General features: G+C 45.1%; 9 protein-coding genes and 1 pseudogene across 17 annotated transcripts; 5 read left to right on the top strand and 5 right to left on the bottom strand.

Annotated features, from left to right (window-relative positions):
• Positions 1-9,655: 9,655 nt before the first annotated feature.
• Positions 9,656-54,527, top strand: Neurl4 (neuralized E3 ubiquitin protein ligase 4). Of its 4 annotated transcripts, none has more exons than XM_075685137.1 (26): positions 9,656-9,853; positions 11,731-12,079; positions 12,689-12,912; positions 14,644-14,755; positions 15,912-16,000; positions 16,647-16,932; positions 18,154-18,253; positions 19,453-19,720; positions 21,073-21,235; positions 22,857-23,183; positions 24,778-24,856; positions 25,789-25,958; positions 29,004-29,150; positions 31,355-31,494; positions 33,107-33,310; positions 35,148-35,246; positions 43,868-43,981; positions 45,178-45,345; positions 46,286-46,444; positions 47,293-47,472; positions 48,389-48,464; positions 48,597-48,704; positions 49,163-49,301; positions 50,063-50,178; positions 51,237-51,366; positions 53,284-54,527. In XM_075685137.1, exons 1-26 carry the CDS (start codon positions 9,686-9,688, stop codon positions 53,525-53,527), a joined length of 4,359 nt encoding a protein of 1,452 aa, XP_075541252.1. In that variant the 5' UTR covers positions 9,656-9,685; the 3' UTR covers positions 53,528-54,527. The 4 variants fall into 4 exon arrangements, with proteins under 4 accessions (XP_075541252.1, XP_075541253.1, XP_075541254.1 ...); XM_075685138.1 differs by having other exon boundaries at positions 22,857-23,135; XM_075685139.1 differs by having other exon boundaries at positions 16,716-16,932.
• A 41,536-nt stretch (positions 54,528-96,063) lies between these two features.
• LOC142575627 (uncharacterized) lies at positions 96,064-116,808 on the bottom strand. The gene is made up of 6 exons (XM_075685141.1): positions 116,531-116,808; positions 115,677-115,943; positions 115,406-115,567; positions 105,117-105,220; positions 100,066-100,186; positions 96,064-96,271 (listed from the first exon to the last, which is right to left on the bottom strand). Exons 1-6 carry the CDS (start codon positions 116,760-116,762, stop codon positions 96,111-96,113), a joined length of 1,047 nt encoding a protein of 348 aa, XP_075541256.1. The 5' UTR covers positions 116,763-116,808; the 3' UTR covers positions 96,064-96,110.
• A 786-nt stretch (positions 116,809-117,594) lies between these two features.
• Positions 117,595-130,170, top strand: DMAP1 (DNA methyltransferase 1 associated protein 1). Its single transcript, XM_075685142.1, has 12 exons — positions 117,595-117,761; positions 118,640-118,737; positions 118,875-118,972; positions 119,593-119,713; positions 121,028-121,102; positions 121,272-121,481; positions 122,303-122,422; positions 123,319-123,510; positions 125,581-125,649; positions 126,134-126,206; positions 126,297-126,643; positions 129,997-130,170. The coding sequence occupies exons 2-12, from the start codon at positions 118,648-118,650 to the stop codon at positions 130,054-130,056; spliced, it is 1,455 nt and encodes a 484-aa protein (XP_075541257.1). The 5' UTR covers positions 117,595-117,761; positions 118,640-118,647; the 3' UTR covers positions 130,057-130,170.
• A 410-nt stretch (positions 130,171-130,580) lies between these two features.
• On the bottom strand, positions 130,581-146,616 carry LOC142575629 (solute carrier family 35 member E2A-like). Of its 3 annotated transcripts, XM_075685143.1 has the most exons (8): positions 146,366-146,615; positions 146,110-146,268; positions 144,208-144,531; positions 143,023-143,146; positions 139,737-139,985; positions 138,000-138,053; positions 136,573-136,776; positions 130,581-135,748 (listed from the first exon to the last, which is right to left on the bottom strand). In XM_075685143.1, exons 2-8 carry the CDS (start codon positions 146,135-146,137, stop codon positions 135,544-135,546), a joined length of 1,188 nt encoding a protein of 395 aa, XP_075541258.1. In that variant the 5' UTR covers positions 146,138-146,268; positions 146,366-146,615; the 3' UTR covers positions 130,581-135,543. The 3 variants fall into 3 exon arrangements, with proteins under 3 accessions (XP_075541258.1, XP_075541260.1, XP_075541259.1); XM_075685145.1 differs by lacking the exon at positions 146,110-146,268 and having other exon boundaries at positions 146,366-146,616; XM_075685144.1 differs by lacking the exon at positions 146,110-146,268 and having other exon boundaries at positions 146,435-146,615.
• Positions 146,617-146,824: 208 nt separating this feature from the next.
• LOC142575631 (aminopeptidase NAALADL1-like) lies at positions 146,825-186,120 on the top strand. 2 transcript variants are annotated; one of them, XM_075685146.1, is made up of 20 exons: positions 146,825-146,969; positions 148,290-148,448; positions 157,200-157,398; positions 158,179-158,369; positions 159,610-159,750; positions 161,114-161,240; positions 163,195-163,317; positions 163,465-163,642; positions 164,951-165,050; positions 165,141-165,233; positions 166,955-167,040; positions 168,159-168,278; positions 169,414-169,496; positions 169,599-169,662; positions 171,065-171,230; positions 172,481-172,574; positions 173,237-173,480; positions 174,133-174,214; positions 175,664-175,759; positions 177,934-186,120. In XM_075685146.1, the coding sequence occupies exons 2-20, from the start codon at positions 148,417-148,419 to the stop codon at positions 178,142-178,144; spliced, it is 2,430 nt and encodes an 809-aa protein (XP_075541261.1). In that variant the 5' UTR covers positions 146,825-146,969; positions 148,290-148,416; the 3' UTR covers positions 178,145-186,120. The 2 variants fall into 2 exon arrangements, with proteins under 2 accessions (XP_075541261.1, XP_075541262.1); XM_075685147.1 differs by lacking the exon at positions 148,290-148,448 and having other exon boundaries at positions 146,827-146,969.
• Positions 186,121-190,624: 4,504 nt separating this feature from the next.
• LOC142575636 (selenoprotein M-like) lies at positions 190,625-193,228 on the top strand (annotated as a pseudogene).
• Positions 193,229-194,070: 842 nt separating this feature from the next.
• Positions 194,071-209,443, bottom strand: LOC142575634 (E3 ubiquitin-protein ligase RNF185-like). Of its 3 annotated transcripts, none has more exons than XM_075685151.1 (6): positions 209,306-209,443; positions 203,144-203,305; positions 198,294-198,422; positions 197,517-197,574; positions 197,137-197,254; positions 194,071-195,415 (listed from the first exon to the last, which is right to left on the bottom strand). In XM_075685151.1, exons 1-6 carry the CDS (start codon positions 209,377-209,379, stop codon positions 195,321-195,323), a joined length of 636 nt encoding a protein of 211 aa, XP_075541266.1. In that variant the 5' UTR covers positions 209,380-209,443; the 3' UTR covers positions 194,071-195,320. The 3 variants fall into 3 exon arrangements, with proteins under 3 accessions (XP_075541266.1, XP_075541267.1, XP_075541268.1); XM_075685152.1 differs by lacking the exon at positions 209,306-209,443 and adding an exon at positions 208,941-209,142; XM_075685153.1 differs by lacking the exon at positions 209,306-209,443 and adding an exon at positions 208,809-209,132.
• Positions 209,444-213,466: 4,023 nt separating this feature from the next.
• Positions 213,467-220,762, bottom strand: LOC142575632 (glutathione S-transferase C-terminal domain-containing protein homolog). Its single transcript, XM_075685148.1, has one exon. It carries the CDS (start codon positions 220,565-220,567, stop codon positions 218,747-218,749), a length of 1,821 nt encoding a protein of 606 aa, XP_075541263.1. The 5' UTR covers positions 220,568-220,762; the 3' UTR covers positions 213,467-218,746.
• Positions 220,763-223,330: 2,568 nt separating this feature from the next.
• On the top strand, positions 223,331-228,837 carry LOC142575633 (tubulin alpha-1C chain). The gene is made up of 5 exons (XM_075685149.1): positions 223,331-223,439; positions 224,914-225,177; positions 226,607-226,883; positions 227,437-227,964; positions 228,472-228,837. The coding sequence occupies exons 2-5, from the start codon at positions 224,927-224,929 to the stop codon at positions 228,769-228,771; spliced, it is 1,356 nt and encodes a 451-aa protein (XP_075541264.1). The 5' UTR covers positions 223,331-223,439; positions 224,914-224,926; the 3' UTR covers positions 228,772-228,837.
• Positions 228,838-230,955: 2,118 nt separating this feature from the next.
• Positions 230,956-244,041, bottom strand: LOC142575635 (mitochondrial fission process protein 1). Its single transcript, XM_075685154.1, has 4 exons — positions 243,969-244,041; positions 243,644-243,839; positions 242,786-242,913; positions 230,956-234,155 (listed from the first exon to the last, which is right to left on the bottom strand). Exons 2-4 carry the CDS (start codon positions 243,753-243,755, stop codon positions 233,853-233,855), a joined length of 543 nt encoding a protein of 180 aa, XP_075541269.1. The 5' UTR covers positions 243,756-243,839; positions 243,969-244,041; the 3' UTR covers positions 230,956-233,852.
• Between the last annotated feature and the right edge of the window lie 11,550 nt (positions 244,042-255,591).

The following is a 255,591-nucleotide window of genomic DNA, read 5'->3' on the forward strand; positions in this document are numbered from 1 at the left end:
AACGCTTGTGCCGCAGAGTACAGGCAACTTGCTTCCGACGGCGCTGCGCGCTTGCAAAGCCAGCTTGTACAACTAAGAATTAAAAAGTGGCGTGCGACACCAGTTTCCAGGCTTTGTGAAATGTTGTGTGAGACAGCTGTACCTCCACGGACAGCTACTAGACAAACTTGGACAGCTGTGCTTTCACCTGATTTACCCTCTCAAGTGAAGGATTTTCATTGGCAATATCAGTGGGGCATTCTACCTACAAGAGACAGGCTTGAACGCTGGCATATGGTAGCGAATGATAAATGCATATATTGCGCACAAACATAGACCAACGCGCATGTAGTAAAGGACTGCGTTGTAGCACGCACCTTCTGGAAGCTAGTTGCAAGAATGTTCGAAATATCCATCGTGCGGCCACCGCAGCGCCGAGATCGGTTTGCGAGTCTCGTCTACTAGCGCTAGCTACATTTTGTGGTGCTTCCGTAACATCGCAGAACGATCTGGGCAGTCAAATAGAGCAATGTACCCCAGAATGCGGAAACTACGGGTGATAATATGGGGTCATCTTGAAGAACAGTTGTTCAAACTCGGTGAAGCCGAGTTTCTTCGCCGCTGGTCTACGCGGTACATAACCGTCTCCCGAGGCAAAGTCTTTCTACAGCCAGAATAATGCTCAATTCGGTTGCCTGAGTTCAGACTGTATCTGTATGTGCCCCGAGTACCTTTCATAAATTCGAGGCTGACAATAATGCTTTTTCGTGGATGCGGTAATGTGTTTTGTTGTTGTTGTTGTTGTGTGTGGCAAAGCCAGTGTCAAGTAGGCACCATTTATTATTTCATTTGTTAATCTGTTTTGTTTACATCAAGTATGATGTATTACATGTGATGTACTTTATATTGTACTTTTCGTTCATACCACAGTTGTAAGCGTGCCTACGGGTCAATAAATTTCCTTGTCAGCAGGGTCATTAACAGTGACCGCATTAGAGGGACCTGTAGCCTTTCCAACCGCATGCTCTCAGTTCTCCCCCGATCATGTTATGAGAATTGCACAACCTCCTCGGTTATCACGCGGTTACGGGCCATGCTTATTCCGCCTTTTTAGAAGCCTCTTCTCGTAGGCAACTACGGCAAGCACGGTTAGCACAGGCACATTGACAGCGGGCTCTGCCAACACGGCCTGGCAATCGGCGTGCGGCTGCCTATAAACGAATGGTAAATCACACGTACTACTTAGCTTACAACGTGCAAACACGGCGGTCATGAAGACGTCCCGATTACAGCGACCGCAGTCCTCGTCAGCTCCGTAAGACGAAGCGCACGCATTTTCCTTCTCAGCTGGCGGCCATCGCCCTTTCGCAAGCCTACCCTCCTCATGTAGGCGGTCGCCCTCTGCTGCAGGCAGCGCCCACGCGACCATCACACGGTCGTTCGTTGACTCGGCGCGTGTCCATGCCGTTTGCAGTGCGAGCGAGTATACGGCGCGCTGGGGTTTCGAAGACAAGCGTCGGTCGGCGTAGTGGCCCTTCCCGTGTGCAGCATACGCGGACACGCAGATAAGGCCCACCGCGGAAGAGCGCCTCCTGCAGGCCAGTCTCCGCTACGCGCATTCGAGTTCGGTCGTTGCCGCGTTGATGTCCCCGATAGTGCAGCGTGTCCCCGGGTCACCCTCAAAAGTACGGGGCGTATGTACATACTTGTACGCGATTGTGGGAAGATACGTATTAGGTTCTTGCGCACGTCTGTATCTCGTGTCTGCCGCAACGTCGTGACCAAGCGCGAATCCAGTCTCATTTTTTTTTTTTTTAATTCAAGGGGGAGGTCTGATTTTGAGATGGTGATTGACGGTGATGATGACTTTTTTTACGTGCTGGTAGGTTCTCTTCAATAATATTTGAACCTTTCTTGTCTCTCCAGAGCAAAATGGCAGTAACAGCCGAGAAGAAGTACTTCGCGAGTTTGCCACGTGCCTTACGCTGGCAGTGCGCGCACAATTCCTCTTTCTTTTTTTGGGGGGGGTCGGGGGTCAGTAGGTACATCTGGACATCCCCGCTGTATCCGTGCATGGTCATAACGTCTTAATGAGAGCAGGACGGAAAGGAATGTGCTTCGTGCTCGTACTCGGCTCGCTGCAATAAGCAGGAAGCGTACCCATTGTACTTCTCCTCCATCTCATATTCTTCCTGCACCTCGAGGTATAACGTTTGTAAACAGGGATGAAGTGCCTCAGAGAGGCTGGTCAACATTTCGATAGGAGGACCTATCTTCGTCAAAGGCGGCCTCGTCATCCTCGGCGTATTAGATTTAAAGTGTCAGTGCAGTAACGTCACGTGCCTTCGTCGTCGGTGGCGGCTGGTTATAAAGGGAGAGACTTCAGAGGTAATGAGAGAGAGAGAGAGATGAAAGCAGCGGAAAGCAAGCACGAGGGACAACGTCGTGTGCTTCGTTGAAAGCTCTGGCTCGAGGGACTCCTTAGAGCTGGCTTCCTGCTGCCCTGACCGGTTTCCGCTCTTCAAAATACGTGCTATCAGCATGAACTCGAGCGCTAACAATTCCGAAACTACCCTTTTGCTTTTACGCCGTTTTGGTGAACCTTGCCCCAATTCGTTTCCTTTTTCTTACGTTTTTTCTTGTAAAGCCTTCTTTGCCAACCTCTCTGTGCTTCTCTTGCTGACCGTGGCTGCTGCTTGCTGCTGTTGCTGCTCGTGCGTTCGCGGCGAATAGCTCACGCTTAGCTGAGCGACGGTGGCGCCATCTAGGAGCGATGGCTCACGCTACTTCGCCTGTAGCAGTGGAAAGTAGAGGGGCAAAGTCAACCTGCGCACGGGCGGGCCGCTGGTGGAGGGAGCGAGGGGGCCGCGACGTGACAGGAGAGATGGCACCGAAGGAGATGGCCTAATGTTGCCCATGCGTTGCTCCACCTGGCAACGGCGTGGGCTGAAAAACACTAATGCTTAATGGCTATAAAGACAGAAACCGTTTCTTCGGACGATTTGCAAACCGCTCTGCAACTTTCTAATTGGAATTTTTTTTCCTAGCTTCGTTGCTTCAGAAGTTGGCTAATTAATCTTGACTAATTATCTAATTAACAAAATACAGCACGGCACTCTACATACAAAAGTGAGCAACATGGTCGCGTCGCCTTAGAGTGCAGCGGCTGATTTTTAAACTCTGGCTAAAGTTAGCTGAAACACCCTATATATATATATATATATATATATATATATAGAGAGAGAGAGAGAGAGAGAGAGAGAGGGAGTGTTCCAACTGCCATGCACCAAGATTTAAACATATGCAAATGCGATGTAGCTAGACAGAACCAAGGTAATGTTGTTCGCCGTCGCTTGGAGACACTCACCTTATTTTTGCATTCCGCTTACTTACATATTTAGTCTTAATGAATTCATCTACTCCTCAGATGTTGTAATTAGATTAGAAGTGTCAATGATAAAATTGTAGAACAACGTGAAAAACTCTCAATGCAGATAGCGATAAACGGGATGGGAAAGGCAGACAGGTTAACCGAATAAGATTCTGGTTTGCTACCCTGCAGTGGGGGGAAGGGTAAGGGGAGATGAAAGACGTATAGAACAGCGGAGAGAAAAAGCAAACAAACAAAAGAAAGAAAGGGACGGTCGTGAACGTCTATCAGGATTACAGTCTCTCGAATAGGCCACTCGAACGTAAAAATTTCAAATGTGCCTTCACTGTCTTGTGGTGTGACGACTGTGTATGTCGGCGTTCCACGACCACGGTCTGCTCCAAAAGCGGCCGGTCGCCAAGACGCGCCAGCGCGGTCGCGAGTGACGGCCTGTGTGCGCTGTATCGGGGACAGTGACAAAGAATAACGTGTTCGATAGTTTCCTCCTCGCCGCAGTAGTCACACGCAGCACCATCCTCCCATCCGATGCGGAAAGCAAACGACTTCGCAAATACGACGCCAAGCCACAATCGGCAAAGTACCGTTGTCTCAGGTCGGAATAATCCAGGTGGAGGCTGAAGTTGCAGACAGGGATCCAGTCAAGGTAGACGTGTGTGCTGGAAGATAGGTGTGTTCCACAGCGATTGTAAGGCATCATGCAAGCACTCGAAGTTGCGCTGCTGCATCTGTTCTTGACAGCGGGATTGGTTCCTGCACGCCGCCTTCATGAACAGATCGAGCAGCTTCGTCGGTCTGCTCATTTCCCATTGTGCCACAGTGGCTAGGGAGCCACTGAAATGTGACGTCGTGTCCTTGCTCTACGAGGCAATGAAGGAGCTCTCGGATTTGCAGCACTAGTTGTTCGTGGGGCCCACGGCGTAAGGCGGGAAGCAAGGAATGTAGAGCTGCCTTTGAGTCGCTGAAAATGCTCCACTTTTAAGGTGGTTCCTGTCGAATTATGCGTAATGCGCTAGGAAGAGCAGCAAGTTCCGCGGCTATGGATGTAGTCTGATGCCATGTCTTGAACTTGAAGGTGGTGACTTTCGCAGGTACTGATCCTGCAGATCCGTCCACAGTGATTGAACCATCAGCGTCTATATGGGTACGATCGTTGTAATGTTCGTAGAGCAAGAGCAACGAAAGTTGTTTGAGAGGTAGTGATGAGAGTTCTGCCTTCGTTTGAATCCCGGGTACTGTCAGTCGAACTTGTGGCTGAGCCAAGCACCAAGGGGGAAGCAAAACTTTCGCTGCAGCTGTGTAATCTGATGGCAGGTATGCATGATAAGACAGTATCGTCTGACAAAAAGAGGCACGTGGGCGGTCTTCTGGCATTGAAGTGAGACAGTGGAGAGGGGCGCGAGCAAGGTCTGACGTGTGCTCTGAGCGCTACCATAACAATGTGTAACAATGTGACTGAATAGTCACGCGCAATTCCAATGGTTTCGGATGTTGACGTACATCGTGGAAGCCCTAGGCAAACCCTAAGCGCCTGTACCTGAGCATTTTCGAGATTATGGATTATAGTTCTCCAGGTATTGACCAGCACTGCCAAGCTGTGCCTCAGATACCTGAGAAGCAGCGTCCGGTACACTTGCATCATCGCGTGTACTGAAGTACCCCAGACTCTTCGTCCAAGAAACTTGAAGAGATAAGAGATGGCTGTCAGGCCCTTCTTTAGGTAGGTCACGTAGGGACTCAAACAGAGGTCACGGTCGATGACTACCCCTGGAAACCTGTGCCTCTTTACATAAGAGATAATTTGTCTATCGATTTCTGTGCTATGATTGCAGGCCACTCAACGGGCACGAGTTCCCTTACGTTTAACTACATACCAGGCACACGGGATTCAAACATGGAACTCCCGTTCACCACTCAAGAGCTCGACGCGGCACTTGGCTTATGTAATCAGTCGTCATCACCTGGCCCAGATGTTATATCTTACCGTATATTGTGCCACCTCGGTGAACAGGCGCGAAGGGCATTGCTGCACATCTTCAATGAATCCTGGCATAATTGAGGCGCTCCTCAAGAACGGAAGACCAGTCGCCTGGTACCGCCCCTCGAACCTGGCGAGTCTCCCCTATAGACGTTACTTCACACAGCCCAATCGCGCTGGCTAGTTGCATTGGGAAGGTGATGGAACGAATGATCCTCGCCAGACTTTAATGGCACCTTGAACGCTATGAACCCAGACGCCATGGCTGGCTTTCGACGTCAACGATGCTCCACTGACAGCGTTAAATTCTGAGGTTTTACGTGCCAAAACCACTTTCTGATTATGAGGCACGCCGTAGTGGAGGACTCTGGAAGGAAATTTCGACCACCTGGGTTTCTTTAACGTGCATATAAGTACACGGGTGTTTTCGCATTTCGCCCCCATCAAAATGCGGCCGCGGTGGCCGGGTTTCGATCCCGCGACCTCGTGCTCAGCAGCCTAACACCATAGCCACTGAGCAACCACGGTGGGTTCCACTGACACCGTCATCGATTTGGTTACGTACGTTCAACATCAAAAGGCGTGTAAGCGATTATCTGTCGCCATGTTCCTCGACATCAAAGAAGCATATTACAATGTTCTGCAGGAGGTTATATTAGGGGCTCTGGAAATGGTTGGCCTCGGCGGTCGACTCTATCTTTGGACAGGCAGATATTTATGTATGCGGTCTCTCTTTCTGAATACCAAAGACGGCCCAACTTCTCAACATTATACACACCATGGAGTACCGCAGGGTGGTGTGTTGAGCCCAACACTATTCAAACTTGTGCCCATTGGTCTCATAGAATCTCTACCAAATATGGTGAAGTTGCCAATCTATGCCGATGACATTTGCTGCTGGGCATCTGGTGTAACGCAAAAATCTGCGACGTTGATGTCGACGTACCTTAGGGAACAAAGCCTCGTGACTTCTCTAGAAAAACGTGCATTGGTGGCATTTAGCCGAAAGCCAATGACTCCCGATGCAGCTTTACGTTGCATCGATTGTGCAGGTGCTCGACTGTAGTCGGCGTCGGCATGAGAGAAGCATGGCTGCGGTTTGATTTGCGACGTCAGTGGTGCGATCCCACCACCTGCAATCCATTTTACACGTTCCTATTCTTATCGGAGCCGAGTAATACAGGCACAAGCGCATTCATGGCATCGCTCATGAACACCGCAGTGACTCTGGTGGCCTTTGAACACTTCTCACAAATATTTCATCATTGTCTTTTTAACGAGAAGATCAGAATAGTCTTGTTGAACCGCTTCGGTAGCAGCAAAAGCCTCTTAGCTCAACATCTCCGAAAACGCGATGTTGAAGCCATATTTGGCAAAAATGCTCTTTTTGAAAGCCTAAACACACACACACACACAACGTCGAGGCCGACCCTTATTTGCAAGGAAAAATCGCATTGCGTGAATGTCACCGTGTAGGTGCGAGGTTCTTGTGGTGATACCTGCGGTGCGCCAAATTGACGTCAAAGAGGTTCACTGAACAGCGGCTCATGGCCGCTGGCCCAATAAGGGACACACACCCATAGTGGCTCCATTAGCATATCCGCCCACATTTTTTTTACTGCATTATCTTCGGGATCAGCCAACGACAACGCGCGGATACGGCTACGTACCCGTTACGAAAAACGGGGTTGAACCCAATAAAAATGCTTCGCAGGAAATATTGTAAAATAAATAAATAAATAAATAAATAAATAAATAAATAAATAAATGCGAATAGAGTCACAGGCATGCGCGGCCGCAGCATAGTCGCAGCCTATAAGCTGGAGGAGAGGCTTCATAGGAGCTCCATTTTCGGCAGTCTCTTTGCGTCGTTTTCAGAATAACGATCTGAACGGTCCGCCCGGCGTCGACGGCGGCCTGAATGCTCTCTGCACAGCGGTCTGCTGATCCCGACGTTTCCTGGCTGCAGCAGCGCGCGTAGTTGGATGTGCACGGCTACTACCCGTAGGTCAAGCTGGTAAGGACAAAGCCAATCCGCACGTCATATAGCACGGTCAGACTGGAGCCCGCACCTAAGCGCAGTCGTGCGCAAAGCAAACGCTGTGGTTCGAGGCTATATAGTTGAGCGTTCAAAACTATAGTCGAAGATGGCGAGACGCGATGGCTACGACACCAATAAGCAGAGTAATTCCTACGCGGGCGGCCGCGTAAAAGCATGTGCCTGTGTGCGTGTCCGTGCGTGTGTGTTGTGTGTGTGTGTGTGTGTGTGTGCGTGTGTGTGCGTTTGTGTGTGTGTGTGTGTGAGAGAGAGAGAGAGAGAGAGAGAGAGAGAAAGGGAGGGAGGGAAGGAGCGAGGGAGGGAGGGAGGGAGGGAGGGAGGGAGCACTCGACGAGCCTACTCTTAAAGAGTTCACACTCTTTGGGGCTTATCCTGTCCCGCAACAACGTATACGTCATCTGCCTTGCCTGTGGTTCCTTTCTCGAAAACTCTGCGCTCGCTACTTTCCTGTCGAGAATGCTGTGTCACGCCGATCTCGCGCTCAAGTCGTTCGTGACTTGGAAGTACCGGGCTCACAGCATTAATGAAAGGAAACGCGGGCAAGACAGATTACGAATATCGTCGTGGGACGAGATACGACCCGAATGGTGTAAACTTTTTTTTAGAGTGCGCTCATCGCAGATCGCTTTCAAGATACGGCCAGCACGCGGCCATGCCACACGCAGCAACCGCCGGAGTAGAACCCCCCAAACCCTTCCCTCCGCGGTGCCTTGCGCGCGACGGAAGACGGCGCGCTTCCTCGCCGCTTTCCTCCCTTGTGCGCGCGAGATTGAGCCTCCATCGTCGGCTCACCCTCGCACATACAGCATACGGCGCGCGGCGACGTTATCGCCCTTGGACTTTATACGGAACATCACGGCAATGCCGACGGCGATGACAACGGCAGAAATGCGCCTGCAGCACCCATATGATTGCTATGACAAAAGAAACATTTTAAAGTTATATGTATACTGAAAGGCCAGTAGTTAATATAATCAATGTCACAAAATTTAGAACAAATAAAGCACGTGAGGTCCAACTTGCGGTGCACTTTCTCTTGACGCGGAAATACAACTCACTTGTGACATCAATATTAATAGAACCCTGCGTTAAGCCTGATAGCGATATCGAGCCTCCAAACATGTTTTCGGGTGCTAGTTTGCCTGGGACAAACACTGACACGCAGATAAACACGGCATTGATAACAGTGATAAAGGCATCGAGGGTCAACCAAAATGTCAAAAATACAAAATGCTGTATAATAAAACTAAAAAGGCAAAAATGCTATGCTGCGTCTTTTTTTCGTGTTCGAGTATACAGTAAGCATTAGTTGCTTTGACCGAGGGAGAAGCTTTGACCTCTGAAACATCTTGCGGCGATTTGTCTTGGCGAACATGCGTGCAACTACCTCCGCGTCGATGCCCATCGCTCGGTGTACACTCTAAAAAAAGTTTACACCATTTGGGGTGTATATTTGCCACACAACGATAATTGTCATCTGTCTTGCCCGCACTTCCTTTCTTGAAAACGCTGCGCTCGTTACGTTCCTGTCGAGAATGCTCTGTCATGTGATGACGCGCATGTAGTTCGTGTCTTTGAAGTACCGGGCTCACAGCGTTAAAGAAAGGAAATGCGGGCAAGACAGATGACGATTATTGTTGTGTGGCAAATATACACCCCAGATGGTGTAAACTTTTTTTAGAGTGTATGCTGATCAGGAGGAAAACCGCAGTGCTGCAGAGAAGCTTCGCTCGGCCCCGACGATTGTGCGCGGGATCCCTACAATGCGCACAGGAACCTTCACGTTGAGGAAGATATATTCGTCCGTTGTATTGATCAAGCTGCATATGTTCGATACCGTGAAGCTCTCCTCAGCCCAGCTCTTTCGCCACCTCTCTCTAAAGTGTTTTCTTTGTGCTGGCGGGTTCTCTTCAATAATTATTAAGCATTTCTTGTCTTTAAATTTCAAAGGTGTGTGTGTGTGTGGGGGGGGGGGGGGGGTGAAACTGGATCTGTGCGCATCGGTCTAGCCACCATATATACCCGAGGTCTGACTTAAGACGAAAATGCGGCTGCGTAGAACACGGGTATCGTTTCGGCAGTGCTGGCGGGCTCACTTAGGAAAATACAAATAAGCTATATCCATCACTTGTCTGATGAGCGACGTCGTGTACGGTTTGTCTTTGCCGCGCCTCTCGTTTAGTTGCAGCGTCCGTCGCCAATGTTGTGATGGCAGCACCGGCGTTACGGCAGGCGTGCGCCATCTTGGGAGGAAAAGAGGGACGCCGATGGCAGCTGCGCTATGGCTCCCAGTTCGTTTCACCAGAAAAAAGGCTCTTTAGTGGTGACCAGCAACGAAAATCGCACGGCGCAGCGGGTCCACCCACACCAAGAGTTCAACAATGGCATCGTTATGAGCGCTCAGCCTCTCCGGGATAATCAGCTGTTTGAAGTTAGGATCGACAAGAAGGCAAGCGCCTCCACCTCCCTCAAATAAGAGTTACTACACTGCACCTGATCAGTCTCCGGAGCTCAGCTTTCAGCTCAAGAAGCTTTCAGGCTGTTTGGGTGCCATTCGCAAAGCGCATACGCACGGCAGTTCCCGGTGAAAGTTTACTTCCGACGCGTCGCTTTGGAGGTGTTCGAGAAACCGGCTCTTGAAACGATGTTTTGCGGCGGCTCCCGACGGGGGGGGAAAAAAGTAAAAATAAATTTCGGGTCGATCGTTTCACACCTCCATCGTTCTGTAGTCACACTTGTAACTTGCTTTATTGCCCTAGTGTACGTTTATCCGACAGGTCTGAACGTTTGAATCCTGCGATGGGGATGCCACACTACGCGGCTTTTTCCGTTCTCCGAGCTAAGCTAAAGCGCTGATGACAGCGCGCCCCTAAAGGGAAAGAACGTGTTTTCGCGTGAAATGCACATCACCAGGGCTCAAATGGATCTTGTTGACGTACTACATCTAGCGGTGTGACAAAATGTACTGCATGTGGAGTGGTATGATATCGTTCGGATAGCTTGTTGTGGAGGTTTGCGAAAGTTGTGGCGGTTTGGGAAAGTTGTCGCGGCGAAAGAGCTGTCTTCCAGTACTCAGCTGCCGCAATATTTTCCTTGATCGTTTACTTTTTCTTTCTTATTTAATTACTTTTTGAATACGACTTAGGTTGCAGTTTCCGTCTAGCGATATGAAGTAGCTTCTCTACAAGAACATCCGCTAGCAGATTCTTTTTGAATTTCTGGCCTCTATGCGTGTACCAGTCACTTCAGTAACTGTATCCCTTCGTCCGGTATTGCTGCCTGAAATGCTGTTTTTTTTACCTCCCTAAGCGACTATTGCATGGTGTTTTAACATTGGTCATCTTCGGCATAGTTTTATATCCCATTCAGGTGCCAGTTAATTGTGTCCATTAAACATTTCTTTTTTACCACACTTCTTGCGTTTTCAGACTTACGAAGAGCGTGCTGCGGCAGAGCATATCAGGAATATTTAATTTTTGGGTGAGCTTTAGAAGATCACAATATGTGGACTCAATGCCCAAACTCACTGCAGGAACATTAGATGTGAGAGAGCGAACTGTTTTATTACTGGCAAACCTTGAAAGCGCTTATCCAGAGACTTTAAAAGTATGCTTGATATAAAACCTGTTACATGAAAGCATGCAGGCACCGAGAGAAGACACTTGGATGTCTGCCTTCGAAGCCTTTCAATAAAATACTTGGCAGATATCATTCATATTTGTGACAAGTGACCTATCAGAAATGGCTCAAGGTGTACATGATGTGTTTTAAACATTGCTATGTTCATAGGTGCTTTTGATGCACTATCTTGCTGCACACAATTGGACACGCAGTGGCTGAAGTATGATAGGATTTCCACGCAACTCGTTGCTCAGCTAATGCATCCTACTAGCATGCAGTTGCGAGTTATCGGAAGTGCATCTCCAAAAGTATGAAATGCTATGACGAGACTAAAACAAAGATGGCAGTGCATTCGTGAACTCACAGCTGATAAGTATTGCAGTAACAAACTTGCAGTTAATAAAAAGAATGTTACGGGGGAGCATATGGGAGGCGTCTCGTCTATGCTGCGGAGAGAGTAGGCATTCCTAGTTTGGCCTCTCTGCACACGCTTATGCCAGTTGCCACAGCCATGGTCCGATGCAGCCAATCTACAAAAATGCCTATGCACAAGCTTTGTGTGCACGTAAAAAAAATAAATAAAAATAAAACTGGGGTGGTAAAAAGTAATATGGAGACCTCGACCACAGCATCTTGTATGGGAACTGTGCTGCCTTTGGTTATATCAGTGACATCAATAATCAGCTGGTGAAACTCATGTTGCAGGTGTCAACATGGAGTGGCTCCATAGAGATTGGCGTGACAGCCCTGGACCCCGGCACTCTCGCCTTTCCATCGAGTGCCACCAACCTCCGCGAGGGCTCTTGGGTCATGTCCGGCACTGGCGTGCTGCAGGACGGAAAGACGCTGGTTGAGGAGTACGGCACAGACCTCGACCAGCTGGGCGAGGGCGACCGCGTTGGCGTCATGCGCACCTCAGGAGGCGAGCTGAAGTTCTTTGTCAATGGCCGGAGCCAGGGTGTGGCCGCGAGTCAAATTCCGCCGCAGGTGCATGCTGTGGTTGACCTGTATGGGAAGTGTGCCCAGATATCCATCGTGGAAGATGGGGATCCACGTGAGTTTTTATCCTTGGACATCCACATTTCTTCTTCTCTTTTATCATTCCTTTTTTTTAGCCCACAGCAATGTATTATGCCAGCACAGGTTGAAATGCGAAAAGTGTACAACCAAGTCTGATGCGTCACATACAGCGTGTCTCGACACATTGACGGTTGTCGAGAATGATGTGACCCGAACGATCACGACACACTGAAGAATTCTTGTGCATGCTGCTTTCCACTGGGCTGCTTGAAAAACGAACTCTCCGCAATTTACATTTGTCAAATGAAGCAGCACGTCTAGAGGCATGACCATCTTTTAGTTAAATTCTGTTAGGTTAGTTTGCATAGTGTTGCACCTGTGGACTTCTGTGCCCGAAAGCTTTGCATTGTGAGTACACAAGTTTGTCTTCCTTCCTGGAGCTTTCGAGGTGTACGGCTGGAAGAAAAGGCCCAGTAAATGTCGAGTCAGCTGTCATCACTCGCGAGATCCAGTGCACATGCTTGGAAGGTTCGTGGGCTCTCGTACAAGCCGTGCGAGTTGGCAGTGCTACATAATTGACAATAGTAAATAAATGAAGTAAACAATAGAGATATGTACGATTCATGTGTTTTGTTTATTGCAGCGCTGTCGGCAGGGGATAACATAAGCTGCGAGAATATTGTCACCTTGGGGGCAGCCGCCTGTGCACCTTCATCGGATGATCCCCTGCGATTTCACACCCGGTGCGGTTCATTGGTCCAGCTGTCCAATGACAACCGGACAGCAGAGAGGCGGCGGCCCTCAGACGAGTTCAACAATGGTGTCGTTATGACGCACAGGTCGCTGAGAGATGACGAGTGGTTTGAGGTGAGGCTTGTCAAGTTTATTTGTATTGGTGTCTAACATTTTTACTTCACTGCTTAATTCTGCATTCTGCAAATCGTTGCTTCTGGGATTGCTTTCCGAAGGAAAAGAAAAGTACAACCTGGCTAATGTTTCAACCTCAGATATGTCTTGGAGATGCGTTCTTGTTTGCACGAACCTCCTTGCTTTAATTGGGCCTTTTTTCTCTTAATGCAAATAATTGCAATGAGAAGCAGCTCTACTCCCATTTCGTGCTTAACAGGCAGCACTATGGCAGTTACACAGGTAGTGGGGCTACTGAAATGTATTGCTGCTTGCATTTCATATTGAACTAACTTGTGAGTTGCAATGCCTTCTGCTGAATAACTGCTTTACATTCTGTAGCTATAGCATATGTTGTTGCGGTAAATCATGTGTTGTTCGTGTACCTCTAGCTTATAGTATATATAATGCACTATATTTTGACAGTAGTGCAGGTAGTGCGTCATGGAAGCTGTTCGCAGTCGTGCAAGCATACAAACATGTCACTCTGCTCATGGCTCCCTGGGTAATATGTTCAAATGTGCTGTGTCTTCTATGTGTCAATTTTGTCATTGGTATTGCAACTGTAATGCATGAGGTCGACTTTGTGCCAAGTCACATAGTACATTCCAATTTCTTTCTATCACGTAGCACGCACAATTTTTTGGTCACAAATGCATATTGCGGGAGTAGTTACTCTAGTCCTAGCAGCATTACCTGCTATGTATGAAACTAAGTGTGCCGAGTTTGGCTCACTCTAGCTGTCACCTTGATGTTTGTTGCGGTTTGTAGATGAAACAGGTGCAGTATTTGTAAATAGAATGGAAGCCACTGGGTGTCACTTGTGTTGCCATGTCCTCGCCGTGTCATGCCGTGCTCCAAGACTTCGAATGCTAGAAAGCTCTGGAGGGTGTAGTGAGAGAGATTGTTCACGTCTGTAGAGCTTTTGAGCAGTGAAGACACAATAGGAGGCCAACTCGATCTACTGGAGTCGGGTGCTATCATGCGTGCAGTGTCTGTTTTTAACGTGATAGTGTTAAGGGCCTCATGTCGCAGAATATCCGGCGTAGGCGTCCTGCGTGCAGTGTCGGATGTTGCTTCGGCAAAAATAATATTGCACCGAATTCTGAACCTCACATACCCAACCACTCTTCTACTACCAAAGTTGCTCATACCTTGTTTTTCATTCTTTACAAAGTTATCCTTTGGAATTTTGAGAACGGCAACCCACAAATGAATGTAATAGAAAGAAAAAAAGCACTTACAGCACATATCTTTTATGTTAGCTCTTCTCAGACTGAAATGTTAAAAGTGGGAAACAATAACAGGAGGTCGACCCAGGCAAGAGGCCACGTTTCTGCCAGAAAGCTTGCCTTCTTGCGTAGCATTCGCCGCCAGCGTCTCTCGGTAAACGTTATGGTTACATAAGCTGCAGTAGCTGGGAAGCATGAAAAGCATTCGGGGGTCTTTGAATGCTATTGCATTCCACTCGTAAAAGGCGAAGCTTAAGCGTCATCCAAATTTAAAAAAAAAAGACTACACCAGTGTACATCAGGGTTGCCGCATCTCTTCTCACTAAATGCGTAATTTAACATGGGGTTTTTGTCACTGGCAGCAATTTTCTGTCCTCCATAATTTATGCTGCGAGACCTCCTCCTGCCTCCTCTTGTGTCAAAGCACTGTCTGTTCTTAGAACTTGCTTTTCGTACACAGCTCCGAATCGATGAACTGGTGAACAAATGGTCGGGCTCCATCGAGCTAGGCGTTACCACGCACAGTCCCGAGACTCTGGAGTTCCCGGCAACCATGACAAACATGCGCTCAGGTCAGTCTCGGCGGCAGTTGTGTGCATCTTAACCGAGTGAGAATTCAGCCATTCATGTTAAAAGTGAACGGAAAGAGCTAGCTAAACAGGATCCAACTAGCCAAATGCTTAGCCTAACTTGCTTCTATAAATGGAGTGCTGTGCCGAGCTTCGATAAATTCCTGCGAGGCTGCATGATATCTGTGCGATTCTGTTTAAGAGCATCGGCTCCAGTAAAGAAAAATGATGTGGCTCTTTTTATGGTATCTTATACATTAGACTTCCGTTAATGCGGCTCCGTATAATTCTATTTTTCAGTTATTTCAATCCCGACAGAAGGGCGCGGCCAGCACCCATGCCTTTCTATAGGCCCAAGATTTAGATATTTCGATCCCAAAATTGGTCTTCACCAAATAATTCAAACTTGACCAGTCATTGTGCAACTGTGTGATCTCCATGGCTGCTCCTATAGCAGCCCCATTAGTGGCAGCTTGCCTCAGTGGAGCTTATTAAGGGCAGTGAATGCATTGAACGCACATCATCTTCAGCCGAAAAACGCTTATTTTCAACCTGCCCTAAGAAGACTTTTCAAGCAATAACAGTCGTTCACGATGTCTGATTACAGTATTTACCTGATTCTAAAGCGCACTTTTTTTTTTACCTTGAAAATTTGGCCTGAAATTGCCTGCGCCGTGCAATCGGATACAAAACCAAAACCACATTTGCGACGTTTGTATGCTTTACCTCATGACACAACGAAACCGACTTAAAGAAAACTGTGCAGCGAAGCTGACCTTTAAAAAACTGTCCGCCATTGTGCGACACACATTAGACCCTTGTCCAGTTTTCTTGCTAAAACGTTGTGTGTGCTTTCGATTTTGACCTTGTTTAGGAGCTTTTTCGTTTCTACATTAGTTTTCTACTTCGGACACAAAGAAAGCGGCCGCGCATTTGATTCGGGGGTGCGTTAGAATTGGGCAAATAGTACTGCCATGTAAATCAGTGGTGCATTAAGGCATTTTTCTGCATTTTGTTTAATTCGACCCACCAGATAATTTGATCAGTTTGGTCAGTCCCATCAGGGTCAAATTAACAGAAGTCGACTGTACATGCTTCAAGTTAACATCAGCACGCAGGCTGGCGGTAACTGCACATTTCCTCTTGCTTCCTATGCCAGGTACCATAATGATGAGCGGCTCAGGGATTCTCACAAATGGCAAAGGCAGTAGGCGGGAATACGGAAACTACAACCTGGATGAACTTCATGTAAGTGGCCATGGAGGCAATCGCTTTGTCTAGTTCATTTGGTTGAATAGTTCTTCAAACTGCACTTCTTTGCTGTGATTTACTGTGATAGCACTACAAGCACGAAACTGGGAGACTGCAGATCACGCTGAAGATTGGACTCATGTAACAGCGTCAATGTGCAATTACGAGGCAGCCGACGCAGGGTTTGTTGGGCATGTTGGGTGCGTGATGCGTGATGCCCTTACTGTGCTTCAGAAGCAATGGCAGGCAACACACTTGCACAGCGTAATGCAGGACATGCAGGACATGTACAACATGGTTTTCGACGCAGGAAGCAATCACAGCATCCCTTCTTGAAGGACAACTGTTTACTCTTTTTTAGGTGTCGGTAAATGTAGTGTTGTCATGTTGCGGCATCATCATTGTCATCGTGCTACTGTTGTCACATTGTTGTTGCACACAGTTGGGGAAGTTTGCGCACGATTGCGGTAGCTTTGCGCAAGGTTGGTGGTGTTGAGGGGGAGTCGAAGGAGGAATTGCTGTCGCAGTAAAGGAGATCAGAGTTGGGAGAAATGGCTGAAGTCTGCTTTTCCTTTCCCATCTTAGCGTTACTTCTCACTAATATGTCTCACCTAAATCCTCTTCTTGCTCTTTACGTTTGTAGCACGCTTCTGTTGACCGCTCACGAGATTGCAGCGAGCTCTGTCAGAGTTCCCCTGATCACGTGATGCAGGAGGGCGACAGGATAGGGGTAGTGCGCAAGTCCAACGGCAACCTGCACTACTACATCAACGGCATGGATCAGGGTGTGGCCTCGGGGAATGTGCCCAAGGTGGTGTACGGAGTGGTGGACCTGTACGGCATGACCGTCAAGGTCACCCTGCTTGACCACAACGAGAGCTCTCACAGACACGTGGCATCTCCCAGCGATGAAAGCAAGGCCATCAAAGGTGTGTGAGCTCTTGTGCTAGCTTCGCGCCAGTGCTGCAAAGTTGCATGCATTCTGGCTTTACTGTGAACTTGTTTCAGCAACTGAAAATTATTATTACTTTTTTTTCTTTGGCTGCAGAGTCTGCTGGCTCACCTGTTTGTCTTGATATTCACTTTTGTAGTCTGTAGGTTAGAATCCAGAATATTAGAGCCATGACGTCATGTGACCTTTTGGTGCCTGCAGTATGACAAAAGCATGGGCTTCAACATCGCAATGCATCACGGTGTTGTGTCAGCCAAACGCGAGAATCTCGGAGGCCATGCAAAACTGGATGTACACTGTGAACTTTGTCTCAGTATCATGAAGTAGGGCTGTTCTTAATAAATTCATAAGGCTAGCTTATCACTTTCTGATCAATCTCGCTACCACTCGAAGGTCACGGAACGAACACACAGCTGTTCCTACATTGATTTTTATCTCCTTTTTATGCTTAATCCCATTGGCTTTTCACTACTCTTAGGGAGCTGTTGACAGTGGTGCAAAATGTCGGCACCACATATTCTGTATTTATGTAGTTAATAGCATGTTTAAAGTTCAGTACATGATTTATAGAGGAAAGACCCTATTATCTGCCAGGCACTGAAAAAGCTACCAAAGTAGACTGGCTTAGGCACTTCCTGGAAAGGCAAGGAAGCAAGTAGCGTAGAAAGCAATGGCCCTTTATGCAGGTGGTCAGCTTCTGTGTTGGTTGAGTTCACTGTCTTAAGTGATATACTTGAAGGCATCAGCAGTCATTTATCTCCACTAGATGAAACAGGCAAGCAATATTACTGGGCGGATTATTTTGAAAAGTGGATTGCATGTTGTTCTGTTCAAGTTTTAAGCACTGGACAAGCCAGCACTCAAGGACTTAATTATGATTTTTTTTAACTAGAGTGCATTGATAGGATTTAACTTGAAGAGGCCTTCATTGGACAGCAGACTTAAAAACCCGTGCATAGAAGAAAGAGCAGTTTTCCTTAAAATCTATCTGCTTATTCCGAAGAGCTTACTGTGTTAATGTACATATGAATACTTATACACAAGACATCCAGGAGAGACCTGGCCATTTTGAGTACCGTGTAACATTCTTTTTCAAGGTTCTTCAAGTTTTGAGATGAGTGTGTTTCACTAATTTCTCTGAAAGTGGACCCGCTGATGTTTTCGTCGCTTGCATTTGCGAACCATTTTCGTTTCGCAGATGACACAAATGACCGGGAGACTGAGAGGTTGCTGTTCCACCCACGCTGCGGCGGACGCGCTGTGGTTGTCAACGACGGCCGCACTGCGCGGAGACCCAGGTGAGCTTCTGTTTGCTTAAAGAAATCCCTGCCTTCAGAAAAAATTTGCACGTGAATTAATTTTCATTGGCCATTTTTCCTAAATAATGAAAGCTTATCTTGTAATGTCAAACTTTATTGTCGTAACTATTGATGCCACTGGTTCAGACGACGCAATATTTTCGAACTAATATGTGGCAATACCTTGTAGCTAATAAAGGAATAGTTTAAATGTCGCATGTGGAGAAGATGAATCTAGTCTTATAATTTGGCTATATCCTGATGAGCCTTCTGCATTCTTTACTAAGTGGGCCTTGCCTTTTCTCTCAAGGCCTATGTAGCAAAAGATTTGAACAAGAAGGACCATCAAATGAATGCATGCAACTCCATGTGATGCAGGCACTGCAGCAATGAGTTTGTGCATTTGTTGTACATTATGCAATGAGTACAGTCCTCAGGAACATTAGGCTTGAGTTTCGCCTCGTTGAGCATCTTATTCCTGATATCCTAGAGTACCAGGGCACAGCCACAGAAGGTGATGAGTATCCACCCTAGATGCAGGAGCAGGGCACTTAGTACGAATTCCAGGTTTGTTGGTTGTAGATCCCCGAACTTGTGTGAGGGCAGGTGTCAGGGCCACTTCAGCCTGAAGCCTCCAAAGACAAACTTCCTCTAATTGAGGATAGGTTGTGCACAGCAATCCACAAGGCAGTCGGAAACCAGCGAGGAGGTCAAAGGTGTTAAGATGCAGCGCAACACAGACAGGGATAAACAAAGACGCGGACCAGCACAAGTCCATGTCTGGTCCTTCGTTTGTCCTTGTCTATGTTGTCGTGTATCTTTCCCTCGGCATAATGAATGAAGCCCAGGAACAAGTTTTGTTAGGGTCAAAGAAGTTATGCAATACTGGCAGCTGTTTGCTCTATATTAAATGTAGGTGTTGGAGGTTGTGCATGTCTCCTAGAAGGCATTAAAATTTAAAGCCAATCGTGCTCCTGTAAACAACCCTGAGCAAGAATTAGAATTGTGAGTGGGCAAATTGGAGGCCATATTTTGGAGCGATGAATGGCATTTTTCGTTCTTTTTGCCACTCTCCAGCGGTTCGGACGTTGCTGAGTAACCGTTATCATCAGGATTAACCCCTCGGCAGGGTGGGGCATGGCCGTGTGATAAATTGCTGCTCTCACAGCTGTTGCGGGTGAACATTCTTGCCTGTTCAGTGCCCTGGATGGCTTCAACAACGCCGTCGTCCTTACGAACCGTGCGTTACGTCCGGACGAGCTGTTCGAGGTGGTCCTGGAGCAGCAGGTGTCCAAATGGACGGGCTCCATCGACATCGGGGTGACCATGTTCCCACCGCACCTGCTCGAGTTCCCCACTACCATGACTAATGTGCGGTCGGGCACCTGGGTCATGACTGGCTGTGGTGTCATGCACAACGGCACCGAGGTCATCAAGGACTATTGCCAGAACCTAGACACCTTGCAGGTATGATACTGACAACCAAATGTCCCGACAAAAAAATATTCTTCAATCTGACAACTGATAGCGAAACTGTATCGTGACACATTGTGAGCCGCAGCAGTCAGTGCTGCTACTATTTAGCACTGTGCTGCTAAATTGCATCTGCAATCCTGCTCACATGACTACCACGTTTCTGACCAACAATAAGGTGCGATTTTCACCTGCAGCAAAACCACTTCAACGGGGCACATTTCAGTCTAGTAAAAATTGCAGCTCCTTCAATACATTGGAGTGCCGTATTAGTGTCTAAAAGCTTCCAGCACTTTGAGTTGTCAATTGGTTTCAGCTTGCACTGCCATCCTGCCAATATCCTGGTTAGATCAGATGGTTGAATGACTGTCTTGGCAAGGCAGTAGTCCCTGGTTATATTCTCAGACAAGATTAATGTTTCCTTATTTGCAAAGCTTGCTTTCCAAGGACATCGAAATGAGTGTTTATTGGGATCTTGCTGTCGTAATATAGACTGCAATCTTTTTCTTCACATTATGTCTTTGTGACAGCCTGGTGATTGGGGGTGCACAAGACTTATTAGTCACCTCATGAGTGGTAGAGTTTCAGCTTTTTTTGTTAGCTGGAGAAGTTAAGTTGAGCCTAAAGAACACATAGTTCTGACAGTACAAAGTAACGCAGGGTTCTACAGTCAGAGCTTTGTCATCAGCCCATTTATGTGGGCTGCAGGACAAAGGCCTCTCTCACTTACCTCAAGTTACCCTTCTCTTGTGCTAGCTGACTCTAACTTATGTCTGCGAATTTCCTAATTTTGTCACGCGACCTAATTCTGTGCTGTCCTCCATTGCACTTCTCTTCCCTTGGCACTCGTTCTGTAAGTCGAACAGACCACCGGTTAGCCACTCTACGCATTGCATGCCCCGCCCAGCTTCAATTCTAGGGCATTGGCCAGTCCCCTTTGCATACTAATCCACACTGCTGTCTTCCTGTTTCTTAATGGTATGCCTATGATTTTTCATTCCGTCGCTCATTGTATAGGCTTAACTTCTCAAGCTTCTCTGTTAACCTCCCACTTTCTTCCCCATATGTTAGTACTGGTAGAATGCAACTATTGTATACATTTATTTTTAAGGTAAGCAGTAAGCTGCCGGTCATGACTTGGTAATGCCTGCCATATGCGCTCCAACCCACTTCTATTCTGTGAGTCGCTGTAAACAATGATATCACTAACCAGCAAATGGTGTGAGTGCCAGTGCATTCAAGTAGCGTGACTTCGTGTTTCACATCAATGTCTGTATCTGTTGGGGCAGTGAAGAAGGTAAAACATGATGTGCCAATGTTGCGCTTTGGATGACCCATGTACGCAGGTTGGGGACAAAGTTGGCGTGAAACGAACATCTGAGGGCAATCTGCATTTCTACATCAATGGAGTGGACCAAGGCGTAGCAGCTCACAACGTGCCTGCTCGGGTGTATGGTGTCATTGATCTTTATGGACAAGCTGCCCAGGCTTCTGTGGTGGACCACTCTGGTAAGCCAGCATATTGCATTCCTTTGTTATATTGCTGTACCTTAGGAGCATGCCATAGGTCAGGCTTGTTATCAGTGTCTGACCTGTATAACTCAGCTTTGCTCAAAACCCACCACTCTACTCTCCCCTCCCCCAATCACAGTTCTCATAAAAGAAAAAAGTTGGAAGACGATTCAACTTCTGGTTGAAGTCGATAAAAGACAATGCCTTCTTGAGTGAGTTAGGGGTAAGAATGGGGTGTGTGAGCCATATGATTTACTGTGAGAGCCACACTGGAGTGACGTTTGATCAACGTCAACTAAAGGTTCAATCGCATCTCACATTTTTTTTCGTCTGTAATAATTGGCATCATCATCATCAGTCATCATCAGCCAGTCATCACATAACCAGTGGCACTTATATTTAGATTGCACTGTCTTCGGGATCAGCCTGCATAGGAGGCTAGAAACAGCTTAGAAACAGACATACCCGATACAGCAAGGTAGTGGCAATTCGCCAAGGAAGGCATTGTCCTAAAAAAAAAATGATCGAAGTATTGGGCAGAAACTATCAGCGGGTGATTCTCAAAGTCAAGTGATAACTCCTTGGTAGACCTGTTGAAATTCGCTGCTGGGGACACTTATTAGTTAGCTCTATTGCCTAATGCTATGAGACATGTGGGCACACAGATGTTAAACTACCTCCTGGGTCAGCCCACATTACAAACCACAAAAAGAAAAACCTTTGCGAGGGCACACATTGCACACTGACGTCAGGATCGACCGACCAAGTCATCACCTTTGGCCGCACCGTCTCCGAGATCGGCCCACGCAAAGTGGGGTAAAAGACCAAAGGAAGCTCTGCTTTTAATGAAGAAATCTGTATTTAGTTTGTGCTGATAACTGCATGCAACAACCTTCAGGCCTTTGTGAAAGCAGCATGACATGGTTGTTGGCACAAACCAGAGCATCAGAAACAATTTCATTTGGTATGCTGGGTTATCTCCGCTTTTACTGCCACTCCGTGTTGAAGGGTTGCGGGGATTTAAGGTAACGTGGAACGTATATGTGCGTGAATGTCGTCGTTTGGCTGGCAGTTTCACACCAATGAGAACATAGTGTTCAGGTGCAGCTTCGTGGCAGTGCGCTCTGCCTTTTTTGTGACGCCACACTCGCGAGCCACACTTACGTATTAATTCCCACTCCTGCTTTGTACATGACTCTCTAATGCCCAAACATAGTTCCTCATCAAGGAAAATTAGAACAACTTGTTTGCCTTTATTTCTGACCACGAAGAGCACATTCATACAAAAACAGTCAGTGTAATTTAAATTTGAACAAAATTGGTTTAGTAATTAATATAATTAACAGTTGGTTTACTGAACTATCGCCAACCAGAAACTCACTCCAGTGTATCAAAAACGCTGCTATGGGCGGTGCAATAAGTTTCCTCTGCTTCCATCATAATGAGGTATCAAAGCAACCTATAATATATCCCTTCACCAACCTATCAGATAGGTTGGGCATCACAGGATTTTGTTCCTTAGAACCTTATTGTGAGTTATGCATGCAAAATTACAGTATACGAGCCACTGAGTCGCTTACCGTGAGCAATGGCTTGCATTTTACCCGTTTTCCCAAAGGCACTGAAACTGCACCCGTGCCGGAGCTCTTGTTGGCAGTGCCGTCGCCGTCTCTGGCCCTGACAGCGGGTGAGCCGCTGGTTGCCGAGCTGCGCTTCAGCAAGAGGCATGGTCGTAACGCACGGGTTCTCAACAACGGGCTGACGGCAGTGCGCCCGAACGCTCACGGCGAGTTCAACTTTGCCATCGTCATCAGCGACCGGCCTCTCACCGACAACCAGCTCTTCGAAGTGGTCATTGATCAGATGGTTGACCGGTGGTCGGGATCCATCGAGGCCGGTGAGTCTCCAGCACAGAGGCAAGAAAGAGAAAAGAAAGACCACGAGGGTGCGTCGCGTGATAATATTGAATCCTAGTCATGAAACAGTTATTCTGCAGATCCAGTGTCCATATTGAAATCTATCTGGAGCAGTTTAATTGAAGGCTGTACAATTGGTCATCTTCTGCACAGCATTTTGCGGCATAGCAACTGCACGCCTGCCAGGCGACATGGCGAGATGCGCATAGCCCCATCACGCTACCGCAGATTACCAGTCAATGGGATCAGACCACTTTGCTATGACACCCATCTGTGGGTCCACCTGCTGAATAAAAGTTGGCCAGTCCTGAAAATAGTGTGCTAGTTTGATTGCTCCATCTGTAGGATTGGCCCACTTTACTCGATGAGAAACCGACCGACAAGATGCACCAGTCTGAAAGAACTTCAATAAAGAAATTATACGCTTGAAGACGCACAGTTGATGTAGTGAGAATATTAGTTACCATTTCTTTTTCCTCTGTTTAATTGCGTAGAGGGCAGAGCCAGCAACTAGCATATCTGCCAGAGTAGTGCAGCTGATTCGTTACATGAGTGCTGTCCTATGTGTGAGCTATTCAGCGTGACGGCAGCAGCAGCCACGGTCATCAAAATCCTGGAGGGGTTTGTGGAGAAAACTTCATTTCAGTATAAAGGAAAGGCTCATGGGAAATAGGCCCTCACCAGGTGATAGGCACATGCTAATTTCTAGCCACTGTGCACGCAGAGAGTAAAGGGGAAAGTAGAGCTAAGGTTGGGAAAGATAACGGTGGTGATGATGTCACTAAGAGCTACCTCAAACTACACGATGCTTTGAAAGGTCAGGCAACCATGCACAACCTATTTCCCAAGAGTTCGATGTGCAGGTGGGCCTTGGAAGGAATGGAGGGGTCACGTCAAGAGAAGGTTGTTTTGCCGAGGATAGCTGCCCCGTCATCATGCTCCCTCCTAGTGTTTTTTATTTACCTTGTGTTGTTTATAAACCTTTTCCTTTATTATTAGATTTATAATGTTTATTGCGCATTCACTTGTACAGTCGCTGAATTCTGTGTCACTTGTATATGGCACTGGCAGCCATAGTTTGCAACTTAACACAAATATAAACACTTCAAACAACTTCTCTCTGTTAATCTACATTTTAGTTGACAATTGACACAACAGAACAGAGAACATAGTCAACAGCTTAAGACATTGCAGTCAGTTTGACACATTGTACTGCAACTGAAATTTCTTTATAACATGCCTCAACATTCCTTAAGGAAATTTTTTTAAGTGGACAAATGACTTATACACAAATCTTTATTGAACTTCCCCTTGCATTTGCACAAGGAACACCATATTATAACCTCTGTTGTAACCTCTGTTATAACCTCTGTGGTCACAGATTCAATAAATAAATAAATTAATTAATAAACGTAGGCAGTTACAATGAAACGCATGTGCAAGTTTCCACATCAGACACTTCCCACAAATTTTACAGTGAAGTTTCTTAGACATGGCTCAAAATATTGATCTTAACAGTTTTCGATGTTTATAGACATGTGATGCAACCTGCTAAAAGTGTTGGCCAACTGTTTGGGGTTGTGCACAAAAAATGTAAGTGTCCGAATTTCCTCAACATTGCAGGAGTCACGGCCATCAGGCCGGAAGATCTGGAGTTTCCCAGCACAATGACTGACATCACTCACGATACGTGGATGCTAAGGTAGGCGATCAGTGTTTCTCTTTCATTCGCAGTGCTTGACAATGAATCCGCACAAAATGATTTGGCATCTGGGCGCATGCCACGCTTTCGTGCAAGGGTAGAAACAGAAAGTGTTTTGCACTGCTAGATACCTTGGCCTGCAAGTCTTATGGATGGTCTTTGGTGTGGAAGGTAAATAGAATATCGGTATGCTGGCCAAAGAGGTGTTTACAGAGGCTAAAAACAATTCCGGCTTGTGTCGGAAGCCTTGCAATGGTACACTTTGGCTTGCTCCTGCAATTACAGTAGACTTTTATTCATTCGACTCCGGCTAATTATGACCCTAACGGCTGCACTGTCTGTCTTGGGGGCATTACTAGCAGGGAAGTGCTGATGAAAGCGTCTGTTTCTTGTAAAAACGGTACCTCACAACAAGTGGTTACAGTATTGACCGAACTTAAACCTTGTTTTTGATTATCGTGTTCACACCAATCATTTTACCATTCTTTATTTGCATCTCGGAACATCACAGAACTTATTCCAAAAGAATACAAATACAGTTGGCTGCCAAATATTGAGACTGATACTTCGGACCGACTCAATTATTCAGACCTACCAGCTGCAATGCCACCTTATAATAGGGCAAATGTATAACGGCAACCAAAATTTTGGCTAACATTACGCGCAAAAAAGCTAAATGAACATCTTCATTCTTCTGTACTGTGGATCATCCTTGCAGCGACTAGCAGAGTGCCTGTTTTACAGTGTCCCTAAGGAAGAATGCAAATTATTAAAAATGAACAGTCAGCAGCTTCAGTAATAAAACACGCTTTAGTGTTTTTTTACTTCAACTGGTACTATTCTCAACATCTTGAGATTGGCAGTCCTGCCCTGCCATTCTCGTTAAAGCCCCTAATTTGATGTGAATTTCTTCTTTCGTTTTTTTCTTACAGTGGTTCGACCATCATGCGAAATGGCAACACTGTGCGGAATGGCTACAAGTGCGACCTGGACCAGCTTGGCGTAGGAAGCCGCGTGGGAATGATGCGAGATTCCGACGGCTGCCTGCACTACTTTGTCAACGGAGAAGACCAGGGAGTCGCTTGCAGGAACATCCGGTCACGTAAGCTGCATTTTCAAGAACTTGTTTTACCTTGAGAGGTTGAATTCTAGGCCCCGGCAGGAGAAGGTCCCCACAAAAGGTGCCAGTAACTTTCACTTTCAGTGCACCCCAAGAGACCGACGTCACCACGTTAAAATTGCATGTGCGATCGCCCTTTCAGCACTGTGATGACTATGGTATTTGATTCTTTCCTGATGCACACCCATGAGCAAAAGATGCAGATCACAGGGCCACCGAAAAAACTGAGTTTCTTCGCCATTAACATGCGTAAACTGCAATTGATGAGTGTACTGAAAATTTCGCAATGCCAAGTTGAACGCTAGTCTTTAATTTAAGTTACATTCACAGGCAGAGGAGAAAATCAGCTTTATCACGCCATCCCTGGTTCATATACAGTTGGAACCCGCGATAACGAAATACCGCAACAACGAAATTCCCACGACAACGAAACATTTTCGTATCCCCGGCGAACGCCCATAGGATTCAATGCATTTCGTCCCTCTCGGCAACGAAATGTAGCTGTACTGCAATCCCGCATCAACGAAATTTGCCGGAACGTAACTCCGCATATTGCGTAAGGCTAGCAGGCTCCGAGATGTGCTCAAATGCGATTGTTATGCATTAAAATTGCGTAAAATACCACCACATTACACTTGCGTGAGCGCCGCCATTTTTGTTCACCAGAACAACCAAGCGCCGGAAGCGATCAGTGCGCTGGAAACACGTCATGGCCGCCATCTTGTTTGTTGATCGCCCGTTTGCAGCGGCACCATGAGCGGCACGCACGTTGCTACCGACATGTGATTACGGTGTTTGCGCGCCTACCAGGCGAGATCGTTGTTCGAAACGCGCGTTCATTTTGCGTTCCCCGCGGTTGACGACTCGGCGAGGCCTAGTCCAATCTCGTGAGGCGATACTTCACGCAAACTGGACGCGCGTTTCGAACAACAATCCCTGATCGCGGCAGTGCACTGCGTAATGTGCGCCTAGGTGGGAAAAATGCAGCAAAAACAAAGAAATCCACGTCCCACCTACGTGGAATTGTTTATGACGCTGGAGATGGCGGTCGCGGCATATGGAGTGTCACGCATGGGGCCATGATTGACCGATCGTCAGGGAATACGCATCCCTTGCTTCAAGAACGCTGGTTTTGGTGCCACCTGACAGGCATCGTGTGCGGATTCTACGCCGGATGTAGATTGGCGCGAAAGGGCCGTTATCTCAATCGTTTTCTTTCGCGTACACGAGATACGATCACTTTTGCGATCGGCACCAACCGCGTCGGCACCTACGGGCAACAGCGTGCGCTGGAGAAATGCTGCTGCATGCGCTGTTGCTTTGCGTCCGGTGCAAGTTACGCAAAATCTCGGCAAGTGATCGCACCTCCGAAAGCAGTTGACCGTAAATTCTGCGCTACGGCACTACTGCCACTGCTGGTCGACGCATGCACCACACTTTGTACTGTCAACAATGCGGTTCTATATCCTCGAGCAAAGCTTGCAAAGTAAGCTAACGGAATTTGGACAGTAAAGTTTTGTTCTGCGATGCATTACCTATCTGTGTTGTCTCTTTTCGCAACAACGAAATTCTCGCGACAGCGAATTTTTTCGCGTTTCCCGCCGATTTCGTTATTGCGAGGTTCAACTGTACTTTTGCTCACAGGTGTATTTCGATTCGTGGCAACATTGAGGAGAATGCCATTGTGGACTTTTCTTTCAGTGAGTTTGGTTGGGGCGGGATTGCATCTTCTCAACCACACTTCTATTGTGAGAACTTTTTACTGTCACCTCCACGCTTCTTAGTGTAGTCCGCCCTTGAGCCCAGTAAGGACTACTACTACTACTACTACTACTACTACTACTACTACTACTACTACTACTACTACTACTACTACTACTGCTGCTGCTGACATCCTTTCCTGCGGTGGTGACATCCTGAAATCAATCTATTGGCAAGACAGGCTGAAGTGGAGTCGTGAAATGAGCTCGTAAGCTTGCGTATTACCACGTGACTGTAGTGACCTTGCATGCAGTGAAAATTGGGATGTAGATTCTGTTTATAGTGTGACGTCACACAGATGACGGGTGGCACTGTAGTCACATTGACTGCTAGCAAAGAATTTTTTAGCTCCGGTTGTGTAAATTTTGTCTAAAAAGTAAGAATAGTACTTGTAGCCAAGCTTTCAAAAGTGATTCGGCAAAGGAGCTGTGAACTAGGTGCTTCAAATATGTTAAGAGAGCGTAAACTTTATTTTCAAATCAATAATAATAATATGTTGAAGTCTGCCCATTTTTTTTTTACACTTTCTAAAGGCCTAGACTGAAGATCTGCTCTAGCAGTCAGATTTTAGCTTTCTTTAAAGGCAATGATTTCCAGTAAAAATCTATTTAGCAGCCTGTTTAAAGAGTCATTCCTGTGTTTAACCTGTATTTCTGAGCAGGGAAGAGCCCTCGTCATTTTTAGTCAAAGCTTCCTCTTAAAGGGATGCTAAAGAGGAAAATTACTTGAACTGTGCTGGTAAATTACCTTTCCACAATACTAAAAATGGCACTCTTACTGTGAGAAAGTGCTTAGTGAGGCAGAAAAGATGCAAAAATGAGACAGATAGCAGTGGCACCTTGAAATTCCCATACCAGCTTTCCGTGTGATGTCACAAATTTTGATGCCATATGCTCGGGGCCTAGTTTAGCTTCTATGGGTGAAGCTGAACTATGTTGTATTCTTAAAGAGCCAGAGAAGGAGCATGAAATGTTTCAAGAACTTTTGCTGAACCACGTCCGAAATTGAAAAAAAATGCTTTGCAATTTGTGACATCACACTAACCTATTGGCCCTGGGGTTTCAAAATGAAATTCAATAATGATGCTTTGACCGTCGTTTTGAGCCCAATAATCAGCCCATTACTGTAAAATCAACGAGAGTGGAGTTCCTCAAGAATAATTCATCAATCTATTCAGACCCAGTGTTGCAGCTGCCAATGTGTGCTGGATGCATTTGGTTAATGTTTGCCCTTGCCTCCCCACCCCACCCCACCCTCCCATTTCAGCTGTCTGGGCTGTGATAGACCTCTACGGCCAGTGTGCACAGGTGTCCATCGTGCCGCAGCAGCGGATCTCTCCACCAGCAGCCCTGCCTGCCAAGGTGGCTAGTCCGGAGGTCACCAGGGCGAGCATCACGCCTGCACACAGCGTGTGTACGTACAAGGGCTCAAGCCTTTTACAACAAGCAGCAGTCATTGCCACACTGTATCTGCCACATGACTGATTGGCCATGGCATGCTATGCTGAGCACAAGGTTTCGGGTTGTGTTACTGAACTCTGAATGGCTAGATTTCACAGCAGAACACACTATCACAAAGGAGTACTGCTTGTCTCGTTTGTGTGTCTGTTCCTTTGTGGTCCTCTGTTTTGTGCTAAAATCTAGCAATTTGTAGCTAACGTTGTAAAGTCGTAGCCGTAACGTTTGTTTGCCGTCTGTGGTCCAACCAAGCCAAGCCGATGGCCAAGACATGGACACCACTGGCAGGCTTTGAACGCAGAGGGGACTGCAAATGGATCGGTGTGCTGCTACTACCACCGTCGACCTAGCCCGTGCGTCTTATCTCACGCTCAATCACTGATAAGGTAATATAAGTGTGAGCATGTTGGTGGAACCATGATGGCTTGTCACTGCCCGCCACACAGCTGAAGCCACTAAGCCTAACCAGCAGCACTTCATCAGGAGTTGTGCAACCAGCGTTTGCAGCTTCGTGCCAGTCAACATAGCAGGATATAACAGAACATAACATAGCAGAACATAACTACGTTCGTGGCCACCATGTTTGCAGCATCACATATTCAATTCCTACCCAAGTGTTATGTGGCATCCTAAATTTGGTTGTTACCATTATACATTGGTGCTAGGGGTAGGTGGTGATGCCACTGGAATCGTGTAGGTATGGAAAATCAAGTGTCTTAAAAATTGGCTGGCGACTGTACTTCATATTCTTGCTACCGGAATATATACAGTAGAACCTATTTGATATGATCCCGTTACGTATGATTTCCCGGCACCCACATTTCTAATCGAGAACATGAAAAATGACACAATACAGTTACGCTTTTTTTTACTAGTTTATAAGTTCCAGGAAAATGCAATCATTCAGCACCAACATTCAGTGCATCACCAAACTGCAATTGTATATAATTGTTTTCCCGCTGCTAGATGCCATGCAAACGAGAAATGACGCAACGCGCACGTGGTTGAGAACAGTAGCCGCCCGCCACAGCAGCTTTCCCGCGCAATACTCGCCCGCCCGTCTCATGTAAAAACACCGGCACGCGTTCTGTTTTTCATTTCACTACAAGCAAATCTTCTCCAGGGTCATCTCACCCCACATTCACAGCTATCGCCGCCAGCCCTATTGGGATAATCATCTTCACCTATCTATTCCACATCGTGTGGGGTGTAGTGCCATTGAAAGCATACTGCACGCTTTTGATAGGAGATAGCCCAAGCCCACCGCCGTTCCCTGCTGCAGCCAGCACAAATTGAGCGTCGTGTTTCGCTCTAGTGGCATCGTAGGCATCATATTTTGGACCACCAGCTTGATTTCATTTTGGTTTGGTGCCACCAGCTCGAAACACTATGCAATAGGAAAACAACAATGTGCGTCCCAGGTCACTCAAGCTCTCGCGTTGTCATCTTGCGCCGCAACGATTCGCACCGAGTAGGCATGTGAAAACTCTCTTTTAACAAAACTTGTTGCTGAGCTAGTTGGTTCATGACCGTACACATCGTTTGTGTCTCACTTAGTCCTCGTCTGCTTAGCGCAGTAACCTTTGTTTTTATGTCTTGAAAACTCCTTGTCTGCAAAAATGCTCTGCTCAAAGAAACCGCAGACTCAGGCCGAATTACAGGAGTACAACCGTAAGTTTTTCGGAAGCCGCAATAACAGGCAACGCATGTCTCGAGCCGCTCAAGCAGCATGAGCTTGGCATGCATCGTTGTCACATGCTGCAGTGATTCACGCAACGCTTCACCTTACATAGATGTCAACTACAGTTGAGTCTGTCAAATTTTTTAGTGACTTTGGATCGTACATTTTTCTGTTTAGTAAGTTTTTTTCTGGCATTTCTTTCCAAAACCTGTGAATGAGGTTCTACTGCGTATCTTAAGTTACATGCAAACAAAAATTTGCCTCAGTATAGCCAACATCATGTCAGATCCCGCATTTTCAGTTTCGTTATAGCAGGAGAATACTCCACTGAAATGAAGTGTCACCAACCAAATTTTATGTTTACTTTTTTATATGCATATTGGTTATGTTGAGGTTCAACTGTGTCAGCTAATGCTTGTTTTTTCTTGGGACCAGTTTTATTGAGCGCACTAGTGTTCGTGTTTCTTGTCTCGATGCAGCTGTAAATCACCAGTTCAACACCTGCTGCGGGAAGAATGTGGTCCTTAGGAATAACAACAAGGTGGCCTGCCGCTCCGCTGGCTTCAACAACGCTCTTGTGTTCAGTGCCGCACCATTGGAACTGGAGGAACTCTTCGAGGTGCGTGTAGTGTCACTGCAAAGGCAGGAACGTCGTGTCCTGGCTGACCCTGTCAGGGTCAGGATGGTTTGTACTGAAAGGCAGAAATGAAGTGGGTGTCCCCTTTTTCTTTTTTTTCTTTTTTACTGGCAACCAGGTAAAGAACACAGCACATTTGGGAACACGATTTTCAGGTGTAAATTGGTAATGCATATGCATTTGCTTGCCTGTTTGCTTGAACCAAGAGCTTTGCAAGCCTTTTGATTCGAGAGCAGCTAAAAGCTAGAAACTGGTTTTGCTGTGTCCATCCTTTCTGTTACGCTATAGTCATTGATTCGTTGGCTCAGCCCTCGCCACATGGCAAAGGAAAACGGAAGTTTGCCTACTGCTGCCACTTGGGAGCTGGGTGCACAAACCATTGTGTCATTTGCACTTGGCAATTTGTGTGGAGCATTGTAAGTTGCGCAAGGTTTGAGAATGGTGGTGTCCATATTTCAGAAGCCATAGTTGACAATACTGTAGCCAGTGGTATAGCCAGAAAATTTTTTCGAGGGAGCACATGCTTTATTGGGAATAGGGAGGGGGAGTGGGAGGGGGGTCATGTGCCCAGTGTGCTGCCCCCTGTTTACACCAATGACTGTAGCAGATGGAAATGAACTATTTGAAGTGCGGTGTCTCCTATGGGAGCCTGTTCCTGTCACAGTAGGGGCTCGTTCACACCGGTGACTCACAAAGGTTGTGCGACCAAGTTGGTTGCAAAGTGACCAGACACAAATAGCCGCAAATGGTCGCTTTGGTCAAAGAGTGACTGTTTTGGGCCAGTCACTTGCTGCTCAGTTTTTCAGTCGCCGGACCACAGTCACAAAGCTTTTGAACCGATCAAGTGTGCAGTAACAGGATGTCTGTGTACGCTGACACTTATTTTACGTGGCGATGGCATTGTGAACAGACGTGAATGTCATCAATCGTCAGACATTTTGGCGTGGCACCGGGGCCAGTCACACTTGCCGGTGTGAACATCGGTCACTTTGAGTCGCTTTTTGGTCGTCAGTTGCAATCAGTCGTGCAACCTCCTCAAGTCGCCAGTGTGAATGAGCCCTAAATATGTTGAAAGCTGGAGGAACCACTGAAGTCTGCTGAACTTTTTCTTTGCTCTCTTTCTTGTACTAGATTACTAGATAAACTTGAATGTGCAATTAGTACAAAAGCATGGTGAACAGTTCTTAGGGTTGCGGGTATTTTACTTGTTTAAGAATACAAGCTGATGCGTGGTGACAGGTTAGCTTTGCTGTGGTGTGGCCATCGTTTTCAGCTTGCATGTTTTTTCCTTCGGCCATTTGGCCACCTGTGAGCATGCCTGGTCAATCACTTTACCCATTTATTCTGTTGAAGAGCACACACTTATTGGTGTGTGTGAACCTGTACTGCAGCACTCTAAGCAACCCTGTTGTGTCATACTTGCAGTATGGGGTGCCTTGCCTGTCAAAGTTTTTGTTCTAGATTGTTTTTGTCTCTGCTCCTTTTTGCTAGTTTCGATAGATGAAGTTTAGGCCCTTTTTTGTGCGTGTTTGTGTTTAGGCTGTGTCAAAAAGTCTGTGTCGCACTTTTGTATTCTTTTTCTCAATGTCGCCAGGTGCAAGTGGAACAAGTGAGCTCCGTTTGGGCCGGGGCACTGGTGCTGGGCCTGACGACGTTTGCACCTGAACCAGGCGTCCCACTTCCCCCCACAGCCCTTCGTCTCCCAGGCCACCAGTCATGGCTCCTTGTTGGGTCACGTGTTTTCCACAATGGCACCCTCCTGAGGGACAACTACGGGCCGTCCCTACATCGGCTATCGGTGAGTTCTTGCCTTTCTTTTTTTTAAGGCAGTTGCATCTGCCAGTGTATGATGGCAGGTGTGTATTGGTGATGGTTCAATCCAAACAGCATGTTCAATTCTGTCACTATAAATCATGGTCTCTTCATTTCCACCAAGATTTCCTGACACATTCTGAGCAGTTGAAGCCTTGAAGACAAGCACAAGGGGGCTTTGAACAAGTGTGTTTGATCAGAAGCTTGTCTTAACCAAAGCTCACCAAATCAGCACGAGCTAAGTAAAGGTTCACAAACTGTCCAGCCTATAAGGGAACTTGTCTTGACAGAATTCACATTAAAGAGAGTCCACTGTAATGTGACATGACCAAATGGAGCAATGGGATGATGGGAAGAGATGAATGAAATTCTGACATTAGTAGTCCCGTCTTTCGCCAAAAACATGATTTCACAGCAGCGACTCCTATGCCTTGATTCTGAACATGTTGAGAGTCACATGCACCAATAAATATAATCCTTTTAATGTGGATACGTATATGCATAAGGTAGTTTTCATCAAACCACGCCCTTCATACAAGTCATTGCTAACTTGCCTCATTTCCTCAAATGCTTCACGTTTGAAGATGTCTATGTCAAGCAGAAGAAAAGGAAATTAGTGTCTTTTAACGCAAGCGAAAAATGAGCTTTAAGCTTCTTCACTTAACAAAAATATACATAAACAAGGAAATCAGTAACAGTCTTTAAAACTTTGTTTCACCCTATTTCAGGAGCTTGCAGAAAAAAAAAATGATGACATAAAAGGCATTTTGAAGCTGAAGCGCTGTGTCCATGAATGTGTTCACAAGTTGTGAAAACATCTCGTAAGCTGGTCGCAGAATTTTTTTCTTTTTTTAATGACCACCTCAGTCAATATATGGCACCTTTTTTTTGAAGCAGGGCAAAACATGGTGCAGGGTTACAAACTCGCATGATTTGCATGCCTTCGAAGTTTTTGCTGAGGCGTACTTTGGGCTTTAGAAAAAAATTCCCTAACATGGAGGCATACTGGTACGAACAGGAAGATTTGCAATAACGCTCACGGCCATCTTCATTGTTCTTAAGGGCTGCCTCAGCCAAGACATGGCTTCCTCCTTTGGAAGTGGAGCAAATCATGGTCCAGGATGAGATTGGCGCACAATTTTAGTGTCTCGCAACTTTTCGCTCATGAGCACTTATCTTTAGAAGAAGCGTAGCGAAGAGGTTAGGGCCAAACAGGACTAGTACCTGTGCAGCAAATCAAATTGCACAGGGCATCTGCACTGTCTTTCCCTACCCAGAAAGGGGAAACATCGTGCTGCTGCCACCCTTGCCCCACCACAAGGCAACGTAGATTGCAACGAACTACAGGCCTCTTTTTGCAGCTGGTACTGAGAGTGTTAGGCGTTCACAGAGCAGCTTATGCCAGCAGAGTTGCCACCTCTGAGCGTTCTCTCCCTTCTTATCTGTCATCTTTCCGTCTCTTCCTTCCCCACACTGCTGACCGATGTCCTGATGTCAGCCATGACTAGGCAGTCATGGCACAGTCAGCAGGCTTTCTTTTCTGTCAATCAATGACAAACTGTGACCAGCCAGTTTCTGCCTTCACGTGAACAGGCAGCATTGGAAAGAAAATGGGGAAAGCAGGTGCCTGATCTGATCCCAAGGTTTCCTTGGTTTTAAGGGGACATTGTCCTTTTTTGTCTCGCCACAGATTGTTGCACGTTGTCTCACTTTTTCGTGCATATTGGTGTTCAAAGATATCTTTGTGCTGTATGCTCTTACAAGAAATGCTGTGAAGGTAATGATTTAGAAGGCACAGCTAAAATATTTTACCTCTTGTCTAGGCTGGAGAGCGGATTGGCGTCCAGCACTGCTTTGACGGGACCCTCCGCGTACACCTCAACGGCGAGGATTTAGGGCCAGCAGCCTCCAACTTGCCAAAGGTCTGTTGAGTCAAATTGAATGTTTTATTTAGTTTTTTCGTTTGGTTGCTTTTTACTATTCTGACTGCTTCACATTTTGCTGTTCTTTTTATTTTATATTTGCATTATGTATGTGCCCCTTCAGCATCTCTGATGTATCGGTATGTCCCTGCGTCTCTGTCATGACACGTCATGTCCCTGGCCTGCCTGCACTTTCTCGTAGATCCGCGTGTGGAAGGCTCCGGAGCACACAGCGCATCATCATCTGAGCCAGATTCGCTGTTTGACGGTGGGAGAACTTGCTCAATCATTTCGTCATCATTAAGTTCAGCACACAATGAAACCACGCTGTCGACGCCTGCAAACTCTTCAAATCTAACGGCGGCAGGCATCCGCACACCGCAGCCCAGCAGGTCATCAATGATGCCCACATTTGAGCTCGTTATGGTATGCAGCAGTTCAGCCTCTTCAATTGCGGAGTCGGGCTCATTCAGACTGCAAGGGCACCATTGGTGCCATTTGATGCGGCCTATCTATAACTTCACGAGAAAGACTTGTTGGAGCCAGCAGAGCGCTGTCTGGGACACAAAATTAAACAAACAAGCATAGCATGGCAGAATGCCGTGTGCAAGGCAAACTCAACAGAATGGCGATAGTGGGCCATGCATGGGGGTGCCGGAAAACGATGTGATGATCATGATGTTGATGCAACCTCACAATTTAGGCAAAGCCTCCAAGATCGGCAGTTGCAGTTAAATATCAGAGGCGAAGAGCGGCGATCAAGGCAAGGCCTCAGAGATTACCATCTGGTATGTAATCTCTGAAGCCGTACTTGATGTCTCATTGAGGTTGCCAGAGGTGATAATGGCAGCAGAGTTGGCATATGCTACAGCTGCGGACAGAGTCCAGATAATCAAATGTAGAGCTGACAGCTGCCTGAGATATTGGTCGACTTTACACATTAAGTTCATGGGGCCATTGCAATGCAGCGAAGCTGTCTGAATTACTGAGCATGTCCGGATTATCCGATTGTCCCGGTCCAGGTGTCCGATTTACCGGTCGGTGACTGTAAATGTTAAAAAAAGACATAGACGAGAATTCCTGTGCCGCAAAGCGAGGCCAGGTAAACCAAGGGTTCATTTCATAGAGCTGACATCAGCATGACGAGAATAATTGGACGAAATGAAGCAGGTGACACGGTTCTGAATGGACTCAAGAATGTTCGTTCGAGAAGCTTACCAAGGATCCCATGTGGAGCATGCATACTTGAGCTTAGGTCGTATTAGCGCTTCCTATAAGGATAACTTTACTAGGACAGTGGTGTTGTGTCGGCAGCGGCAGGCAAGCGGGGGGCCCCGACCGGGCGAACGCGCGGCTAGCGCCGGTGCAGGAAGGAGACACGGAGCGAACTGCTCCCGATGAAAACCGGAACGAAGACTCGGCCAACCCACAGCCGTTTATTGCTAATAAAGGCTTCACACGCCAGATGACACCTCCAGGTTTGTCACATGACAGAAGGGGGGTGCGCCATCTAGCTAAACAACTACAAACATACATGTACGATGACACCGAGATCTGACGGGGGCGACACTACACTACATCATCCCCCCCTGGAAACAAAGTAAACATACAGTGAAACGCACACACAAGATGCGCACTTAAGTCCAAAGGCGATTTCAGTTCGTTCCCCCCCACGTTCACACATGCGCACCAGTCGCACACAAAGCACGCACTTAAGTCCACAACAAATTCAATCCGTCCCCGCCCAAGTTCACATACACGCGCACCAGTCTTGGGCACCAAAACACGGGCAGTCACTCAAACAAAGTCTGACAAGGAACACTGCACAAAACTCGCTGCACCGCAACAAGGAGCACTTTATACCTGTGTTATTGAAACATGTGGACTGTCTCCTAAATGTCACAGCGAGGCCCCTAGCCGTGGCATTTCGAAGACAGCAATACGCTCTACACTACAGAAACAAAATCATCGAGCCACGGAGGCTGTTTTCTGTCACGATGAGGACGCGTGCGTACCTCAGAAGAACTTTGGGGGTTGCGACGCGTATCGGTCGACTTTAAAGACCCAGTCGTCCCACTATTTCCCTCCCCCTGGTTGGACAATTGAATGTGGTTGTCGCTCAAAGCTGGAGAGGGTTGCCCAGGAAGCTCCTCTCGACGTCCCAACAAAGTCCTGGGAGGCTACCGATTCTCCTACGGAATCAGAGACGACTGCTGACTGTGTAAACTCGGAAGTGATACAGTCAGACGGAATACTCAACTGAAGCTGACGACTCTGAGAAGACTCTGTCGCTACAGACGAGTCATCGGAATGACTATCCAAGTTTGAATATGAGTACAAAAAATCTTTGTCACTTGTACACAATGTACTACCTGCTGAACCCTTTATCACTAGGGTTAACTTAGACACATGCCACATCTTCCCATCACTGAGTAAAAAAGTAGATGGTCCTATCTGGGCCTTGACATTACGAGGTTTACTGTACTTAAAAAATCCTTTCCTCTTAAATCTTATTCTGACGGTGTCTCCCACCTTGATACGAGTTGCCTGAGCACCTCTACGTTTGTCCACGTACTGTTTAGTCTGCCACTGTTTCTGCAAGACCCTTTCTTGAACGTGAGGCACAAGACTGTCCTGTTCCCGTAGATCTACACAGAGCTGCATGGTTCCATCCTTCTTGCGCACCACCACGAGTGGAGACACCCACTCAGAAGCCTCGACACGCTTGATGACGTCGCAGTCCTCGAGACGTCGCAATTCATTTGGGACCTGGTCACGGAGAGCCAGGGGTAGTCTGCGCAACTTTGAAGATACTGGTTTCGCATCTTGCTGCCGATGAATTCGGTGCACACAGTTGTTGACGAGACTCAACTCGTCACTGAAGAGGTGATCAAAACCCGGAGGCACACCTGTGGGGCTCTGTACTGAAGGAAGCGATGGTAGACGACATGTCAGCGACGTACCGTCGATCTGTATGCCCAAGCGTTGGATGGCGTCTAAACCCAGCAGTGATGTTCCTGTAGTCGTTACGTGGAACGTGACGGAGCATGACCTTTGGAAAAACTGGACAGTGGCTTGAAACAGGCCTTGAATGATGATGCGTTGCTTGGAGAAATTTCTCAAGTCCACTGTTGGTTGTGACAGCCTGTGCTGTCGACCAAAGTTATTTCTAAAATCTTCGGCCGTCATGCATGACACAGACGCTCCCGTATCCACCGGCAGTCGCATGGAGACGCCGTTCACTACGACCGGAACTTCCAAATCTTTTTTAGTTTCAAAAGCGCTTACCGTCAAGACAGACGCGGACGGCTGCCTTGCGGAAGTTGAAGACAGCGTCTCTGCGGAAGAGACGTGTTGAACAGTACGGGTTTTCCGGCATACTGATGCAAAATGGCCCAACGTGTGGCAGGCGTTGCACCGCCGGTTCCTTGCTGGACAATTCTTGTACGTTGCAATATGCTTCGTGCTGCCACACCGGTCGCATGCACCACGGTTCCCGGAGGAGCCATGTGCGAACTGTCGGCCCTCTTGGCGGCTTCTCAGAAGAAGTCGGCCATCTTGGCGGCTCCCCGGACTACGTCGGCCATCTTGGCGGCTCCCCGGAAGAAGTCGGCCATCTTGGCGGCTCCCCGGAAGAAGTCTGCCATCTTGGCCCGTCGACGGAACGCCAAGTTGAGATGCCTCGATTCTTCGTACATTTTCGGAGCCGAACGCGTGGTTCGCTCGATGCAAGGCTTCTAACGAGCGTCCAATTTCTTCGGCCTTGTCCAGGGACAGGGTTTCGCCATGAGCTAATAACTTTTCGCGAACGCTGGCGTTCGCTACCCCATGTATTATTTGGTCTCGGACGCGCTCGTCGTAGGTTGTGCCGAAGTTGCACTGTACCGCCTTCCCCTTCAATGCGGTCACGAATTCCAGGAATCCTTCTCCCTTGAACTGCTTTCGACTGGTGAATTCGTGCCTTTCCGCCAGGACATTTGTTGACGTGGCGTACAGCCGGTCAAGCCGCTGCACGAGTCTCGGGAACTCTGACGCTGGCGGGACCGCATCACTTGACGTTGACGCTGCGCCGGTCGACTGCCTTGCTGCTTCGCTTGAAGCTGACGCTGCGCTGGTTAACTGCCTTGCTGCTTCCTGCTCCTCGTCTGCAAAGTACTTCCGTTGTCCCTCACGCCCGAGAGCGCTGACGAGCGCGGACGCTCGTCGCGCGTCCGTCCAGTCGCCACCGCCGGCCGCTTCGAGGTGGGCCTGAAAACTTTTTTTCCAGCGATACCATGGAATTAACGGTGGGCCGGGCACTTCAAGAAAAACAGGAAGGTTCGCCGTAAAAGCCATGCCAGGTAGCGTGCAGGAGACCGTGCAGGAGGCAAGCTGGAGCTCGCCGCAGGAATGGGCAAGGAAGAACAAAGGGGGCGAGAAGGCCTAGGCTCGGAAGCCTCGCGACGCCAAGTGCGTCGGCGGCGTTTGCAGGCCGCGCCGACACGTAAAGGACGCTTCACTTACGAAGCTCGCTGGTTTTCCGGGGCTTCGGTCGGAACCGCTGCGGGAATCCCATCCTCGTCGCCAAAAGATGTTGTGTCGGCAGCGGCAGGCAAGCGGGGGGCCCCGACCGGGCGAACGCGCGGCTAGCGCCGGCGCAGGAAGGAGACACGGAGCGAACTGCTCCCGATGAAAACCGGAACGAAGACTCGGCCGACCCACGGCCGTTTATTGCTAATAAAGGCTTCACACGCCAGATGACACCTCCAAGTTTGTCACATGACAGAAGGGGGGTGCGCCATCTAGCTAAACAACTACAAAACATACATGTACGATGACACCGAGATCTGACAGGGGGCGACACTACACTACAAGTGGCAGATAAGAAATTGTGTTGTAAGAACCCCAGCATGCGATTAGCGTTTTAGATATGAACTCCACATGTAAATTCCATGAAAGGTTGTCTGTTATGTGGTTACCATGGTACTTATATGAAGTGACCCTTATTAGTGCGGTAGTATTGAGAACATATACTACTGGGTTAGGGTCATTTGAATGACATGAGATGCATATGCTTTTGCACTTGGTTACCTTGAGCTTCATTAGCCGGTCAGAGCACCAAGAAGAAATGTTATCCAGATCTTTTTGTAGTATTACATTCTCAGAAGAGTTAGCAATAGTTCCATAAACAACGCATTGATCAGGAGTTTGATATCAACACAGTTTGATAGTAGATTGAATTTTATTAGGGAGCTTGTTGGTGTGGTCCCAGACGGCTCTGCCGCCTGTCGCATTTCTTTCCTCTGTTGCACTCTTTGCTTTGTCTGGTGGAGTTCAAATAAACAAAAGTGCTCCTTTCTTGAACGTTGCCTCGTGATCGTTTTGAGATGGCTGCTCGTATAGAGCCTTCAAATGTTCATTGGAGCAGCAGCTCTTCTTACTCTGAATATGAGTCAACTTCGATCACGTTGGATTCTGACCCTGACAACATGAAAAAGTACTGAGAACAGTAATGTTTTCAGTCTGCGGCTCATTTTATTGTTTCTTTGCGATAGGAATGTGAGGACCATACCAAGAGTGCATTTGCCATTATCCGTGTAATTTTTTACCTTCAGCATAGCCAAAAGTGAACTGTTGTGTTAATTTTATAATATCCAAGGAAAATGACCCCATCATCTTCGAAAAACACCTGACACTGAAAGGGTTAATGAATAGCTGGATTTGACAGTAGAGAAAAGAAAAATACTCTATATGTGTTAATGAACGTTCATTGTATTTGCTCCGTTATTACACAATTGCTTCTACGTTATGTCATTTATGTATCTGTTACAAGAGATCCTATATCAGCCATGAGCTATGGGGCTCCTTTGTGTGTGCTTGCATGCAATGTACAGGCGCGGCCACTGCTACCGGCAACACAGGAGCCTATGGCATCACTACGCAGAGTGTCCCTCCAGCGGCACCTCATAAGTCTTGCGGTGCAGGCGCAATCGAAACAATTTGCCAAAAACCCGGCGAGTCATCTGCTATGATTAGTCATATGCCAAGACGTGCCACTGGTGTCATGTCATATACACCGATGGAAGCGACCCATGCAGTGCTGCCACGGGCTCTTGTGTTCCCGCTAGCAGTGGCCATTTCTGTACCTATTGCTTCATCGTTATCAATCAACTTCATTTTTGCATGTTGCCGTATTTGTTGATTTCCAAGTCAGATACTACTTTACAATACAGCTATCCCTCATTATGACGAAATCGCTTTACTTGAAATGTCGCTTTATTTGTAATTTCTTCCAGTCCCAATCCAAACGCACGCATTTTAAGCCGAGTGGAGGCATCATGCAGTGTCAGATTAATACCGCTGACGAATTATTCTCATTCAGGCAAAGAACAGGCCACAAAAGTACCAAAGCACGACCACAACCATGGCTGCCTAGTAACAGGTACCAAGCGAGTGCCGAATGCTCCCAGCTGTTTACTGTGAAGCGAATGGAAGCTGTCAAATTCCATGGTGCAGCGTGCCCGAACCATTAATCTCGATCGCAATCGCATCCACATGAAAATAATGTTTTCCGGACGCTTTGTGATGCCAGAAAGCCGCAGTCTCTTGGATGCCGAAAAGTGTCCAAAAGACCGCGGGCAGACTTGCCCCATAGTTTTCCCTGGGGTGCACTCGATGAGCAAAGTTTTACCGCTCTAAAAATCACTTCTGGCACTGAAATGTGCCGAAAAGCACAAGTTTCCCTCTGATTATAAGTGCCATGTTCGACTCAAGGAGCTGCGTTAACAAATCGGGCAGATGATTTTAGGGAAGCTGGTCTAGAAACTTGCTTGCCTCTCGCCATGATCGGCCTGCATCACAATAAAACACCGCCCCTAGCTTTGTTGCACTTCTGACGTGCAAATTGACCGATAACTTGCTGAAAACGCGAAAAATCCGAGCGTCGTCAGGCTGTCGGCATGGCGGGTCAACACGAGCTGGCATTTTCCCCTGCGATTCTCTCGAGCCGGTCATGCTTGATTTGCACCCTCCAACTTTAGACAAATGGGCTAAATGCGTGGTAGGGTCATTGAATTTTGTCACTAGACATTTGTCTATGGCGCAGATGCGGCGGTGCGCGAACACCGACGCTCAAACCGTAGCATTAGCACAGTGTCGTCTACAACGGTGCGCCGAAAAACTCGTTTTGCAAACTTCACGGCTACACACCTTGGGAAGAGGTTGCCCAGTGAGCATGCAAAGCCCCTACTGCAAAACTATTCAGTTTTCACAATCGCGCTTTGTACCCACAATGAGCGGCTAATTGTTTTTTGAGCACAACAAACACAACCTCAGACTCGAGCCATGGCATTTGCGGCGCTTTCCAGCAGGATACTTTCGTAGTCTGCCATGACCTCCGCATCCCCCCTATAAAAGCGGCCACTTCCTTCCCTCCTCATTTGCTCTCCAGTCTGCAAGCCATTTGGACGCCAGTCACTCCTCTCACTCGCCTTCATGTCAACTCCTCGCCTTCTCGCTGCCAGTTTCGACGTCGCTGCTCTTCCAAAGCTGTCCTCTTCCGGCCTGCCCTCCCAAGCACAATCTTCAACCAACGGGTGCCCTTCCGCAGTTCCTGCTTCTTGGTCTCCACAACTCCGATCGCCTTTCTTCCGTTACACGTGAAGCCGATACCAAGCCCCCCATTGCAACCGTCACCATCACCAGCGCGCACTGATGAGGAAAATGAGATGCCCTGATGACATTTTGAAGCCTCTGCCTTCTGCATCGCCCGGCGGATTCAGTCACTTTGGCACCGATGGCATGTGCATTTGGAACCGTGCTACAAGCCATGTGATTGCGTGTTATTCGGAGTGCTACGTTAGGTGTGCCTCGCGTGTGCTTTTGTGGTCTACAGTAATAAATGGCTCTGTCATTCTCCACGCAAAAGTGTGTGACTTTGGAGTAGAAAGTTCTACTGATAAAAGAAGTGGAAAAAGGCAGTGACGATGATCAGACTTGCAGCGATCTGTACGAGGCTATCATAAAATTGCTGGCCAAGAGGTAGAAGGCGACTTCAAGACATTCGCGTCAGCTGATGCTGCGGCTCCCGTGGTCGCCACAACAATGGATGCAGAGATACTAATTGGCACTGTTGGTGGCCCCGACAAGGACAAAGAGCCACGTGAAGTGTCAACTATAGTGCAAATGCGGGAGTACCTGCGCCTGCTGCGAGATAAGGTTGAATGCATGGGCGGCGACCATGGCCTTGTGCAGTGTTGGTCACATTAGAGCAGGAGTTGCTCGCACCCAGTATGAACTTGAAACAGCCAAAGCTCACTGCCTTTTTTGCACCTTAATAAAGTTTTGCTTCACTGAATACGTCATATTTTTACTTCCTCACAGTTGTGGCGCAATTAAGGCTAAGACTGCTTTAGCTTTTCTCGGTGGACGCTTATATCGAATTACTGCTTCTAACTAATTGTTTCGTCGTCCCGCTGACTTCATTATAATGAGGGATTACTGTATGTTGGACTTAAACACGGAGGTTGACTTAGATTAAGGATGCAGCTTGTCCACAGTGGTACATCTTGTGTAGTTGCCAGTGTTAGTCTCTTAGCCTGAGTATAGTCTTATTCAGTGCAATACTTCTTGTGTCTCTGCAGGTTCTGTATGCAGTGCTGGACTTGTACGGGATGCTCGAGTCGGTGTCCCTCTGCAGTAGCAGCATAGTCCCTGCCACGCACTCGGCGGCCACCAATTATTTCGACTGTGCCGAGGTAGCGTGGAAAATCTCCTTGAGAATGTGGCTGGAAATCACAAACTCTCTAGCTTTAACTTGGTGCACTTATTTACAATTATCATAGGCAGCACTTGTGGGTACGATTTTAAAACTTACATTTGTCCCTTTTAGCGTTTACTTATGTAGCTTTTATGTTTGATGCCCTCTTTTTTTTCATGCCTTGTTTCTCACTATAGTTGAAACCTAGCCCTTGTTGTTACTGGCCAAGAAATGCCAGTGCCTGCGGTGTGTATCTTCCAGAGAGATAGGTGCGTTGGTACGTCATCTTGTTTCTCACTTGTGAAGGGCTTTCGAAGAGACCAAACGCTGAAAGACAAGCACTCATTTGGGAGGCTGTCCAGGCTTGGACTGAAAAGCAGTGAATGTTTTTTCTCTAGAACACTAGAACATGCCCAGTTCAGCAGCAACAAAAATTAGAAATATTGGATAGAAGATTCTAGTATGGAACATCAGCGTTTACACGTTCAGTGTAACAGCCGCTGCACAGTAAGCAGTGTGAACAGGTTGCCGCAAGCTAGACATGTGGGATGCACACCCTGCCGAGATTTTCTTTAAAAATTTGCACTCTTGCATGAGAAAATACATTATGGTCACACACATTAGGCACACAGCAAAGAACACCATAAATAGTTTTTTTCTCTGTTATACAGCTTCGACCACATCACAAGTAAGCATTGTTACCAGGGTATGGTTTTATCTCGAATAAGTGCCCACTGAATCTCTGAAAATGATAGCTGTCACGTTAATTTGCAAATTATGGTCTTGATTGACAGCAACTATTAGCACAGTCGTTGGACGTAGATGCTGCAGCATCATTGCCTGCCTATCACTGTGTAGCTGCGTGACACAAATTATTGGCTTTTGTGACTGGTCACGTGACCGTACAGGCTGCGTAGGTCATTAACACGAATAAACAAATGCGCTTTTCTTTGCCACTATCACAGACTGGCTGCGATTTATCTGACGTAATAGACGTGACGACAAGGAGGCATTAGTTCAATGTAGGAGGATGTCAGTTCTGGGAATGTGGTCCGAATGTTGTCCAATGTTGCAGAAGGCAGAACTGGTTGGTCACATGCGTGTGACCAGAAATAAGTTTGTGTGAAAGGCCTAAACGATGTCCTCTTAGGATTGTGGCTTTGTCCTCAGCTGTGCCCGTTTGTGACGTTACAGCCAAGCCAAGGCACGCCAAGCAAGGAGAGGGTGGGCCAGGAGTTCCACGAGCAACATGGCCGTAATGTGCGGCTGCGCGCGGGCAGCCTGGGTGCGTGCCGCACGACCGGCTACGACCACGGCCTCCTCCTTTCCACCAAGCCTCTGCCTCGGTGCCAGCTTTTCCAGGTGGGGCTTTCTTACACGTAGACATTCCTTTTTTTTTTTTCAAGTTTGGTGCCCACACAGCACTGCTGTTTACCTTCTAGAATTGTTGTATGATGGCATATATAAGCGTGAAATGTGGGAAAGCGGCTGCTACTTTGAGCACTTGCGTGGCTTAGCATAAAGCCAACTACACCAACTACACTGCTCATCTTGAGATGTGGCCTGTCCCTCTTCCATGCACCAACTGCGGTACTCAAATGTAGATTTGAGTACTACAGTTGTACACTCGTGTACAGTGCCAGTGGAATGAAATGCTTCTAATTAGGGCTAACTAATGCACATAATTTCATTTCCACCGGCTGCAGTCCATGCCGCATGACGTAATTTTGGTGCGTACACCTAGACCGGAGTCCGCTTCACCTTTGGTGACCAGATTCCTAGCGACACGACATGGTGCTCTGAAGTACCTTGCACATATTCAAGGTTCTACTAAATGCCGCCTGTCGCATTTCATTCTGTGAGCACTGTACACTCATGTGTTGCAGTACACTCAAATGACAGTGTACATTTCGCCACTGCCACTAAATTTGTTGAATTCTTAAAATGTAAGCCTGATTTCTTTACATCGTACAGTCCAACCATGCATGTTTTTTTTTTTCGTTTTGTGAAGCGTGTAACTGTAACGTTCCACTGTTGTACCAGAGTTGCAGTTATGACGTGAAATTTTTTAAAGAAAAGGTGGCGGGAGAGCTCTCTGATTTCATTTTCTTCTCTTGTAACCAACCTATTCCCAGCAAATAAAAGCAGACAGAAGCTTTCAAGCAATTCAAAGAATGTTATTTGAAAGATTAAACTGCTGAAGGTTGTGCTCTTTAGTGTGAGTACCCTTAGTCAAACACTGGGTTGTCAACCACTGGGCTTACAAAAGCGACGATACCCTTCCTTCTGCACCTGTTCTCAGGTTCGAATCGATCGACTGAACAGCAAGTGGAGCTCCTCCCTGCAAGTGGGTGTCGTCGGAGAGAACCCCGAGAAACTTCACTTTCCTCTGAGTGCCCTTAATCTGCGAAAGCTCGCGTGGGTGATTTCCGGTGACTCCGTCTATCACAACGGAACCAAGGCAAGCACATTGAATGTTCTTTTTTTTTTATTGCAGCTTCTTACACCTTCAAGTGCTGTCATGTAGAAGTACTGTTCCCGATCCCCGACTGCTTGAATTCAAGCACTTTTCCTTTGGAGATTTCACGATGTTTGTTTTAAAAATTCCAGATTGTCTAACTGAGCATAGAACTTGCCATGTGCCTGACTCTCTGTGGTGTTTAATGAATGCTGTCGTCCTCTTCAGTAATTCACATTTGATACTTAAGTCACTTTATTTTATTTATTTTTTAAGCTAAGACAACATGACAAGGAGCCCATGATGCTTGCCTGTGTGGCTGCATCATTTGTATTTCTTTATTTTGATAGCTTGCTTTGCCCTAACTTTATTTCACAACATATAAGAAATGCAGTCATTGTATATACTGTACGATAGCAGCTCATCATTTACTGAAGTATATACATATATAACCTGCTGTATATACACATATGATCTGTTTGCTACTTACGCTCATATTATGATTTCACTATACCTGTATTGCTTGTGTATACTTTATCAACATATCTGTGTACCATATGTACGCACCCTTTGTGTAATGGCCCTTTTATTAGGGGTCTTTAAGGTAGTAAAATGAAATGAAACGATGTAGGGCACCAATCACAAGAGACAGGAGGCTGACGATGCCCTGTTGCAGTGTGTTCCTTCGGGCTCTTGCCATGCATGCACTGCTCAGTCAAAGACAAGTTCCGTAAATATCTTGCGAATGAGGTAAAACGCAGCATCCTCATTTCCAAATGCTTTCATGTTCTCCCCTCCACCCATCAATCTACACCCCATTTGACGTCTCTGCGATGCTGCTGTGTTTGCAGGTGAAGCTTGGCTATGGGCCCAACCTCGACCACCTACAGCAAGGCCACACGGTGGGCGTGCTGGTGGACCTGGAAGGCGGGCTGCACCTGTATGTCAACGGGATGGACCAAGGCGTGGCTGCCAGAGACCTGCCGCCTGTCTGTTACGCCCTGGTTGACTTGTATGGTCAGTGTGAGCAGGTGAGGACACCGCCTCCCCCTCAAATTGGACAGGGCTCTTGAACGACATGCTTGATCCAAGTTGGTGACTGTCATGCTGCATCCTCTGCGTGTTTTCATGGCGAGACACCACTAGGAATTCTGGAAGTGGGTTGGTTGGCGCATAATTAACCAAGAATAAACAGCGCAGAGGACTGTATGCACACATTAGGGAACAAATGACGCTCAATGTTTCTTGTCTCACCCTCCAAAAGTGGCATGAAAAAAATCTTTGGAGCCACCTTTAAAAATAAATTGGAGGTATGCAGAAATAGGGTGTAGCAAAACCGTGCCGCATATGTTGTAACTAACGTGAGCAGTCATAATATGGTTGATTCTCTTAGCAAGGCACCACCAAGCATTCTGATTGGGTACTTGGTGTACTGTGGTCAGTGCATACACATGCTGTCCTAGCCTTCACATTTCCAACAGGGCCAGAATAACGTAGTCCGTATCAGTTCTTTTACTTTTCGTGCTTCGTAAGTGGTGTTGAGCAGCAGCAAAACCCACTTGCACTGTCACCAGATCAGCAGGTCATGGGCAGTTGGCGATATAAAAAAGAAAGAATCGAGTGAAAGATATACTGGCCCTGATGTTATGCATTGTGCCTCTTTCACTTGAGAGCCTTTTTTTGTCAACTGACCCACTATTTGTGGTGTTCGAGAATTTGAAGTCAAGCAGGTTGGTTAGTCATACTGAGGAAAAGAAAACAGCATAGCAGGCAGGACACACATAATGAAAGCACTGCAAGAGATAGGAGAAATGACTTAACATAGAAAAACAGGGACTTCTTTTTGTTGCTTGTCCCCTCTTTTGTGGCCGCTTTGAGACACAGAGCTTGAGCTTTGTGATTATGACTGGTGCCACTTTTTTTTTTTTTTTTTTCGTTCCAACACAGGTGACTATTGTGGAGTCTCACGACCAGGACAGTGAACCCGAGGCCGATTCAAGAGAGAAAGCCGACATAGACAACGGTATGTGGTCATGGTTTTCATGGAAACTGCCTACTATGGGCTCTGTGTACATTTTCTTCACAAGTTTAGGTTTCCAAGCTCAGATTTTACCTACAGTTCATCCACTTACAATCACCTGCATCTCTGCTTTAGGAGTAAAAGAAAAAAGGGTGAAGAACCTCCACAATGACATCCATGCCATCAAGAATTGCGAGTACCAAAACCTGTGCCTGAGGTTCAAGGCCATGCTCGGGATTCCCGGTGAGTAATTTATGAGCATGCCTCACCACTCCCGTCTTGTGCCCTTTAGTGAAATGGCAAATGAAAGTGCACTAAGATTTTTTTTTTTTAGCCTGTTGGATGAGCAAGTAAATAGGAAAGTAAAAGCTTATCAACAATGGCTACTCTATTTTAGGCACACCTTAGTCCCCAGTCACCACAGAAAACATTCGTCTCACTTTTCATATTTACTTGCAAGCCTCTGGGCCTGTCAAAAAGATGTGTATCGACTTGGGTGAATCGGCACTTGTCTTCTGGCGCATCTCTATCTTTCATGCATCGTTCACAGAAGAGGCCACGAGTGCATTGCATGGGGAGGAATGTGAACGAACAACTATAATTGCTGTTTTGGTTGCTGCTGTCTTTTTTTTTCGTGGCAGTTTATATTGTTACCAGGGGCCATGTAAGTGTAGCATGTATACTTGTCTGTTTTGCCGCAGACAATTACTTTGTTCCTGACATGAACCTGTGCTACTGCGAGACCTGTCACAAGATCCGTGGCGATGAGCCCTACCTCAAAGTCGGCGAACCTCCTAGGGACTATGCAGTGCCCTTCGGCTGGTGCCGGTTCCCGCTCAGGTGAGCCGAATGGCCTAAGCTGCTTTGATGCAACCACACTTGCTTTGATGCAACACTCTTGCCGTATTCGATTTTGTCATAATCAGCATTGTTTTTCACTGTCTAGAAATGTAACCAACCTGAGGCAATAGCAGATAACCAAACACCTGCTGGACATACAGAGAAACTATGAAACATGATTGCATTAAAGTCATTTGAAGTATTGTTGAATCCTTTTGGTGGCTCTGTTATTATGAAAAGGACAGAAGGCATGAGCATGTTTGTTATTCATTGTTCAGCCTAAAACAAATTTATTCGCTTGCGTTTAGGTTGATAATAATAGAGGTTTATAGGATGCGCCACAAACTGGGCAAGGAAAGATCAATGGTGATTTCAGCTATTCAACAGTTGTAGTGCGCGCAAGGCTTTGCAAGAAGGAAGGAGGAAGCATGACATGCCATTGGGAAATTGAGCGGGGAAACAGGGAAACAGCTAGGATGGAAGGCGGTACTGCTCGCGAGGGATGGTAGCATTGGTAAATCGTTGATGCCACTGTGTGACGCAAGCACACCAGGTTGTCGTGGGAATGGCAGCGACAGTGTGTTGTAGGAACAGCTGTCTTTTCAGCCGCCGCTGTCTAACACCACCATGCGACAGGCTGTTAATGTACCTTGAAGTACTTGCGACACTGTTTGGCCATGCCACCTGATGCGACAAGACAACGAATGTCTCTTATGTCTCGTAATAATTCTTGTGTCGTACTCCATAATTGCAATCGACAGGTTGCCACCGAGGCCTGACCACAATTCGGTGCAGCAGAAGTGGCACGTGGCCTATCACGGAGTGCCGGTCGCTGCCGTGAGGAAGACCCTGGACCATGGGCAGCTGCTCTCGCCAGGCAAGAAATATCTCATCGTTATGCATTTTCTCTGTATCAAATAACGTTGCAAAACCTTTAAGAGGAAGGTTTAGCTGGGGCCCAACTCCGATGCAGCCTATTCATATACATGTAAAACGCAAAAACATTTTTCTGAAATAACCCCCTGGACCGATTTTACTGAAATTTGTTGCATTTGAGAGAGAAAGTTTTAAATTCTAGTGACTGTTGAAAGCGGAATTTCGATTTAGGGCTTGAATTTCCTTTAAAAAATTTTCAAATATTTGGCCGTTTGAAGAAAATAGAAGCACGAAGTTTACAAACTCATAGCTCTGCATAAATAACTGATATCGCGGTTCTGTAAACGGCATCCAGTAGATCATTCAAAGCGGACAAATTCGATATGTCATTTTACATCTTACGTGAATTTGTTACGTTGGTTACAAGGGTTCTGCAAAAGTTGTATTTCCCTATTGCTAAATTTTTTTATATTCATGTGTAACATATCAATTTTGTCCACTTTAGATGTACTATTAGATACAATTCACATAATTGTATTATCATTTTTCATTGTTGAGTTACAGAGTTGTGAACTTGGTAGTTTCGTTTTTTGAAAATTTTCGATTTCTGCCAATTTTTAATAAAAAATGTACGACCTAACTCGAAAATTCGAGACCAACAGTCACTAAATTTTAAGTTTTTCTTTTAAATGCAAAAAACCTCGTCAAATTTGGTGCAGTGGTTGCCGAAAAAAACGAATTCTCCTTTTACATGTATTTATATAGGAGCACCCGAGCTAAAGCTACCTCTTTATCAAAATCAGTAAACGAAGATAGATGTGTGTGCTAGAAGGAAAGACTGATAAGTAAGAAAGAACAAGAAAGATAAAGGAACGAAACAGCTTTGATTCCTTGGTTGTCACTGTGAATAAAAAAACCTGAAGTAGGCTACCATGGTATTCTTGTGAGCTTGGACACCTTTAGGCCTTCTGGTGGTTTAAGTGCATGCCTTGCAATAATGTAGGATTATCCTGACTGAAGGTTGATCATCGGCCTCCCGTCCTTTTTGTTCCTCCACAGATAAGGTGTCACTTTGTCAACCTCCCAAGACGGGGTCAAGGAGCAAGTCGGAGAACTGTGAAAGCCACTCCGTCTGCCTCTCCCCGACGTTGCGCTACGCTGGCTGCAGCGCATTATGTCCAAAGCACGAGTGTGTACTATACTTACTGTCAGCCTTCTCTAGTGGGTCATTACAAGTGTGAAAGTTTCGTACCTGGACCACTAGATAGGAGTAGGGCATTCTGCGTGCCCTTCGTGCCTCATCTGTGAGCACGTACAGTTAATACAATGGTGTTTTAAAACCTCGTCTCAAGTTCATTGGGCAAGTCAGACAAAGCTGAAGGAAAGAACACAGCACATTCTTAGTGGAAAACCATTTTAACCCTGTAATGCCCAAACACAGTTCGATTCCGTATCAAGGAAAATTAGAACAGTTAATCCACTTTTTTTTCTGGCCATAGAGAGTACATTTACATACAAAAAAAAAATTAAGTAGTGTTAGAGTAAAAACATAACTTGTAATTGGTTTGCTCAGCTATCCAGCTGAAAACTCATCACAGTGTATCAAGAACACTACTACAGTCAACATCTGTTTCGACCCTGACTGAACCAACGAAATTGATTGAATTATCCGGCAGGTTGAATTAAACAAGATGAAAAAAAAAAAAAAACACCTTGACACGCCACTGGTTCATTTGGCATTATTCGCCTGATTCTAACATGCCTCTAAATCAGACTTGTATGCGCTTTTTTCTCTCTGTCCAAAGTAGAAAACTAATATAGAAATTACATTAAAGCCCAAAACAAGGTATAAATGTAACGCACACCCAATTTCTTAATTCGAAAGATGGGCAAGGGTCTATACTTGCAGACAACTTTCTGTGGCTATGAAGGGAAAGCTACGGAGGCAAAGCACGCATAAGTGAGAGCACTTCTGAAAACAGTCTCTCGTTTCAACCCACGTTAGTTTAGGCTGGGGAAGACAAAACATAAACACCTTATTAGCAACAGTTAAATAAGACAGAGTACACCTCCGAGTGTAAAGGTTTATTTATTTTGCAGCTTTTCCCTTCCGCGTCCGAGGAAACTTGAAACTGTCACACGTGGAAGCTGCGTCGGTTCAGCGTCTGTTCCGAGCAGCCAACAGCACTGTCAAATGCTGCCAGACTACTTGGAGCGGTAACATGTGTTCAGCAGCCACGCACCCATAGCTTTTCCTTCATAGCCATAGAAAGTGGTCCACGAGCATAACGTGTTGCACAATAGTGACCTGTTTCCTGAAGTCGGCTTTGCAGCGATACAGCTGTGTTATGCGGCAAAACATGCCAATGCCACAAACGCGGTTGCATTTCTGTAACCGATTGCACCGCGCACACGGCAATTTTCATCCCAAATTTCTTGGCAAAAATGGGTGCATCATAAGGACATCGTAAAAATGTTGCACTGTAATCAGACATTGTAATCTACTGTGATGGCTTGAACCATTATTGCTTGAAAATCTTGCTAGGGCAGGACGAAAATAGGCATCAACAGGAGAGGACGTGTGTTCAAAGCATTCACTGCCCCTAATAAGCCCTGCTGAGACATGCTTCTACTAAAGGGGTTGCTATTGGGCTCACCATAGGAGTCGGGCAATATGCAGCACAGGCTGTTTTAAGGAGTTCTTAGGATGTGCCAAAAGTTTCAGTCCCTTAGGGGCAATATCCCTGGTGGTACCATCCAGAGAGCTGGAGTGTTCAGGAGTGCCACAAAAACTGCAGCACACAGCCAAACGACCCGAAGGGTGAAGGCACAGAGTAACCTGCGTACTTTTTGACAAAGGCTATAAATTGACCATGATGAAAGGTGGAAGACAAACACTGATCCTGAAAGGCTTACCAATGTTAATGTTCATTGTTGAGTCATTGTGAACAAGGCTCCCGTGTGGGGGCTGTAACGCTAATGTTACGAAACCTTTTGTGGTCGGTGCTTTTACCTTTCATCATGTTCCATCCCTACCTGACAGGATTCCCCCATATCCTCAATTTCACGAACATTGATGCAAGTTGATTCGTCGCTCTGTTGACAGATTCCTTGACCCGAAGACAAGCCGTCAGATGTGGGCAAGGACCGCGTTCCAGGTTTTAGTCCAGCCTGGCTCCTACACGACGCACCCAGCGCGTGTGGGCGCCACCAGCCCCACCAGCAGCGCCACGTCGAGGAATCCAACCGAGACGTTTCTGGGCGCCTCGGAACTGGAGTGGAGGACCAAAGAGAGAGGAGCCACCATTCTCCATGCGCTCCTTGTCCGCCTGGAGTTCCCGCCATCCTGATAGGCTTCGAACATAGGAACTCTTGCTTGTTCTCATTAGTTTTTATTTTATTTCTTTTTCCTGTTTACATGGCAACCTAAGCGTTGATTATGCCATCTCACATGCATTCATTCACACTGCTGATCATTTCGGGCTGTTGTGCAATTCTCGTTGACTCGTTCTTATCTCTGTGCTGCTGCCACAATTGTTGACATTGATTGCGTTCCAAGCTTCCGCCCTATATTGCAGTATGGGATTGCCGGCGTGTTGGCCTAGATGCCTTCAAACTTAACGCGAACGAGACACAAGCAGAGGCGTGAACATGATTGCACACAGTGTGTACGTACTTGTGTGTATCTGTGTGTGGTGTACATCCTATGACAGAAAATGTAAAAGCCAGCTGACAATGGTTGGCAAGGGCTGGCCATTGCCAGCCGTTGCCATCGCTGGCTATCGCTGTAGCGATGTGTATTAGATTGCGTTTACGTCCTCTTTCTCCGTTTGTCTCTCTTACGTGCTACACACAAAGGAGTTTCATGACAACAACACTGTGTGTTTTGCGGAATTACATGTATGTACATAAGCATGGAGCTGTGAGGCACGCTACAAATACAGCTCTCTTTTGCCGTTTCTGTAACGAATAGCTTATGTTGTTACAGGTCTCTTTTTAAAATCACGCCTTGCTTTTCATTGCCGTGCCACGCATGCATTGCACGTGGCACGAGATTCGGTCTGCTCTATGTGGTTGTCTCGTGTAATTTACTTTTCGCCATCGGGATAGATAACTTGTTCTTATGCTGCCATTGTTGCAATAGCATGACTGTTGCGCACGTTCTGAGCAGTGCACGACACCTCGTCCGAATGATTGGACCTTTCATCACATTCGTTATTGCCAAATGTGTTCTTTAAGCAGTCAGAAGCTCTGGCTGATACTCTGTTGCCCATGGGGCGAAAAAAAAGTAAATCATAGCCACACGTCAAAAACTGTTGCAATGTTGTCCGAAAAAAAAAATAAAGAAAACATTCATGGAGTGGACCCTTGTTGCAAAGGCTACCAACTGCAACAGAAAGCCTCTCCATTGGGCGGTTATGTGCATCAGCCATGTTTAGTATTGGAGAACACATTTCCATCAGTTCTGGTGATGTGCAGTTCATATTGTCATCACCCAAACATTATTTCATCATTGCGAGTTTGCTGTTAAAAGATCAATCTTATACGCTGATTCAATTGTCTGTTTACTTTAGCAAAACAATTTTTGCTGCCATGGTACCGTCCTCTCGTAGATATAATGTTGGTGCAAAGATTTTTGAAGACAGAGAAAAGAAGCCAGTGAAATCTTGGACTGTCTTTTGTCCTAGCGCATGCTACTTGTGTTTGAATCATGTTGGTAATACTAAAAGTAGAGCACCTTTTGAAAAACACATAGGAAGCTGATGACAAATTGTTCAAAAGATAAATTTGTAAGGTTTCTTTGAATTTACCATCTTTGGTATTCCTTCTTTGTTGTCAGCACCATATGTGCACCGCATTCTTTGTTGTTACCTTTGTGTTGTTTGTTTTTGGTAACAGTATGACTAGATGTTCAAGTCCTGTCACACCGTTGCAGGCACTTCTAATTTATTTGGATAAACACTCTACCAGCAGTAAGTGATCTGTTAATGCTTACTGTGCGCTTTGAAATACTGAGACGTATCGTATTCACTGTCAATGGGCATCTTGCACTGCGTGTTATGTCACCAACCGCATCCTAAGACGAAACAGTTGTGTTAATTCAGTCCACAAGAAGTATTGAGACACCATTTGTTGAAAATGGACATCCACTCTGAGCATCCAGTATAGGCCTAGAAATTTTTCGGTGCCATTTCGTTGAGGACTCTCCTGTCCCCTGTGGCTGCCAATGAACTTCGAGACTTTACGAGCCTGCCTGCTTCCGCCAGCCGCCCGGCGTGCCACATCTCCCTTAACCAAAGAAAGCTGTCCACAAATCTTTGGAGCGTTGTGTGCTTTTGATTGTCCAGCACGTCGACATTGCAAGATGGCTGCTTGCTCACGTTGTTCGTGGCAGAAGTTGTGATGTACTGTACAAAGCGCGTCACTATTAGTGAGATGTAGAAGGAATGGTTTTCTACAAATGTGATACATTGCTGCAGGCAATGCAGTTAACGAGCCGGCTTCATACAGCGGCGCATGCACACATGTTGTGCACGGCTTCGAGGCAGTTGAATGCGGTCGTCGGTCGTACACCCATACTGAATTACAGTTAATATGTGAAGGGCCTTTGTGGGGATGTTATCAAGTCTCGGCGTTGTGAGGTGTCGGCACCAAGTGCCCACATCTTATCGACGCTTCAGTTCTTGTCATGTACGCCATCCTCCATTGTCAAGAGTGATCTAACAAACCTGCGAACTGTTTTTGTTTCCTATTGAGCAACTGCACTTTCCTGTTCAGCTGTAAAAATGTGTTCCTCTCCTCGGCTGGAGATCTCTTGCTGTTCATTTAGCACTGCATGCAGCATACTGTCTAGAGAACCATCTTGACATTCATCATTAGACTTTCAGCAAGTGACTCCGTGGGGCATATTTCTGTCATTGATCTAGCTAGCGCATTTTTCTCTACGTGAGGGCCACACGCTGCTTACAGTTGAAGTATGTTTTGCGTGGTTACGACACAAATTGTTACAGCCAGTCGAAACAGCGTGGTTATGAACATCTATGAAATGGACGCACAGATGCTGTCCGATGTAGTGAAAGTACATGGGAAGCGTGTTCCATGCAATGGACACTTTGCTGCATTTGTCTCAGTGAAATGGCACACATAGAAAGTTTTCTGTCTGTTGCTTCTCGAGCAATTTGCCACAGAGCATGTGAATCGTCTGCTAAAAATTGCATGGTGGGTTTTACATTGGCAGTTCATTTAGGACTCTTGGGCATGTTTGATGCGCACATCAGAAGCATGCTTTTCATTGAGGCCTTACCAAAACAGACGGGTGCAAAGCATTAATCGGAAAGCCACCTCTGTCGTCGGCAGTTATTATTTGTCTGTTGAGTTCAAGCTTAAAAACTTAATATGCAACGGAGCTGCCTGTGCTTGCTACTACTTTGCATGTGAACAGTGAAATTGAAGGTTACACCAGTGCTAATTAGAAGGTCTCTCCCTAAATGTGAAAATATGACTTGCGCTAAGGCTATGTGTTCCAGAAGTTCTTTGGAATGTAATTCCCGCTTGATGAATGGGTTGTGTTGAAGCAACGTTTTGCCTCGCCTGTCCAAGTCAGCATTTCCTGACCAATTGAAGCAGTTTTCTATTTCATGCTGTGAGCCACTGTAGCCAAAATGATGAAGCTTTGGCTGGCAGTTATATTATTTGCTGAACTAACCACAGTGATGTAGCTCCCAGAGATGCTCGGCCTTTCCTATTTATTTTGAACAGTGATGAAGTAGAATTGACTGCAGTGCAGTTATTGTAATTCCTGTCTTAACGTCCAAGTGACTATTTTTATATGCATCCTACATCCATGGTCTCTAAAGGTTTAAAGTATCTCTATATACTTTTCCAAAGCTCCAGATTCATTTGTAGGGTGTGTCGCTACTATAGCGCATTTGCAGGTTGTGGACTCTTCTCGTGGAAGTTGTGTGTAGGACAGATTGTACTTACCGATACTATTGACAAGCCTAATTTACAGGTAAGCATAAAGCTTGTACGAAGTGTTGCATCAGTAACGAAGCCTGCTGTAAATGGTTGGTTGGTTCATCTACAGCGCTGGCTCGTTTGTGTTTACATTTCTCATGCAGGTGGCATTTCACAGTTGATTTTGTTTTTGTGCACAGTACTCCCTCTCCCACACGAGCTAAATGAAAAGCAAGCCGATCCTTGGCAATTTGCAAAGAAGAATGCCTGTTTTCTCAGTAGAAGGCAGGTGTTTCGTTCTCCTAGGGCAGATGGCATCACCCTTCCGTCAGCAAAAACATATTACACTTATTTCTGAAATCTTTCTGTTTTTGTCTGTCATTGCCCCAGACAACACATTACACCCTTCTGTTTTGTTTTGGATAAAACAGATTAGAACTGAATACAAGCATGTGCCAAACAAAAGCACACCATAAAATGCCACCTCAGTATCAGATTTAAATGCAAGCGAGACAGCAGTTTAGCTATGGGCGGTATTCTCGAGCAGTCACTTGCAGGGATACTGATTACTTTCACGAGATGTCGCACGACTTGGCACCGGACGCACCGAAGTATCCTAGCACTGTGCAAATATAGTAAGCTTGGCACATTGTCAGGACCATGAACTTCAGCGCATCCGGCGCCAAGTCACACGAGATCTCGCAAAAGGGATCAAGTCCTCAAAAGTGATTACCCGAGAATACTGACCCTGAAACGCTCATTCTGTTGGCTTCCTTATCAACGCAACATGCAATATGTTTGTCTGAACTCTCTGCATCTTAATATGACCGCAGAGCCAGACAAGTTAAACCAAATGCTAGGTTGATCTGTACCACTTTGATGTACTTGTGATGATGATGATGTATTTCACCCACAGCACAAGAAACGTTTTGGTATCTACACGTCGCCCATCAGTAGTATCATTGCTCACGCTTACACGTGTTCGCCGCGGCGTCGCCAGGAGAACCTGTCATTCTGGTTCCCACTATTTTTGTAAGATTTCTAGCTAATTGCTACTCTTTCTGTTATGTGCACAGTGTGGTATGTGCACATCAATGTGTACATGATATTGAAAGATGAGAGTTTGTCTTACATGGCAGAGCAGGATGTGTGAAATAGGCTTCACTCGTCCTGTCATGCATGAACTGCTGAGGGTCCTTTGCTTTATGTAAAATACTCTGTACATATGTGTATTTGAGAAAGAAAAACAAAAGCGATCTAATGTGTGTATAGCTGTCAGAATGTGTCGTGTTTATTCATTTTTTATTTTTCTTTGGTGTTTCACTCTGTACAGTGTACATTTAACTCCACTTTGGGAAGCTGATGTGAAACAAGAAATATTAAATCTGTCTGTGCAACTGTTAGATAACATTTTTTTTTTCTTTGTCTCGCAGCTCTTCTTGTAAAGATAGAAAAAGCTTGTTCAAAGCATATCACCATATGCAGAGCTCACTCGTAAATGACCCTTAGGTCTCAAAAGGTGAAGCGTCAATAGTGACGGCACACAAGAAGAAATACAGACAGGACAAGGCGCCGTATTTCTTCTTGTGTGCCGTCACTATTGGCGCTTCACCTTTTGAAAACTATGCACCAACTAGCCCTACAACATGTTTTACTGCAGTACCCTTAGGTATATAGTAAGCTGGATAGCTTTGTCTGGATTTCTGCTTGCATGTCTGCAAACAGAAATCAGTTCGATACTCTAGCATTGTGAGCAGCAAGTAAAATAAAACCAAAGCAGCATTGTGCAGAAAGTGGCTTAACAGCTGCACATTTGCCTTTAACAATAGAAGCATTGCCAAATGAAAAACGGAAAAGATCTGACTCTGTCTGCGATTTCTGCCTCTTGTATCTTTGTTGCCTGCACTCTCTGTGATGCTTGAGTGCTGTTGTCATAGGAATAGTCTAGGTTTATTTGGGCTGACGTAATGCTGCCACCAGGGCCAGTCGCCCGGCTTGGAGGCAAATGTCACAATTGCCCCACAGCCGGCAGTGGCCCTAACTTGATAAACCTTTGTAAATTCAGTCATTATAGCATCGAACAATAACTAAGAGTGTGTGCATGCAACTTTGGTACAAAATTGACGGCAGTCACATGCAGCACTGCCCAATCTATAAGGGCATCTTCAAATGGATTGCTGTCACGATGCAGAGATCTCGGTCAATTCACCACACTCTGGAATCACTGTGGTGCATGCTGCGAAGCTATCAGAGTCCCTCCCTCCCTTTCTTTTTTTTGTTATGATAGCTGTGTCTGTTGTAGTTGCAGCATTGCGAGTGCAGAGGTTGCTGGTATAAAAAGGAGCTCCCAATCGATATTTTAAAAGTGATAAGTGCACCAGTGCAAGTTATCACTCGCTGATACTTGCCGAGTACTAATCCTGAGATTATTGCAAAGGCAAGTACATCTAGCTGTCCGTATGGCTAATCAAACATGGCCACTTTCAGTGAATATTGGTATACAATGTACACAAACATAGAGCTGTGTGGGAATGAAAAAAATTTGGTGCTGTGCTTTTATGCCTCTGCCATTTGCTCAGCCCATGTGAATGCCACAACATTTTTTGGTGCTGTGTAATTGATCATCGTTTGTGCTAATCTAGTCTAAAGTTTGGCTTGTATGTGACACAAAATGGCGCAATGGATCCTGAAAGGGGTGGCCTTGAGTTCCATGACAGACAGAGATAACAGTTTGCTTGTTTTATTTTCCTTGTTAGTGTGGTCTCTGTGTTGAATGTGTCTAGCTTTTCTTGTACAGTGAACAGACAAAGGAAAGAAAGCTGAAGCACAGCTCTGCAGTTTCATTCATGTTTAAGATGGGCACTGAGGCCACATAAGCGTACGTGCTTCAACTGCTTGGGTGTGTACTTTACAGGAGGAAGTACGTATTTACGTGCTGGACTTTCCTGGCTCATTGCTTTCAGTGTCATTTTGGAGAGTCCAAATAAACTCTGCACTAAAGCAAAGTGATGCGTGTTTGTGCTTTTATGTAAGAATGAGAACGATGTAAAATCTGCATGCATGCAGATTTTCTCATATTTGTGATGGCTGTTGCACATTAAAAACCAGGGCACATTTTGCTGGGGGGGAGTCACAGATCGATAGAACCAGTAGATCTAGGAAGCGTACTAAGTCCTATGCCTTCTCAATCAAAGCAGCATCAAGCTTTCAGCCAAGACTTTGTCTTAAAGCTCTAGCCGAGGTATTTACTTCGTTCCATTTGTCTCAACTAGACATACAATAGTTTCCTTTCTTTTTTTCTTTTCTATTTCTTCCTCCCCCTACTTGGTTTCTGTCCCCGAACCTGTTCCCTGTGTAGAGTACCATGTAGGTAGCAGATTTCTGTGCATTTTACAAAAGACTGTTCTTTGCCTCCCTCTAGATAGCTGTGGAGACATTGTAGAAAGTATTTATACACATGTTGGTTACTTCGGACTTTCTGGCAAGGACGCATCAAACCGCTGCAAAACTTTCACTTTCTCAGAAAGACTGAAACCTCACAATACCTTCACTGCTAAGTCCAGAGAAACCCTATGGTTATTACCACTCTCGAATTTGCGATGGCTGGAGCGCTGTCTAGGAGACAACAGCGCTCTGTGTTTGAGTCGTTCAACATCTTTCTGATGTACAGCGAAAGTATCTTTTTCATCTGACCTATGTTTTGTTATTGTGATCCGTTGGCTTAGTTCACCAAAAATAGTTTCGCGGCGCTTGGTTGGCATTCGTGTAGACCTGAACATCGCCCCCGAGGGCTCTGCAGTTGCTACGATTGCGTGAGCTGAGAGAAGGTGAGAAAGGAGAACAACTCTTTCTTGCAGGATGTGACGTCACATTGTTGCTTGTTTTTACTTTTTTGAAAAAACTACTCTCAAACGTAGATTAGCCATATCCGTCGTGTCGGCTGCAAGACGTACTGCGCGCGCTTTTGTGCATGTCGAAAGCGTTTAACATGCGCGATATTCGTGCGAGCGCAGTTTGACTTGAGCAGTCGTGGGCTTGGACTCCGTGAGATTTGCTTTCGTCATATGCGAGGGTTGCCGACAGGTAAACCGCCGCTGTACTTAAGTGAATACCTTGTTTTTCGTGGTCCTGAAATAAATGGCCTGTCGCTGCGGTGGCGACTTCAATCGAGTGCAGTAATTGCTGCGCATTACGGGCGATTTAATTGCACAATACGTTCTGCATTATTGGTGTAGGTAGAGAAAACTTATCCTGTGAGCCTTGCTTCCGTCAGTCAGTCGGTTACATGTTTCACTCTTTTCCAGTGCACATTCCTTGATATCCACTAACGAGCTGCTTCAAATATCGAAGTGTCTATTCATCGTGCAGATTTTTTTTTTTTTCTTTATTAACACAACTGGCGACAAGCAGCAGACTTACGGCCGTGAGTTTTCCTTTCGAGCAAACCTTTTCAAATTGAAGTTGTCGCTCATGTTCGCAAGATAGCAAATTTAAATGTTACACTCGCCGCTGTATTTTTCGATTCCATGTGACCTAGATTTAAGCTGCCTCAGGTTGAGGTTGTATTAACACGCACAGAGGCTTTTAGAAAAATAGTTGTCACCTGAGAAATCAATGCAGTGTGCCAGTTCTTTTGGAAGGTGCTATTTGTGAGATTGATTATATTTCCCCTAGTCATGCTCAACTACTTACTGGTCAGATGCTTGAACTTCTCAAGAAGTATTTGCAAAGTTTCCCTTCCAACTCAGCATTGTAACCAACGCTTCTCGGAAGTATGAGTGTGGTATTTGCCCCTGCAGCACTGCCACGAGTTCAAATTCAAATTGTGCCCACTGACAGTCAATCCGTGTGCCACTAGAAAGTACAAAGAATTCATTTCTCAATTGTCGCAACATTTCTTTTTCATTCCATCTTCAAGGAATTTGTTTACTTCTTTTCCTGGTCATTGTGGACTTGCACACATTGAACACACAAATTGTGCACACATTGAAGTCTTGGATAGTTTGGCAAAAGCATTGCATAGTGGACCTGTAGGTTATTTTTTTGTGTATTTAGCGCATTGCCCTTCTGACTGGCCAAATTGTTTAGACACCAACAGTAACTGCATTAACTGCATTACAAATATTTCACTTCCTTAGAATGTCTGTTCCATGTGCCTCACAACAGTACACGGTTGAATTTGGCACATGCACCTTCATATGACCAAGTGTAGGTTTCTATTGCAATGGAAAGAAGAACATGAGTGCTTCTTCAATTGTGTTAATCACATGCTGGTGCCTTCTTCAATATGTGAAAATGGCTTGTAACAATATTGCTGTGTTTCATGTGAGGATATGGAATAGAATAACTTTCTTCTTTATGCTGAAGGTATTCAGCCGAAAAAAAATTTTGACAGCTACCCCTTCTACCTGTTGGGCTTTAAATCTTGTAGAAAATGGTGTGAGCAGCCTGGGGTGTTCCTGAAAAATAATGCTAGTTTGTGCATGATCATGTTGTTGCTGCTGGGAAGGTGACATCTTAGACACATATTTTTCATACTATTAACACAAATGTTTCCATCTTTCCCTTTGTGGTTCAATCGTAGTAGACCTGTTTGTTTTTCAGTTACTTTGTTGTTTATTTTTGTTACATATCAGTATTATGTACTATCAAGTTAGTGGGAATGTAAAGCTATTTGATGTTGCTACCGGGGCTTAGCGGAGAGACGAGAACTAGGAGTCGGATTCCTGATTAATAAGAATATAGCTGGTAACATACAGGAATTCTATAGCATTAACGAGAGGGTGGCAGGTCTTGCTGTGAAACTTAATGAGAGGTACAAGATGAAGGTTGTACAGGTGTACGCCCCTACGTCCAGTCATGATGATCAGGAAGTCGAAAGCTTCTATGAAGACGTGGAATCGGCGATGGTTAGAGTGAAAACAAAATACACTATACTAATGGGCGACTTTAATGCCAAGGTAGGCAAGAAGCAGGCTGGAGACAAGGCAGTGGGGGAATATGGCATGGGCAGTAGGAATAGCAGGGGAGAGTTATTAGTAGAGTTTGCGAAACAGAATAATACGTGGATAATGAATACCATCTTCCGCAAGCAGCATAGCCGAAAGTGGACGTGAAGGAGCCCGAACGGCGAGACTAGAAATGAAATAGACTTCATACTCTGCGCTAACCCTGGCGTCATACAAGATGTGGAAGTGCTCGGCAAGGTGCGCTGCGGTGACCACAGGATGGTAAGAACTCGAATTAGCCTAGACTTGAGGAGGGAACGGAAGTAACTGGTACATAAGAAACCGATCAATGAGTTAGCGGTAAGAGGGAAAATAGAGGAATTCCAGATCAAGCTACAGAACAGGTATTCGGCTTTAACTCAGGAAGAGGACCTTAGTGTTGAAGCAATGAACAACAATCTTGTGGGCATCATTAAGGAGTTTGCAATGGAAGTCGGTGGTAACTCCGTTAGGCAGGATACCAGTAAACTATCGCAGGAGACGAAAGATCTGATCAAGAAACGCCAACGTATGAAAGCCTCTAACCCTACAGCTAGAATAGAACTGGCAGAACTTTTGAAGTTAATCAATATGCGTAAGACAGCTGACATAAGGAAGTATAATATGGATAGAATTGAACATGCTCTCAGGAACGGAGGAAGCATAAAAGCAGTGAAGAAGAAACTAGGAATTGGCAAGAATCAGATGTATGCGTTAAGAGACAAAGCCGGCAATATCATTACTAATATGGATGAGATATTTCAAGTGGCTGAGGAGTTCTATAGAGATTTATACAGTACCAGTGGCACCCACGACGATAATGGAAGAGAAAATAGTCTAGAGGAATTCGAAACCCCACAGGTAACACCGGAAGAAGTAAAGAAAGCCTTGGGAGATATGCAAAGGGCGAAGGCAGCTGGGGAGGACGAGGTAACAGCAGATTTGTTGAAGGATGGTGGACAGATTGTTCTAGAGAAACTGGCCACCCTGTATATGCAATGCCTCATGACCTCGATCGTACCGGAATCTTGGAAGAACGCTAACATAATCCTAATCCATAAGAAAGCGGACGCCAAAGACTTGAAAAATTATAGACCGATCAGCTTACTGTCAGTTGCCCACAAACTATTTACTAAGGTAATCGCAAATAGAATCAGGAACACCTTAGACTTCTGTCAACCAAAGGACCAGGCAGGATTCCGTAAAGGCTACTCAACAATAGACCACATTCACACTATCAATCAGGTAATAGAAAAATGTGCGGAATATAACCAACCTTTATATATAGCTTTCGTTGATTACGAGAAAGCGTTTGATTCAGTCGAAACCTCAGCAGTCATGGAGGCATTGCGGAATCAGGGTGTAGACGAGCCGTATGTAAAAATACTGAAAGATATCTATAGCGGCTCCACAGCCACCGTAGTCCTCCATAAAGAAAGCAACAAAATCCCAATAAAGAAAGGCGTCAGGCAGGAAGATACGATCTCTCCAATGCTATTCACAGCGTGTTTACCCGAGGTATTCAGAGACCTGGATTGGGAAAAATTGGGGATGAAAGTTAATGGAGAATACCTTAGTAACTTGTGATTCGCTGATGATATTGCCTTGCTTAGTAATTCAGGGGACCAATTGCAATGCATGCTCACTGACCTGGAGAGGCAAAGCAGAAGAGTGGGGCTAAAAATTAATTTGCAGAAAACCAAAGTAATGTTTAACAGTCTCGGAAGAGAACAGCAATTTACAATAGGTAGCGAGGCACTGGAAGTGGTAAGGGAATACATCTACTTAGGGCAGGTAGTGACGGCGGATCCAGATCATGAGACGGAAGTAATCGGAAGGATAAGAATGGGCTGGGGTGCATTTGGCAGGCATTCTCAGATCATGAACAGCAGGTTGCCATTATCCCTCAAGAGAAAAGTGTATAATAGCTGTGTCTTACCAGTACTCACCTACGGGGCAGAAACCTGGAGGCTTACGAAAAGGGTTCTACTCAAATTGAGGACGACGCAATGGGCTATGGAAAGAAGAATGATAGGTGTAACGTTAAGGGATAAGAAAAGAGCAGATGGGGTGAGGGAACAAACGCGAGTTAATGATATCTTAGTTGAAATCAAGAAAAATAAATGGGCATGGGGGAGGACATGTAATGAGGAGGGAAGATAACCGATGGTCATTAAGGGTTACGGACTGGATTCCAAGGGAAGGGAAGTGTAGCAGGGGGGCGGCAGAAAGTTAGGTGGGCGGATGAGATTAAGAAGTTTGCAGGGACGACATGGCCACAATTAGTACATGACCGGGGTTGTTGGAGAAGTATGGGAGAGGCACGGAGGAAGGAAACTAAGGAGAGGCCCTGACGTCACTCTTTGTGAAGCACAAGTGAAGCCGGAATTTGGCGTTGCTCATGGCGATGCTCCGCCTTTTGGGCCACCCTCCTCTCTTGTTTACATCTTTCGGGAAACCACGCCGCGCTGCGCGTGGTGTCGCGTGCGGAGCGCGCGCGCTCGCGCAACATATGGCAGAGCACGGAGCAGGTAACACAGCGCAACAAGACACGGTGACTAATTGGCGCCTTTGCCACGGCCCGAAACCTACCAGAGCAACACGTGTGAGCGCTCAAAACCATAACAACGCCGCCATTGTGGCCCAAAAGGCGTGGCCATACAACAACAAAAAAATAAAAAAGCAGCAAAAAAAATGAGAACCGACTACGTCATTTCCGCCACACTTTTCTCCTAGCGCGGAGGGGGTAGGGCCTCTCCTTAGTTTCCTTCCTCCGTGGGGAGAGGCCTTTGCCCTGCAGTGGGCGTAACCAGGCTGATGATGATGATGATTCATGGGCAATCCTAGCTGATCCCTCGTCATGGGTATGTGCCATATGTCACAGGCAACAGTCATTCTAGTCTCTCTGCTTGTGGTAAAAGTATCCCAAAGCCTATTTTGCACGCTTGCAGATGAGTTGAGATTTAGACATCAATGCCAGCTCACAAAGCATCTTATACGGCAATCAGCCAGCCACCTCCGCAGATGGAGAATTCTGCATTTTCCAATCGTACTGTTTCTGTTGTCCTTGGCAGAGATGTTGATTGTACACAGAGGGAATATATTGTAGGACAATAAAAATAACTTGTGATGACAAGGGTCATATATGGTAGAAATTAGAGTAGACTATGACTAGCATCAGTGCAAGCCCTGCGGTATCTAAAAAATTAGTAATGTGCTGGTTTTCATATGCTATAGCTGCTATGTGCATTAAGCTCACAACTCCCTTCTTGGCAACATCACCCAGGAATGCCTACTCCAAACACTCTGTCACATACACTTTGACAGCATCTGCTTTGATCTACGTAATTGCATATCAGTAAAGATGGGTCTAGTTCACTAAAGACTGACAATGCTGCATTTGAATGGAACCAAACCGTTTTCAAAAAGTTCTTGAAACCAGCCAAGCAGGTTTTCGAGAACTTTTAATCTGGCAAAATGACAAAATGAAAGTTATTTGAAATAAGTGATGCAAGCTGATGAGGTTTGGGCAAGCATTTCAAGGTGATTGGCCTTCATTATCTCTAGTAATAGTGAACCTGCCAAATTGTCAAAGATCTTGAATCAATTCTTCACAAGGCCCAACTATTTTGTTGCTGCCCTATATTGTCTCTATAGGAAGAGTGCATACCAAAAATCTTGTGGCTTCCTGTTATAACACCCTATAACTTCCTTAGATGTAGGGCCATTTGATATTCACCAATACATACTTACACAGGATTTAGATGATGCCTTTAAAGATGTGTCCCTCATGCTTACATGTAAAGGAGCACTGACATTAAACTTTTGCACTCAATTTTTTTTATATTAATCTGGTTCCACATGGCAGCTTTTATGACCACATCATGCCACTGAAAGCTGAGTGTGCTTTCAATTCTTAATGTGTGCCAAGACTTGCTTCACTGAATAAATTTTCTTATGAATCTTCTCAAACATATAAATTAAAATTAATTTAATTCTAGTGTTCTATAAGTCACAGCCACGATACGATTACGAGGCATGCCATAGTTGCGGACTCCGGCTTAACTTTAGTCGCCTGAGGTTTTTAAGCATGCACCCACTCCACAGTGTGCACCAGGACAGAAAGGAAAGACCAATGTGTTGCATAGTGGTCCTAACATTCTCAGTTTTCAATGGCCTAATAATGGCATGGCTTACTCATGAACAACTGCAGCATGCATCATTTGTTTGTGACCTACCATGCAATGTTGTCACCAGATAATGGGGCCACACTGCCTTTGGCACATGTTTAAATGTTTGCGTTAAGGATATATTTGTTGCACATAGAAGGAATTTGAAGTTTCGTAGTGTAATTAACTGAATGACAGCTACACACGCATAAGAAAAAAAATTATGCCAGGACTACTTAAACTCTGCAGTGTTTGAGCTTGACCAATTCTTGCGATATTTTACATATTTTGGATGACTGCAAGTCATTCATTACAGTTATACCAGCTTTTGTACTTTTTAGGCATGCTTTTTGCCCCGGTTTTATACAGTGATCATAGGTAGCCACACCACACCATGTTGGTAGAATTCAAAATTTTAGTAAAATGGGGTTGCTCCATGTTGAGGTGCACCAGCATGTCATAGTAAATGGAAGCCAGAAGCAGCAGCATTTTAAGGTATTGTGCCGCACCATGTAAAGTCAGATTATTGTGCCCCACTCCACTCGCTGGCAAAACCTGCTGGTGAAGCATTGTGAGGAAGCTTTCGAGGTACGCTGCACTTTTTCCAAAACAGCATGCGAGGTGGCCATCTATTTTGCCTACAGGACGAAAAGTCCCTGGCCAGGAGTGCATCTAACATACGAAAATAGCTGTCAATTGCGCTGCTGAACTTCTAGATATTTATAGTCTTGCCCTCAGGTTGCAGAACACAGCAATGCTATAGCAAGCAGCGTGGCGAAAGCTGTTTCAGGGCTCAACCACGGCATAGCCAGCACTGCATGTGCATACTATACACAAACATGAGGTTTTAGCAGCAATACTTAAGAGGAAGCTTTAGCTCGGGTGCTCCTATCTAAATACATGTAAAAGGAGAATTGATTTTTCTCGGCAACCACTGCACCGAACTTGATGAGGTTTGTTGCATTTAAAAGAAAAGCTTAAAATCTAGTGACTGTTGGTTTCGAATTTTCGATTTCGGTCAATTTTTTATTAAATATTGGCAAAAATTGAAAATTTTCAAGAAACGAAGCTATCAAGTTTACAACTTTAACTAACAATGATGAAGGATAATACAATTCTGTGAATTGCATCTAATAGTACAAAATTGATGTACACATGAATATAAAAAATTTTAGTAATATGGAAATACAACTTTTGCAGAACCCTTGTAACCAACGTAACAAATTCACGTAAGATGTAAAATGACACATCGAATTTGTCCGCTTTGAATGATCTAATGTATGCCATTTACAGAACCGTGATGTCTGTTCTTGATGTAGACCTATGAATTTGTAAACTTCGTGCTTTCTTTTTTTCAAACGGTCGAATATTTGAAAATTTTTTAAACAAAATTCAGGCCCTAAACCGAAATTCCACTTCCAACAGTCACTAGATGTTAACTTTCTCTCTCAAATGCAACAAATTTCATTAAAATCAGTCCAGGGGTTGTCTCAGAAAAACGTTTTGCGTTTTACATGTATTTGAATAGGCCGCGTTGGAGTTGGGCCCAAGCTAAAGCTTCCTCTTAACAGCAAATGGTATTTGTACTTCACTCTGTCTAACATTGCCAGGCTTTAAAATACATGAGGTCACTCTCTTTCATTTGATGTGTTTATACAAAAAAGTGTGTATGCATGGGAGGTGTTAAGGCTCCTTTGTCAAGCCAAAAAATCCTTCCTGGCATGATAAAGTGAAGCTTTGTGCATTTCAGTCTGCAGTCGCTCACTGCACTTTCAAAAGCGCAATCAGCACAGAGAGCACAGGAAAACACACAAGCAATAGTTAAGCAATTTATTTGAAACAAATAAAACTTTCTTTTACAGAATGACCACATTCCAAAAAAGCAACCACATACTATGCATATAATACAGCCAACTTATGTTAATTGGACAGCTGTTAACGTGTCCCGCCTTTATATGTGCAAATGTTTCAAGTCTCAAAGTGTGCCCCTACTTTGCAACTTGTCCTTGGAACGATGGATGATTTCAAATGCTAAATTTAGCACCATTGCCACACTGATAGAAGAAAACTACATATTAAAATGACAAGTCCTTGTAGAACAGAAAAGGGTGTACAGTAAATTTCCAATAATCCGACTCTCGTTAATTTCATATTTCAGTTAATTTGATCCTGGCCGAAGGTCCTGGCCAGTGCCCATGCATTTCTATGGGCCTAAACATTCAGTATTTTGATCCTAAAACTGGCATTCGCCGTATAATGCGAACTTGACCAGACCCCAATAACGACCCCTTTTAGTGGCAACGTCTGCCTCAGCAGAGCTTAGGGGACAGTGAATGCGTTAAACAAACGCTATCTCCTGCCTGAAATGCTTATTTTTGACCCAGCTGAGAAAGATTTTTAAGCTGTAACGGTAGCTGACAATGTCTGATTGTAGTACGTATCTGATTCTAACGAACACTTTTTGTTTTCCAAGGACATTGAGCCGAAAATTGCCTAGCTGTGCAACCAATTGCGAAACTAAAACCATGTTTGTAGCATTCATATGCTTTAGCTTAGAAGAGTTAACTGCTGGGCTAGTTGGTGATCCTGCACACTGAAAAGATGTTGCGCCAAAAACAACACACACAAGAAAGACGACGATACCACGGGCGCCCGTGGTGTCGTCGTCTTTCTGGTGTGTGTTGTTTTTTGGCGCAAAATCTTTTCAGTATATGCTTTACCGCATATTATGGCTGTAATACAGCGAAGCTGACTTTAGAAAGTTGGCTGGCATACTAAAAAATCAGGTACGCGTAGGTTTCTATTTTGGTTTGGAGTTGCCATTTCTACTTTAGTTTTATACTTTGGACAAATAGAAAGTTGATGCATGTTCGTTTCAGAGGCAAATTACGCAAGCACATACTGCCAAATGAATCAACGGTGTTTCAGCAGGTTTTTGCATCTTAATTCGACCCGTCAGTCTCGTGAGGGCAGAATTAATGGAAGTTGACTGCAGAAATCGCGTGATGAAGCACAAAGAAAGTTACCTTGCTCAGGTAGTGAAAAAGCATGCAAAAAGTGCTTCACACAACATCCACCGATGTTCTGTTGCACATGCAAAAGCTGCCTCTCTTATCTGGAACAGAATAAATTCCTTTCGAAGACAAAATGAAAGAACAGAAAGAGAAGTCATCAAGGCATTCCACATCCATCTTATTCAGTCTTTACAGTGTTGCTACATCACTATTCGCTGAGCCTCCTACGCCAAAAAAGGTTGTTGTCAAAAAGAAAATGACATGATTCCCATGTTTTTCACCATCCAAGCAGTGTTTACTGTCAATTATTACTGCTTTCTGTCACCTCACCTGTAATTACTGTATGTTAACACTGAGCTATATGATAAGCTTAGTAAAAGTTTAAAAAGTATACTGGATGTTTATTTCTGTTTTTCTAGACATAAGAAGGGGTGCTCAAAAGCGAGCCGCATTTGCAAAATGCTTGCGTAAACAGCAACTACCCCAGTCATGACCTAATTGTGGCCATGTCCCTGCAAACTTATTAATCTCATCCGCCCACCTAACTTGCTGTCGCCCCCTGCTACTATTCCCCTCTCTTGGAATCCAGTCCATATAAACCTTAATGACCATCGGTTATCTTCCCTCCTCATTACACGCCCTGCCCATTTTTCTTGATTTCAACTAAGATATCATTAACTCGCGTTTGTTCCCTCACCCAATCTGCTCTCATCTTATCCCCTTAACGTTACACCCATCATTCTTCTTTCCATAGCTTGTTGCGCTGTCTTCAATTTAAGTAGAACCCGTTTCGTAAGCCTGCAGGTTTCTGCCCCGTACGTGAGTACTAGTAAGACACAGCTGTTACACACATTCCTATTAAGGGATAATGGCAACCTGCTGTTCATGATCTGAGAATGCCTGCCAAATGCATCCCAGCCCATTCTTATTCTTCAAATTATTTGAGTCTCATGATCCGGATCCGCGGTCACTACCTGCCCTAAGTAGATGTATTCGCGTTACCACTTCCAGTGCCTCGCTACCTATCGTAAACTGCTGTTCTCTTCCGAGACTGTTAAACATTATTTTAGTTTTCTGCAGACTAATTTTCAGACCCATCATTCTGCTTTGCCTCTCCAGGTCAGTGAGCATGCATTGCAATTGGTCCTCTGAGTTACTAAGCAAGGCAATATCAGCGAATCGCAAGTTACTAAGGTATTCTCCATTAACTCTTATCCCCAATTCTTCCCAATCCCGGTCTCTGAATACCTCCTGTAGACACGCTGTCAATAGCATAGGAGAGTTCGTATCTTCCTGCCTGACGCCTTTCTTTATTGGGATTTTGTTGCTTTCTTTATGGAGGACTACGGTGGCTGTGGAGCCGCTGTAGATATCTTGCAGTATTTTTACATATGGCTCGTCTACACCCCAATTCCATAATGACTGCTGAGGTTTTGACTCCATCAAACGCTTTCTCGTAATCAATGAAAGCTATGCATAAGGGTTGGTTTCTTAATTACGTCTTTCGTCTCCTGTGATAACTTACCGGTATCCTGTCTAACGAAGTTACAACCGAATTCTATTGCACACTCCTTAAAGATGCCCATAAGATTTTCGTTCACTGCTTTAACACTAAGGGTGTCTTCCTGAGTTAAAGCCGAATACCTCTTCTGTAGCCTGATCTGACATTCCTCTACTTTCCCTCTTACCGCTAACTCATTGATCGGGTTCTTATGTACCAGTGTTTTCCATTCCCTCCTGAAGTCTAGGCTAATTCGAGATCTTACCATCCTATGGTCACTGTAGCGCACCCTGCCCAGCACGTCCACATGTTGTATGATGCCAGGGATAGCGCAGGGTATGAGGTCTGTTTCATTTCTATTCTCGCCATTCGGGCTCCTCCGTGTCCACTTTCGGTTATCCCGCTTGCGGAAGAAGGTTTTCATTGTCCGCAAGTTATTCCGTTCTGCAAACTCTACTTATAACTCTCCCCTACTATTCCTAGAACCTATGCCATATTCCCCCACTGACTTTTCGCCAGCCTGCTTCTTGCCTACCCTGGCATTGAAGTCGCCCATCCGTATAGTGTATTTTGTTTTGACTTTACCCATCGCCGATTCCACGTCTTCATAGAAGCTTTCGACTTGCTGGTCACTGGATGTAGGCAGCTAGACCTGTACGGCCTTCAATTTGTACATCTTATTAAGTTTTACAACAAGACCTGCCACCCTCTCGTTAATGCTATACAATTCTTGTATGTTACCAGCTATATCCTTATTAATCAGGCATCCGACTCCTAGTTCTCGTCTCCGCCAAGCCCCGGTGGCACAGGATGTGCCTGCTTTTTAGCACTGTATATGCTTCATTTGTCCTCCCAACCTCACTGAGCTCTATTATATCCCATTTAATGCACGCTAATTCCTCCTATAGCACTGCTAGACTCGCCTCACTAGATAATGTTCTAGCGTTAAACGTTGCCAGGTTCAGATTCCAATGGTGGCCTGTCCGGATCCAGAGATTATTAGCACCCTCTGTGGCGTCACAGGTCTGACCGCCGCTGTGGTCAGTTGCTTCGCAGCTGCTGGGGACTGAGGGCCGGGGTTGGATTGGTCTATTCATATAGGAGGTTGTGGCCAATCCTGCTCTGGTAAGGGAGTGCATTACCAGTCCTGGTCACCGGGGTCAGGCCACCAGGCCTGTTTATACAAATGTATCAACATGTGCATTTTTTTTTTATCCGGTGGAAAATTGCGTGGCACCTGGATTTGAACCACAGTCCTTCTGCACGTGAGGCGGATGCTCTACCTCTATGCTATTGCTGCATCGGGGCGCAAGTAGTAAGTAATTATACAGGAAGCGTTTTATTTACTGTACATCTGTATTTACTGTACATTTCAGATCACTTCAGATCGTGCACAGCGCCGCTGTGACGGCGAAATGCCGTCTGGCACGACCTCATAGTCCAGTTCGCCAACACGTCGGATGATCTTGCAGGGTCCGAAATAACGTCGCAATAGTTTCTCACTGAGTCCTCGTCGACGTATTGGGGTCCAAACGCAAACACGGTCAGCGGGCTGGTAATCGACGAAGCGTCGTCGGAGGTTGTAGTGTCGGCAATCGGTACGCTGCTGGTTCTCGATCCGTAGGCGGGCAAGCTGTCGGGCTTCTTCGGCGCGCTGGAGATAGATAGCGACGTCAAGATTCTCCTTCTCGACGTGCGGCAGCATGGCGTCGAGCGTCGTCGTCGGGTTCCTGCCGTAAGCTTAAACGGCGTGACCTCTTTTGTTTCTTGCACCGCCGTGCTGTAAGCGAAGGTTACGTACGGCAGGGCGGCATCCCAGGTCTTGTGTTCAACGTCGACGTACATTGCTAGCATGTCGGCGAGGGTCTTATTCAGGAGCTCCGTAAGACCATTCGTCTGTGGTTGGTAGGCAGTTGTCCTCGTGTGCCTTGTCTGACTGTACTGTAGAATGGCTTGGGTGAGCTCCGCTGTAAAGGCCGTTCCTCTGTCGGTCATGAGCACTTCTGGGGCACCATGTCGCAGCAGAATGCTTTCGACGAAAAATTTTGCCACTTCGGCAGCGCTGCCTTTCGGCAGCGCTTTAGTTTCAGCGAAGCGGGTGACGTAGTCCGTCGCCACGATGATCGACTTATTTCCGGACGTTGACGTCCGAAATGGTCCCAATAAGTCCATCTCGATCTGCTGAAAAGGTCGGCAAGGAGGCTTGATCGGCTGTAGTAATCCGGCTGGCCTTTTGGGTGGTGTCTTGCATCGCTGACAGTCTCGGCATGTCTTGACGTAACGGGCAACATCGGCGGTTAGGCGCGGCCAGTAATACCTTTCTTGTATCCTCGATAGCGTCCGGGAGAAGCCGAGGTGCCCGGCGGTCGGATCGCCATGTAGGGCGCGCAGTACTTCTGGACGCAGCGCCGACGGAACAACAAAAAGGTAGTTGGCGCGGACAGGTGAGAAGTTCTTCTTCACGAGTAGATTGTTTTGAAGCTTGAAGGAAGATAATCCGCGCTTAAATACCCTGGGGACATCGTCGGTGTGCCATTTCAATGATTCGACGAGGCCTTTTAGCTCTGGGTCTGCCCGTTGCTGTTCAGCGAACTCTTCCGCGCTTATCATTCCAAGGAAGGCCTCGACATTCTCGTCAACTTGCGGCGGCGGGTCAATGGGGGTGCGTGATTGGCAATCGGTAACGGAGTATTTCCGTCCGGACTTGTAGGTTACAGTGATGTCGTATTCTTGTAGTCTGAGGCTCCACCGCGCCAGTCGTCCTGAAGGATCCTTTATATTCGCTTGCAAACACAACGCGTGATGGTGGCTGGCGACTTTGAATGGCCTGCCATAAAGATAAGGGCGAAATTTAGCTGTAGCCCAAACGATGGCGAGGCATTGCTTTTCGGTCGTAGAATAGTTGCCTGCCGCTTTTGACAGCGACCGGCTAGCGTAAGCTATAAACTGTTCGACTCCGTTTCTCCTCTGGACAAGAACGGCACCGAGGCCTAGGGTACTGGCGTCAGTATGGATTTCTGTATCGGCGTACTCGTCGAAGTGCGCAAGTACCGGCGGCGACTGCATGCGTCGTTTGAGTTCTTCAAATGCGTCGGCCTGCGGCGTTTCCCAATTGAACTCAACATCACATTTAGTTAGACGTGTCAACGGCTCAGCGATGCGTGAAATTAAGTCCTTGACAAACCGCCTGTAGTAGGCACACATTCCAAGGAATCTACGCCCTGCCTTCTTGACGATGGGTTGCGGGAACTGTGCGATGGTAGCTGTCTTTTGCGGGTGTGGACGGACACCAGATTTGCTGATTACGTGGCCTAGGAACAGAAGCTCATCGTAAGCGAAGCGGCATTTTTCCGGCTTCAGAGTAAGCCCTGATGACTTGATGATCTCTAGTACTGTCGCAAGCCGCCTGAAGTGATCGGCGCAATTTCCAGCGAAGACGACGACGTCATCCAAGTAAACGAGACATGTTTGCCACTTCAATCCTGCTAAAACCGTGTCCATCACGCGCTGGAACATTGCAGGCGCCGAGCACAGTCCGAATGGCATAACCTTGAACTCGTAGAGGCCGTCTGGGGTGTGAAGGCCGTCTTTTCGCGATCTCTTTCGTCGACTTCTATTTGCCAATAGCCAGACTTGAGGTCCATCGACGAGAAGTATTTAGCGTTGCACAGCCCATCCAATGCGTCGTCTATTCGTGGGAGGGGGTATACGTCCTTCTTCGTGATCTTGTTCAGACGACGATAATCGACGCAGAAACGTGGGGTTCCGTCCTTTTTCTTCACCAAGACTACAGGAGATGCCCACGGGCTTTTGGACGGCGGGGTGATGTCGTCGCGCAGCATTTCGTCGACTTGGTGCCCTATAGCCTCACGTTCTCGTGTAGAAACTCGTTAAGGGCTCTGGCGGAGTGGTCGAGCACACTCTTCGGTAATTATTATGCGATGCTTTGCGACTGGCGTTTGTCGAATCCTTGATGACGTCGAAAAGCACTCTTTGTATCGTCGAAGTAAGCTTCTCAGCTATTGTTGCTTAATTATGGGGTGACTTGGATTTACGTCGAAGTCTGGTTGGGGAACTAGCCAGCTGGTAAATTCCACCTCGTGGTTCTGAAACCAGACGCGTGTCGTGCCCGCGAGGTAAAATATCAAGTTAGCGAGCATGATGGTCTGGTCCCAGTGGTTGCTGGCGCTAATCCGCTCATATAGTTGAAGCCAGTCTTCAACATCAGTGTCATCGGGGCCAGAAAAGGTTCTTGAGTCGCGGGGTTGTGCTAGATTGACGGTGGGCATATGTGCCCACGGGCCCGAAGCATCCGCGCCTTGTCCAGAGCGCGCGAAGTCCAGAGCGTCGTCCAGAGCGCCGACCAATATCAAAACATCTTCGTCAGCGTGTCACAATATAGTTCTCTTTTCTTCGAAATTCTCATATCTCGAACGCCTTGGTGACTGCAGCTGGGACTGCTGTTCAATACACACACACACACACACACACACACACACACACACACACACACACACACACACACACACACACACACACGCACGCACACACACACACGCACGCACACACGCACGCGCACACACACACGCACACACACACGTATGCACGCACGCACGCACAATGCCACTTCGCGAGCAAGGCCATCAAAGTTCTAGGACAATTAGTAAAGAAGGGATTCGACTGGACCCTGAGAATATTGTCGCAGTTCTCAACTTTACCCTGCCAAAACGTCAAAAAGACATGCGCAATTTTCTCGGCCTCGTCTCTTACTTCCGCCGTCTTATACGCAACTTCGCAACGCTTACATCTACGCTTCACCACCTTCTTGGAGAGAGCCCTGCGAAGCAGCTTTTCAGGCTCTAAAGCCTCACGTCCGAGCCGGTATTATGCCATTTTGACACGGCTGCGCCTCCCATCGTCCACACCGACGCTAGCGGTCATGGCACAGGCGCTGTTTTATTGCAACGTGGCCATACCTCTCGTGAGCGAGTCATTACCTATGCCAGTCGTTGGCTCTCCATAACAGAGAAATATTACGCAATTACTGAAAAGGTATGCCTCGCCATTGTTTTGGCTGTGCGAAAATTCCACCTGTATATACACGGCCGCCGTTTCACGGTCGTTACAAACCATCACGCGTTGTGCTGGATCGATGTGCGAGAGAGGAGTGTTGTTGCCGTGTGGCGCGTTTCTCAGCGTTGACACGCATCGATGCGCCGTGCGTTTCGGCGGCCACGCGCAGGCTTCGGGGTGGCGTCGCCAGATGGCGCCAGGCATTCTTAGGGAAGCCTGAAAGTAATCCCGCTGCAGTACACGCTTCACAGATAACTCGTTTTGTCGGTGGCAAAACGTTGCGTCAGATTCATTATGGTCACATTTCACAGCCACTGTCAGATGGGCGCTACCCTTCTCTTTTTTTAAACTCAATCAAAGCTATTTAACTCGTGCAACCAAGTAATGTTTATGAGAATGTGTTGAGTTATCCGTCCACCTATCATGGCCGTCCGCACCAGTCTATAGGTTGTCGGCACATACAGATCTGAGCGACTCGCGCACTCTCCTGTCCTCGCTCCGCGACGTTCTAGCGGCGTTTAGTGCAGCATTCCCACCGGTGTAGATTTCACAGTAGCCGACCCAAATGCATGCATGTCAATGCACGACATCAATGACCTCGAAACACTGTCTGACCGAGTGGATCCTCATTCACACATGTGCAATGAAATCTGTGAAACCTACACCTCCCATCACTGAGCCGATATTTTTCATACTCTCGGTCACGGTTCTGGTGTAAGGCGTACCAATAAATGGAACATTCATATGACACGGGTTTCTTATATGTGTAGATATGAGGCAGCCTCCGGACGGCGTACCTTTAAGGGGGCATCCTTTTTGTAATCGTCTCTCACCTTCACGCTTTGACCTGCCGAACGGTATCACAAAGTCTTCGAGGGTGACAGGGGTGTACGTAGTTATTTGATGACCAGGGAGCCCGACATGGACCATGTGTTGCTCAGGGCCGAAAATCTCCGCGCGGAGATAGAACAGAAAAACATTGACTCGCCATCCCGGCCCTGCGATTGTGGATGCCCCGCGTTTGCGGTATACGCATGGGAAATGCGGTAGATGCGGTAGACCACGGTAGATGCATGGGAAATGCGGCACTAGTGATGGCGTAATGAGGTGCCAACACCTCATTAGCAACAAAATTAGCAACAGGGCGCCGCCCTGTTGCTACTGGTCAATGTGACCAGCGCAATTACTACTGAAAGAGCTGAAAACAAGTACAGGTCACCTTATGCTTTGTCATCTAAAAACGCATACCTGATGGCTTTATGAAGGGGGTGCGTTAATATTAAGTTTACAGAAAGCGATCGCTAAGCTCGTGACTTATGTAAATCACGATGTACGCATTCATGCAATAAAGGATGACGCGAATTTCGGTTTCGAATCTGTTTTTTGGATACGTAGTACTTTCGTACAGTTTAGGCTGGTTTAGGTTTGACATGCGATCGCGCGTCGACATCGGACGCTATGGCACACTCGTGCCTTATGTGCCACCGAAGCCCCGAAGTGATCTCGCATATACCTTCACATGTAAGTCAACGAATGTATCTCCTTGTTGAGAATATCACGCGAGTAGGTAGCTCTTGTGGTGCATCACAATCGTTTGAGAAGCGTCACAGTAGAGCATTTTTCTACATGCGGAGCGGTGTTTTTATTTACAGGTTTCCCTTCAGTAGGAAATTGCTGGACAGGCGGACCAGCGCACCGGAAATGTACTGGCGAAGGCACAAGCAACTCAAAGAATCTGTTTAATTGTCGCACTTTGAACAATCATGCTTCTACAAAGGCCACAGCAGAAAAACAGCCTGATGCCGAGTATTTCTGTCCCACGAAGTAATCAAGAGGCGAGTGCCTAATGCGGACGAAATCGAGTGCATCGAGACTTAGAACGACAGAAAGCTGAGCTAGTTGGTAAGGATTCATTATGCAAAACAGAGGTGAGGCGTGCAGACAGCTAGGGCACGAGTAGAGAAGTGGGCGGCGCTCGTTTTGTTTGCTTGTACATACTCTTGTGTCCTGTCTGCACGCCTCACCTCCGTTTTGCATAAAGAGTGCATCAACCCACATATTAATAGCGTAGGCGTTTTATTAACTGTGCAATATTTTCAACACTTCCTTGCATGCCATTTCATGTGGAATATCTTGTCTGGTCACAAATTTATGCAGCGAATCTATTTGCATGATCGACTCCGGGTCTGTGGGATGTTGTAATCGCACCGCTGGCGCGAGTTGTTGCACCTGGGTCGCAAGCCCCAAGGGTAGCGTTGGCCTGGCGGCCTGGGGTACAACTGGAAGCATCCGAAGGTCCCGGCAAAGCATGAGTCGACTGGTAACAACAAAACAACTTGTTTATTCTAACATCGCAAAGAGTTGGCGGTCAGGTTGACCGAAGTAGAGAGACGGGAGTGCACGTTACTCAACAGAAGAAATCGGAGCCCCCCTTTTGGCGTCCGGGGGCAGCTGCTTTTATACTCTCGCAGTTGAGGGCAAGAAGGAACCCCTCTATAGACGAGCACGTGACGGTGCCGCTCGGGAACAATGGGATAAGGTGGCGCAGCGTCGTGTCGGCGCCACTCGGACCCCCCTTGCTTCACAGTTGTTGGGAGCTCCTCTCCCCGGCTGCCGCGCTTCGACAAGCGTGGGCACAATGGGAAGAGAAGGAGGAGCAGCCGTCGTGTCGGCGCCGCTCGGACCCCCCTGCTTCACAGTTGTTGGGAGCTCCTCTCCCCGGCTGCCGCGCTTCGACAAGCGTGGGCACAATGGGAAGAGAAGGAGGAGCAGCCGTCGTGTCGGCGCCGCTCGGACCCCCTTGCTTCACAGTTGTTGGGAGCTCCTCTCTCCGGCTGCCGCGCTTCGACAAGCGTGGGCACCAATATGCACATACACTCACACACGCACATGAAGACACGTGGCATTGGAACATGCCTGGACGCGCTTGGCAGGGAGGCGTAGCGGCGGCGCCGAACGGGCCAAAATGTCTGCCGCTTTGAACGAAGCCCTGGCGTCTGTTGTATCCTCGCCGGCTTTACCGCGCGTCGTAGGCGAAACGTAACAGACCGCCCCGCCGGGGGAAGGAGATCCCGATGGACAGGGGACTGCATCCGCTGTCCGGAGGGATGTCGCTCGATGATGCTCATAACCGAAGTCGGGCGTCCCTCGACGTTTCTTGAGCGCAGCGCACAGAGAAGGCCTCGTTCTCTCGTTCAGGTTCGCACGGGACACTGCAAAGTGACTTCGGGAGAGTTCACATTTTTGTTCTCGTTCCCGGCAAGCGTTAGAACTACGCTGAAACTCAACTGCTCAGTCAGCAAGCACGGCACAACCCTCACTAAGCCCTGCCAGGCTCTTTCCCCTTTTATACCACTGCCTAGTTCCTTACAGTAGTCTAGTAGCACTCAGAACGCGTCCACAAATTGGAAAATTGCACTAGAAAGCATATATCATCACTTTGAAACACTAAACAAAAGCAATATGTTAAAAATCCTGCCTCAGGAAGAAAAACATCAGTAACAAACAATTTTGAGGCTGATTCCTACGTTAGGGGCTTCGACTTAAGCCATCGGCGTTACCGTTGAGACTCCCCTTTTTGTAACGCACCTCAAAGGAATATTGTTGCAAAGCGAGGCTCCAGCGCAGGAGGCGGCCATTTTTGGGAGAGATGGTCTGCAGCCATTGGAGAGGGCAGTGATCCGTCTCAATGATAAACCTCGAGCCGGCTAGATAGCATGACAATTTCTGAACGGCCCACACGAGACACGCACACTCTTTCTCGGTGGCGCTATACGCCTGCTCACGACTGGTCAGCTTACGACTAGCATACAGGACGGGGTGTTCTACTTCTCCATTTTCCCGTTGGCACAGTACAACGCCCATGCCTCGCTCACTAGCATCGCACTGAACAACGAACCCTTTTGTATAGTCTGGCGATCGTAGCACAGGCTGGCTTGTTAGGGCACTCTTTAGGGCGCTAAAAGCTCTTTCCTTTGTCTCGTCCCGGACGACTGTTTGGGGCTCTGTCTTTCTTAGAGCATCCGTCAGGGGAGCCGCGATATCAGAGTACCTGGGGATGTACCTCTGATAGTAGCCGGCGACACCTAAGAACGACCGAATATCGGTCTTCGTGCGTGGTTGCGGGAAGTCTCGCACAGCGGCCACCTTTATTTCAGAGGGGCGGCGACGACCCTGACCAATCACGTGGCCGAGGTAGACAACCTCGGCCTGTGCTAACTGGCACTTAGGAGCCTTGACTGTCAAGCCCGCTTCGCGCAGGCGGGTTAGCACTGCCCGCAAGTGTGCCATATGCTCAGACCAGGATGCGGAGAATATCGCTACGTCGTCTAGATACGGTAAAGCGAATTCTTGCTGTCCCCGCAACACTTTATCCATGAGGCTTGAAAAGCAGTATGGCGCGTTCTTCAAACCAAAACTCAACACTTTAGGACGGAATGTTCCCATTGGTGAAATGAACGCCGCATACCTACTAGCCTCTTCTGTAAGTGGAACCTGCCAATAACCCCTGACAAGATCTAGGGTGGAAATAAACTGAGCGCTACTAACTTTCTCAAGGCGCTCCTCGATGTTAGGGATCGGATAAATTTGATCCTTAGTGATGGAATTAAGCCTGCGGTAGTCGACGCAAGGACGAGGTTCCTTGCCCGGTACCTCAACTAAAATCAAAGGGGAGGTATAATCACTCTCACCTGCCTCAATAACACCGAGCTGTAGCATTTTCTTTACCTCAGCCTCCATAATATCGCTCTGGCGGGGTGACACCCGATACGCCTTGGATCGTACTGGCTCTGGGGAGGTAAGTTCTATATCATGAGTAAGGACAGAAGTCCTACCAGGCCTCTCAGAGAACAGACCTTGAAACTCTTGTAAGAGCTGGTGTAGTTCGGTTTTCTGCTCAGGCGACAGCGATGCTCCACTGACTAAGTCACTAATGACTTGACCGGTGTCTTCCCTGTTCGTCACTGAGGCTAGTCCCGGAAGCTCGACCGGAAGCTCTTCAGGAACGTTTACCATCATGCACACCACTGCTTCCCTTTGTCTATAAGGTTTGAGCAGATTACAGTGGTAAACTTGCTGTGCTTTCCGCTTTCCTGGCAGACTCACCACGTAGTTAACGTCCGACAGTTTCTGAACAATTCGTGCTGGGCCCTCCCACTGCACGTCTAGTTTGTTGTTTAGCGATGTGCGCAATATCATGACCTCATCGCCCACCTCAAAACGACGGGCCCTGGCTGTCCGATCATAATAAACCTTGGCCCTCTGCTGGGCCTTTGCCATTGCTTCACCTGACAACTCCTGTGCCCTTCTTAAGCGTTCGAGGAGCTTAAGCACGTACTCCACCACGACTGGGTCGTCGCCCCTGCCTTCCCACGATTCTCGAAGCATGTGAAGCGGAGATCGCAGCGAGCGACCGTACACCAGCTCAGCTGGCGAAAACCCCGTAGCCGCATGCGGCGCGGTCCTTAATGCAAACATCAGCCCAGGCAGACACAGCTCCCAGTCAGTTTGATGTTCAAAACACAATGCTCTCAACACGCGCTTCATGACGGAGTGGAGCTTCTCAACGGAATTCGACTGTGGGTGGTACACTGATCTGTGTAACAGCTTTACCCCACACCTTTCGAGAAAAGTTGTCGTCAAAGCGCTAGTAAACACTGTGCCCTGATCTGATTGGATTTCCGCAGGAAAACCAACTCGCGCAAATATGGACAGTAGTGCATTGACTATCTCAACTGAGCTAAGTTCTTTAAGCGGCACTGCTTCAGGGAACCTTGTCGCTGGGCAGATCACAGTCAAAATGTGTCTATACCCCGTGGCTGTTACCGGCAGAGGTCCCACTGTATCAATAACGAGCCGTCTAAAAGGCTCCGTAATGATAGGTACCAACTTCAACGGCGCCCTCGATTTGTCCCCTGGTTTGCCCACCCGCTGACAGGTGTCACATGTCCTCACGAAATGGTCTGCGTCCCGAAAACACCCTGGCCAATAGTACTCTTGCAAGAGACGGTCCTTAGTTTTCTTAACTCCTAGGTGTCCGGACCACGAACCCCCGTGCGACAAGCGCAACAGATCCTGACGATAGCATTGAGGCACGATCAGCTGATCGAACTCCACTCCTCTGCGGTCTAGATACTTCCGGTACAGGACTCCACCTCTTTCCACAAAGCGAGCATTTTTCTTGGCGATACCTTCCTTGACAATGCAGCGTACGTTTTCTAGGCTGCCATCCTTTTTTTGCTCGGCTATCAAAGCCGACCGGCTGACTTTTAGCAACCTATTAAGTCCGTCTGACGTAGGCGCGATGAGCAAATCTGCAGATAGCTCTTCTAACTTTCCCTTATCGGGCATTTCCTCTCCAGTATCTGGTGCCTTTAACGTTACAGACTCAATTTTATTCAGTTCAGGTGTGCCCTGAATATCAGCTTGCTGCGCCTCTGACCCTTTTTCATTGTTCGATAACGTCGGCCCCGCAACTACCGCCTTTGCAGCGAGCTCCCGAACCTTCGATCTGGTTAAGGCCTGAACACTAGCTTCACCAAACAAAAGCCCCTTCTCGCGCAGGAGGTGATCGGACCTGTTTGAAAATAGGTACGGGTACTGGGGTGGCAGCATAGAGGACACTGCCGCCTCCGTCTCAAGCGCTCCGAAAGGTCCTTCAATAAGCACCTTTGCTACTGGCAGACACACGCTATGAGCTTCCACGGCTTGCTTGATCCATGCGCACTCGCCCGTGAACATATGGGGTTCTACGTAAGACGGGTGAACTACATCCATTGTAGCTGCGGAATCGCGAAGCACTCGGCACTCTTTCCCGTTCACGAGGAGGTCTCGCATGTAAGGCTCGAGAAGCTTCATGTTCTCGTCAGTGCTGCATGTTGACAAAAACACAACTTTTGGTTTTGTTTCCGGACACTGCGCCGAAAAGTGACCCGGCTTCTGGCACGTATAACACACGCGCGCTTGCCTCATCTCGAACCGCTTTCTGTCCGGACACTGCGCCGAAAAGTGACCCGGCTTCTGGCACGTATAACACACGCGCGCTTGCCTCATCTCGAACCGCTTTCTGCGTTCGGCTTCGGCTGCCGCCGTCTCCTTACGTTCTGTCGCACTGCTTTCACTCGCATCCGCACTACGTGTGTTCCCCTTTGCTCTCATGGGTGTGAACTTCGGCCTCTCAAACTTCGAGCCAAATTCACCCTTTTGACCGTCCTTAGCTCCGCGAGCCCGACGCGTCACGAACTCCTCGGCTAGCTCAGCGGCTTTAGCCACCGTACCAACGTCTGGCCTATCCAAGACCCAGTACCGCACGTTCTCAGGTAACCGACTATAAAACTGTTCTAGCCCGAAACACTGCAGAACTTTATCGTGGTCACCAAACGCTTTCTCTTCTTTGAGCCACTCCTGCATGTTTGACATAAGCCTGTACGCAAACTCTGTATATGACTCACTTTTGCCTTTCTCATTTTCCCGAAACTTCCGACGGAACGCCTCCGCTGACAGCCTGTACTTTTTTAGCAGACTCGATTTCACTTTGTCGAAATCCTCTGCCTCCTCTCTATCCAAGCGAGCGACTACGTCGGCCGCCTCGCCGGGTAACAAAGTGAGCAAGCGCTGTGGCCACGTTTCCCGAGAGAACCCCTGCTTCTCGCACGTTCGCTCAAAGTTAACCAGGAACAAACCAATGTCCTCTCCAAGCTTAAACGGCCGCATCAGGTCAGTCATTTTGAACAATACGCGTTCTCCTGCACCGTGTGCCTGACTTCCATTACGAGCGCGTTCCATCTCTACCTCAAGACGCTTCATTTCCAAAGCGTGTTGACGGTCGCGCTCTTGTTGCTCTCGCTCTTTCTGTTCTTTACGTTCACGCTCTTCTTTTTCTTTCTGTTCTTTAAGTTCGCGCTCCTGTCTTTTTGCAGTCTCCCTCTCCTCAATGGTCTCAAGGCATTCCGACAGCTCGTCATCCTCAGCTTCTAACTCAAGAATAGCCTTTAGCAGTTCAGGTTTTCTGAGTTTGTCTGAGACATCCAGACCCAACTCTCTTGCAAGCTCCAGCAATTTCGGTTTGCGCAACGACTTCAAATCCATGGCTGCTCTGAATGCTGCTTTCTCTACTGCTTACTATTGTCTTGCCGCAAACTAACCCGGCAGCAACGACAACCACAATTACCAGCTCTGTTTCTGACACTAACAAAAGCCTGGCAAAGCTCAGAAGAAGAAAGTCCCGCACTCACCAAACCTCGCAGCCAAGAGTTCAGCGCAGTCGTTCCGCTGCTGGCAACCAGTCATCACACAGGGCTCGTTGCACTGCTCCCGGATCGTCGTTGAGCTGCTCAGCATACAGTCAACTGCATATCTTCGCTGCTGGCCTCCGTTGTCGCGATCCCACCGCTGGCAGACAGTTGTTGTGGTCGTACCGCTGGTACGAGTTGTTGGGAACTCGGCGCTGACGCCCGTTGTTGCACCTGGGTCGCAAGCCCCAAGGGTAGCGTTGGCCTGGCGGCCTGGGGTACAACTGGAAGCATCCGAAGGTCCCGGCAAAGCATGAGTCGACTGGTAACAACAAAACAACTTGTTTATTCTAACATCGCAAAGAGTTGGCGGTCAGGTTGAGAGACGGGAGTGCACTTTACTCAACAGAAGAAATCGGAGCCCTCCTTTGGCGTCCGGGGGCAGCTGCTTTTATACTCTCGCAGTTGAGGGCAAGAAGGAACCCCTCAATAGACGAGCACGTGACTGTGCCGCTCGGGAACAATGGGATAAGGTGACGCTTACTGTCGTGTCGCCGCCGGTCGGGCACAATGGGGAGGAGAAGGTGACGCATACTGTCGTGTCGCCGCCGGTCGGGCACAATGGGGAGGAGAAGGTGACGCATACTGTCGTGTCGCCGCCGGTCGGGCACAATGGGGAGGAGAAGGTGGCTCACACTGTCGTGTCGCCGCCGGTCGGGCACAATGGGGAGGAGAAGGTGGCTCACACTGTTGTGTCGCCGCCTGTCAGACCCCCTCGCTTCACAGTTGTTGGGAGCTCCTCTCCCCGGCTGCCGCGCTTCGACAAGCGTGGGCACCAATATGCACATACACTCACACACGCACATGAAGACACGTGGCATCGGAACATGCCTGGACGCGCTTGGCGGGGAGGCGTAGCGGCGACGCCGAATGGGCCAAAATGTCTGCCGCTTTGTTGCAGCCGCGCCGGCTAAACCGCGCGTCGTAGGCGAAACGTAACACTATGTAACCGCGTTTGTGTGGATGCGTAGACGTGTGCTTTTTGTTGTACTTGTAAAATGAAAATAAAATATTTTCAGGCTTACTCAATCTTTGGTGTCGTGTGCGTTTATTCCAGTCGAGGCCATCGTGCCACCTGGAAACCGCATTATGTCAGTAGCCCTACACGAAATGCAACAGCTGGAGCGCGGCGGCACAACTCGGGATAACGGCGGCGTAATAAACGAAAAACCGCTCAGGATGCCCTTAAAAGTCAGTTCAGAGTGTGCCTTAACTCGATATGACTCAGCGCTACATGTATTCTGCTGCGCCTCGATCGTGCTCCCGCCAGTTTGGTTGCTGTGTGGCAAACGTAGCGCCTACATATATATTTAGGCGCTAGGTTTGCCACATAGCAACTAAACTGGCGGGAGCACGATCGAGGCGCAGCAGCCAGAAACCCAGTAAAGCCATAGAACACCTAGAAAAGCGGCCATCCTGTGCAAAACGCCGTTTCCGATGTATGTATGGATGGATGATTGTGGCTCAACCCTTTGAATCGGGCGGCGGCGGCGCGCGCCACCTAGCCTTTAATGGTTCTATATGCATGCATACCTATGTATTTACTCCTTTACTTTTGCGTTGATATTGTCCACCAATCAGATAGCCTCCGTTTAGTTATTTCTACCTGTTCAAAGTCTATTCTACTTTCACTGTCTTTAAAACCCAAGGCTTTGGATAGTTGCCCGTTAGATTCAACTGCAGGGTGAAGTTGTTTACAAGCAAGTATCAGGTGTTCCGCCGTTTCCTCCTCCTCTCTACACGCCTCGCACACCAAATCTATCTCCTGGTATCTGGCTCGGTACGTTTTAGTCCTCAGTACACCTGTCCTGGCTTCGAACAACAATGAGCTTCCCTTAGAGTTATCGTAAATATTTTCTTTGGCTATTTCTTGCTTAAACGTCCTGTATGTCTCCAATGCCGATTTGGTTTGCATTTCTGTACTCCACATACCCCTCTCTGCCTCCTTAACCTTTTTCTTGACAGACGATTCCTTACTTGTTCCCCCGCTACTGCCCAAGTATTTGCTTGTCAATTTTCTAGTTCACTTCCTCCACCTCGTGTCAACATTCCTCGTGTATAAGTAACTGAAAACCTTCCTAGCCCACCGAATTTCCCCCATTTTTCTCAATTGCTCCTCAAATGCTGTCTTGCTACTAGCCTCTCTGCCCTCGAAAGAAGACCATCCCAGATCCCCCTGCACTCCAAGATTTGGTGTCTTGCCATGTGCTCCCAGAGCGAGCCTACCCACACCACGTTGCCTAATTTCCAACTGTTGCCGGGTCTCTGTTCTAATACATAGAACTGCATTGGCAAAAGTCAGGCCTGGTACCATTACCCCCTTCCATATCCCTCGTACTACCTCGTACCTATTGTAGTTCCACAGTGCCCTACTCTTCATAATCGCTGCACTTCTGTTACCTTTAGTCGTTAGATATTTTTCGTACTCTGTCAGATACTGAATGCCATTATTTATCCACACCCCAAGGTACTTGTATTTATCGACTATCTCCAGCGTGGCCTCCTGTATCTTATGCTCGCCGCAACTGTTATCATTAAAAATCATGACTGCTGATTTTTCTTTGCTAAACTTCAAGCCTAACCTGTCTCCTTCTGTACCACATATGTCCATTAATTCCTGCAGATCTTCTGCATTGTCAGCCGTTAATACAATATCATCCGCGTACATCAGTCCTGGTAATGACTGTTCAATCAATTTTCCTTGCTTGAGAAATGATAGGTTGAAGCCGAGTCCGCTTTGCTGTATTTTGGCCTCTAGACCTTGTAGGTACAGCATAAACATCAGAGGTGACAATGGGCACCCCTGCCTAAGCCCCCGCCGAATCATCACAGGCTCCGAAACCTGCTTTTCCCATTGTATAATCACCCGGTTACCTTTATAGATATCTTTTAAGAAATTGGTTACTCCATCTTGCACTCCTAAAGTTTCCAGAATGCCCCACAAGCCCTCTTGAAGTACACTGTCATAGGCTCCCTTGATGTCCAAAAAAGCCAGCCATAGGGGTCTGTGTTCCTTTTCAGCTATTTCAATGCACTTGGTTAGCGAGAACAGATTGTCTTCTAGTCTCCTATGCTTCCGGAACCCATTTTGTAGCTCTCCAAGTACTCCCTCGTTCTCTACCCATGTCTGCAGCCTGTCCTTTATAATCTGCATAACCACCCTGTAAACCACTGACGTCACTGTTATAGGCCGGTAGTTATTTATGTCAGCTTTGTCCCCCTTTCCCTTATATATCATTCTCATCCTACTTAGCCTCCATTCGTCAGGTACTTTACCATCCACTAGCATTTTGCTCACCACCTCCCTCAATGCTTTCTTAGATTTCGGGCCCAATTTCTTTATTAACATAATTGGAATACCATCGGGGCCTGCCGATGTGCTACTTGGTACCCTCTTCTCCGCGCTTTCCCACTCTTTTTGTCCAAGCGAAAGCAGTGGGTTGACCGGGCTATCCCTCTCCGACGTACTGCATGTACCATTTGTCTGTTTTGTAAATTTTTCCCTCATCATGGTTCCTATATGCTCCATTGCCGCCTCTCCTTCTAACCGAGTACCTTGAGCTGTTACTATATACCTCTGCTCTAGGCTTGTCCTATTACCCAAGGAGTTCAGATGTTGCCAGAATTTTCTAGCTGCCTGTTTATCTTTTTTATTGCTTATTTTTGACAGCCATTGGGACCCTTTTGTCTTGATTTTCTCGTTGATAAAATAAGATGCTTCCCTTTTGCATTTTATGCAGTTTACCCATTTCCTCTCTACTTCTGCTTCAGGTTCTCCCTTACTTTTGGAATACCTGTGTTCCCTGGAGGCTTCCTGACATTTCTTTATGGCCTTCTTAACCTCTTCATCCCACCAGCTCTCGAGTTTTCGTATCCCTTGCCTTGTTTTCCTGACTCGCGCCTTACCTAGCTCACGCTCAAATAGTCTCATTAACTTTGGGTAAGTCCAATCAGTTTCAGTACCCTCTGGTATTTCCTCTTCAATTTGTTCAGCCGCTATTTCCAATTCGTCTTCTGAGTAAAAAATCACATCTGGCGTTTCCTCGCGCGTCGTTCGTGCTTTAGTTTCCCTCTTAAAACTCAACTTGATACGTTTGTGGTCGCTACCTATACTTCTGGAGCCCTGTTCATTTATAATCATGGCTCCTAATCTATCGTACATCCTATGTGACATCAACGCATAATCTATTGTCGAGTGTCGACCCCCTACCTCCCATGTTATGATCCCGTCACACTTTTCAGTAGAGTTACAGACAACTAAGTTAAGCCTCTCACACATATCCAGCAGCATGTTACCTGTGGAGTCTGTGTACCCATCCATATCTTCAACATGCGCATTCATGTCTCCTAATACAATTACTTCACATCCTTTTCCTAGCTCATTGATGTCCGCTGCTATACAGTCCAACATTTTTTGTTTTCCTCTTTAGCATTTGATCCTGTCCAAAGGTATACAAAGCCCAGAAGTGTTTTCGCCCCTGCTACTTTTCCTTCTAGCCATAAGTGTTCCTTGCATTCCTGTTTGACCCTTTGCCAATTTGTATTTTTATGAATGAATGCTCCAATTCCCCCACCCTTTCTGCTACCCTGCACTCTGTTGCAGTATTCCCATGCATAATCAGGGTTACAGGGCGGTTGTTCCTTGTCCCTAAGATGTGTCTCTACAAACCCATAAACCATTAAGTTCTCCTGCCTTAGTTGTTCTTCGATTTCCTCCCATTTTAGCCTATTTCTGCCACCTTGCATGTTAATGAACCCTATGTCTGACTTAATTTGGCTCTTGCGCTTATTCCTGTCACCTCTCCTACAGTACCGATGTTCGCGTGTTTGTGGCTCCTGCCTCGAATCGTCCACGCCTACACTGCTTCTTTCAGGGCTCTGGGTCCCCCTAAAAAAGCTGTTGCCTGGCGACCCATCCTGCCCCCGGATGGCTGGATGGATGGATGTTATGAGCGTCCCCTTTGGAACGGGGCGGTGGCTTGCGCCACAAAGCTCTTGCTACTATGCTGCCTAATATCCTACCTAGATTAACCAATGAAAAAAAAACCACTATGAACTACCACGTCCAAATTTTCTGATACCCTATTGCGAACTGTGCTTTTGTCGTTTCCCTACTTTTCTTCCACCAATCCTCCAATCGCCTCTTGCTGATGTCTATTGCGGACCTGTTCGCTTTACCAGTGCTCCCGCTGAACCCAAGGGCTTCAAGGAGGCCAGTGGTGCCTAAATCGACCGCTGGATAGACGTCTTCACATTCTAATAAAATATGCTCCGCCGTTTCCCTAGCTTTACCGCAGCAAGCACATGCTTCTTCTTCCTTCTTATATCTCGCTTTATAGGTGCGTGTTCTAAGGCATCCCGATCTCGCTTCGAAAAGTAATGAGAAGCTTCCCTTTGAGTTATCATAAATGGTTTCTTTCCTAATTTCGTTTTTTCCCCTTAAGTAGTTACTCATGGCAGGTTTCTTTTCCATTGCCGCCACCCATGAGATTAATTCAGCCTCTCTGACTTTCCGCTTGACCTTCTTTGTTGCTGTGTTGCCCACCCAACAGGCCGCATACTTGTTGGTAAGCTTCCTAGTTCTTTTCCTCAACTCTGAATCAATGTTTTGCCTGTACAGATACCTGAACACTCTCCCAGCCCATTTACTTTCTTCCATATTCCTCAGTCGTTCTTCATACTCAATTTTACTGCGAGCTTCCCTCACTTCAAAACTAGTCCAGCCCATATCCCCTTGCACAGCTTCATTTGTAGTCTTCCCGTGAGCGCCCAATGCGAGGCGACCCACTGACCTTTGGTTCCCGTCGAGTCCTGATTGTACCCCTGATTTAAAGCAAACAACCGCATTTCCAAAAGTAAGTCCTGGAACCACATACCTCGGAGGACCTCGTACCTATTGTATCCCCATAGCGCTCTGTGCTTCATTATGGCTGCATTTCTCTTCCCCTTGACTGTTATGGTTTTTTCCTGTGTTTCCATATATCCGTCGCCTTCGTTTATCCATATACCAAGGTATTTATATTCTGTTACCCGAGGTATTTCTTGGCCCTGTATCTCCACTATCTGTTCACTGTTTTCATTGAACACAATAACACCTGATTTTCTAATACTAAATTTCAAACCTAAATTGTTGCATTCCTGTCCACAGATATTAGCCAGACGTTGCAAATCACTTTGCTTGTTTGCGAGCAACACAATGTCGTCCGCATAAAATAAACCTGGGAGTTGCTGCTCTATTACTGTACCTGCCTGTTTGTATGAGAGATTAAACCCGATATTACTTCTTTCTAGCGCCCTCTCCATCCTCACCATGTACATCATAAACAGCAGCGGGGATAAAGGGCACCCCTGCCTCAGTCCCTTGTTATGAACTTTCTCCGCGCTCCTCATCCCTTCCCATTCAACGCAAACAGTATTTTCTAGGTAAATCTCTCTCAAAAGCTGTATACAATCGTTACCTAAGCCTTCCCCTTCCAGAATATCCCACAAAATGCTGCGGTCTACGTTGTCGTATGCTCCTGTAATGTCCAAAAAGGCCACATACAACGGCCTGCTTTCTGCTTTTGATATTTCAATACACTGTGTAAGAACAAACAAGTTATCATCCAAACGCCTACCTATTCTAAAGCCATTCTGAAGCTCTCCCAAAATGCCATTATTTTCTGCCCATGCTTGAAGCTTTAATTTGATTGCCTGCATTGCTAGCCTGTATATTACCGATGTAATGGTCAACGGTCTATACGAGTGAATTCTGTCTTTCTGGCGGTGGCGCGTAGATGCAGGGGCTTTACCCATGATGTTTCCCAACCCGGATGGGTGGATGGATGATTGTGGCTCAACCCTTTGAATCGGGCGGCGGCGGCGCGCGCCACCTAGCCTTTAATGGTTCTATATGCATGCATACCTATGTATTTACTCCTTTACTTTTGCGTTGATATTGTCCACCAATCAGATAGCCTCCGTTTAGTTATTTCTACCTGTTCAAAGTCTATTCTACTTTCACTGTCTTTAAAACCCAAGGCTTTGAATAGTTCCCCGTTAGATTCAACTGCAGGGTGAAGTTGTTTACAAGCAAGTATCACGTGTTCCGCCGTTTCCTCCTCCTCTCTACACGCCTCGCACACCAAATCTATCTTCTGGTATCTGGCTCGTTTCCGGTTGTACAGCGCCACCTGTGGTTGCATACTTTAGTTCACGACGCCACCGCTACGCTTATTTCCGTAGCACTGTGGAAGGTACAGAGGCCCCGCACACTCTCAAGTTCAACAAATGGCCACAGAGGGCGAAAAATCAATCGAGGCGCGTTTCAGCGTAAGCGCGCAAGTGGAGCTACTGTAATTTGGTCGAATACTTTAATTGGTGCTTTCTCTGCTAGGGGCGCTGAACATGCTGATTTCTTTAATTTACACAAACCATTGACATGAACAATCGAAGTGTCTAAGGATGTTTTTTTACCTCAGGCAAATAGGCAGTTGTTTTTTTTTAAATTTGATTGTTGAAGCTGCTTTTTAGTCATAGCGTCAAGGTTTTTGTACTTGATTAGCCACCGACAGCCGACAGCCTATTGGTATCGATGTGTTTCCTGGCCGTTGGCGTTCGAATACTACGGCGGTAAAACATTTTCGAAAGCATGCTGGTTTCGTCTGCGAGTCATTACACAGACTTGCTGTAAAGAGGTCTACTCTTGGCAAAAAATAGTGCCTCATTTTGTTTAGGCGTTGATTATCATAATGAATGCGGCGGAGGTTGACGGAATACGCTTGAAGGTACGTTTTTATGCCGTTGATCTCCATAACACCGTAAGTACGCAAACCGATATGTCACAGAACACCCGATGCATCATTGTGTGTTCTCCGTCATCGCTTGTTTGCTGTACGCCTACTAATTCTTCACTTCTTCAAGTGTTACATCCTCCTTTTGTCCTTGTTCTCTTGTGCTTCACTTACAGTATGTCGTTCCGTCAGCTGTAATGCGCATTTGCAAAACCAATACGTTTGATAAGACGCAGTGGTTATCACAATTTCACTACACATGTATTAAGCTGGCACATGTGGTTCAGATACAGATACCTGTATGCGGACTTGCACGACGTTGATGCGGAGATTAGGATAATTATGACACCCGTAAGGAAGAGGCAGCTGACGGCCGTAAGCTGTTGCGTTCTTTTCGCCAAATTACCCGGCCTGGTAGTGCTCTAAAGATGCTGTATAAAAGTGACACGCGGTGACAGGGAAGTTATGTTTAGCAGCCGACTGTACGTTTTGTAGCTTAGGTCTTCTTTCTTGTGCGTCTGTGCTACCCTTACTAATGAGCCATTTCTTGACTATGTTCTTGACTATGTAACCGCGTTTGTGTGGATCCGTAGACGTGTGCTTTTTGTTGTACTTGAATGCAAATAAAATATTTTCAAGCTTACTCAATCTTTGGTGTGTGCGTTTATTCCAGTCGAGGCCATCGTGCCACCTGGAAACCGCACTCTGTCAGTAGCCCTACACGAAATGCAACAGCTGAAGCTCGGCGGCACAACTCGGGGTAACGGCGGCGTAATAAACGAAAAACCGCTCGGGATGCCCTTAAAAGTCAGTTCAGAGTGTGCCTTAACTCGATATGACTCAGCGCTACATATATTCTGCTGCGCCTTGATCGTGCTCCCGCCAGTTTGGTTGCTGTGTGGCAAACGTAGCGCCTACATACATATGTAGGCGCTACATTTGCCACACAGCAACCTAACTGGCGGGAGCACGATCGATGCGCATCAGCCAGTACCCAGTAGGTACAGCGACCATACTGTGCAAAACCCCGTTTCCGTTTCCTGTTGTACAGCGCCACCCGTGGTCACATACTTTAGTTCACGACGCCACCGCTACGCTTATTTCCGTAGCACTGTGGAAGGTACAGTTTCCCTTCTCTAAGTTTGTATAGGTGTTCTGTGGGTACAGTTTCCCTTCTCTAAGTTTGTATAGATGTTCTGTGACCGCAGTTGTGCGCTTTGAAAACCACGCCGGCGTGTTTCTTCGTTTGACACTCGCAGAATTCGGATTTATGAACGCTCCCAGGTCAGTGATGGATCGTCGCTCGTTCGAAAAGAACTTTTAAATGAAGCATGCCTTCGGAAAACGGAAGCGCAAGCCTCCTACGGCGAGAAAAAGACGGCGGCCAGCGGGAGAAGCGGAGAACCCGACTGAACACGCGGATAACGTGCCGCGTTATCTTGCACCGTGCGATTCCAGCAGCGAAGCCGACAATCGCCCTGTGACATCGACACTGATAACCAAGACACCGGAAGACATGCCAACGGAGGCTCTCGCACCTGTGCGTACGGCCGCGCGAGTCGGCAACCGAGATCGCGTTGTTGGAGGCGACGCGGGTCGAAGGTCTCCATCGCCGGCAGAGACGGTGTGCGTTTCCGATGCATCGTGCGACAGGGACACGCAGCCTGCGAGTGAGCCCCAACCGTCGACGAGCTACATACTGTATGGTGACTCAAGGCTCACCAGACGAATCGTCGCACGATTCAGACGCGCCTCGAGCCGCGTTTTGTGTCGGCGGTGACTGTAGAAGCGCAGGCATGCAGCGTCCGCGACTGAGCGGAAGCAGCAATGCCAAGAACAAATTTCGGCCCCTTGTGACTGTGAGTTCATTATTATGCCTGTTTCCGCGATGAACTCTTTGATCGCTAAAACTCTGTGCCCAAGATGCCAACAGCGTTCTGTGGGTGTACACTGCGATACCAGGCTCGGTCTAGCAGTGAAAATGGTGGTCATGCACTACTCCAGACGGCGCAAGAAAAGGATAAAGAACGCCTGAAGAAGGCATCCAAAGCCTACCAAACAATGAGGCAAAGGTGTAAGAAGATGCCTGACAGCAATGATTCAAAATATTACAGCCCTGGTGCTTTTTAATAAATTTGCAGTGCTTTTAAAACTTTGCAGCCAGTTTTCTCAATTGCATGTTTTTTGTCAATCACCTCGCTCGTGGAAAGCGTAGCACAACAATGGCTGGACCGATTTGGCCCAGTTTGTTTTGCTGTGATCCACAAGCTGTGCTGTACGTAAAGACAGTCTTGAAATGTTTCTTTATCTTTCCATTATTTAATTATTTCACAATTACTACATGGCTCCATGCAGTGAAGCACAGTCATGTGCATGTTATGTGAGCAAAAAATTATTAGCGCACTAAAAAAAAAAAATCGAACACTGTCTTGACGTAGATTAGACATCTGGGCAAACATGCAAAGTATTCCCAGCTCCCTATCGCGTTTCGTTACTGTGCCAGGCTTTCCACAAGCAAGGAACTTATAAATTCTTATAAAACAAAAACTAATTAAGATATCCTAATGAAATTTTAGATTCGTCTTTTTATTGCAATGTGCACTGTGTGCCCAATTTCAGCCCTTTCTGTCAAGAAACAAAAAAGTTAATTCTGATCCCCTCCTCCCCCCTTAAAAATGACAGTAAAACGAATCCTCAGCAAAGAAGAATTGGCAGAACGAGGTAGTAAACGTGCCAAAAGCGTTCAAAAATGTTACACTGGCACGCAAAAAGTTTTATTACATGGAAATAAACCCATGCTCTCCGGCAGGTGCGAGTAGCCAGAGCCAAAGCGATCGGCGGCAGCCATCTTTTATTTCTTTCGGAATGGGGCAGCCTGCGGCTATTCAGAAGAAAATTCAGTTTTGTTTGGCATATTAATGCATCTTTAACATGTACACGTGACTTTGATGCAGTGAGTTTTTGCGGTTTTGTGACGTCGCGTGACAGGCAGGTGAAGTAGTTGCAGGCCAAAAACTTTTGACCAATAGCCGAGGGCTAATGGCGAATAGGCAGTCGAATCAGAAATAACTATTTTTGTTTTGTTCAGTCAAATCATGGATAATCAGTGTGTACACGTCATATCAGATGGGGGTGAAGAAGAAACATGAAATTTTATTCATGATGAAATTTACTTCAGGATGTTGATGAATGCGTGCACAACTTTCCGGGCCAGGGTCCCATCTACAGCTACTCGAGTGCACCTGACTGTGGTATGGTGAGTCTCGACACCATCCTTCAGAACTGGAGGCTTTGGTTCCAACTGTACCTTCACTTTGTTGGCTGCAAGATCTGGAAAAACAATTTTTTGTTTATTTGAGTGTTTATTCTAGGGTGGTTGCTTGGGGTAGTAGGTAATTCACAATAAAAAACGACGTACAGCCCGAAAGACGAGGACTGCAGGAGACGACACACACACAGCGCAGTGTATGTAGTCTTGCAGTCCTTGTCCTCCACGCTGTACATAGCTTTTTATCATGTTTTTATCATCAGGGTTGCCAACAACTTATCCTAGAAGGAAATGGATCAACAGTAACGACATTCATTTTCGGTGTAAAGAGGCTCGGTTAAAGGGTCCATGAACCACCTCTTGGGCTTGCTGAGAAAACGCAGACCCAATAGCTGACATCAATCATGAAGGGTGTTTTGCGTGTCTTCCTACTGTTACTGCATGAAGTAAATTAAAATCTGCTTGCGACATTATAATAATTATGTACAATAATAATTACAGCCCGTGCTCGGCCTCAAGGGTGAATGAGCAAGCAGCACAGCCTTAAATTATGGTAAAATGATCCTTTGTACAAGTCTAAAAAATTGCAGTTACAGCGTGCAATCACGACTAAGAATAAAAAAAAAAGAGCAAGTCTTCAAAAGTGTCGCACGGCCGTCATAAGCTTAGTTCCTAATGTCGCTAGCGAGTTCTATAGCAATGAAAATGCAATGAATATTAAGTGCAAGCCGTGGCACAGTTAACATTCATGGGGTAATTAGGAGCGTTGCCAATAATTGTTGGGTCCTGATTTGTTTGGATGTTAAGAAGTTTTGTAGAATGTTTCCCCTGTAGCTTCAGTGGACTAAACATGAAGCCTTGCATACAGTTGATTAAAATTAGGGGCAAGCTATGGACCAGGTATAGACGGAAGGAAGTTTCAAGCATGTGAAATAATTAGAGCCTCAGCAGTAGCGCCCAAGACCATGCAGGCACTGGATTACCCACATTATGAGCTCTGCTCACTTCTATGTAGGCGCAGTTGATCACGCGTGTCTGTTGGCGCAGAATGTCAAACTCTTCTATGGAATCGTACCACATACAGTCAACGACCGATTTTTCGGACCCTCTAGGGAACGTAAAACGTCCGAAAATTCAGGCAGTCCGAAAAAATGAATGCATGCAAAAAACCGCACCTTTTTTCTCGGATCTAGAGGTAAAGGGCGAAGTACCAATCTTCCGAAACCCTGCCAAAGCATCAATGAAGGTGCTATAAAAAGAGGCGTTCAAAAACTCTGTATGCAGCCAGTGTTATTGCTGCAGTGGCTTGAAGAACTTCTTGATTGTTGTTTGGACGGTGTTGCGGCTGCATGCGATCAGATTCACCTCGATCTGAGCAAGGGTCATGTCAGCACTGTACACCGATGAAAAAGTCAACAGTGCTCACGTCAACTCAGCGCTTGATGGCGGCGCAGGCATTGGCTCCTCATTTTCAACATCGCAGTCTTCAGAATCCCCCACAACCTGAGGGACTATTCCCTCGTCAGCGTCAACAAACTGTTCAAAAGTTATTTCTGTGGGTACAATACTGCTTTCCGCGCTTCGATGCCATCGGCGAGGACGACGAAGACGGAGTGGGGGCCATCGAAGGCAAGTGAAATCCTCAAGTTGCGAACAGTGGAGGGTAACACTGAACTTAGTGTCACACATTACTTGCCCCCTCTCCTTTGGTTCTGGATTGGATTGGCGCGGCTCGCTACGTGCTTGCGCGCGCTTTTCCGAGCGCAGATTGATGCACGCCTGGTTTCTGCACTAGGTATTTACACCATCACTTTTCCGAGCGCAGATTGGTGTGCGTCTGGTTATTGCACTAGGCTTCTATACGATCGCTTGTCGCTGCTTTCCTTTTCTCTGGCTTGATTCGGTGCGGCTAGGTGCAGGCGCGCATATTTGGTGTGCGCCTGCTTTCTTGCGCTGGTCTTTGAACACATCGCTCGCTGCTCGCGCTTATATATAAGAAAACGCTGCGCCGCTGGCGTACCGTGTACGTAAGCGCGCAGCAATGCCGGGAAACATTCATACAAAAGCAAAGGGTCAGAACACTGCGCTTTGTTTTTCATTACTTTCTCATGTACCTTCACACTGGGTAGCGCCGAGCGATCGCTTCTAACAAACGCAGAAATGAGTCTTTGCAGCGCGTGTGGCCATTAATTGACTACCCAACACAGCCATGTGAGGTGCGACTCCAGGCGGAGAGGAGGTGGCGCTTCACTTTCTGCATGCCAATAATTTTCCATTTTTTGCGTGTGAACGCCCGTGATCGGGTCCACTTCATGCCCAATTTCATGCTGTCTGGTTTAGTTTCCCATTGCAGATTGAGGCTCACTCCGTTAGCATCCGCTAAGTTCGGGATGCCGTTGTATGCGGCCCATTCATCACTGTGGATGGTGGCCCCCGGTTCAACGTTGGCTGCAATAATGGGGCCTAGCGTCGCCGCGTCTCGTCTGTCGACCTTGAATAGTCGGAACTGCCCGGTGGTCACGCAGGTCATGCCGAATACCCATGGTCCAAGGTCTGCAATGCCGCCGTGATTCTGCCGGCTCGGCGGAACCTTGTCGCCCTTCATCAGGCGGCCTCGATTGTGTTTTCGCTTGCCGCGAAGGAGGCACATCAATTTGCACAATCCTTCGGGGCCACCGAGTGGGTGTCACGCCAGCAGCTCGTCCCGCACGACCTCAAGAGCTATCACGGGCGTTCACACGCAAAAACTAGCAAGTTAATAAACTGAAGCGCCACCTCCTCTCCGCCGGCTGCAGGGTAACGGCACCGCTGCTGGAGTCGCACCTCACATGGCTGTGGTGGGAGTCAATTAATGGCCACACGCGCTGCAAAGACTCATTTCTGCGTTTGTTAGAAGCGACCGCTCGGTGCTACCCAGTGGTAAGGTACATGACAAAGTAATTGAAAACAAGGCGCAGTTTTCTGGCGCGCTTACATACACGGTACGCCCGCGGCGCAGCACTTCCTCATATATAAGCGTTAGCAGCGAGCGATGTGTTCGAAGACCAGCGCAAAAAAAAAAGCAGGCGCACACCAAGTATGCGCGCCTGCACCAAGCCGCACCGAATCAAGCCAGAGAAAAGGAAAACAGCGACAAGCGATCGTATAAAAGCGCAGTGCACAAACCAGACGCACACCAATCTGCGCTCGAAAAAGCGACTGTATAAAAGCCTAGTGTAAAAATCAGGCGCACATCAATCTGCGCTCAGAAAAGCGCGCGTAAGCACGTAGTGAGCCGCGCCAATCCAATCCAGAAGCCAAAGGAGAGGGGGGAAGTAATGTGTGACACTAAGTTCAGTGTTACCCAGTGGAGTTCGCTGACGAGCGTCGAAGCACCTAGGCCTAGCGTCGCAGAGCACACTTGACACAACAGCACAACCACACATCACGCTAGCCAAAACGTGGCCTGCGCAAACAAACGAAATAGCGCCGCTCAGGAAACTCCGCCGGAAGCGGAAGTGCGGCCATTTGCGGCGATGAACATAGCCAGCGTGGCCAGAACAAATCGGTGTGTGATGGCTAGATTCGGCTAGTTGTGGTTCAAAGCGGTGATATGCTTCGGCTGCAAGTCGATTTCCTTCGCAAGGGCGCTGTGCGAGGAGCTAAAGGACCTTCCGTCGCGTCAAAAAGTCAGGAAAATTGGACGGCGGGGGGTTCGAGCGTCCGAAACATCAGATGTCCTTGTACGTTGATTCTATGGGGCTCGTGGCGGTGCCGCGAAGACGTCCGAAATATCAGGCATGTCCGAAAATTCAGTCGTTAACTGTACAGGGAATTCTACGGAATCATAGATATTTAGATACGGGAAATATCTTACTTGTCAAGATTGATTGATCATCATGGCCAATGGTTTCCATGTCGGCGAACGCTGTAGTGGCTGTCGCTTCATTGTCGATGTTCAATGTAACTAGGGCATTGTTATGCCTAGTTACGCTAACCTGCAGAAGGAATATTTCTTTCAGTCTTTCAGCTCTCTTACAACAAGGTACCATGAGTAAATGCACACCTTAGCAAGATCTAACATACGTGAGCATATTAAAGAATATAATGAAATAACGAGAGTTATGGCTATTAAATTTCTGAACTAAATTTGGCGGTCGCGGGAGCTGACGCTTTTCATTGCACGACCAATGAAAAGAACCACGAAGAGGTGTAGAGTAGTGTGTGTCTGTCAATACTCCCAGGGCACCTACATCCCGGTGGCGTTCTTAAGCCGACACTCGTGCTACGAGGCCATAAAAAATCAGGTCTATAGATACCGGGCTAATTGTGGAAGCAGCATTTATTGAACGAACTACAGCATTTGGTACTCTGAACCATTCTATTCTTTTGTATAAACTACAGTCACCTACGGCATCACTGGTCCTTCATGGCTAGCTAACTAATCGGTCTCAAGTTCTACATGGCAACGGTCAGCTTTCATCAGCCAACTTTGGTGTTCCTCAAGGTTGTATTATGAGGTCCCTTACACTTCCTGTTGTTCATAAACAAGCTACCCGATGTGCTTACCAGTTACAAGTTCCTCTTGTATGCCGATGACACTACCATTTATCCATCTCACTAGTGATTGACAGTAATGCAAGATCAGCTGAACGCTGAACTTGGCAATATCGACAGGTGGTGCTCACTAAAGCACCAAATTATCTTTGAATCAGTCCATCAAAAACACGTTTTGTTTCATAACCTTCAAACAACAATTCCACCTACTACAGGTGTATCATTAAGAAATCACATCCAACCAATATCTGACAGCGTTACAATTTTGGGTGTCATTTTAGACAAGCTATTAAATGCGCATGGTTTACTCGCTTCTAAAATAAATTTCATTTTGTATTCACTTTATCATCAAAACATGCAGGTATGTTCAGCCTCGTATTCTTCGCTCATTATTTTTACATACATTGCCATTTATCATACTGTAAGCTGACGCTGCGCAGACGAGGTGGCGCGAATGAGCACATCTCGATGGGCACTCGGCGTTCCTATCAACTAAGAATTTGTGCAGCTTCCCCAGTGCTGCAAGAAGCCAGCTATATTACTTCTGAGCGCCAGCGTTACATCCATTGTTTATTTATTTATTTACACAATACTGCAGGCAGCAATGCTGCCCAAGCAGGAGAGGGATTACAAAAGATGCTTTTTCAATATATTTTCATATGAAACATGAGATATGCATTCAACAATACATTCTGGTAAATGATTCCATTCTTCGCTCGTAAATGAAAAAAATTTATTTCTGAAAGATTTTAGTGCTTGCAAAGTATGACTGGGCTACTTTAGAATGAAAAATATGCGACGACCTTTGTAGAGCATGGGTAATATATGTGGCATCCGTTACAGGAAGTACCCCGGCATAAAACACTTTCGTGTTACAATGCATTTGTATGTGGCTACTATTCGCCAGTCGTGCAGGCTGAGGACAAAGCTGGTCCGCACCACGCAACATGGTCAGACTGGATCGTATGAGCGTGAGGACGCACACGGGCCCTGTCGGGCACAAAGCAAACGCTGCGCCATATGCACTACATCTGCGTGTAGCTGCGGTCTGCTACGTAGCGCAGATTTGGCAGGGTACTCCAACGAGTCCACTGGCTCAGCGCTGTGCTGCTCGCTCATGACAACCGTGTTCGGCTTACGTTTGGCACGTCGCAGGTGCTAAAATCGGGGGCAGTGGTGTCTACATTAACATACAAAATCAGATGTGAACTGCGCGCCACGGTGACATATAGACGGTTGTGCCTTGTGAGCACGCCTTGCTCTGTCGTAACCTTGGCAGTGAAAGGCATTGAAGGAGGAGCGCAATCACCACGAACGCCGCATTTGATTGCCAATAAATCCACTTCTGGTGAAACACATCGAAGTACTTTTCGTGACAAAGTGTTTATTAAATAGCCTATTTTAACTTCAAATGCTTTTCTCCACTTCGATAAACATGTAAGTGGGTCAGGGCCCGCTTCATCATCATCATCAGCCTGGTTACACCCACTGCAGGGCAAAGGCCTCTCCCTTACTTCTCCAACCCCGGTCATGTATTAATTGTGGCCATGTTGTCCCTGCAAACTTCTTAATGTCATCCACCAATCTAACTTTCTGCCGCCCCCTGCTACGCTTCCCTTCCCTTAGAATCCAGTCCGTAACCCTTAATGACCATCGGTTATCTTCCCTCCTCATTACATGTCCTGCCCATGCCCATTTCTTTTTCTTGATTTCAACTAAGATGTCATTTACCCGCGTTTGTTCCCTCAACCAATTTGCTCTTTTCTTATTCCTTAACGTTACTCCCATCATTCTTCTTTCCATAGCTCGTTGCGTCGTCCTCAATTTAAGCAGAACCCTTTTCGTAAGCCTCCAGGTTTCTGCTTTTCTCTTGAGGGATAGTGGCAACCTGCTGTTCATGATTTGAGAATGCCTGCCGAATGCACGCCAGCCCATTCTTATTCTTCTGGTTATTTCAGTCTCATGATCCGGATCCAAGGTAACTACCTGCCCTAAGTAGATGTATTCCCTTACCACTTCCAGTGCCTCACTATCTATCGTAAACTGCTGTTCTCTTCCGAGACTGTTAAACATTACTTTAGTTTTCTGCAGATTAATTTTCAGACCCACCCTTCTGCTTTGCCTCTCCAGGTCAGTGAGCATGCATTGCAATTGGTCTCCTGAGTTACTAAGCAAGGCAATATCATCAGCAAATCACAAGTTGCTAAGGTATTCTCCATCAACTTTTATCCCCAATTCTTCCCACTCCAGGTCTCTGAATACCTCCTGTAAACACGCTGTGAATAGCATTGGAGAGATCGTAGCTCCCTGTCTGATGCCTTTCTTTATTGGGATTTTGTTGCTTTCCTTATGGAGGACTACGGTGGCTGTGGAGCCGCTATATATATCTTTCAGTATTTTTACATATGGCTCATCTACACCCTGATTCTGTAATGCCTCCATGACTGCTGAGGTTTCGACTGAAACGCTTTTTTGTAATCAATGAAAGCTATATATAAGGGTTGGTTATATTCCGCACATTTATCACCTGATTGATAGTGTGAATATGGTCTATTGTTGAGTAGCCTTTACGGAATCCTGCCTGGCACTTTGGTTGACAGAAGTCTGGGGTATTCCTGATTCTATTTGCGATTACCTTAGTAAATAGTTTGTAGGCAACTCACAATAAGCTGATCGGTCTATAATTTTTCAAGTCGTTGGCGCGCCCTTTCTTATGGATTAGGATTATGTTAGCGTTCTTCCAAGATTCCGGTACGCTCGAGGTCCTGAGGCATTGTGTATATAGGGTGGCCAGTCTTTCTAGAACAATGTTCCCACCATCCTTCAACAAATCTGCTGTTACCTGATCCTCCCCAGCTGCCTTCCCCCTTTGCATAGCTCCCAAGGCGTTCTTTACTTCTTCCGGCATTACTTGTGGGATTTCAAATTCCTCTAGACTATTCTCTCTCTCATTATCGTTGTGGGTGCTACTGGTACTGTATAAATCTCTATAGAAATCCTCAGCCACTTGAACTATCTAATCCATATTAGTAACGACATTGCCGGCTTTGTCTCTTAACGCATACATCTGATTTTTGCCTATTCCTAGTTTCTTCTTCACTGCTTTTAGGCTTCCTCCGTTCTTGAGAGCATGTTCAATTCTATCCATATTATAGTTCCTTATGTCAGCTGTCTTACGCTTGTTGATTAACTTAGAAACTTCTGCCAGTTCTATTCTAGCTGTAGGGTTAGAGGCTTTCATACATTGACGTTTCTTGGTCAGATCTTTCGTCTCCTGCGATAGCTTACTGGTATCCTGTCTAACGGATTTACCACAGACTTCTATTGCAGATTCCTTAATGATGCCCATAAGACTGTCGTTCATTGCTTCAACACTAAGGTCATCTTCCTGAGTTAAAGCCGAATACCTGTTCTGTATCTTGATCCGGAATTCCTCTAGTTTCCCTCTTACCGCTAACTCATTGATTGGCTACTTATGTACCAGTTTCTTCCGTTCCCTCCTCAAGTCTAGGCTAATTCGAGTTCTTACTGTCCTATGGTGACTGCAGCGCACGCACCTTGCCGATCACGTCCACATCTTGTATGATGCCAGGGCTAGCGCAGAGTATGAAGTCTATTTCATTTCTAGTCTCGCCATTTGGGCTCCTCCACGTCCACTTTCGGCTAACCCGCTTGCGGAAGAAGGTATTCATTATCCGCATATCATTTTGTTCTGCAAATTCAACTAATAACTCGGCTCTATTCCTAGAGCCTATGCCATATTCCCCCACTGACTTGTCTCCAGCCTGCTTCTTGCCTACCTTGGCATTGAAGTCGCCCATCAGTATAGTGTATTTTGTTTTGAATTTACCCATCGCCGATTCCACGCCTTCATAAAAGCTTTCGACTTCCTGGTCATCAAGGCTGGATGTAGGGGCATAGACCTGTACTACCTTCAATTTGTACCTCTTATTAAGTTTCACAAGGCCTGCCACCCTCTCGTTAATGCTATAGTATTCCTGTATGTTACCTACTATATCCTTATTAATCAGGAATCCGACTCCTAGTTCTCGTCTCTCCGCTAAGCCCCGGTAGCACAGTACGTGCCCGCTTTTTAGCACTGTATATGCTTCTTTTGTCCTCCTAACCTCATTGAGCCCTATTATATCCCATTTACTACCCTCTAATTCCTCCAATAACACTGCTAGACTCGGCTCACTAGATAACGTTCTTAACGTTAAACGTTGCCAGGTTCAGATTCCAATGGCGGCCTGTCCGGATGCCTCCAAATTCGTAAACGTTACGTAAAATTGGTAGAGTTGACATATACACGAACAGCTTGTGACAAAAACCAAGGAAGTGTATTTGAAATAACAGAAGGCAATCACTTACACCCTTGTTCTGAAACTCTTCGTTTGCAGTATCCACTTTGGCAGTCGTTGCAACCAGGTTTGCCTCTACTGAACAGGGAAATATGGATCCAGGTGCCATCACCACTGAAAAACATGGTGAGACATATTCAAGCCGGGACATACCTATATAGCAATGAAGTATGCCTGATCTTAATGAAATGGGCAAGACGAGACGCTGTATAAGCAATATTCACAATCTGGGCATAAGCGCAACAGTGGCATATAACACCTATGGCATGAAAGTCGTACCAGTGAGTAAGGATAACTGCTCTCAATATACTGCTAGAACAAAAAGCTTTCTTGTAGAACACGTAAGTCACGCAGGAAGTGCAAGCAGAAAAAGGAACATGCGCAGTGAGCACAATTTGCGGGAACCACCACGATAACCACCCAGACGAGAATGGGAGGTCTTTGTTCGTTTTTCCTACGTGTTTTGTTTATTGAGCGACACTGGCTATCGGCAAATTACTCGAGACAGGTGAAAAGCTTTGAAGACCTTACAGCTCCACAATGCCATCCCTCGGTGACAAAGAACGATCGGCGATCCACAAGCACAGTGTATGGGGTCACTGTGGGTCACTGTAGGTGGGTCAGTATGGGGTCACTGTAGCGTTTTCGAACGTTTGAACCACGACCGGCTTGAACAAATAAGCGTAGCGGTGGCGTCGTGAACTAAAGTATGCGACCACAGGTGGCGCTGTACAACAGGAAACAGTAGAGTTACTGTATACATGGGTTGCACGTGACGTCAGTTCCGGCTTGCAAATCGCGCGTGCGCCATCTTAGAGAACGACCGCGTCTGGACGCACGCTTATACCGCCTACCGCCGCACCTGAGCTTGATGTCGTTCGGTTTATCTTTGCGACATGACGAAAGAAAATTTGCACGCGCTTTGTCCATCATACTCTGAAGAGCTCGTAGGACCGACTCGGGCACGTTAGAGAGCGAAGATCGAAATGTGTGACGGCATCGACCCTTATGAACTGTGCATCGGCAAGGACGCTACGCCGAACGTCGACTTGCTGCCCACCGTGACGCACGCCGACATCGTCAATTACTTGGTGCTTTCAACAAGTCACGTTACTTTGCAACAGATGAAGGCGTACAAATCCTTAGAAGGCCATAATTATTTTACGAGCGGATGGGTCAAGAGCATCGCAGCAAAGCAGCTGGCATCAGAGCGCGTCATCGTTTTGAGCGAGGTTAGTAAATGATCGATCGTTAAACTCCGCATTTTTTTCTTATTTCTCCAAATTTACGCTGTGTGTTCCTGTAGACAGTCGGATTTCTTTTTTGTTGTTGAGCGAAACCATTTTGTTGCCTAGCACGCGTACAGCGGCAACTTGAGAACAAGTGGTTAGAAAATGGTACATAAATTGTTAACATATGACCAGCAAAGCATCACAACTGTCACAACTGTTAGAAAAATTACTTTCACAACTGCTTGCTTTAGAGCGTGCTTTTCTGAACCTTGTAAAGCGCAAGTGAAACCATGGTGCTCCTGCCACATTTTGTGGATAAAGTGGCGTACAACCACACAACAAACTGTTGCTGGTGCTCAGCAAAGTGGTCGTATGAAAAAGAGTATTTTCTGAGGTCATTTGATTCGACATTTCACATTTCGAAAACAGTATTGGTGGAAATCAGTTTATTTGACATTTCACATTTCAAAAACTGTATTTGCTGAAATCATTTTGTTTGACATTTCAGGTCAACCACTCTCAGCGCCTACGGGAGGTACCCCTTAAAGTGTGGATTCTTGCCAAAGCAGATGGAACTGTCGGGACAACGCATTGCATGTGCATGGCAGGTGTAGGCGAAGCATGCTCTCATGTTGCTGCTACACTTTTTGCCATAGAGACAGCTGTGAGGCTGAGGGACTCCGTTACTTGTACTGAAAAGAAAAATACATGGCTGCCAGCTCATAGCCGGAATGTTGAATTCCGAAGGCTAAGGGAAATCGACTTTTCTTCGGCAAAAGCAAAGAAGAAAAAGATGGACAACATTATAAACAGTACTATTACTGCACATGTAGCCCCTTCATCACATAGGCTACTGCCAATCCCAGATGCAGAGCTTGAGCAGTGCTTTTCAGCAATAGCAGATGCAGGAGTGACGCCAGCGTTGTTTACTCTGCATGAAAAATATAGCTCTCTCTTTCATCCACCACGAGCAAAAGAGCCTTTACTTCTTCGAACCCTAATGTGTGAAGAGGCCGCCTCTGAGGATTTGCCTGCTCTGGTGAGCCGAGCCGAAGAGTTTTTGAAAAAAATGGTGATAACAGAAGATATGGTGCAACATGTCGAAGCCATAACAAGAGAGCAGTCAAAATGTGCAAAGTGGTTTGCATTTAGAACTGGACGAATAACAGCTTCAGTTATGAAGAGTGTGTGTAGGACAAACGTGGACTACCCGTCAATAAGCTTGTTGAGCAGAATCTGCTACCCAGAGAAAAAGTTTTCATCTGAAGCCACAGAATGGGGACTCAAGCATGAAAGTGCTGCCCTCTCCAAGTACCAAGCAAATGCAGTGCAATGCCACAACAATGTGACACTAAGAAGGGCCGGCGTTTGTTTAAGTGCCAAATATCCCCACCTTGCAGCATCCCCAGATGCTATTGTCAGCTGTCTATGCTGCGGTGAAGGCATTGTTGAAGTAAAATGCCCTTATTCACTTGCAGTACAAGGACTAGAAGCAGCATTGAGCAATAAAGATTTCTGTCTGGAAGCTAGTCCAGAAGGACCTCGCTTAAAGAGGACGCATGAGTATTTCTACCAAGTCCAAACACAGCTGGCAATGTGTGCGGTGAAATACTGCGACTTTGTCGTTTGGACGCCAACCTCTGTACATATTGAAAGAATAGTGGAAGATTGTGCATTCTTTCAAGGAATTCTGGAATTGGCAACACGATTTTTCACACATGTTGTGCTACCTGAAATGTTTTCACAATACTTCACCCGAAAAGATACACCAAAGGCTGGCACTAGTGCTAAAAGATCTGTGTACTGTTACTGTCGAGGCCCAGAAACAGGAAAAATGGTGGCATGTGATGGGGAACACTGCCCATACAAATGGTTCCACTACTCGTGCATTGGAATGAAGCGGGCACCAAAGCAGAAGCACTGGTATTGTGCAGACTGTGCTCAACTGAAGAAATCTTAGCAGAGTCCCTGGAACAAGAGCCCCAAGCTTTCACAAATATGTTACCATGAGTTCTTCTGTGTCAGCAATTGCAGAAGATACTTCAAATCAGACTTGTACCCAATGAAGGATTTATCGCATGGCGACAAGCTCTCATCAGCTACATACAAATGGTATGGGAAAGATCACATGTGGAAAAGGAAGAAACTCCTAAAGAAGTTTGGCCACATAACCAGCCATTGCTACAATGCTCTACTCGAGTGGCACTATGCATTCTGAGATGGTGTCTTGTGAACTGCTGTGCAATGTCTCTTGGAACACACACCGAAACAGAAGGTCATACTCATGCATCACATATGTGGGGACCAATCAAACTATTCTATGCCCAAGTACAAGCTAGGCGAACGACAGAAGGATTGAAAGACAACTGTAACTCTCAATGTCCATGGACTTTCCCCTTCAAGTTGCAACAGCGGTTTCAATTGGATTTGTCTTTGATGTGATGCAGATTTCAGAGCTCACTAGGCAAGACTGCTTTGTCAGTGCGGTATGAAGAGAACGCTTCAATCAGTATATCACACTGCCAACAATAAAGAGATTGGGTAGTTAGCGCCCGTCCTCTGGTATGTTTCTTTTGTGTCCTTGTTCCTTAGTGCTGAATGAATGTTATTTATTCATACTGTCAGCATTGCCAAGACAGGAGTTGCGATTACAGAGCAATGTAAAATAGAAATACAAGGTAGAATGTTAGAGGCTCGTGTACTGTACGCTGTCAGTGCACGTTAAAAAACCCCAGGTGGACGAAGTTTCCTGAGCCCTCCACTACGGCGTCTCTCATACCCTGAGTCGTTTTGGGACGTTAAACCACATAAACAAACAAATAGTGTAAAATCAGACATTTGATAATTCAGGTCATAGAATTTAGGTTAAAAAAAGTACAACTTAACAAAACATTTGAACAAAATTGGTTTCCTTGATACCATTCACAAATAAAGCCATACTTTAACCAGAAGTAAGATCCAAAACATCAACCTATCATTGCATCAGCAGGAATACAAATGTTTCAAGCAAAGCAACTAGAAACAGTATAGTGCTCCCAGACAGGTGCAAACAGCAAACAAACAATTGCAAGATAGATTCGGACAAAATTGCATATTATATGGGTCACAAACATACAAATTCAAAACAGTCAAAAATATTACGCAAGGGCATTTTCAAAACTTCTAGGTCGGAACACTGAACAATCTCTTTTGATAATTTCAGTCATTGATAGTACGAACCAGACAAAAATTTTTGAAAGAGTCTGCTCTAAAATCAAGCAGTGCGATGTTTGGAATGTTTTGTTCTGCTAAGAGAGAACTCGCAGCCTCTATGCTGAGTACAGTAAAAAAATTGCAGGTAAAAATTTGTTACAGGTAAATTGCACAGCGTATGCAGGAATCATGATCATCAGCCTGGTTATGCCCACTGCAGGGCAAAGGCCTCTCCCATACTTCTCCAATTACCCCGGTCATGTGCTAATTGTGGCCATCTTATCCCTGCAAACTTCTTAATCTCATTCAACCACCTAACTTTCTGCCGCCCCCTGCTACCCTTCCCTTCCCTTGGAATCCAGTCTGTAACCCTTAATGACCATCGGTTATCTTCCCTCCTCATTACATGTCCTGCCCATGCCCATTTCTTTTTCTTGATTTCAACTAAGATGTCATTAACTCACGTTTGTTCCCTCACCCAGTCTGCTCTTTTCTTATCCCTTAACGTTACACCCATCATTCTTCTTTCCATAGCTTGTTGCGTCGTCTTCAATTTAAGTAGAACCCTTTTCGTAAGCCTCCAGGTTTCTGCCCCGTAGGTGAGTACTGGTAAGACACAGCAGTTATACACTTTTCTCTTGAGGGATAATGGCAAAGTGCTGTTCATGATTTGAGAATGCCTGCCAAACGCACCCCAGCCCATTCTTATTCTGATTATTTCCGTCTCATGATCCGGATCCGCCGTCACTACCTGCCCTAAGTAGGTGTATTCCCTTACCACTTCCAGTGCCTCGCTACCTATTGTAAATTGCTGTTGTCTTCCGAGACTGTTAAACATTCCTTTAGTTTTCTGCAGATTCATTTTTAGACCCACTCTTCTGCTTTGCCTCTCCAGGTCAGTGAGCATACATTGCAATTGGTCCCCTGACTTACTAAGCAAGGCAATATCAGTAAATCGCAAGTTACTGAGGTATTCTCCATGAACTCTTATCCCCAATTCTTCCCAATCCAGGTCTCTGAATACCTCCTGTAAACACGCTGTGAATAGCATTGGAGAGATCGTATCTCCTTGCCTGATGCCTTTCTTTATTGGGATTTTGTTGCTTTCTTTATGGAGGACTACGGTGGTTGTGGAGCCGCTATATATCTTTTTCAGTATTTTTACATACGGCTCGTCTATGCCCAGAGTCCGTAATGTCTGCATGACTGCTGAGGTTTCGACTGAATTAAACGCTTTCTCGTAATCAATGAAAGCTATATATAAGGGTTGGTTATCTTCCGCACATTTCTCTATCACCTGATTGATAGTGTGAATATGGTCTATTGAGTAGCCTTTACGGAATCCTGCCTGGTAACGGACAGTAAGCTGATCGATCTATAATTTTTAAGTCTTTGCTGTCCCCTTTCTTATAAAAAGAAGAAGAAGAAGAAGAAGTTTATTTACCACATAAGTACACTGATATATACAAAGCGGTAGGGATGGCAGGATAAAAGCTGCATAACGGCAGCTTGACTAGTCCCACCTCCCCATGAACAACAGGCAGCAACATGGCAAGATATTCGTAGTACGTTCTTGTGGCAAGGTCAATATATACATATTCACAGACGCATATATATACACACATTTATACATATATATATATATAAATATATATATACATATATATATAGATATATATATACATATACATACACACATGCACATACGCATACATGTATGCATGAAAACCAGAAATGACAACTTAGAAATAGCAAAGAAATACTTTTCAACCGACAAACCAAAAAGTTAATTATTCACAGAAATTTTTGCAGTAATGTGCTCTTGGATATATGGCGTATGTTTACATCATTTAGACTATATTTGTTAAGTGTAGAGGGAAGACAGTAGGAGAGTGCTTGAAGGCCATAGTTAGTCCGAGGGCGCGGGACTTCCCAGTGTTCCGTATATCGATTTAGGCGAAAAGAGGGATTCCGCTGCAAGTTCGCGATGTTTATGATATGATTAGTACCCTTAACCATGTCACGTTTAAAAGAACACATAAGTTGATACTCATAAAGGCGGTCTACACGTAAAATCTTGAACTTCCGGAATATGTCACGCGTATGTCCACTGTAAGGTAAGTCTGAAATAGCACGTAAGGCATTCTTTTGAACTGAAACTAAATTACCTAATGATTTCTTAGTACTATTTGACCAGACCAGGTTACAATAGCGCAGGTGAGAAGCAAATAGTGCGTTATAAACCAGAAGTTTCTGTGGTATTGGTAGTAGCCTCTGGCATCTGCGCAACATACCTAACGCTTTACTAAGTTTATTTCGTAAGTAATCGGTGTGGTGGTCCCATAGCATCAATTCATGGAAGATAACACCCAATGTTTTTGCTGTAGCGGAAAGTTCTATTTTTGTGTCATTGAGTGTGAGGCATTTGGTTAGATCACAAGGCGTGGACTTCGCTCTAAAGAGGACCGCTTTTGTCTTGGAGCAGTTTAACTGGAGAGAATTTTTTACAGACCAGTTATATATCTTGTGAAGTATTTCATTTGCAAAATTGATGAGTTGATCCTCCTTAGTTCCTGAGAAGAATAAACTAGTATCATCTGCGTAAATAATATAGGTAATCGAAACATCAATATTAACAATGTCATTTATGTAAATGATAAATAGAAGTGGTCCCAATATGCTACCTTGAGGCACGCCTTGCTTAATAAGTTTAAACGAAGATAATTTTCTATTTATTGATATGCATTGCTTTCTATTGGTTATGTAACTTCTAATTAAATCTAAAACTATTCCGCGTGTACCATAACAATTCAATTTTTCTAATAGTGTTCCATGGTTAATTCTGTCAAAGGCCTTTGAGAAATCTAGGAATACTCCCAATGTTAGTTTCCTCGCCTCTATATTTTTCAAAATTAGTTCCTTTTGTTTAAGAAGAGCAGTTTCAGTCGAGCAGCCTGACCTGAAGCCATATTGACATGGTGTTAAAACAGAATACTTGTTAAAAAAGGCAGTCATCCTAAGGAGAATAATTTTTTCTAAACCTTTTGAAAACAGTGGAAGAATTGAGATTGGTCTATAGTTGCTTAAGTTTTCCCTTTCTCCGCCTTTGTAAACCACAGCTACCCTTGCGATTTTCATCTGTTGAGGAAAAATGCCAGAGGTTAGGGAGATGTTGTAAATGTGAGTGAGGCAAGGGGTGAGCAGGTCAATAACAAAAAGAATTGGTTGTATTTTTAATCCATGCACATCCTCACTTTTAGATCGCCTAAAATTTTTGAACACATTTAAAACCTCAGTGTCATCAGTCTCATCAATATACAAAGAATGTGTAAGGGGACTGGGCAAATACATCAAGGCATCTTGATCATAAGTGCTTTCAACTAGAGAGGCAAAGTAATCATTAAATTTATTGGCGAGTGCTTCATCTTTAAGAACCTCATTACCAACCTTGAGCTCTTTAATAGTACTGGCGGGTCGCCTTGATGATATAACAGAATTCAGCTTATTCCAAGTCTGTTTTGCATCAACGATACCATCGAACATGGAGTAGTAATAGTCGCATTTAGCTTGTTTTTGCAGCTTAGTCAGGTTATTTCGATATTTCTTAAACCGCTTCAAATCATCTGGGTCACGGCTATTCAAAAACGCATGGTACAGCCTATTCTTTTCATTTATCATTTTGATTAGCTTAGAGGAGATCCATGGCTTGCGAGCGTGTTTAGGTTTTTTTACGTGCCTGTAAGGAAAGTGTTTTTGGTATACTGTGCACACGATCTTAATGAAGCGGTCATAGGCGCTATCAGGTGATGAAGAGGAGAGTATGTCATCCCAGCTCAACGAGCTTATTTCGTCACGAAAGCAAGAAAGAGATTGTGAATTAATGTCTTGGAAATAAATGTCTGATTTCACCGGGTGCCTCTGTTTAATTTCAACCGTAGTAATTAGGCAAATTGGTAAATGATCACTGATAGCGATACTTATCGGACCATGGTGTAGTAGGTTAGCAAAATTTGTTATAAATAGATCTATCAAGGTGGCTGTAGCAGCTGTAATGCGAGTTGGGGTAGTTATAACATTTGAAAGGCCATGCGAAAGAAGTAGATTTGACAGGTCAGTTTGTTTGCTAGTCTTTGTGAGCATGTCAATGTTGAGGTCACCTCCGAGTACTAATGTATAATTATTTTCATTAACAAACCAAAAGAATTCATCTAAATATTGAAGAAACTTGTTGATGTTGCCGTGAGGAGGTCTATACACAACAGTAAATAGAGAGTTTTCGAATTTTAAACACAGAATTTCAATGTCTTCACAGCATCGAGACCATTCATCAATATACTGATAGTCAATACTTGTTTCCACATACATGCATACACCACCGCCTCTAGTTTCTCTATTTATATAGGCCACATTATACCCATCAATATTCACTATATCGGTTTCATTGCAGTACCAGGTTTCAGTCAACATAATGACAGAAAATGTAAATTTAAATTCATCTAGAAAATTCCACAATTCGTCCTCTTTAGAACGGGCTGACTGTATGTTCATATGCAGGAAACTCAGAGTCGATAGGCGCTGATGCGCAACAATCGTGCTTAATTCAGAGGGACTAGTACATTTCAGAGCCATTTTGAAACTTAATTCTCAGGAAAAAAAGACAGCCATTGCAATGTAGAAACAGTGCCGTTTTCATAGACGAATAAGACGTTATATATGCAAGACTGGATTAGGATTATGTTAGTATTCTTCCAAGATTCCGGTACGCTCGAGGTCATGAGGCATTGTGTATACAGGGTGGCCAGTTTTTCTAGAACAATGTGCCCACCATCCTTCAACAAATCTGCTGTTACCCGATCCTCCCCAGCTGCCTTCCCCCTTTGCATAGCTCCCAAGGCGTTCTTTACTTCTGGCGTTACTTGTGGGAGTTCAAATTCCTCTAGACTATTCTCTCTCACATTATCGTGCAAGAATAGCCTTTTCCAAATACCACGCATACTCGGCAAGCTTAGCTACATGGCTCTGGATTTGCAGGAACAACAGATTGACAGAAATTTGTCAGTGCACAGCAAACGTTGACGATTTTATCTAGAGGTGTGAACTGGCGTCCCTGTTTGAGAGTCGCATACTCTAGTGACAGAACGGATTTCATTATGACATACTTGTTACGAACCAAGCCGATCACCCTCTCAACGTGAATTCTGACATTTGCAATATTTCTCGTTGCCTCGACATCCACTGCTGACAATTGTCTTTTGCCTTTGGTGAATGCAGGTATGTGGAGCTTTGCACAGTACAAGCCTACACTGTCGGCAATATCAAAGCCTCTGTCGGCCAGTACCACATCACCATGAGATAAATGGTCAAGAATGCCGCAGTGTTCAGTAATATGTTTGTCAGGGGTCCTGCCTCCCCAACCATCGGAGATAAAGGTGATGACTCCCTGAGGACATATTCCTATAAGGTACTTGGCTGTATTGCTAGATTTGTACTGGGACCAAGTCTGACATCTTGGTTGCAGGGATGACGGCCGTTCAAGCTTGATCTCAAAGCAGTCGACTATGACCGCTACCTTTTCTCCGAATGATTCAAAAAAGGCTTGAGGCATTGTCCTCCTTGTTGCTTGCCTTGAGGGCCATGACATCAGAGGCTTCAGTCTGCAAAATGCAACGTGTAGCCATTTGTCAAATATCCGACATACGGTCGATTCTGATATATTAAAGCGGTAAGCAAGGTCTTGGTATGGCAGGTTCAACTTAAGCTTCATTAAGAACACTAAAAATTCTTGAAACTTTACCAATGAGTTTTGTGGTGTGTGCTTAACAAACTTCTCTAGGAGGTTGAACACAGCCATTAAAACTACAAAATTTGGGAAGACCTGTGTAGAATGACACTTTGTTGGGGTCTTCACGCAAGGACGCTTCCAACATTTCCATTTCCTCTTTTTGCTGTTTCACCGTTGCCAGCTCAACGGATAGTTTGCGGTAATCTTCTAGCAATTGGAGGTCTCTGCACGTGAGCTCAGTTTGGACTTCTTCCTCTGGAAACAGAAACAGATCAACAGAATTGCCTGTCAGTGTGAAACTCAGGACATTATAAAATTGAGAAACCTTTAGACTAACAAGCTTGGGAATCATATGCACACGAACCTGTCGTTGTAGTAGACTCCAGAATGGGGCCCATTGGAGTGAGCTCATCAGGCTCTAGTTCCGAGCCTATGGCGTGCTCAGGTGGCGTTACAGGCCTCACGGGCTGCTTGCACACTGCAGCAGCATGTGGCTTGTTCTGCTGTCGCCGTTTACACCGCATATAACGCGCGGATGCAACTACAGTAGTGCGGTCATAACGGCCGTGGCCCAGCCGCAGACTCGGTGCCCAGTCCGGATTTCCATCGTCCATCAAATTGGCAGGCTTCCCTTTAAAAGAACACACATGCAAATGCATTAACTGCACATGTACCGTGCATTAATTGCAATTTAAAGCGCACAGTTGGCAATCTACAGAGCTTTGACTAGCGCTTTCAGAAACACCTCGTGTGAACGCCGCGGGTAAACAAACAATTTCGGCAGCAGTTTCCATCGTCCATCAAATTGGCAGGCTTCCCTTTAAAAGAACACATGCAAATGCATTAACTGCACATGTACCGTGTATTAATTGCAACTTAAAGCGCACAGTTGGCAATCTACAGAGCTTTGACTAGCGCTTTCAGAAAAAGCTCGTGTGAACGCCGCGGGTAAACAAACAATTTCGGCAGCAGTTTCCATCGTCCATCAAATTGGCAGGCTTCCCTTTAAAAGAACACACATGCAAATGCATTAACTGCACATGTACCGTGTATTAATTGCAATTTAAAGCGCACAGTTGGCAATCTACAGAGCTTTGACTAGCGCTTTCAGAAAAAGTCGTGTGAACGCCGCGGGTAAACAAACAATTTCGGCAGCAGGAAAGAGAAGCGGCCAGGCGAGTTAGTGTTATAAACGGCGTAATCTGAAAATTCGTTTACCTTTGACGAAGTGAAGACCGCAAACACGGACATACTTGTCATTCTTCAAGTCCTTTCTATTTATCCTTGCCAGCCAAACGCTCCGGCGCTGCTCAGACAAGAGCCTTGTTCGTTCACATTGGTTCTTAATAACCGCGGGCAAACTAAACAGTCCGATGTGTGGTTGTGCCTTGTCCTCGATAGCAGAAGAATCGCTTCTCGTTCTGCAGCCAAAAATTGCACAAATTGTCATCGTGAATATGGAATTGTCGTTCTACTACTGCAGAGTACACGACCCAGCACGACCTCCGCAGCAAGTGTTCTTAAACATGGCGGTTTCCGGTTTCCTGGCTTGCGGATGTGACGTTGGTGCAACCCAGGTATACGCTACCGCTACCTGTATACGCTACCTGTGGTAGCATATACAGTTACTCTACGAAATAGTAACTACTTAAAAGGAAAAAACGAAATTAGGAAAGAAACCATTTATGATAACTCAAAGGGAAGCCAGGGGTAGCACACTGTCAAGTTCAACAAATGGCCACAGAGGGCGAAAAAATCGACCGCGCGCCGCTGCTAACAAAGCCGGCGTAGTAGCATCACTTCGGGATGCTTTTGTTAGTTCCAACATTTCCCGGTAGAGGCGTCGTAATAAGCGCAATTTTATCTTACAAACTTTCTCTTACAATTACCAAAGCATTTTTGTTACAAAAAAAACAGGGCAAAATTATCATTGCTAATTAGTTATTGTACTTTTTGTTAGTAAGTTTATTGTTTCTTTGTCATTATAAACGCAAATAGCGTTCAGCATCATCGATCTTTCACGTGACCTCTGGCCTGGATTTAAAAAAGGCGTAAGCTGCTGACACGCACGTGGTAGTAGCGAAATGCGCTCGTGTTCTTGATTGTGTAGGGTAACTTAAAGCGTAGTGGAACTAACGAAAGTAATTTAACTACGACGTTTTACTTTTTTTTACGTAAAAGCCACATCATTTACTTTTAGGCCATCGTTAATAAATTTAGCTTATTTTGCTGTTCTGTCGTGTTATTCGTCGAAATAGCGATTTTGACGTCGAAATAGCTTAGCACAGGTTTAACGCGAAGCGAAGTGACGAAGTTTTCTTACGGCTTTCTAGCTTGGACAGTAGGAAACGTGATGTTTGTGTGCTCCTTTGCTGACTGAGTGTCCGCTGCACCAATTTGAAGTCGTCGTCCTTGCGCTTTGTGTAAAGATTTTCTGAGTCGCCGAAAGGTAAGAATTAGTTCTACAGCTTACCGTCATTAAAAGTCGCCGCAGATCACCGTGCGAGTGCCGGATGCGCGCACTTAAGCAGTTCTCCACGGCATACACGGAGTGCAGCCCGAAAGCTACTCTGCCGTAAACGGCAAGCGTGTATTTCAATATTATGGAAATATCATAGATATATCGTAAAGGTACTACCTGAAACCCGCACAAGGTTCGAAAACAGCTGTGTAAACAACGCTCTGCGAATAATGATCGACTGAACACAGAGAAGCGCGTTCAACTTCTGCTTGTTTGCTTCTTGCTCTCCAACTCAAGAAGTACGTACTATATCCCCTGCCTTTAATGTCCATCGTATAATCGTTGCAACAGGATTGTATACATGGAACAAACGGTCAGCGGGACCTTAAAGGCGATCTAGCTACGTTTACATTCCTTTCTTTGTTTTTCTTTTTTCGAAAGTGGGAGTGCAGTAGAACGTTGAGTCGCGTATCGTCCACGTAAGAGCTTTTGTTCTTACGTGTTCTCGTTTTGTCAGAGTGGACAAGTATACTTGGGAATCAAGGTGTAAACAAGCGAATCCCGGTTCTAAGGAACGCCTAAAGAAATTGCTAGTTTTCTGAAGCGATCTTTTTGTGTACGTCCAGCGAAACCAAAGGCAGCGCATGCAGGACGGGCAGTAATCCTTCATAATAGGAAAGGCTAGTGAACGTAAACATAGCAAGGTCGAACTGGCCACTCTAGCATTTTAAATGTACGCTTGCAGTCATTGTATTATTTTCTCGTTGGTGCCCGTGTTCTGTCACTTTGCCCGTATTTCATATCACGGTTAATTTGTACGTGTACAAATACGCTTTGCGCAAAGCTCACGAGGTACGCAACTGCAGGCCTCAAGATGAGTGACGTCCTGGACATATTGGACGTGGAACGTCCCAACACTCCAGAAGTCAGCAAGGAGAGCATCCTGGGCACAGATGCTCGAAAGGTAAGCAGTACACATGGCCTCTTACTTCGTTTCTCGTAACCTTTTCCGTCTTTCACAGTTGACCGGCTGTTATTGCGTGGCTTCCACTGTTGTATCACTGTGACACTTTTTTCCTTCCCTGACCTTATATGGCGCAGAACAAGCTTATGCAGAAGCGGAAGCTCATAGAGGCCACCTTCAAGCGACCTGAAGGAATGCATCGGGAGCTCTATGCCCTTCTTTTCTCCGATGCACGGTATGAACAGGGTGCCACACCATATTAGTTGATCTGTCCACTTATGATACGATTTACTGCAACAGCAGCAAGTCATGTTGTGAGCATCGTCTGCTGTAGAAAAATAACTTACCAGATAACGTAATAATTTAGGGTCAGTTAGAGTATCATCCACTTTAGGGAAGTAACTCGCAAGATAATTCAAGTTAAGCTTGTTTGTGAAGTCATTACAGGGGAAGCAAATGCCAGCATTCTCTTGGCATGGCTTTCCAAAAGATATGCATGGTACTGGCACAATGCCTTGCCCTCAAAATGTAGTATGTACCATACCATATGAAGAAATGACTGGAAAACTACCACCTATGAATCAGCTACCCCAGCAGCAAGCAGTGATATGTTATGGACATTCCATTTTCTTAGCAGTTCCATGTGTCTGTTTCTATGTTATGGACATTCCATTTTCTTAGCAGTGCCATGTGTCTGTTTCGGAAGGAACATTCTATCTTAGCTTGTGGCATATCCCCTGCCAGGTAGCAGGCCAAGGTTTTCAGTAGAAAGCCATGCTTTTTTCCATGCTTTGAGTAGAAAGCCAAGCTTATTGCACAGCCATGGGAAACTTTGGTTGTGGCTTTTCTGCTCAGAGACAACCCACCTCTGCTGCCGACTGACAGCAGCCAAGGCTACAAGCGCAACAAAGCCAAGCTTGGAATCCGGCGTGTCCGGCCATGGCGCTGGATGCCGTTTAACAACCCGGCCCGCAAGGTGTGTTACTTTCTCCTTGTGTTTCATTCTGCTTTTCACAATATATCCGACAAGAAGTTAAAACAGTGCTACATTTCTCTCACTCCTAATTTTTTTTTTTCCTGAGTGAAAGGAGGTTGTGTATTGATGGAAGGGCCTACAGTTTGGCCTCTGAAGCACTAGCTTCTTGCTAAACATACATAATTGAGGAATCTAGGAACAGAAAAGGGGAGGGAAAAGGATTGGATGATTGATTTTAATATCTTAATGGCAGCACTCTAAAGAGCATTGCGGTGGAATGCTCTGGAAGGGTTTCATCTGTTTGGGATACTTTTTTAATGGGTTCTGGAACATCACCATTGCAGTCAGTTTAAAAGGAAGGCTGGAGAAAGTTCAATCATGAAGATGCATCATAGCTAACCTATGAAGCTTTTGTTGGTGCATTTGAAGCTCATGTCACAAGCAAATCATTTAATACATTTTGCATTCCAAAAGACGTTTATAAGTGCATCAGCACTGCATCTGTTGCCAGAGTAGAGAAAAAGACTACGTACCTGAATGAACATGTGTCATGCGCTTAACAGCAATATCTTGCCAGACAGTTACGTCCGCAAACCTGTGGTGTTTCCATTTGCTAACCAAGTCATTTTTGTGTACATGTCTCATGGCACTGCTCCATAGTAAACATCACTCGAAGTTCCAGCATTCATTTAGTGCCTTTCTTTCATCATCCCGTCTGTTAAGCACTAGTTAACCACAATTACCTAATTGCCCCTATTGAGAGTGAAATAATAACTTGCTTTTTTGCTTACTATGCAAGGGCTCACAACCTTGAGGTGGTGTGTTAGTGAGCCTGCTCTTCCAAATGAGTCCCGCGTCACCGTACCTGTCTAAGAAAAACCTAAGCCTTCCTTTGTAGCTACAAGGGAAATGTGCTAGTAATGTGTGCCTTGTGCACATTATGTAGTATTATGACAGTTTCTGATGTAGTTGTTCTGTGGGAACCCGCAAGGTGGAGAGAAGTAACCAATTCGTCCCGGACCAGGACGAATTTTTCTTCAACTATGAGGTTTTTCTTTCGAGGAACCTGTTTGGGTTTCCTTTGTAGCAATTGCTACGAACGGGTGTATGTCTGATTTTCCCCTTAATGACAGTTTATCAAGCATAGCAAAAGTGACTAATTATTATTTAAAAGGATATTGTATCAATCCTTAACCAGCAAGCAGTTTGTGCATTGCTCATGAGTATGGTGTCTCCTTTGTAGTTGCATGTTCTAGCTGGCCTGCACTGTTAGTTTAACCTTGGTTTGTAACAGGTCATTACATGTCTGTACAGGATGGCGTGATGCTGAGCCACTGGCGGAGATTGGCCGACGAAGGCAAGGAGTACCCCTTTGCAAAGTTCAACAAGGTAAGTAGCATTATGGCTCAAAACTTTTCTTTTTTGCTATTTTGTGAAACCCTCACAGCGATTTTTCGCTATGCCACTATAGCACGCTTGCTTGCAAAAACAATGTTTGTGTTCAAACGATGGGTTCTTGAGCACAGTGCTAATAATCGGCGACAATCTAATTGAGCAGCAGGTACCAGTGCCAACCTACACGGAAGCCGAGTACCAGCAGCACCTGGCGAGCGCACAATGGAGCAGGGCCGAGACGGACCACCTGCTCGAGCTGTGCCGACGTTTCGATCAGCGGTTCCTGATCGTGAAGGACCGTTGGGATAGGACACGCTTCCCCACGGGACGCTCCATAGAAGACCTCAAAGAGCGGTACTATGGCATCTGCCAGGTAGGTACGCTTGCCCCATTGTGCCCCGCTGGTCTTCATAGTTTGTTCCAGTAGTCTGGAACTGCCGAGGAAGTAGCTTTTCTGTGCATGTGACCTGTGCTGAAACTTCATAAAATGCAAGCACAAAATAAAAGTGGCTTCAGGCTAACTTCGACTGTAATTGCAGCTCAGTGGCAATGTCAAGTTCATTGCTATGAAGTCACACCTACAGGCAAAATTTCTATTACTGTGAAGCTGCATTTTAAGACAAGGTACGCCTATAAATGCATTCGCTTCTAATAAGCTGCACTTTTTAGGCACAGCATGCGTTGTCGTGAAGCTTTACTTACAGGCAAAACTTGGCTATAAATGAGTCTTGCATTGTGGTAAAGCTGCACCATGCTTCGTCAGAGAAGAGCACTGAGGACGCTGATCATAGAGCCTATAAAACAAAACCGTCTCTACAGACATGCTCTGCACCGACTGTCGTGACAGGTTGCTTCAAATTTTTGAATGTTTGCAAAACCTAATAGCATTTCGCTAGATAATCTATTCAACACAACAGCTACTTATACGTATTCACATGCAGAACTCAAATCTGCACATCACAAGTAATCAGATGGAGTCAGTAGTCCTCCCCCTATTGCTCACAAGATAAATTACCTATCCTCTGTGATACACTTCACAGTGCAGGGATTGTCCTTCATTTCTAGCTCCCTGCGCATTGTTGAGGCATAAAATTAATTTTGTTATGGTCACCAAAATATTCCAGCTAAAAATTACTGTTTTAAGTTTGCTTTTTCTCATCCATATCTCATTTTCTCTTACCTGTTCCAACCAAGACCTTGGCCCGCGTCAGGGCACCCCCCGGGCAAGAACCCAAGGGCCGTGCTTTTGACGCTGACCATGAACGCCGTCGCAAGGAGCAGTTGCTGAAGCTGTATGATCGCACTACAGAGCAGGTGGGTTGGTCTGCTGACAGAAAATTCTTGTTAGCTCTATATCTTGCTTCAGTTTTGATTATCATTGCTTTTCGTTTGCCGTTGATTGCCAGTTAATTTCTTACATCAGGAAGCAAGATGCATTTAGAAAGAAGTGAACATCTCGGGCAACTGGGAGCATGCTGCTTAGTGGTGTCATCTGGTTACTGAGAGGCGAACTGACCCGTGTGTCTTTCCGCTCAAAGGACTGAACTCGCTGCTATAAACATAAGTTTCGTCCCAAGATGCCATCTGTTTTTGCTCTCCGCTCTGTTTTTGTTAGTGTAGAGTTATACAGTCGCCCATTATTTACACATGTACCAGTCGGGACTTGCCTGTCTTAATGTTTTTCTTCCTCCACCATGCATGGAAGCACATACCAATGCATATGCGGGCCACATGTACTGTTGGCAGTCCTGATGCGTTGTGTTTTTTGTGAAGAAAAAACAAAAGTTGACCTAAGTAAACTTCTAGAGGCCTCAAGAAAACATTATCCTAATAAATAAATGAAAATTTATTTACGTGAAGTGTTAACGCAAGAGCTTGCTATGGGCGAGAGATTTCGTAAAATGTTGATATAATTTAATGTGAATAGACTGTTTAATTGATGCTTATCAAGCATCATTAGCTTTACTTTGGAAGCACTTAGCTTGGGGCCAGTGTAAGTTAATTCAAGTGACATGTAACTGCAGGCGCTTGCTATGGGTGGAGGGTTTTAAATATGTTTCTCGACATGAGCTCTTGATCAGGCGCTGTGCTCGACTCGGTGGCGAGCTTCGAGTCGACAATCTTTTGAGAATGTGATTGGGGGAGGTCAGCGCTTCTCTTCAGTGTCCCTCTCTGCTAGACTGACTCGTTTTTGTCCGTAACTTCTGCAGGTTGAAGAAGAGCAGACGCTGCTGGGAGAGTTGCGCAAGATTGAACTACGCAAGAAGGAGCGCGAGAAGAAGACCCAAGACCTGCAGAAGCTCATCACAGCAGCGGACAACAGCGCGGAGGCACGGCGTGTCGAGCGCAAGGGCCCCAAGAAGAAGCTCAACATCCAGAAGAGCAGTCGCACCGAGCCGGGGGTGAGCTTTCGTTCCAGAAGTGCCCCCCCGGCATCGCTGCCGGCATTGTTGGCTGGTCGTTAAAGACCAACTGCAAGCAAATTTCGCTTTGGCTACGTTGCTCATAAATGAGTAGTACGCACTGTTGAAATCACTTTGTCGGAAGCTGTGAGGCTGGTAGTCAGCTAACATTTTAATCAACAGGCGCTTAGGTTCACAAGGCACTTAGGCACAATGGTTCCTTAGCAGACGACGCAAGCATCTGATGGTAAACGAATATGACGCAGATCCCAGTAATGTGCATGCATGCTGATCTTGCTGTCAGTCACACATAGGCACCTAGCTGGCACTGGTTGTCGTTGTTGTGGGTTCTGTGTCCTTTCCATGGCATTTCTGTGAGTTTCGGTATCCAGGATATCGATTTTTGCAAGCTTTTCGCAATGCGTCCACTCTTATTTCAAACGTTAAGTTTGAACTGACACTACTCTTGTGTCTACACTAAGAGAAGTTAGTTTTGTTTGTCTATGTGTGTGTGTGTGTCGCCAAAACCTTCATTTGCAGTTGGCCTTTGAAGGGCTGTAAAGTAAAAAAATAAAACTAAGTTGACAGATAATTGCTTTGATAGCTTTTAAGGTGACTTCCTGCTGCATATGGGGTGAGTGTCTGCGGCTGAATGATATCATCATGTCATCATAGGACAATACAGAGGCCAGAGTGGCACTGGAGTGCATTATTATGCAATAAGTTCTGAAACACAGCCTAAGGATCGTTTTACTGAAAGAATTTTTGAAACCAGTTTATTATTGGAGGAGATAGAAGAAATTGAATGCCCTGTTACCATATCGCCAGGAGGCGAGCGCGACTGCCAACAGAGACACCCTTCCCCTCTGTCCCGAGTAGCGTCCACAAGTGACGTTCCTTCCTCGCCTTCTGCTATACCCGAGCCGAGGGACCACGTCCAGTTCACGTGACAAGCCCCGCCTTATTTTTAATGCATTAGCATTAGGAGTGTCAAAGTGGAAAAAATTGGATGCGTGTGAAGTGTGTGAAGTCTGTCAGGTGTGTGAAATCGGCCACGTGGTAGAGGTAGAGAGGGGATGGGAGAGCTTACAAGAGCTTACCAACAGGAGAACTTAGAAGAACGTAGGTGGTCTAGAAACCATTCGGAGCTGGAAAAGAGAGAGAGCAGCACAGCTGTGAATAGCCATTTGGGAAAGGGAAAGCGCGGCGGCGCTGGAGCTCCATCAACTCAGTCTGCCCCAGACCACCATCAGTTGTGTTCTGCTCCTCAAACATGCAGGACATGTGTCGAGTGAGAAATGAAATGGCAAAGAAGTTCAAAATGATCTGCGAAGCTAAAGTGGTGCAAAGTAATGCTAACGCATTTCTCTCACATTTACCGCTATATCGCCACTGAATTTTTCTCTTCGCTTCTTTTCTCTGTGCAGCACATTTCCAGTGGCGGCGTTGTGCATTCCGCATTGAATTATTTACTGAAGTCACGTGTCATGGGAAGTGACGCTGCTAGCACTGCATTTTACATCACAGCCTTTGTGCTTGTTACCATGACTCTGGCTGGAGAGCAGAGCTTCCTCGAGAAGGAGAGAATGCAGCATTTGGTTTGAAATTTTGGCTGTTTTCATAGCACACACCACTGTACAGTGCATGAAGTATACACTGTGCTTGTTTGTTTAAAAAGGTCAGACCTGGTGAGAGGCCTTTTAAGAGTAGTCAGCCATTTATAGCAGCAAGAAACTTGCTCCATAGAATCTCTAAATAATCACTGGCACAACAGAACACCTCCAAGTTAATGTGAGGGTGACGCCATTGTATAATGCACCTGCTTGGCCAAGACCTGATGGCAAGTTCAAATTATCCCGATTTTTCACAATGATTAGGCTTTACTGTACTTGCACTCTCGTTTATCTGCTGCTCATGGCCTTTCTTCTTTTTTTTTTCTTTGTGTGTGTGTGTGTGTGTGCTCCCGTAAGGTTTCTTGTGACCATTTATGTATACTAGACTAATGCCTGGTTTGCAGGTCCAGTTCATGATATTCAAGCACTGCCATTTTCATTTTTTGCACTCTTGCAGGCAGTGGAGTCAGCAGGTATTCGGTTTCCGGATTTCAAGGCCTGTGGGGTGTCGCTGCGAAGCCACAGGGTGAGGGCATAAGGCTTGCTTCACATAATGAGTGCTCGTGCAAACTTGAGTGGTGACACTTGCTACAAATTGCACCGACATTTAAGGCCCTAATTTGCACTGAGGAATGCCTGATACATGTTCCGAATATATTTCCTTTTGCAGTAAAATGTACAAAACTAACGTGTGGAACTTTCTCGAGCAGGAGATCTACTTATGTGCATCAACAAGCGATAATTCACCTTGTACTTTAGCAGTAATCATCGCTCGAATGTTAAGTTTTCTCTTCTTTATGGCGCACATTGTGCGATGTTCTCTGTGAGGATTGAGCGGAACTACAAGGGCATTGTTTGTCTTATACTTCGCAGGCTGTTGTAATTAACTTTGTTCTCGGAAGTACACGCGACACACATGTAAATTTAGCCAAGCTATCTTGGCTGGAAGGCCACTGTCTGCATTTGGTGCTTCTGGCCGGCGACCTTCATGGCGCATTGTAAATTCCCAGATGAAGCTGCCAGCATCAGTGGGCCAGAAGAAGACAAAGGCCATTGAACAGCTACTCCAGGAACTGGGTGTCGGTGAGTTGCTTTTGGCTGACAAACTTGCCAGCACACGGATGGCACATCCAAATGCCAAGCTCTCCACAAGCTGTTGTCTTTTCTGCGCAGAGCTGAATCCAACGCCGTGCGACGAGGTGTGCCAGCACTTCAACGAGTTGCGCAGCGACATGGTGCTCTTGTACGAGCTCAAACTTGCTCTGGCCACGTGCGAGTACGAGCTGCAGACCCTGCGGCACCAGTTCGAGGTGCTGGCGCCCGAGCGAGCTGCCGCCACTGCCGCGGCCACGGGCATTGCGACGCTGACCAGCTCGTCAAGCAGCAGTGGCATTGGGGCCAGCATCGGCAGCACCATCGGTGTGAGCGTAGCAGAGCCGGGAGGAGGCTCTGCCACCGAAACACCAATACGAGGCATCTCGGAGATCCTCGACGTCGGTGCAACGCCCGGGACGCCTAATGTGAGTGCCATGTGGTGATGTAGGAAGCTCTATAGCTGCCCAGTGACTAGACATTTTCCATAAGCTCGAAGGGGGAAGTGCTTGCATGAATGCCACGTGAATCTTTTCGCATGGGGTGCCGGCTGGACTAGTGGAATGCATTATCGGGTGCGTTAGTGCAAGTTGCACATGATAACTTCACCACAACCTAAACGAAGACACAATGACGACAGCACAATGTGTTCATTATTATTATTATTATTATTATTATTATTAGTGTTGTTGTTGTTGTTGTTGTTAAGCTTTAGCTTCTTTGCAATGATCCTATCCTTCAATCACTGAACTGCTGCTTCAAGGGAATGCAAGAAATGTGCTGCAGGCAGTGTCAAGGAACTAGGGGGATGCTGCAAAGAAGTGAGAGGAGAAATGTAGTGCTGTGAAGGGGGAGCGGAGGAGGAATTGCATGCCTCCAGCTGTGCATGGCACATAATGAACTGGCTTATACAGGCATCTCTGCAATCCCTAAACATATGCCGCTGACCGACTCTCTTCTCTACAGAATTATGCAATGAAACAAGAAATGGTACCTAAATATGCCCACTGTAGCAAATGTACAGCTTGAAGCACATAATTTCTTTATAAAAAAAAGTGAAGCTTTCTTTGCCTTCCTGCCTAGGCTGTGGTGTGTCTGCTCAGTCACTTTCTCGGCACCTAAAGTGGGCCGAAAGAAGAATGATAGGTGTAACGTTAAGGGATAAGAAAAGAGCAGATTGGGTGAGGGAACAAACGCGAGTTAATGACATCTTAGTTGAAATCAAGAAAAAGAAATGGGCATGGGCAGGACATGTAATGAGGAGGGAAGATAACCGATGGTCATTAAGGGTTACGGACTGGATCCCAAGGGAAGGGAAGCGTAGCAGGGGGCGGCAGAAAGTTAGGTGGGCGGATGAGATTAAGAAGTCTGCAGGGACGGCATGGCCACAATTAGTACATGACCGGGGTTGTTGGAGAAGTATGGGAGAGGCCTTTGCCCTGCAGTGGGCGTAACCAGGCTGATGATGATGATGATGATGATGAAAGTGGGCCGTTCCTGTAGACAGTGCAAACCGAGCCGATCCCATATATACAGCAATTGTACGAATGATGCGAGGGAGGTGAAGGAGTGTGAGGAGAAATGTGGTGAGTGGAGAATTTTGGGGCGAGGGAAAGTTGCATGCTAAAGCCAGAGCTCAACAGAATTCCCGCAGGTTAAAAAACAAAAAAGAAGCGAATGCTTTCTTTGGTGTTAGTTACCAATGGTTTCTACTGGAATTAGTTTTTCAATGGAAACACATAAGAGGGCCTGCTGTACGAGATGTATGCTAGTCGGTACTACACATTGTTGGCACGAAGTTGACGTGTTGTGCACGTTCGACTTGCGTAGAGAATAAAACCAGCAATGGGCAGCATGTAGAAGCAACTATGCAGAATGTGTCTTTAGTGCTGCACCGTCATTGTCTGCTGGCAGAGCAGCAAGAGTAGACCCACGTAGTGTAAGGACAATGCAAAGTAATGGCTCTCGATAAATTATATTTACAAAAATTTTTATTATCTCAAATGCTGATATTTGGGTATTTTGGGTTCAGTCACTATTTAAATCGATCATGATTTAAAGTGCCCCCAAGTGATGGGGATATTGCCGACTAGCGAAATATCCTATTCTACTGTTGGCATGCATGTTTGATGCTACACAACGCCTGTGCCGCGTATGACGGTGACTGAATTGCATTCCTTGTACTCGTGGCTAAAGGTCAAAAGGAATGTTTGAGATGGTTTGGAAAGGTAATCGATGAGAAGCACACTTCTGCAAGAATGTAGTGCGTGTTCATGTCCAATGAGATATGGTAAGGGATGAAGAAAGCAAAATGGAAAGCAGCAGAAGTCGGGTCCCAAGCTTGAAATTTCACATTTTCCGCTGCATTGTTTCAACTGCTTTAACGAACCTTTGAGACTGCTTTTATAATACCTCAGGTGGGATGGAAAAGTGATATGTTCAAGTGTGGCGGTTGATATGCAAGATTAGAAATCGGAGAGCAACTTGAGAAGTGTTTCAAAGCTTGCGACTTCGCCAGCTGCAAAATTTGGATAACAAAGCGATGGTTGTGTTTGCACTCCAAAGCTGTGCCGAGGTCTGCAAATGTGACAGGTGCTTAGGACTCTGAATTAAAAACAGCATTGAGTATTTCTTTTTTAGATGAAAATGCAGCCACTACAACTAGTCAACTGAATAATACGGAAGTCAAGCCAGGCTATGCTTTTCTTTTTTTTAGATCTTTGGATTCGGTGACACTCTCTTCCTTCTCCATTTCACAGTCAAAATTTGCGTGGTACTTTTGCTACAGCATTGCCTTGTTTGTATAGGCATTTCGTTACAAAGAAGCAGAACCAGTCAACCAGGTGCGTCTGCAACATCTCGTATAGGGCCGGTTTGCACTGCTCGCAGGGTTGGACTGCTGCAACGCATTCAGCCTCTCCTGCCTTCCTTTACACTGTAAACAAACACCTTTACGATTGGTGGAGGTGCCAGGTATGACTACATTGACACTGTAATTTCAAAGCCAGACTGTTCAACAGTCTCAGACCATGCCGGACGAACCAGCTCTGTACGAATCACTGATGGTGCACCCGGATGGCCAGCGATTCATTACAGTTTGCTGGCCGATTGCAAAATGAAGCCTTCTTCGTGCAGCAAGCTTATAAAATGAGGCTCCAATGCAATAAGGATATCAAAGATGTGGGGTGAAGGTCAGCTCTCCAGGTGACCATCTTTAAGGTCAGCTGTTATGCAGCCTCAACTTTGCAACAGATGCAACCCCCTCTGCAGGTTCCTCTACGTGATTATTTTTGGCATGACTGTGGTGTTCACTGGCACAACGCAAGTGTTTCGAAGGTACACTAAAGATAGAATAATTTGAGTTGTATTGTAAGCTAACCTTCTGCAATACCAGAGAGTCCTGCTTTTACTGTGAAACGAGTCTTGGCAAGCCAGAAAAGATGCAATAACACAGGACGGGTGGCGACACTACCGCTAGTGCCTCTTTAGAAAGTGTGCACAGTTCAGGGTTAAGCTGTTCCAAACATGGCTTTGCCAAGAGGGCGACTTCATGTTGAGCGCGCCTCAAAGCGGTGCATGCTTGCTAGGGCTGACCTCATACTAATACAGCTGTGCAAGCTTATAAAAGAATGCTTTACACACTGGATTGTGCATCGATGATTTTTCTACATGCTGGTACTAGTTACAATGAGTGTTCACACGATGCAGGCGATTTACCATGCACATCTCCGGTGCAGAACTTTTGCTGAAAGTCGTCCGTTTCCATGTCTATGCCTTGCAGCGCAAGCGGCGGGCTGCCATCGAGCAGAGCAACCTTTTAAAGAAATTCAAGAAGGCCTGAGACCACCACAGTTTCACGACGGATTCCTCACTCGTCACCCCCTCCTCGTTCAAATAGTCGTGTGTTGGGACCTCGCAACAAAGCAGCCGGAATAAACATCTCACTCTACCTTAATGGCCTCCAAACATGACAAGTTTGAGCATGATGGGTATCTCTACAGCTCATGGTGCAAATTTTTGCAGTATTAAATTAATTATTATTATTCATAATTAATCATTATTATTAAAGTATTATCGGATGCTTTTTCTCGTGACTTCAGCTTGCCTGAGCATACAAATGGCAACTGTTCTTCACCATATTCATCCCGCATATGTTGTTCTCTCACATGAATATCTTGCCACTGTAGATGTGTAGCTATATAGGCTGTAACAATTGCAGCACACATCCTTGTCCAGAAGCATGCAACTGTCAAGGGACACAGTAGACTTTCTCATGTCACAAAAATTTTTATTTGTACATTCACTTCTCTTCTGGAGGAAGGGTAGTGATAACACATACCTAGAATAAATACGCAATGCCCACTCTTTCTTTTTTTTTTTTTTTTCCAGAGAGTTGCCAAGATGACATCACTTTTCTGTAAACATACAGTGGAATCTCGTTAATTCGAAACCACTTAAGCCGAACTTCTGGTTTATTCGAATTGTCCCTGTGCTCCTGTCAAAATTATGTATTTCAATGGGCAAAAATGCCCCGTTATTCGAACACACAAACGTTTGCGGTGGTTATTTTGGAAATTCCTCGCCGCCGACTGCCCTCTCAGCAGCGCAAACTGACGCGGTGGTGTCTCCGATCCGGCAGTCTCTTGTTGCAAGTTTCAAATTTTTGGCGCGCACCAAACATTAAAAAAATTTAAAAATAAAGTCGGGGTGTATGTTACATGCAAACTTTGCCTTAAGGTGTGGCTTCACGGCAGCACACACCACACTGCTGTGAAGCAACCCTCCCAGCACATGCACCACCTCACGCACTCAAGTCCTCCATTAAAGGAGGTTCATTTAATTCGAACATCGTTTAACGTTTTCAGGCCCCTTCAACTTCGAATTATCGAGATTCGACTAATTGCACTAGCTCGCCCATAGAAACCATCAAGTGAAAACCGTCTTGTCATTGGGCATGTCCACCGTGATCTTCATTTATGACCAATATAGTGACAGTCCATTATATTGCCTACATAAATATGCACACCACATATTTAAACAAGCGTGTATATGCAATTTGAGCACAAAGAACCACCCAAAATTGGAATGACAATGCAATTGACAAGCATGAAGATCGATGAACACACGAGAAGAAATGCTGTGAAACAGAGAAGAGGCTGATAGTCCAGCAGCTAGGAAATTCTCTCCAGAATGATTGCTTAATGTTACACTTTCTGTCATACACTTTGTCATTATCACAGGTGTTCAAGCCAGCTGAGAGAGCTTACACTGTTGACGTGCACAGCTGGGCAAGGAACATTATAATTAACACCATTGAATGCTATTGGGAAAGAGAGTTTCTACCATTAACTAAAAGGATTTGTATTTCTGTGATGGAAATGATTTTCATATCGTACACCGTGAGGCAGTTTTTTGGGGACACAATCACTTTCACAAGATTTTGCGTGGCTTGCACCGGCTGGTGTCGGCATCTACGAGAGAAAGCACTTGGGGCACGGTGTTAGGAAGGCTGCCACCCGTAGACGCCGATGGTGGCGAAAGTAATCACATACTCAAAAGTGATCGGCCGAGAACGCAGCCCCTGTTTTTGAACCATTTCAGACTGTTAATGTGAATGAACCTAACCATATCTTCGCGTGCATAGCCTTCCCCTACATGCCCCCCTCCCCCCATTACAGCCCCTCGTAAGAGTGAGAGAAAAGTCTGTGCTGACGACCACATAAAAATCTTTATAATCAACCTGGCACGATCATCGGCACAAAAGTAAAGCTTCAGCAAAAATTTTGTTTCGCATGTTCAGTCATGGCTACACTCATTTGCTGCTCTCTTAAAAACAAGGTGCTGCTTTATTTTTTTTGTGCTGCTCCACGGCAATGTATTCCATGTTGCCATGAAGCTGCACTGAAATGCAAAGTTCTCTTGTTACAAACACTCCCATTTTGTATCCATAATTTCTTGCAGTTTCCTTTCTTTTCTTTTTTTTGATTATGCACGCAAAAATATGTTGTTAGGCATTAGAAACAGTTTCCGTCAACAGCTGAACAGCAAAGTTCCTGTTTTATTACTTATTAGCTAAGTTTGCAATGCTCTGCTGGTGGTAAGGGACCGGATTCAAGATTGATCAGTTTTGCACGACGTGAAAGTCTGGCACAATGCGTCAGTGCAACTACGGGTGACGGTCACTTCACTTGAGAACTATGCTACATCACAATAATGCCAATGGGGACGTCTAATTTTTTTCCCTTTGCATCCACTTCCTCTCGTTTACTCAAACATGCCACAGAAAGTGCAATTGGGTATACAGACCAACTCATTTCTAAAATATTCAAGTGCCAAGAAAACCCAATGTTATTGACAGGGTTGCATGAAAAAAGTTGAAGGGACAAACAGTTTAATTAGACAAAGTACAGTCAAACCCACTTATGGCATTACAGATTTTAACACTACCCAGATGTAACAATGAGCAGGTACTCCACTGTGAACTGTTATGTGTTCCATGGTAAAATAGACCACTTCCTACCATATTCCCACGCCACATTATCGGCTGTAAGAATTAAATCTGGCTAATGGGTGTCTGTGCCGAAATGAAAAAAAAAGCACTTTCCAGTTTCACCTGAACAGTGATGCCCTTATTGTGATAGCAAATTATGTATTAGACAGCTATATGAAGTAAGGTTTGTCATTTTGTCACCTGTATAAGCTGCTGCAAAGATTTGCTGACTAACTAAATTGGCAAGCATGGTGTCACGCGTGCACAGGCAAACATGAACACATCTCACTTGATGACCGAGAACGCTGCCATGATGAACACCAGCACCAGCGGTGAACGAATTTCCCCTTTGCACTGCCTCTTGCTTCAACGCATACGAGGTGCGTGAGAGCACAGTGCACACAGTCATCAGCTAACTCGGGTCGCCTTGCGTTCAAACCCACCGCAGGTTACACGCAAACCTGCCCCCTCCCCCCCCCACCCCCAACTCTTAGCATGTGTACATCTTCTAGCTACCCCCTTTGTGCACACGAGAATATGCCACCGCATCAAGCCGCCATCCTGCTCTGCTCACCCTCGCACCTACTGCGTATGGTATGCAGCCTTAATCTTATCGCACTTTGGCTTTATACGGAACCTTACGGCGACGATGACAGCGAAAATTGGCCTTCAGTGTCCATATGATTGCTATCACAATGAAATGTGAGCTGCTTCTCCGCACCCGACCTTGTGCCATGCACGGTTGGCACGGTACACCTTTGTCGCCCCTCTCCCTTCAACTTCTCCTACGTTGGCAATGGAGTGGAAAAGAGGCAAAAGAGGGGCAAGAGAGGTCGGTGATGCGATGCAATGAAGGCATGTCGTGGTTAAAGGCAAGTATGACAAAGTAGCTCACCTTCCTTTTTTTTTTTTTTTTTTGGCACACACACCCAGTAGCCAGGTTTGTTATAAACGATAATGGGGCATGGGAGCATTGCAGAGCAGTTTGTTTTGCCACAGAAGACACAAACATTGACGGTGCATTGTTTGTTTGTTATATTCAATATATTGTTAAAACCAGTATCATTATAAGTGGGTTCAACTGTACGACCCCAGGCCTGTCATAGTGAAGGCACACTCAAACAGCCGCTGGCTATGAAGAGCAAGCTCTCAATTTAGACAGAGGTACACTCAACATGTGCTGCTTCATCAAACCAGCTTCCTTATGAACCATTTTATTTTTTTCGGCACTTAGTGTCAAAGCTACCCGAAATTGCCACTTCAGCAAAAAAAGAAATGCCTCTACCTGAAAAAGTGACAATAAAAAGAAAACAAGCAGGCATTATGAAGGCTGCAACAGTTGATGACTAGCGCTGAAATCACTGCACTTCGCTGCTGTGTTGCAGTTTACACTCTGTGCCCTTAAACCAAAGTGCACAGCAATGCACAAATAACATAAGTACTTTGTGCTCATCGCCTCATGTATTGCACAGAGCATTGGCTTTAATGCAGTTTGGCATTAATCAAAGCATTAAACAAAGACTGTATGCACCTCGCGATTCTGTAGCATCTACGTGAGCAAACAGTACAACAGAAACGTAAGTGTGCATTACAAGAATACAATGTACGTTTTAGACTGTATAACATGCGTCTAAAGTCGCTTCAGTTGGTAGCTGACGAGTTTCTCGGAAATTAAAGTCTCAAACGCCAGCGTAATTCAGTGCCTGCCGCAGAGCTACCTGATAACATCTTCGCTGCAGACTCTGGTTATCACGATGACAAACTTGCCAGGACTTGCTACCCACAACAGCCACTAATGAATGAACCAATTACGTTCATTAATAAAGCATTCCGAAAAACTGACAGATGTGGCAGGAGTACATAACTATTAATATGTGCGCATTGATTAGTTCATTCTGAGCTCAAGAAAATTTCTGGAAGATCCTGACAAAAAAAAGAGGCAAGAAAGCCAGTTTCATTTCAGTTCAATGTATCGGCGACAGAAGCAAACTGTTATAGCCGAAGCTTCATGCAATCTAGGCGTACAATTTTTCACAATCACTGCACGGCAAAAACATTGAAGTCCTTAAATAGGGAATGACTCTGTACAACACCGAGATTTGTCTCTTCATCAAGGACAAAAGTTCCTTATACATATGGGGAATACATACAAGTAGTATAAACATTGTCACGAATTTGTTAAAGTCGTGCATAAAAATACCACAGCGCGCACCAAAATTCACCTGAACTTTGAAGACCCGCAAAATGCAGTCTTAGGCGAGCGCTTCGCTATATGTTGGCATCCTACTGCATGCCTGTGCCTGTTCTCATAGGAACACACTCTTCCAGAAGCCCTCGAGTGGCAGCAGTATACGTGTACAATCACAAAAGAGTTCATGCTCGCAATGCTCAAAACTTGGCTACAGGTAGGAACAGGTTTCAGGTGTCGTGCTAATGCGGTCGGCTGTTACCACAGCCGTCCTGCAGATCTCTACCTTTCAATAAAACGAAAATAAACTCTGGTTCTTTCACTTGGAAAGGCATAGCAAAAGCGACGCTATCCTGTGCATTTCCCACTGACGCGACAATTCTTTATGTCGGCTGCCTTGAAGTAAGGTTGTCATTTTCATCCTAGATTTTTTTAGAAATTCCACAGATTTTGACCTCAAGGACCTCTTGCAGTGAAGCAATGGGCAAGAAATGCAAGCTACAGGTCAAGTTGAATACGGAACCGGGATTTTTGTCTTTGTGAATGCTTCTATGAACAGCAGCCAACGACTGCACAAAGATCTGCTTCTGGTGCATACGCCAGACTTGGCAGAAAAGACACCGCAGCCTTGTTCCTAAAACCCAAACCCATCAGACATCATGGTCAGTAACCTTGACGGTACTGAGCGTCACATCGTATTGGTATAGAGTGGCAGCAACGTTCCGTGCATGGTTGTACAGGAATACGCCCGCAATGACAATGAGTGTCCCTAGACCGCTGAGGAATGTGACTTGGTTGCCAAACACCAGCACAGACAGCCAGATCATGAGCGCCCGCTTGACTGTGTTTGCAACGCTGAAAATGAGAAATGAAAGAAAAGAAAAAGTGTGTTAAAGAAAAAAAGTGACAGCGTATTATGACAAGCTTATGCAATACAGACTGATCTCACGGCGAGTTTCCCCACACCACGAATGCTGCAAAAGGGGCTTTTATTTGTACACTCTCTTGGAAAATTTTTTTCACGGTTCTTCAGCGAAAATCTCTTACCAGCAATCAAAAAAATTAAATCTCTCTTTTATATCCAAAAAATTTGATTCAAACTGGTTCGGTGGGAGAGCACCTCAGTGTTTAACCAAGGAATTCTGAACCGGCTTTGGAGCTAGGGATTTATCTTAAGTATAGATTCATACGGCCGGTGGGATTACTGAATCAGTTCGCAGATGAATGTGACGTGGTCAAGCACTTGCAAAAAAAGAGTTGCAGCATAAAACACTAACATGGACAGCAGGGAAGAAGACGCATGACACACTGCTGAATTTTAATTTCTTATGCCAATTTATTAGTCTAACAGACTGGTGTTGCAGTTTTTTTTTTCCCCAAGTAGAATTGATAGTGCACTAATGCCCTCTCCCATTGATAGCCATGGCTTCTAGAATTACACACATCAGCTTGTCTTTACTTTTATCTAAAACCTTGACGTAGAATTATTGATGAGGGTTGAGAGACGTGACTGAGCAGAGCTGAATTGCTCCACAAGCAGACTGTCTCTACAGCATGCTTGCGTGCAGTGCGACTTGGCAACACTGAGCCACACCACGCCTGTATGCAAACTGAATTAGCTATTCGTCCCACTGTACAAATCCTGCTCTAGTGTCACCGTAAACTGAGCAATGACCCACCTGTGGGTGACAGGCGAGATGTAGCCCAGCAGGATGTACTCTGTAAAGCTTTGGCAGTGGAACGACAGGCCCCCCAGCAACAGTGTGCCCATCGTAGCCCACGACGTGGTCTCCCACACCTTGCCAAAGTCCACCAGGGCCAACATGGTGGGCACCAGGATGAACACCGAACTCAGGCTAGTGTAGCACTGGAGCTCCACAGGCCTGTGGGTGAACCCCAAGAAAGAGGGAGGAGGTGTACTCAGTGCAAGAAATCAAATTGATTCATTGATCGATCGATTTATCAGCACAACAAATTTGACTGCTCCGTTGATTGGCTGCTTCTTCAAGTGTCTGATTGATCAGCACAAGAAACATGATTGCTCTATTGGTTGGAAAAGTACTGAAATTTGGGCGAGCGCACCATGCACTATTTGTTGGTATCTGATTGTCTGACCAACTGATAGACTGATTGATTGAATTTAATGTGCCAAATAAACGTGTTGGCTAAGAAGATGCTGTAATTGGAAGATCCGAATTATTTCAGAACCCCCTGGGGCTTCTCTAGGATGCACCAAAACAGCAGTAAATAAGCATTACTGCATTCTGCCCTTGTAGAAACGTGGCCGCCATGGGCGGCAGTTGAACCCACTACGTCATGCTGCCATAGAATTCCTTAGCCATTGAGCTACCATAATATGCAAATCTCCATCCCAGTAAAGTATGATAAAATTTAAAAAAAAAAAGCCTCTAGATGAAACGATACTCAAGCTTCCTAATATCAGACTAATTTCCAAATTAATTTCGACCAACCAAGGTTAACGTGTACCAAAATCAAAGTACACCAGGAATCGAACTAGTGACCTCAAGCTCAGCATCACCCACCATGGTTGCTCAGTGGCTATGGTGTTAGGCTGCTGAGCATGAGGTCGTGGGATCGAATCCCGGCCACGGCGGCCGCATTTCAATGGGGGCGAAATGCGAAAACACCCGTGTGCTTAGATTTAGACGCACGTTAAATAACCCCAGGTGGTCAAAATTTCCGGAGTCTTCCACTACGGTGTGCCTCATAATCAGAAAGTGGTTTTGGCACATAAAGCACCATAAATTAATTATTAAGCTCAGCATCAGTGCATCATAGCCACTGAACCTCTGCTGCAGGTATGCAATGTTTTATTACTTTCTTTCTCCAAAGGGTAAAGCCCTATCTTTGGCTGCGAATGCAGGCTGTGCAGGAAGCACCTCAACCTTTTGCAGTGTTACCTGCTAAATATGAGACGGAGTATAGCTGGTAATCAACGGACAACTTTGACAGAGAGTCAATGTAAACAGGCGACTATGCTGCATACCGAGATGCCACCCATAGACTGCATGCAAAATGCATAAGTTAACAAATGAGTCAATGGCACAGGCGAAGAAAGTGTCATAAAGTTGGCAGGATCACTCACAGCAGCTTGACCTTCTCGTCGGTGAGCAGGCGCTTGGAGAAGACGTTCTGAAAACTGACCCAATAGATGCCGTTAGCAAGATGGACATACTCGTTACATGTCACGAGACCAACCATAGGAAATAGTCTAAACATAGGCTATAAAACGGACTTTGCTATGCAGTCAAGACATAAAAATATTGGCTGACGGTTTTTTTCAGTGCAGTCCGACAAATGCAGCTATTGTTGACGGATGTGGATAATTGTAACGTGACACTGCAATGATGCCCGATAGATAAAACTATTCATGAAATAATCTTTGTTAATGGGAATCGAACCCGCTAGGCCACACTTTTGACTGTTACACCCAGAACACAAGCAAGCGCACTGCGCTGTCATCATCATCGGCAGCAGAGCAGCCTACTTTAAGCCCATTGTAGCAGAACATTTCTGAGAGGTTCCAGAGACTTACGATAAATCTGTTACTAAACTGTTCCTGTCTTGCATAAACCACGCTGACATTATGTCTGAACATTTTTTAAACTCGCAACACAGGCACAGGTGAACGTTCAGAGGGGCTGAGATTTATGGTCCTAAGCAGGTGAAGTAGTCTGTGCGAACAGTATAAGTCAGTACCGAATTACTTATCTCAAGAATGGTACGTTAGACTAAGTATAGCACAACAGATAATTCCCATGTGGTCCCACGGGGCTATTAAAGTAGCACGGCATGACCACACACCATGTTAGCATTAGTATGTGAGGTTTGACAGTGAATTCAAGGGAAGGGGGAGGCATAGAAAGAAGACACAACTACAAAATCACACTCAACCAGTGTTCATACTTGAAATCCTTGAAAACCCCTGAATTTGGAAAAAAAGAACTCAAGCACCCTTAAAACTGCTTGAAAATAAATGTCTTCCTTGAATTTCTTGAATAGTGGGGTCACGAGCGGCATTTGAACAGTCCTTGCGTTGCCCTTGAATTCCGAGTCAAATGTGCAAACCTTGCATTGAACCAGCTAATATCACTGACATCATTCTTTGGTTCGGTTTGTACTTTATTAAGTCTTTTCTCAACAAAAGTCAAAGCTTCAGCTGTGCCTGCCTAGCTGCCAACCTGTGAACCTTTATAATTTCGGGCCGGGTGTACCTTTACAGAGGTACACCCGCCCTCAAAAGTTTGCGGACCATGGAATTGTTTGTTTCCCTATCAGCGTTTGTTTCCCAATCAGCCTGAAGCAGTAGCCAGTAAAACTGTACACAACAATGCTGTTAGCATATTCTAGTCGAGGCCCGAAATGCAAATACCAGGCTGCGTTGTGAGGTTGCGGAGACATTCAGCTTTTTCTCAGATTTCATGGTCTGTAATATTTTGTGGTAGGCGCACATTCACACTTAAATAAAGATGAGATACGTTTACACACAGCACCCATGCAGCAACAAACTTTGCACACTAAATACTACTAACATGCCACACACTGTTTTTAGATTGCAGCGATTTTTCAGTGACTTTAGTGTTGCCGATACCACCTTCTTTGGGAACTTGTCTGTGTAAACTTGTTCGAAGCAAGTACGTTTCTTGCATCCTTTCACCATCAGAACACTTCCAAAAGTAGGTTCAGGGACCGACAAGCGAAACTTCGTCGCGAACTGAATCTATTTTTTGCAAAAAGCAATGCAACATTCCCAAAATTATAAGACGAGGTCAAATTCATGAACTTCACGGAAACTTCGGGAGAGCTGCAGGTGTGCGCTCACCACTCCGAGAGATTAGTGGAAAGCGAAGCAATAAAGCCCGGCACGTTGAAGCTCAGCTCGTTCGCGCTGCACAGGGCCAGGCCTCCCATGACTGGGAAGAGGCTCAGGTTGACCAGCCAGGTGGTCATTTCGCCCAGCACCAGCCGCGAGATGACCACGGTGAACACGGGCGCCGAGCTCTTCACCGTTTCTGCAAACGACACTGGCACGTACCACAACGCCACCAGGCCCAGGAACACCGTGCTAAACCTGAAAACGCGCAGGAGCGGCACTTGAGGCAACGGGGTCGAATTGCGTGCCATCCATTCCTAATCGGGGAAGACAAAAACAGAAAATGTCAGCAGCAGGTGGTAGCAGCGAGACGACTGCTGTTGTATGTATCTGAGGCTGTAAGTGTTGACAGGCAATAAATTTTTCTTAGTGACACCTGTTATCAGGGGATTTTCAAGCTGAATTTGCACGTCTGCTGGGTGTTCAATGGCGCCAAACTGAAATGAATTTTTTATTATTATTATTATTATTTTACTTGGAACTGAAGCTAACCGATTTCCATCTGAATTCGCAGCATCGACTGCGAGACGCTGTCATAGGATTGTCTCAATACTTATCATCATTGTGTCATGCCAAAGGATAAACAGAATTAACAATAACAAGCCTCAGCTAACATCAAACTGGAACCTTTATTTCGAAAAAGTGATGCTTCAACAACAGTTTTCTACAAAAATTACTGGAGCAAACTCTGGCGCTAACGTTTATGAAAGTGGCAAGCATGGTGGTTCCGCAAGCTTGGGAACGATGGTTTATAGACGGATTTGCCTAAACTTCATCCCTTCGGCTTCAAACGGCTTTATGATTTCGCAACCTCATCACTTTCAACTGAACACTACATTACAAATGCAACATGTTGAAGTGATTCTGCATGTGCATGGTCTTATTATGGCCTTCAGGCTTAAAAAAAAAAAAAAGAATAGGACTGCTTCGAAATCTAGGCCAATAAAGGCAGATAGAGCATTGTAAATAAAGCCACAAGAAGGTCTGAAGCCACAAGCACAAGAATTAGACAAACCCACATATTAACCATAATTCCCATGGTAGTAGAATGATTCTGGTGCCACGGTTCCCGCTGGTAAATTTTGTAGGAAACTGTGACTGCAACCAACTGTGCCACATGTACATCAATAAAACTGTTAGCACTAACGGCAGCCTGTCTCTTGGGACAGTGCCTGCAGTGTGGACTACTGCAATTGTACTGTGGGTGCTAAAGCTATTCATAAAGAAAACAAATATACCAATAGCTAGGATTATTGGCAATTATTACCCAGTTTCTGCTACCCACCATCGATCCAAATTCAGGCAGCAGTGTGAACAATATGGTCTCAAATCCCCCTACATTTACTAAGCGGAGAAAGTTTCTACCTGAAACTTGTTGCTGCACAGTACTAAGAGAAAGAAAAACTAAACCTACCTTTGAATGAGAACTTGGAAAGGTGTGCCGAATATTTAACAAATATAAGCTCGAAATAACAGATACTACCTACAACAAAGCAAAGGCTCTTGACATTACTTTTACAATGAGAATTGCTTTAAGCACTTTTTAATACCAACTGGTTTTAGCTGCAATATTTCTTCAAGGAGCCCTGAAACACTTTTACAACTAACCATAGAATTTCATGCCGCAAAAGTTTTTCTCATTCTTCAAGTGCAGTTATCATACCGATGCACAGCTCCCTATCGCTTTTCGTCTCCACTAGCGCACTGGAAGCAACGCAGGAGAGAAGCCAAGGGCGCAAAGCCCCGAGCAAAGGTTAGGCGTCTCGGCAGTGAAAGGGCTCGCCGCAGTACCCTGTGGCAGCCACGATAGACTACGCTACGCAGAACACCACTACTATCTCGGAGATCACGTGCAGCCGATGCAGCTATGCACAATTGCTGTGCGCAGACCTGCAATGCAACAAAGAAACTATTTTTCTGTCTTTTTGAGATATCACAGACATATATATGTTTCATTTATTTAACTAAATACTATTGGCAATTATGTATTACTGAGAATGTTCTCGCGATCACGAAATCAGTTAATAGCTGTTGGTGGGTCCAGCTGCTTGTGATGATGTTGCATGACAACATTGCGGAAATCAGCGCAAGTGAATTCTCGCTGTTTCTGACACGTAAGAGTGTAAATTCCCTGCTGAATGCAGTGCGATGATATTTGACTCGCATGTTCACAGGAGCCTCTTGTACAGATCGGCGACATTTCTTTTATGCTCTAGAATTGTTTCAGGGCCCCTTTAAATGGAAGCTTTAGCTTGGGAGCTCCTATCTAAATACACAGGAAAAGGGAAATTGTTTTTGTCTGCGACCACTGCACCGATTTTCACGAGGCTTGGCGCATTTAAAAGAAAAAATTTTAATCTAGTAGCTGTAGGAAGCAGATTTTTTCATTTATCCAGTCAACTTAGTCAACTTGTTTCTTTTTTTTTTTCTAAAAACCTTTAAAAATCAAACATGAAAAAAGAATAATAACTTGAGTATCAAGTTTTCATCTCTGTAACCCAGCAATGAATAACAATATCGCAATTTTGTAAACTGCACCTGTTAGTACATGTAAAGCAGACAAAAGTGCAGTAAAAGTGCAATAGTACAACACTCTCAAATATACCACTTATTCGTGACAGGGTCTTTTGCAAAACTGTTGTAAACCTTGTAAAAATTTCATTTAGGATGTTAGCTCATATATCAATTTTGTCTGCTTTAAATGCTCTAACAGATGCAGTTTACAGAAGTATATATCTAGTTTTAGTGTAAAGTATATTTGAACTTCCTGCCACAATTATTTTCTTTAATTATCAATTTTGGCAACTTTTGTAAAACATACAAGCCCATAAGTTTGAAATGGACATCGTAGAGCTTCCCTTTCGGCTTTAAATGTGACAAATTTCATTCAAGTCACTGCAGTGGTTGTCTCGTGAGAGCATTTCTGCATTTTACATATATTTGAATGGGTGGACTCAAAGTTGGCCCTGAGCCAAAGCTTTATTTTTACTGCTTTTTATCATGTTAAATGCTGCCAGACTACTAACTGTGAAGCCGAGAAAGAGTGATGTCTCATCAGAATTTCCTCAAAAAAAAGAAATGTGAAAGGGGGGCACACATGGGACTTTTTAGCTATTTTCCGGTATGCGAAGAAAAACTTAGTAGGTTCCCGAGCGTCATTTACACATTGTTGCCGAGACCCTGCGAATTCACGAGCCAGCTTCAGGAGAGTCAATCTAGGCAGAACGTGGCTCACCGTAGCGACCCAACGAGGATGACATTATGTGCCCTAGGAGAGTTCTCGTGGGACAGCTTCCGTCTGGCAGTCATCTGCATCTGGACGTAGCCACAGATGAAGCAGCAGCACATCTGCACTGCGGCTGAAATGGTGGCAAGCATACACACGCAACAAAATGTTATGGCGCACATTTCGATGTTGATGAGAATCCTTGCAAAATACAGTCATTTCCTGTGAGCTCAATAGTTCGACCTAGTTGAAAGGCCTCAAAAGGTACCTGTGCTTACCAAGAACCTCTTTTGATTTGAACTTTGGCTACCTTTACCCAGCATTGAATGCCTTTTTGGATTTGAGTGAACAGAAGTCAACTGTAGAGGGCAGTGTTAGAAATGCGATCTCCGCAGATCATGTTACAGACCAGGCTGCCAAATACCATACTGCCAATTAGATTACCAGTCAGATTACCAATTACACAAACACTTTCAATTAGTCTGACCCGATGTTTAGTATAACCCAATCCATATATACCAGATTGATTTCAGTCAAATGTTTACCTTCAAACTGCTACACGAGCATGTGACCAGAGTTATAATGTGGACAGCAGCACAAAGATAGGACATTAAAGAAAGAAAACACACACACGTGATGAGAGAGACATAATACAAGCATATTTTATCACAGAAGCAAAAAATCATTAGTGGTATCAGTAGCGGCGCTGGACAAGAAAGTGGAACTGCTGTCAGCCATCTGTGATGTCTCGTGGGTTTCAGGCAAGTCGAATTTCACATATAAATTTACGCTGAGAGCAATCGCTGACCACTGTAAAGTTGGCGCTCCTGTATGCCGTGTGTTTCTTCCGTCATTAACTGCTCCGTCTTAGTGGCACATTAGCTAGAGCAATGTTACGAGTATGGCTGGTCAGCTGTGCTGTTTACATGTACCATCAGTATAACTGAAACGTGAACAAGAGAAAAACTATTCAGAGCAATCATTACTTGTAATCGCAAGAGAGTGCTATGTCCAATCGTTTCACAGCCGGTCTTTAAGCATGGAAGGTACGTTTTAGAACTGGAATGAAGCCACTGTTACAAATAATGGTGTAGCTGGAAACTCAACAACACATCTTGGTTGCCTCTGATTTGTTTGCGGTTTGAATCTATGCTGACAGTACATAAAATTCCACCAATCTCCAGCTTCACGTACCTAGCACTACAGGGTCCCCAGCCTGGTAAGAGAGGATGCACTTGTTCAGCACCAGTGTGGTGAAGCTGAAGAAGTACCAGACGACGAGCACAACCACTGCTCCACTGCTGTACAGTCCGCTTCGTCGCTCGAGGACTGGCACACTGGCCAGCTCCACCTCCCGTGACGAAGGTCCGTGAAAAGGCAGTCCGCTCATGGCATCTTCCTTGTGGCCGGTGCTGCCACGGTGATGTCTGCTCAGCTGTTCACTAAACACGGAGCCCTTCACCACGCAGTCACCACCATCCATCCGGCTGGCTTGCTCTCCGACCATGTCGTCTGCTTCTATGTGTGGGAAGAGAATTTTTGCTATTTGTTATTGTTACCATTATAACAGATAGTGCTGTCTCCGTGCAAGACACGGCAGTAGTGTACACAAAATTATATCTACAGTGCGGCACAGGACAAAATGAGAGAAACAAATATGGTATAATACTGGAGACACCCATAATAATGGAATGTAGCCCATAAGACACTCATAAAAGGAATGTAGGCCCTTTTTTTTTTACCGACAAATAGTTAATAATACTGGAGTAGACACCCTCAAAATACATGATGTCACAATCAACCGGTACAAGAACTTAAAGCTAGTGTCACTGCCCATCTTTTCTTTTTCCTTCTTTTCTGTCTAATCCCAAACAGTGGCTGAGAGCAGCCCCTTTCTTGAAATAAAGATTTTATTAACTTATTCTAGCTTACCAAGCTTCCTCTCGCAGTACAAATAACCATTTTGCTGTTTGAGAAGTGTAATTTACTAACACAGGCTAGCATAACATTCCGCTTTCATGTCTCTTCAAAGGTTCTTCTGCCGAAGACCTAGGTTCAAGCATTGTGCAAGTGACTTTGTCGTTGAACACAGAAGGTTTAACACAGCACAGACACCCACAAAACAAAACAATAAAGATGGTGCATGCTGCACACTTCTTTCTTGCATCTTTTCTGCACCGCTCTTGATTTCCTCTTTCAAAGTGATGCACTTCCCAACAGCACGTTCATTGGGCACTTGCTTGTTGAAGAAACAGAAATGTGAAGACTGATGGATTTGGTGGTGACATTGCTACTTAACCCCTTCATTACACCAATGCCTATTTCTGTGCTTAAATTGTTTACTGAGAAGGGCAATACAAAGTTGCCACAATGCTGTTCAGTGAGTGGATGAAGAAGGTGAGAATAATAGAAAGTAGTAGCAAACAAAAATTTTGTAGCTTCGCCCTTCATCTCGAGTGCCAGTTTGTACCTAGCAAAAAACCTTTAATCAAAGCACCCGCTGCGCCTGTTTAAAGGACAGAAGGATCCTGAAAACAATTTGCATGCTCTAGTAGGGACAAATTTTGCCTCTGAATGTGGAATGTCAGCACTGATGCTAAGGAGGGAAATGGTGATATTATACAATGTAAGCTTCTTAAGATATACTAAGATCTCCTGATAAAGTTGCTGCAGTGTATTTTTTTATCTTAGCAGCCTCAAATATTTGTAGAGAATGCCTCACATTTGTGTTCAAAATGAGTCCTTAAACGACTTTTTCTCCCCTCTGTAATTAAGGTAGTCGGTGATGTAATCACGGCTTATGGTCTTGTGCTATGCTATATTCTACAGTTACGGACAGAGCAGAAATGGTTCTGCCTTCGTTGACGAGTTAAGGTCCACTGGCGGAAGAAGAGGTACAGTTCAAGTTATTTACATTTGCCGAGACAACATAAACTGCAGCAAGTCAAAATTGTACACACTAATCTGGCACATTAGTCGCGTGTGCAGGGAAGTGTAAAATGTCTGCACAAACTTATTGGCTAGAGATTTAAACTTTCCGAAACTTCTGTGGTTTGATACAAAACGCAAGTATCGACCAAAATCGCAATAGCATACCCTGATGACATGTTGCAGCTCCATTCATTCTACGTAGAAAAACGAAAGTCACGCAATACCCGCGACCTAGCTGGCGTGTCGCGAACCCGTCAACGTTTACACACGTGGAAGACAGCGTATATGTTTAATGCACGTCGCCGCCTGCGCCACTTGCTTCACCTACAGCAAGCGAAATTCAGTGAACAAATGAAAGAAACAAAAAAAGAAAGAAATAGTGCTATTAGTTCAACGTCGGGGCCGCTTCAAGGCGACGCACATTTTTACGTCGATGACGTACGTGCAACCGTGCATGCGAGAATCGCTTCGCGATTTGACGGCTACGTACAGTGCTTGCCCTGCAGCGAACTGTTATCGTGCATGTTATCACTCCCACAAGATAGCATCGTAAAATCGATCACGACTGAGCGCTACCGGCGGTGCTATACGCCGCTCGCCCTTCCTGCGGTGGACATACGTCAACGAAACTGCGAAACCGAAAAATAAAAATTATGTGTAGGCCGCCATCTTTATTTAAGCGTGGTTGCTAACATTCTATCCATATTTCGCTGTACGCAGCCAAAAATGAAAGCCATAAAACTGTGAGCTTTTCACTGATTGCAGGCTAGATAGTAGGCTTTCGCTTTACAAAGTAAAAATTAAGCTTCTAAAAGAAAGGCATTTTTGTTGCGATGCTGTTGTATCTATAGAAATTGACGTCACGCGACGTTGGGCTCGTTGGGCCAGTGACTTCTACGCGTGAATGACGGAAGTCTAGGAGGGCGGTCCGGCGGTCAGCGGTGCAGCAGCAGTTTCGTCCGAAATCTGCGGCCGGAGCAATAAGCCCGCTCTCTGCTGTTGCCTATCAAGACAGCTTGATCAAGGTACCGTTGGTTCCTTGTATACTATCAATGACTCCCTACGCCGCTGTTCAATCCAACCGACACACACTAAGCGATCGCGACATCGCGTTACAGGTCTTCCGGCAGTGCGTGTTTAACGCGCCGTTCTCACGTTCCTCTTTGCTAGCTGCACGAATCTAGCTAACTGTCGTCCTTCGTACATGACGAACATGCTTTTATACACAACATTAAATGACCCGAAGGCATCTCAGGCTTCGTATTCAATTCTACAAGAAATCCGGCGCATTGGTTGTGCGCTAGCTGTGCTCGTTGCCGGGTGAATAGTTTACATTTTGTTTGTAAATTTCCGATCGATTTATTCGACTTTTTTGTAACTTACGAACGACTTTAGCTGTAGAAATAGAGCTTTCGGAGCTAAAGAAAGGAAGCTTCATACCCTTGAGCGGAGAGCCTGACGTGCAGAAAGTCTAAATGCTTATAACGCCGGTTTCGCCTCGGGGAATATGCATAGGTGCACAGGAATATACGTCCACGAGACCGCGCCGCAACGTAATTACCGGCCAACTTGTCGACTGGGTTAATAGAACGAGTTTTGCGCGGACGATTATGAAGTCGACGGGGATAAATGGCAGCGACGTGGTTTTCACGGAACTTGAATCGTTTCGCTGCTAGCTGCTGCAGCGCGCATGCATGATCATAGAATCGGATCTCACAGGAACCGTTAGTTTCAATCTCTTCTTACTTTTCTTGGACTCGTTATAAATTATTAATCATGTGTTAGTGTAAGCTTTTTAATTATCTTCTTTTGGTGCCTAATATTTGCTCTTAGCGGTGTGTTGTGCTTAATTGCATGCATATATGTTATGCACGTTTCTTGCCTGTGTCGTGCATAGGCATGATTTATTAATTTTTCGCATGAAGTTGAGCGTTCTTTTTTTATGATACGTTCAATAGTGACATAAGACATATGAGACGTTCACACCTATATATACAGCTTAATTGATGTTGTTAAGTTTAGTTTATTGCGTGCACCTCTACAAACTGTTCGCAGCATATATTTGACCATCGTCGACGCTATATTATCTTGCAGCGTAAATTTTGATCACAAACACTCTCAATGTCTGTCATTGCACGGCCCGCCCAAACCCAACTGAGAGGTAGGCACGCCCTTCGCGGGCCAGAGCTGGGCAGGAAAGCCAGCTTTACGACGTGAGCGCACGTCGAAAGCTCTGTGCTTGGATTTCTAGTGCGGCCGCCGCCCCCGCATGTCCAGGTATTTTTCTGTTCGCCTTAAGCGGTCTCGATTGGAATCATCTCTTTGGTTCCTTGTTGTCGTTGTAGGTGCGCTAGGCAGACTGTGAAACAGGCCGTTCACCCCTGCTGCAGAAAAGTAACACAGAGGTAACTACAACAGGCACAATCTCCACACCCACCACCACCACATTGCATTGAACCCCCTACCACAAAAATGAGTAGGAACGAAGCACTGAGGTACCGCATGTAAGTCATTCTGTTTAAGTTATTTTTGTTTCTTTTGTGTTTGTTTGTCTCTCGTAGAATGTGGCCTGTAGTCAACTTTACGAGAATTTTACATCCAATATTGTCACTTTCTGACGCATCCAGACTCTAAACACAAGTTGTGCGTGACGAAATTTTTCTAATTTTGTCATTCTGTGCTCCATACAAGTAAAGTGACAATGCCAATGATGCTGATAAAACTCAGTGACATAAAACTGTTGCTGAGCAGTGAAAAGACAGTTAATAAAAACAGACATGCTTGATCTAAGGTTGTGTTAGTACTGCAATTAATAGCCACCGATCAGCTAAACCATTAGTAATGTACCTGTGCCTGCATGGTCATCTGATAAAACCTAGCTTTATGGGTTCCTATAATACGGGCAGGGTGTTGTTTAAACCTGTTTGAGTTTTCATACATGTTTGGTTCCTTAGCCTGTATGCTGGGCAATGCGTATCACTCTATCGCTCTTTCTGAGAGAGAGCTTTAGCCATGTCCTGTTCCTAGCTGTATATCAGCCATGCAGTAATACAGTTATCCCCTGCCTTTTGCGTAAGTTCTAAGCTAAGCTACCATATTTACTCTAAGATAGGTTGGACACCAATGTAGATCAACGTCCCCTATATATTGAAATCGCCAAGAAATAAATAATAATTTGAATATAAGTTGGCCTATAGCTTTTTAGAAAAACAATAGCTTTGAACATGATGCACCTTTATTTGCCGTAAGCTCAGCTACTACAAATCTCACTAGGCGTTGCCACAAGGTGCATAGTCGGAACTGCCGGAGAACTCGTCCTCTTTGAGTGCTTCACGGGCGTACCTGGCACCCCAAACAACGTTGTTCTTGGTGCCATCGAGTGCATCGGATATGTAGTGGGTATGCAGCGGATTTGCAGCATTTCTTAAAAGTCAGTCTGGATAATCTCAACAAACATCTTGCAGGCATGATGAAGGTACTCCGTTAGCTCGGTACTTATCACAAATATAGGTCAAGATTTTTTGGTCACAAATGTAGGTCGATAGCTTATTTTGATCAATATTAAAGAAAATGTTGATCTATATTCAAATAACTATGGTTGTTACTTCTTATTCTATGTGACGAACAGCACAGATGATTGGACAAGTGATATATAAACAGGACAGTTGCCTTGTATCTGCTCCATTCTGCCAAATGGAAATATTTACCTTTAAACTGTAGTAATCAAGGGAATTTTCACACACTAATGAAGCATGGCCAAAACTTTCTAATCAAATAATATGGAGCTCACATATGAGCAAAAGTAAGTCTATCTGTGTTGCATTCATGTCTTTCAAACTGCTTGACCTAGTGTAACTGTTGCTGTTTCTTGGCTGGTTGCTTCAGACCACTTCTTCGATGCTTCAAAAATCGTGTAACACAGCAACTAAGCTTCAGTGCGAACTTTAGTGGGCTCGCATTGCAATAATCAAACCCAAGTAACTCTGTTTTATGTTCTTATTTTTGTAACACAGCTTCAAAGCCCTCTTGCATGTCCTTAGTAGGAATACCAGTGCGCTTGGGAGTGACCAGCCAAATGTGCCACAAAAAACAGATTTGAATGGTCCCCTTTGCAAGTTTTTAGTTATACACCGGAAGTTGTAGGGCACAGTCTAGGGATCATATTACCACTACAATTTTTTTCAAATAGGTTCATTATTCATAGGAGACGATAGAAATAGAAATGTAGCGTTGCCATGCTGCCAGGAGGTGAGCTCCACTGCCAACGTCGACGCACTCTTCTGTCACGGGACTCGTGACGTTTACGTGATGCGCCCCACCTCCTTCTTTTTTTCTTCTCCTTTTTTATCACGAGGCGCACTTCCAGCGGCAATACTGTGCGTTAGGCATTGGATGATTTACTGATATCATGCGCCATGATCGGTGACGGTGCAGGCAGTGCGTCTTAGAGGCATTTGTGTGTGTGACCTTGACCTTCTCGCTGGAAGTGGGGCTTCCTCGAGAGAAAGGAAGTGTGGGCTTCTGTTTGAAATTCCAGCTGTTTTCGAGCCATGCAGGCCAAGATCTAAGTGCCGTGCTTGTCTGTTTGCAAAGCCCAAGCCTGGTGAGGGGTCCTTTAAACAGCAGTGTATTAAAAATACATTGCCTGAGCTGCTAACATAATTCGAGGTGTGTGCATGAGCAGGATTCATACTTTCACTCGTATGTGGTACAGCTCCTCCAAGTATTTGTTAGGAGAGAGTTCTTGTTTTATGTTAAGCACATGCACGGTTTACCTTTTGCATGTCTCATGTTCAGCGAAATCTTAAGGAAATGCGTTACCACGCACCCTTTCTATTCAATTTCTATTCAATTTCTGTTTCACATGTCCTGGCACTCTTTGGCCTTAGATGCCCTTGCGCCAATAAACTTCAATCATCATCACCCTTTCTATTCAAGGACATATGGAATGGAAGGGTGCTACATTTGCCAGCAGCAGCAGCAGCAGAAGCAGTTTTAGTGACATTAGGTGCACTTAAATCAGAAAAACTAAGTCCTAGTGAACTATGGAAGGGAATTTTTGGTTTAGACCTTCAGTTTATTTTTTCACAAACATTGCTTGAAATCGGAAAAAGTTAACAAGGAAGCACCAAGTTTATGACCTTTGCTAGCACACATTGGTGGACTAGTTGGTTTGGACTTATCATTTTAAACAATTGTGCAGATCCAACGCACATGTTGGGATCTCTGTGAATTGAAGCTTTCGGGAAGCAAGTGCTTAAATGCTATAAAACTAAATGCGATGCATACAGTTGTCTTTATTGTCAAGTATGCAACATGTGGTATTGTGCATTGCTTGTGTCTATGCAGCACCGCAGTGACAACATTAATGTGATGTAATGTTTATGTTTATGCGCTACACTGCTTTCGCAAGCTAAACTGAAACGCCAACAGCTGTTCATGCAAATGCGCATGTAAGACGCCGACACAGTGATGTTATGAGGACAAAGGTGATGTTTGTTGAGGGGAAAATGATAAGGACATGTGTATGCTGAGAGAAATACAGGGGTAAGGCTGGCTATTATGTTTCCTGTTTCATTCCTGTCTTAATAATGGCCTAATAGAAACTGGTGCTTGCACACATGCTCTTGTCCAAACATGATCCCATGCAAACGTGGTCTCGAGTTCACATGCTACAAGGCACACACCTAATTGACAAGGCAGCACCAGCCACGGTCAGAAAAGTCCAGGAGGTTTCGCTTAAGAAAGCTTCACGTTAATGCGCAGTGCAACTAAACAAAGACAGAGAGAGACTTTTTTTTTTGTGCTCCAGAACACATGGAAACAGATCAGAGGTTTCACATTAACGCTAACCTAACTTATTACATTTGTTCAATTTGCATAACCATGCAGTGTACAAAGTTGCTATGTCCGACTTGGGAGTTAGGCAGCTGTAAACTGTGTGCTTCTATTTTATGACAGTAGAAAGAAAAAAAAGGAATAAATGAGGGCCTAATGAAAGATGACTCTCAGCAGTCACAATAGTTATTTTTTTTAATGCAACGAATTCAATTCACATCGATTCAGCAGTTTTTCAATTAGTACTTGAATAGGGAAATCGCAGTTGGCCCCAAGCTAAAGCTTCATCTTCAAACCTTTGCTTTGGCTCAGAATGCGCAAGTTGGTAGTATTAATGTGATTACCTAGAGTAAGTGACCATCCGTCTCTAAAATGGCTTTACAGCCATTTCACTGGCCGAGGGTTAGAAGGTCACTGACAGGTATACTGACTGATCCAAAATAAACTGTTACAATCAACTTCCATTAATCTGGCATTGTTCTTTTTTTTTTCCAACTCTGCTTTAGAGTGCAAAAAAAGGGCCCTTGCTTTGAATGTCAGATAATTCAGCCTGATTTTTGTGTCCTGCCATGGTCGAATTCGTACAGCTATGCAGTAGTCTGTTTGAATACTCAGACGTTTCTAGTAGCAGAAAAATAATGCGTTTTACCATTAAAAATTATGATTGCAGGTGTAAACTTCTTGATTTTTCTTGCATTCATACAGCAGCATCAATGTCTTCGTTACTTGACAGACCGCCTTCTGTCATCCTTCAATTTATAGAATTGAGATTTTTCTTTTTGCTTTTCACTGTAAAAGCTTGCAAATTTTTCCAGATTCCATTTTATTTTCGACTTGGAAGAAAATTCTTTGAAAGGAGCTCTGCGGTCGTGTAATACTTGCCAACTTCTGCATCACAACACATGCCTTGTGTTATCCTGAGGCAAATGCAAAAAGAATTAAGGAAGTTAACTCAGCCAGACAAAAGTTATAGACCTTTTGCATCCGCGATGTGGCAGCAGTGCGTTCACGGCCCCAGGGAACTTCCAGTCAGCCAACTTCGACAGTCCAGTTAGCCAAGAAAAAAGAAGTATTTTGTCGCATAGTATACTCCAGGCACATATTCTTGGTGTTTTCAGATATAAGGAACGTGCGCTGATCATCAAGCTCATGTAGGGGCTTTTTTTGTTGCACTTAACACTACAATTCACCTGTCAAACGTTCCAACTCTGCAGCAAAACTGGCGCCAGATGGAGGGTCCTATAAGTTTATAGGCTATTGTAACATATGCCGCTACTGAGGGCTTAACCGGAAATCTTCTGGGAACTCTGTTTGTAAGCATGAAAAGGTTCTATTCAACTTACATACTCAAAATAAAAGCAGACCACCAGAAAGAGACATGCTCTTTCATATTTCACTCACCCAGCGAGGACTTATGCTGCTTCCGATCAAAACGCGACTTACATCCAGTGGTACCGGAACTTTCTTCCCACCGCAAGCCGCACTATCTGATGGTAGTGTTACCATGGTTGCAATAAGCACATGTGCCACACATCACTAAAAATTGCTTCAGCAACCTGAAAGCATCATTACCACCTGTGTTTCATTTTAACATGTTTCCTGGGCATATATACCAAACTACACTACACTAATGTGGCAGTAAACTACACATGTGGCAGTAAGACGTGCTTGTTCTCAGAAGTTTGACGATTAAATGATGGTGTGACATTTCCTAAGCTACACCTTAGCTGTGGCTCATGCTATAGGGAAGGACTCTGGGTGAGTTTAAGCAGCCTGTAGTTCTTTAGCAGAGATTTGACTCTCAGTACACAAGCATCACAATACTGCAGATCCATTTTAATGTGGTCACAGGAACCAGGAATTTAGAACTGTAATATGTCTAGCATATGTACAGGCGTATCTTGTAGAACATGTATCAGAAGCAGAAGTTGTTAGAACACTGGTCACAATATGGATGGATCAGAAGATTGCAGAGGCCTTGAACTTTGAATGGTAATATATGTCCAACTCCTACAGCCATAATGTATAACCCATTGTGGTTGCTTAGTGGCTATAGTGTTGGGCTGCCAAGCACAAGGTTGCGGAATTGAATCCCGGCCACGGCAGCCACATTTTGATGGGGGTAAAATGCAAAAACACGCACGTACTTAGATATAGGAACACATTAAAAAACCCAAGTGGCCCAAATTTCCAGAGTCCCCCACTGCGGTGTGCCTCATAATCAGATCATGGTTTTGGCATGTAAAACCCCATAATTAATTTCTTTTGCCAAAACTTATAGAACATGGATGAAGATGATGATGACATTGCAGCTTAATTAATTATGTCCTACGCATTTATGCAAATGCAGTCTTGCCCAGGTTCTCACTTAACACACTAGTCTGCGGTCATGCTTTGTAACAATTATTTTCATTCGATTTTTTTCTGCTTATCATCAGTTGTGCCAACTTCTTAATGCTGGTGATGACAGTGGCATGGCATGATGCAAGTTATTGATGGAGGATGAAAAGAATGGAAAGTGCAGAGAGCCTTTGTAAGAAAATGGCCTTTGGGTTGACGTACAGCTAATTTCGCTGGGTGGACATTTTTTGATGATGGCCTGCCAGAGGCTGCATGTGAACTCAACTCTGTGCACAGCTGGAAATGAGATAGATTTACCTAATTAACCCAACTCAGCTCCGAGAGCACTCTGCCACTAGATGAGAGCGTCCCTAGGCTCTTCTGCCTGTGCTCTTCTACTTCACCTTTGCTGGATCCAGAAAAATGAAAATGAAAGTTTCAACACAGGAGCTATCCCTAAGTGTTCTCAGGAATATGTGGGCTTGTTCTTGTGGTACATCTTAGGCTGTCCCGAGCCTTTGTGGAAGTAGCTTCAAGCACTAAAAACGCTCCTATTTCCCCAGTTGAGTATATTGCTAATACTTTCTCCTCGACGCCGAGCTGAATAGCTTGGCACATTGATAGATATGCCGAAGAATCAAGCCAAAACACTAAGTGATGGCTAGTGCGTTGCACTGAGTATTTGTTATTCCATGTGCCTGCATGGTCAACTGTTCTGCTCAAATTGAATGCGGGTCAACTAGGTTGTCTGTTCAGGCTGTGCCCTTGTAATAGCACTGAAAGGTGCTCCTGAATGCATCTGCGTTGTAGATATCGAGATAAGGCTTCAAATGTATCATCTCCCTAATCAGGCCATTGCTAGGGCACCCTTCAGCAATATGCATACCAGTCAGCATTTACAATTTCATCATAAATACCTGATTTATATACTTTTGTGATTGTCTTAATGATAATTACTTTATGATTTTTGATATGATAGTTTAGGGCAAAATTGATTTTAAATGCAGACGAGTACAGTGCTGGCCAAAATTGAAGAGTCTGACTTTCCAAGCCTGCCAGATTATTCGAACCTACCTGCAGTACCATCTATTCACTCCATAAAACCTGTATACATTTCAGCAATGACAATTTTGAGTGACAATGCGTGAATATTATTTTAATTTGTACATCATGCAGATCATTCTAGCTGCAACTAATAGAACAAGTGCCTGATCTCAGTGTCATTATAAGATTGCTGTTGAATTTTAAAAATTTAGCATCTTTATTAACCATTTACAGGGCATTACATAAGGGGGGGGGGGAAAGTCATCATATATGGTATACACAACGCAAGTAAAAAAACGTTACAAGAATATATTGAAGTAACGCAGTTTCAGTAATACAGCAAAATAAAATAGGTGTACAGACGACTTTAAATACAACAACACTTGGAATGCAAAGAGAAATTATACAACTCTAATTTCCAAAATGTGAAAGCAACAGCTCATTATGTTCATCAGGATCGCGTTCCATAGCGATTGCATCTGGGAGTTCACTCCATTCCTGGATTGCTATAGGTAAAAATGATTTATTGAAGGCAGAAGTTTACCTATACAGGCGCTGTAAACTGCGTGAATTGAACAGGCATTGTGATGAACATGCTGGTAGCAGAAAAAGTGAGGAAGAAGTGAAAATGGGTAGTACAATTTGTGGAATAAGCATAGACGTGATGTCTTGCGTGAATAGACTAATGTGGATAGATTGAGCGATGACTTAATATTGCTTATACTAGTTTTGTAGTCATATTTTGAAGATATGAATCGAGCAGCACGGTTCTGGACAGATTCTGTTGCACTGATTAGGTATGTTTGATGTGGACACCAAATTGAGGAAGCGTATTCAAGTTTTGTTCGAACAAAAGTTTCATGTGCCACTTTACGGATGGAAGGAGGTGACAACAATAATGTTCTTCTGATGAAGCCTAGTGTTTTAGAGCTGTCAGCGGTCAGTTTCACAATGTGTCCTGACCAGTTTAGATTGCTAGCAATTAGGATAACGAAGTAACAATATGTTTGTACTTGTGAGATGTTGACTGTGTGTAATGAGTACGCATGGGGGATGTTAGCGTGCTTGCAGGCAATTTGAATAAATTTGCATTTAGAAATGTTAAGCTGCATCAACCACCTGATACACCAAGTGGTTGATGAAAATAATAATAATGATAAAATAATTATTTACTTTCTTTCACAAAGTTTTAGAATTTCATGGCTTCAACCGCAATATTTTTTCAAATACAAAAGCTGGAAGGTTTGAACATGACATCCTCACCATGATTACCTACACTGTAAGCTTCAGTCAGTGCAAAATGAGGTGGAAAGGTTTCATTGCATCATGTTACTCTCATTGCAAAGTGTGTCTACCATGAAAGAAAGCGTTACACTTTCGTTTCTTGAAATGCACAGAAAATATGCCCATTAATAACTTTCCCACACTTCCAACTATAGAAGTTGGCAATTTTCTCAAGATTGCATTCATCTAATGCTTCATACTTCGGAGTTTGTTTGTGTGCTTATGAAATTAGTGTCATCTTTACTCAAACAAAAGCACTTTAGAAATCAGCCAGTGTTTTATCTGTATACAAATAGAACTACATACCTTTTGTAACGATACATCCTCTTTTCACAGAGCACTATTTAGTCATCCATGAGATGTGCATGATTAAGTGCTGCCAAGAACGTTTTACTAATCATTGCTTGTGATGAGTTAGTTTCTGGATTTTTCTTTTCTTTAGTGTTTCAGTGGCTGTTCAGGATATTTTTGTGTCCATTCGCATTTGTATAACTTGTCTCGTTGTACATTTTGCCTAGTGTTCATACCACCACTGTTGTACTGAGATTCTGTTTGCTGTCACCCTCCATTCCCCATGCTACATAATGTCCTAAGGAGCCACCTGAGTATCTAAATACATAAGTAACGAATGCCTATGTCACACGAGTGCTCTGGCTTTCGTCCTTATGGTTTTGCTTTAAAGCATGCATTTGAGTGAACTAAGCTGTGCTCTCTCGTGTGCGTGGGTGTCCCTGTCTCGCCGACTGCAGGGATTCAGGCGGAAGTAGCGGTGACGAGGCAGACGGGGGCGTTGCCACAATGGCAGACTACATCAGGGGCAAGAAGACATACACCAAGTGGGACGCAGACACCGACAACGTGGACATGGACCTGTCGCCCGAGGCGCCACATGTCCAGGTGGCCTCCAGCCCCGGCTGGTTCTCCGGAACCAAGGGACGAGTGCTTCGCGTGAGTTTACAGTTGTCATGTGCAAAGCCAAGGCCATGTTCTGGACCAGTCACTTTCGGGGCTATCGCACTGAGTGAATGTTGACTGGTAAAGCCAGCGAGCAGAATGGCTGAAGTATTAGGCTATGTCACGTGATCGAAGAGATCAGTCAAGAATGTGGCCCGAGCCTGGTCTTGGGTGCACCTGAATGGATTGCAAGAGACAACTCAAGCCTGCTTCACTGTGTTTATCCAGGTGCACTTGTACTTGCCAGCCATTAGCTGTTGCTAGGAAAATAGCGAGCTCGTTTGACAGGACACCAGAAAGCAGTGGAAGGAGCCAAGAAGAAACTCTGTGAATTCGTTATAATATATAATGGTTGGCTCTTCTCATTTCCACAGTGTCCTCGTTTACTGTTGGACATTTTGCTAAGCATAATTTAAAAATCACTGAAATAATTTTTGGTTGTGCAGGTTTGAAATATGTGGGCAAGCACGCTAGTTATTGCTTTAAAAGTGCAGTGACATGGCAGTACAACCAACACAATCTCCTCTTTCTTGACATCGATGTTTTGTATTTATCCACAAAGTGTTACCTGCACATATTCATACGTAAAGCAGTGGGGCCATCAAGGTGGCTCCTGGATTCTTGCCATTTTCGCTAGCGTCATTTCCAATTACTTTCAGCATGTAATAATTGAGTGAGGTCATGAGACGGAACAAACCAGGATAGCAGATCTGTGTGGTGCCTTTGCTGCTCTCTGAGACCTGTAAATTGTCGTCGTCGGGGTTTCCCGTGCAGGTGCTGATAGTGGGAGTCATCTTCCTGGTGGGGCTCATGTGTGGCTACGTGGCACGCAAGAGCATGCGTGATCTTGGTCAGGCAGTGCAGTCGTCCTGCCCCATGCCAGGGGGCATCTACTCCTTCAAGGAACGCTTTGCCGAGCAGCTGCTTACCGGCGTTGACAAGAAAAACCTCGACAGCTGGTTGCGGTCAGTCCTCTGACTACAGTGCTTAAGCTATCAGTGTTGCAGGCATCCTTCTTTTCCTTTCCCCTTTAATGCATAAAATTATGGGTGTTTCTTTTTTTTTTTTTAACTTAGCAAATTTCTAAAGAACAGCCATTAACAAATATCATCAGAACTTTACCATGTCGGTTTGGTTATTAAACGGGGCAGAAATCATTGCACTGAAAATCAGTACTTACATGGCTTATTAACAAAATTTCACCAGTTGTCCTTAAATTTATTGCTTTAGGGCACATGTTGCATTTACATATGTGAGACTAGTAAATGCCTAAAGGGGCCCTGAAACACTTTTTGAACAGAGTAAGAAAATGTGGCCGATCTGTTAACTAGGCACCCTTAAGCGAAATGTTATTGCATGGCATGTAGCGGGGAATTTATAACCCCATGTCAAACACAGTGAAAAATCGCTTGCTGCCATTTTCGCAGCTTCGTCGTGCAGCAGCATCACGAACAGCTGGACCAACAACAGCTGTTGGCTGAATTCGTGTTTGCGAGAACATTCTCAGTAATATAATTACTGCTCATTTGAGTTAAATAAATGAAGAATGTATGTGTCTGCAATCTCAAAATGACAGAAAAACAATTTCATCTTTGCACTGCCAGCCTACACACGACAGTTGCTCATTGCTGCGTCTGCTGCGTGTGGCCTCTGATATGAAAGGCGTGGTTGTAGGTACGGTGGCTGCAAATGGGGTTCCGCCACGAGTCGTCTCACCACCAAGACATTCAGTCTTTGGCCAGGACCAGTGGGGCATTGCTCCCTTGCGTCCCCTTGCCATTTCCCCCCATGTAGCTTACAGCGTGCTAGTGGAAATTGTAGGAGAAAGAAAGCCACTCATTGGTCCTATAACTTAGGTCTAACTTCGCTTGTGCATGAAGAATTCGAAAAATGTTTGCAGCAGGATATTTGTGAGGCGACTTAATTTAATAGTGATGTCATTGTATTGTTAGGTATAAAAGTGTTTCAGGGCCCCTTTATGGCATATACATGCATTAGTCATGTTTCTGGCAGTAACACCAGTTTTGAGATGCCCGTCCTCCAACTATTGATGCACAGTTTGGTTTGCTTATGTGGGGTCCTCAATTATTTTTTATTCGTGTGGAGGTTTAGCTGTGACAGCACGTACGAGTTGCCTTAAATGATCTGCAACTGCCATCACTTCGATGTTTTCATGCGTGTCTCGTCGCCCGCTGTGTCATTCAGGGTGATGAACGTGGACTACCACATGGCTGGAACCGAGAGGGGACAGCAGCTGGCCATGCGGATTGAGCAGGCCTGGAAGCTTTACGGTGTGGACAACACACGCACCGAGGTCTTCAAGCCTCTGCTGTCTTTTCCGGACAAGTAAGCTTGCGGTCAGCACAAGCGGTCCGTTAGCTGTCATCATGTGGGGGGTGGGGGGCAGAGGGGGGATGACACTCGTAGTGCGAAGTGCAAATCTCAGCTCTTCTTTTTCAACACTATTGTTTCCTGGTGCTATAGGACAGAGCAGGACAAAAAAATGCAACCATAACACTAATGCAAAGCAGGTAAACCCCGAATTACGCATTTGTACAAGTCCCTTACTTGCATCATTTGGCACTTGCAATGTAGTTAATCTTGTAATATTTATCTTTTCTTTCCATTGTTGCGTGCGACAACCCAAAGGTAAAAATAAAAAGTTCATCCCTCATTTTCTCAGAATGCCTGTCATGACATCAGTATACCAATAAGCAGTTTATAACGTTTCTTTGTGTTGCAGGCGCTGTAAACCTTTGCGATGTTCACGAGTGAGGGCATATTTTGAGATGATCTTGTGCCAGCTGGCCTTGTTTACTGCTTTTTACCATAGCATTAGCTATCGATGGGATCACGATAAACTGGAATTGGTATGAACATGTTAATGACATTTTTTTTAGGATATTGTACATGCAACCACTGTGTATGGATCGTGACATGAAACCTAATGACATGTATTGGTTAAGTGATTAACCCTCAGGGTTTCCTTACATTGCGGTTTGAGTTTGTAGTGCTGGTAACCCTGGTGCTTTGTGATATTGGGGGACAGTTGCAGAAGTCCTGCGAGGTGCACAACATCAGTCACTGCAATGTCATTTAGACATGACAGTGCACACCTAGCTCAGAAATCATTGAGAAATGCAAAGTCTGTGATCAGTACCAGACGTGATGACCAGAGGCTTGTGCGGTCATAACGGCCACCTATTCATGGGAAACCATAATTTAAACCCCTGATTAAAGGAAAGATATATGTATACATATTTAATGGATCTGTGTGCACTGGGAATTCGGCAATGTCCTCCATGGCTTGCATTGCCACTTCATGTCATTCTGAATGTAAGAAGCGAAAGCCGAAATTTTAATGCCTAACTTTTTAATTAAGGTGCCAATCAGCCACATGTTCATACACTGCATTATGCATAATCCCTAGTAAGAGTTTTCTGTGAATGCAAGGCACTGACATGGAATAGTTAATTGTTGTAAATCCAAGAAAGTGAACATCTGTAAGATGCAAATTGTCTCCCAATTGGCACTTGCACTGTAGCAGTGACAGTTGTTGACAAGTCGTTATGTTGTAAGTTGTAACCTGTAATCAAAGCGCAATGTATATCTGAGTGTCGTAAAATGAGTAACAAGTGTAGATGATGGGCTTATTATTACATGTAGGCATTTTACATTGTACAACTTTTGTTTCTTTTTGTGCACTCAGGGAACACCCAAATGAGGTGCGAATAATGCGCGGCACCAACGTGCTGTTCAACACTTCTGAAACGGGTGCCGAGGCAGCCATGACAGTGAAGCCATTTTCAGCCTATTCACCTGCAGGAATTGTCAAGGTAAAGAATGACTAGCTTACTAGGGTTTATTGCACAAAAAATATGAGAAGAAGCACTAAGCAAGAGATGTAGTAGATATAGCGACATTTCGATCCCCCTTTGGGAGCCTCGTTCTCAATAAAACAATGACACAAGCATGGGACGGAAATAACAGACATCTTTGACAATGCATGCTGACTGCTTGCACTGTATACTGAAGCATAGCTAAACCTTTGCGGTCATGAGCAATCACCCAGTTTGGGGTCGTTCCAGTCAGGGGCCATTTCGCAGATTTATATGCCATGCAGAAAAAGCACTTAGGCAAACAAATGCATGTTAAGTGATTTATTAGAGAAAATTTACTTATTCCTGTAGCTCTCAACAGTACTTGAGCACTGTGAGGTAGTGATAAAAGCACTCTCCAGGGCAGAGGCCTTGATTTGCACTGCAAATCTCTAGGATCCTCATAGTCGCTGTTTTCTAAAGTACTCTCATCCAAGAACGTTTGCTGACCACCTGAAGTTGAAATGTATTCAACCACAGCACTAAGATAATTTTCTTATTCACAGAACTTACGTAAATTTTCTCTGTAAAATGCACTTGCAGAAAACTCCCATCGTCCCTTCGGCGCCTAATGCCACAAATTGTGCAAATATCCCCCCAAGCAAGCAAGGAAAAAAAAAATATGTGCTGCCCTCATCTGGAGACATTGAAAAGCGTACATATTACTTGAAAAAAGGTCTCGAAAGCTAGCATTACTGACCCGCATAACTGACGAATCAAGTAGCACACATGCCGCGTGCTACTTGATATCTGACCAGAACAGCTATATTCCCGCGTCGAGTGGGGCCCAACACACGACCACTGAGGGTCAGCACACTATGGCTTCATTGTGAACAAGGTTCCAGCTGAAACGTCCTTTAATTTACTAGTACGTTCCTTTCATGATCAGGGCTTCTTTCCACATTTTCGTTCAGTGAGTGTCTTTTCAGCCAGATGAGTTGCCATCAAACTTCAGATTTCATTTTCTCTGTGTTACCTGACATGGAGAGAGTGGTGGCTCTTAACTGCCTTCTCAAATTCTCGGTGCTCAAATTGTTATCTTCATGTAGTCCAAATTATGGGTGAGGCATTTTCTTTTACTGGTCTGTTTGACAAGTCTTCATCGCATTCATTATGTAAACAAACTAGTAAGCCCCAAAAAGTTGGATATAGATTCAAAATTGTGCTAGTCGGACAAGGCTGCTGGATAGCTGAAATTTGAGATTTACAGGTGTAGCTGAACAAGTGACTGAGGGGCCCAAGATAGTGCAAAAAGGAGGGGGTAACAGACGGTTGAAGCAAGTGACACGCATGTTAAAAAGAGGATTCTAAACTGTTTTGAAATAAGTGCTGTCATAGTTCGAATTTTATAAAAACGAAAGATGACAAGTCCATGACTGCCAAGAGCACAGAATTGAGAGAAACAAGAAAAAGATAGGGAAGCAAGAAACCTGTTCAGGATGCCACCTTTCATAGCTCGTCCTCAGCATTGAAAATAGTGCCCATCAGAAATCGGCACTGTCAGAACACGCTGCTTTGATACCCTCATGTGAACAAGTAACCCTTGAATTTATGAGCTCAACGACATTGCATGTGAGTGCGCAGTAGTCATTCCTATGTCCCACAGGTGAAGGAAAGTGCATTATGTGGGGGTCACGGAAGAATTTGATGAAAACGAACCACCTCCTGCATTTTTTCTTTTTTTATTAATATTATTATTTTCTCTTTTTATTTTTATTGTTGTGAGGAGTCACTAATTCTTTTACATGGCTGGCTTGTAGCCAATAGCCCCCCCATAAATTTCCACTAACCTGGTTTTGAAAAAAACTTATTTTCATGAAATCATGCTTTTTTTACTTTCTCAGATAAGCTTTGAGGTGGTCACGAGTTGATGGTATAGCTGACACATGGATTGCACTTCTTTCATATTCAGGGCAAGCCTGTGTATGCCCACTATGGAACAGAAGCCGACTTTGCGCTCCTCAGGAGCAAGAACATCAACCTCAACAATACCATCGCCATCATCAGATATGGAAAAATACACCGTGGTTACAAGGTCAGTACAAGGACAGGTGTGCTGTAGCTTGGCCATGTTTAACCAACATGTTTATTCAGCACGTTTTTTTAAATGTAATTTATACTAATAACTGTTTTCCTCATAGATAAACCTAGCCCTATATCTGTAGTCTTTCAATTCGCCTAGGTGAAACTGGCCGAGGAGAACGGTGTGGCAGGTGTCCTGCTCTACAGTGACCCCTTCGACAGCCCTGCTGACCGGGCCGGTCCCTCGGGAGGATTGCGACTGCAAGGGGACGGGGTGGAGCGCGGGAACCTCAAGAGCTACCCTGGCGACCCCGGAACCCCTTACCTTCCTGCTACAGGTTAGTGTCACAATTACCAGGAAAAATTGTACAGTAGCATGAAGCTAGGAAGAAAATCTGTGGGGGTTTCCTAAAAAGAAAGCTTCATAATTGAAAAAAGCTTTGCTGTGGTTCGGGGACTGAACCACGAATGAGCGTCTTTTCAGGGCAGCCGCTCTACCATCTGGTCTAACCAGGAGGCTAGCAAATCGCAGAGCGAGGGTGAATGAAGTGACAACTAGAAGCACAGGGATGCTGAATGTGACAGATTAGTTCTGTAGAGATCCTCAAGGGAGAACTTTCGTGAAAGGGAGAAAATTGTCATCCGCCTGACAGTGACATAATGTTCAGTTCTGCAATGTTTCACTGACGGTGTAACCTGTGTGTGGGCCACTTTTGCTCTCAAAAGTGCCTCTTTTGCTCTGTTATCTCATGCAAAACTGATAGACCATCCCTTAGTGCACCTGAAGTTTCACATTGTGTGCTTTCGGTTTTGAAGCCGCTGCAGCAGAACACTTGGGCAGGGCTGTGGCACTGCTTTGTAATTAAAATTTGAGATCTGCATGTATATGTGGCTGTAAGTTAGCATGCATTTTAATGGGTGTGTGATGGTTCAATTCCTATTTCACTTAAGAATGTACTATTTACAAAAGGAGAAAGAAGTGTACATATCAACTGCACTGGCATCGGTAAACATTGCGAGAACACCCAACTCACCCAACTTCGCACCCTGTCGAGTGACTAATTTTAGGGCAACGAAGGAAGCTTAATTTGCACTTTTATGGGCAGCGTGACAGTGCCTGAAATACTGAACCACGCCTGCTGGTGGAGCAGTGGTTAGCACAACCTCGTGACTGCCAGCATGGAATCATCATGATGATTCTCAGTACCATGAAATCACACTGGAATTAGTGATAAATTCGAACAGATTTCATTGAAGAATTAGAGAAATTACCATTTGACGGGCAGTGGAGTATTTCTTTGATAAAACAATCACTGATGAATGTTTTGCATCAGTGTTCTTTTAAAGCCACAAACACATGAACATTTGGCAGCCATGATGGTTCACCTAGGCTAGTTGTGATTGACATTAGAAGACAGAGAAGGTCCAGCCCAGATTTGATATTTATTTTGCCGCACTAAGGTGTTACTGGATAGTGTGGGTGCAAACCTTTATGCAAAAAGTACAGTCATTAAAGCTTTCCCGCGATTGTGTGCAAGTTTCGGAGCTCTGTGAATGGCCGTAAGCTCACCATTCACCCATCTATCATGAGTATATACCTTCCATTACCTTACTTTTCTGGCATTCATTGTTTTATTCTCCTTTAGACGATGTCTACATGCCTCCAAGGAGTGACCGCAAGTCTTTAGGCCTTCCCTCAATTCCTGTGCAGCCAGTCAGCTATAACGATGCTCGCCAGTTGCTCAAGTAATTTGAAGCTTTCATGGAGCTCCAGTTTGAAGTCTTTGTGCGTTTTCCCAACTACGGGCTCACCTAGCCTTGCTCTGTGCCTTGCAGCAACATGTCTGGCAGCATGGCTCCAGTGGAATGGCAGGGAAGGTTGAACATCACGTACAACTTGGGCCCTGGCTACAGCACTGGAGACGACGTGTGAGTCCCATTTTGCAGGTGATAGTGGAAAGCTATGTGCTGCCTAGGTGGTTTTGCCTGGGTAGTTACGCCTGCCATGCAGGCAGCCACGAAAGCATCGCTGTGTTTGTTAACATCCCATCGCCCTATGCGACTGCTTGTCACTAACTGAACAATGAATGCTTGAGTGTATGCGCGCGCCCGTGCTATGGACTTTTCATCCCTTCTGCTTCCTGTTCTTTTGCCCTTCCCCCCGTGCATGGTAAACAAACCAGGCTTGGCATGGTTAAACTAACTGCCTTTCTCTTATCACTTCCCTCTCCCTTTTACCCCCTAATTCTCCCAAATTTTTCATAAGGTTTACGAATTTAGGCTCATTCTATGATTCTAATAATTCTGCATCTACTTTTATGAAAAGGTTTGCAATCGTGGGGTTTTATGTGCCAAAACCGGGATCTGTTTATGAGGCACGCCACAGACAGACAGACAGACAATGAACTTTTATTGAGGTCCTGAGGGACTAGCCGCAGTGGAGGTTTTTCGATTAATTTTGACCGCTTGGGGTTCTTTAACATGCACCTAAAGTACACGAGCACATCTTCATTTTGCCCTTATCTAAATATGACCACCACAGTCGGGATCGAACCCACAACATTGCACAGCTTAGCAGTGCAACGTTATAGCCACACTAGGCTACTGCGACAGTTTTTTTCGAAAGTGTTTTAAATGTGTTGAAGGATGGGGAGGTACAAGATTGAGAAAGAAAAATGCATACCTGTGCCGCCCTTTTCTGTCAGCACAGAACGCCATAGCCCAGAGGGGTATACTTGCATCGAGCAGGTTTATTCTGAAAAGTTCCTAAAGCAGGCAAAATCAGAGACACCAGAGTTGCTGAAAAAGTCACTGTGTTCAAAAACGTGTGTTCCTTTAAAATCTCTGCTGTTTGAAGTTTGCTCTGCTGTTCTTGTTTGCTCCATCTAAAGGCATATCATCGTTAATAAGGTGCTTATGCATTCCAATAAAATGCCTGTTGTCACCACCCCCCCTCCCATCCTCTATGTCCACAAGATCTTTACGAATTCTAGGTTTCGCGGGTGGGCAGGTATGCTTCAGAGACAAACTTTGGATCAATTTAGAATGTTAGATTACCATTCTGAAAACCTCAAATAATTTTTTTTATTTGAGGGGATGACTTAGCTTCTGGCAAAACTGCAGTTTAAGAGGCTGTACAATCGGATTATCCTAAGCTGTGATGAATCACGAAAGGATTGAATCCTTCTGTGATTCATATTGCCCATGACGAACGGTGTTTGTTACGTGGATGCCGTACTGTTGTGGCAGCAATTCTTGAGGTCACACTTCACTGGTATTTCCATCTGCTTTTTAATCAAAGGCTCACACACTCCCTCAAAGAGCACTAATGGTGTGTGTACTATAATTATGTGGTCCTGTACAATGTTCATGCCGTTTTCAGTGTTACAACATTTCTGTTGTTAGTGGTGAAAGGGGCACCTTTACATCTTGGAGAGCACTAAACACCGTTTTAGGTAGTGTTGCAAAGTTTAATAATTCGAAGTACAAGCCCTAGGCATGATAATCAGGCGTCATCATTACACATACTGACGTCTGCTTAGCATCATCGTGGGATGTTGCGATGATGCTGCGGGATGTTGAGATGATGCGATGATGCTCATAAGCTGCCAAGCACCTCCAACCTGTCGCTTCATTTCTTGCACCTGCAGTCAGGTGGAGCTGGCGGTGCACAACATCTTGCAGCGCTCCAACATCCACAATGTCATTGGTGTCATGATGGGAAACTTCGAGCCAGGTGGGCTTTCTCGCTTTCATCACGATGCATTCTTGATCATTCTGGAAGTGCTCTTGTAGTTTGTGCTTACCTTTATCTGTCTGCTCTCTTTCTTGTTCTGGCTTTGCTTGTTTCATGGCTTGCATAGGGTCCTTGTCAAAAGAGAGCTTTATTGTTAGGTTAGGCAGTTGAAACTACCATTATTTTTGTTCTCGTACACTTGTGTTTGTTCATGTTTTGAATGCAGCACAAAGCACCGAAGTGCAGAAAAATACTATGCTTGTTGTTAGCCGGAAAAAATTGCAAGCACAGGCATGAGCCACCGACTCAATTTCATTGGTCAAAACGTGCATGTGGGAATGTAGAAGTTGAAGCGAGGTTGTTGAACTCCATATCACAGACACACAGTAACACCACAGATCCAAGAAAATAGCAGCGAAATTTTTAAAGGACATGTATTGCAAAAAAAAAAAATAGGCCAAAAACGTTAAAGAAGGGTTATGCAGGTTCAAATTGGCAAATTCTTTTTTTGTGTGCAGCTTGTGTGATTGAAGGCCAGTGTAAAGGGAGGCATTCCTTTCAACATCTCAGTGATAAATTTGACTTCCCAAAATGACAAGCCACAAAGCGATACCAATTGCAAAGTTTTTGATATCTCTAACACTAGTACTCGCAGATGTACCGACAACCGTGGGTTTGAGCTAGCATCTGTATATACCATGTCTATTAAATATTTTGTTATGATTACAGCTCTCTGTCATTGCAGATTATCCATTAGGAAAGACAGCCATTGTTTTGATCCTCTGAAATCAAAAAGCTGATTCAATGGATCACTGCCATTTTCCTTTCTTTATGCCACTTGCAAATGCTAAAAGCTTCACAAGGTGCCTTTAGTGGCCAAGTGTTGCCGTTATCTCTGAATTGCCACCATGAGAGCATTAACGTGTGTGTTTCATGCCACTACGCAAAACAAGAACAAGGTAAAAGTGACAGCCAACGTTTCAACAAGTGGACTTGTCTTGAAAAAGACAAGTCCACTTGTCGAAACGTTGGCTCCCACTTTTACCTTCTTCTCGTTTTGCTCATTGTCTTGAATTTCCATCTCCCGCCTTCCCCGTGTTTTCCATGCATCTACGCAGGCAGATATATTATTGTGGGCTGTCATCACGATGCGTGGACCAGAGGTGCGGGTGACCCTGGCACAGGGATGGCTGCCCTTATGGAACTGGTCCGGCTGTTTGGAAGCCTCCGAAAAAACGGTAAGTGCCTGCTTTCTTACTTGCTTCACTGTTACTCTGTTACACTGCAGTTAGCAGAAAGACATTTGCTCTTAGAGGTGATCGATGGTGATATCATCATGCATGTGTTGTTTTACTTCCTGCCAATCATGGCTTTCACCAACTTATCATTGTTATTGTTTTGTCGCTTTCTCTCAAGGCGTAGGCGTATCAGTGTGCTACCTCAGAAACATTGTGAATGTTGTCACCACTTTGACGGTGCGATGGGCTTGTCTAAACAGACCATGTGTGTGCTGCAAATTCTGCAGTGCCTTCTCAAATCGAGATGAGCAACAGTTACTCCTCTAGAACTTACATTGATGCATGTGTAAATAGCACCTGAACTTGAGCAGTGTCATTCAATCCGATGACAACCAGCATCATTGTTATGGCTGCCTAGTTGTACTTTCTTTTGTTGGCACTAGTTTGACTGGGGGGAGGGGAGGCAATAAAAAGTGTTTATATTAGAAGAACGACGCAACAATCTATGGAAAGAAGAATGATGGGTGTAAGAAGAGAGCAGATTGGGTGAGGGAACAAACGCGAGTTAATGACATCTTAGTTGAAATCAAGAAATATAAATGGGCATGGGCAGGGTACGTAATGAGGAGGGAAGATAACCGATGGTCATTAAGGGTTGCGGACTGGATTCCAAGAGAAGGGAAGCGTAGCAGGGGGTGGCAGAAAGTTAGGTGGGCGGATGAGATTAAGAAGTTTTCAGGGACAACATGGCCACAATTAGCACATGACCGGGGTAGTTGGAGAAGTATGGGAGAGGACTTTGCCCTGCAGTGGGCGTAGCCAGGCTGCTGCTGATGATGATATTAGAAGTTCTTTGTCAGCCATCTGCCAGACTATGCACATCACTTCCTTGTGACAATATCAGAATGAAGAAACAGTGAGGGAGCAAGGTTTTAGGAGCTTCAGTTTTAATTCAAATCCTTGTTGAAATGTTGGTGTTAGAGCACACGATGCCGCTCTGGTATCAGTTGATACTCTGCGCTTGCAAAAATTACCTTGTTGCTCTTCATCAGTGCTAACGCTTCACGATTCCTCACAGCCTTGCTGCTGAAAAGTGGCTTATTATTTTGATGCGTATGGTTGATTTCTCTTGTAGGTTGGACTCCTGGCAGGACACTAGTGTTTGCTAGTTGGGACGCAGAAGAATTTGGGATGGTGGGCTCCAATGAGTGGGTGCAGGTAATTCTGTCATTTCTTTATACTGTTCTTAATTGCCTGTTTCCCGTGAGTGTCCATACATTCTGAACTGAAGTTCATTTCACGAAACCATGTTACCCACAGGCACATGAACAGGAGCTCTACCACCGCACAGTGGCGTACATCAACCTGGACCAGGCAGTCTCTGGTGACAACTCTCAGTCTCATAGTTGTGTTAATTCTATTTCTTTTCACCCTGAAGGGCCTGTTTCATGCGGTACAAATATTTTGTGCATCCGCATCTACAACACGGCTTGTCCAGATTGTTAATAAGGGAAATCTAGTATTTTTGATTGATCTAGATTAAATTTCTATATATATATCTTGATTGAGAACAAGTGCAAGGAACATGGCACAAAGGGAATAAGAGAAAAGAATGCTGAATCTGTAATTAATCTTTTCTTTGAAAAGACCTGTCATACTTAACTCATGGTCATAATGAGGTAAGCAAACAACTAACAAAACAAGATGAAAAACGGGCAGCTAAAGAAGGGAGCATGTCATTTGCAAACCCTTTGAAAAAAAAAGATAATTCTTTGTAATGCAAGGAAGCTTCATAGTACAATTATATTCCCTAACTGCCTTATATGATAGGCTTTTATTGCCTCTCTCGCATCGCTGTCACAGCTACTTGACAAACTATGGTGTCCTTGAAAAATTCAAGGCCATTGCGCCCTGCAAAGGTAGACGACCAGCGGAGCTGCGAATTTTTCACTAAGCAAATTTATGGTAAAGACTTTATTGCATCGCTCGTTGTCAGTTAGCAACAACAGTCACAATGGCTTTGTGGTCGCTATGATATATACACTGATCGGCACACTTGCAACTGCAAACACATTCTTTGATAATGTCAAATTGATGCACGTACGCCTCTGGGTGGTCGGTTGGGCCGGATCGATGTGGCATCGTAAGCAATATGTTTGCAACACGAAACACGTAAGCCACTCCCTTTTCAGTCCCGACACATTCACATTGAAATCACTCGCAACGACCACAGGGGTAGTGTCATCGCAACTAGCCCACGCAAAGTGAGTAGCCATGATCTTTACGGGGCTATGAGTTGTTGCTTATGGGGTATGAGCCATTGATGATGACAGTTTTTGACGTGCTGTTCAGTATATTGTATGTGTGATCAGTAGAAAGAATGTAAGCACTGTTTGCGTCACTTTGCTGAGCACTTGTGAAGCAAAGCCATTGCATTTTTTTGCTTGCTTACAGGGGTGTGAGTGCTTGGATGGGTATGAGCCATTGATGATAGTTTTTGTGTGTGGACATGAAATTTCTATGGTACCCTAGCCATACACAGCTAGGCTGTAAAACCAACACTGACATGGCATGCAACGCTGTGCTTAATTGTACATGCTGGCTTCTCTTTGTGCCATGTTGCTTGCACTGTTGTTTAACATTTAGCATTAACAACCTGCCCAAGCATCCGTCCTTCTAGGTTGATTCAGTGTTTGCATTTGGTGTCCCTTTAACGAGATGCCCACCCACTGCACCAGTCATGGCGATGTGTAATATTGTGGTTCCTGTCTTTGTGACGTGTGCAGGAAACAGCTCTCTGTATGCACTGGCTAGCCCCCTGCTGCGTCAGGCACTGAAGGAAGCCGCGGAGCTGGTGCCCTGCCACGAAGGTTCGCACTCCGAGATGAGCGTCTACGACATGTGGAAGATGCGCAAGCCTCGCGTGCCCAACAACGCGCATGCACCACCGCTGTGAGCATTGTCTCAAACTCTCTCTTCTCCGGTTATTTATCGCACCGTTTCAAATTTATACAGACTAACAAAAACAGGTTTTCTCATGCATTGCAATAAAGGCAGGCTGGGCTGGCCTGAAATGAAGAATATGTGGTAGAATACATGTTCACTAAGACATTTCAGGTTTGGCCTGGGCTGCAAATGTACAAAACTGGTTACCAAGCACAAAGTGTGTTATTGAGCAAATAAATGTTATTACGGAGACCCAGCTGGTAATGCCCGCAAGTGGGCGGCCACCCTATTTCAGGTAGTCGTGGCCCTGTGCTGATAGCCTAGCCCTGTTCCCCAGCACTAGCTGGTCCTCAGGTCTTGGGCTTGTCAGCTGGGCCTGCCACCGGTTTTCTGTTGGTGCTTGGACAGGCGTTTTCTGCAGGTTCTCTTTGCATTCCCAGACAATGTGGCAATGGGTGTTTGGTATATTGCAGAATTGGCAGTCTCTTGCATATGTTGAATGTGTTAGAAAAAGAAAATAAATACCCACACGCACACAAAAAAATACAAATGACTGAGTAGGTTCTGGTGATGCTAGTAGTAGCGGTAGTAGTGGGTTCTGCTCTTATCTTGTTACCAGTTGTAATTTGTCAGGCAGGTGTCTGGGTGCCTCCCTGGTGTGCTGTATATAAAACAAATGGTTTTGTTTCTGCACCTGAAATAACATTTAGGTCAAAGGCATAAAGGAGGACCAAGAAAGAAAGCTATGGGGAGGGCCCCAGCAATCCATGATGCATTACAAGAAGTATGATGGAATTCACGAGTTATCTTCGGCTTTGCTGTCTTTATTTATGAGGCAAATAGCAATGGTTTCTGAGAAAGCTGGCGGCTCTCTGCAGCTGACATGCTCTTCGTCAGTGAGGCACAAATCATGGTGGAGAGGCACTTGGCTCTTAGGTGAGAAAGGCAGGTAGCTGCCCTTTCTCAGAGGAGAAGTAGGTGCTCTCTAAGTTGGAAGTGCTTTCCAATCTGGGGAGGCTTTGCAGAGAGTGATGTTACGTGTGTCTCTTCAGTTTCTTTTTCTCTTCTCCATTGCATGGAGAGAAGTGTGGAGCATAGATCGAAAACAATTAAAAACATTTATTGTGTTTCTCCGTTGTCTCTTTTCATGACATTGCCAATGAAATAAATGCATTGAAAGATGATCTTTAACGGACAGATTTGATTGCCAGTTACAGACGTCGCGTGTAGTGAGTGGTCTTCCTTTTCTTTCTCAGCATAATGCCCCCTGCATCAGGCTCAGATTTCGCTTCCTTCCTGCTGAGCCTCGGAGTGGCTTCTGCGCACCTGCAGTTTGTGGGAAAAGATCCGGTGAGTAACACTTGCCGACAGTTGTGGCAGGCACAGAGCTTGAGTGCAGCTGCTGAGAGATGGTTGTTATGTAGCTGTTGATTCTATACTGGCCTTTAGCTTGTTTGCCATTCCATAACTATTGCTAATTTTTGTTTCTTTTCACATTGTTTGGTGTTACTCACAGACTTGCACTTAAGAGAGGCAAGGAGGGGGATAAAGGGGCATAATTTTTGTTTCTTTTCATCTTGTTTATTGTTCTTTTATTGAGTTGAAATCAAAGGGGGTAAAAGGGCAAATTGCTTGAACGAGGCAAAGATTCAGGTGCATATTAAAGAACTCTACATTGTCAAAGTAATCTGAAGCCTTCCACTGCGGCATCCCTCTACAGTTTCGGGATTTGACTCCATCAGTTTCTGTTTTGTTCTGATCTAAACCACAGTGCCCTCTTTGAAAGCATTGAAGTTTATGTTACAGTGCACTCAAATACATTCCTGAAATTCCAACTATTACAGGAAAAAAAAAAAAGACAGCACTACTAGACGAGACAATAGTCAACGAATACTTGGAGGAGCACACAAACACTTGTTTTGTAGCACTGCTTTTTCCTGTAGTTAATGATCAACTAACCTGTCTGTCATTCAGTTATAATGACTCTCATGAATGCATGTGGGGACGTACAGGCATCGGACTACCCAGCGTACCACACGGCGTACGACACATACGAAGTGGTGGTGAACCAGACGGATCCAGGCCTGCGCTCGCTGTCCAGCCTGGTGCGGGTGGTCGGCGTGCTCCTGCTGAAACTGGTGGACTCGCTTCAGCTGCCCATGCATGCAGCCGACTACGCCGAACAGATACGCCTCGACTACGCAGTCTTCGAGAAGACCTACGCCCCGCTGCTCAAGGATCACAATATTGATCTCGGTCAGTAAGTGGGGCTGTCCTCCCCGGGAACGCGGGACTTTTCAGCCAGACCACTGGCATGTGAGGACGCGGTGACAGACGGCAAAGAGTATGGGGCTCTCAAATCCTGTGAGAACAATAGTCAGTGTTATTTTTTGTGATAAGTTCCTGCCGTGATCGTACTGTTAAAACTTGCTTTTAGTATTCTCAGGTTAGTGGTCTTGCTAATGTGAGCACAGAGTCATGGGCTTTCTTCCTGGTTGTGGCAGCTATGTTCTGCTGGGGACAGAATGCAAAAATGCTTGTGTACTTTGTCTTAAGTTCACAATAAGAGGACCCAGGTGGCCAAAAACGAACCTACAGCCTTCCTCTACTGTGCCTCTCATAACCCCTTAGGCCCAGAATTGGGACCAAAAGTCAATTAAATGTCTGTTTTTCTCTCACTCTCTCTCTCTCTCTTTCCTACAGCCCCTGTTTTGACTTAAGAATTCAAACACCTTCACTCAATCTTGTTTGCAATGTTTGCACATGAGTGCAAACATTGGTTCAAGTTAGTTTGAAAGCTTCCGTTATAGCTGTGTTTTCTTGCCTGGTAGTTCATTAGTTTCATAATAGACATTCAATGTAAAAGCCATACAATTTATATGTTCATATATATTAATATTTGCTGCAGAGCCGCTGTCCAAGGCCCTGATCCAGTTCGAGCAGGCAGCACTGAATTTCCACGACAACTATGAGGAGATGAATAAAAACAAGTGAGAACTTTTTTGTATATTTGCTCTATAGTTAATTTGAAATCTCATGCATGTGTCCATTAATTCATTGCCAGAAAAGATAAAGTGAGGTTGTTCTTGCATTTCCTGCTCTTGTAGAGCAGAAGTGTGAAGCAGAAAAGCATTGCCTCTAATATTATTCCTAGAGGTGTGCTTACCCATGTAGTGACAGTGAAAGTAAACAAAATTTAGGAATGCTACTGAAATTGACTGACATTAATGCATACTATTAGCAACCGCACATTATCGTTTAAATTATCAGAAATGTTAATTTGCCCAAGTGGAATAAAGTAGACTCCACAACAGAGCTTGGCTTACAGCCAATCCTCAATAGAGAGAACACAGATACTATAACAAATTATTGAATGCAACAATGTAACTAAAATTTTTCTCACTTATACTGTTAAACCTCAATATAACGAAGTCGGCAAAATTGACAATTTGCTTCGTTATTTCGAAATTTCATTGTACTGAAAGTGTATACCTTTTATGTGAATGAGTTCAGTTGCCGATCGATTTTTTCGTACACGGAAAGGGGCCGCAAAATTTTCCGAATTATCGGGCAAATTGAGAAAAAGAAATTTTACTGAGAAAACAATTCATTTTGGTAAATTTGAGAGGCAGCGACGAATGATACGGTTTCATATGCCACATACGTCGACGATATATCTTCACGTCGGCGGTGCGAATTAAACGAAACCAACCACGCTTTCGCGTACACTCTGCCCCCGTGGCTGATGGCGTTGCCCACGCTGGGACGATGCTATAAGTGCCTCATTGACCTCCTTGAAACAGTCATTATGGGCTTTGTTCCTTTCCCCTGAGAAGCTAAAGAAAGTCTGAATTAACCAAGGTCATTGATTGGGTGACTGCTTTGAACTGAGTGGTTTCAAAAGGAGTTGCAAACACATAGAGCGGATGAACCTCTATACTTAGTCTTAGTTCAATTAGTTTTCATTTTCAGTAGTCCAAATTTGGATTGTGGGAATCTTTTGTGCATGCATGGAGTGCATTCATCATTTCCATAACTAAGCCTTCACATTTACTATTCGGTGGGAGACTGAATGCAGTGCATTAAAACAACAAGCGCAGGTGCTTGCATTGTATGTAGCAGTGCTAATGTTGCCTTAAATTTGGTTTAATGAGATTTCCCACTGTGTGCTCGCTATGCGCACATCAAAAAATTTCACAGTGAATGGCTGTGAATATACAGTGAATACCTCAGGTTGCCTAGCCTGGCCGGCAGCCTAGCCCCGGGCACCAACAGCAATAACCGTTGGACAAATAAAGTTTATTCCTATCCTATCCTATCCTCAGGTTTCAAATGTATGTTTGCAGTATAAACTTGGACAACTCTCGGTTTTGCAGCTAGTGACCTGTTTCAAGGAGAATAAGCTGGTGCTGCATTACCGCTTTCATTTTCACGTACAGCTTGCTGCTGGCTCTTCAGGAGTACAATGATCGACTGATGCAACTGGAGAGGGCGTTCCTTCTCCCCGCGGCCTATCCTCACCACCCACACTACAGGTGAGCAAGCACCAATTGTTAAGCTAGTCATGCAGGAACTGCTTTGATGATTTTTCAACTGGTTATTCTAACTTGTCCAATGTGTAGATCATCATTGTTTCACCAAATGGGCTTTGCTGTCTTCGCAATCGCGCCCATTTTCATGCCGTTCTACATGGTGACGCTGAGTTAATGCGCTGGTTCAGTGCCATATGTGCCCGTGTGACTCTGTTTGTCGTCTCCAGATTTGCCACACTGCAGTTCATTGGACAGTATTGTTAGAGAAATTTCATATCAACCGCTACAAATGGTGGTATTCTAACGATAGTGCAGTAAAGCAATTTGCTTACTGCTCGTTCGTCTTGGGGGCACTTTGGTTCACAATAGTACTGGTGATAGCATCGCTTATGGTGGAATGCTGGGATGTCCTGGTGCGATGAGTGTGCAGATAATCACTATAGTGTTCGATTACGTCAAGCAACAACGAAAGAGGCAGCACATGTCATAAGCTGTTCTTGTGCGAGGACTTTTATTTAGACAGTCTGATTGGGTGCTTCATCTTAATAGTGTGCAAGAACTGCTGCACTGTAAGTCACCAAGTAGGACTCAAAAATACACCTTTTGCTTGCGCATAGCTGCTAGTTAAACCTTCGTTCGTGTTGTCTTCAACCATGCATGCACCTCATAATCATATCTTGGTTTTGGCACATAAAACCCCAGAATTCAATTTCTTTTGTTCAACCATGCGTGCAGCATTTATAGTTCACTGGGAGTTCGTTATGTGCACAGAACCGTATTGTAGGATTCGCAGGACAGAAAGGAAATCATTGGCAAACTGTGTTGCTTACTTCACTTCACTGGGAGTTCGTTCTGTGCACGGAACTGTATTGCAGGATTCGCAGGACAGAAAAGAAATCATTGGCAAACTGTGTTGCTTACTTCAGTTTAAAGGTTGTGTTAGCCCAATTGAGATAAGTCATGGACCAATGTCATATATTCGAAAAGCGTTGAAAGTGAAATGAGAAGCATATGCAACATGTCATACATAAATTTTTCCTTGCACTTCACCAGTTGATGACACATGGAACACTCTTACGTTCTATGAAATCCTTCTGAAGTCGATGTAATGTCAACGAGCATGTCCTCTATAAATTGAAACAAGGCATTAGTTTACAGGAAAATACTACTGACGCTCGGTCACCACCTCCTCCAGTCGCTCAGCTTCGCAGAAATGGCTAGCCACCAAAGCTCGGCAGAAACAGTTTACAGGAGGATGGAGGCTTGAAGTGATGAGCAGTGATCGAACAAGGATTGTCGCTGGAGCCATCTTGACAGGGAGAGTTGTCTTCGGCAAGTCCCCTTGGTGCTGATGCCCTGACGAAGAAAAGTACCCATTGTCAAAATTCTGGTTCCAGTGACATTCCTTGTTCTACCTCTGTCTCATATAATTTGTTAGACATGGCTAAAATTCACTGGATGACCTACGTTCATGCAAACCCACAGGTCAGCTGCTTGAGTGGTTATTGCAACCAACTGTGGTGGAATAAATCAAAATGAAAAGCAGCCAACTTTTTGTATTGCTGTTTGAATTAGGTGTAACGAGGTTTAATTAGAAATGCAGTAATCATTGAGGATCACTATAGCAGTAGTGAACAGCACGAGCTTTCTTGCAATGACAGCACGAGTCGTCGTCTTCGAGTTGCCACTGAAAGTATGAGGCACAGCTGCTGCATTACATTTGGTGGAGTAACATAGGTAGCAATTTTTTTTTCAGAATACAAGCTTCGCATGCTTGATTAAATAAAACAAATGGTTCTCTATCTCAAGTTTTATTTTTTTATTATTGTTATTATTATTATTCTTTCTGTCTATTGTAGTCGTGCTATCTCCTTTAGGCAATTTACTACAGCTGCACTTTTATATTTGATGATTAAGAGGTCAAGTGCTGCTGCTTTTGCTCATATTTGTTGTCTGTGACAGGGACTATAAGCCTTCATCAGGTGTTAGTAATGCTTTTAGCCTGCTGCTCCCTTATTTGCCAAGATTGATGCCCTGCTACCAGCGAGTTGGAATCGGTAAAACATTTAGAAATCTATACAAAACCAATAGGTTATCAGCATAGGTGTGAGCATCTGTTCTTGTCCCGTCTCACCTTGAGGATGTTGTCTTACCCTTGTTCGGGTTGGGGCTGACAGGCATGTCATCTACGGACCGGATGTGGACAGCGGCTACCGCAGCGTGCTGTTTCCACACCTGACGGCTGCCATCGCGAATGCGCGGCAGGACAACCACTCTCCAAGCTGGAACCGCGTGCGGGAGTGCCTCTCGTATGTCGTGCATGCCCTCCGGTCGGCCACCAACGTTCTCAGCAGTGCCGTCGTCAGCTGGCACGCTGCCGAGCTCTGAGCGGCTGCAGCGATGGTGGCCGCTGCCCAGTGTGCTCCCCCATCATTCACTCTACTGTCCACTTCATCCCTCCTGGCAATTGCTGTTCTCCATCCAAGCACACTTAACATCATGTGTACATTACAACTTGAAGAATGTGCACAGACTGACCTGCATTTGCAAGGTCGTGCACATTCAGAGCCAAAGCTATGTTTCAAACTCTTCCATCCCCTGAACCGACTTCTACGCTGTAGACTGGCAGTTCAGAGATATCATTAACGTGCAGATAGGACTATAAAGAAGTGTCTTTAAAGCTTGGTTGCATAGCTTTTAAAGATACATTGCCTTACTTTTTTGCTTGTGCAATGACGTAAAAGATTGAGGGAGATTTGTTGCCGGAAATTATATTATGACACGCGTGTTGTAACAGATTCATTTATTGCTACAATTCCCTAACCCTTGTCGGTCCTCAACTCTTGCTCAGAGTTTAGTTATTGCACTAGCTGAAGTGTTACTTCCTCTGTTCATCGGTGTTAATTACACCATGTTTCATCCAGATCTCACCCTTCTGGCCACTCCAATCAGTGCCACCATAAGGGCAGCAGTGTCATGGCCGTATTCTAACATACCAAAGTTATAATTTATTCATTGCTTGCATTTAAAAATGTTGTAAACGCCATGAATCACATGCTTTGCGTATTGCTTATATCCAAGCCATCAACTCTATAGAACAACAGTAGTTCACTCCAGGCTCATAAAGTGTTGCTTCTGAACTGTTTTAATTTGTAAGGGGAAAAAAAAGAAGCTTAAGCTTCCCCTCTGTTGAATTTCACACCCAAGCCACAGAGCTGTTATGTCAATGGGGCATCTCACATTTCAAAGCATTTTCACATAATTGCACCGTTATTGTGGGGAAAAAAAATGTTATCAGAACTTGCTAAGTTGAACCTTTGGTTCAGTTAGAACGCAGTGCAATGTTCCTTTGCCAGCAAAGAGTTTACTTACTCCAGAGCTCATGCTGTCAAAATCCACAATGCTGCAGGAAGAAGGTGCGGTAACTTCAAGTTGGCATTGCCACCTGTCTTTCATTTCTGTCTCTCTTTCCTGGCTCATCATGCCTCTGCTCACAATATTAATGACATTACTTATGCTTTGCTCAGAATCGATATTACTGATTTCCCACTAATTAAGCTCAGCCTAACATACCTCTTTAGAGTCGCTTTAAACCTTGCTTTTATCACAATCACTTATATGAGGTGATATCTTGAACATGCCCTTGCCTGTTCCTCTCTCATTGTGTGGCATACTAGCAGTTGCGTACAGCCTACCATGAAAGTGCTTGCTTGCTGTTGGTTTGCTCCTGCTTGTCTGAATGTCCCATGGAAGATAGATTACAATGTAATTGCTTTATGGTTAAACGCAAAGCATAATGGAAGTGGCAGTACATGTGGGTTATCAAAATGGTGACCTATGCATGTTGCCGTTGAAGTGTGCAGACACATTAACACTCGACTTTTTCATGTGGGTGCAAAGCTTGCTTGTTGCTGATCTTCCTTGTGCTTTTGATTGGCTGCTCACTTGAGCTAACTACAGTCTAGAGACACTATGGTGATATCCAGCATGCTCTCGTTAGAAAGGTCTGTTACTGGCAAGTACAGCACAGCAGTTCCAGTGACATCAGTTCTTTAGACCTTGCAGTTTCACTAAGAAGTTGTCATTTCGTACAAAAGTTATTCACAAAGCAGCTTGCGGCATTGCTGAGAAGTCGCAATTTGGCATGTTTTGTGGGTTGAGATACCTTGAATGCAATGTGGTCAGTCAGCCATTTGTGATTCATTTGTTCAAAATCAAAGATTTCATGTGTTCATGTGCACACACACACAAGCTTTTTGTGAAGAAGAGAGCTAGCAATTTTTTGCTGTTTCGAGATAGTAAATTCCCTGCTGCATGCAGTAGAACAATATTTGGCCCCCATGTTCACAGGAGCCTCGTCTGCAAATTGGCAGCATTTTCTTACTGTGTTTAAAAAGTGTTTCAGGGCTGAAAACACATTTAAAGCACGGCTGAACATGACTATAGTGTAACTAAAGCTCCGTGGCTGAGGGTATCATTGTGATGTAATATCAATACATCACTTATCTTAAGTACAGAGGGGTGGAAGGAAGACAGAATGAAATTGGAAAATTGGAATTGGACAGTGTAACAGAGTTATGTTTATAGTACCATACATATTACAAGTAAAGCCAAATGGTACATGTTTTAGCATCACTGTGCTTCCGAAGTTAGAACACTGGCAAAAATGTTATTGAAGAAAGTCAAGCATGTTCTGAGTGTTAGTTTGGTGACGTATAAACTCCTAAGTCAAAGGGTAAAAGATGTGCATACTTTTGTGTGCATTCGTTTAGGCTACTGCAGCCTTCTGCATCTCCTATTTTTTCAAGGCTGTGTTAAGGTAAGGTTCTTTCTGGACAAACAGCTTATCCCTGGGCTTGCTGTTGTTTCCTGGTTACATGATGGACATTGGCAGAAACAGGCAGCCACAAATGATCCTCTAGGGTGCCTTGGACACAGAGTGGTCAACTGTTAAGAGGATTCAACACACAAGCACAGGACATGAGCAAACTTCCTTTTTTGACACGTGCAGAAGTGTGTGTATGTGGGCCAAACATTTTCAAGTTCTCTTTGACAATTGACTGCCTGTACAACCGCGAAACACCAACCAGTCCCGCAGAAAGTTCACTTAGGACATTGCTTCTTGGGAAGTAAACCTGTCCTTTTATGTTCCTCATCGTTTTCTTCAAGTCATTACGTTAGTTTTCAGTAGAGAGTGCTTGTCATGTTGCCTGTCTTTTGAAATTGCCCATTTGTACCAATGACATGTCTAATGAATATTTTATGATGCGAGCCACAATTTAGACTGGCTACCCGTTCGATTTCTTGCATGTGCAGCTGCTGGCAAAGTTGGAAAGTGAAACAATTACGCATCTCTAACAACTACACTTTTTCTTTTAACAGAGTATGGTCAACCTGGTGAAAAAATTTTAATAATATAATTCGCAGTTGTTCCTACCTACTAGTGTGGTAGCTTGGAGCACGAAAGCGTATGTAAACAGAAGCCAATGAAGAACGATTGCTTCTTTGACTTGTGGAGATCTATGTCATGTCCTTGCTCTGGAAAAGCCCACAAGTTGGCTTTTGTGTGAATTTTAATCGCAGCCTGAAATGAACTGTTTGGTGAGTTCATTGATAATAGTTTGTTTGAGCAATACAAAGGAAAAGATGCAAGTTGCACCTGTGCTAATGTAATGTGTGCATATATTTTGTGTTTGTACATCTTCTTTTCTCAACCGTAATTTTTATGCACTGTTGTATGTGATAATCGGGTTTACTGTGACGTGATCTCAAAATATGCAGTTTTGACTGTTTTGTCATGTTTACAGCTTGAGGTGCCACACGTTTTTTTTTTTCTTTATGTGCTGATGAATGTGTTTAGTCACAGTGAGACTGGGATCTCACAAATTAAGAAACCGCAGTTTGGCTAAATATTTTTTTTTTGTTCTGTACCTTCTCGTACAAAAGCCTAACCTTGTGTTTTAGGCGTTCTTAATTGCTCTTGTACAGTGCACGCATTTGTTGTTTGACATTGTAATCAGTGGAGTGTGTATTGCTATGACTGCAGCTAATGTGCATTCATGATGGTACAAGCATTGTTCCGTGCTACATAAGGGGGTGTGCGAAACTTTCGAAAAGTTTTGCTTTGACTTAGCTGAAAAGCATCCAGCTCATTGTAAAACACATCTTGCTTTTCTTTCTCTTTTTTTCTTCTTTTCGTGCTTGTAATCCATATAGTTTTTGGTATCTTCTAGGAGTTGTGGTTCTTTGTTTTTAATCGCTGTCATCCTCCAACGAGTTATCTCTGCCAACTGGGTAAGCGGTATGAATAGTAGATGGCTAAATATTCACTCACTAGCTGTCAAGGGCAGCTTCCTAAGCTCGTAACGTGGCAGCTATTAGGTTCACTTCATACCACGTCACCGACACTCAGCATCGGTTTTGATTCCTTTGCACCATGCTACCCTCCATGGGGGCGTAGAAGCTTGCACAGTTACTGTTGCATGAGACCATTTTTCATAAGAATCACGAGCACGTGGTGTAAGTCTGCCCTTTTTACTCACCGCTCTTCTATCTCTGTCCACTCCCTCTCTTTTTTTCTTAGGTGATATTAAATAGGTGCATGTAGTGTATATAAATTTTCAGCAATACCGTTAGATATTTTTGATGCCTTCACCTGTTTCATTGCCATGTAGCCTAGCAAGCCAAGGGCACTGCAATGGGAGGTCATTTTCAGCGCACGCTGAATGTTTTCACCAGTTTCGTTCTCTCAGTGGCATAATTTCTTGCTGACAATATTTTAATGTCACGTCGCCGTTGGGTGTATGGGGCTGCATTGGACAGTAGAAACTTCGTATTGTCCACTTCTGTCACTTCTGTCGCTTCTGTCACTTCTGTCACTTCTGCAAGGCGTTACTCCGTCTTGCTGGATACTTCTGCTCAGAAGTGAACGTGTACTGCTGAAAATAGCCAGTTGGGGAACAAAGCAGAAACTAATTGATGATGTTTTAAAAAAGAAAGATATTTGTGATGTGTGAAAATGGGGTATTTATGATGTTCTCCGCTGTGAACATGTGAACCGGGGGATCGTATGACCCCCACATGTGTCGGTGAGTTCCGTATTGTACATACAACCTCCCTGTTGAGCACCTCCAGGAAAGAAAGAGGAACGTGTACTCTCCATCACGAGCACATGTAAATAGGAAAACTGCGCAAACTGGAAGTGCAACATTAAGTTCTGTAATGTGCACGTTGAACACGTACATGTTCAACATGTACTGTAATGTACATCTTGAACCCCTTCAAAAAAAAAAAAAAATGAACATGGACTATCATGTTTCTTCCTCCCAGTGTTAGCTAGAATGTCGCCATTGCAATGTAACAAATCAAAAGTTTGAATTTTTCAGTTTTATGTTTACTACAACAGCAGCTAGCAGACAACGTACTTGGCCTGCTGAGTCTTTCATCGATTTTTATGCAACCTAACCATCCAAAGCATGACTTAACGCGTGCCAAAGGCAGCCCAATCATTTTAGGACAGTTCTCCTCCTGGATGTTGTGCAACCTTTCTAGGTGTCGTGTGGCTATTTGGCGGTGTGTTTCCCTTCCACTGCACCTAGGTGGCCTAGCTGCTTTGAGGTTGGACAAGAATACCTTTCCACCAGGCCTGAACCGAGTTTCGGGGCAGATCATAAGAGTTCCCTACAAAAGTGACCAGAGAGAACTCTGGCGCTGCAGTCGAGCAGCTACACCGTCGGAACAATGGATATCAAATGGATTTCTCTCATTTTTTTGTGCTTGTGGCTTCAAGCAACGCCACCGTTAAGTTTCATGCATCATCTTTCCATATTTCGAAGGCAATCATATTCTTTTTAAGTGCACGAAAACAGTAAGTTTGGGTGCACATGCGTAATCACTGCGAGTTGCTGTGTTTACAAACACAACAGTTCATTTGGAAAAATATAATATTTCAATGTTGCATAACCGTTAGAAGCCAGAAGGATGAAGTTTGGGCAAATAAGTATATCCTACCTATCTTTGCCGCGCTTGCGGAACCAGCACACTTGCAGCTCCCAGCATACACTACCGCCAGAGTTCTCTCTAGAAATTTGTCGGAAACTCGTATAGCCGAGTTCTGCACTAGAGCGTGACACTTTTTTTTTACACTTTAGTGTTAGTGACATTACATGATGAAGAAAGTTTGTATCTCTATACAGTGTTGATCATCATTAGTGCTACAAGATAATTTATGAGAGGCATTTGAAAGTAGGTCACGTTAGTAAATTGCCTTGCTAGACTCCTCTTCCTGCCTGCACATAGAGTTGTATATGTGGTTGTGAAGCACATGTGCTATTTAAACCCGGTTTCAGCTTTTCGTGGACTGGTGAGCTTCTCTTTTTTTTTTTTATACAGGTTTGGTTCTGAAATGTTAATGTGTGTGTCCGTGTACACTTTCATAGTGTACCTATAGAAAAAAAAGCAATATGCCCCATATTCAATCATCCCATATAAACATAATATGGGGACCCCATATAAAAACCCATTAGCTTCCATATATCATATCGAGCAAGGCTTATATGAGCATGTGGAAGTCCCATATAAAAGCCTGTTTGCTCCCACATATAATGTAGGGCCAATCTGATAGACATTGGGGAACATGGAGGTTTTTGTATGGGACCCCCGTTGGTTCATATGGGATTATTGGGTGTAGGACTTGTGGAGTTTTTCATTAGGCGTAGCTACAGCCTACCCATTATAGGAATGGCAAGAAGACAATGGTTGTTTTGTTGGAAAGTTTGTCCTGAAGTTTATTGCACTTGATGGCTCAGACTGATGTATTGAGCAAGTTCTCTTGCTTCCAAGTTGATTGTTACTGTGGAGATCCGCCGATAGTATTGTTTCATCATTATTTCCTTTTTTTCTGTTTCGTATGGTTGGTGCTGTTTGTGATCGCTACTTGCACTTTAACCAACCACAACTTGTTTTTGGGGGCTTCTGAAAAACATTCTGTTGCTGAGGCTCTCATCGCTTACACTACTGGAGGTGGGAAGCTCAAAGAGTAGCAGCAAGGAAACTGTTCTTGGTGAATCCTTTCCTCGTTATGTGATAAACACCAGAATATCTATGCAGACAAATTTTGTTTGCGACTATGGTTTTGGTTTTCCTACAAATATTTGTAAACTCAAAGAGCTAAATTATGCCCACCGATTCTTTTGTGAAAAGGACTTTGCGACGAAGTCATCTGAGCAATGGTAGACTAACTTTCTCGTGGCGTTGAATTCAGAGGCAAAGAAGTGTAACCTGTGATACCGGGCTTGCCAAGGGGCAATCTTTATTTTAAATCTTAGGCCCCGGCAACTGCTCCTTGATATTTTGTTTGGAGACCTTTTCTTGCTAATTATTATTCACTTGGGTCACTGTGTAATACATGGGAAGGCAGCGCAACCAGTATTAAAAAGGAGTACTGACATACATTTTCGAAGTTGCAGAAAACCTATAACACGCTTCTTACATGTGAAAAAAGAAAAGAAAAAAATCTGCAAGTATGGAAACTTCAGCGACTGAGGTCTGTGGGATACACAAGATATTTGACCCTAAAGTTGGGGCTCTCCAAATGCCTGAACTTGCATTGTTGGCATTATCTAGACATCGTGACTCTGAGTAAAATTTGATGATGTTAATGTATCAATAAAGCTAGGTACAATGATTTCGCTCATAAAAAGTAAAGAACAGTTCTGTGTGCCCTTTTTTTTTTGTTACTTCTGGCTTTCACATCATGCTGCTGTGTACTAAAGCTGGAATCGGTTCATAGAAACAAGTATTATATTAAGTTTTTTAGTCCACTCTGATGGTTGTCAATATTTTTCTTTGATTTAAAGGGTCTGGTGTTTCATCTAACAAAAAAAAAAAAGAAAAAGAAACGAGAAGTGGAAAATTTTCTGTTAGTACTCCTTAAAAAAATCAAATATAATATATGCTTGCCTGGACTCTCATACTTCTTTTTTTTGCGCTATCGAATGCTGACAGATAAAATGCTCTTTTCTTTTAACCTTTTATTTTGCAAATGGTGCGTGTAGTCGAGAGAGTGTTATTCATAGAGAGATGGACAAAACTGTCAAATTCTTGTGTTTTTTATATGGTTTGTGAGGAGTCTGCTCTCTGTCTAGTCTTATATGCATGAGCATTGTTTACAGAAGTGAATTGACAATGCTGCCGTTATTTACATAATCCTCAATTTGTCACATGTCTCATTTAAGGGGTGTCAGTTTTATAATGGTCTTGACATTTCTCTTTGGTATTTCCATCCATGGCCTTTTATGAACGGTGGTGGTTAATCAATGTTCTGTACATGTTGCAAATAAAAATCACTTTCTTTACACAAGATATGTGTCTGCGTAGAGTGCGGTGGTGATTTTTTAATTGTTCTCTTGCTCTAAATATTCAAACAAGCATGTGCAATCTATCGCTGTCGTGTTTTTAACTTTCTTGCTTGTGAATTTTCAATGCCTTTGCTCAATAGATTTAGGAAATGGCATGCCGCATTAAACATGGTCTATGTCTTTGTGTCTTCAGTAACTAGGGCTAACTAAAGAATACATTAATATTCATGGGCTATTAACTAAACAGAAACAAGAGTAGCTTATTTAATATGTTCAAAGGTATGTGCTGAAGTAAACAAAGTGCAAAACGTGCAAAAGAATAAGTCTGTAATATTGTAATCTAGATGTGTACAAGCTTATTTAAATGTGCCAGCAAAACTGTGAGCTCAGAAACCTGAGCAACAACCTTTGAAGAGATGTGTAAATGCAAATGAAATGAATACTGCAACTCCATGCATCTATTAATTAAAATTGCTGTAATTTAAGTGAGCCCATTCATTTTCACATAATTAAACAAAACTGCAAGCATGTAGATTCAAGATGGGTGCATTCAATGAAGCAATCAGCACATTACTAGCAACTCCTTCCGTACCCAAACAAACAAACAAACAACTTAAATATACAAGTTTTAACAACAAAAGTATGATTTTCTGCATTGATGTGGAAGTCAAAGCTTCAGCAACAGCTGTAGTAATATCAGCAAAGTGCCATTTCTCAAGCAGAATAATGGTGGGCTGAGTTGTCAGTCATCATTTTGGAGCTATACAGAAGTGACAGCATCATTTAGCCAGATCATTCTTACACAATGCAAAATCCATGGAAGTCAGATCTCAGTAACCCCGTAAGTAAGCTAGCACCGCAAAAGACCTACAGAAGTGGTTGGATTCAAGGGCATGAAGGACTTGAGGTAGAATCATGACCATAAAATATGAGCTAATCAATTAGCTTGCCTGAGAAGCACCATGCATGTATGCTGAGCTGTCATCTTCCCCAACTCTGACTGCACACTCGTAAAGACAGAGTAACCAATTTTTAGAGGTTATTTCTAATCATGGGCTATGAAACTAGCCAGACTGCAGTATATGTATATAATAGAGGCACAAACGAATAGTTAGTTGTTGAGAACACTTTGTTGAGATATGGTGTTCTCAACAACTAACTATTCGTTTGTGCCTCTATTATATACATATGCTGCAGTCTGGCTAGTTTCATAGCCCATGATTAGAAACAACCTCTAAAAGTTGGTTACTCTGTCTTTACGAGTGCTGGTTACAGACTCCCAACCAAAGTGCAAAGACTGCCACAGGCAACCTAACTCAACAGGTATTTTATGGAAATGTGAAGTTTAGCTCCAGCACTTCCCTCTGAATCTTAACTCTGTATATTCCCATATCTGCGGAGCGGATGAGTCATTCCCCAATAATCTATGATAACCATCAAATGATATCGATCTGAGTGCATCAACAGCAAGCACCTGGACTGATTGTTATATAAAACTTAATTTGCTCTTATAGGCCCCTTACTTGGACGCAAACAAGGGAGAAACGTAAACGTCCACACCATCAGCATACACTGTTTCCGTTTTTTCTTTCTTTATATGTCTTTTCGGCGCACTGCGATGTTTGTAGTTCGCGCTACTGCATTGTTGCCAAATCGGCACACGTGTTTTGTTCTTTAGTGCATGTTGAGGCTCGCGAAGGCGCCCACATATGTATCTAATTTTGCTCTACAAAGCTAAAGCTTTTTAAAGGGCATGTTGCTTGCGCCTGCGCGCGCAGCTGGAGAGTGAACTGAGAGACGCGTTGATTTATTCCCCGGTTTGTTGCGCGCAGCCCCAGCGTTGTTTTTGTCTGTTTGCACGTGTGCGATTTTCTCTGCGCATAAGGGCACATTTGCGGCATATGAATCACAAAAGTTGAAAGTCGGCGTTTCGGGTCGATTGTGTTCACGGTCCACGTTTTCGCTTGAGCTAACACCAAGCTCTTTAGTAAAAACGAACTCGTTCAGAACAGCCTTCAAATGTGACATTGCTCCTTTTTTAAATAGCATGGCTAAACATCAGCTACGCGTTCCGGTGTTGCAAATAACGCATCTTTCCATTCTCTGCTCTCCGAAGAAGCGTCACCTTTCTTAATGATTCATCTCTGAGCTGCAAAAGCTTCGTGATGTTTGCACCGCGCATTTTTATTTATTTATTTCAATACCCTAAAGGCCCTAGTGGGTATTACATGGGCGGGGGGGGGGGGGTATTTCAAGTGAGTATAGATAAGTATCATTTATAAACAATACATATCGAAGACAAGAATACTGACAACCAAACAAGAAAAAAAGAAACAGCAAGATGCATATTTGAACCAAGGCGTCCATGACGGCATAGTTAAATAAAAATCAACCAAATACACTGAATACGAGTATAGAACATTTTCTTAAATAGCCGTTAAAAGACTGATCGTAAATGCATGTTCGAAAGGACACTGCGTACATACAGCGCACAAAGACTGTAAATAAAATGAAGACAGAGAGATACGCGCGTTGTCAATGTCTTTCATTTTGTAAATGGCCCAGGAGCGCTGAGTGAAATATTAAAGGATCTGACATCTCGGCGACGTTGGACGGCAGGGAATTCCATTCGCTTATACATGCTTATTACATAAAAAATTTGAACGCGATGCGCTTATTGCTAGCCGCCGTGTGCCGCCCCTTTAAAAAGCCGCGAAAGCTGCGCACCAGCTGCAAGTAGCGCCACCTACAATTTGCATCGTTCCTGTGTGTGTCCCACCGGCTCGCGCCGGTCACACATGTCACCATACACGTCACACTGCCCCGCACTGCCCGCTTCTAGCTGCCATAGTAACCCACAGACGCGTGAAGAGAAGGGTTAGTTTTGTTCGTATTGTGTTATTCGTTGCTCCCATCCTTGACATGCTTCAATGCTTGAGACAGGCCAAAGAATTAAACAAGACAATGTATAATATCAAGCGACCTATAAAAATGAAATCTTTATATCTATTTAAACTGCGCGCCGATGTCGCCGACAAGAAACATCGGCGGCGGCGCAGCCAGAGTTGGTTTTTCATTCTATGGCGCAGCGTTCTTTATTTTATGGGCCGGTGTCTCGGCTCACTCAGCTGCTTGTGACGGCGAACAATCGCGGGAGGTTTCTGTAGGACTACCAAAATCTAGTCAACCAAGTGCGAAAGCACCGGGCCGTACCATGCTGCTGAGAGTGCTGAGCCACTTGCAAATCAGCCCTTTCCTTTTAAACCGTCTGAATGCTTTCCGTACACTCAGCCTGACACCAGGTAACAGGATTCTACATTTGTAACATTTTTAGAACATACAGCACTAATTATAATGCAATCAGGTACCACAAAAGGTCAAAGTATTCATTCAGGCGATGCTGGAGAAAAGCTGCTATACATCTACATTTCTGTAGCGTTATATGGTTGGTGATCATACACTGATCTCAACATAGCAGCAGTGGTTGATTGCATGGGCCCCCGCAGCAGTACTACTGAGGAAACATATGTTGGACTGAGTGCTCATATCTTAAGGTTGCCACTTCAAAGAATATTTTTGTGTGCTGAAGATAGGTTTAGCCTTGTAGTTATTACCGTGAATAGAAGTTAAACCGCTACCAGTGTCTAAATAGGAAGAAAATTTGTCAGCACTTAATTCCGACAGCAGACGCTACGATATGCTATAATGCGGGGCTGGAGGGCGAATTGTACTTGGACGACCACTCTAGCTGGTGCGCTGCAAGATTGACTGTTCAAGAACACGTGAAAGTTCATGGCTTGTGCCTACAAATGATGCAAGCACGTAATACTGCACACTATACACAGGAGCTATGTAAAGGTACAGAGGTGCAACAAAGCGTGCAAAAGATAACTTAGCGCTACAGATAGCCCTTAGTATAAAGGACCTTCACCGGCACACAGAACAAACGCAATGCATGAACGGTGACTGCCTCACAACATCTATCAAAAACGTGCGCCAGAACCAATGAAACCATTGTGCCGTTGTGCACACCTGCGGACCGCATGAAGCATAGACCAAGACGATTACGAGAAGCTTTAACTGACACAAGGGACAAAAGGAGACAGACAAGAAGGTCGCTTGTCTATCGCCATTTGTTTCGGGTTGCAATTCATCTGTTCAAACTAGCTCATACTATTCCTGCGGCATGTCGGCGGTGTTTCGGTAGTGCTGAACGGCCGATTTGCGCTCGAGCCGCCCATCGCCGCACCGCCATGCGGGCGGTGTACTGTCCCTGTATATACTCCCGCAACGAGCATATACAGAAACACTACATTGCTGGGGCGCAGAGGGAGGGCGTGGGAATGTGGAATTCCACTTCTCTCGAGCTAATTCGTGGCGCAGGTGTATTTCCAGACGCTTGGTAGCGGTGGCGACAAGCGATTGGTGGCCGCGTAGGCAGCTAGCAACTGGCAGAGCGCAGCTGGCGCCGAAACTGGCCAACCAGGCATTTCCTAGCCAAGCTGAGCCAGCTTGAACCGAGCTCCAGCCGGTCGTTCCAGCCGGCGTTGCACACACACCTCCGTGGCCCATCTATCGAGGCGGTTGTACCGCGACGTTAGTCATGATGATTCGCGGCTTATTAGCCGTACTTCTATGCGCCAGCCTGGTGCTAGGCGAGGAAGCTGAGTCGAAGAAACCCACGGACACCGTGATCACCCACGCTCGCGTGGAGGTAACGCATCCGGCCTCATTTCTAGAGTTTTACTGGAACGTTGGGTGCGCTTAAAGAGAAAGAAATGCCTACGTGTCACACTTTTCTGTTTCAGAGCTGCGGCGGATGACGACTGAATGCCTATCCTGAAGTGAAACGGTTTGTCTACGACGACATACCCGAGTAGTATCCTTTTTTTGGTATTTACGTGTAAAGAATGTAAACTGACTTGCTTTCGAACTCGTTTTGCTGTCGTGGAAATGGTTGAGAAACCTTAACACACATCGTTATAGTCACAACACGGAATTCAAAGTGATCCACGGCGCCGTGCCCGAAATACTTTTCTTGAACGTCGCAGGAGAGGAAGTTGAGGTACGTTTTTTTCTTCTTCTTAACAAATTCTAATGAACACGACTACCTAGTAGACTGGGAAAGCTGGGAATGGGAAGTTCTACTGAATCTATCCTCCGTCGTTTTCATTTCGCCCTGCTGTGATGTATTACGCGTACGAACGGTTGAAACGCTCACTAAAACACGAATCCAGGTAACAGTTGAGTCGTGGTTAAATGAAGCACTTTTCATACGTTCCAAATTAAGAAAAAAAAACGCGTTGAAAACAAATGCTTTTCATTTGCTGTTAAACATGTGGTTCTCCGACGTAATCATTACCTGAGGGGGAGGCAAACGCGTAATAAACCATGCTAGCAGGGTTTTTCATCTGTCGCCTGTATTTGTCGATTTCCGTAGTTTCCGGATGCCACTCGAGTTTTTAACCTTGGAACACATGAAGGGCAGAGTGCATAGAAATAGGGACCCTATTTGGCCAGCGATTTCTTTCTTTCGATTCTATTTTATCATCCATCGCGCGGAGTCGTGTATCAGTCGCGGCGATAATGGCGCGGCGGCTTGCGAGCCATCCACGAAAGGCGCGGTTCTCCGTTGGCAAGGGGAAAGAGCATGGTTATACGCAGCATAGTTATAAGCATAGCTATACCTGAAACAGACTTCGTGTGCGTAAACGCTCTCATATGTCTGCCGTGCTGCCCATACTGCGAGCAGCTTAGAACATAGAAGGGAAATGCACTCAAGATATTAGTCACGTAGTTATATGCACTTCAGTGTAACGATCTGCCAGATTTTCGAATTATATAGTACATTCATTGTGTTAGTTTTTATAGACGGCTGTGTTGATCGGGGAATGAAATGACCCACAAGCGCAAGATAGAGGTGTATTTGCCAGTTACGGGCCAGTATAACATTCATTAGAAGCTAAAGCCCCAGTATGCGCGATTTGAGGAAACCCTTGAGACTTTAATTTGCACCTGCCGTGGGGGCTTGGCGACTGTGGCAGTCTGCTGCTGTTGGCAAGAGGGCGCAGTTGGAATAGCTAGTGAAAAATGCCATAATTTTCATGTGGTGCAATTGTTTTCGTCACATCAATTAAACTTTAATAGCTATGGCACACTCGTAGCCTGTGGTGTCATGCTGGGATTAAAATACAGCTTTTTATTTTACTGAGGTTTACAGTCCAAAAGCAGGAATGACTTGTAAGGCTGCTGAATTCTGCTCGTTTTCAGCGCCTGAGCCTGGAGAAGAGGAGCCGCGATGAGTGCAACCAGCTGCTGGTTGAACGTGGCTTCCGCAAGAAGGAGAAGGAGCCAGAAGAGGACGTTGAGGAAGAGGACCTTGGAATCAAGGGCGAGCTCTAGATTCGACCGTGGAGCACAGCTCAACATGAACCACTGACCATCTGTTCACATTGTGCCTGCTATACAGCAGCTCAGTATGATGCACATTCCTCTCAGTGCTGTCAAAATATTGGAGGTGGAGATCCAGTGCACATCTGTGCATTCAAATTACAATGAAATTGAAATGTTGTATTAAGGTAAAGCTGCCTCCGTGTTTCCTGTGGCTTGCTTCTAAAGTTTGTCACTGGCATTTAACACGTAAGCCATGTTTTCTTGGCAGCTTGTTACAATTAAAGCACAGCATTAACTCTAAAAGTCATGCATATTTTATATTGCACTTGTGCACCAATCAGTGTTGAAGTATCATGCAAAGGTATTTTGGTAAAAATGTTACGTTAAAACCCCACCCAAGTGGGAAGAAAAAAGAAAATGAACCTTTCAACTGTGAATTATACTGCAAAGTTGTACTGCAAGCACAATTTATCATTCCAGAAGTTGAGGTTAGTTTAGTTGAGCTTCATTTGCCATCAATTTTTTTTTGTTACTTTCACCACCTTTTGCCAGCAAAAGGCTTCTTTGTGACCACTGATCGGGTTGCCTAGATGAAGTTGCTGCCGGAAATTTTTAAAATCGGCTGCAGCGGATGTACTGCGTCTGGTTTTTGGTTGTGCTGGAGTTCTGGCTGGTTTCGGTGATGTACATAAATAAACATATGCATTGCAACTTGTGTAAATTTAGTGTTTCTTTGCACCACTTGGGTCTGTGGAAGACATCCCCTGGGACGCCCTACTTTGCATATAGGTAGTGTCTTAGTGATCTGCACAGTAGCACATGCATAGATGCACAGTTGTTCCATCAAATAGATTTTCACTTCATGTAGTGCTCAGATTGATGAGAGGCAAGGATGCAAGTTGTGCCCACAGAGCTTCTTATGCTACACTTGAGCTAGAAATACATCAATGGAGCCTAGGTGAAAGTAGATGTCTCAAGATGTGTGGATTATTTTCCTTATAGCTTCAGATATCCAGGCACCGGCTTCTGGTAAGGTTGACATTGGAGCTAGTTGGTAACGGTTCCACGACGGAGTGGAGTGAACGAGTTGGACAGGAAAGAATTGACAAACCACAAGTGCTTGAGCACACAGTACACAAGAGGTTGTGCAGAATACACATGGGAGTAGCACGTTTCCTACATACAAGAACTTTCTCCTAAGCAGTGTGCCGAGTGACCACCAATAGCAGTACTTGCAATCCACTGAAGTGTCGCATTAGTTTCACTGCTTTTATGTTGTGCTGCCAGTGTGAGCACTGTGCCCACGTGCACTAGCGATCATTCGGAGTGGCGGTGGCATGAATCGTTTGGATGCACCTGTCCGAATGCAGTGAACTGTAAACATTCAGCTAAGTCTCCCTAATATTTGCTGCATGATCTAAGCATTGCGCTTGTCCGTTTACAATACCCAAACCTGGTAAGGTAGCAAGTAAACATTTTGCACGTGTGATGTGAAGACTTGGCACACTGTCTTACACCATCCGTTCCTCAGTCATGGGCCAAGAGAAAAAGCAGGAAACCATGTGGTCTTTGTTTCTTTATTTCCCAAAGAACGAAAAAAAGAATGTATATATAAAATGTGAGCCGTTTAAAATCCAACAATTTCTAATTACAAGAAACCAATGACTCCCATGGCTACAAGGACTTGAAAAAAAAATGCTTTTTTTTTCTGCTGTAAATATATTTTCCATTTACCACATATTTTACAACAGGGCTGTTTATTTACACACAGTTGACAAGCACAGCCTGAAAAACGAGAACTGCACTGTAAAAGCAGTGCAGAACACACTTCCACTCCGTGTATACACAAGTATGTATTATTACAAAATAGCAACCCCAATGCAACTGCCCTGATGTGTCACAGTGTCCAGTACGACACAGAGGGCCGAAAGACCTCGGCCTCTGCCACAGGTAGGAAGGAATGTTGGCAAGAGGTACAGAAATGTTCCGGGGGAAAAGAAAATCTTCAGGAACGAAAAACAAAAAATAACTATGCACGAGCAGTCACTTTTCATTGTCCTTAACTCGAAGGAAAGAAGAAAGAAAGAAGGGGGAAAAGCAGCCCAGCCAGCTACCCATCATCATTGCAGCAAGCCTAACAGAGAAAAACCACATACACACAACTCACATCAGGCACACATCTCTTGATCAGTAAAGCTGTTTTTCTTTTCTACACTTTTTTTTCAAGGCTGTCTCTTTGCACTAAGGAAACAGTTTGACATGATGAGAGCAAAACAGCCAACGTTTCACAAGTACTATGCCCGCCCCTTTGTTATCCCAACTCAACGATTGCATTTCTCATTTGCACACATGCACTCTGGCCTTCCTGCACAATGGCCTTGTTTGTCAAAAGACAGCTAGGAAAAGAGCCTCGGCAGAGAGAGAGCTGAGACCACTTTTGTCGTCTGCAAGATGCCGCGTGCTTTTGCCTACCAACCCCGGAGGACGCAAGCAGCACATAGCCCGCCTTCAGTGCCTAGCAAGTAGGCCCATCACATGCACATAACTGCGACAGCATGGGATGGCCAAGCACCAAAACTGGGCCTCGAATGGTCGCCGCGACCTGCGGCAGACATACAAAAAGGAGCGGAGATAAAGGTGCGGAGGAAGGAGGGAACCCCCGAGGGGCTTTCGTTGAAACAGACGCGCGAGTTTTTCGACTGCTGCAGCTCCGAGGAGACCAGTCCAGTGAGAGAGGCGGTTCAGAAGTGTCATTCTCCGAGACTCTTGTGGCTGGGAGCAGAGCAGCTGGCTTTCGTGGAAGCGGCAACCAATCATGCGATGATCAGCCACACCAGGAAAATGCAGGCCACCCAGAGGAACACCTGGGACACAATCTGGTCCTGGCGGTGCTCTTGGCTGCCCATAGCTGCAAGGGCCAAAGGTATTCCCAACAACATTTCAAATGCAAAACAGTTCAAATGGACTGATCTGTGCTTTACCGCGTATGTCATGCGCGATGTGTTCTCTGGAGGGTTGTTAAATGTTTAGCTACAGAATACAAAAAGATACACCACATATTCATGTAGTCCTGCATAAAATAGGCTCTAGTTCACTTTTTGCTGTTTTATTTCACTTCGAATGCTGATGGTAAAGTTTTTCCAAGGAGTTACCTCGGTTAGAAAACAGAGCTTTACTGGATAGATCACATGAGCTCCACTGCAACAGGAGCGTTTTCAATTGCTCCAAAGGTGCTCTCGCTAAAGGTAGATTCACACAATAGACCAAGTTGCTGTTTCAGTTCGTGGGTTAATTGACGTAGCTCACCATACCGAATCACGACATGCAGTAAGTACCGTATTTTCCCATGTATAACCTGCACTGCCTACTACAACAGCGCCCCCCCCCCCCCCCCAAACAAAAGTCGGCATGTATAACCCGCAGAAACAACTGCATACAACAACACTAAAATCTTCACAAAGAGTATCCGTTCGCGAATGCACAACTTGTCCACATAATATCTTCAAGAACAAAACTGAATAGCGAAGAACCTGGCCTTAAGATGTAGCTTCACGGCAGCGCGTGCAGCACTGTCGTGAAGCCACACTTCAAGGTGAAATTAGTATATACCCCACACCCCAGCTTTACTGTCACATATTTCGCATTTCTGCTGTGGGTTATATGCGCAAAAATACGATATCCTGCTGCCAAGTCTTTAATGCAATTACTAGTTCAAGAGGGGCAGCCATTGGACAGTGCACAGGCTTCCTCATTACATCACAAAAAAATTATAGGTGGCAGTCACATGGTGTCGCAAACCACTAATGCACGACTTTGGTCAGCATGCCGGAAATCAGTCTGTCAGAGGGTGCAAATCATTATATTAAAATATGAAATCCTCAATCCAGGAGCTCAATGTTGTCGAGTCTCTACAACTCCATACTAAGCGACCACTTGATGCTTTTGCAAAGATTTTCATGCTCAGTGATCACGGTGCATTCACACAACATTCTTATTTAGTTATAATTTTTTGCATACTGATTTCCTTACGGAGTTCAGAAGCAACTATGAACATTTGCTGGTACTGCAGTTTCTGATCTGCTCGCTGTGCGGCTTTCTGCATTCTTATTGTGTGGAAGCTGTTGCCCACCACGAACTGCACTGGAATATGCCCTCTGTATATTTGCAATTTTCACAAGCGTTGTTCTAATCGTTTTGATTCGAGCTCTAGTTGACATACGCAGAAGCTAATTCCTGCTGGCAGACACTTTAGGAGCCAAAAGCGTGCAAATACATTTAATAGCTACACCGACTGTCCCACAGTACTCAGTGTCTATGTTCAAAAGTGAGCACGAAACTTTTTCACGCTTGCTTACATCTAATTTTTTTTTTTTTCAAGAACCAAGTTGCGCATTCAAAAAAGACAACCACAGGAAAAGGCAACAGAGACGGAAATAGCACAATTTCGTCTCCGTCGCCTTTTCCAGTGGTTGCCTTTTTTTTGAAAGCGCAACTTGGTTCTTCAAAGCAATCCACCAAACAGCCCAGCAAGAAGTTCTTCTAAATTACATATGAAATTCCTTTTTAACTGTGATTAGAAAGAGCTCAATACACATCGGTGACAAAGCAAGACCAGGCTGGACTGCTCACTCGGTGGAGGACGGCCGTCACCGAAGTTGAAGGTGGAAGCAAACAGGCCGAAGGGAAAGGCACCAATTCCAAACGACATGTGAAAGCCAGTGTCTCCAAAGCCAAAAGATGTGAAAGACTGCAAAGGAAACATAGCTGTCAGTTTAATCCTGCATTTAGTCATGCAACACGCAGGCACCTGATTACAAACGCATTCTTCTAAAATAAGTTCTTGTGGGATATTTATCAAGCTCACCAAGACAAAAATTAGGAGTGAACAATGTATTGAGAAACTAGGTTACAATGTACATGGGTAGCTTGCGCACTCAAGAATACAATGCACAAGATAAAGAAAACAGTTTGACACTGGGAATATGTATGAGGGTTCACGTCATTCTTACCCCAGGGTGACTTTCTGGTTCAGATCTCTGTCCCGGTGGTCGTGGTGGCAATTTCTCCCTGCAATTAGGAAGCGGAAGAAAGAAAAATCTATCAAAATCGCTCAATTTTATCCCAACCAATGTCTGCAAAAATATATGTGACACCCGATGACAAAATAACAATCTCATGAAGTGCATTACTGTGACGAGTTCAAAATGCAAAATGTGGTTCTCTACTCTTGTTGTGTAGTCAGCTTTCTTAGACCAAATCAAGGCCATCACGAAGACACCATTCATCAAGAAAGCAGCAGGTCATTGGCCCAAGTTCATCACCATCATCCTATATTATGCCCACAGCTGGACAAAGGCCTCTTGCAGCAATCCCCAATCTTGGGTAACCCTATTCTATGCCCCCAAATTTCCCGCTTCCGCCACATTAGCTCTTTCTTAGCCGTCCCCTTCTCTTGTAACCCATTCTCTTACTCTAACGAACCACCGGCTATCTGCTTTACGTATTAAACATCCTGTGGAACTCCATTTCTTCCTCCTAACTTTGTTTAGGATTTCTGCTACCCCCCCCTTTCTCTCCAATGCACAGCACAGTCTTTTAATGTTATGCCTACAATTTCCCTTCCCATTGGTCCTTGTGTGGTCCTTTACTTTTTCCTCAAGCTTCTTTGCTATGTTAACCTACAAGCTTCTGATCCAGGTGTTAGAGCAACCAGAATGCTACCGGCACCCAGGTTCATGGCATGCAGTGAACTAGGAGCAGACGCAATGCAATGGACTAGTGCTCACCTGGGGTCTTGTTTGGAGCCACCCCTGCCATACAGGGGGATCACCTTGTCTCGGCTGATGCCTGCCTTGCACACTGGACATACCTGGCGGTTCGGCCGCGTCTCCAGCCACTGGTGCAGGCACGGCCAGCTGCAGGTCGACAAATTGCAATTTGGGAGAAATGAACATTGGGGAACGCTGTGTTGCTGTTCCCAAAGTGTGATAAACGCACCCGTAAGACTTAAATTCGGCACAGCACGAAGGTGGTTGCCTCGTTTGGATGATTTCTAGGCCACTGGCCGAATAGAAGATAAAACATTTTGACAGAACTGCCTGTTTAGTTGGCCTAATTATTTTGAAGTTAACATGTCAAACCAGAAAAGTGGGATTTATGAACCCCCTTACTGCATGAACGTGTATTGTGAAACAAGCCTTTGTTTAGACCAGGTATGCCTAAACCAACATCCCTTTTCTAAAGAGACACTTGGTTGCAGATGTATTAGCAAAAGGTTGTCACTATGAGTGATACACCATGCAGTTATGGGCATACTTTCTTGACTATGCAAAAAGGACATTTCGATTGCAGAAAACTTACAGAAACTATGAGAACCAGTGAAAAGAAACTTGACACATCGCTTTAACAGATGGAGTGTATTACTCACAGCTCCAGCTAGTACAAGTTTCATTAAATTTTGATGATGTCATCCTTGAATGACTGATTCACATGTTCAATATTTAGGCCGGATCATTTATAGACCTTGGTTTTATGGTAATTTGCATTATCTTTGCAAGTTTGGATTGTGCTGAAAGAAAACTTTCTTCCTCTTCTTTTGAGAGTTATTTGTTGCTTCTATTGTTACAAACTCCTGGAACATGCTAGGCCCCACACTATCTTCATCATGAACACTGCTGCCATTTTTTACACAGATATAATGAAGCACTGGACATAACGAAGTATATCTAAGATGTTTCCCACCACTATCAGCATGCAACGTACTTGTGCTTATGATGACTACAATGCAGGTATTTTTGTGTCAGATGCGACTTCATTATATTGAGCGTTGACTGTTATTGGACTCTTTAAAAAATTTTACCATATCAACAAGAAGTTTGCAAACTTTGCAGATTAAGTGAGAATCTTCAGACTTAGCCACTGAAATCGTTTTCCCAGCAAATACATACATTGCAGAAGTGCAACAGCACATATTCAAGGAATTCAAATGACAATCTTGACTGTTGCGCCATTTCTATGCATTGTCACATCATTCACTTTCAGCCTAAATGCTCACTGCAAACCTCTTATGTAGAAGAAGTGCAAAACAACCTGCCGCGGTGGCTTTGTGGTCGCAGTGTTCTGCTGCCGGGTGTGTGTTCGATGCTCAGCTACAGTGGCTGCATTTTGATGCAGGCGAAATGCAAAAATGCTTGTGCACTAAAGATTAAAGTGCATGTCAAAGGACCCCAGGTGGTCAAAGCTAATCCGGAGACCTCCACTATGGCATCTGTCACAAACCCAGTGATGCTTTGGGAAGTTAACAGGAAGAGTTAGCTCAGGGCCAACTCCGTTACTGCCTATTCGAATACATGTAAAATGCAGAAATGCTTTCATGAAACAACCCCTGGACCAATTTGAATGAAATTTGTTGCATTTCAAAGCAAAAATTAAGTTCTAGTGCCTGTAATATTTTAGAAAAATTGCAGAAAATTTGTAAGTTTAGTAAGAAGGTAGAAGCACCAAATTTACAAATCCTTAACTCTGCACTAAAAACGGACATTGCAGTCCTGTAAACTGCATCCGTTAGAGCACCTAAAGTGGACAAATTTGATACATGAAATTACAGCTTACATAATTTAGAGGCAATGTTTACGACAGTTTCACAAAAGTCCCATTCACATATTACTGGTACACTCATGGGCACTGTATAATGATAAGTCAACTTTGTCCGGTTTAGATGTATTATTAGGAGCAATTCACAGAATTGTGATATTAATTTTTATTGAGCTATAGTTGTAAAATGCAATAATTTCATTTTATGAAGCTGTGATTCTCAACAATCTTTATTACAAAATCGAAGATCTAAATCAAGATCCCACTGCCTACAGTCACTATATTTTAGTTTTTTCTTTTATATGCAACAAACTTCATGAAATTCGGTGCAGTGGTTGCCGAGAAGAGCTATTTCTACATTTCCATGTATTTAGATAGCAGCCCCTAAGCTATAGGTTCCTCAAAAACTGAAATAATAAACTGCAACATAAAACTTATTGACTCACGTAGATGGCATAGACCATCATGGATGTAGACACGAAAGTAGCAATACATACTGTCTTTTCCTCCCGTGAAAGTGCTTGGTGACGCTGTGTACACCATGGGGAGGCGTAATTAGTGCTACAGCTCGCTTTCACCTTTTATACTTGCATGCGTGTATAATCTCGTACATTTATCATCCTCGCCTATGTGCATTTTGTATTGTACAGCCTGCTTTCACTGTATCTATATGCGCATCTTATCTCATCTGGGTGTCAATCTCATTTGGTTGCCTGTATGCGCATTTTATCTCGTCTGAGCATCACTCTTACTTGGAACGTCTGTATGCGCATATCCACCACCTCATCTATCTATCCACTACCTCATCTGCGTATCATTTTCATCAGTGCACCTACACGTCTAGGACAATATCACAACTTTTCATCAGTTCTTTGAAACTCAGCGTATGGGAAAGCCTGCACTCTCTACTTGTATCTCTGTGGTCCTGCATACCTTGGGACTACACAAGAACCTAATTTACTCCTCCTAGTTTACTTGTTCACTGTTGTGCTTGGGTATTCTAAACATGTACAGCTTGTTATAATCTTCCATTATTTTCTTATTATTGCTATGTAAAAATGTGCAGCCATAAACATACACATGACTAAATATCCTTTTCATTTCAATAAAAATAAATAATTAAGTAAGGATTTAAAGAACCCTCAAAAAAGAAAAAAAAAGAAGGTGTATTCTAGGTTAAAAGTGTGCGCATCTACAAATGGCTGAAAACAGCCCATAAATGCCAAGACACGAATAAAAACATTAAATTATTCTCTTTTTACAAATTAAACATGTACCCAATTTCCCCCATGTTTTCACTGCTCCTAACACGCGCATGGATGCTCAGTAGCTTTCACCTAATGCGCTTAACCAGGGCTCCCACTTTCCCAACTTCACTTTACACTAGCTATGCACCTGGCAAGTGTACTATCATGACAGAAAGGAACGAGAAGCAACGAACAACGCCTCTTAATGACTGGTTATTTTGAACTGGAGAGCGTGATCACGATGCAACCAGGCACTCAATGTGCTGCAGTCCCCAAAGGAAAGTAAGTGTCTGGTGAATGAACCACTCTAGTTTAACACGCACAAGGAAATGTGCCTTGTAGTTTGCATTCTTGTTTCATCCTGGTACAAAAGTATGCAGAGTGCAGTCCACTGCTAAAGAGAGCACTGTGACATGCGGCTCTCTCTCTTGCTGGCCGGCTAAAGCAAGCGCCGGCTAAAGCAATGTCAATGCACTGCGCCAATGTAAGAAAGGTGCCAGTGCAACCAACCATAAGTGATGCATGAGATTGTACACTTGCAAGAGGGAAAATTTTGCACACACTCTGGACTTATCTGTTCCCTTTGGAGTATTGAGAATTTTTGTGGCTACAGATTCAATTTCTGCCCAAGTAACATATTAGCAAGTTATAAATTCGAATGCTAATTTGCTGATGACATGTTGCTGAATACGGTACATAACATTGAATCTGAAAATTTTTAAAACATTAAATAAGCCTTCAATAAGGATAATTAGTGTTTATCAGGCAACATGGCCTCTTCATTGCTGTCACTGTCCCTTGAAGACACCTCGTATCAGCACAGATGTCCTATGAATTAAAGAGTTCATAAGTGGTTCTTGAATTTCTGCGTTGTTGAACAAGTTCGCCAGATTTTTAGTGCTTGTCTGCCGTGTCAGCGAACAAGCGACACCACAGTCAATAAGCTTTAGCTCGCCGTTTGTCGTAAAAAAAACAAAACCCACCTTTAACATTTCGTTTTACCAACTAGATATGTATATGGCGCAAACGGTGTATGGATGTTTCATGCTTACGAATTACTTCGGGCAAAGCCAGCAGTGTGCTTTGCTGACCACACGAGCGCACTTGGGCACGGCACTTAAAGAGTTAACAGTGGACTTCACTGTACACAAGCACTGGACACACATAACACTGATAGTCTGTAACGGCGGGATACACTTGAACCAGTTTCTCAACGCCTCGGAAAATTAGTAACAAAACACATTTCAGAGAAATGATACGCAAAAGTTGTGGGGTCTCAAACATTCTCTTGGGACAAAGGAATGACAACACAGCAGTGCAAACAATCGCAAGGGCGTTTACTGCACCTTTCCCACACCAATGCCAGCTAGCCAAACTACAGCCAATAGAACATGCCAATGGGCGCTCACGAAGTTCAACTTACCGCGACAGGATAGCGAGCGAATATGTTCGCGCCCCACACTGGACACCAATGCCTAATCAGTCGCACGTACGGCCAACATTTGTATATGTCCATTATGGTGTCCTGCTCCTAAGCCTTTCGCAGGACAGTCCTGGGTCCAGCTAGCCGACCCCAAACCAAAGAGGAACTGGCTACTCCCTTTTGCGCCTGAGTAACACCGCCGTTACATGGTGTTACCAGTGCAATGCTTGCATAATTTCTCATACTAGTCTGCAACCACACTGACCGCCACTGGTGCAAAGCCAAATTAAAGGATGCGTGAAAGTCAAGTGTCCCCACAAGGTTGACAGAAAGTTGGCACATTTTTCCAGTGTTTTGTCTGCATTTGCCTTACCAGAACAGGTGGCCGCAGAGACTGACCACGGCATCCTTGGCTGTGTCTAGGCAAATGTTGCACTCGAAGCTGCCGTCCTGCTGGCCGCTTGTACTGCCGCCTTCATCGTTGCTTGAAGAGGCTGACGCCCCTTTCGTGTTTTCTGAAGTCACCACCATGCCCCTGCATGAACAGCATAAACCATCACTAGCACGCGTATGAAGGCTCAAGCGAGCAAACTAATCACAAGGAAACTAATTCTGCTAGCAACAGAAGTTAAGTGCTTTCCAGAGCCTGCTGCTATATATTACAAAAAGCACGAACCACACCAAACCACCAATGCTCCCAAAGGTAGGGAGTACCAGTGTCACCAGGTGCCAGTGCAACATCTGTGTACCAAGTTACACCACTTGTGCAGCATGTTCCTTTCCACATAGTCACCAATTATACATGCTGCATTCACAAAATGAACAAATACCAACTAGTGCAGTCTATCCTACTCTATAGGGACGTGTGCCTAATGTAAGAATAGCTTTTTTTTCTTTCACTTCACAGGAATGCACAGAAATTTTAGTTGCAATGTGCAAGAAATTTTCTGCCTTGTGGCATCACTGACAATCACAGTATGCTTAACATACTATTTTTGCTAAATGACAATGGCAGTGTTTATTTGCAAGTATTTTCAAGCAGCTAGCGGCCATGCTAATTACTTTCTTGACATGTTTCATACATTGTGCCACAATTTTAACAGCAAATGGTTATACTGTTGTTGAAGTTCATAACACGTCAATAGCGGTGATGTGAAAGCTAAACCTTCCAACCATGCCTTCAAGTATTGGGTGTCTTCCCTAATTATGCATCTGCAAAGACAAAGGTGCGGTTGCCCCAGGGGAGAAAAGCAAGCGACTGACAGACACCTTTACAAATTCCTGCAATTCGTGTGCAACGGGTTCCGGGTGACTGAGTTATCTCCCTCCAACTGCTGCCAAAGAACAAAGACAGGGATAAGAAAGCACACAGAAGAAACAAGTATTGCTGGCAATGAAATCTCTGATAAGCACAGTCCACTTTATCGGCAAGGCTTTGTCTCTTGACTGTAGAGTCTAGAGACAGGAAGTTTCAGAGTCGCCAGGCATTAATACGCTGATGCATAGTTTGGCAGCTTAGTCAAGAGGACTTTCAGTGAGCATTGCTGAACCGGAAACAAACTGGAAGACAAAGAAAATGAGCATTTACAATATGGCATATGTTTCTGCCTGCACTGCAGCTGTTTGTTTTTTTTGCAACAGGGACCTGACAAACAGGCACTGAATGTTATCTCACCAGTGGATGTACGATAGCATTCTTCACACAGCTATGCATCCATAACAGTACTTCATTGTCCATTGAGCAGATCAACAAAAGTTTAAAATGATATTATTGGGTTCGATGCCCTTAAACTGCACGGTGCGTTATGAGAAATGCTACAGTGGAGAGCTGCCAATTACTTTTGATCTTCGAGCTTTTGAGCTTCGAAGGATCGCAACTCTACAGTGGGTCACGACGTTGCAGGTGGAATATGACGAGTGACCCAACAGTGGGTCACCATGCACAGGAATGGAGACATCAAAAAGTGCTGCCGCAGTGAGCATGTCAAGTGTATAAATATGCTGCATGCCATTTTCCAGAGAGAAATTTGTTGAAGATCGGCACTGTGCGCATCTACTTCTGTTTGTCTTGTCCACCTCGCACTGTTCCTATACTGGTGCTCAGCAGCAAAACACCATAGCCACTATACCGCCATGGCAGGTACCAACAATTCATTGATTCATGAAGTTCATCCCAAAGCAATTCCAGGGATCTAAGAGACGCTGAAGTGGAGTGCTCCGGATTAATTTTGACCACCTGGGGTTCTTTAACCCTTTGAGACGCTGTGTACATAATTGTGTACATTGAAAGCTCGCATGTTTTCATCAAATAGTGCCGATTTCGTGATTCTAGCCAAATTCTCCACTCTTTGCCTAGCAACTGTGGAGGGTGCGGCACCATACAGCGAACGCAGATATAACAAATGTCGAAAATGTTCAGCAAGAAGGCACGAGATTTGGCATCACCAGATAAGCTATCTTTCGCGACCCTATCACCCATGGTCTGAGATACATTCAAGGTAGATCCCAGGCCATGTAACGTCCATACTCAATACAATGTAAGGCGCAGGGTAGCCCAGGCTCGTTCCCTGTTAAAAGTGGCTGCGGCTACTCTGAATCTTGCATGTTTTGTTGACGCTGCCCAGTACGGGCGCTCTGATCCACAATGCCGTAGTTTCGGTTGACTCCAATGCCACTCTCATTAACTCAGCATCCATGCGGAAGGTCTCTGCAACAGTAGCCGAGCAGGTTGCTGTAGCTATAGCACTGAAGGACCCTCTACGTCCAAATATCTTTACAGACTCCAGGTGTGCAGTCCGAGCGTTGGCCTCCAGCTCGGTCTCAAAGGAGGCGGCAGCCATCCTCGGCAGCGACGGGGCTGCTGGTTTTCATATCATCAAATGGTTCCCGGCCCATATGGGAATCAATGTATGTACACTCTGAGGTTGTTAACGCCAATGAGTTGGCCCATGATCGTGCGTGAGGTCTTACGCACCACGGTGGTTCCGGTGGATTCACGGGCGGCGACGTAGGACTGTACAGGGATTCGATTCTCACCTTCCATGAAACCTTGGCACATTATCAACTTGCGCGGCAAGCCTTTCCGCTACTACATCCTAAACTTACTAGGCCACAATCGTCAGCCTTTCGCATGCTCCAAACGGGGTCGTTCCCCTCCAGGGGCCGATTCAGTCGCTTCACGTCTAATGCAGAACCCCACTGTCCAGACTGTGGGGAGGCATATTGCTCTTTACCTCATATGCTCTGGCAATGCCGTGCTATATGCAGCTCATCACTTACCACTCTAACCGACTGGGAGGCAGCCCTTAAGAACGGCGACCTCTCAGAGCAACTACGGGCTGTCCAGAGGGCCTGCGACAGGGTGGAGGACCACAATCTTCTTGCGGCCCAAAGGTTCCTCAGGATCATCAATAAAGTTTTTTGTCTCTCTCTCTCTCTCTATATATATATATATATTTTTTTTTTTCCTTTTTTCGTTTTATTTGTCTGAGGCTGTCAAAATATTACCCATATAATGATGATGCGCATGTCTCAAGATCACACCTGCACTCGCCGAGCATCCTCTGAGATACGAAATCTACGTGTGGCCACAAACATGTACAAAGTGTCATAGAGGATGCATTCGGAATGCTGCATTCGAAGCTGTGCGCAACTCGGCTAGCTAATGAACTGCCTGTGTATCTCTGCAGAGATTCTTGTGCTGCAATCCTCCTCGTTTTATGCCAAGAAACTCGACAATGCGAACAAGAAATATGTGGAAAAGCTCCCGGGTAAAATGCATCTAGAAATGTCTTGGAGAGGGAATCAAGTGATGACAAGGAGAATAATGGTGTAGGAGTCGATTTTGCCAGCTCCACTTGCATTGAATATGCAGATTAAAAGAATGTGTAAGATGTGGGATTTACAGGTATCTCTGGCACTGTGGGAAATTGTGAAGGAACATTTCAATGAAAGAGATTACCTTTTCTTTCATAACAGCTTAACCAGTTTCTAAAAGAAATTAACCAGGCCTTCTACAACTATATACAGTGTCTCTAAAGGCAGCAACTGGTGTATTGTAAATAAGACTGATGGAAACAAAATTTTGTGCTTACTGCATATTTGTTTATGCTCAAAATTGCGACAAGTTATTGGCCCGCCATCCAGCTGTTCGTTTACTTACAGATGGCAAAACAGTTCCTATCCATGGAGCATCTGGCTTGCATGTATTCAATGATGCTTTCTTCTTATTATTTTGTTTTCTGCAACAATTTTTTTTTTTTTTTTGTCAGAGCCAGTTAGACCTAAAATGCAACCTGTCTTATCATAAAACCTGAGGGCAAACAAGGCAGCAGTAAGCACAAAAACTTGTTTTCCAGAGTTTTTCAAATAGAAATGCAGCAGGTTTCTTAATTTTAATTGCAACTCTGACATTACTCGGTTCAGAAGAAAGACTACACAACGATTACTGAGTTAAGTGAGGTTAAATTTGGACATGCTGCAGCGGTTGCTTCCAACATGACATCATTTATTGCTTGCACAGTTATTCAACACAAACAACTACACGAGCTATTACACCCATACAGGGCATACGGGGCCAGTGCTCTGGGTTGTTCAAGTCTGTGTACGACAATACCCTTGCCTAACAACCGGGCATCGGCGGAACGCGCCGGAATAACAGAGGTGCAACTAGAGGTCAGGATTTAATGGGTAGCGCGATCAATGACAGAGGAAACATACTAAAGGTGGGCAACAAAACAAAGAAGAAAAGCGACGCCCTTACGACCTGAACGGCACGCGGGAGAATTATTAACTCGTGCAACGGGAAAGATGAAGTAAATAGATATATCGGCATTAACATTTCGATCGGGCGACGGCGGATCTGGTGGACAGTGTGAACCCGCGTTCGTCATGCGACTGCGCCGCAAGGTCGAATTTCCGTCTGTGTGTGCGCGCGTTGAGCGACGTCCTCGACCGAGCAGTTGTTGGCAGCAGCAGCAGCGAGCGAGCGAGCGGGCGAACGGCTGCTCGTCGCGGCGCCATAGCAGCACGTTGAAGCGGTTGAACAGCCTTCTGTCGGAGTTGTCCTTTTTTTTTTTTCCTTCTTTACTCGACTACGGCGCCCCGTCAAGCGCGTGTACAAACTACACCTACGTTTCCTCTGTTGGGGTGGGATAAATGAGGGGGGGGGGGGGGATCGCAGTTATCGAACGTTGCGGATTTCGTTTCGCCCTTATTTCTTCTCTTCTCTAACGTCTCGCTCCGGAATAGTGTCCCCCTTCCCCTGTATAGATTAAACGGGGGACACTACTCGCGAAAAGTGTCGCGTCTTGTCAATCACCAGGGTGCTACTGCATGCACTGCGTGCACTCGCGCACTACATACGTGTTTGTCGGGATGCAGTCGCCAGCGAGAGATAAGGGTGGTGGGGGCCGCAAACGAGACCATTCGCCGGCGTCACCAGCCAGGGGCCGATATACTACTACTTTCCTCGGCACCAGCGCAGGCACCGCGAGAGAGCGTACGGACGCCTGCCTGGCGCGCCAGGCTATTTCTATATAACACTCGCAGGAAGTAAAAGTCGGAAATGGGCACACGTGCTCACCGTCCGGGGTGAGAAAGATATATATATAAAGGAGAAGAAGAAAACAAAGAGAAAAGAGAGAATGTAGGTTGTCCGGGAGTAGCGTGTGCCGAAAAGAAACGAGGCGATCGCTTCACTCGGCCCCTGGGACGCGGGCCGCTCGTCGATACTGTGGCCGCAATCGAACTCGTCGGATCCGCTGTCCGGCGATCGAGTCAGATGCACGATACGTAACGGCCGACGAGGCCGATGCGGCCCATTCAAGGTCTTGTTTCTTTTTTATTGTTGTTTTTTTCACGGCGCGGTTATATCATATGACGCACGGCAGCGATCTTTCTTCACAAGAATGGGGGGAAGGAACAACGGCGGTGGGGAGGTCGCAGAGACGTTTCGTAGGTCTGTCGCAAGAAACGCGCGGTTCCTGACGTATGCCTGGGCAACGGAGACGTAACCCCAAGCGCAAGTTGCACCTTACCTCGAGCCCCCTCGCAGAGCGCGGGCGGCGGGCTTGTTTCGGCAGGACGACCGGGGAGACCACCACAGGCACCACTACTTTCACTGCCAGAGACGAAGCGTGCTCGAACCAAAACGATCGACGTTCACTCACAGTTCGACGGGATGCACCGGGCAATTCCTCGTCGCCGACATGGCGCAACAGGCCCCAAGCTACGTGTCTCGCGCGATGGAATTGCGCGACGTTTTCGAGGCAAATTAAATTTACTGCACCTATCCACAGAGCACCTATATATCTATCCTCGTATTTTTCTCTCGTCAACAAAACTCCGTCCACCGAGTCATGGCGTACTTCCGATGACGTAACTTCCTCCTACGTGAGAAAAATCTTTAAAGAAAAGTATAGAAGCCGCTCTACTTTGCGCTAGCCATAAGTCAGAACAATAGACAGCAACGTTTAATTATAATAATTCAGCACTGTTCTTTCTTTAATGTTGTCTTGTTGGAAATGCCACGTACCCATCGCCGTTGCTGTCGCTGATGTCACCACCGATGTCCGCCAAGGGCACGTGACACTCCGTAGCAGACGACATCTTCTTCAGGCAGACAATGAAATCCTACAAAGCACAATCATTGGGCTTCACTTGAGCACGAATAAGCTGTTCACTTCGCTGTGGAATCGCTTGAGCACCATGCCACATTCGAGAGCCACCTGCTTCGCGTGCACTGCAGCCTTGAGTCAGAGACGCAACTGAACGAACGAGTTGAGAGCTCTTGCCGCCCCTACCTGCGCTGCCAAGTATAAGCCGTGCCAGCTATTCCCGACCCAGAGATCTGTATCGCTGTATAGCCGATTCGCCGTGTAAAGGGGGCTTTATCGCCGTGTGCTCCTGCACGCAATTGTGCAGCTCCGGCGCCTAGTCGCCGCTGCCATCGGCGGCGCGCATTTCTTAAGATGCAGCAAAGCGCGCTACCAGCGTGCTCAAATCGGCGCTCCAGTGCTAGCTCTAATAAGTACGTTCGGAATGAAACGCAGAGCGTTGTTGCGCAAACACGCTTGAATAATATGAGCGTAGAACACGAAAGGTGCCGGAGGAGCGCGCAATATCAGCACCGCTCAAGGCAACCCACAACGAGTGCCAAGTTCTGGCAATAACCTGCTCCAGTTTTGCCGGCTGTTCGCGCAAGGTGAACAAAAACGAAAACGGGCGCCCGTTTATAGGCATTTCAATTCATCAGATATATGCCGAGAAAGTGTGTCAAGTGTTCCGCTTGGTAGTTATAATTAATATATAATATTGCATGGATATAGGAAATAACCTCGATCGAGACGTCAGTTGCATATTATATGCTTCCTTATAAACCAAAATAAGCAAAGCCTCCCTATTATAGCCAGTGCAGTTATTCGCGGTTCAGGCCTTTATTGATGGGAATCAATTTAACTGTTCTTCTATTATTGTCAAACTTATCCTAAACTTTGTCAGCTATTGAATTCATTTAATGTCTTTCTATTTGTATGCACTCATATTGCATACATAGATGGGACAATTATCAAAACATACCAGCTTAACATCTTCATGTGCGAGAGGGTATATAACGTATATACTATATAGATCATGTGTACACGCATATATGTGAGGATAATATATCAAATTATTATGCTGTATTACTGTGCATATTTATGCAACAAGCTTATTACGTGCTACGCAGACTTGATTATTTCCTGTATAATTGAAAGCACTGAATAGAGTAATTGTCAAACTGCAGTGCACTTGTTCTGAAGTTACATGAACTTCCCAAGAAGAGCCTCTTAGTTCTTATTGCAACAAATGCTTGCCAGATATAGTATAAGGCTTCAGCTGTGCGGTTATTAATTATTCAGTGCAATTAATTAATAATGGATTACTCAGTGAAATGTTATCATAACTAGATGAGGACGTTATCAAATACGTTGGTATACATGCCCAAAATAATTTAACAATAATACATAGCACGCTCTGGCACTCAAGGCTAGTACCATACTTGAGGCTAATTGTAGTAAACACCTCGACATGGTGTATATAGGGCTGCAGGCATTCATAGGGTCATCCAGATTGGTCAGCACTACCAAGTAGTTTGGTACTCTTTGGCCATCCCTGGCCTCTGTGCCAACAAAACCCATATATCATCACTACCAGTAGTTTCTATACAAGTGCCGCATATTGTAAAACTGAATGTTCCTTGACTAAAATTTTTATATATTTACGAAGAACTCACATATTATGATTAATTGTCGCCTTTCAGCAGTCGATCATGGTTTCTGCAACAAGCCCCACTATAGAGGAGAAAGCGGGCCAGTCAAAAGTTATCCGGTATTGCAAGCTTCTAAGAGAACAAATAAAAGTGCACGCAACGTAAATGTGAGAGAGGGTCCTCTCAATTTGCCTGCACATTCAACTAGCTCCGGAGGTGCCTTACATTGCTGTTAGTTTAACCACTGTTTCAACAAGGCGGCATCTGCACGTTGCCATTCATCTCACCCACTGCAGAACGAGTTCACAGTGTTCCACTCGTCGGCGAGGTAGCGCAGGGCTCATGCCGGTAGTGCCCCGCCAGTTCTGCATGAGTAAGGATTGGCAGGAACTAGTTCATGAAGTGCGGGTCAAATCAAATGGACTCAGAAAAGAAGCGCAGTAAAACATGCTCAGAGAACCACATCTCTATCCTCATTCTTTCGATGTTCATGTACTCATTCACACAATTAACATTGTTCACTAACATTGCTCAACTTGTTAGTTATTTTACTTGACGCAGTACTGAAGCTGCATTTTCACTGCTGTAACTTTGTTTCCCCAGACTGGATCCCTCAAACTTGGTCGCCATCACCAGCAGACACAGGCACGCAGTGGATGAGGCAATTTACAAACTCCAAACAATGGCACCCCATGTTGTCTTTTGCTGTTTTTCATTTGTGGAGGGCATTGCGATAGCCATCCTTGCATTGCACATCGTTAAACTCTGATTACAAGCACTCAGAAAGCACCGAGTTCTAAAATTGAATCGAATATCAGATATCTTCATATCTTAATAGTATATGTACGATAGATGGGTTAGAAGGAAGCTTAACATTACCAACAAAGCTTTACTGAACACCACCAATATATGTCACACTGTCCACAGTTCAGCTGTACCTATATTAAAGGGAAAGGTGATAACGTGAAAAAGGGACGGTGATCATGTTTTCTGCAACATTTGCACGTCAAAAGAAATGAACTGAGGATAATGCTATATGCTACAGAGAGAAAGCAGTTCTCTAGGTGTAAAAGTGTACGGTCAACATCAGACACAGGCACACGTAGTTATAATACTATAGAACACAGCGCAACACTCTACTGATGCAGGCAGAGCTACTTCCATGAAAACAAAATTTGTTTTGTTAAGTCAAGATATCAAACCTTTGGGGCAACCTAAGAAAGAGGTGAACTGATGTCAGACGAGACATGAGCTTTACTGATTCAGGTTGAACTATAACATGGCAAAAACACCCAGCGATGACTGCAGGTGCTGCTTTCTGCAATGTCACTGAGGTTGATTAGCTAATAAAAGTGCAAGTGTGCTATGAATTCTAACATTAACATATTTTTCTCAACTGTTCAGCTTTCTTTTTGAGAAACGTGTGTGGGTTTCGTTTGTAGCTTCATGTGACATCTGGGTGGATGACAATTCACTATTTCATAGACCTTCCTTCACCTTGCAGGATTCTACTGAGCTGATTTGCCACTTTGCAATAAAAAAAAAAAGAACTATGCTTGTTTAAGGTTTCCCCAAGTTCTCACTGTAAAGATGTTCAACTGATAAGACACATAAGCAAAAGTTATGTTCCTTTCTAGGGCTGTGTGAATATTTGAAACTTTCTAATAATGAACTAGACATTACACTATTCAATTACGGCTTTCAACTGAATAGACACTATTTATAATTATGAATATTCTTCTAATACCGGTGTCACACGGCGATATTCAATTGTGATCGAACTTGATTTGGATTGAAATTCTCGACCACTATCGGCTCCCTCCCACAGCTTGCGCAAAGGAGCCAATCACGAGTAATTCAATCCTGATTGGGCTCGATCCCGATTGAAAGTGTGCTGTGTAACACCAACGTAATCATTTTTGAATACTTCCAATTGTCAACCAGTGTGATGAGCTCCATCCCAGTGACCATAGTTGGCATAAAACACGGGAAGTTATGCCGTGGAGCGCGATGTAGGTCACTTTTGGATCCAGACTTTTCCCGACTAAACCATAATCATTCGCACTCGCTAATGAGTTATCAAGTATGCGAATGAACTGGTTGCTTGCCCCCAATGCTCTATTTGTGCGTATAATAAGGAACACTTCATAATTTACATTGCAATGACTGAAACTAGCTAACACTGTAAATATACTAGGATGTGAAGATTGACAGTGAGAACGGCTGTTCATCATCCGAAAAGTATTCAGTATTTGCTTAGATTCAATTCCCCTCTGGCACTATTCTATTCGTATTCGATACAGTCTCAAAAATTATTATTCGCACACCCAGGTTCCTCTCCCAACAATTCCTTTAGCATTCAGTACTACAGCAAGGACCAAAAGAAATGGGGAAGGGGCAGAGCCAACTATGAAGTTACAAATCCGAAGCTCATCTTTTTCAGCAGCCGTCCATCGCATCTCTGTAATAAGCAGGTTGTTTATTGCAGTGTTCAATTACACACACTTGGTTTTGATTTCTCAGAAATGCAAGGACACTTCCAAGCTCTACGAAGTTACAAAACCGAAGCTAATCTTTTTCAGCAGCCATCCATCGCACCTCTGTAACAAGCAGGTCGTTTATTGCAGTGTTCAATTACGCACACACTTGGTCTTGATTTCTCAGAAATGCAAGGACACTTCCAAGTTCTACGAAGTTACAAATCCGAAGCTCATCTTTTTCAGCAGCCATCCATCGCATCTCTGTAACAAGCAGGTCGTTTATTGCAGTGTTCAATTACACAAACACTTGGTCTTGATTTATCAGAAATGCAAAGACACTTCCAAGTTCTCTTTTACAGATTAAAGAAAACTCACCACCTCTGCCTAGAGAATGGCATCAGTGTGCTACATAACAACCATTTTAACGCAAAATTTCAGTGTAACTGATGGGTTCGTAAGATAAGGTTTCTGCACAGGTACTAGACACCCAAAACACACAAACGGGGTTGCCGTGCCTTGAATCCTGCAGCAGCTGTCCGGTTTCACTTCCTCGCTTCACAGCCTGCTTCTCCTGTGCTCCATACTCATTCCCACCGATTTTCTGCAGTGGGGTTAGAGCTGCGTATTTCGTTGGGCAGCCAGGAACAAGAACCGACGGCGTGTCTCACAGAGAGAAGGAAGCCCCTCACTGTCCGACAATAACTCTTTGCTGTGTGACGCTGGCTCAATGGTATGTTCACAAATGAACTAGTGGCACACCGTGGGCAATCCCTTATTTCTGCAAGAGACAGAGCCAGTTAGTTCGGGTTCCTGCTTGGCTGATGGGAGCTGCACTGAGCAGAGCTGGTGACACAGTGTGTATCCAAGAGCGGCATATTTTTATTTTACCCGTGTCCATGCTAAATGAGGGGCGAGGGCCAACATTTGGCAAGAAGAAACCCCTTGGCAAGCAGTGTAAACTGTTCTGCACACCTTGCAAATGAGAATGCCACCATATTGGAAACCTATACAGTGGTAAGCAGGGCCTTTAGGAAACAAAACAGAGGCTAAATGCAAGGAAGCTAGCTGAACCATACTCAGTGACAGCCTAAGAATCCAGTACAAGCTCTGCACTGTCCCTGACAAATGGTGATGTTGAAAGAAATTCACCTCTGCACTCATGTCGCAGAAATGAGCGATTGTAATTCACTGGCCTATCTAGAGTCGGACGGTGGCACATGTGCCATATTTATGGTCTAACCTACAATACAAAATTAGACTTGCATAGCACCTTATTTTGCTTAGTTACCTAGAACATGGACAGGCTAGTGGCAAATCTAAGGGGCAAGCAAAGCATATGGACACATCACTCAGGGTGCAAATAAACTCCAAACCAGCAAAAACACATTTATAGTGAAAAGCTGAGCTCACTGATACCATACAGACTCATGTAAGGACTGCACCCTCAACTTGGCAGCCCAAATTTTGGAAAAAAAATTTCTACTGGACTTTAGTCAACCAAGGGAACAGGCAGGTTCCAGGAAGGGATACTCTACAATAGATAACATCCATGTCATCAATCAGGTAATAGAAAAATTTGCAGAGTACAATCAGTATCTCTATATGGCTTTCATAGATTACGAAAAGGCATTTGATTCAGTAGAGATACCAGCAGTCATAGAGGCATTAGATAATCAAGGAGTACAGACAGCTTACGTAAATATCTCGGAAAATATGTACAGAGATTCCACAGCTCCGTTAATTCTACACAAGAAAAGTAGGAAGATACCTATAAAGAAAGGGGTCAGACAAGGAGACACAATCTCTCCAATGCTATTCACTGTGTGCTTGGTAGAAATATTCAAGCTATTAAACTGGGAAGGCTTAGGAGTAAGGGTCGATGGCGAATAGCTCAGCAACCTTCGGTTTGCCAATGACATTGTTCTATTCAGCAGCACTGCAGACGATTGAGGAAATGATTGGAAATGATTGGAAAAGGAACAAATGATTGAGGAATTTAACAGAGAGTGTAAGAGTGGGGTTGAAGATTAATATGCAGAAGGCAAAGATATTGATGAGTAACTGGGCATGGGAACAAGAGTCAAGGATCGCCAGTCAGCCTCTAGAGTCTGTGAAGGAGTATGCTTACCTAGGTCAATTAACTACAGGGAACCCCGACCATGAGAAGGAAATTCGTAGAAGAATAAAAATGGGTTGGATTGCATACGGCAGACATTGTCAGCTCCTGACTGGAAGCTTACCGTTATCATTGAAAAGGAAGGTGTATAATCAGTGCATTTTACCGGTGCTGAGATGTGGGGCAAAGACTTCGAGACTGACAAAGAAGCTTGAGAACAAGTTAAGAACCACACAAACAGCGATGTAACAAAGAATGCTAGGCATAACCTTGAGAGACAGAAAGAGAGCAGTTTGGATCAGAGAGCAAAGGGGTACAGCCGATATTCTAATTGACATTAACAGAAAAAAATGGCGCTGGACAGGTCATGTAATGCGCAGGTTAGATAACCGTTGGACCATTAGGGTTACACAATGGGTACCAGGAGAAGGGAAGCACAGTAGAGCATGGCAGAAGACTAGGTGGTGCAATGAAATTAGGCAATTCGCGGGTGCTAGTTGGAATCCGTTGGCACAGGACGGGGGTAAGTGGAGATTGCAGGGAAAGCCTTCGTCCTGCAGTGGACATAAAATAAGCTGATGATGATGCTGATGATGAATGAAGAAGCAATCGCGTTCGGTGCCCCGATGCCGCATCCACATTGGCAAATTTTCATACGCTGCGTACTTCCGCGTGCCACTATTAGATGGCGAGAGCTGTGCTGCAATTTTGATGCTTTGATCACCTTTGATGCAATTGTACATCTGGGGTGAGCACAATTCTGACCAAAAAGTTCTATTCTATGCAAGTCCTGCACCTCGTCAAAATTGAGAAAAAAAATTGCGGCCCTTACATGAGTCTATACGGTAACACTTTCTTTTCTTGAGAGCTTGATGATAAATAGCAACTATTACAAGCATCCGCCATTGCCCAATTAACAAGTGCATGTCCCAAAGACATGTATGCAGGCACTAGTACGATTTTGGGAGCTTGTTCGAAAAATGGACAGCTTGCATTTGTAACCTCACGGGGCACAGTGTAGCAGCTTGGAATGGGCGACTGTGTCTATTGCCTTAATCATAATCTGTGGTCCTTTATTACACTTTTGTGGCAACTTCAAGCAAGTATACTAATGTGAACTATATCTCGACCGTGTTGCTTAATTACAGGAATGTTCCGATGCAAGCAATAATTGACGTTAACAAAATGTGCGCTTGTCCTGTGCTTCTGTGTCTATCTTCTGTCCCGTCTTGGAATTGCGCTTACTAGTATTCAGTTGTTAAGCAATAATTGAGTTGATATCTGAACAGCACTGTATATTTTCCAAGTTTTCGCAAGCTAAGGCACCTTACTTTACAGACATTCTGTTTCAAGGGTTTCGGACCTTCAGATTCTGTTTCTGAAGAGGCCTGACAACACCATATACTTCATGGGCAATGCGGTGGTAACGAAAATGTCAGGCATGCGCTTCTCTTATTCACAATAAGCTAGTGAGAAGATCAATGTCCACATCTTTTCTTTGCATATTTTTGTTTCCTAACAGGACAAGTAAGGCTCAAACAACAAAAATCCAAGCAATTTGGTAAGGATTCACGATGTTATCCTTTTCATTCCTCTTTGTATGCTTTGCAGGCGTGCTTTGTATCGCATGCCTGCCTTTTCTTACCATGCGCAAGGTCTAAGTCAAAAACTCACATTTACATGCTTGGAACTGGGGTGTTGAATACTGTGTACTTAGGGCAGACATTCCCGCTATACATTAAATCTTAATATGTAAAAACCTGCCCGCTTCGCTGATAGTGTACCAGCAGCCATTTGGATGTGTTGCATTTCCCAAATTATTGCTCTCCTTGTGTGCATGTACTCTTCTTTTTTTTCACTATTCACTCTCCTCTCTCTAATGCCCATGGCTCTGACGGTAAATAAATGCATTGAAGCAAAACAAAACACCAGATGTTCCATTACATTTGATGATATTAAGGATGTGACAGAATCCCGCGTGGTCTGTGAGGATCACAGAATAACCGTGCAGCCGCGCTGATAACGTTAAAGTTCTTCGGGAAAACAGACATTTGAGAAGAATGCTAACTGGGGCTGGTTGGCACATGATGCACTTAAATCGAGTAACAGCGCAAGAGACAGGACAGACGGAAGGAAACGGACGAAGCGTCTCAATTTCAAAAAGCCCATGGGAGCATTTTTCAAGCATCTTGGGCAGGCCATTTGCTCCCATTGCAAACAAGGTTCCCGTGAGAGAGTTGGAATGCCCCCTTCTTTAAAATTTTGAACTTGTCCAGTGCTGTGTTTTCATTTACTGTGATCACAGCTGACATGACACAATGAGAATGTTTGAGCGAGTGCAAGCACAACGCAAACAGCAACATTATCCTGTTGCACTTTTGGACATGAAGTTGCGAGTTTAATTCCTGGCCACTGTGGCCACACCCAAGTGAGAGAACAACGCAAAAACACTTGTGCATACTTAGATTTAGGCACACACAAAATTAATCCCAGATTGTTACAATTATTTGGCACCATCAACCATGGCGTTTTTCAGTCTACTGTGCAGCTTAGAAATGTTTCTTAATCCAGGAATCAATCGGCACAAGTACGTATCCTGTAGTGTTCCTGATACTAAATCAAATATTGCGTTCTCACATTATCTGCAAATCCTCACAGCACAATGTCACAAAAATTCTCAGCAGTGTTCACCTACGTTCATACAAAGTATCATGAAATGGCAGCAATAAATATCTTTGAAATTACGTGAGTTCTTAAATTTCTGACACAGTATAAGTGTGAGCATGGATGTTGCCTCTGGTTTTGCTTGAACAGTATACAAAGAATGGCTCCGTGTATTAAACATCACAGAAGACTTTTTCACAAAAAACATGATGTAACTTCAACATGCAGTACTTACTAAATTAACTCATTTTGATTCACCTGACTTCTGCTGATTCAAAAGTGTAGCCACAGTTTGACTGAGGCCGTAACAATTATACCAATGTCCATTTGCCGACCACAGTGAACAACAGTAAAATGGACGATTTCATGCAAGCCTTCTATTCCTACTGAACCCATATGCACTAAGAGTATGCAATGATATCTCCACACAACTCAAAAGGTGTGCTCGAAAACTGGCAGTGTGCATTTTCAACACACTTTAGATGTCCGTTTGCCGACCAATACGAGTCCCTTGGGCGAGCAATCGTGCGGTACCATTTGCGTCACAATAACTTCATAGCCGCTTTCCGCCGCTCCCATTGCCCGGTCTTGGTCCACCAGAGCCATGCAATAATGGCCTTGCTGGCATGTTGGCGTGTCGCGCTCAGTCCGATCGGCATAGTGGCACAACAGCGTGTAGTCCTCTTTGGAGATGCCCATGTCTCTGAAGGCACGACTGAGAGGGTAGCTGATGCTCTCTGTTGCCTTCATGGCACCGTAGCAACAGGGACATGACACAAAAGCCGCACTGCGTTCAATGCACTTCTGCAAAACCAAGTCAGTAGCAACACCGCATGCGTGCAAGGAGACGCCCAAGTCGAAATCACCGACGTAGTAGTCCATGTTACACTGATACAGGATGACATTTCGTAGACCCAGGGATCTGACCCTCTCCCGTGCACGGTGCATCGACTCTTCTTTGTTCTCGATCATCACTACCCGGCAGTCAGGGAGCAAGTAGGCCAGGACGATGCCCACGTGACCTCCTCCGGAACAGAAGTCAACGATCGTGCAGCCATCGAAGGCTTGCTGGAGAGCCAGGACAACAAGGTTCTCGATCTGCTGACACTTGCGTAGGAGCCTGGTTTGTGGAAGGCCTCCTCCGAGAGGGTGTACTTTCTCTGGAAACTCGTCCCAGGGCAGAGGCAGGGAGCCTTCCCCGGGGTTGGGCTTCAAGTCCGGCGTTATGCGGGCCTCCCTGAGCGAGCTGATGATCGATTCCGGGTTCTTGTGCCGAATCCGAGGCTTCGTGCGGGCCGGGTGAGACGAGTAGAGGCTGTCCTTCGGGAGCTCCGACTCTTCGATGAACCTGCCGCACCCAACGCGCTCGACCTGTTCCACGCGTTTCAGTTCAAGAGCGTCCAAGGCGCGGCGAGTTTGCGCCTGCACACACATCGTTTCGTACCACCTGAAAGTGAACGGCAGCCTTTCGGATATTGCGTCTCGACTCGTAACGGCGGCCAGCTCGGCGAATACGAGGTGAACGACGGGAAAGAGCACCACGTCGGCTAGCGTCTGGTCGAAACCCTCGACGAACCGGTGTTCCAGTTCAGGCAGCTTACCCTCGGTCGGCTCGCGCTTTGCGGGCGAGTCGTCGACGCGGTCGCCACCCGCGCCCTCACGACGCGACGCTCGAAACACTTGCTGCTGCTTTCTCCGGACGTTGTGCGTCTTCACGGGCTGCCGCATGTGCGCCTCGAGCAGGAGCAGCTCCTCGGGAAGCCGCAGTGCAGCTTCGGACCCGCTGCCAGAGCAACGCGTGCGGAGTTTCGGGACGACCCTCTGTATGTCGAGCTCGCAGAAGCGAGTCCAGAGGGAAGACTCCGAGCAGGCCGCGAGGCAGCCGCCGCGGAAGCCCAGCAGCGCCTTGCACTCGGGGTCCCGGGTTCGACTGCCGAACTGACCCAGCGCCCATCGGAGGACACCCGCGAGTCCGCCGATGCAAGTCGCGGTGGTCTTGTCGGGCAGATAGACGGCGGGGGGATCACAGTCGAGTAGCTCTTGGGGTGTCGGCGAGTCGCTCGCCTCGATGCACTGGAGTCTCGGAAGGACGCTGCGAGGCAAAGCGAAGAGTAGCTCACGGCTGCAGCCACCGTCGTCGGCGGCTGCGTCACGTGGCACTAGAACGACTCGGAGACCGTCCATCTCGCAGTAGGCGACCGCGAACAGTGCCGCGAGAGTGTTTTGCGGTACACGTAGCAGGTTGTCGTCGCTACTGCCGCTGAGCATTACGAGGTGCTCGATCGCCATGCTTGCGCGCTTCCTTCGCGACTATCTATTCGCGCAAGAACTCTTTCCCTTCATTGGATGTCTCGTTAATGTGCCACACTCGCACCGCGATTACCACCACGACGAAAATGCCGTTCCATTTTGCCGCATTTTGTGGCCACAAAATTTAGCGCAGGGCGCCGCCATCTTCGTTGTGTCATTGTTGGTGGACGCTTAACCTTTGTACGACAACGCTATTTAAAAAGAGCTTTTTTTTTTCTCAGGCATAACCTTGTAAGTTTTCTTTCTTTAAAAAATAGTTTTATTAAATTTTTATGCCCAACCCGGCGCTAGCTCAAGCGTACTCAACCTGTCTTTTGTGTTGCCAGCAACTGGTAGCGGTATACATATGTACCCTATTAGCGCCAAAGGCATTGCATTTGCAAACAATACGGCATAGGCATATATAGTAATTCTATGGCAATACGGGACCTACAGTTGACGCACACCTGTGTACCCGCTGTTTGAAGCTCTGTGCAATGTCTTGTTTCGTGTGGTTTGTGCTACTTCACACCTTCGCATTTAATCTGGAACGTCACAGTGGTCAGTAGTAGTCAGATGAGCCGCAAGATTCGAGGTTCTAACACCACGCCGAGCCGGTGTTTGTTCTAAAAGAGATACAAGTTGCGCGCTAGCCCCTCCTCCCTCCCAAGAAAAAAAAAGAAAAATGGGGGTGACGCACCGACAGAGCTTGACCGTTGTCATGGAAACGTCAACAGCAACAAAATTCCGCCGGCGGTGCTTTTGGCAACCGTGCCCCTCGACTCACGTCCGGTTTCGGCGGTGCACATCCCATTTTCCGGGAGCCGGCCTTTCGTCTTTTCTTGTTGCTTGTGTCCCGTCTTGACTGCTCTGGTGTCAAGGAACCCTTCGCTCGCGAGAAGTACGAAAAACAAAACGAAACACTCAAAGTGCAGCGTTTTACGCGTGTCCAGCTACAACGTGCCACACTGAATACGGAATGGTGTGATTTCGTTATGGGTGCAGATATATCAGATATACTTGCAGCGGGCGCGCGCGTAGTGGGTGATTTTAACCGGAGTGAATCTTGCTGCCCCGGGCAGGTAATTTAAGTATGTAGTGGTCCTAGAGGATCAGCGGCGGGAGAAGACGATGAAGAAGTAGGAGCTCCGAAGAGGAAGTGCTAGGAATTATGAACAAGTCCTAATAATACAGTGGGTTTGTGCCATTAACTTAGGCTTCATCATCATCATCAAATGGCTAAAGGCGGAGTATTTTCGCCGGTACTTTATATTTGGCGCAGCCGTACGCAACACCTCCGGAGTGATGAAAATAGAACCCCTGGAAAATTTAGTGTTCCTAAAGCATCAGCGGGATGAGATGGTGAAGCAGCAGTGGCGTAGCTAGGTTGTCTGGCACCCGGGGCCCTTAGCTCTTCTGTCACCCCCCTCCCCGCGGGTGTAGTCGAGGAAGGCGCGGATATCGACTGTCTTCAGACGTATATGACCCCCCCCCCCCCCCCCCTATTGGCCCCGTGCACCCGGGGCCCACGGCCCCCCGGCCCCCCCGGTTGCTACGCCACTGTGAAGCAGTAAGAGCTCCGAAGAAGTTGAGCTAGGAATATGAACAAGCCCTAATAAATGGCTGAAAGCGGAGTGTTAATTTTCACCGTTACTTTATAAAAAATAGTAACGAAGACTCCTAGCTGCGACCTCCGCCGCATGCTTTCGCAGCTGAATATGATATGAAGGTACTTTTTCTATTCATTTCTTTTTCTATTTTTACGAATTGATTAAAAAGATTTACCATTACAGGCGATCTGCTTGCACCATATAGATTCAAACTGCGACCATTGCTTCTCACAAATTCTTTTCTTCATATTTGCAGGCTCGACAATTTGAAATTTGCATGCCTGAATGGAAGGAAAACACGCGTTGAGCGCTGCCGGCGTCTGAAGTACCGGTTAAAAACTGGTCAATAAATATGGTAAGATAACACCGACATATCGGTTACTTTACACTTGTAAACCTCACGTAAGGGACTGCAAGTACACGTAGCTGATTGAAATGCGGTAATCGAAACACCCATTGTCATTCCCGATGTCGATTAAGTGCCGAGAAAAATCAGCGAAGCCGGTATTCTTTACTGATGAGCACGACTAGAGAGTGTTAAAACCACCAGTAAGGCTATTATATTATGTTGCGCCCAAGCCCGCAGTTCGTCACACACGAAATGTATAATATTGGGCGTTGGCCGGCGTGCCACCATCCCACAGGTTTCTTTGTATTTTGTTCTCATTCATAGACGCGCCAATTTGCCGCGGAACAACATAATGTATGACGTGTAAACGCGTTCCATACAGAGCGCGTTACAACAAGTAGTGCACATTATTATCAAGATAAGAAATACAAAGCTTGTTAGAAACAGAGTGTTAAGGCCAGTAAGGCTATTGCGTTGCAAAGAAGCCCGCAGTTCGTCATAGACAAGATGTGTAATATTGGGCGTTGTCCGGTGTGCCACCATCCCACGTTTTTTTTTTTGTATCTTTCATTCCGCGGAACAACATGATTTGTGACATATGAGCACGGTCCACACAGAGTGCGCTACAAGAAATAGTGCCCACTATTATCAAGATAAAAATACAAAGTTTGATAGAAACAAGCGTAGATTTGTGCAAACAATTAGTTTCACAGTTGTAAAAATAAAATACTACTAATAATAACAAGTATATTTTACTATGTTTAAAGTTGAACTGTAAAAACCTACTGCGCATGCGCAACAAAGTGCCCATTCCTATATAAGGCGCGTTGACGCACTTTTTGCTCAGACCCATTGGTTTACGGACGTTCCTTGTCGACGTCGGAGTAAACGTTTTTTGGGCCCTACGTCCTCAGTAAGTATTTCAATGATTTGTCGCTTCTCGGCGCCCGTGCACGCGCATATTGGTTTGCTGATCGTTCTTTGTCCTGCTCCTAGTTCAGGTGGATGCACTGAATTCTTTGCTTACGGTTGCCGCTGTCGCTGTGTAGGCCTAGCGCCGGCATGGTCGCCAACGTTGTGAACTTTTACGCTAATTCATGGTTACCGTGTACTACGTGGCTTTGGGAATTCGAGCTGTGGTTCTATCCATTGAGTAGATCGCTGGCAAGAACGGAGCAGATACTCGTACTTGTGTAGCAGCCGGCGCCCGTCTGCTCGTAGGCCTAACCGTCTAGCCGCGTCGGCTTCATTAGCCGTTCAGCAGTGCTGTCTAAGACGAATCGATTTTCGCTACAAACGCGGTTAGTGGCGTTCCATAAACTTCGTGCAGCTGCCTTCAAAGGTGCTGGCCTCCTCCAATTTGTTTCTCTGCACCTGGCGTAAGCAAATTGCCCGCCCGGTTTTTTCGAATTTCAAATTCATCATGGCGGCGTCGCGGTCCAACGGTCAGCAGGCGTGCCTGGCCGTTCGTTGCGCCTGTTAACTCGGGCCGTAGGGGGATGAGTCTTCCGTTACCGAAACCGGCTTTGGGGGCGTGCGCCGAACCGTTTTTAGGGCGAGGTCTTTTTTTTTTTTTGTATTCGCTGCGTGACGCCTGTAACGCGTCCACGTAGCGTTCTTTACGAGCAGCATTGCAGCCGTTCGAAAATTAAAATGCGCGCAACATTGGAGTACAAAGCAGCAATTTGAGTTGCGCTGTCTGGTGGTTTTGATAGGCTCCTTAGGACCACGGTCGCTTGATACTTTTTTTTTCTTTTCGTAGTTGCTGCAATAAGTGAAAAAAATCGACATTGAGGTGCGGTCGAGGGGAGTCGCTGCCTCGCGTGGCGCTCCGCTCCCGCTCTCGGGCGTGGCCCCCGGAGCTGCTCTGCGCTGGCAGTCAGTCCACAGCCACGGTGTCGCATACTAACTGCCGTCCCCCGGCGTGCCGGGCGAGGGCGGTGCTCCCGCATATTCCTGATCTTCGTGCCGTCCTTCGGACTATGGCACTGGGGAAAGACCATGCGGGGGACAGATGTTACCGCTTTTACGCATGCTTGTTTCGATAGCACGTTTTTTTTTTTTTCTTAACGCGTCTCGACGAACGGGCAGTCCGTAGCCGATTTAATAGTCCGTTAATCGAGGCGATATCGGTGGTAAGCATATCGTGCGCTGATTGTGGGTGGTCGCACGTACAATTTCCACTTGCGACATGTTTGGTTCTGTGCGCAGCAAGTTGATCGTCGAATACTGCACCTTACTGCCCCGATGACGAATTATAGTTATTACCCCGTAGATGTTCAGAAAAGCCCAAACCGTGAAAATATTTTAACTCTTGCATCGGTACGTTACGTTCGCCTGTGCCCTCTGTAACGTGCTTTTTTTTTCCCTCCTTTTCTCTCGTGCAGCTAACCGGTGACAATGCGTGAATGCATCTCTGTGCACGTCGGCCAGGCCGGCGTACAAATCGGCAATGCGTGTTGGGAGTTGTACTGCTTGGAGCACGGCATCCAGCCGGACGGTCAGATGCCGAGCGACAAGACCATCGGCGGAGGCGACGACTCCTTCAACACCTTCTTCAGCGAGACGGGCGCCGGCAAGCACGTGCCCCGCGCCGTCTACGTGGACCTGGAGCCGACCGTCGTGGACGAGGTGCGCACTGGAACCTACAGGTGAGCGTTCAGTTTCCTGCGATCCCGACTTCCGCAGTCGCTGGGTTTGATGATGGGAGTGGCTAGTCTGCCGGCATCCGAATCTGGTCGATTGGCTGTCGCCTGGCAACTGCGTCATTTTTTTTTTCCGCACGTGCGACAGTCATTGGCGTGGTAGGCGTGACGCATGGCCCGTCAAATTGGGTGCGAATAATATTCTTTAAAATTGTAATATGGTGGTGTAAACCACGGATAAAATGAGCTCGGGTCCGGAGGAACGCGAACATCACGACCGCCATGAAACGAGAAATGCTGTTACCAAAATTTATAAACCTAACCCTTCGCTGTTGGTGAGCCGTTTGCGCAGCTGGATGGAGGAATGTCCTGGTACAGCTGCAGAACACTGCAGCTGTAAAATTGCAAAGGAAGAGAGAAAACGAGTGGTGTATTGTATCTGCAGGAATTTTTGGAGATCTTGCGAGTGGGTGAATGCTACCTTATGACACCGGAATTTCTCTAGAGATTATTTGCCAGTACAATGAACGCCAGCGGGTGCACTGCATTGACACATCACCTGCCTTCGCACAACAAGGTGCCTTTTTGGTAACATCACTACAGTATCAAGTTGTAAATAGTGGCCACCAGACAGCACTGTGGCCAGGAGAATACACCTTGTGGTAACTCTAAAAGCACGATGCAGAGCTTCACATTTGGAGGCGCCAGCGGAACACGAGCATCTTCGTCTCCTCGCCTAATTCCTCGTCGGGCAATTGATCAGTGCTTGAGTACGTGTAGATTGCAATCTACTGAATCGCGATTGACACTAGATGTGACAAGGCACACTTCATCAGTAAACTGAACTTCTCCAAATTAACACGTTATTCTTTGACTTAAACTGTTGGAAGACGTCTGTGTTATCCAAACAGTTGCCAGCAAAAAGGGCAAAGTGCAACTTCGCTGGTGCTGTCACATAGTGTTGGTCAACTGAACATGTTAAATTAACAGCCCCTCCATTCCATCCCTTGTGTTCCCTTGATGAAAATAGTTTGCTGAGTGGCAGAATATCTAAACCAATGTTTTGCAAGAGTGTGCCAGCAGGTTGCCTGTTATTTTTACATGCTTTTACGGGCTGTCGGCAGATTGCAATCATCTGCCAATTACAATGGCGGGTCAACTTCAAAAGCATAACTCTGCTGGCAGACTAGCCATTCCCTTCAGTAACGTCGTGCTCATTTTTTGATACATTCTGTATAAATCTAAAATTCGTATGCACCGGGATGTAGGGCATGCACCTGTTAATCGCCGAACTACCAATGTACCTTTTCCTGTTTAGCAAGGTGCTCGGGCACACAAAAGTAACGCCCAGTTTCTAAGCATTCATTGCATTACCTTGGTTAAATGTTGCTTGCGATTTTGCGCTGTTAATACCTGGCTCTTGTGCTGTCTGCAGGCAGCTGTTCCACCCAGAGCAGCTGATCACCGGCAAGGAGGATGCGGCAAACAACTATGCTCGCGGCCACTACACGATCGGCAAGGAGATTGTGGATCTGGTGCTGGACCGGATCAGGAAGCTGGCAGACCAGTGCACGGGCCTGCAGGGTTTCCTCATCTTCCACAGCTTTGGAGGTGGCACTGGCTCGGGCTTCACCTCTCTCCTCATGGAGCGCCTCTCGGTTGACTATGGCAAGAAGTCCAAGCTCGAGTTCGCCATCTACCCAGCCCCACAGGTGCATACTCCTCCCAGCCTTCCTACTCGCTGCGCAAAGATGTGGTACATGTTGCTTTCACACCTTTAACTTCCAAGCCTCGGTGTATGTGAGCAGCTTCATAGTTAGCCTGTCAAGACACTAGGGAGGTGTAGGCGGCCCGGCTCTTCGCTCGGCTGCTGGCTAATCCTGTTGGCTCGGGAGCTGCTTTCATGGCAGTTGTCCACGCCAGTGTGTCTGAAAATAGTTTTGTCCCCAGCCTGGCTGGTGTGGGCTCAACTCCTGCATATTCCTGTTCTTCGTGTAGTCCATTGGACAGTGACACTGGGGAGAGACCATGCAGGGGACAGACTTTCACGCCACATGTTGTGCATGTAAACTAGTTTGATGCTTTGTAGGAATGCTTCAGGGTGCTTTGCATTCTCTGGCAGGCTTGCACATCGTAGACTTGGCCTGGTTACAAGTACACTTGCTTCTGTTGCCTTCCAGTGAGGGTGTTTGCTGCTGACGTGTTACCAATAGATGAATCGTGCTACCACAGTGCCCTCATTCTGGCCTCCCTTTCCTGTTGCAGGTCTCTACAGCAGTCGTGGAACCCTACAACTCCATTCTCACCACGCACACCACCCTTGAGCATTCAGACTGTGCTTTCATGGTCGATAACGAGGCCATTTATGACATCTGCCGGCGCAACCTTGACATTGAAAGGCCCACCTACACCAACCTGAACAGGCTCATTGGCCAGATCGTCTCCTCAATCACTGCCTCCCTGCGGTTTGATGGTGCCCTGAACGTCGACCTGACCGAGTTCCAGACCAACCTGGTGCCCTACCCCCGTATCCACTTCCCTCTTGTCACATACGCTCCTGTCATCTCTGCTGAGAAGGCTTACCACGAGCAGCTCACTGTGGCCGAGATCACGAATGCCTGCTTTGAGCCTGCCAACCAGATGGTCAAATGTGACCCCCGCCATGGAAAGTACATGGCCTGCTGCCTCCTGTACCGTGGAGATGTTGTGCCCAAAGATGTCAATGCAGCTATTGCAGCCATCAAGACCAAGCGCACAATCCAGTTTGTGGACTGGTGCCCCACAGGATTTAAGGTACAGTGACTGCTTCCTGCAGGCTGACATTGCCAGTTTCATGTCTTGCATTACAGCTGGTGTAGTTTGGAATGCTTTCCATAAAGGGCCTTTCTGCTGGCTGTCCAATATGTGTTACAGGACCACTGGTGCACAGAAAACTGCCTTTATGGAGAGCTTGCCTCCAATATTGCAGTACAGTGCATAGTTTAGTCTTCTGCTGCCTTAGCAACATTACAAGCCATTTGTGTTGCCCTAGCCAGTGTTGGCAAGAAACTACTGTCTGGAGGCTGCTATTCTTGGCTTATGGCTTGATCAACACTGATGCTTAAATATGGAAAACAAACTAAACAAGCGGCTCCAGTAGGGCCACTGTCTCATGCACATAAGCTCTACTCCATCCCCGTACGTCACCTTCCCTCTTCACCAGTGCATAGTAGCAGACGAGTGCGCTAGCAGAGGTTGACGTATTTCCTATGAATAAAATCTCCTCTTCTAGAGTCTCAAGACTTGCTGTTTTCGTTCCAGGTTGGCATCAACTACCAGCCCCCAACTGTTGTCCCCGGTGGAGACCTTGCCAAAGTCCAGCGTGCCGTGTGCATGCTGTCCAACACAACGGCCATTGCAGAGGCCTGGGCACGCCTTGACCACAAGTTTGACCTCATGTATGCCAAGCGGGCATTTGTTCACTGGTACGTCGGTGAAGGCATGGAGGAAGGAGAGTTCTCGGAGGCCAGGGAGGACTTGGCCGCCTTGGAGAAGGACTACGAGGAGGTCGGCATTGACTCTGCCGAGGGTGCAGAGGACGATGGTGGCGAGGAGTTCTGAAGAGGGAAGGTCTTCTTGCCCTCCTGCTCGGGGCATGGAATAAAAGAGCAGTCTTCATTGCCTGAATCTGTTCATCTTCTTGCATTTCTGGCAGGCTAACAGCTGCAACACTTCGCAGGATTGTGTGTTTAGCTTACATGGAAAAATGAATACAATCTTGCTGGCTTGAAGCCAGCAAAGCCTGTGCTTCAGTGTTTGTGAAGCCATAAGATATGCATTCTATACATATTCAGCTTTCGGTGGACATGGCAATCGTTACACCTACATCTAGAATGTGGACATAATTGTGCTTTCCTTCATTGGGCTAACTTGCATGTGTATTGGGCCCATCCCTGGCTTGAATAATTTGACACTTGTGTTTTCAGTTGCTTGCAAAAGCAGAATGTTCTGGTGAGAGGCCTGAGTTGAAGACAACGAAACTTTGGCAAAAGTCTGGTGTTTGCAAACCTGGCAGCTCGGCCAGCATGGAAAGATTCGGAATATTTGTTTTTCCAACAGTCGAGGCAGATGCAGTGTAGTACAAATGGTCAGGAATTGCATGTACGCTTTTGTTCCCAGGCTAAAATTTTTACCGCATCTCGGTTGTGCTTTTCTTGCTTAGGCTAATGGCGAGTACTGAAGGAAGCTCTCCAATGCTACTTATGCAATGCATGCAAGACAAAAAAAAATCCTTTTCTGAGGAAACCCCTAGATCAATTTTCATGAAATTTGTTGCATTTGAAAGGGAGAAAATGTGATCGTGGTGACAATTGGAAGCTTGTCTATTTAGGGCTTAAGTTGGTTGAGGAAGTTGGCCGAAACTTTTGTAAGTTGGAAAGAAATCTAAAAGGTACAGAGGTCCCCCAACTCCACCATAAACACATGTAAATGGCATCCATTCTAGCATACAAAGATGACTTTTGGATAAGTTAGTTTGTGTGGGTTTACACATGTGTACAAGGGCTTTGCAAAAGTTCTATTCACAAATTAGTAATAAAATTCACAGCAGTGTATGATGGATCAGTTGGAATTTTGTCTGCTTTCGGTGCATTATGAAATGCAGTTCATAGGATTCCAATATTGTTCTTGTTGCCAAGTTAATTGTACACTTTTTAGATTTTTTTTCCATTTAAATCTTGCCATTTTCAATAATTTTTATTGAATGGCTTAAACAAGGAAATTACATTCCTAGTCTTTTGAATGTAACCTTATCAAAAATCAATGCAGTGGTTGCCAAGAAAAATGGTTTCTCCATACCCATGTGTTCAGACGGGCCCCAAGCTAAAGCTTCCTCTTAATAAATGCATTCATGGTTCGACCAAGAATTTCGGTAGGGGTAAATTTTAGTAGAGAATGAAAGCATGGAATGGTACCTACAGCTGTTGGACAATTTTTTTCCCTAGCTACAACTGGATAGAACAGTCGGGGAAAAAAGTCTTCTGTACAAATGTGTATGCCATGACTGATGGGGAGGGATTAAAAAAAATTTCGGCCATGTACTAGTGTCGCGACTTGCAATAGACTAAGGCTGATGATGTCTGTTCAAGTCATAGGTCGGGACTCTCGCTCGTACTTGCCAATATTTTCGTAGGCTATGTACTCGTATTAACGTGCACTTGCTTGCATTCCTACCCAGGCGTTTGTAGTCTTCCATTCGCACCAGCACTCGCTTGCATACAAACTTGCGTGCGCCCACACTTGTGATCAGTCACTCATGTTCATACCCGTTCGTCATTGACGTTTGCTCATTAACTGGCATTTATTGCTGTTTAACTCCTGCTTGTACTATCATCCACTGGTACTCGCTAGAAATAATTTCTGTTCATTTGTCCACTTGCACCCTTGGTCACCTCAATAACATTCGTGTCTATGAAGTGGCGAGTCTGTGTACTTGTGAGTGTGCCAACCTATCGGAGGCCATACCGTAGTGGATGAGGATGCAAGCGTTGTAAAGAAGTTCCCGAGAAGATGGTTGGTGCTCGCTGCGAAAGCCTGCTGCCGTTGCAGTAGCAAGTTCAGCTGCAGAGAAATCGCTGGAATCAAGGGCCAGTATTTTCGAGCGATCACTTTTGAGAGATTTGTGCGTGGCTTGGTACTGGACGTGTTGAAGCATACGGCCGACCATGTTGTGCACGTGTTGAAGATATCAAGCTTGACACAGATCTGGAAATGCTGTCAGTGTACATCAATTTGACATTTCATAACTGTGGACATTAATAATAATTTTATTAGCTCTAGCAAATACTTGGCACACTGCAAGTGAGTTCCATGTCTCATAGAACTAGAATAAAAACCACAACTAAAAATGTACCTCGCTGCAGCACTTGGGTTAAAGGGCAGCTGTAGAGAAATTTCGTTGTAAATTTTTTATAAATGAACTATATATACAAGGGAAGCACTGTTTGGAAAGCTGCAGGGCTGGGAACTGGCTAAATTTTAAAATTGATGGCCTTTACCTAACATCTTGGCAGGCACTTTATGGTATGCAGTTGTACCCAACTGAGACTCCTTTGGAAACAAATTCCTGGGATTTGGTGCAATCCATATGCAGCAAACACAACCAAGGGAAAAAAGGGGGGGGGGGTGCTCACACGCAGTTGCTGAAACGAGTTTGCATATAGACTTTGTTCCCAGAACTGCGTGCACGTGCAACGGTTCTCAACATTCTGTGTATTGGGCCATTTCTGGCAACGGCGGCATTTATTTCACTTTTGATATCAAAATAACATCTAGTCCACTAGTATCTCGGGTGTAAAATTTTGCGCAGGAGCTGCTTTCTGTCTATTACAAACGATGACGTTTACACTGCTAAAAATTTCATCGCATTTGGCCTTCAAGTGGATCTTCAAGTGGATGACGAAATGAAGAAAAATGCGAGCTTTACAACATCATTTGGGGAACATTACTTCTCGCCTGGCACCACTGGTGTTGAGTCAATGTGCGGAAAGACTGGTGACTGCAGGTTGCCCCAACTTTCTATGTGGGTAGCTGTTTACCTTCTGTTTGCTGCTACGTGCGGACATCTAGTGAACTTGCCGACAAGTAAAAGATGAAAAATGCCGACCCAAAGCATTCTAAAAATCCAGATGTTTGCTTACCCATGTTTGCATATGCACTAGAAACTTTGTAAATACTGAAAGTTCGTAAAGGTGCGTGTTGGGCAAACAGCCTTGCCAACAGCATCAAAAAGTGAAACACAATTTGCGTGGCAGGCTACTTCTGGCAGTAAAAGGGCTTCGGTCCAAGAAAAACTATTGCTTAGAATCTGCACATGCTCCAGGGATGGGAGTGCTGCACCAATTGCGCCATCTTGTGCCAAACCACCGAGCTGCCGTCAACTTGCGCCAAAACACTAACTTCGGATGAAATGCTAAGTTTTGCGGGACGTTCGTGTTCTGTGGCAACCACACAGCCATGTGTTGGCTGGCATTTAGCCCTAGAAGCAAAGCTAAATCAATCCGTTTCAGCGTTGGTGTCATTGGAGTGTGGGTATGCTTGGTGGTGCCGTGGCGCAAGTTGGTCGCAGGAAAAGGAAAATACTTCGTGCTATACAATGCACTACGAATGTGTTATGTATCTCTCATGCGCTTGCGTAATATGAGGAACAAACTGACGCTCTTTTTTTATGGGGCAGTCGGGAAAGAAAGTCGTGCTCTCAGCTGACTGAATAATTTGTACGGTCTGTTGTTACACATTTTAAGGCTCGCTTGGACGCCCTATTGGTAAATCTACGTTGATTAACGGTGAACACCGTGCATGTAACATTAATATATATTTCGCAAGTGCACATTAAAACTCGACCATAAACATCCACTAGCAACTGCAAGCATCACTCTACTTTGCATTCTGGGTACTCGGTATTCTGCACAACCACACGGCACAAAATCAGACTTTTGTGGCTGCAAGACACAAACCGAGGATGTAAAGTTTCGTTTTTAGTCTACTGTAGCGTCTGAATAGTGTTTGTAAAGCGTCAGAGAATATGTGAATGACAGAAATTTCGTTCGCGGCTACGATGCTCACGATGAGACTTGTGGAGATTGAGTCCGAAAATTTTAGGAAACCATTGTTTGGCATTTGAAATATTGGTTGACACTTTACATTGAACTTATGGGGCAGCTCTAATAATCGAGCTCATGTAAAATATTGGTCTGTGGCACTGATCGGAAAGCCACTGAACACTTTTCCCCCTTTATTATTTTCATAAATCTCCAAGTTTTTCTCTTCTTTCTTCTTTCCAAGTTATGTGGAAAACTGGCAAACATGCGGTGACCAACAAGGAACTTCGCATTTATTATTTGGTGCTCTGCTATGCCAAGTGAATGTCACCAAGAATTTAAAAGATAACTAAGTACATTACATGAACGGCGTTCACTGTTGTTGATGGGTGTTGTTCATGGCTGTCACAATCCACATTTCCTTCTCATTGTGCATGAGTAAGTCTAATGAGCTAAATTCATAAACTTACCCGATCGACAAGGTGTCAACGAAAAAGGTGTAGAGTATGTTGAAACATGAGCAATAACTAGATTTAAAGCAACCTAGGATTTGCATTATCCAATATCCTTATTCAATAAGTGAGATAATTAATGTTAGATAATTAAACTTAAATAATAGTTGCTTGTGCACAATGAAAAAAAAAAGCTCTTGAATAGCAGTAACAAGAACCTATCAACATACAATGGGTGCTGTTTGTGTAAATCCTTTGGTTACATTTTTTTTGGACACATTTCGTTGGCATGTCCGGTGTGCACCTTAATAATGGTTTCCGAGGAACAAATTTTTTTTTTTCTGTCGGGTGTATGACATTTCACTTTTCCACTTTCAACTAATTTGCCGTAACCTAATAGTGTTCAGCAAAGTCAAATAATGAACATCTTTTCTTGATTTGTCTGTATTTCACTCATGTTTAGCCTTACCTAGTATGCTCCAAAAAGAACAATTCCTGCTCCAAACCTGCTCCAATGTGCCAAATTTGCTCCTCACAGAGCTGCTCAAAAATTCCCTTGGCCGCTTCCATCCCTGGTATTCCATTCTATAAACATATCAAACAGATCTTTGAACTATTCAGAAGTATTGCTCGACGCTAGCTGCAAGAATGGTCAATCGGAGGACTCCTTTGTGAGCACCCACTGACGAAGCGTCTTGTTCATAAGCACATGAACACCGTGGTCTATGGGTGACACGATGAATGGTATGCAGCCCAGACCCACACCAGTTGTGGTCCACTTGCAGGCATTGAGCGACAGGCTCGAGTATCGCTTGAGCAGAAAGAGTGACAGCGCGCACACCCTGTTGATTGTGAAGCCAGGTATGATGACCGAGGCCAGGGCCTGCCAGACCAATGTGTCGACGGCCGTGTTGAGCAGCTTCTTCTGATGGGATTTTGCGTCCGGGCATTTGACCTGGAAGAGAATTGTGCATCTGTCAGAATGAAGAAATCGCAGAGCTCTTTCGTGCAGGGATTAAACCATTTGGGACTACATGCACTCTGCCAATAACGGCACACATCGAAACTCAAATTTCTTTTTCCAAGTCTACGTCAACAATTTTGGCTTGCTGGAGGATTCTTATCCACTTCTTACAAGCCGATTCAGATTGGCTTGTAATAAAGTAACAGCGCGCTCATTTGAGTAAGAAAAAAAAGAATACTACACAAACTTGACAACTGAAAATTTCGGTAATTCACAAGTAACATGGCGTATTATAAATTCTGTTCTTAAAACCCCTGCAAACTTTTACACCATGCCAGACTTCGAGGCTCTCGGAGTATAATTAAACACCCTCGTTTTGATGTTTTAATACCCACTTTTGCATATCAGGTTCTCGGCTAATGGCTATGGCTGTCAACGAACAGTAGACTCTGCATACCCTCCTCGCAATCCTAATAAATTTAAATCTACCAACAGCTATTGGAATTGTAACCATATATAAATGGCCTTATGCCAGTCAAGCTTCCAGTTTTTTGTGACAACATACCTTCTTTGGCGCTCAAAGAATGCATCAATATCGTTTGTGTGACTTTAGAAAAAAATACATATTTTATAGATCTACATATCCAGACCTTTTTAAGTTCTCAGAGATAATCTCTATTCACAAGGCTGGTGACAAAAACATCCAAGAAAACTACCATCCTATCGCCATCATAAGTACTATAAATATTCTATTTGAAAAACTAACAGTCAAACGAATTATGTCTTTCCTAGAACACCAAAGTATTCTTACACCCTGTCAGCATGGGTTTAGAAACGGTAGGACAACTGACACGGTCGTCTTGCCCTTAACTTATTAACTTCCACTTAAATAATGATGGAAGAGTTGTAGGCATATTTCTTTAGATAAAAAAAAGCCTTTGATACTGTCAACCACAGCATATTACTAAACAAACTAGAATGCTATGGTTTTCGTGGAATGTGCCTAGAATTCTTTAAAAATTACCTAGAAAATCATAAACAGACAGTGCAAATGGCTGATACCTGGGGCTGAATAACGTAAAACTATTCCAATATGTTTTTATTCCAATCTCCTGACGTCAAATTTGTGTAACCGTCGACGCAAGCATCTGGCGGTTACCCGCAGGGTTGTATGAACAAACCAATCAAATGCTCTCCCCGTTCATAGGAGGTCACTTTTGTTTCCTTGAAAAACGAATAACATTGCCTGCACTGAGCTGCTTGTCTTATCTAGTTGGCTCACAAGAGGCGAGGAGCATGCTCAAGTGGAGAGGGATTCGATGGGGCCGAGCCACTGCACTGAATATCGATAAGCGGATGAAGAGGGTGGTGCCGGCGTCTGCGATTGGTCTGCTTTCTTTTAATATGCTTTCGGTGGCTCGTCGACAATCGCGGCGGCATGCAACGGAAGCTTAAGAATGACGCTAAAACGGATCCTGAGTACAGAAGAGTTGGCAGAACGAGGTCGTAAACGTGCTGAAAGTTCTTGAAAACGTTACACGGCCATGCAAAAAGTTTCATTACACGCAAGTAAACCCATGTTCTCCGGCAGGGGCGAGTAGCCAGTGCCGAAGCGATCGGCGGCAGCCATCTTTTATTCTTTTCGGAACGGGGCAGCCTGCAGCTATTCAGAAGAAAATTCAGTTTTGCTCGGCACATTAATGCATGTTTAACGCGTAGGCGTCACATTTACGTGGTAAGTTTTTGCGGTTTTGTGACGTAGCGTGAGAGGCAGGTGAAGTGGGTGCAGCCCGAAAACTTTTCACTAATAACCGAGGGCTAATGGCAAAAAGGCGTCGAATCAGAAATAACGATCTTTGTTTTGTTCGGTCAAATTATGCATAATCAGTGTGTACACATCATATCCTATGGGGAGCTATCATGGTTTTCGTGACGCCGTGTGACAGACAGGTGAAGAGGGGGGGGGGTGTCCAAAAAGTTTTTGACCAATCACAGTGGGCTGATTGCAAACGGAATAGAAAAGTTTGGAATAGTTTTACGTTATAGCGTCCCTGGTCCAAGTTTCTTGAAGCAACTATAGGTATACCCCAAGGCTCAGCTCTAGGACCCCAATATTTTTCACACTATACATTAACAACCTTCCTAGCTTGGTAAAAACTTTTCAATATTTATGTATGCTGACGATACAGCTCTCATTTGTGCCCACGACTCTCCGGTCCATACCTTTATTCGTGTGAACTTGGAGCCTGATGATATGCACAAGGCAGTTCTCTTCAAACAAACTAATGCTAAATACAGAGAAAACCAAGTACATCATTTTTTATTCACTGTGCAAAATTCTGGAGGAACACTCATGTGCACTTACGCTAAGCAATTTGGCGCTAGAATGAGGGAATTCAATAAAGTACCTAGGCGTTATACCCGATGAATCTTTTTAACTGGAAACCTCATATCGGCAAAGTCTGCAAGAAACTTAGTAAGGCTTGTTTTCTCTTGTACAAATGCCGAAACATATTTTACATACCAACATCATGAATAATTTATTTCATTATATTTCATAACCACTTAAATTACTGCCTGTGATCACACATACCGCACATATCTAGAACGAGTTGCAATACTTCAGAAAAGAACAACACACTTTATGACAAATTCAGACTATATTGACCACTCTTCCGAAGCCTAAATATCATGCCGTTCACCACTCTGATTATAAAACTGCACTAATTGTCCATTCTAGTATAAGCACCAACAATGCAGTCTGCTCATCACATTTTTTATGTTCTCGCTACGAAAGCCGTAACAAAGAAAAAGGCAATTACCTCACTCAGAAAAAAAAAATATCTACGATAACAGAAAACTTGCAGCTAATGGAGTCACCGAATGAAATAACCTTCCACTAGAACTAAAACAGAGTAAGAATATCTTGTTGGCATTGAACTTAGCATTGAAAAGACATTTCATAAGTAATATATAGCTGCTTGATATATTAACTGCTGAAAGCCATTTTTTTTCAAAACGAGTAACCATTTTGAATTGACTACCATGTATAATTGTGTTGTACATTATGCTCTGTACATATGTAACAGTATGTGTACAAATGTTATGAAACTTACCTGTATAAATGCAGGAAACATTTGAAATAGTATTGCAGCGTAATAACCGTGTTAGAATTAATAATCGTTAAATGTTAAATTAATAATCGTGTTATAATGTTAACAAAAATATTTTTGTATGTATCATTATTGTTTTGCTATGTGACATGCTCTTTTTCATAATTATGCTTGAATTAATCCCAACTAACATCAGGATATGGATTCAGATGCATTACTGCAATTCCATTTTTGTGAATTGTTTTATGTCAATAAAATTCAATTCTGCCACCCACAGGTTGTCACAAATAAATCACTGAAGTAGGGCTGTGCAAATATTCAAATACAAATTGAATAGTGTTTGCTATTCGATTCGAGAGTAAAGAAATTGTCAAATATTCATTCCACTTGAAATCGATATTCTATTTAATATTTGAAGGTAATTTTTCTAATGTATTTGTATACGATTTGAAAGTTTCGTTACACAAACACCCTTATTCTAAAATTATACAGCCATACTTTTCCAGAACACATCATGGTTCTCTCATAGATTGAAAATGGCTCCTTCATGAACCTCATGGATTTAAAAGATCATGGATTGTGCTTTTCGTCATCTACTTTCTTTGTGGAGCAATAATACATTGGCCCGCCAAGCAGCGTGGATATGCTTAGCACGTTAGCGCAACATGCGTCATCATGGCACACTGCTGCCTTAGCTTTGTAACTATTCTCATTTTCTTTCCTCTATCTTTTTTTTTTTTTCATGATGGAGTGATAGCGAGGGGTATGCGTATTGCTGGAATGGTGAAACGCTCCATTTATTTCTCGAGAGTGCTGCTCCGGCTTCGGCTCGTGTGTTGAAACTCAAACTGAATGTCATAGTACCTGTGTTTGTCCATTAGAAGGGCTTACTAATCCATTTGGTAAACTGCTGTCCCAACCGATAGACTCCTTTGTCTACTTATTGTAATGAACAGTTCAAGAAGTTCGAAGACGACCATTTATCGTGGGCCAACTTGTGCCCAGGCACGTAAATGAAAAGATGACTGCAGCGTTCCAAACAGGAGATCAAGAATGCCTTCTTCTCTTTTTTCTCTCGAGTGGCACTTCACCTCTTCTTCTTCTGGTATCCCCCGACAACAGCCATATACGATGTGAGTGTATACGGTGAATGCACCTGGCATTATGTCTTCATCTGTTTTTTCACCAATACGCCGTTGTTCTCTTGGAGGGCGCACAAACCTGCGTGCATTATTTAAAGATGGCTTCTGTCTCGCATCATTATTCCCCCTCCAAGAACGCATCGTCTCGGTGCCCATCCCTGCACACGTGATCACTTTCCTTTTAATTTCGGCATTGTGATGAACGCTCGGCGTGTCTTCGCAATCGGCACTTCCATGCTGACAGAGCAAGCGCAGAAAACGGGAAGATGGACGATGGACTAACCTAAGCTACAGTATTTAAGCACACATACTACATACAGCACATGGAGGAAGCTACGGCAGCTAGGCCCGAAGAGTGTACAAGGTGGCCATTTTGAAATGCCGATGGCCATATGGTAACCCAGATTTAGGGTCGCACTCGATTCTAACGCGCACGCAATATTTGGGCCCGTTTTATCGGGAAAGAATGTGCGTTAGATTCGAGTAAATGCGTTATGGTGTTTTTGCCGGGAAGAAAACTGTCGGTGTGTGGCCCTTTTCTTTTTTTCACTAGCGAAACCAGTTTCTCTAGTCCATATTTTTCTAGCAATGCTACTGCTTGTTTCTTCGTATCCTGTGGCTTACCATTTACTTCTTTAAAACACTTGTGCGTCACGTCCCAAGCTTTATCACAGTACACCTTATCTGGCAACACCACGAGAAAGCCTTCTTTGTCTGATTTTAGTACCCACAATTCCTTTGAGTACAAATAGTGAGCCATCAGCCCTACACAAGGTCGTTGGTTTCTCCTGCTTTTGTAGCAGGAGAAAACAATAACAGTAAATTGTAGAATCTTCGAACATACCTAAACTACAGGGAGCATGTGTTAGCCATCCGTCTGTTGCATTTATGATAGTGAAATTAACGTGCTCAATATTAGATGATAGTGTGTCAATTATGATGCATTTTATGAGTGTTGTTATCATGTGGAACGGATGCTCTGTAGCGCATGCTTGGTGATCATGTGATGGAAAAGAAAAAGAAAACTGCGCTGGTCCTTACGTCCTTTTCTTGTTGTCTTCATTCAGTGTGTGCAAAACTTTCCACAATGAAGTCATATCAACTAGCCCGCCTTTCAGTCTTATTACAGGACAAAGCATTTGAAGATGACAGCACTTCCCTGTGTTGAATACTGTGTTCTGCATTTACGTTGTTACCCAAGCACAATGAAAAGTCACCAACAATCCAATCCATAACGGCTGTGTCAACGATAAAGTTGTTGCTACATGCTGGTAGCAGTATCTATGAGTATAACAGTATGGCAGATAGAAACCTAAGAATGTCATTGGTCACAGGAGTTGCAGATATACGCCTGAAACTTGTGCTGCTTTCAGCATACTGATTGATTTTGTTAATTGAATGATCAATCAATTGTTTGACAGCCCACTTGTACATGCAGTAGAAAAAAAGGTAAACAATTAAAATGACAACTACTTCATCCATAATGTAATTAACTGCATTGACCAATTAATACCCCACGAGAGTAATGGAGGAATTGCTAAAGCGCAACCGATTACTTGTACATTCCATTCCTCATAGACTTTACTAAGATTGCATAAATTCAATAAATTGAATGATCTAGCCTGGCTCTTTCAGTGCATTCACTGCAGCCATTCACACATTATTTATCTTCACTAGCAATCGCTTTTCAGAGTTTTTGACGGTCACCTTTTCTTTATTTCGTGTGAGGATATCAGAAGTGACACTTAAAACTTTCTAAACACTAATAACTTGAGGACGGTGTTCAGTGGTGTAGCCTGTGGGGTACACTGGGCACATGCACGCTACCCCCCCCCCCCCCCAAATAAAAATTTCTGGATAAGTCACTGCCGGTGTTTCGACATATGAACACTTTGTACACAAGATTCTGGTTGTGAAATGATTGTAGTTGCATGCAACTTTCAGCAAAAAGCTGAATAAGAAATCTTCCATAAGTAATTTCCTGGCATCTGCCATTTAAAGGGACACTACAGGTAAATATTAAGTCCAGCTAAAGTGATAGATTAGTCCTTGAGAATATCTAAGGCATCAATATTATCACGAACAGAGCCTTAAGTGTCTAGAAATTGAGGTAAGTGCAGGACATTATTAGAGACTCCCCCGGGGCATTCAAGTACTTGCTGGATGACGAAAGCACTCCTCAGTTAAATTCTGTCACTAGTACTCAATCACTCGTTGCACAAAACATCCTTGTATTGTAAGATGGCAGCAAAAGGGGGTGATGGCGTATGTGACGTCACCACTCCCCCAGTTGGGTTGCGAGTGATTTGAATTGCGATAAAGATATTCAGACCCTTCAGATGCAATTTTGTCGCAAACTAGGTATTTTCTTGGCACGAAACAAGCCTTTCGAGGTTTCTGGAATGGTATTTAAACAGCCCATGTCGACTTAGTATTTGCCTTTAGTGTCCCTTTAAGTGGTACTACTATTGCTCCATGACTCTGGAGTCATAACAGCATTGGTTCTTAAAATTTGTCGCCCTACATCTGGTGAATGGAATATCAAAATGGCTGGTTACATATAAATGGTTACTGAAAAAGTAACTGAATTACAGTTAGTGTTATCGAGCAAAAAATGTAATCGATTAAAGTATTTAATTACATAAAACTCATTACATACAAGCCTGCTTGAATGCCAGGCTAAACCCACATGTTGCAACATTACCTCCTGAATCAATGATATTCATGGAATTTCTTTAATTACTTTCACATCAGCTGGTGTAGGGGTCAGTGCTAAATGAAAGTGATGCCATTGAAAGTGACAAGTAAAGAGCATGGCCTCTGGTATGCACACACTGCAACCTCATTGTCAAGTAGATTTTTGTTTAGACTGCAAGGGATGGAGATACCTTTCCCTAGAAAATTGGGCAGTCGGTCAAGGATCAGTGGCCAACACACCAGAACTGGCTTTCCACAACTATGCCTCAAAATTTTCCCACTGTGGCTGAAGCTGAAAGTCGTCAATCATTAAAACACACCCCTTCTCCTTTTTCTATCTACCCGACCACCATGCAGAAATGATGACACTTAAATGCCGATCTGACCAGGCATCTCCGAACACGGCAAAGCCTTCAGCATGCCCCTGTGCTTGGAGAAGTTAATTGGACGTCATTAAAATTTTTTATTCTAATCTGGTTCATCATGCATGCAGGTCTCTATTGTCTTCCTTTCCTCTGCCTCTTTCTCTCACCTATGTTTTTTTACCGTGTGGTTCAGAAAGGCATTCTTCTAACCTCCAACCAGATACTACTTTGTTCAACTTCCTGGGTTTTTGTATCACCATTTTCTCTTTTGGATTGTGCCACCACGTGACTGCACTTCCTTGACCTTTCATTGTGCCTTCAACTATCTATCTTGATGTAACGCAATTGTACTGTGTCGTTTCTGGATGGGCGCTGTTGTTACAAGCGCCTACTGCTTTTGCATTAGCATGATAGACATAGCCTCTTGCAACTTTTGTGATTGCAGAGACTATTGCATGTATCCGCATCTACTGCGCTTCTTTTGATGATGGAAGACAGACTTTGCCTGCCACTTTAAGCCAACTTGACAACAGGGCATTCACAGAAGAAAAAGATATTGGGACCGTGAACTTTATCATCATCCACGCAGGAAGACACCAGAGCACTGCTGTACTTTTTCAAAAACGACGGGACCCTGAGAAAGCTTGAATGCACAGTTAACACTATTGTATGTGCATATGTGCATCAGTCCTTATACCTTACCTTTTTGTCTTACTTCCTTCTCCTCCACTACAGGATAGCAAACAAGGTGCAACTTGGTTTAACCTTCCTTCCTTTCCTTCTCTTTCTCTCTCCTTACGTGAACTTTGCCATCAAGCAAGACGGCTTGGGCAGAAAACTCATTGCTTAAATGAGGTCATCGAGCAATAAACTTATGGATGTTGTCCAACACTACGGTTATTCTTGCCTGCCTCATGAAACGTAAGCAAGTATTATAGTGAAGGAACAAGAGTGCTTGCTACAAGTGCCGAAAAGAAAGTCACAAAGTACAAATGAGTAACAATGGTTGCACATGATTGTGCGTGAGATACTTTTGTCAAGAAATTGCAAATTTTTATGCTGAGTGATTGCATATGCACTATTAGTGGTGAACAGTAATCATACAATGTATGTCACTGCAGCAAACGTTTTGGCAAGGGGACTTGTTAGGGCAGAGTGGGCTAGACAAGTTCCCTTGTTTGATTATACTGTTCATCAGGTGTGTTTCTTTTCTGTGATACTGTCTTGTTTCCCTATTTGCACTACAATGCGTTACATGACGAAAACTGAGAACTTCGTAATAGGTTAGTGACGCTCATACATACCTTGTCAGCCTTAAGAACCTTGTCCGTGGTGTCAGCCACGACATAGGCACTTGCTGCTGCATAGGACAGGCGGACGACATTGACGTGAACTAGGGCCCGGAAAGCTTCTCCTACTTCATTTGTATAGCCTGAAAAGAGAAAGAAATGTGACATATAGGCTAATATATGCCACACATATATGCCAATGCACGTGATAGAAGGGAAACGTAGGCCTGCTTCTGCAATAACAAGGCATCGCAAGGTTTCGATGCACTGGATATAAACGGGACATTATGAGCTGTACGGATCTGCATACACACAGTGAAAATATGTTCATCTGGTCGCTTTGAATTTAGAATTATCGCGAAATTTTCACGCGTGAGTGCGGTTATGTAAATATATCTGGAGTCACCAAGTAATAAAAAAGATCGCTGCATAAACCTAGAAATTTGACAATCAACCGGCTCAACCGTTGCACCGTTTTCACACACAGCCTCGTTAAAAACGACGTTTCCTGCGGCTCATCATTGAAGTAGTGTGCAAACGGAACACGGGTAATTGAGCTTTACACGGAAAAGTATGGCGATAACGCACCTACATTATTCATAGGAGACACGAAGGCGCTAATAAAGAAAGCAGTTCCACTTTCAACAGGCCACATTTCATTACGCGTAACCTTCCGGAAGTCTTTAACGGCGACGTCCCCTTTGTTCACTTGTATTCCCATCGCTATTATAGGTTACGAGAGAGTTTCCTCGTCGGATACGCTCGTTAATATTCCCGCACGTGACGGGCATGCGGCTACGCATGCCTTCATGCCTTTGCAATAATAATCGCAACGTTTGTTCAAAAGACAAAAAAAAGGGGGGGGGGGCATACCTAGCAAGCGAACAGGCGTATCTCTGAATATGTCGGTCGCTGGTACCGTCGATTCCTGGGAGTACGCCATTTCAGAGTTTGTCTTCGCGTCATTTGAACCTTTCGCAGCCATTCCGGGCGTCTGCACCAAGAGCGCGTGCGGCTTTTCTCCCGAGTGTTCCAGGTGTTCCTCAGTTTCGCGTGCTTGCGTCACGCGCTGCGTCAAAAAGACAAGTCAAGGACGCGTTGCCAAGGTGCCACAATGTCTTCTTAATATATACACTATAACTGAGAATACCTGCTACATTATTTACATTTTTTTTTTTCAGTCGCGGTTGTTGCTGACCTGAGATGACTCGAATAGCCCATTCAGCGCCTGTGACTTTGTTAGCGCCTTGCTGCGTCCACTAGTGCACGAAGCAAGTCTCGGAACCAGATTGTCTTAAATCTTGGAGGCTGTGTATCGTGAAAAGGACTTGGGAGGGTTACGAAGCTGACTGACAGATGGCAACACTAACACAGAGGGAGTAAGAGGTGCTGACAAATTTAAACTGGAAGAAAGCGGAAGAGAAAATTCCTAAGCGTACAGCCGCAGGGCTAGACGAGGTTCCCGTTAGGCTGATAAATGAACTAGGACCAAAAAGTAAGGAAGCTCTGGTGAAAGCAGTGGAAAAAAACTTCAAAAGATAGACGAATACCAGACAGTTGGCGACAAAGCAGAATGAATTTAATTTACAAAAGGAAGGAGGAGAAAGACAGAATTCATTCGTATAGACCATTGACCATTACATCGGTAATATACAGGCTAGCAATGCAGGCAATCAAATTAAAGCTTCAAGCATGGGCAGATAATAGTGGCATTTTGGGAAAGCGTCAGAGTGGCTTCAGAATAGGCGTTTGGATGATAACTTACTTACTCTTACTCAGTGTATTGAAATATCAAAAGCAGAAAGCAGACCGTTGTATGTGGCCTTTTTAGACATTACAAGAGCCTACGACAACGTAGACCGCAACATGTTGTGGGATATTCTGGAAGGGGAAGGCTTAGGTAACGGTTGTCTACAGCTTTTGAGAGAGATTTACCTAGAAAATACCGTTTGCGTTGAATGGGAAGGGATGAGGAGCGAGGAGAATGTTCATATCAACAAGGGACTGAGGCAGGGGTGACCTTTATCCCCGCTGCTGTTTATGATGTACATGGTGAGGATGGAGAGGGCGCTAGAAGGAAGTAATATCGGGTTTAATCTCTCATACAAACAGGCGGGTACAGTAATTAGAGAGCAGCAACTCCCAGATTTATTTTATGCAGACGACATTGTGTTGCTAGCTAATTATATAACAAGCAAAGTGATTTGCAACGTCTGGCTAATATCTGTGGACAGGAAGGCAACAATTTAGGTTTGAAATTTAGTGTTAGAAAATCCGGTGTTATGGTATTCAATGAAAACAGTGAACAGACAGTGGAGATACAGGGCCAAGAAATACCTCGGGTAGGGTGGCTAGAATTCTAGCCACCCTACCTCGGGTAACAGAATATAAATACCTTGGTACATGGATAAACGAAGGCAATGGATATGTGGAAACACAGGAAAAAACCATAACAGTAAAGGGGAAGAGAAATGCAGCCATAATGATTGTAGTTGTGTATTCTATGCTTTCTTTGTGTTTAGACATGTTCCATCTTATGCTACTGTATTCTTCAGTGCAAAATAAAAATGAAACACCGAAAATGTTTGTGTTGTGACATGTTTGGTGTAGTACAGATAAAAATCTACAAAAAAGTAGCAGGGCATTTATATGTAGCCAAGATAAAAAACTAAAAAATTGGGGATCGAAATTGCATTGGCCAAAATGCTTGGCTTCCATAGCAAGAATATGCTTGGCTGTTGCATGGTGTTCCACTGCAGTGCCAGCTATGGCAAGAGGTGTTTCCAATCGTTGGCCATGCATGGCCTTCCATTGCTTGGCCAATGGTAGGCTTGTCACTCCAGCCACGCACAGACCTTGCTTGGCCTCCAATAACTTTCCAATGATGGACAGCTTGGCCAATGATGATTTACCATGCTTGGTTCTAGCAAATTTTGCTGGTAGGGACGAGACCAACGGTATATATAAAAAAAAGAAGAATGTGTGCGATTAATTAACGAAGACTTGCTGAAATCTCTTCAGTGGGGATGCATAGAAATTTATAAATGTTTGCACTGATAGGATAGGGAAGCGAATGATACGAAAAGGGAGGCGCACTTCTTGATATATGATAGTGTTCGCGACAAATTTAGGGAAACCAAGACATAAACGCAGTGATTCTCGTTCTAAATGTGCGACTGCTGCCGCTGCGCGTCTTTGAAGGCGGCACTGCGCGTTCAACGGGGCTCAAGCTTGGCACCACAGCACAATCTCGGCCCATTGCAAAGCAGCACCCGTGCGTTACGCGCCACGAAAGCGCTACTGGCGTTCTTGCAGGCCACGAGCCTTAACGAAACTTTGTGAATATCTCTATAGTATATATATATATATATATATATATATATATATATATATATATATATATATATATATATATATATATATATATATATATGTGTGTGTGTGTGTGTGTGTGTGTGTGTGTGTGTGTGTGTGTGACCGTGCGTGCTGTGGTGTTTATCACTGTACATATAATAATCATGACCCAGCACCTGGAGTAGCATGTCAGGCGAATAGCCAGGCTAGCACTTCCAGCATACCATGAAAGCTTGTTTCTCTCTCTCTCTCTCGTTATAAAGGAACAAGGAGTCGAATTTTGTAAGCAGGTCCTCCAGGGAACAAAACGCAGCCGAACTCTGACAACGAGCGAGCATACATGCAATAAATAATTACAAGGACAACCCTGCGCGTTCCGTGGCGATATTGTTGTACGCTACATACCTACGTCGCTTGCTCGTATAGGTGTTCTGTGGCTTGCTTCCTTGGATGCACTGTGTTCTATGTGTGGGCTCCAGTTAAGTTTATCGTTGTACATAACTCTCATATACTTAGAAGGAGAGATAGAGAGAAACGAGAAAGGAAAGGCAGGGAGGTTAACTAGACTTTGTCCAGTTTGCTACCCGGGTGAAAGAAAGAGAGAGAGAAGACGCGAGTCCATCGCACTTTCACATGCACTAAGCCAGGTGCACCATATCTAAAGCTGGGCACTCAAATCTGTCGCGTTCGTGTACTGTAGAGAAGCTCGAATGGCTTTCTGGGCTGATGAGCTGTGAGGCCAGGCTCCCAGGACCTTTGATTCTGTAAATGGCCTATCGTCCAGTCTATTCAAGGCATACTGGAGTGACTTATCCACTTATGGGATAACCTCTTGTCGTTTTATCAGCGAAATGTGTACGCGAACGGTTTTAGGAAAAAACTAGGATCACACTTTCGCTGACGTTAAGGTCAGCAAAAGGTTAAGGTTAAGCGGTCAATGCCATCCAGTCACATTCTAAGGCTACGCATATAGCACTGCGGAGTTTGGTTTAATGTGCACGTGTACTGACGCAGCAAGAGATGCTACGCCATCAGCGTAAACACTCGCCTGCACATCCTGTTGAGCTAGGACAGAGCTTAGTAAACCGTTAAGCAGCAATGACGACATTACTAGAAGGAGATCTCTACGTTGTTTATACTTTCGCGTACACGATCCCCACAAAGATCATTAAAATTTCCTGCCGTCTAAAAATGCATATATTCACGCTAGAGCATACTGTGGAAGGCATGCATTTTGAAGTGCCCCTATTAAAACGACATGTCCTACACTGCCACATAATTAAACTTTACTAATATTCGAGGTGACTAAGCTGGCATATTGTTTCCGGCGTCAAGCAAGCTGTATTCGGCTTTTTATATAGGTCAGGATGCGTGCGCCAAATTGAGTACCCACGTTCGAACCCAATTTCGAACGAACTCAATATCGTATTTTCTATCTAGCAATTTACCTATTCGGTCGTACGTGTAAGGTTCGTTCAATGAGTTTCAAAGGATTGGACGCAGTGGCGTAGCTAGGTCGTCTGGCACCTAGGGCCCATAGGTCTCCTGTCACCCCCCCGTGTGAAGTCGAGGAAGTAGAGGATATCAACAATTTCCGGGTGTCTTCAGACGTATATGACCCCCCCCCCCCCCAACTGGCTCCTTGCACCCGGGTGGAAGCATTCAACCGGGTTTATCGGAAGCATTCTTCATTCAGTCATTGAGGTCACAGTGCATTAGTGTGCCTTCTTTAACCTTGTACAGGGCTGAATATGGTTGTTTGGATTCTGTCGCATGAGTGCGCTCTTGTGATCGGATGCTGGTGGTTCCTGCACATGGTGCACACTGCGCATGTTCCTTTAGTTTCTGCAGTCTATAAAGGAGTGACGCAATAAAATGATGTCAGTTGAGAGTAGCGCCTTGTCCTATCGTCTTTCTTGCGTCTGTTGTTTTGCGCTTAACAAAGTATTTATGGAGATCGCACAGCACATTACTGGACTCAACCAGACCATCGGTACAGGCGCCGGCGGGAAATAGAATGTGGCAGGACTTTTCGCCTCCTTACTAAAGTTAAGCGATGCCAAGCAAGCGTGCTTCATCGCATTCGTCTGGGCGTTGCCTTCACTCGACGCTATGCTCATCTTATCGGACGTGCGAACATCCCGAACTGTGAACACTGCTAAGTGTCTGAAACTCTTCAACATATGTTTTGCGACTGCCCCTCTCTAGGCATCACAGCCGAAGACGCCGGCTTCGACGCTAACAGGGATTGGCAGGCAAATCATTGTCCGAAAGTACTAGTATTTTGTCCGCAATGTGTGACCGTACAGCAGCATCAAGGGCTGCTATGGACTACTTGAAGATCACCTGACTAGACGCAAGGCGTTAAGGGAACTGCTGTGTTAGCGCATATTGCTGCATATCATATTGACCGCAAATAAAGACAGGGGGTTTGGTTCTATGCATCTGTTCTCCTATCATCATCATCTTTCATCGCTCATTTCGGTCCCCTTTCCGTTTTTCCCCTCTGCAGAGAAGCAGGCCAGAGCATGCTACCTCAGGCCGACCCCCCCCCCCCATCTCTCTCTCTCTCTCTCTCTCTCTCTCTCTCTCTCTCTCTCTCTCTCTCTCCAGCGCCTTGCCGTTTTTTAACAGAGGAATTCTTTCTGCGAGTCTCCATTCGCGGGGAAGACGCGAATTTCTAGTCGAATAGTTAACAATATTGAACGGTTTACTCAGAGGCAATCCGTATGTCGACTTTAATTATCTTTCTCCTCTCTCGTTGTGCTGACCATTGTTCCGGTGTTAGCCAACAAAGTAATATCGGTGTCACAAGGTCACTTTCGATCGAACTCGGGCTCAATTCGGATTGAGCTCGATCCGGATCGAGTTCTGCTGCACATTCGTTTTCGATCGCGATCATGCTCGATCCAGATTCAAACAATTCGCGATAAGTGCATCGCGATCGAGTCTCTTCATCGCGATCGTACGACCATGTAGTGGCAGACGATAAGCAGACGACAGTAGCCTAATTACCCCCAATGACAAACGAAATAACAACTTCCTTTTTATATAAAATATTCTTTATTACAATTTTTCCAGCTTAGAAAATTTGATTAGTGCTTTAAACCCAGGAACGACAACTGGTGCCTTCACACAAAGCTGATCCGTATCGTTAGGGTTGGACCGTGTAGGAGCGATCATTGCTGATCGTGATCGAGAAATTCGATCCGGATCGGGCCCGACCACGATCAAAAGTGTCCGTGCGACACCTGTATTAGAATGTTACAGTATTGCCCGTCACGCGAAGAACAGCTGACCTTTTATACTCTTCCGTGCGGCGTTTGTTGGATGAACATTCGCAGCAAGTTCGAGGCGATGACGATGATGTTGCTGCTGATGATGACCAACCTTTATGTTGCGTATCAACCATGGAAGGGGGATATGCCGAGAATCAGGCAGCTGGAGGTAGCTGAAGGGAACGTCTTATTCGAAGAGGAAAAAACGAAAGAAGCAAAGAACAGAAGGAAAAACCGGAAGAAATCACATGAACGATAACGTCATGTAAATAACATCGCAGGGTGTTTCTAAGCACGTTCTGCAACTTTCCAAATGCGACATATATGCCACAAATAGATTATGTAAGATTTCGCCTAATTAAACTTAGTTGATTGGTAAACTAATCGCACTTAAAGAACAAGACGGTTTGAGTAACTTGAAACGACTACGAGCACTGTAATTTTGCTCTTATTCGCCTAAAGCGCACCGCTCTATTTTAAAGGTTTGCTTCTATACTTACGTGATACACCCGAGCACTTTTAGATCCTAACGCGTTGAACACCGCGAAGCAATGAACTGAAGCCAACGTCGTCGACATCTCGTCCGGCCGACTGAGATATAAGTGTTTCGGGATATTATTGGCAAGGAAACGGGCCACGGGAAACCTGTTGAGTACAGCATCGCTCGAAAATTTTCATGCTTTTTCTAGAGTGAGCGCATTACCAAGTCCGCTTAAGTCGGGCCGTCTTTCTTTTACGAAACTGCCCATTGCAAGGTATCGGCAACGGGCTCGCTGGTTACGATGAGCGCGGTCACCCGCTGGTGACAAAGCCCACACTGGCAAAAAAAACTACATATTCTTGTTTAATTCTTTCGCTCTTGTTAAATGTTATAAGCATGAGCTTATAACATTTAACGTTTTAGTTTAGTTTTAGTTTAACGAAGTTCTCGACTTAGGCAATCGGGTCCCATCGACTTCGTTAAGTTGAGGTTAAACTTTACTGCTGTTACTATACTGTTAGTCTACTGCTGGAGTTGCTAGTGCTACTACTACTACTACTACTACTACTACAGGGTACGCACCACAGACTGCGAATACTCTTTGTAGCTGTAGAGTAAAGATGTAGAAGTCGAAAGCCTGGTCAAGGCTCGTTCCGGTTGAGGCGTCTTAATTGTCAGTCCTAGATATCATTCGCTCGAGCGGGGCCTTCCTTCTTTCCCCGCACTATCACGATGCATACGCATTCTCCAAGACAGGGTAACGCATTTCTTTCGTTCACAGCTTTTATTATCCATTCTGCTTACCCGCGACGAACATATAGGCTATCAGAGCCTTGCAAGGTATCATTTCGGGTATGGGATATATACCTCCACATCACGGTGGCGGAAAGCCTGAGATTTCTTTAAAAAAAACAACAACGAAACCAACAAACAAACATGGAAAGTGATGCGATAAGACAACGGCAGGGGCACTCGAGCCAATGTGTGCTTGAGTATGGTGTGGCACGCAGTATTATCGCGCGCCCATTGTCGCTAGGTGGCTGTCAAGGACCGCACCTTTGTCTGCGACTGTTATCAAAACACGGTGGCCGCTGCGTTGGACACTGTTGGCGTTGCCATACGGGAGTAAGAGAAGAGCGTAATCGGAAACCTTCTGGGAAATCCAGTTGCCGTTACAGAACAGCTATATGGCTCCAGCCGGGCTTTCCCAGAACCGCGTAAGCAGCCGGACACCCGCGAAAGGGCGCAGACTTGCATGCAATACTGATTTAGGCTTTGATTGTCGGCGACAGTATAGTGTCACATGGTGCACGGCCTAATGCAGAGATAAACTGTATAGATGCATTGTCAGCGCAACCAGCTACGATGGAGACTAGCGAAAAGAACACAGAACACGTGCCCCGTGTCCTCTTTGCTTCCCTGCGGTAACCTAAGCGGTGCTGTTGAGGTTAGATTATTACCAACTTGCCATCTGGGCTGTGTAGATACGTTTGCCAATTACGGTTCGCTCCTGTCAGAGGCATCTCTTCGGAGGCTTTCAATACCCGTGCCTCTCGGCAACTGCAGTGAACCCTCGTTGTAAGAAGGTCATCGGGACAGGAAGTAAATTTCGTTATAGGCGGGATATTGTTATAAGCGAAATCGCTTTAAAAATAGTCATCGAGTATGCTTGATTGGCTTCCGTCGCGCTCAAACTGGGTTTGCAGCGATGCGGAGCACTGCCGAGATTGGAGCCAGAGAAAGGTTACACCGTGCTGCCGAACGTTCACAGCTGCTCCCAGAGCAATCGTAGCAGCCACGTGGTCCAAGATTCCGTAGGATCGCGGTCGTGCTCCCGAGCACCAGCTACGAGTTGAGTGCTCTGACCTGGAGCGTGGCGCTATGAATCAACCAGTCGAATGAGCTCCGAGCGATTGATTTGGACCAGCCGAATGTAAACCGCACCGCGAGAGCGCTCGAAAGCGACTAGTCGAATGTAGCAGCACTGAGTATATAGTAGCTGGCCTGTGGTGGCGTGAGCTCGTGGATCGTTATGCTCCTTTTAAGACAAAACCGTACTCAACAGTGGCAGCGTGACAATGGGGAAATTTTGGTGGCTTTCGTGAACGTGAATATGTATGTATGTATGTATGTATGTATGTATGTATGTATGTATGTATGTATGTATGTATGTATGTATGTATGTATGTATGTATGTATGTATGTATGTATGTATGTATGTATGTATGTATGTATGTATGTGAGACGCGAAAGCCCAGAAAGTTTTCTTCTCAGTATGTGCCTTTATAATGGCAGCAGTGAATCAGCTCGGACTGGGAAAGCGGTCTCTGAAAGCCCCACTTTCGCTCGATCTGCCGAGAATTAAGGCTCCGTTATTAGCGTAAAGAACGGGGGCCAAACTCGCTTTCTCTCAAATTTTGTTCCGATGCTTCAGCGCCCGTGTACCTCGGTGGGTCATCATGGGTCTCGAGGTGCAGTTTCTGATGGAGCCGCTTAGGCCGCGGAAAAGCTTTCAAATACTTGTTGTGGATTTATAGTCTACGGATCTTTTAGAACGCTGCGCAGTCCTTCTTTACCGATGAACAATCATGTAGACCCGAGAGGAGTGCGTGAAAACCCATGACGTCATGCCAATGTGGCGCGGGAGCTATTCGGGCGGCCTCGTCGTTCGTATTTTGTCGTTGCATCATTCCTGGCCTATCAAGCCTACCAAGAGCGGCAGCTTCGCCATTGCATAAGCGTATACATACTCTGCTCATACAGCTTAGTCTCCATAGTGTCGCTTCAAAATCTGAAGTCAGAACCATCTACGCTCCTGTTGTTCCTGTTGATGTTGTAAATTACTTGGGTCAGCTGTGGATGTCGCGCAGCGAAGCTTCCACACAGGCCGATAATCAGAGTTCCCGGTAACTTTCTTTTTTTTTTTGAACCCGTGGAGGCGCTTGCTTGTGTCTTGCTAACAGAGTCGTCCTTAAGGGGTAAGATCGAATCGTTGATGGTGCAAGAGATGTTTTATTCTGTCGCGACTTTCTTTTTTTTCTTTTTGTGGCAAGTAAACACGACGGTGGCTGCGACAGACGACACGGGGACAGCACGAACTAAAGTTTATTGTCCAGTCGCTGCCAAACTCTCGTGTCAGACGTTTGGGCTCGAACAGGGCAGTCAAAATTCATGCATGGTTTTCAACTACACTTATCGTAGGTGCATGGTTCCAGCTCGCCGTATGTCGTGTGCTAGGATAAAATTGCTTTACAGCTTTAAAGGCGCACTAAAGAGGAACCAGTTCATCTTGGACGGATAAAGTAGCTTATCAAAACTCTACATTCGCTAATTTAACGTTTAATAAGTTCATTATTAGAAGAGAAAATGAAAGCAAAAGTTCATTTTTTAAAAAATTTCGCACCAAAAGAAAGCTTAGTATCTCAGAATTGGTACTTCAGTGTGATTTCATGGATTTCGAAAGTATTCTCGCTTACTTGTACCGCCGTGGCTCAGTAAAAAGACCCGGAAACCTGCTAGGATTTGTCTTTGGCTATATATTTGGCTATACGACGCTTAGTCCATCTCTACTGGTTAAACGTTTCCCTAAGCCCGAACAGAAGAAGCCTTTAAAATCTGTGACGTCAATTCGGGCCAGTGCGGGAGCTGCAAGGCGGCGTCGCCACCCGCCCTTGATTGTCAGTGCCTTCCTCTTCCTTCTTCCTCTTCGGAAGGCAAGAGTGTCTCTTTAATGCGGAACATCGTTCTCCGAGTCACAGCCACTTTTCTTTTCTTTTCTTTCTTTCGGGGGGAGGGGGGGGCAACTCGCCTTCGTCGTGGGCCGACCCCGGTGATGTATAGCGCAGTCTCAAAATTGTGTGCCCCTCAGGGGCGACTCAGCGTCTGCAACTGTGGCCACCATGCAATAATAATAATAATAATATTTGGGGTTTTACGTGCCAAAACCACTTTCTGATTATGAGGCACGCCGTAGTGGAGGACTCCGGAAATTTTGACCACCTGGGGTTCTTTAACGTGCACCTAAATCTAAGCACACGGGTGTTTTCGCATTTCGCCCCCATCGAAATGCGGCCGCCGTGGCCGGGATTCGATCCCGCGACCTCGTGCTCAGCAGCCCAACACCATAGCCACTGAGCAACCACGGCGGGTGTGGCCACCATGCAGTTACACGTGCCACGTATACGGATACATAACTAGTGGTACGTGCACTGGCGTGACTGCAAGTATTTGCCACGGGGTATGGCGCTGCCCTAGGCTGGGTCCAGTGCTCAGGTGGCGCTGGGTTTTGGTGCGCTTTCAAGCTTGCATCTTGCCATCACAGACGTTCTGTCATTACCTTTATTATATGCACAAACACTAAAGAACGTAATCGCCGCGCAACCACTCGCGACGTAACATTTAACTTGTTCGCGTACAGCCGTTCTCTGCGAGTCCTGTGTGCTTCGCGTTACGTTGACGTCATGCTACAGCTGAGTCTGCCGCGTTTTTTTTTTTTTTTTGTTACCGCAGAAGGTTATAAGTGAATAATACAGCTGAAATAATTTTGCTGTTTGTAACGTACAAATTGGGACCCTTATCGGTGCAAAAATTTATAGTGTGTTCTGTGGTAGCCGAGCGTTTAAGTAAAGTGTAAGTAAATAATACAGCTGAAACAGTTTTTTTTTTTTTGCTTATGACGTACAGATTGGTTCCTTCATGGGTGCAAGAATTTATGGTGTGTTCTTCGGCCGCCGAGCGCTTAACCACCCGCAGGAGTCGGGCTGCTCAGCGTGACGAATTAACATCCTATGTGGGCGCCTGCAGCGATGGGGTTACGGAAGCCGCGCGATGCAACGGGCAACGCCTATATAACTCATTTCTCCATCGCCGCGACGTCGCGAGTCGTTGCGTGACACCTCTCGAGTATCCCGCGCAACAATGCAGCCGACGCGAACGCTTCCTCGTTCTCGTTCGTTCGTTATTTTATTGCCCATCTTCCCGGGAAGGCGATTATGACACTGTCGGTGGGGTGACGCAACACTTACTTCGCCGCGGGGGTGCGACCGCGGTCGTCAAGCTGAGAAAGAAATGGACTCCCGAAAGAATATGTAAATATCCATGGGTATATATACAGCTGAAAACTATATACATAATGAAAGAGCGGCCGAAAGAGAGAGAGAGAGAAAAAAAAACAAGAAGGATGACGCGAGACAACGAGTACGAAAGAGAGAATGCACGGGGCAAGCCCATCGAGCTGTCTGTCTGCATTCGCGCCTGCCTGTTTTATGCGCGCTGGGCAACTCGCTGTGCGAAGCCTTGCTTCCTTGCGTGCGACGAGGAAACAGAACGTTATTGCCGCTGCTGAGCGCGTTACGAGAAGCGAGCTTTACGCATTTTTTTTTTTTTTTTACCCGATTGCGCATTTGGAGGACGCCTTGCACGGGAGATCGCGACTGCTGGCGCGTGTTGCGCGATATCCCCGTCTTCAATATGCAAATTACGGCGTTACATGCAGCCAAAGGCTGTTTTAATGCCACGCCTGCGTCTGTCTGTACGTCATTAAAACCATGGTGCAGGCAATGGGACAGGGTTGCCCAAGTAATAGTAATATAAAAAGAGCAAGAACACCCGGCCAAGTCGAACCTCGAAAAAAAAAAAAACAAAGAGAAAGAAAGAAAGAACAAGTCCTTACAATTCGGCTAGCGACCGGACATATACCGCGGGTGTTG

Source organism: Dermacentor variabilis, chromosome 3 (genome assembly GCF_050947875.1).
Source record: "Dermacentor variabilis isolate Ectoservices chromosome 3, ASM5094787v1, whole genome shotgun sequence".
NCBI classification, from domain to species: domain Eukaryota; kingdom Metazoa; phylum Arthropoda; class Arachnida; order Ixodida; family Ixodidae; genus Dermacentor; species Dermacentor variabilis.

Coding starts and splice junctions, on each gene's coding strand:
- LOC142575633 (XM_075685149.1), top strand. CDS start 224,927: ATGCGTGAATGCATCTCTGTGCACGTCGGCCAGGCCGGCGTACAAATC. Junction 225,178..226,606: donor GTGCGCACTGGAACCTACAG/GTGAGCGTTCAG, acceptor TGCTGTCTGCAG/GCAGCTGTTCCACCCAGAGC. Junction 227,965..228,471: donor GGTGCCCCACAGGATTTAAG/GTACAGTGACTG, acceptor TTTTCGTTCCAG/GTTGGCATCAACTACCAGCC.
- LOC142575631 (XM_075685146.1), top strand. CDS start 148,417: ATGAGTAGGAACGAAGCACTGAGGTACCGCAT. Junction 163,643..164,950: donor CCCTTACCTTCCTGCTACAG/GTTAGTGTCACA, acceptor ATTCTCCTTTAG/ACGATGTCTACATGCCTCCA. Junction 173,481..174,132: donor GGATCACAATATTGATCTCG/GTCAGTAAGTGG, acceptor TATTTGCTGCAG/AGCCGCTGTCCAAGGCCCTG.
- LOC142575629 (XM_075685143.1), bottom strand. CDS start 146,137: ATGAATGGAGCTGCAACATGTCATCAGG. Junction 143,147..144,207: donor TGGGGACCCTGTAGTGCTAG/GTACGTGAAGCT, acceptor CCACCATTTCAG/CCGCAGTGCAGATGTGCTGC. Junction 135,749..136,572: donor ATCTCGCCTGTCACCCACAG/GTGGGTCATTGC, acceptor TCTCATTTTCAG/CGTTGCAAACACAGTCAAGC.
- LOC142575627 (XM_075685141.1), bottom strand. CDS start 116,762: ATGACAATTTGTGCAATTTTTGGCTGCAGAACGAGAAGCGATTCTTCT. Junction 115,568..115,676: donor GGAGTCTACTACAACGACAG/GTTCGTGTGCAT, acceptor TTCTGTTTCCAG/AGGAAGAAGTCCAAACTGAG. Junction 105,221..115,405: donor CAAAGTGTCATTCTACACAG/GTCTTCCCAAAT, acceptor CATGTTTTTCAG/TGGTGATGGCACCTGGATCC.
- Neurl4 (XM_075685137.1), top strand. CDS start 9,686: ATGGCTCCCAGTTCGTTTCACCAGAAAAAAGGCTCTTTAGTGGTGACC. Junction 33,311..35,147: donor CGTCCCTACATCGGCTATCG/GTGAGTTCTTGC, acceptor CCTCTTGTCTAG/GCTGGAGAGCGGATTGGCGT. Junction 51,367..53,283: donor GCATTATGTCCAAAGCACGA/GTGTGTACTATA, acceptor CTCTGTTGACAG/ATTCCTTGACCCGAAGACAA.
- DMAP1 (XM_075685142.1), top strand. CDS start 118,648: ATGAGTGACGTCCTGGACATATTGGACGTGGAACGTCCCAACACTCCA. Junction 126,207..126,296: donor ACTCCAGGAACTGGGTGTCG/GTGAGTTGCTTT, acceptor TTTTCTGCGCAG/AGCTGAATCCAACGCCGTGC. Junction 126,644..129,996: donor CAACGCCCGGGACGCCTAAT/GTGAGTGCCATG, acceptor TATGCCTTGCAG/CGCAAGCGGCGGGCTGCCAT.
- LOC142575634 (XM_075685151.1), bottom strand. CDS start 209,379: ATGTCGTCTGCTACGGAGTGTCACGTGCCCTTGGCGGACATCGGTGGT. Junction 197,575..198,293: donor GGCTCCAAACAAGACCCCAG/GTGAGCACTAGT, acceptor TCCTAATTGCAG/GGAGAAATTGCCACCACGAC. Junction 195,416..197,136: donor TGACGGCCGTCCTCCACCGA/GTGAGCAGTCCA, acceptor TGGCCCTTGCAG/CTATGGGCAGCCAAGAGCAC.
- LOC142575632 (XM_075685148.1), bottom strand. CDS start 220,567: ATGGCGATCGAGCACCTCGTAATGCTCAGCGGCAGTAGCGACGACAAC.
- LOC142575635 (XM_075685154.1), bottom strand. CDS start 243,755: ATGGCTGCGAAAGGTTCAAATGACGCGAAGACAAACTCTGAAATGGCG. Junction 242,914..243,643: donor TACGCCTGTTCGCTTGCTAG/GTATGCCCCCCC, acceptor TTCTCTTTTCAG/GCTATACAAATGAAGTAGGA. Junction 234,156..242,785: donor AGGTTCTTAAGGCTGACAAG/GTATGTATGAGC, acceptor ATTCTCTTCCAG/GTCAAATGCCCGGACGCAAA.